This window comes from Cynocephalus volans, chromosome 7 (genome assembly GCF_027409185.1).
Source record: "Cynocephalus volans isolate mCynVol1 chromosome 7, mCynVol1.pri, whole genome shotgun sequence".
Classification (NCBI taxonomy): domain Eukaryota; kingdom Metazoa; phylum Chordata; class Mammalia; order Dermoptera; family Cynocephalidae; genus Cynocephalus; species Cynocephalus volans.
In genome coordinates, this window is record NC_084466.1 from 67,410,886 (window position 1) to 67,699,243 (window position 288,358).

Genomic DNA, 288,358 nt, shown 5'->3' on the forward strand with positions numbered 1-288,358 from the left:
CACCCCTAGCTTCCTGGTGCTCTCCAGGTATGGATAGTTGGAGCTCTCACCCAACAAATGGGAGATAGCAGCATACGCACACGTGGACCCCAACCAGGACACGTGTTGGCACTGTGGTAACATTTCTGCACGGATGCTCTGCTGAGCTTCCTGGAGTAAGTGCCACGCCTTGCTCGAGGGGTCCCTTTACTTCCCTGCTGGACTTTTCTCTCCCTCATGTCACCATCCCTTCTCCCTGGTCACTTCCTCCCATTCAGGGAGGCCCCTGTTCTCTCCCTTTCATCGCCTCCTGTTTGTCTTCAGCTCAGCCTGGTTCAGGAGGAGAAAGCCAGTGGTGCTGTTGGTTGGCGGAGCAGGATAGTCACCCTGAGGGCAGAGGGACTCTTATTCTTGATGATTACCTCAAAACGCACTCTGAAGAGTCTCCAAGCCCCCACGGAAGGCCACGCTAGTTGGTATGATTATCGAATTTCCTCCAGGAATTCACTTTTATGGCCTATTCATTCTTCGTTTCATCCAGTAAACGTTTATTGAGTGCCTGTCATGTGCCAGGCACTAAGCTAGGCTCTGGGGATACAGGATGGTTCCTGCCCCATCCCAGGAGGATAGGGGAGCTCCTGGGATAGGGAGACCAGTTAGGTCATTATTATTCATCATGAAACCACCAGGAAAAGAGGGAAACTCCAACTGCTGACATTGCTTGGGTTTATTGTAAGACAGTGGTTCCCAAACTTGAGTGGGCTTTGGAATCACCTGGAAGTCTTGTTAAACACAGATTGCTGGGCCCCACCACAGAGCTTCTGATTCAGTAGTTCTGGTGTGGGGCCTGAGAATGTGCATTTCTAACAGTTCTCAAGTGATGTTGATGCTGCTGGTCCAGGGACACCTTTGAGAATCACTGTTCTATGAAAATTCTGCCAGAGCTGATCTAGGAAAATTCTCTCCCCTTCACTTGTTCTCTTGAACTAACCATCCCAACTCATATGACAGCTACTGCTGTTAGAGGTTACTGGAACATTGCTGAAGTGACTGGCTGTCTTGATAGCAAACCCAAATTAAAACTTGTGGGGGCTAAAAATGAGCTATCCTTTATGCCAGGCTCCTGCTTGGGGCAAGGAGTTCTACCTAATAATAATGAACCAGTAACTTCCTGAGTTATTGCTTCTGCATGCCAAGACTTCCCAGGAAGTGTTGGAGAAGCCCTTTCATGTCCCAACCTAGTTGAAGTCAGTGCTGAATCTTTCCCTGATGGTGAAGCTATTCAGGCTGCACACACCAAGACTGCTTGCTTACCTGAACCGGAAAGGACTGCACACCCCAGATAACCACCTCTCCCTGCAGAAACACACCTGGACTTCTAACAAGGGGTGGCCAGAGGCTCACCGGCTTAACTTTTTCTGAGCAGCCAGGCATCTCTCAGCTTGTTGATTCAAGAATTGAATTCTAGTTTACAGACTCTTATTTAAAATTTGTCCTAATCAAGAAATGAGTATTGTGATTTTGTGTATTCTTGTAGTCTGTGCTAGGAAGGGAGGGAAATGGGAGGGACTCACAAGTAACTGCTCATTGTGGGCGTGGGTTAGTATTTGAAGTTCTTTACTTTCAGTTTGCATCTGTTCTAATCTGAGGGAAAACAGTACATTCATGGGGCTATCATTCTGAACAATGTTGTACTTAAAGCGGTGATTCTCAAACTGTTGCACATTGGACTTACCTTGTGAGCTTTATAAAGTATTGAACACAATGGCCAAAGCTGGAAAAATTTGAGCAACAAAATTAATAAAATAGTGCAAGTTGAGGATCCCTTATCTGAAATGCTTGGGGCCAGAAGTGTTTGCATCAGTCATGTTAGTGCTCAAAAAGTTTTGGTTTTGAAGCATTTTGAAATTTTGGATTTTCAAATTTGGGATGCTCAACCTGTACACCATTTGTATTTGCAAATTAGATCAGTTTTTACCTCAAGGTGTGTCTATCAGGCCTGAGTCAGTAGTTATTTTTAAACAATGTGTAATGACGATTGCAACAATTATTCAAATAATTAAACCAAAGGTAGAATTTTTGCAATCATTACCAAAGCAATTGTGCTTGTATAGAGCTGCCTTTTTGTGACCTTTAAATCTTTATTTTTCCCATTTTTTATGACATAAATATTTCTGAATCACTGTTTCTTAAAAATTAAATTCTGCACTAGGAACAAAAAAGATTTTCAAATTAAAGATTTTCTTTAAAAATCCAAATTTCCAAAACTAAGTTATGTAAAATAAGCCCCAAGGATTCTAGTCTACTGTTGCCATGGAATATTTTCACTGTGATGCTAGGAATGACAGTGTATGTCAATTCCCTTCTGTAACTGATGGTGGCATAAAAATGCTGTAGAGTCATGAGCACAGTCATATGCTTTTTTGAAGATAAAGACTGTCTTATCCATATTTGCATCTCCAGCCCAGCTTTGTCCATGTACATAGAAGATGCTGAAAAATATTTGCTGAGTGAATAAGCTTAGTCCTCCCGAAAGAATCGTAAAGAAAATTTATGGTATAATGTTGGCATTTTAAGAGTTAACTTGGTTTCTACCACAAATCTCTAAGAAAAGCTATGAAATAATTAAGTTATGCCAATCTTATTTCTCAAGAACCCTGTCAAACAGGCAGGAAGAGTTTTACAACTAGTGTGACAATTGCTTATATAAAGATATATGCTTCTAAAATATTGGAAAATTGTTCTTGTGATGTGTTTGAACATTTTCCCTGTCATCTAATTTATATGATTAAATTTGCTTTAAAGTGTTCTTCAAGAATAAAAAAAAATAAAAGGAACTTCAGGGACTGAATCTTCATAAAGTCTGAATTTGTAACAAATAACGAGCCTTATCTAAATATCTGTTTAATGGGAAAAACGGTGTCTAGGAAAAAATTCAAGAATGCCAACTGCAGAAGGTATGTTGCAGTAAACTTCGTTAAAGTATTGTGAATTTTCAGAGCCTCCGTACCTAGTCCATTTTAATTGCAAGGCTAAAAAACAAATGTTTTCTCATTTCCTGCCTTTGGGGTACTCGTCCCTCCCTGTCTGCACATAACCCAGGGCTGACAGTGGGTGAATAATTAACTGCTGTTTATTTGTGCTAATGGAGAGCTGTCGTGTAGATAATACAAACAGGTAGTTTTTTATTTCATCATTTTTGGCACCTCTGCAAGTACCAACCACTAAATAAGAGTAATCAACTGTGAATTTATCTGATGATCTATCCTGGCCTTTGTTCTGTCTCAGACAGTTGTATGAGGATATGTTTTGTAGGACTGCAAAACTGTCTTTCATGCTGTCAACATTAAAAAAGGATATATTGCTAAATTTCTAGCTTTCATCAAAAACCCTTTAGAAACATTAGAAATTGTTAATGGATTTATCTAATTACATGGAAGGGTAGAATGAACTTTATACTATGCCTGACAGAGTAACTACTTGTATTTATATAATGAATGTTAAATTACCTGGATTTTGCTAACTGTGTCACCTTGGACAAGTCACCTAACCTCTCTGCAGCTGCTTTCCCCATTTGTGAAGTGAGAATTTGGACAAATGGTCTCTAAGACGTCTTCTTGCTTTACTATTCAGTTTTGAAACTATGTCTTATACCACCTCTGGGTAGAGAAATCTGTATTTCTTTCTTTCTTTCTTTTTTAATTTTTTAAATTTTATTTTATCATTAAACAATGTAAACATGTTTTGTGGCCCTTTACCATTTTCTCCCTAACTCCTCTCTCCTGCTCCCTCTTTCCCTCCTCTGGTGTCCTCAGTTCCATTCTCTCTTTTTGAAAGTTCAAGAAATTATTGTGATTGTTGTCTTTCTTTCTTTTTTTTTTCCAGCTCCCACTTATGACTGAGGACATGTGGTATTTTTCCTTCTGTACCTGGCTTATTTCAGTTAACATAATTTTCTCTAAGTTCGTCCATGTGGCTGTGAATGACAGAATTCCATTCCTTTTTATGGCAGAGTGGTATTCCATTGACTATATATACCACATTTTCCTTATCCAGTCACCTGTCAATGGACATTTAGATTGGTTCCAACTCTTGGCTATTGTAAATACAGCTGTGATAAACATGAGAGTGCAGGTATCCCTTAGATGTGATGATTTCCATTCCTTTAGGTATACACCCAGCAGTGGAAAATAATCCCTATTTCTTACACAGCATGAAAATAACAAAGTTTTTTGCCTCTAAACATTTTTTTTTAAGTTCCAACAATTGTCACCTTTATTATTAGTATTCAGGAATTTGAAGCAAATCCAAGTTCATCCTACCCATCAATACTTGCCAGATATTATAGATTTAGGTAATATTCTTTCTCAGTCTTGACTTCTAGATTGGAAGGCCTGCCCTTCTCTTGCTCACACCTGCTATTCTTCCCTGGGCTTTTTTCAGCTCACTTTCTAACCTGCAGTGCAATAAGCAAACTTTCCTTACACAGGTAAGGAAAGACAAATTTTGTTTTGTTTCTTATAATGATTGATAAGATTCTCCACTTAATTTATAAAACCCCTTCCTAATAACAGCATTTCATAGTTTTGTTGGTGACCATACACTGGACTGGAAGCTTCCGAGATCTCTTTCTGACCTTAAATAACACCTAAGAGACCACGATGCTCACAGTTTTGACTATTTACCTCCAAATATGTAATCTCATAGTTTTCTGCTTATCATTTTTAAGTCACTTCTGTCTACTTAGCAAACTATGTGAGAAATCTAGTTTACTCTGTTTAGCTAGCACAACATTCCTATGTTTAGTAATATCTCACCTTTACAGATTTAGCATAAATTTTAACATGACAAATCCTACTATAGATCCCTGGAGACCTACATCTCCCATTTCCTTTTCAATTTAATTTGCTTAGAGACTTGGCAACAATCTGAATGAAACAGAAACATGGTTTTAGAAGACATCTAGTGCAGCCTCTAAGCAGGCAGGAACCACAGTTACAAGATCTCTGAGACAGTCATGTATTAACTATATTTTCTAGTGTTCTGTATTCTCTAGCATCTGGGGCTGTACTGACCATGGATGGACTGCCTCACTTGGGTTAGCTAATTCCTGCAAAGAGCAAACCACTTGCCCAGGAGTATGCCTTTCATATGCAAACCAACCCACTCAGAGGGCCCCAACTCTTCTGTCTGGCTCTTACACTGCGGGCCAATATTCCCCCGTCCTGATCATCCCAGGGCCACTTACAGGACAACTAGGGATAGCCCCTATGCCCCACAGGCTGCTGAAAATTTTCAAGCTCGCCAATCCTAAGTCTGCTTAGCCTGCCTTGCCCATAAAAACCACAATAAAGTTTCGTGCCCATGCCTACTGCTGTCCCCTCACCATTCCTTCTGCCTCCTGACCAATCCTGGTTCTTCCCCGTGTGACCCTGAATGGCGTGGTGTGCCCCCTTTTCTTAGGAACTGTGAGTTCCAGACTATTTTTCAATGGCAATTGTCCCCTGATCTGTTGACCTCATCATATGCTATGGTTTGAATGTGTCCCCCAAAGTTCATGTGTTGGAAACTTGATCCCCAAGGTGCAGTGTTAGGAGGTGAGGCCTACTGGGAGGTGTTTGGGCCATGGGGGTACCACCCTCACAAATGGAGTAATGCTATTAGCATGGGAGTGGACTTGCCCCTCTTGCTCTCCCTCCCACCCTCTCTTTGCCCTTCCACCATGTGATACCTCCTACCATGGGATGACACAGCAAGAAGGCCCTCACAAGATGCCTTGATCGTAGACTCCCAGCCTCCAGACGTGTGAAAAATAAATTTCTGTTCATTATAAATTACCCAGTTTGTGGTATTCTGTTATAAAGCACAAAATGGACCAAGATACCACATCTGAATACTAATAAAACCTACACTTTATTTATTTATTTATTTGTAAGAAAATGAAATTTATTGCTCACAGTTTCTGAGGTTGGGAAGTCCAAAGTCCAGGGAACACATCTGGTCAGGGTCTTCGTGGTGGCAACAGTGACCCACGGTCTCACATGGCAGGAATGGTGGAGCAGAGAGAGACTAAACTCTCATGTGCTCTTCTATTAAAGCCTTCAGAACCACACCCCTGACCACCATTTTTAATCCACTCACTAGGCATGGTCCTCAGAATCTAATCACCTCTTCAAGGCCCCACCCTTCAATTACCATAACAACATGTCCCAACCTCAACAGTTACAGCTGGGATTTAAGCTTCAATGAGGTTGGTGAGGGCATCCAATCCACAGCATTCCATTCCTGACCTTCCTAAACTCATGTCCTTTTCACACACAAATACATTTTGTCCCCACAATCTTAACTTGTTTCTCAAAAGTCCAAAGTTCAAAGTCCCATCTGTGAAATCAAAACAAGTTATCCGCTTCCAAGATACAATGGTGGGACAAGCATAGGGTATATATTCCCATTCAAAAATGGAGAAATAGGCCAAAAGAAAGGGATGACAGGTCCCAAACAAGTTCAAAACCTAGCAGGGCAGGCATTAAATCTAGGAGCTGGCAAATCATGTACCTTGACATCGTGTTTGACGTTCTCTGAATGCTTGTGGGAGGGTTGGGCCCTCAAGTCCTTGGGCAGCTCCACGCCTATGACTTTCCTGGCCTCAGGCCACACTTCAGCTCTCCTAGGCTGGCACTGCATACTGTTAGCTCCACAGGTCTGGGGTCTCAAAGGTGGTCCCACTCTCACAGTTCCACTAAACATGGAGCTGTTAGGGTTTTTCTGCTACAAACACCCACGTTTCTGCTCAGCATTGCTCTAGTGAAGGCTGTCTGCAGTGAATCCGCCCCTGTGACAGATCTCTTCCTGGGCTCCCAGGCTTTTCCATACATCCTTTGAAATCAGGGTGGAGGATCCCAAGCCTCTACAGCTGTAGATTCTTTGAGCCTGCAAACTTAACATTACATGAACACTGCCAAGGCTTCTGGCTTGTATATTTCAGAGCTGTGGGTCCAGCCACACCTGGGGCCAATTTAGCCACAGCTGGAGCAGTCAAAGCACCCTGGGTGCTGGTGTTGGAATTACCTTCCCAAGGTGGTACTGGGCAGCGAGCCCATGGAGGACACCTCAGGCCTGTTCCCCAACACCATTCTAGCTCCCTAGGCCTCTGGCCCTGTAACAGAAGATGCAGCCTCAAGATCTCTGAAATGCCTTCAAGGTGTTTTCCCCTGCTCTTGATAATTCCTTTCTTCTGTACTCTTCTCCTTAGCAAGGGATCCCTGGGCTACACCCTTGCTTTTGTGGCCAGGCTGAAAATTTTCCAATTTTTGCACTCTGCTTTCTTTTGAATTCTAAATTCTGGTTTTATCTCATGCCTTTACTGCCAAACTCAGCATAGGTTGTTGCTAGTAGTCATGCAGCTTCCTGAATGTTTTGCTGCTTAGAAATTTCTTCTGCCAAGTGCCCTGTTTCAGCATCTTTAAGTTCCACATTTCCATAAAACTTTTGGGCATGAACAGAATGCAGCTAAGTTCCCTGCCAGTCCATATCAAAGGTGATCTCTGCCCCAGTTTCCAATAAGTCCCTTCTCATTTGTATGTGAGAACTTTTACAGTGGTCTTTACAGTCCATATTTACATAAACATTCTGGTTGCCACTATTTAACCATTTTCTAAGACGATCCAAACTTGTCCTCACCAGCATCTAGGCTTTTCCTAGACTGTTCCTCCGAATTCCTCCAGCCTCTCCTCAACACCCAGTTCCATTTGTTATAAGCAACATGACTTTTGGTACCAGTTTTCTATATTGCTCCATTACTGTTGCTTATAACAAAATACCTAGAACTGCGTAATTTGTAAGAAAATATAATTTATTGCTTACAGTTTCTGAGGCTGGGAAGTCCAAAGTCCAGGGAACACATCAGGAGAGGGTTTTGGTGGTAACGACAATGATCCAGGGGTCACACATGGCAGAGATGGTGGAGCAGAGAGAGACCAAACCTACACTTTAAAATAGCTTGTTAGCATCCCAGTCAAGATGGTGGAATAGACAGTCCCCAGAGTCACTCTGTTCCACAAATCAACCAGATGTTGGTGGGGTGTGGCTGAGGCCCTCAGACCCCCACTGCCCTGGCTTGGGAGCCTGGGGCGCTTCTGGCAGCAGGTCAGTGGTTGTCACTGGGTTGGTTGTGGATGTTGGGGGTGTGTGGCTGTAATCAATAGCTGTAAATCATCCAATTTACAACTATTAAATGCAATGACAGTCAAGCTGGGGCTGCTAGAGCTCAGGAGAAGAGGAGGAGAGATCTACAGAGTTCATGAAGGCAGGAGAAGCCATGATGAGAGAAAGGAAGGACCGCTCCCATCATTTTGGGCCCTGGCTGCTTCAAGGCTGGTGCTGGTGAGCACACGGAGCAAGAGCTGGCAAAGCTGCAGCTGTGCTCTTCATATGAAGGTGCTTGGAGGCAGCAGGGGAGAAGAGGGCCTTGGTGGCCCCTAGGACAGAAAGACCAGTAACAGGGTTCCCATGGACCCACATAGGAATGAGAGGCCACAGACAACTGAAAAAAGAACCAACTCAGAGGCTGGTGAGTCATTGCAAGGGACTGGCTCAAGTCCTTTCCTGTGGGAAGTGTTTGGAGTACAGATGGTGGAGGAGACAGGCCACTGGGGAAACACTGGGGCACAGCATGCACAGCTGACCTGCTCTCTAATCAGCACAGGCCCACTCAGTGTAGACTGCTCAGGAATATAGAACTGCAAGGGTACAGTTTGATGAAAAGACTCAGGCCCAGACCAGATTTCCATACAACCCAGGTGTAGCAGACCTCACAAGACCCAGAAGTGCTTATAAGGTCAACAATTAAAACCTGAGCTGCACAAAAAGCCTTTCCTAGAGAATCTGCAGCAAAGCAGCAATTTAGCTCATACACAGGGCTCAAGTGCTGGGTTCCTTAGAAAGTTCCCTCATTTTAGAAGTAACCAATGCACAACAAATTAGTTCCAGTGTAGAGTTTAAGTGGTGGGAACAGCAAATAATCCAACACAGAACAGAAAGATAAAACAAAAAACCCACAGATTGGAGACAAAGTTCTGATAATAACCAGTAAAGGTCTAACATCACCAAAGAATGCCTATAAAACCTAGAAGGACAAGAAACCCCCTAGGCTCCCAAACTGGGGAGGGGGGAGGACCATGGGCCTCAGCCACACCCCCCCCCCTACATCCACAGCCAACCCGGTGATGACCACTGAGCTGTTGCCAGAAGTGCCCTGGGCTCCCAAGCCCAGACAGTGGGGGGCAGAGTGCCTCAGCCATGTCCCATCAACATCTGCAACCAGCCCAGCGATGACCACCAAGCCACTGCAGGAAGCACCCCGGGCTCCTGAGGCAGGGCAGTGGGGGCTGAGGGCTTCTGCCATGACCTGTGACATCTGCATCCAGTCCAGCAAAGACTGAGCCACTGCTGGAAGCCCCCTGGTCTCCTCTGCCAGAATGAGGGGGGTGCCATGGGCCTCAACCACACCCCCCTCCTCTTCCTTCTCCCATCCTATTTCTCTCCTCTTTCCCCTCCCTCTCACCCTCAACTGCTCCACAACATCCTGGAATGTAAAAAAATAATAATATAAATAAAGAAATAAAAGAAAAAAATAAACAAAAAACCCTTGTTAGAACAATTCCAGGGACCAGAAATTCTTTACTTTGCAAGGTAGCAATTTTAGCAGTGAACTGATGGGGAGGTTTTTCATCTTAAGCTGAAAAGTGCTTCCGTCCATGTTCCAATAATTGGTGCTATTTCTGCCTCCAGGGCAACACAGAATAAATCTACCTATTTTTTTCAAGCTATGAACTATCACACACCTGAACACATCTATGATTGTCTTTCCTGAAATATATTTATGAGAATCACACACATGAATTTATGGATTTGGGGGGGGGGCTTTATTTCTAGTCTCCTTCCTATAATAATGAGCATTTCACTGGTCATTTTGGCCTCAATAGCTCAGTGGATTAAATATTTTCTTTTAACATTCCCAGTGTCCTCAAGAATTATTCATTCATTCACTCTTTCACAGATTAATTAAACAAATCCTCAGTAGCCTTGTAGCTTTCACTAGTTGATGAGCATGGTTTTTAAAGTGTAGTACTAGTCAGAGCAAATAAACAAGAGAAATAAAGGGCATCTGCACAGGAAAAGATGAAGTCAAATTGTCCCCATTTGCTGATGACATGATCCTATATATAGATAACCCAGAAGACTTTACCAAAAAACTCTTAAAGCTAATAAACAAATTCAGTAATTTTGCAGGATACAAAATCAATGTACAAAAATCAGTAGCATTTTATACTCCACCAACAAACTAACAGAAAAATAAATCAAGAAAGCAAGCCCATTTACAATCATCACCACCACCACCACCAACAACAACAACAAAACAAAAACAAGAAAACAAAAACCTAGGAATAAATTTAACCAAGAAGGTGAAAGATCTCTACAATGAGAACTACAAATCACTGCTGAAAGGTATTAAAGAGGACACCCAAAAGATGGAAAGAAATTCCTTGTTCATGGATTGGAAGAATCAACATAGTGAAAATGTCCATACTACCCAAAGATATCTGCAGACTCAACGTAATCTGCATCAAAATATCAATGACATTCTTCACAGAAATAGAAAAAACAATCCTAACATTCATATGGAACAAGAAAAAGACCCCAAATAGTCAAAACAATCCTGAGCCAAAAATAAATAAATAAATAAATAAAGCCAGAGGCATTACACTTCCTGACTTCAAGTTATATTACAAAGCTATAGTAACCAAAACAGCATAGTAGTAGCATAAAAACAGACAGTCGGATCAATGGAACAGAATAGAGAATCTGAAATCAACCCACATATTTACTAGCCAACTGTTCTTCAACAAGGGCATTAAGAAGATACAATGGGGAATGGACAGCCTCTTTAATAAATGGTGCTGGTAAAACTGGACACCCATATGTAGGAGATGAAACTAGATCTGTACCTCTTACCATATACAAAAATCAACTCAAAATGGATTAAAGACCTAAATATAAGGTCTGAAACTTTAAAACTCCTTGAAGAAAACATAGGGGAAACACTCCAGGATGGGGCTGGGCAAAGATTTTATGAATAAGACCCTCAAAAGCACAGACAACAAAAGAAAAAATAAACAAATGGGATTATAACAACTAAAAAGCTGCACAGCAAAGGTAACAATCAACAGAGTGAAAAGACAACTTACAGAATGGAAGAATATATTTGCAAACTATAATTCTGACAAGGGATTAATATCCAGAATATACAGGGAACTCAAACAACTTTACAGTAAAAAACCAAATAATCCAATTAAAAAAACTGGCGAAGGAGCTGAGTAGACCTCTCTCAAGGGAGGACACACAAAAGGCCAACAGGTATGTGAAAAAATGCTCAACATCACTAATCATCAGGGAAATGCTAATCAAAGCCACATTGAGATATCATCTCACTCCAGTTAGGCTGGCTATTATCAAAAACACAGAGAATAACAAATGCTGGTGAGGATGTGGAGAAAGGGGAACCCCTCTGCACCGTCGGTAGGACTGTAAATCAGTACAGCCATTATGGAAAACAGTATGGAGGTTCCTTAAACAACTACAGATAGAACTGCCATACAATTCAGCAATTCCACTGCTGGGTATATACCCAAAGGACTGGAAGTCATCATGTTGAAGGGATACCTGCACTCCTATGTTTATCTCAGCTCTGTTTACAATAGCCAGGCTACAGAACCAACCTAAATGTCCATTGATGGATGACTGGATAAAGAAAATGTGGTATGTGTACAAAAGAAATGTTACTGTGCCATAAAAAAGAATGAAATTCTGTCATTCGCAGCAACATGGATGAGCCTGGAGAAATCTGTGTTAAGTGAAACCACCCACATACTGAAAGAGAAATACCATATGTCCTCACTCATAAGTGGGAGCTGAATTAATATATAAACAAAAAACAATAAATAAAGAAAAAGAGATAGAGAAAGAAAGAAACAATCACAGTAATATGTTGAACTTTTAGAAGAGGAGAACAGAACTGTGGTTATTAGAAGTGGAAAAGGAGAGGGGGGCGTTAATGAGAAATTGGTTAATGGACACAAAGAATGATTATGTATTGTAAAGGTGAATAAGCTAACTATTCTGTTTGACCATCACATATTGTACACAACTACTGACAGTCAACTTTGTACCCCACAAATATGTATATCAATTATGCTTCAATTAAAAAAATAATAAATAAAATGTAGTATCTAATAGAACTGGTCAACTCCACACATGGCTTCACTGGCCTTATTTAATTCCCTGGATCTGGAGACCACGTGTATATCGTTCCTCAGCATGCCATTGACTAACACATCCAAATTCTTTTAAATAAATTGCTATGAAATACATTGTATCCTGTAACAAGGAAATTGACTTGGAATTCTACCCCAGCTTTTTAGCTATTTAGGTATGGACGTAAAATTCACCATTCTCTAATACACAGGCCTTCCTCCAGAGTCTGTCTTTCTATTTTAAAAATATTTTTTTAATTAAAAAATAATACATGTTCATTGTAAAAAAAAAAAAATCTGATAAATATAAAACAGCCGGTTCCCTGTAATCTTATTTCCAAGATATAATATATTGGTGTATATTACTTTATACTTGTACCATGTGTAAGGCTCTAATTTTTTTTTAATGGATCAGATTATACATACAAATTTTAGCAACTTTCTTTTTTCACTTATCAATATATCTTGGATATTCTAGAGTCATACTTATGAATGAACTACAGTTAACACAGTTCTTTGAGGGCAGGGACTACCTTAAGTATTTATGAAATGCAACACATAGGTGACTCAATTGTTGAATGACTACATTGTAATAATTCTTATGTAACCACATTTTAGCCAATAATGGGACAATTTTTCCTTTAAATTTTTACAGAACTCTTGGATGAATGGCAGGTGATTCATTTACATTGCTAATTATATCTAATATTATTCTATGTTCACACTCAGTATTTATTTTAATAATTTGCTCCCAGATATTCTAAAAGAACAAATTGAAAGGGAGTCTCATATCTTATTCAGTAACTGGAAGAACTATAGTTAATTGATTCCACTATTACGTTTCTACTCATTCACATGTTCAGCCCAGCCAGCTCCAAACAGTGTTTTCCTGCCAGGTTGCATAAAAAATGCAAATTAAGATAAGAGATAGTGGATTATATTCCACTAATGAATACTATCCTTGGTGATATTCCAAGTATATAACCCATTTAAGTGCAGGAAACTTCCACTTTGGATTATAGATTCTCTTCTCACAATGTTATTTAGTGTTTCTGCATTATGTAAAAGAAATTATTGATTTAATGTATTTTACCACATGCAATATTTCACTTATATTTCCAACTATGCTTCTGGTCCATATGTAGACTTACATTAAGAAGTTAACATAGAGCTGGCCTGTTAGCTCAGTTGGTTAGAGCATGGTGCTGATAACACTAAGGTCAACGGCTCAAATCCCCGTTCTAGCCAGTTGCCAAAGAAAAAAAAAGTTAACATAAGGTTAAAAGAGAGGTGAGCAAAAATATGATATATTTCTGTTTTTGTTAGTGATCTAGAAAAGCCATAATTCAAAGTATAATTTTATTTTATACCATTCTTAAAATAACTCATAATACTTTGTAATCCAAATTGAAAACATTCCAATAATCTTAATTCATGAGACAAAAGCAATTAAAAGCCAAATTCCCTTACTGGTTTTTAACATGTTAACAGAGTATTCATAAAATTTTCACTGTTTTACATATTTCACATTACATATCCCTCACAATGTTTAAATCACTAAAATAATAACATGAAAAATAAATCATTAATTTTTGGTATGAGTGTGAAGTTACAGTAGTGCAGACAAATGGTCTTTTGCAATATACAGAATCTAAAGAGTGGACAATGTTATCTTTGGCCAGGAGCAAATGCAGGTCTTTGTGAGTTAAAATACAAGAATGTTTTGTGTCCCATCTACATTTACATTCAGCTATCATTGAATATTTAAACTATAAACAGGCATATACTGTATTAATATTCTATTGGCTTAATGAAGGACTTTATTTCAACATTTCTCCTAGCTCAATGTACTTTCTAAAATAGACTTTATTTTTTAGAACAGTTTGGATTTACAGAAAAATTGAGAAGATCGTATAGAGTTCCCATAAATGTCCTTTTTAAGTTTCTCCTGCTATTAACACCTTATATTGTACATTTGTTACAATTCATGAATGAATATTGATATATTATTACTAACTAAAGTCCAGGGTTTATTCAGATTTCCTTAGTTTTTACTTAATGTTCTTTTTCTGTTACAGGGTCCCATCTAGGATGCCACTTTACATTTACTGGTCATGTCCCCTGAGGCTCCCCTTGGGTGTGGCAGTTTCTCTGACTTGTTTTTGATGACTTTGACAGTGTTGAGGAGTGCTGTCGAGTATTTTGTAGGCTGCTCCTCCACTGGAATTTGTCTGATGTTTGAAAGACCAGTTCAATATAATTTTCCTAAGAGGAATTTGATACCCATAGATTAGAAGCAGATCTAGACTTCATCGAACTGTTGTCATGGATATAAACTCATTTTTAGTATTGTGCCTCTTGTGCATCATTAGAGACAGAAAAGAATATGATGATTAAAAAAAAGGTTGACTTTAAAAAAATAACTAAGAGGCAGATATCATACAAATATAAGACAGCAAACAGTAGTCATTTTCTTTCCCAAGTAAAATGTTCCTTATGGATTAAAATTATTATAACAGAAAGTCATACAAAATGCATGAATACATAGCTAGTTCAATTCCATGTACCTTCAGAAGTAAAATTTAGGATTTGTATAAATAAATATGTTACTCAAGTACATATACGTTTTCAAAGCACACTGTCACATTTTTGTCTACCAAATAATAAATAAGCATTGTGCAAGATTCTCTAGCCTATGGGTCAAAAACAGTCTGTCGTAAATCCTTAGAAAATTTAAAGTAGGTAATCATTTTCAAAGAATTCTCTCCTGAGCAGCGGTTCTCAAACTTTTGTGTGTATCAGAGTCACCTGAAGGGCTTGTTCAAACAGATTCCTGAGCACTCTCCCAAGCAGTTTCCGATTAGGTGGGTCTTGAGTAGGGCCTGGGAATGCCCATTTCTTACAAGTCCACAAGTGCTGCTGCTGCTGCTGGTGGTCTGACTGGTCTATGAAAACTACTGCTTTAGAGTCAACGAGGAAACAACATTTATTAAGTGCCTATGATGATTAAGGTGTTTTACATACATTGCCTTATTTAACTAGTTATAGAATCATCAAATCAATATGATTAACTCTCTTATAACTGGGGGAGTCTAGGACTCAGAGACTGAGGCAATCACCTGAGGAGATAATGGGGTAGGCAGCCAAACCACAATTCATATCTCCTTCCAATTCTAACACCCATGTTTTTCTAGCACAACATACTGCTTCTTGTTGATAAAAGGAGAGAAATCTGTGCATCCTTGGCATGCTTGTTTGAAAGGAGAGAATGTACCTAAAGATGTGTACAGTGATTAGTTCAGGTCAGCAGGCTGTTAACTAAAGGACAGTGATTCTTACTGAAAAGTGGGCAAAGGCGCAGGGTCACAGAGAGGATTCATTTATCTCTAAACTTCTGAAACAATCAAGTGGAAGTAAATTTACTGTGTAATTAAAAAAACAGGAAGAATGTGTTTAATATAGTGCTGAATATTCTTAAATTAGTTATTTTATTATTCCTTACAGAAAACACGCATTTAAATAAAAGGTCTTAAAAGAATTATCTCATTTAAATTTAAGTTTAAAGTATCATTATTCTAAATGTCTGTGACAGTGTATACTACGTCACTACTCAACCACTACTTATTGTGGTACTGAAGTAACATGATGGTCTTCAATAAAATGCTCTGACAATTATTAAAATGTTTATCTCCTTTCACAAAGCAAATCAGAAGCAATGACATTACACAATAAAATAGGCAATTTAAGTTTTAAGAAGTGATATATTATACAGTAAATAAATTGCCAAAGATGAAGTTGCCAATAATATACATTTCTGTCCCTTTGTTTTCTGCATATAAAAAAGGACACTGAGACACAAAACTATTGGACTGCAGACTTAAAATAGTTAATAAGGTCTAAACTGCAGAATGACAAAAAAAGCCCTCCCAACTCTACATGTCTATCCAAACAAATATTTTATGTAAGAAAGATTCCCTTTTAAGTACCTATATATATACTGCCATGTAATACTGTTAATCAAACCCATAGTTATATTTATTTAAATAAGAATTAAATAAACTGACCAAAATGCTGATTCTCATATCATAAAGCATAAGTATTTTAAATCTCAACTTTTGGGTGGTATACCGAATATACTGGTTACTTAGACAACATTAGCAAGCATATTTTTAAGAATATATTTTCATCTATAGGTCACGTAAAGCTTTATTAAATGGTAAACACTTTTAACAGTGCAGAGATACAAGTTTTAAAAACAAACACATTCAGAAGATTTGCTGTTCAAATAATATTTTTTCAAAACCAGGTGGAGGAGTATGATAAAATTCACTAAACTGGCAATCCAAAATTGCGCTGTCATCAACTAGAGGACAGAAAAAGAAAGAAAATAAATTAGAAGCAAACACCTTAATTTTAATGAATATATACTTATAAAATAAACTGTTTCCATAATACCATAGTATTTATAGGTGAGAAGAACAAACACATCTGCTGTCCATGTTACAAAACATGATCCTATTGGGCAAAAATAGCCACATGAAAAATATAATCTATCAAAAACACTGGAAGGATTTACAGCAAAATATTATTAGTAATTATTTCTAGATGGTGTGAATGTAGGTAATTTAAATTTTTTCCTATTTGCCTAACTGTATTTTTTCAATTTCATATAATTAAGATGTATTGCTTTTTAAAAATGTTGTATTTTGAAAAAATCATAGATTCAGAGGAAGTTGCAAAAACCCTAGGGAGGCCTGTGTACCCTTTGTCCAGCTTACCCCAGAGGTAATGCCTTATGTAACTATAATACATCCAAACCAGGAGACTGATGTTGTTACAGACTGCAGGACTTCTAAATGCTTTTATCAGCATTTACTCAAGAGAAATAAATGTGTACATCTATACAAAGAGCTGTACTGAATGTTCACAGCAGCTTCATTTGTAATGGTCCAGAAGTGGAAAAAACCCTAATATCCATCAACTGGTGAAGGGATAAACAAATTGTGCTTGTCCACAATGAACTATACTACTAGGCAATAAAAATGAATGCATTATTAATACATGCTACAACATGGATGAATCTTAAAATAATTATGCTGGGTGAAAGAAGCCAGATTAAAAAAAAGGACAAACTATATAATTATGTTTATAGAATATCTAGAAAATGCAAGCTAATCTGCAGTGACAATAAGCTAATCAGTGGCTGCCAGGTTGGGGCTGAGGTGGGGAGTAGGAAGCAGAAGGAGGAAACTTTTGGGGTAATGTTCATTATCTTGACCATGGCGATTATAAAAATAAAACAAAACGCCACCAAAAGGCACAGCAAGTAAATAATTAGCATTAATGTCAAATAGTGATTATCCCCTGGGCAAGCAATGAAGCTATGGCGGCAGCTGCTGAAAATGTTCTATTTCTTGACTTAAGTGGTAATGATGTGGGTGTACACTTTATAGCTATTTGTTAAACTGCACATGTATGTTTAATGCATGTTACTATGTATTTCATATTTTGCAATAAATGCAGGAAAGAAGTTAAATCCTGGATTTGACATTCATGAAGTCACTAGTGCTTTTAACATGGGTGGTTTCAATATGCAAGAATGCTTACCTAAGCTGAATTTAAAAACACACTTTTCCATGCAAAGACACAGAAGGTAAAAATCATGAAAAAGTAATTTTTAGAAGAAAAGAAGACTAATGAAAACTTTAAAAAGTAAGTCACAAGCTTTGGTTATCTTATTGTTAAATATTTACATTTGTTATTGTATATAAGGGATCTTTAAAAAGTTCATGGAAAGATTTGTATTATCTTTTAATTCTACTTTCCCATGAACTTTTTGAACTAGACTCATACTTTTCTGACATCTCAGTCTGTCATCACTAACACTGCTAGTTTTACAACAAGCTACTACAAAAAAGTTAATAGTTTTTATTATGACCCAAATATAAGAACTTAAAAGTAATTAAATGAGAAAATACTTTTAGACTTACTAAAACTACAGACAGAAAAAACCATATCTGTTGATTTAAAGTTGGTAACATAAAAACATAAAGCAGAGTTTGGTTATGTTTTTTTAAAAAAGAGAGAGACCTTAGTTTTTAGAGATACACATAAAATATTTATAAATAAAATGATATAATGTCTGGCATTTGCCTCAGAATAATCCAAGGAGGGGAGATGAGGAACAGGAGGGGCATTGGGAGAGGGGGTAGATGAAACTGGATTGGCTACAAGTTAATTGTCTGAAGCTGGGTGATGGGTACATGAGGGTTCAGTATACTATTCTCTGTACTTCTGTATATGTTTGAAATTTTCTATAATAAAAATTAAAGTAATTAAGTGGTATAGAGTCTATTAAGTAACCCAGTTCTTAGAGGGATACCCTTGTACAGAAATGATAGCACTTATACACATACGGCTATTAAAAGCAAAGCAATCAACATGAAACTATTTTAAGTCACAATTTCTCTCAGAAGAGCTTTAACATTTAGGTAATTTTATAAAGGTAATGAATGCTCAATCTACATAAAATTCCCATCCCTGGTTCCAAAATATTCCTTGTATTTACATTTCCTGGTCATCTTATCCTGGCTAATAATTGGCAGAAAGATCTCTGTAAACTCCGTAAAGTTTTTTGGAACTTTCTAGAATATAAGATTACATAATGAAAAAGGGATATGGTTATTGCATACTTAAGTATAATTATTGTATTTAGCAGTTTTTTTAATACATGGAGAATAAAAATTATCCTTAATTCTGCAAAGTGTGATTGTAATATCCTATTGAGTACATTCCATATAAAAAGGTCTTTACTAACAACTCGTTCAGACTTCTAAATGATAGCTGTAAAATTAATATAAATGCCAAGCAAAAGTTAACACACATCTGATAATACATTAGAAATATTTTAGCTTACCATAAACAACTGGATACACTGTCCCTCGTATACCTGATGCCGGACAATGCATGTTTTTTCCATTCAAATATACATTTAATTCTACATGGTCATATGTAATACCCTATAAAGGAAAGAAAAAATGAAAAAGGATTAAAATACAAATGTTTCATAAAAACCTGAATAGTCAGAAAGCCCTGACTGGGAAGCAAGCAAACACAAAAAAACCAAGCATAGGGACACAAAAAAACCAAGCATAGGGTCACAATAGTTTTCGTCAAGGGTTTACAATTTGGTAGAATTCTACTTGAGCTAAAAAAAATTAGTAGTGATTAGACAGGGGAAAAACATCACGTAAAATCCCAAGAGTCCACATTAGAGATAAAACAAATGACAACAGTTTAAATCCTAGTGTTATATTTAGATAATATGGATTTTGTATTTTGAATATTAAAATGATATAAGTACTACACACAATGAACAGAAATCTTTTAAACTCATACAGAAAACACTGTTCTCTATAGAATTTGATCTTAAGGGGAGAAACAATGAGGTTTTTACCATTAGGGCTTACTACCTGTCACTGTTTTCAAATTGTGAAGAAATGTCCTTATATAACTTATTTCTAAAAAGTAATAATACATTTCCCTATCTCTTCTGGTTTCAAATATGTTAAGCGTATTACCAAGGTATCAAGTTAAAAAAAAAAAAAGAAAAACAATTCAAAAGATTTAAAAAAAACAATGGAATAAAAACATATTACTTTGTATACTATGGATGGTAAAAAAGGTCACAATTAGTTATAACAATTATTATTATTAAAATGCTAGAAAACAGCTCTTTTCATGAACCAAGCACTATTCTAGGCACTTCTTATGTACTCATTTAGTTCTTACAACAAGATATGTACTATTATACCCATTTTTCAGATGAGGTAGCTAAAGCACAGGAAGGTTAAGCAATTTACTTAAGGTTGCACAGTTAGGAAGTGGCAGAGCTATTTAGACCCATGCAGAATTGCTTCAGAATACTTGTTTTTAATCACCATGCCATATGACCTTTCTTTAAAACTTTATATAATAGTTAACTCAAGACAAAAAGATCTTTTTCCCTTGAAGAATTAAGAGTAGACAACAGAAATTTTTCAAAAGAGAAATCACAGACAAAGAAGGGAACGGCTTCAAGGATTTCTGTCTGATTTTTTGACTGTAGGTAAATTCTATCAACATACAAGCTTTTTAGAGGTAGAAAAATATTTTATAGATCATATAGTCTTAACTCCCCTTCTTTTCAGTTAACACAGCAAAGACCCAGAGAAGCCAATATGGTAAGTGCTATCTATAGAAGATTCTCCTCAAAATTTAGTAAAGCTAGGGTTAGATTAAATAACGATTTAATAGGTAAGAATATTAAGAAAGATAAACAGTACATAGATTGCCTTTCATTTTAGTTTATGTATTTAAAGATAACTGATGGCTGTGATAAGCCTTTTTAGTGAGCAGGTATTTTCATTTAAAAAACAAAAACATAATTACATTAAAAAGATGGGGCTACTGGAAATGTAGTTCAGAACAGTAGGTTGTAATCCAGGCACGCTTCACCACCTGGTGGCAGCATAAACCTATTGCAAACAAGCGAGTTTTAAACCCAAGCCTGCAGCATAACAGCAAAATCCCAGTACCAAAGAAAGAAGTGAGGAACGATGTGAGACCCCCACTCCCAGCAGACTTTAGTTCAAGTATTTTCTAACCTAATCTATTCTATGATCTAGAAACTGTGTTTGATTCTGCCATAATGACATAAAAAAAACCCTATGAGTTCTATGCATTTATCAATAATTGTGTGTAGGTTTAGTGAAAAGATTCTGAAATTAGACTGCCTAAACTATAATATTGAAATCACCCCATATAAGAAGTTACTTAAGTTTTCCTAATCTGTAAAGTGGGGATAATAATATTATCTATTTCATAGGGTCATTATGAGCATTAAACAATTTAATCCTTGTCAGGCACTGAGTGCCTGGCCCATAAAAAATACTATAGAAGTGTTTATAAGAATAATAATATTATCATTATTATTATTACATAGCATGTTTATAAAGCTTCTCTAAAATTAAACTGAAAAATGCATTTTTTAGAATGAAATTTGCCTTTTCAAGACTGCATATAAAAGGAAAAACTAAGCATAGTGTTTCATGTATGCCTTCCTTGTTCTGCAGTAGGTCGTGTAGGTACTATATGATTACTGTATGCATATAATCATACAACCATTTGGTTACATGTTAAGAGCTTATTTTTCTTGATTTCTCCTAAGAAAATAGTACATGGCTAAAATTTTAAACACATGAGAATGTTTTTCCTGCCTTATAATCCATTTTACTTTATCCTATGCCACTATCAACAATTTGGTAAAATTTGTTCTCAAGTGTGCAAACTAGGAAGATAATATAGGAGAGTAATGCTTTACTTGTCTTGATTCTGCATATATTTCATATTTTTTAACCCTTTTATCAAAATGGGTGTGAAAACTCAAAGTCTAATTTAATAACGTGGACAGACTGAAAATGGCATTCTTAAATCTGTCAAATTGTGATATGAGTCATCTCAATGAGTGAGATGAGAGAGGGACGCAAGAATAACACACGGTAGAAGTTTAGAATGTGAACAAAGAAAAACGTTTGTTACTGAATATCCTTTCCTATGTTTGAATTTCATCTTTTAGTGTAAACAGGTTGACAGCGTCAACTTGACTTCAAGCTTCTCTTTCAAGAAATAGCCACTTGAATAAGGATGTTCCATATTATGGACATATGACAATGATCTACAAACAGAGAACCAACAATCCAAAAAGAACAGGGAAAGGTAGATTTAATAAATGGTTTATGCCTTTTGTCCCCTTTTTTTCTTTACTCAATTTTGGAAAAAAAATTTTTTTTAAATTAAAAACTAACAGTTCTTCATATTTTTTTTAATTGCAGAAAAGAGAAAAAAATCAGATCATAATTAAAAATCTTGATTTCCACATCCTCATTCTTTCTAAAATATGTTCTTTTTCTTTAATTCAATAACCTGGGTTTTCCTTGCCTGTGTCATCTTATTATTAGAAACTTTCCCTCATTATTCACAGATTCCTTTCAACTTTATAGCAGAGCTGGGAAGCCAAGGCTCTGTGTACAAGGGCACCTTGGCCCCAGAAGACTCTAGGACTCTGTTCTCAATCAATAGCTACAAGCCTGGACTCAATGGACAGGGCTCTTGGATAACACAGTATGAGGAGTATGTGGAAAAGATAGAAAGGGATATTTGGGTTACATTTTCAACAGGGTGGCTTTGGTAAAGAGTTAAATATATCCCATTTAGAATAAAATAGAAGTCTTAATAAGATGTAACTGTTACTATCCTTTGCTTTTTTTTTTTTGGTGGCTGGCCAGTATGGGGATCCGAACCCATGACCTTGGTGTTACAATGCTATGTTCTAACCAACTGAGGTAACTGGCCATCCCTTCCTTTGCTTTCTGGAAAGAAAAACTTTGTTACCATCAAGCCTTAGGATTTTTGAGTCCAGGTCTTTCAAGAGTTCTGGAAACAAAAAATGTGAAAATTTGCTCTAAAAGATCTCCTGCCTCAAAAATACCTGATATTTCCTAACACAAGGTTCAGCAAACTTTTAAAATTGTGGGCCAAGTTTTCTCTCAGATGAGAGAAGCAGGAAATGCTGACCAGCAGCCAGCCTGTCACTGATTCTCCTGAGTGGAAACAACAGGTGGCTGGGGGTAGCTCTGAAGAGCAAGGTGGTCAGGCAGCAGCACCTACACCAAGTGCTTGTTCTGGGAGTTGCACCACCTCATGAGATCCAAGTCTAGTTCTTTGGTATCTGAACCATAAATTCCCAGGCAAAACTGTATATACTAAAAGCAGTTCAAGTTTAATAATGCATAGTGGAAAGCAACTCCACCAGGAAACTCACCACCACGTCTCCCTCCTGTGGAAGGCTGTTGGCTGGAAGCCTATTTTTCTCTTCATTGTTGTGGTACAGAGCTCCATCATTTCTCATCACCAGACTGTGCACATCTCGGCCAAGAGGAATCTGATTCAAGTTAACTTTCTGAGTTGCAACGCCAATACCCCAGATTCCTAAAAATAAAATAGTTCAGATGTCCCACAAATCTGAAGACTACAAATTTAAAAGGGGTTATTTTAAAAAGGAGTGTAATCTGTTTTTAAAAGAAGTACCATATCACCACTAAACTGTTTCTGTTAATCTTTTCAAAAAAATCTTCTTGTAACCATAGTCTGCAAACTGTACTATGTTCTTGTACTGCAGCCTAAGAGATAAGAGTGGGCCCTGGAGTTGCACTGTCAAGGTTTAAATCCTGATTTAGCTCTGCCATCTTGGGCAAATTACTTAATCTCTGTTTTCTTATCTGTGAACTGTGGATTCTAACAGAACTCACCTCACAACATTGTGCAGAGATATAATGAGATAATCTGAGTAAAACACTTAGAACAGTGTAAGTATTCCAAAAAATGGCTAAGTAAAATACACAGTGAGTATTAAAAAATGTTAGCTATTATCAACATAATTATTATTCTCTAAAAAGGATTTTTAAAAAGCTACCGGCTGGCTGGTTACTCAGTTGGTTAGAGTACTGTGTTATAACCAAGGTCAAGGGTTTGGATTCCTGTATCGGCCAGTTGCCAAAAAAAAAAAAAAAGCTACAGTTGAATTTAAATGGCCAAGAGTTCTATTTCAAGCTCTGCCTCTGAGAAGTAGGAAATTGCTGTCTTCAGTTTTTGCATCTATATTGAGTGACACATAATATATGCCATGAATAGCATGGAGAGGGGAAAATTAACAAGTATAAAATCATTTTCTTACTCAATACCTTAAGTTGATGAGTTTAAAGCCTTTTGGTGTAAGCTAACTTTTGAAGCAAGCAGCCAAACAGAATACCTAGAGCTCTGGATTTTGTCTCAAACTGTTTTCTTCTCAGTTTTTATAAAAATCAGGAGAAATTTTATAAATGGAAGGTTTTAAGACCATGTCGTCAACCAATTTTTCTGGACCGAGTAAGACCATCAGAAAGTTGTGTGTCTGGACTTCACTATCCTGGCCTCATAAATAATTTGACTTTATACTTTCTCCTACAAAGTGTGACAACTATGAGAGTAATAGGAGGTGAGTTAATTTCACAGGACAACATTTATAGACAGGGTTCTACAGTTTTCTTACTCCTAAAGAACTGTGCATGGTTGCCTCAAGCTTTCATCACAGGATCAGTGCTACAAATTCCAACAATCCATCTATTCTAGGGTTATCATTGAGGGTAGCCACTTTAACAGAAAACCCACATAAAGATTTGTATTAGATTTAAGGCTGAAGAAAATATTTGCTTCTTTTGTGAAATAAGTATGTAATACTTGAGAAAATTATAGTAGTCAGGGATATTCTGTAGCCAGTAAGCTAATTTATAATGGCATGGAGGACAGATTCAGATTTATTCCATACACTTATGAATAAGAATCAGTATTTAAAACTAATTTAGAAAACAAGCCCCAGAAGGATATTTTATATCACTCAAGGCTAGTCAAGTAATGGTAGGATTCATTTACTTCACTCTAGTTTTCCTATTCTGTATCCATATTACTCATGCAGTATTTCCTGAGAAGTTTCTTCATAATAAAGCTTTTATAAAAATAAAATTTCCCCATATAGAATACTGCCACAAGTTAACTAACCTATTATAATAATCACATAGAACTGCTATACAATTCAAGAAATACCATAAATTTTTAAAAGAGAAGTATAGGCTTTAGACTTCTATCAGAATTCTAAATCTGATGATTGCTTCAGAAGTTGCTGAATCAGGGAATCTTAACAAGAGTTAAGAGAAAAACACATGATCAAAAGACTGATTTTATCCTGTTAAAATAGCAAGAGTCGATATGCTTGACCAAATAAAATGGTGCATTTAGATCCCATTAATGATGCTAGTGCTTTACATTTACCCAGCATGTCCTGTCTTTAAAACACTTTTGTACATATGAACAAGGAAAGATTTGTATTATCCTTTAATTCCATTTTTCCATGAACTTCTTGAAGCACCCTCGTATATAGCTCCTGTAAGGCAGAGAGGGCAGCTCCTGTAATCTCCATTTTATAGATGAGAAAATTGGACCCAATTTAACTAAATTAGCTAATTTAACCACAATCATACAACAAGAGGTAGAAGACCCATGTCTTCTGAGTTCAGTGCTTTTTTATTACCTCCTAAATCTTTCTTATACATTGAAAATTACTCTTAATATTTAGAATTAGGACTTTTAATAGTAAAGTACCATTATACCAACCTGTGGACTGGATTTTGAATTCAAAGTAGCTTTTGTTTTGATGTAAAGGTGCACTGGCTAAACAACCTCCTGTTCCACATATTCTTCTTCCATTTTTTACAATGACAACATCTGTTCCTGAACAAAAATGCAGACACTATGTAAGGTTTTGTATTTTCATATCCAACAATCAGGGTTAATTTGTTCACTTCTGTTAGTCCACAAAAAAATAGGGATGCTATATGTACTTTGAAATATAGAAATATTAATAAATTATTTTAATATTTCATTAACTATTTTTTCTTGAGAGAACATATATATAGAATATTCATTTGTAGCTATAAGTCTTATTTAATTAAACAGTTTTAGACAAACTGTAATAACTGAATTATTTTGAATACTTTGAATATTTAAAACACTTTTAAGGTTGAAACAGACTAACTCCTTCAAATTTTTAGTTAATAAATCAATTTGATGATTTCATAAATCTCTTGATTTAAACCAAAACATAAACACTTAAAAGAAACTTTAGTAAATTGGTACAATTTTCAATTCTCTCCAAACGAATTAAAACAATCTACAAAAAGCCTGCTGAATGTCTAAGTATAAGGTACAATACTAATGCATTAGTCAAGTAAGAACTGAAGAATAACAGAATATGGAAAAGAACCCACATCTATGTAGAAATACCTGACACTGAAAAATACTAATTTTAGGATCTTAAAATGTTTATTAAGGTAGCTATTGTGAATCATATTGCAAATATGTAAACAAGGTTCTAACATCATTAAATGCACTGTATTCTCACGGAAAATTTTAGCTTTAGCCCAAACAATATTTATAGATGAAAGCAAGAAAAACATTGTCTCTTGACCAATTTGCTTCCAGTCCTTGATTTAGGAAAGCATAATATGTCAGAGAACATGAAGAGATTTAACATAATTCTAATATGTAAGAAGTATCCCATAACTCCAAGGCATCTGACTCCCACGGTCTGTGGCCAATATTATCATTTCATTGGTAATTAGTATACAAGCCAAGCGAGTCTAGATATTAGAACTGTATGGGACTCCTCCAGTGAGGGTAAGTAATAAAAGGTTGATTTTCTATTTAAATAAAAAATTATTTGGGACAAATACATATGAGAAATGCAAAATTTTCAGATTCTATCACAATTCTAAACTGGTTGATGTAAAAAAGATACTCTCTCAAATAGGGTAAAACTAAGATCCTATTGTATGATTATTAAAAATCATTAACGTCCATTTTTTTCTAATTAATGTTAAACCTCCAATTCTGGGAAAGTACCTTTATAAATAATTTGCATCTGGCTACCCCATAAACCTCCAGTAGTTTCAACTGGAGAGCAGCCTCCTTGATGGCAAAGACCACACAGTGACTGGCATCTAGCAATCCTTCAACAAATAACTGATATTGAAATAAATGAACGAATATGCTGTGCTAAGCACTTTGTGGTGGACATGTAGCTTCTGTTTTCCCCTTCCCAACAGATTTCCCTCTGGAGATCAAAACAGTGCCAAGGAAGATGTTAATCTCTGGCTTCAGGGGTTATAGCATTTGACCTAGGTTAAGTCCATCAGTGTATTTCACATTTCTTGGCCACAGTAATTAAGTCAAGAATGGTCATACTCGTATTACCTAATAACTACTATCAGAGAAAGTCTCAGAACTTTTGCAGTGAACAATGGGATAAAGACACTCTCATTTTTGCTGAACCTGTATGAAGAAGCCCCATAGCCCAGGGAGCTGCTGCAAGTGAACATGAAAGCCAGCCTTCAGGAATTAGCAGCATAAGGCAGAAGAAATAAATGAAAAAAAAGGTCAAGGGTTCGGATCCCTGTACCAACCAGCCGCCAAACAAAAAAAAGAAAAAAAAGAAAAAAAATGGAGTTCTTGGCAGCACTGAGTCTTTCCTGAAACCAGTACTGCCTTTGTACTTTTTTGTTATATGAACCAATAAATTTCCTTCACTGCTGAAACAATTTTGAGTTGTTTTTATTACTTGCAACTGAAAGCATCTTAAGTGAAACACACTTCCAAGAATTAGGGAAACAAATGGTATTTTTTTTCTTAATTGGCAATGCTCTGTGGTCCCCCATACATGTTAAAAGCTTCTAATAAAAAGAGGATTTCCAAAATGGTTTTAAATGATGCAACATCACCAAAATAAATGACAAACCTGAATGAGATATTTGAATATGAAATGTGTAGCCTATTTCCTAAAAAAAAAAAAAAAGGAATCACATTCTTTAGGTTATCTAATAAAACTTTCACATTCCCAAATACATGCACATTTGCTCAGTGTGCTTCTTATATTTTCATATTTTAAGATCAATTCATGCTTGAAACACACTCTTCTTCTAACACAACAACCCTTTCCTCTTTCATTTTATTCAGGTTCTCAAATTCAGGCTTCTCTGTATTTGAAGCATTTGAATTTACTGGAAGACAGTTTAAGGAAAAACTTCCGTGGAGGTAAAAAATTGGGGAATGACATCACTATGTTTCATCCAGTTAATAGCTGAAAGTTGTTGGACAGTTTTAGAGAAAGGAAGACATAGTGGAAAGAGTAGGACTGACCAATTCTTCCTAGAGAAGACAGAGGCCAGAGGAAAGGAATGCTCTAAAGAGCAGACTGCAGTAATTGAAGAGTCTGGAAGTAGAGACAGTAAGAAGAGCAAAAGATGATCATAAGCTCCAGGAACTACATATGGTTGTCCTTTACTGTATTCCCAGCACTTAAAACAATGCCTGCCACCTGACAGCCGCTCAATAAATAACAGTTCACTGAATGAATAAATGAAATGGAAACATTTTCTGAAGGAAGTTATAGGATTTGAACATCCACTGTCTGTAAATGATGATGGATAAGAACTAATTCAAAGATATTTATTGGGAGATCTATTAGAAGTACATACCCAAGTACAAGGTGGTATACAATGATCACACTTAATACGTGCTTTATAAGTATAGAAATATAATGAGCAGAGTGTTTCCATAATTATAAAGAATCTGGGCAGGAGAAGGTTTTGCTATAAATATTAAGAACTGCCTTTGTTATTTCATTGCACTGTCGTTGTGACAATGAGAGATGTGTGAAACAAATCAAAAGCACAGAAGGACATTTAGAATAAAATAAAATAAAATAATTGGGGCTGGCCAATTTTTAAAAAAAATTATTATGGCCAAGTTGGTTGGTTATAACACCAAGGTCACGGGTTGGGATCCCGGGATCCCCGTACCAGCCAGCCGCCAAAAACAAAACGAAACAACAAAAAATAGAATAAAATAATCCATAAAAAGACAGGACTACAACTGAGGTACTATATACTGGGAAATCTGTCCTTCTAGAACCATATTCCAGAAGTTGGAATATGGAACTAGACAGGAATAACTTATTATTTCTAATAACAGAAATAATAATAAGGTGGTGAGAGACGCTACAGAGGGAAGCGGAGGCATATTAGATGGGAAGTTACATGGCCATCTGGAATTGGAAGGAAAAAAGTGCTGTTCATTTGCAACAGCATGACCCGCTGGGAAGAGGCCAGTAAGATGAAATTACAGCACCTCTGTCAGTGACTAAGGAGTCAGGCAATGGGACGTTTTAACTGAAATGGCACGTTCTGACCTGAGGCGCGACTTAGGGCTTCCCCTATTTGCCTTGTTTTGACTTTAGCAGGTGAGAGGAAAATGTCAACAAAACAAGCTTCAACCTAAAACGATGGGGCTAAAGAGAAACAACCGAGGGTCAGGGCAGAAGGAGGAGCAAGACTGGACCCAAAGCATTCTGAAAATGTGGAGGTTTTGATTGGAGTGCGATCGGAGGGCACTGTTGGGGCGGCACCAGGGCAGTCCCCGCTCCCCTCGCCTGGGGACATGTGACATTTCAGGAGGTGGCAGCCCGGAGGAGATTCCTGGGGAAGCGGGGAAAGGTCAACACCCCCACTCCCGACGATGGGCGCAGAGAAGGCTGCGCAGCCTTGAACACAGAACCGGGCCCAGGTACAGTCGGCCGGCGTCCGGGGAGATCCGCGGGACGGAACGGCGTCCGGGGTCCGCGTCGCCGGGGCCGCAGGGCAGGGCGGCGTGCGGTCCTCCTGACCCCCACCTTGCCCTCGGCGGGCCGTTGGGTCTGGGGATAGGGAGGGCCCTTACCCATGTGCTGCGTGTCCAGCTGCACAGCCGGCATCTCCTTCAGAGGGATGTGACCAGTCCCGCCGTCTCTGCAGCATCGCAGGCAGCACAACACCGAGGCGGCCATCGCGCAGCGACCACCGACTTCACCGCCACCTCCCCTAGACCACGGCGACACCGCCCCCCATCGTTCCGCTCCGCCTCCCGACCCCGCCTGAGCGCCAGAGGTGTCGGTGTGGAGCTCAGAGGCCTCTACAGCGACGCCCCGAGGCCGGGAGGGCGCAGAGCAGGCTGGGGCGAGGCTGGCCTGAGAGGAAGATGCCGAGGGTCGGCGGGGGGGCGGGGCGAGGTTGGGCGAGGGACGGGGTGCGGCCCTGGGGTGGGCGTGGCTAGTGGTGTGACGGGGCGTGGTAGGGGCGTGGCGGGGGACGGAGTGCGCCTGCGCGCTGGGTCTTTTTCTTCTTGGGCGGCTGCGTGCCCGCCTCCAATGATGAGAGGTGAGTGGGGTTGTCTGTCAGTCCGCAATCTCAGGGGTTCTCGGAAGCTCTGATTTTAAGCCCTTCCACCAGTTCAACATTAATTTTGGGACGGATTGACAGAAGCAGATCATTCTAGGGGAGGGGGAACTAATAAAAGTGACCCTGAGGTTTCTCTCTGCGCGCCCAGGGCTGAGAGCTTTGCCTACACGGAGAACTACCGTACTCCTACCGCGGCTCGTTTCTGAAGAATTTCCTTACATAGTAAATAGAAGCATACGAGCCCTGGGAGTAAGGCCTGTTTGTGATTGTACTGTGGATGCGTGGTTGTGCACTTGGGGCTCTACGTGGGCTCTGCTGCATTTTCGGTACGGAGACGCGAATTCCCTGGCCCTTGGTATTGCGCTGTCCAGAGCACGCAGGAAGCCACCGTGGGAGGAGACCACTGGGGAGAGGCAGGAGGGCGATTCTTGACAGTCTTGTTCCAAGCTCACCCTCCCTGGTGCACTGAGGGATCCGAGGAGAGTGAAGGGAATCCCGGAGGCTGCGGGAAGGCTGCCGGGAAGCCCTCGATTTCTACTGTCCGTTCCTTCCTGCTTCCACATAGGAGGCGTGCGTGGCCATCACCTTTCCCACTTAGAGCATCCTTGCGTGGTAGATTTTACATCTTCAGGTAACCATTTGGCGTCTGGAGATGGTCTGGGACGGCCTCTAGAATTAACCTGGCTCAAACTTCTGTACCCAGATTAGGTTTCCACCCTGAAGGCTTGAAGGCTTGAAACCCAGGGTTCATCAAGTCTTGGGAAATCGGACATAAAATGCCCACTACTTAAGTAATGGATTCCCATACATAACTTTTTAATGACCTGAGTACAAATATTCTTTATGGAAGATTTTTATTCATAGAATGAGGGAAAAATTTAAGGTTCCTGGGTCTCTTTGCTGTGTATGCAAATGGTGTTTTCATTACAATACTAAGGAAAAGCTCCAAGTTTTTTACTTTGAGATTTAGTATTCCGGTTTTCTTCCATGGGGAAAGAGAGGGGAGTTGAATAGAATGTTGGAGAGACAAAATTTTTCTCCTAGGAAGTAGGCACTTTTTCATATACCTATCTAATTGAATTCTTGCAAAGTTTCAAGGTCGATATTGTCCCCATTTTATACGTGAAGTAATAGGCTTACAGGGATTAAATAATTTGTGTACCTTCAGATGAGTAGGAAATAAAGTAGGATTCAAAACTGACTCCTGAGCCTGTATTTGCTCCACCAGATCATGCTGCCTCTCAAATTGTGAAATTTTAACTCTTGTAATTAATGATACAATCCTCTTAAAGGTGCTCTCAGCTCAAAATGCAGATTTGCACTTTAGTTTTATATGTTTTATTAATCTCTATATTGTATATAAGCTGCCTCTCAAGTATAAACAATAAAATAAAGTAAAACATAGTAGTACATGTATTAAATGCATAATAAACATGTGGGCCACTCAAGTCAATCACATCTTCAGTGAAAAGCCACACTATTAGATGGCTGTAAATTGGCCATTACTGTAGGCAGGCATAAGTGCCATAGTCTTTCCCAGCTGGAAAAATAATTTGCTGGGGCACTGCCCAGTGAACTTCGCCCTTGCTGTAGCAACTCAAGTGTACTCAGCAGAATGAAGCAAGCAAAACTGGTTAGCTCCTGAAACAGACTTCCCTGTCTTGGCAGATGAATGCCATCCATGGGCTCACAGACTTTTTCCTTCTTATATCTGGGATTCTATTATCCTCTCATTCTTACTTTCAAAGGAATTATGCTTTCTTTTTGAAAAGAAGAATGTTAAAGATATTTTGACAGTCTTTCACAGCTATCACTTTAAACAGTAATCAAATTAGGCCTACAAAAAATTTCTCAATAGTTAGGTCATGTATCTAAGACAAAAACAATAACAAAGAATGACTACTTGAGAAAAAACGAGTCTGTCTGCTTCGGTGACCTATGCCAGGAACTGGAGCACTGATAGCATGTGTTTCAGAGTTGAGTTTAACATCATGCTCAGGATTTTCTTTAATGGTTTTTATGCCCGCCTGACTGTGTACTGGTTCATACAAAGTGGTTTCTTTCTTAAAAACTTATTAATTAGTTATTAAGCCAAACTTTTTTTGGACTAATCCAAACCACATTTGTGATCTTTTAAAAATCAGAAATATTAGAAAAAATTTATACTTCTACAATCTAATGTGTTTCTGGGGACTTGATCTACTTATCATCACACTTTTGAGTGATAGTAACTGGCAGTTATGTAGCACTTACTATTGTCAGGCAGTGTTCCAAGTCCTTTTTATAAACCAATTTAATCCTTGTAACAACCCTATAAGGGAGAGACTATCCTCTACTTTACAGAAGAGGAAGCTGAGGTAAAGAAAAGATAAGAAATGTACTCAGAGTCACAGAGTCAATGGGAGATGAAACTGAATTCAAACCCTGGCAGTCTGGCTCTAGGGCCTGTGTTCTTAACCACTAGACAAACTGCCTTCTTTGAGTGCTACATTTAAGAGTATATTCCTAATTTTTATTTGTTTCCTTCTATCCCCTTTCCTCGGAAGTTGACATTTAAATTTATCTGGCATTAATTGAAAGATTTACTTAATTATAATGTACATTACTTGCATTCAACAACCAAAACTAAATAAGAAAAATGACATGAGAATCTTGTACTGCCACAGACTGCCATTAGTCAGCTTGCAGCTCTGCTCTGTTAGCAGCATCTTTGAACATTTTGCAGGAATGTCCTTCATAGGGTGTCTCTAGCCAAAGAAAAGGATATTTAGTACTTTTAATTGCAAAGACAGGTAAGCCAGGTTGGAGACATGGAAAATAGATCTGGCATTAGGGAGAAAAGAGAAGATGGGGTAAGATAAAGGAATTTGAAAAAGGTATAGGAAAATAATAATAGAGGATAAAGCAGGACTTTTTTTTTTGTTTTTTTTTTTAATATTGAAAAAGAAGAAAAACCAATAGCGAGGGCTTTATAAATCAGGTCCCAGGGAATAAAAAAATGTGATTTACCAAAAACTTTCAACCTGAAAGAACTGTACCTTATTTTGCTTCCCTTTCTTGGAAGATAAAGCCGGCTGTCATAAACCAAGGGAGTTCCATGTTACCTGCCAGCATCAAGTTCCCTCATTCAAAATGCAGGCATCCTTGTGTACATCTAAATACCTTTTCCTCACCAGTTTAGATTCTAAGTAATACTGCTGTAATAATTAGGAAAAAGAAATGTTGAGGATACAAAAGAGAGGGAAAGCAAAGTTCAATACCAAAGAAGGTTTTGCATTCTCAGAAGAAATAAAGATAAAGGACAAGTAAAGTTAATCCTTAAATCTTCTTGTCTGTTACTAGGGAGGGAACTTAAACCTGTGACTTGTTTGCAAAGGGCTGATGAGAAGTGTTTTGTACAAAGTTTTCATGGCTGCAGATAAGGCTACATAACCTGGTATTATTGAAATAAGGTTGGAAAACACTTAGCTATGCCAAATAGTTCAAATAAAAGTTTCCCAAAGCACCTCAAACATTCAAGTGATTCTGTCTTTGGACTACAATAGGGCCAGGGAGCGAGAATTCACCATCTCTAGATTATAGACTCAGAAAGCACCCAACATTTGCAGAAAGGACCAGACAGAGAAAAAAAAGATACTTCTTGGTATTTATAATATCTGCAACAAAATAAAATTATAAGTATCTTATTGAAATCATGAGCAAGATCCTAAAATGTTTCTAGTAACAAAGGACACGTGGATTATTAATTAAAATGAACCCAGCATTACCAATTTAAGATATGAACAATGTCATTTAGTCTCTATAATTTTGTTTTTGCAAATGTAAAAATATTTATAAAGTTATTCAAAAGATTTCACCTATAGTCACAATCCCTCCAAACTTATTTTCTCAATAATCGTCCTGCACATGAGTATCCCAAATGCAGGGGTCAGAAACTTGATTTTTGTGTTGAGAAGTGTATTAGTCTGTTTCTGTTGCTTATAACAAAATACCTGAAACTGGGTAATTTATAAAGAAAACAAAATTTATTGCTTACAGTTTTGGAGTCTGGGAAGTCCAAAGTCCAGGGAACACATCTGGTGAGGGTCTTCTTAGGTGGTGGCTTTACAGCAATGCAGGGGTCTCACATGGCAGAAAATGGCAGAGCAGAGAGAGAGAGAGAGAGAGAGATATCCTCCTTTTAAAGCCCTCAGAACCACATCCATGACCACCATTACTAATCCATTCATTAGTTCATGGTCATCAGAATCTAATCATCTCTTCAAGGCCGCTCATTTCAATTACGTAAAAGGATTTCCCATCCTCAATAGTTACAATAGGGATTAAGCTTGAATGCCTTTGGGTAGGTCATTCAATCCACTGTGAGAATGAACTGTTGTTCTTCTGTATGTTAAGACATGTGTGTCTATAGTTGTAGATGTGGTGGTGGGTAAGGTTAGTGCAGTTCTGGGGACAACTGCTAAGCCACTATACTTTGCAAATCCTGTAACCAGAGAGTATGAGACTAAAAATTATTGGTGAAATTTTATAAAACTCTGGAATATTTGGAAACAACTAAAAAAAAAAAAATCTGTGAAATAATTTTGAAATACCAACAGTGACAAACTCCAGGGATATGTTCTGGCCAAGAGAAATTTAGAGTAGGAGAATGGACCTGCAAAGAATTGAGCATGATTAAAATACATTTTTTCTTATTCTTTGCTATTACAAGCTTTCAAGCAAATGCTTTAAGAATTATTTATATCCCTTCTTAAGAAGGTGAACATCCTGTTTGTAGGTATGATGCCTAACATCTAATGCAGATATCAGTCCATATCAAACATTTAATACATTCTATAAAAAGAGATGTGAAGCCTTGGAAGGGAGAGAAAGAGAAAAGTTAGGAAGACATTTGAAAAAAAGGAAAATCCCATTTCACATATCCTGAATTCATTGGGGCCTGTTATGTAGTGAGTACTCAGTAAATATTCATAAAAACACCAAATGAATGAAGCCCCCCAAACAAATAAATACATTATAATTATACCTCATTTCATCTAAAACCCAGAAAGTAGCATGTAAACTGAATTCTTAGAAAAAGATTTCTACATTAAGTTCACTAAGACAGGTTGCTGTATAAATGAATCCTATATACAAAATTTTAAAAAATAACAGCTTTATTGAGATATAACTCATGTACCATAGAACACAACCTTTTAAAGTGTACAGTTCAATGGTTTTTAGTGTATTCAAAGAGTAGTGCAACAATTGGTGTCACCCCATACCCACTAGCAGCTACTCCTCATCCTTCCTACCCCAACCCCTGGCAACCACTAATCTACTTTCTCACTCCATGGGTTTGCCTTTTCTACACGTTTCGTATAAATGAATCGTACAATATGTGGTGTTTTTCAATATCTGGCTTTTTAAATTTAGCTTCAAGGTTCATTCATGTTGTAACATGTATCAGAACTTCATTCATTTTAATGGTCAAATAATATTCCACTGTAAGGATATACTATATTTTGTATATCTGTGTATTAGTTGATGGATATTTGGGTTGTTTCCACTCTTTGACAATTACGAATAATGCTGCTAATGAACATTCATGAGTAGGTTTTTAAGTGAACATACTTGTATGTTTTAAATTCTCTTGGTTGTATACCTAGGAGTGGAGTTGCTAGATCATATGGTAACTCAATGTTTAAATGTTTGAAGGATTGCCAAACTGTTTTCCTAAGTGGCTGCACCATCTTGCAATTCCACCAGCAATGTACAAGGTCTTAGTTTCTCAACATCCTTGCCAATACTTATTAGTCTATCTTTTTTATTTTAACCATCCTGGTAGGTATGTAGTGGTACCTCATGGTGGTTCTGATTTGCATTTGCCTGTTGATTAATAATGCTGAGAATATTTTCATGTGCTTATTGGCTATTTGTATATCTTCTTTGGAGTAACATTTATTTAGATCCTTTGCCCATTTTAAATTTGGGCTAATTATCTTTTTGTTTTTGAGTTGTAAGTATTCTTGATATATTTGAGATGTAAGTCCCCTATCAGATATATAATTTGAAAATATTTTCTCCCATTCTGTGGGTGTCTTTTCACTTTTTAAAAAAATTTAATTTAATTTTGTCAGTATACAATGTGGTTGATTATTGTGGCCCATTACTGAAACTTCCCTCCCTCCTCCCTCTCCCCCCTCCCTCCCAACAATGTCCTTTCTGTTCCCTTGTCGTATCAACTTCAAGGAATTGTAATTGTTATGTCTTCTTCCCTCCCCCCTGTTTTTTTGTGTATTTATTTATTTATTTATTTTTAGCTCCCACAAATAAGTGAGAACATGTGATATTTCTCTTTCTGTGCTTGACTTGTTTCACTTAATATAATTCTCTCTAGGTCCATCCATGCTGTAGCAAATGGCAGTATTTCATTTTTTTTTATAGCTGAGTAGTATTCCATTGTGTAGATGTACCACATTTTCCGTATCCACTCATCTGATGATGGGCATTTGGGTGGGTTCCAACTCTTAGCTATTGTAAATCGTACTGCGATGAACATTGGGGAACAGGTATACCTTCGACTTGATGATTTCCATTCCTCTGGGTATATTCCCAGCAGTGGGATAGCTGGGTCATATGGTAGATGTATCTGCAATTGCTTGAGGAACCTCCATACCATTTTCCATAGAGGCTGTACCATTTTGCAGTCCCACCGACAATGTATGAAAGTTCCTTTTTCTCTGCAACCTCTCCAGCATTTATTGTTCAGAGTCTTTTGGATATTAGCCATCCTAACTGGGGTGAGATGTATCTCAGTGTGGTTTTGATTTGCATTTCCCGAATGCTGAGTGATGTTGAGCATTTTTTCATATGTCTATTGGCCATTCGTATATCTTCCTTTGAGAAATGCCTATTTAGCTCTTTTGCCCATTTTTTAAATTGGGTTGCTTGTTTTTTTCTTGTAAAGTTGTTTGAGTTCCTTGTATATTCTGGATATTAATCCTTTGTCAGATGTATATTTTGCAAATATTCTCTCCCACTCTGTTGATTGTCTTTTAACTCTGTTAATTGTTTCTTTTGCTGTGCAGAAGCTTTTTAGTTTGATATAATCCCATTTGTTTATTTTTCCTTTGGTTGCCCATGCTTTTGGGGTCATATTCATGAAGTCTGTGTCCAGTCCTACTTCCTGAAGTGTTTCTCCTATGTTTTCTTTAAGAAGTTTTATTGTTTCAGGGTGTATATTTAATTCTTTAATCCATTTTGAGTTGATTTTAGTATATGGTCAGAGGTATGGGTCTAGTTTCATTCTCCTGCATATGGATATCCAGTTATCCCAGCACCATTTGCTGAAGAGGCAGTCTCTTCCCCAGTGTATAGGCTTGGTGCCTTTGTCAAAGATCAGATGGCTGTAGGTGTGTGGGTTGATTTCTGGATTCTCTATTCTATTCCATTGATCAGTGTGTCTGTCTTTATGCCAGTACCATGCTGTTTTGGTTATTATAGCTTTGTAGTATAGTTTAAAGTCAGGTAGGGTTGTGCCTCCAGCTTTATTTTTTTTGCTCAGCATTGCTTTGGGTATGTTTGGTCTTTTGTTATTCCATATAAATGTCTGGATAGTTCTTTCCATTTCTGAGAAAAATGTCATTGGAATTTTGATGGGGATTGCATTGAATTTGTAGATCACTTTGGGTAGTATGGACATTTTCACTATGTTGATTCTTCCAATCCAAGAGCATGGGATATCTTTCCATCTTCTTGATCCTCTCTAATTTCTCTCAGCAGTGGTTTGTAGTTCTCATTATAGAGATTTTTCACCTCCTTGGTTAACTCAATTCCTAAGTATTTTATTTTTTTGGTGTCTATTGTAAATGGGCAAGCTTTCTTGATTTCTCTTTCTGCATGTTCACTATTGGAGAATAGAAATGCTACTGAGTTTTGTGTGTTGATTTTGTATACTGCTACTTTGCTGAAATCATTTATCAACTCCAAGAATTTTTTTTGTAGAGGCTTTAGGCTGTTCGATATATAGGATCATGTCATCTGCAAAGAGGGATGGTTTGACTTCATCTTTTCTAATCTGGATGCCCTTTATTTCCTTCTCTTCTCTGATTGCTCTGGCTAGTACTTTCAACACTATGTTGAATAGGAGTGGTGAGAGTGGGCATCTTTTTATAGTTCCTGCTCTTAAAGGAAAAGCTTTCTGCTTTTCTTGGGGGAAAATTTCTATGTGCCTGATACTTGAGCTCTGTGCCTGTACTAAATTGCCGCTTTGCTGCCTTTTCTCGAACTGGAGAATGCTTTTTGGGCAGGCCAGAATTTAACAGTTGGCTTTTAGTCACCTCTGGATCATGTGGGATTGCACCACACTCAATTGGGCTGTGTGGAAATTTCGGCTCTAGACTAAGTCTTTCCCACAGTCTGTGCCTCCTGTGGGAAACCCTCTGACAGTTCTGTCACACTGAAAGATCTCCACTGTGTGGTGCCCATGCCAAATAGAGTGCAGATTGGCTGCCAGTACTATGCTCCGATGCTCACCTGGTGGGTCAACCTCCTCCCAACACACTAAAAATGCTTCTGTGGGGCAGACCATGCATGAGTTCCTATGGTGACTCACCAACCTGTGGGCAATTCCCTTCTCCTGTAAGCTGCTCTCCCTCCTATGTGGGCCCAGAGAAGGCTTTGCTGGCCTGGGAGAAGATATGGTGCACTGTGAGGCACCCTTCTACCCTGAAGACTCCAAGTAGCTTCATGCAAAGAGTGCTGCTGTGGCTTTGCAACCTCCTGGTAGCTGCTTTGTGTAAGAATAGGTGCTCCTTGCACTGTGCTGTGCCAGCCTGGGAAACAACTGGGCTCGGAATGGTCAGAGTGGTCCCTCTTCCTGTGAGTGCAGTGCTTCCTGCCTTCACGGATTCCATGGATCTCTCCTCCAAGTACCAGTGTGGTAGTGCCTTGGGCATTCCATATCAGCAATAAGGCTGTAGTGCCTTCTTATCATTTGTGTGTTCAGTGAAGCAGCATTTTAATTTCTTTCAAGAATTTTTCCTTTGCATTCACAACTTGGCTAACTGGTGCAAGATGCGCAGCTTTCAGCCTCTCTTGACTTTTGACTGCCTTCCCCACTACGCTTAATCATTTCTAGCTTTTGATTTAAGTCAGAGATGTGGAACTCTTCCTTTCACTTAAACACTTGGTGGCTTTGTGGGGTATTAATTGGCATAATTTCAATATTGTTGTGTCTCAGAGAATAGAGAAGCCTGAGGGGAGAGAGAGACATGGGAGAATGGTTGGTCAGTGGATCAGTCAGAATACACATGTTTATTGATTAAGTTTGCCATCTTATATGGGCATGGTTTGTGTTACCCCCAAAGAATTAGTAACATCAAAAATTACTGATCACAGATCACCATGACAGATATAATAATGAAAAAGTTTGAAATATTGTGAGTATTACCAAAATGTGACAGAGACACAAAGTCAGCACATGCTGTTGGAAAAATTGCTTCTATAGACTTGCTCGACACAGGGTTACCATGAACCTTCAGTTTGTAAAATATGCAGTATCTGCAAAGCGCGATAAAGGGAAGTGCAGTAAAATGAGGTGTGCCTGTAATAACTGATAGACAAGGACTTACTGTTGCCATTTTGTTAGATGTTTTCTGTGTGTCTTGCAGTTATTTTGTCTCTCTTGTTGTCTCTTGCAGGTTTCCTTTGCGTTTCTTTGGTTTTTTTATAGTGACATGTTTTGATTCCCTTCTCATTTTCTTTTGTACATATTCTATAGGTATTTTCATTGTCATTACCATGTGATTACATAAAATATTTTATAGTTATAACAATCTATTTTAAACTGATAACAACTTAACTTCAATCACATACAAAAGCTCTGCTCCTTTACACCCCCCCCCTTTGGAGTACTGATATCACAAATTACATCTTTTCATATTCTGTATTTATTGACCTAGGTGTATAGTTATTTTTATGCTTTTATCTTTTAAATTTTATGCCAGAACTAAAGGTGATTTATGCACCAGTATTACAGATTATGTGTTTGTCTATATAACAATCCCCTCCACTCCCATCTGTGGTTTTGCTTTCTGTGGTTTCAGTTACCCACAGTCAACTGGGGTCCACAAATATTAAATAGAAAATTCTAGAAATACACAATTCATAAGTTTTAAATTAGTTTCCAATAGTCCCTAATGCTACATCACAGTGCCTACACCATTCACCTCACTTCATTTCATCATGTAGTCATTTTTTCGCTTGTTTGTTTTTTTATTTTTTAATTGAAACATAATTGGTTGTACATATTTATGGGGTGCATCACAAGAAGAAGGGCAAGTGCAGTACAATAAGGTATTTTGAGAGAGAAAGAGCACATTCGCTTTTATAATTGTCCTATTTTATTTTAATTCTTGTTAATCTCTTTTTGTGCCTGATTTATAAATTAAACTTAACATAAGTATGTATATTTAAAAAAAAGTAGTGTATATAGGATTTGGTACTATTCGCAATTTCAGGCATCCACTGGGAGTCTTTGAACATATCCTCCTTGGATAAAGGGAGACTACTGTGTATTAAGACCAAATGAGGTTTATCCCAGGAACTCAAGGCTGATTGAACATCTGAAAATTAATTGATATAATTCATCAATAGACTATAATAAAGTAAAAACATACACTTCTTAATAGGTACAGAAAAGCATTTGACAGAAATTATCACCCATTCATGAATCAAAGAAACAACAAAAAACTCCACAATGAAACCTCTTAGCAAACTAAAGGTAGAAGGTAACTTCCTTAATCTAATTAGTGGCATCTACAGAAAGCCTATAGCTAAATCATACTTAATGGTGAAAGACTGAATTCTTTCCCCTAAAATCAGGAACAAAGCAAAGATGTCCTCTCTTACCATTTGTATTTAACATTGTATTAGAAGTTTTATCCAGTGCAAAAAGGCAAGAAAAAAATAAAAGGCATACAGATTGGAAAGAAAGAAATAAAACTGTGTTTACTTGCAGACAGCATGATTGTCTATTGTAGATTCCCAATGAATTTACAATAAAACTTTTAGATTTAACTAGTGGGTTTAGCAAGGTCACAGTGTAGTGGATTGAATTGTGTCCCCCATTCTCATTGAAGCTTAAACCCCATTGTAACTGTTGAAGGTGGGAAATCCTATTATGGTAATTGAAAGGTGCACCTTGAAGAGGTGATTAGATTGGAAGGAACATGCCCTAGTTCATGGGCATGGTTCTGAGGGCTTTAAAAGGAGAGCACATGAGAGTCTCTCTGCTCTGCCATTCTGGCCATGTGACACAATACATTGCTGTAGAGTCACTTCACCAAATGTATTCCCTGGACTTTGGACTTCTCAGCCTCCAAACTGCAAGCAGTACATTTCATTTTCTCACAAATTACCCAGTTCCAGGTATTTTGTTGTAAGCAACAGAAACAGACTAATACACACCAGATATAAGATTAATTTACAAGATGCAAACATGTCTTCCTATACACCAGTAATGAAAAATTGGAATTTGAAATTTAAAGGACAATACCATTTAAAATAGTACTACCAAAAATAAACAACGTAGGTATAAATCTAAGGTATATGTGCAGGATCTGTATGCTGAAAACTATAAAACATCGATAAGATAAAACAAAGAAGATCTAAATAAACATAGAGAGATAGTGTGTTCATGGATTGGAAGACTCAATGTTGTTAAGATTTCATTCTCCCACAATCAACACAATCCCAAGGAGAATTTTCAGCAGGCATATTTTTAGATATTGTCAAGTGGATTCCAAATTTATATTGAAAAGGCAATGAAACTAGAAGAGCCAATTTTTTATTGATAAAAGAATAGCAAAAAGAACAAAGTTGGAAGACTTACACTACCCGATTTTAAGGCTTTCTGTAAAGCTATAGTAATAAAGACAATGTGGTATTGTTGGAAGGACAGACATATATATCAGTTGAACAGAGTTATTTCCAAGATAAACCTATACAAATATAGTCAATTGATTATTGACAAATGTACAAAGTCAATTTAATAGAGAAGAGACAATCTTTTCAACAAATGGTGCTGGAATGATTATCTATATGCACACACACGAAAAAAGAGGCTTGACATTTACCTCTAACAAAACAACTCAAAAAGGATTGTAGACCTAAATGTAAAATGTAAAACTATAAATCTTTTAGGAGAAAACATGAGTTTTTAAATATGACACCAAAAACACAACCCATCAAAGAAATATTTGAGAAATTTAATTTTATGAAAATTAAAAACTTTGGTTTGCCACAAAAAAAAAAAAAAACAACCAATAAGGAGAATGAAAAGGTAAGCCATAGATAAGGAGAAAATATTTGCAAATCACATATACAATAAAGAACTTGCATCTGGAATATATAAAGAACAATTAAACCTTAACAAAATAAAACAAACAACTCAATTTAAAAATGGGCAAAATATCTTCAAAGACACTTCTCCAAAGAAGATATATGGATGGCAAGTAAACATATGGAAAGATGTTCAACATTATTAGTCATTAGAGATACGTACATTAAAACCACAATGGGATACCACTATACACCTATTAGAATGGCTAAAATAAAGAACTGAATTAATACAAAATGTTGGCTGTGATGTGGAGTAACAGAAACTCTCATTCATTACTGGTGGAAATGCAAGATGTATAGCCCTTCAGAAAAAAAATTGGTAGTTTCTTATAAAGTTATAGCATACATGTATCATATGACCAAGCAATCCTACTCTTAGGTATTTATCTGAAAGAAATGAAAGCTTATGTTTACAAAAAAAAAAGTATGTGAATATTCATAATTGGCCCAGATCAAGCAATCAAGGAATGAATAGACAAACTATAGTAATCCATACAATGGAATACTACTCAGCAATAAAAACAAACAGATTATTGATTCATACGACACCATGCGTGAGTCAAATGTGTGTTGCTAAAAACATCATTGTTGGAGCTGGGGGATGGGTACATGGGGATTCATTATTCTATTTTTGTGTATGATTGAATATTTCTATAATATAAGTTTTAAAAGGGTATTTTAATGTAGTATTTTAATGACATCACAATTTCTACGTACCTCACAGATGTGACTTAAGTTCCATGTTCTAAAGCCAGAAGCTGCATCTGAAATGTTACAGAGCAAACTGCTCCTTAAATGAAGATCACATCTGGTAATGTAAACAATTTTATTATCTTAAATTATAATTAGAAACATTTTGAATGGTTTCTAACACAATCTGAGAGGAAATAAGACTTATTGACGCATTGGGACTATAAAAAGTGTAGAAAACTGCTGGATTCAGCAGTCAGACCAGGCAGTCTGAGTTGTAGGACAGAAGAAGGGGTTGTGAGTGAGCACTTTTCCTCCTGTGAGTCTGTCATAGAGCATATATGTGAAAGAAGAAAGAGGTTTATTAAAGCTCTATGTTTCTATTTGTCTTCTTTAACTTGAGACTTTCTGAAGTTTGAGAACAAGTAATGAATTATTCTCCTAGATCTTATTGTTTGAGGTCATTTCTTTTCTTTTTTTTTTTTTTTTTGAAGGTGACCAGGACAAGAGCTGTTCCTGGATGTTTTATTGTTGTTATTGTTATTATGAGCATATATTTTTATTTATGACATTTTTCTAATCCATTACTGATGGAATATAGGAAGTTATTTATTATTATAAGTTGATCTTTTATTTGGCCACCTTATTGGATTTTATTATTTCTAATAGTTTGTTAATCAATTTGCTTGGATTTTTCTAGGTAGAAAATCATATTGTTTAAAAATATTGACAGATTTGTCTTTCTTTTCAACATTTACACCTCATTTGGCATTGGCTGGATGGAATCTCCACTGCAGTGTTGAGTAGTAGAAGTGAAAGTGGCCTACTGTAATTTAGAATGATGGGCTGTAGATTTCTGGGAAATATTCTTTATCAAATAGGGAAGTTTCCTTCTATTCCTAATTTGCTAGAGATTTTCCTTTTCTTAAATGTGTGTGTAATTTTATCAAATACTTTTTAACTAATGCAGATGACAATGATTTTCTTTTTTAAGTTGTTAATATGACAAGCTATTCTTTTTTTTTTAAAGGCCTAAAACCTCATATGATTTTATTTATTTATTTATTTATGGTCTTTTTTTGGTTTTTAAATTTTTTTTTAATTGAATCATAATTGGTTTTACATGTTTTTGGGGTTCAACGTTAATGTATGTTGATCAAATAAATATTATTAGCATATACATTATTACAAATCGTACTTATTCTTTTTTTTTTTTTTTTTTCTAAGATGACCGGTAAGGGGACCTTAACCCCTGACTTGGTGTTGTGAGCACCACGCTCAGCCAGTGAGCGAACCGGCCATCCGTATATGGGATCCGAACCCGGGGCCTTGGTGTTATCAGCACCGCACTCTCCCAAGTGAGCCACGGGCCGGCCCCAAATCGTACTTATTCTTTATGCCCCTTATCAAACCTCTCTCCATCCCCCTTTTTCTTCCCCCTCCCACCCCTGATAACCTTAGATTTCTTCTCTCCTTCTGAAAGAGTAATGGTTACTCTGTTGATTTGTTGCCTAGATGATCTGTCCAGTGCTGAGAGAGGTGTGTTCAGGTCCCCCACTATTATCATAGTGTAGATGCTTCTGTCACTCTGGAATGGGCTTTGTGGAGAAAGACATCCTCTTCTTCGGTCTCTGCTGAAGACTCTCTTAGTATCAATGCACTGAAGTAGCTGGTGGGCCATCTGCACAGTGGTTGTGGCCTCTAGCCACTTTTGCAGCAGCTGTGGCTATTGTGGTGGATATGATGAGCCACCCACATCGAAGTGGTGTTTTCGGCATGCTCCTTGCCTGGGTGCAGGAAGAAGGGTTGTTCCCCGGATCCATGCCTCAGGACCTTGGGTAGGCCCCTTGGCAGCTGAGACCTGCCTGATTGTGGGAGGAAGGGTCAGTCTGTGGCTCCATACCTCAGGACCCTGGATGAACTCCATGGCAGCAGCAGTGTGCCTGGTTGCAGGAGGAGGGGTCAGTCCCTGACTCCAACTGTTTTTACATTCTAAGATGTTGTTGTGGAGCATTTGGGTGAGAAGGGGAGAGGGAAAGGGGAAAGGAAATAGGGTGGGAGAAGGAGGAAGGAGGGGTGTGGTTGAAGCCTATGGCACCCCCCTCATTCCTGCAGGGGAGACCAGGGGGCTTTCAGTTGTGGCTTTGTTGTTGCTGGGCTGAATGCAGATGTCGGGGCTGTGGCTGAAGCCCTCAGCCCCCCATTGCTCTGGCTCAGGATCCTGGGGTGTCTCCTGCAGTGGCTGGGCGGTCATCACTGGGCTGGGTGTTCGTGTTGAGGGGGTGTGGCTGAGGCCCTTGGCCACCCACCAGCCCAGTTCACAGCCCAGGGTGCTTCCTGCCACAGCTTGGTGGTTGATGCTGGCCTGGGTGCTGGTGTCAGGGGGCATGGCTGAGGCCCCCAGCCCTTCCCCCTCCCTGGCTTGGGGGACCAGGGGGCTTCCAGTCCTTCTTGGTTTTATAGTTGTTCTTTGGTGACGCAAGACCTTTACTAGTTAATATCAAACTTTGTCTCTGGTCTGTGGGTATTTTGTTTTTTCTTTCAGTTCTGTGTTGGATTATTCACTGTTCCCACTACTTAAACTCTGTACTGGAACTAGTTTGTTGTCCTTTGCTTACTTCTAAAATGAGGGAACTTCCTGTGGGGATCAGCACTTGAGCTCTGTGGTTGACCTAATTGCTGCTTTGCTGCTGATTCCCTGGGGAAGGCTTTTTGTGTAGCTCAGGTTTTACAGGTTGACTTTGTAGGCACTTCTGGGTCTTGTGAGATCCCGTACACCTGGGTTGTGTAGAAACTCTGGTCTGGGCCCGAGGCTTTTCAGCACATTACTCCCCTTGCAGTTCTATATTCCTGACCCCTCTACACAGAGTGGGCCTGTGCTGATAGGGGGGCAGATCAGCTGTCCATGCTGTGCCCCAGTGTTCTCCTGGTGGGCCCATCTCACCCACTGCCTGCACTCCAAACCCTTCCCATGGGACGGGCCATGTGACAATCCTTTGCAATGACTTGCTGGCTTCTGAGTGACTCCTTTTTTCAGTTGTTGTGGTTCCTTGCTCCAATGTGGATCCATGGGAACCCTGTTAGTGGTCTTGCTGGCCCGAGGGCCTCCAAGGCCCTCTTCTCCCCTGCCACCTCCAAGCAACTCCATCCAAAGGGCACAGCTGTGGCTTTTGCCAGCTCCTGCTCCATGCACTCACCAGGGCCAGCCTTAAAGCATCTGGGGCTTGGTATGTGGGAGCAGTCCTTTCTTTCTCTCATTGTGGCTTCTGCCACCTTCATGTACTCTGTAGGTCTCTTCTCCCTTTCCCTTGAGCTCTAGCAGCCTCAGCTTGGCTGTTGTTGCTTTAAATAGTAAGTTGGTTGATTTGTGGGAGAGAGTGACATTGGGGACTGTCTATTCCGCTATCTTGAACAGAAGCCTCTGACCAAGATCATTTCTTGAGGTGACGCTCATGGAATTCTGTTTACCAGCAATATAACACCACCTGCAAGTTTTCCTCAGCTATTTTAAGCTGTACTCAGAACACCTTGAAGTTTCAGCACTTCTGTTATTCACCCCTTACCCCTAACACTCTTAGGAAACTATGGGAAGTTTCTGAAGTGACAGCAGTGTTCTACATCTTGTTAGGGATCTGGGATACACAGGTGCAGACATTTATTAAAACCTGGGAATTTACACTTAAGATTTGTGCATTTCATAGTATATAAATTTTACTTCAAAAGACAAAAAGTCAACAAATATTTAGCTCTAGTTAATCATCTACATGCTGAATTACTTAGGGGGAAGTCTACTGATGTCTACAATTTACTTTTATTTATGTATTTATTTTGTCTTTTTATTTATTTATTTTTGATTACACATATTTATTAGGTACAGAGTTGACTATCAGTATTTGTGTACAGTATGTGATAATCAAATCAATATAATTAGCACGTTCACCATTACAAATAGTAATTATTCTTTGCCCAATTACTTTTTACCCAATTACTTCCTAACCCCCTCCTGTTCCCCCTGTCCCACCTCTAGTAACTATAGGTCTATTCTCTCCTTCTGAAAGTTCAACATTTTATTGTGGTCTGTCTTTCTGTCTTCCTTCTTTCCTTCCTCTCTCTCTCTCTCTCTCTCTCTCTCTCTCTCCCACTTATGAGTGAGGACATGCAGTATTTCTCTTTCTGTGCCTGGCTTATTTCACTTATAATTTTTTCCAAGCTCATCCATGAAATTCTTTTTTATGGCTGAATAGTGTAGTTTACTTTTAAATGCTCCAAAAAATAACATGGATTGATGAATGCATAGAGAAATGAATAGACATGTGATAAACCAACTATAGTAAAATGTTAATGGTACAATCTAGATTGTAGGTGTATGGTGTTCACTATAAAATTCATTCAACTTTGCTATGTTTGTAAATTTTCATAATTAAATATTGGAAAAAATGTCTAGAAATGTAGTGCTACCCTAGGTCAGCAGGAAATGCAAAAGAGGCTGCTGCTGTGATTAGACCTGTATTCTGATTACTATGTGCTAGAGCCTTTTATACTTAATCTAATTTCCTGAAGTCTGATCTCTTGGGGTTTTGTTCACTTAAATCTAGTTATTTTATCCCCTTTCTACTTTGACTTTCTGGTGCATTTATTAATTCCTTCATTCATTTTCAAATATTTGTCTTTGCCTGCTTTGAACCAGGCCCTGTGTGGGTGCTATGGATCCAGTTTTGTTCCTGCTCCCATGGAACTCCCATCCATGGCTGATTTCCAGTAAACAGTACCTCCACCTGCCTTAATCCTGTCAGGAATGCTGGTTCCTACATCTTTAGCTGAAGCTACAACAGACAGGACCGTTTTATCCATTGAATACTATAGACCCCATGCCAAGGGCCTAGGAGCTTATTTGGGGTTTTGTGAAAAATGTTTTATACTTGAAAAAAAAAATCTCTAATATACAAAAAGAAAACTGCAAAATCCTATACATTCCCTAGGCTATAGAAACTGAACTCCGATTATCCCTTTTTCACAGCTCTGAATTCCATAGGATTGCCAGCATTTCTGGTTCCAGTGGCAAATCTAGCCCTAATCTAGATGCTGTGATAAGATATTGCAATAGTCAGATGGATGCCTAAGCTATCATAGCCTAATGCCATTGCAACTTTATTCTTTGAACTTCCTTGTGCTGATTCCTTGTTCACCAGGCCACCTTCTGACTCTCATGTAGGTCTGCAGAAAGGATGCAGTATTTCTTTGAATATTTCTTGTCTCTGTGACAGTGGTTTCTCAGGCAAACCGATAAAGTAGTTAGTGATTAAGAGTTGTCACACCACATGTCTAGAATTTGGGGAGAAAACAGGTCAATCATGTCAACATCATCATCATCATCATCATTATTTTGGTCCCTTGTGGCCATACATTTCTCAGTGTAAATTAAATTGCTAATTTAAGGGGGACAAGGAATATTCTGGCACACCTTGTCATCCACAGCCTTAATTCCGAACTCAGTTCTAGTTGATTCAGGCCTTATGAAGCCTTGTTTTATCTTATTTTCAACTTTGGTCCTAACCACTACTGTTCTCCCATTCTTGGCCTTCCCTTGCCAGGCCCATCTTACCAGCCGAGACCTCAGCTTCCGTTTCTCCATCTTTAACTGTGTTATTTCAGGGCCTCTTGGCTCCAGGTCCCTCGGGACACGTTCCCGTGGCTTGTACTTCCTGCATACTCCAGAGCTGGAACCTAGACAGCTTTTTGCACATAAAATTCCTTTATTATAAAGGTTTCCACCTAGTACATTCTGACAGACATGGAATATTGATTTTAAAGACTTCGTTTTAACCAAAGCAAACAACAGAATAATGCCTTATAAACCAATATTTAATGAAACCTGAGAGCATTATGGCATATTTTATTTTTATTAGTTAGTAATTCTGCCTAGATGGCTCATAAAATTACTATAACATTCTTGATTTTATTGTTCCCCCTGGAAACCCTTCTTTATTTTAAATAGAGTACTTTTTATCCATTGAGTGCATTGGTATCTCCGCCCTGTTATACAATTACAACACTGTGAACATAGTTAAGTGATTTGACTATTTTAACTATAGAGGACTAGCTCCCTAGGAAGAACAGTGTTTGTATCCCTTTCCCTTTAGAGTCAAAAGGAGTCTGATGATAGCTCTTTAAAAGGAATATGTTGAGATGACTGGATCTTCTTGAGCCAAGTCTTTACATCTCTATTTTGTTATATTAATTTAAATAACTATAAAGAGTTTGAAATCTGTCTCTCTGATAGGGACCCCAAAGAGCTCCCTACATAGTACCTACCCCAGCTTGCCTTTATATTTTCTGTATTTTCCTTATGTTCAGAGAAGCCAAAGGGTAAAAATAAATAAATTAATAAAGTCTGTGTGTGTACAAAATGTATATATCAACATTCAAAAGCATGTAGTTTGTGTGCGTGTATATATGTGTGCACACACACACAAAGCTATAAAAAAATACGCATCTTGCAACAGAAATTCTCTGAACTATAAGTAACTCCAGAAATTCTTTTCTGGAAAATAATAGCTAACATTTAATTCGTTATCTTTGGATGATCACAAAAGGCATACAGAAGTTTCTATTGCAAGTTAGTAAGACCAAAATTGTGGGAAACTTGTTTCAGTTACCATGAGTTTTTTGTATGTAGTACCATTCAAATATATTCATCTAACACTATGACTACTCTCACTGGTACACGTTCTATACATACACATACATACAACCCATCAGTAGGATACTACTTAGCACCTCTGATGTAAAAGGCACTGGGCAATCTTTGGTCTCTTGTGGAGCAAAGTAAGATATAAAACAACCAACTCACAAACTATACAAAGATATAATATGGGAGATACAAAGAGGACTGAACTAGTCCTTACCTTGCTAGAATCTAGTAGATATTCTGATTAAAGGCCAAACTGATACTTTAATAACTCATAAAGAATTATTATATAAAGGTGTATTAATAAAGTAACACATTTGAGCTCTTTTTATAATTGTATGAAGGAAGACATTCTGTGTTTACCCATAAATATTATTACAAAAACAATATACATTATTACATAAATATTACATAAATAGACATATTGTATCTGTTATACAGACCCATTTACATTACATAAATACATTATTACATAAATACTCAATTATTATGTAAGTCTATTTATTATTATTTAGCTAATAGATAAATTACATGTTAACCATACTTCAGGATTAACTATTGTATGTTAAAACTATATCTGAATTTACTGTCTAAATCTCTCTTCAAGATGTGTGAAATTTTAACATACCCGTGGAAATTCAACATGGTTTGATTTGTCACCAGGCACAAGACATGAGTCTACCACCCCTCTCCTCTCTATCCCCTCCTCACTACCCCCCCTACCTCTCATGAATTAGGACAGACAAGAAGAGTACAAATAAGATATAAACGGGTGACTCTTGGGTCAGCTTTTACTACTACATCCCAGCTAACCTTGGTCGTTAGAGTGACATCTGTATATTTGTTTCACACAAACACTTTCACCAAGCTTACTTCACAAAGCTTAATGTGCTTTGTTGAAAATTGCTACAGGTGCGTTGCTAACATTTCAGGCATGCATAACAATACAGATTTTGTTTTGTTTTTGCCAATTAAGTAAAATAGGGAGGTGGGTTTTGTTTTTTGTTTTTTGGCGATAGGTCTCACATTTGCTGTGAAATAGGCGAGGATTTTCAGGGGCAGGAAGCCTGTCTAAGGATTTTCTGTTAAGCCATTGGCTGCAAACACTTGGTTTCAACCGCAAGTGTCCAAGGTGGTCTTGGGCAGGTAGATCAGTGTGCAGGTCGCTGCTAATTGCTCACAGCCTCTCACCTCCACCTCCACCTTGACCTCTCCCACTTCTACTAGTGGGTATGAATTATGTGCAGGTTGTGAAAGTGTGCTTTCTCTCTTTACCTTATACATTTCTGTATTGCTTGCATTTTTCAAGGACATGTCTTTCTTAAATTGTAATTGTAAATTTAAGATGTTCACAATGGTGCAACTCCCTGCCCCATGACTATCCATATTCATTTCATATTACTTTCTGCCTCCCCAGCCTTCTCCTTTCTCCCTTTTTACCTTTTCCTTTTTCTCCACTCTCATACGGTTCAAATTTCGTCTTTCTTTCTTTTTCTTTTGCATAGATTTTCTGAACTGCACCCTTCATAGGAACCATTTAAGAGTAGGTTCATCAAATGCCCTCATTGGTAATTATATCTACCTTCTCCATTTGATATTAAATGGGTATTCCTGAAGGCCATGGTCCCAAGAAATTTGTCCAGTGATGTCTGCATCGAGTTGTGTATTTCTCCACTTCCTTTATTTTCTGCTATCTTAAAAAGAAATAAAGAAAAATGTGTTCTTCTTCTTCCTCCAAGATCTTTTTCCTCTTGACTTGCACAGTGGTAAGTTACTAGCAGAACTTTCTCTAAAGTGAAACTATTGCTAGAGGAGACAGAGTTAATTAAAAGGCACACGGAGTTGCTGAGTGTGTCCAGAACTGAGAAGATTTGAGAAGAGGAGCAGAAAGAATTTTTATACTTTAGAAATTAAGAAGACCTCCTGGCCTAGTGTGAAAAACATGACCAGATAAAATACTATTAGAAAAAAACCAACAAGATCTAATGGGAAGATAAGCTAGAATCTTGTTACAAAAAATGTCATAGGTCTTGGTTGTATATTTTAAATGCACTTATTAATTTAATAGCAAAATGCATAGATATTCCCCTGGTCCCTGCTCTTAACCTCCACCCTTTCCTTGTTACATCCTGACCTTTTTCTGCAGCCCTTCCTGTTTCCTCCTTGGAGAGCTGGGTGTCAGGACTACTCCCAGGTAGCTTGGGTCTCCAAGGTAGCACTTGTCAGCCATGTTGCTCCTGTGCAGGTCATCTGTTTCTGTGCACAGGGAAAATGCTAGGGTAGGTCAACAGTCCTCCTTTCCTAACAAAAGAGCATTGTACTGTGCTGTTTGATTTGGGCCCTTGTGTGCAATTTGTGTTTTCAAACTAATGGGGACATGAGGCACAGTTCCAGTGACACACCTCTCAAGTTGCATTATAATGATCTGATTTGGGTGTGCCCCATTAGACTGTAAGATCTATTAAGGCTGGAACACTTTTATTTATCTTTGCTTCCCCAGCCCTAAATACACTGTACCTAGCTCAGAGTAAGTGCTAAACAAATGTTGCTTGATTGGAATGCTACAGGAAGGAAGGAAGGGGCACAGTTTGAGCCGTTCACCAGGAGCTGAAGGCTCGCTCTTTATGAGGCCGTATCACATTCACGTGGCCGGCAGAGGGCGCTCTCGCATCAGGAGCTATACTGTGTTTCCTTTGCCCCTCACTTGTTTACTTGACTATGAGTTACCTTTTTGGTAAACCGCAGACCTGAAACTGTCTGGAAATTTAAACTTAAACCTGCATGAACGCATTAGGATATCATCACTTGCACAGAATAAACCTATATCACGGTTAGTCCCAAAGGCACAAGAATAGTCCAGAAATAGCTTAAAGAACACTGAGCCATGACATCTCCGCAAGTCAAACCTAAAGAAGAAAAGACCTGGTCAGTCTTTTGGGAAATTTTAATAATTTTTAAACTGGAATAAGAAAGTTCCTTGCACTCACTTGACGAGCTAGTTCATCTAATCCAACTACCTCATTTCTCAGATGAGGAAACTGAGGTTTATGAAAACTTTGGACTCCTCAAGAGGATGGATCTATAGAAAAATTATACTTCTTTCAAAATTCGGCTTTAGGCATGTGTTGAAAACATGGAGAGGTGGCCATTTGGAAAAAATGCACCGAGATCCTTCTCTCTCTCTCTCTCTGTCCAGATGCTCCTTGACTTACCATGGGGTCATGGTCTGATAAACCCATTGTAAGGTGAAAATGCATTTAATATCTGGATAAACCCATTCTGTATATTTAAATAGAAATATATAAAAATTTAAAAAGTTACAATATATAAAATGAGTATATTATATGTATGTGTATGTGTACACACACACACACACACACACACACACACACACACACACACACACAGGGCCCTTTAGCGAGGCAGCCACAGCCTAGTAGGTCGGTATATGGTTGTGACCCATCCTGACTATCTGGGTTTAAATTCTGGTTCATCACTTAGCTGTGTGACTTTGCAGAAGTTATTTAAACTCTCTGCCTTCATTTCCTCATTTGTAAATGAGGTTAGTAACAGTACCTGTTTCATTGGATTATTTTAAGGATTAAGTGAGTTGATCTTTGCAGAGCTCTTAGGACATTGCTTGGTACATAAGAAGTGCCATAATAACTATCTGCTAAATAAAATGCATAAAACTTTGGAAAGACTAATAATGAATATGGACAACATTTCAAGGGTATTTTTTTTAAAAAGGTTAGAAGTAGGCTTTTAATGTGTCTTTTTTGGGGAAAATAAATTGTCTAATAAATGATAAAGGGGTAAGAAAAAATGTGTGCTTAATCAACCTGACCACCAGACTGAGAACTAAAAGGCTTTAAGTTATGATTCCAGATGAGGCTCTGATTTACATAGTCCAGAAAAGTTACCTGACATCTTTATCATTTTGGAAAACTTAAAAAACAACCACCCCTAACTCAAATCCCCAAACCCTCAAAGAATTAAGTGCTTAAAGCATTTTTTTTATGTATCTCCTCACCATTCTTGTCTCAGAGGAACCATGACCCCCTCCAAGGCATCCCCCTCCCTTTTTCTGGGTGTCTCCCATTTGAAGGCATTTGAAGGTTACTGGGTTTTATCCTGGTTGTCTGTTGTTACTGTAGAGAGTGGCTGGCTAGAAGAAAAGAGGAATAAGGATAGTATGAGGGTACTTCAAAAAGTTTGTAGAAAAAACAGAATTGAAAGATAATAAAGATAATATGAATTTTTCTATGAACTGCTTGAAAGACCTCAACTGTTCATGCTATGTGGGGAGTTTTGACTTCAAAGTAAGCCACGGGAACGGGAAGTCTGTGGCCCAGGAGAAGGCCACTCAGACCCTGGCTGAGGACCAGGGCTGGGAGAATTGGGCCCAGATCTAAGAGCTATCACCAGACAGGCTAGAGCAGCTCTGAGAGGTGCTGACAAAACAGCATTTCAGTGTATTAGAGGCCCTGCTTGGGGGAAAGCACAGCAAAGTGTAGCCCTTAAATGCTACTGTGGGATGTGGCCCCAAGAGATGAGCCTGAGCCTAAGCGAAGGGGTCAGGGGGTCTTGTAGAAGGGAAAGTGGCTCAGAAAAGAGGCCCTGGCTTTGAAGTGGCAGGACGGAAAAGGTGTTGGAAGGAAGCCACTCAGGATACTTTGGAAAGTGAGGAAGATGACGTGAGGCTGAAAATCAAGAGCCCTTAAACAGGACAAGTTACAGTAATTCTCCCCAGCCAAAAGGAAGGGAAGGGCCTGAGCACTTTTCTGGCCTCTGCAACTTGCGGACACCTAGGAATCACCTGGGGATATTGTTAAAATGCAGATTCTGAGTCTATAGGTCCAGAATACTGCCTCAGATTCTGCATTTCTAGCAAGCTCCCTCGTAAAGCTGCTGGTTTTTAGGCCCCCCTCTCAGAAGTGAGGGTGTCTCCCAGACTTCGTAATAGAGAAGGCCAAACAGTGGACGTCATGTGTCAAACTCAACCACGGGGCAAATTCTTTGGGAGGAAGCCCTTCAAGCTCCAGTTCAAATTCAGTGGCCTTTGCAGGTTCCCAGGTAGTAAAAGTATTTCAGGTGGAGTTTAATTATAGGGTCAGGATGGAAAGGGGTCCCAGATTGAGAGACCCCTCACCAACCTCCCTGGGAGCTGGGAAGAAGAGTGGCTGGTTTTCAATGAGGTTGGGGGCAGGGCAGGCCCAGATCACCATTCATCAGGGAGATATGGCAAGGCAGAAGATGCTAGCAAGGACGTCCCTAAAGGGCCTGAAGCAGCTACTGAATTCACCACAGGCAGCTTTTCACATGCTACCTGGAGGCAACCACTGGGAGGTTTTGAAAGAAGATACTGGTTTACTCCACAGAAGCACTTGCTAAAGCAGATGACCTATTGAGAGAAGCTGCTAATTGTAATAGAAGCAGAATGTTATCTGTACTAAGTTTAAAACAGTTTTCCAGGGGGAAATGAGGACAGGCTGATGCAGCCAAAAAGGTTTGGTGTTGGCTTTGCAGAAAGCTGAGTTACACTTACAAATACGGCTGCCAGGTGTCCTGTATTGAACTGGATAGCATGGTATTACAGCTTCTGGTTTATTAAAATGCAGTAAGTGCCTGTTTTTTAAAAAATGATTATTTCAGATGTGCGTTATCTTAGGTTTTGATTGATTTTGAATCAGCATAGATTTGTAATTTCAGCTTTTAGTTGCTCCTTCTGCTAAGTATTGAATGGATAAACTACTTAAAAGAGCCTTTTGGAAAAAAAAAAGCCTTTTGAAATGTTAGGAATCCTTTTATTTATCTGTGTGCAAGTAAAATATTTCAACACTACTGTTAGGTATTCTGTTAAATAAAGTGAAAATCTGTTCCTTAGGAGAGGAGAGTACATTCTACAAGTCTCTGTAGGGTGGATATTTTTGTAATCCTATTTACTGATGAAGTAGAGGAAACAATTATCTTTGAGGTGATAATAAGAGCTAAAGTTTATTGAGGGTTTACCATGTTCCTGACGGTGGAAGCGCTTTACTTTACATCCTCTGCCTCTTTTCTCACAACTATCAGTGGTGGAGGTGTTCTAATTATCCTCATGCTACAGAAGAGGAAACAGGCTCAGAAAAATTAGGTATTGAGACCAAAAACCTGGAAGTTATCCTCAATTCCTCATTTTGTTTTAGACCCCTAATTCAATTTATCAAGTTCTGTCAGCTATAACTCCAAAATATATTTTAAAACTCTTTCCTTTTTTATGCCCTTGCTGAAGTCATGATTATCTTTCTTGCTTAGATGTTGCAGTAGCCTCTAAACTGCCCCCCCATATCACTCTTACCCTTAGTACCATCTTCCCTCCATACAATAGCCAGAGTGATCTTTTTAAACTGTAGAGCAGATAATATACTCTCCAATGGCTTCCCTTCATATTTAAAATAAAGCCCAAAGTCCTTTCCAGGACTTACAAGGCCCACCCAATCTGGCTCCTGATTGTTGCATGTAAATGCTTCATTCATTCATTGATTCTTTCAACAAATGTTTATTGAGAGCTTCCTATGTGCCAGGCCCTTTTCTAGATGCTGATCTATTGCTCCTGTACAGAACTGACATTCTAGTGGGAGGAAACAATAATCCTAGAAGTATGTAGCCTGACAGCTGGCAGTAAGCAGTATGGAGAGAAATGAAGCAGGAAAAGAGACTAGGGAGTGCCAAGTGACCGCAAGGGGCCACTATTTGTAATAGAATGGTTAGGAAGGCATTCCTAAGAAGGTGACATTTGAGAGACCTGAAGGAGAGGAAGGAGTGAGCCAAGTGGATTCTGGAGGAAGAAGATTCCAGGCAGAAGGAACAGCAAATGCAAAAGTCCTAAGGAAGAGTGTGCGTGGCATGTTTGAAGAACATCAAAGAGGCTGATGTGGCTGGTGTAGAGATAGTAAGGTAAGGGAGTGAGCAGAAGTCAGAGAAGTCTTGGGCATGGGTTGGGGAGAGGGCCGACCACATAGGAACGTGTAGGCCTCCCAGCCAGGGACTTGGACTTTGACTGAACAGGTGGGAAGCTGGGGGAGGAATATGAGCAGAGCAGTGATGTGACTGGGTGGAACTGTGGCTGCAGGGAGACCCGTGTAGCATCAGAGACAGGAGCAATAATGGTGGTGAGAACTAGAACGGTGGCCATGGAGGAAGAGAGAAAGGCTCAAATGTTGCTGAATGAATAGAGAATGAATGGACTTGCCCAAGGTCACTCAGCTAACAAGTGATGGAGCCAAGACTCACATGCAGCCGTCTGCCTCTACAGCCCTTGTCCTTTACCCGCTCAATAAGGTAAAAGATGACCTAGGAGGGAGGGGCTGCTACAGCCCCCGTGTGGCTTTTCGCCTTTCAGATTTTAGCAGCTTTTCTATGGTGGAGTGTGTGGGGAGGATGGGAGATACTCCTATAATGGAAGCTTTATTGGAAAAGGCAGAAGGGAGAGAAAATAATTTCTTGGACAGAAGAACAGCTGGAAGGACAACAAACAAACAAAGCAGTAACAGTGTATAGGTCTGATATTGGGGTATTGATCAATGGCCACTTAAACCTATGCGTGATTTTTTTTTCAAAGAGAATGCATTACATTTCAGAACTAAAAATGAAAAATAAAAAACCCTTTTTGGAGCTGGCCAGTTAGCTCAGTTGGTGAGAATTTGGTGTTATAACACCAAGGTCAAGAGTTTGGATCCCTATATCAGCCAGGCACCAAAACAAAAGAACGAAATGAAACAAAACAAAAAAGTTACCCCTTTTAAAAAAAGGGAAAATCTGTAAAGCTACAGACTATGGTGATGAAAGCAAAGGCCATGGCTTTAAAGTCACCTTTTCTGAGAGAGCAGCTGGTTTAGAAGATTAAGCTATGCAAATATAAGGCACTTAAATCTTTACTTTCATTAGGGATGACTTGGAGCTGCTATGCTTGTGATACAAAACTTATTCTTCCGTGTTATTTTCCATTTGCTAATCAGTTGGATCCATTTGAGTCAAACTGTGCCTTTGTAGACTTGGTTGCTTCTTTTGGAAGTGTTTCTTCATTCAAAATAGGTTATAGAAACAAGAGCTGAATTAGATACACAGCTGCAGAAAGCAGATTCCTACTTTCAAATTTAAGATGAAAACTATGAATATTGAGGGTATTTCTTTCATATTGAAACTGAACAACTTTCTTGGAAAAGTCCTTCTCTTTCTCAACACAGTCAGAAATTGATGGGTGGGGCAACCACATGCCCTGAGGAGGCAGGTATTCCCCGTTACGAGCAGGAGTTGGGGTCACACAGATGGATGCTTGAGTCCAGCTCTGCTCCTCATAGCTGGATGACTCTAGGCAAGTCACTTCACCTCATCTGCGAAATTCATGTCCCTAAAACTCCCTTGTGGGGTTGTAGTCATGATTAACTGAAATAATGTGTGTGGTGTCACAGAGTGATTTGCTTGATAGAGGGAAGTTATATAAATTGTTGGCAGACTACTTCTTACTTCTGAGGAGTTACGTTTTTGTTCTAGCTCTGTTGTTCATTGACAGGGTGACCATATAATTTATCATCCAAACTGGGAATGACTGAATGAATGAGAATAAAAGATGCCAAACCAGAGTGGAGTCAGGACTCTCACCAGGCAAACATGGTCGTACGGTCACCCTCCCTAAGACTAATGTGTGATGAGACTGAGGGGCCTGTGAAAGGGAGCTGGCTGCCATCATGCTGCCACCTACCTCTGGAGGGATAGCAAGAAAGAGGCGGATGGGGTAGACAAAGCAGGACCTTGTCTGTGCCGTAGTTAAGAACTAACAACCTGGTCTTTGAAAAATATTAAGAATGGAAGAACCCTTCTTTTCCTTGTCTCCTGAACATTATATTTGGCAAACGGCCTCCCTCTATTGTGCCCAGATTTTTTCTAGGAGATACAGATAGCCAGCATGTGCCAAGATAGTACCAAACCTGCAGCGGTCAGCTAAGGACCCTGGTGTGGGGTTAGAAGTAGGCCTTTTCTTGTGAGCCCGGCTATGTGGATTTATGCTACTGTGTTTATTTCTCTTTGTTACTTGCTGGCACAGTTGTACTCAAGCTTGCAGGGATTTAAGGATAACTGGCTCTACTTTAAAATACCTTTTCCCAGGCCCTCCCTGTAGACCTTTTAAATCCAAGTCCCTTGAGGTTCTGTATATTTAAACTAGTGTCAAGGGCAGTTTCTATGACCTTGAAGGTTGGGAAACATTGCCCTTGCCTTGAGAAAAGTCATCTCAACTTTCCAGCTTTGACTTGGTTGTGCCTTGGAAGTTAAGAAATAACTTTGTCATCTAATGCTTGTGTGTCAGCTAGGAAAGGAAGAAATGACCCGAGGGGCCTTGATGGAGCGGAGATCATCAGTGTGGTTTTCTCTAGAGAAAGATGAGTCTCTAGAACAGGGGCCTGGGTTTGATGGTCTCTCTGCTTCTGGGTCCTGCAGTCACGTGGGTACTCTTTTTTGGTGTTAATTTTGGAGGAGCTGGGCCTTATTTTTATTATAAAAAGCAGTGATTCTATGTCCCTGTACTTTATCAATCACTCTTTCTCTCTCTTGTTTCCCCATCATTCTTCCAAAAAGAACTGTTCATATTCCCTGTCTCCACTTCCTTAATCCTCATTCGCTCCTGACTGCAGTGGAGTGGAGGATAACCTGCCCTGTGTGGCCTTCAGCAGGTTAATGAACAACCCCAAGCCTCGGTTTCCCCACTGTGACTTCTAAAATGAAGTAATGCAAGAAAAGCATCTAACACAGCCCTGGCACATAGTAGACCCTTGATCTTCATCCTTTTACTTCCCCTCCCCACCTCTGGCCCCAATACAGAGATAGATTTCTTTCCATGAAATCATCAGTAACCTAACTGGAAGATAGCATAGTCATTTTTCAGGACTTAATTTAATTTCTTGTCAACATTTAACTATACTCAGTTCTTGAAATTCTTATTCTTTTCCTATGTTTATGCCATTTTTCCATTTTCTTCCCCCTGATGTTCCTAAAACATCACCTCTAGAGTGCCTACTATTAGAGGCTTTGCCTGCCCACAGATGTATCTTTAACAGTCATGGTATCCTGACTATACAAGGCTGCATGATCATTTGTTTCCTAAATAGGGACTTGTGTGAATAGCCACACGAGGGTTTAACTGTCTTTTTCCTTTACATACAATTTGCATTTAGGTATATTAATGGAATTATGCAGCCATTAAGAAGCGTCATTTTGAAGACTATGGAAAGATGCAGAATGATTAATATTTTATGGAGATATAGTGCAATGTAAAATGCTACACGTTAAAAATCAGGGTGAGATCTTAAGAAGGCATTATGGCCACATGACCCAAAGATAATAGAATCTTTCCCTAGACTGTAACCACACACCCCCGTACCCAAGATTGCCCAAGGAAGGGAAGTAGACACATAGGGAAGACTAGTTCCACTTCTCTGTGAGTACTGTGGTAAGCTGGGCCTGAGCACTGCTTTGGGCTTCAGAACTGAAGCCTTCCTCTATCTTTCAAGCATCAGTAGACTCTTACCTCAGCAAGAGCACACCAGACAGGGATGCCTGGTTCTCTGCCTGAGAGGGAACAGATCCTGGTTTCAGCAGTGAACAAAGAAGCATCAAGGAGGAGGAAAGACTCTCTTGGGTATGCTGAAGTTAGCTCATATTGGTTCAGGAGAGCTGCTTCTCATCATCTCTTCCCAACTCTTCATTCACTGAAGTCGAGTTAGCTTGAAAGCCATGGTGGGAGTATTCACACCATGGAAATCAGCAGACATCACAAAGTAGAGCTTCCCTCCACCCCCTGTCCGAAGCTGATTGTTAACTATTTATCAGCACACCACTGGGAGAGTGCCAGAAAACATGTTAGCCTCCCCGATGATTTGAGCGGGCCCTAGCTATGTGTTTCATTGTAGGAAGAGTTACAGATGTATCTGGATTCATGTCTGTAATAACAAAGATGACAGTGAGGATGATAACACTTACTGAGCTCTTTGTTACTGTACTTCACATGCATTCCCTTATTAGATATTAAACCACTTTATGAAATACAGGTTGCCATTACCTCTATCTTAGATTTGAGGAAACTGAGGATTAGAGCACTTAAGTAATTTGTCCAATGTTACACTGCTGGTGAATAGAAGATTCTGATTCTAATCCAGGCAAGGCCACTCTAGAGTCTCGGCTCTGACTTCCATGGCAACCCGTTCCTGGGGAAGGTTGGCAGAGAGTGGCAAAATTTCCTCCCCAACTAGCAATTGACAGCATGAATACTATGATGGAAACATTTATATTAAAAAATGTGCATCCTTGTGTATTATGATACTATTTTTATGTAAGGTTTTCAAACCTGCAAAACAATACTATACTCATGGATATTTACATGTTAGTTAGTTAAAAGTATAAAAACTTACATGGAGGTAATGTAGATACATAGCAATTTTGCATACTATCAGTTTTTGTATATTTAAACTATTTCATAATAAAAATTTAATATATTTCTATGCAAGGTAGTGTAAAAATCAGACTGCTTTTATAAGTGAAATTATATGTAGTTCTAATTATTTATTTAAAAAATTTTAATGTTATTATTATATTGTATTTTCAATCAAAAATTTAAAAAAATGAGTGTATGCAAAAACTGATGAAACTAGAATCAAGATCTATAGTCTAGTTAGTTGTATTGTGCCAATATCCATTTCCTGGGTTTGATAATGCACTATCCTACAAATGTCATCATTTGAGAGAACTGAGTGATGCAATGGATTATTACTTTTAAATGAATTAATAAATATATGTTATTTTTATTTATTATTCTCAAAAAGTTTGAGATCTCTGTGTTTTTGGAGCCTTCCTCTCATTCTTGGGTGCTGTTAGATGTTTCCCCTTTGTGCTTCCATTACATCACTTATCACATTGCAGGTTATGTTTATAAAGTATCATACACTGTAAAAATGTTGTTATTCTTTTCCAGGAAACTTTAATAGGCCATCAACCTATTTCCACTTTTAAAAATTGAGGTATGATTTACATATCATAAAATTTACCCTTTTGAAGTATACAATTCAGTGGTTTTTAGTATAGTTACACAGTTGGGCAACCATCACCACTAACTCCAGAACTTTTTTATCAGCCCAAAAGGAAACCCTGTAATCATTAGCAATCTCTCATCATTTCTCGCTCTCCCCAGTCCCTGGCAACCAATAATTAACTTTCTGCCTACATGATGTATTTTGCTTTTTCTGGGCATTTCATATGAATGGAATCATACAATACTCATATGTGGCCTTTTTGTCAGGTTTCTTTCACTTAGCCCAACGTTTTCAAGGTTCATCCATGTTTAGCAGATATCAATACTGCATTCCTTTTTATGGCTAAACAATATTCCATTGTATAAATAGACCACATTTTGTTTATTCATTTATTATTTAATGGACATTTGGGTTGTTTCCATCTTTTGACTATTCTGAATAATACTGCTGAATGAACATTCTGTATATGTTATTGTGTGAATATATGCTGTCAATTCTCTTGAGTATATCCAGGAATAGATTTGCTGGATCATATGATAACTCTACATTTAAGTTTTTCAGACACCGCCAAACTTTTTTCCAAAGCATAGGTCAGCCACTTTTAAAAGAACTTTTTTGTGATTATAAGAGTAATACATTATAGAAATTTTGAAAAATCCAGAAAAGAATCATGATAAAATAAAAATCAATCTCACTTTTTACTACTATGGATATTCATTGTTAATGCTATGATTAACACACACATACATACACACACACATAACTGGCATCATACTGTATACACTGTTTTGAAATTAGCTTTTTCAAACTTACAAAAGATCATGAATTTTTCAAGTAGTTAGGTAGTCTTCTAAAACATGATTTTAAAATGGCTATTATATTGTATGAATGTACCAGGGTTTATTTAAGTCATATCCTTTTGATGGATAATTAGGATATATATATATATATATATATATATTTTTACGAGTAAGGGGATTGCAACCCTCAGCACAGTGTGGTCCGCACCCTGCTCAGCCAGTGAGTGCATCGGCCTTCCCTATATAGGATCTGAACCCACGGCCTCGGTGCTACCAGCACCACACTCTTCCGAGTGAGCCATGGGGCTGGCCCAGATAGTTAGGATATTTCTAATTTTTCCCTGACAATTTGTAATATATGAGTTATGGTATTTATGGTTATTTTCCTAGAATAAATTCCTAGAAAGTATATGTATTTTGAGTGTTTTTGATACAGATTACCAAACTTTGCTCCGAAGGGTTGTATCTATCTATGTTGGTCTCCAGCAGCAAACCAGATGGCCTGTACCATGAGACAGTGGCCTACTGGTCATTATGTTTTAAATCTCTGCCAATTTAATGAACTAGAAAAGGGGTGTCAGTGTTTTGCTTGGCATTTCTTTGGTTATGATAGAATAAATTTTTTTTCTCATGCTTATTGATCATTTGTATTTCTTTTTTATGAACTGCTTTTCATATACTTGATCTGTTTTTCTATCTTGGTGTTTGTCTTGTTATTCATTTGGAAGAGTTTGTAATATAGTTATGTATATGGCATATATTTGTTCCAATGGAGTTTGTCTTTTTTTTTTTTTCATGAATTTACCTTTTTTCTGTTTTGTATACATCACAAAAGTAATAGCTGTTCAATGTAAAAATACAAAAAACTATGAAAACATAAAACATAGATACTGAAAATTTCCCATATTCCATTCTTTCAAATTGAGAATTTGATGTATATTCCTACAAATGTTTTCCTATGCCTATTCTACCAATTACATTTCTTTTCAGAATTGAAATCATAGTGCATGTACTGTTTTTAACTTGATTCTTCACTTGCTATTTCTTATACATCAATGTCATTATATGCAGGTTTATCTTCTCTTTTTAATAGTGGTATACTATTGTATGACATTGCATTTTTTTAACATAAAAAGTATTACACTTTTATTTAGTCATATCATTCAGTCTTTTGTATGGTATATTACTTAATGTTTATGCTCAGAAAGAAGTTTCACATTTTTTTATAAGAATTCTCTTACTATTCACGAAATCCTCCTTTATTTTAAGAGACGTGCTATGCTGTGAAAAAGAGAGACTACTGACATATCTGTGTAAACTATAGGAGGTGTCTGACTATACAGGAGGAGTATAATAAACCTTGCTATTGTATATGAAGGGTGGAAAGATACTTGTTTTGATAAAATAAAATATATGGATGTGACTATTTCCATTGAATTAAAATTCCGAGTACGTTATCATTTCAGCTGGTCTCAACAGCTACTTTTTAGAAGTTTGAAATATATCAATAATCTTTGAAATAGAGAACCCTTACTTCCTTAAAACGTTCATGAAATTACTGGGCTAGGTGTTGGGAATGCAGTGATGAGAAAACACACACACATACACACACACACACACACACAGACACACATACAGACACTCCTGGCTCTTATGTAATTTACAGACAAGCGGGGAGACAAGCCTTATTCAAATAATCACACAAATAAATATAAAACAAACTGTAGTGTGCATGATGGAAGAAAAGTATAAGATGATAAAAGATGATCAAGAGGTATCTGTTCTCAGCCTGAAACATCTGTGGGAGAGGAAGGAGCATGCCTCTCCAAAGTATTTAAGTGCGAATAGTTTTCATCATTTAAAAAACTATAAAAAAGAACAACAACAACAATAACAACAACAAAAACCACAGGCGATCATTTTGGGACCTCTGCTTTACAGAGTATGAGAGAGTCATTAATTGTTTGTTAAAATTCTGGGAGTGTCCTAAAGGTGAGTGAGAAATTACAGAATTTCAATGCTGGGTAGAAAAGGGTGACCCAGCAAGTGTTGTTGAGTTGTGTAGGAATGAGTGTAGTGTTACTGAAGGCAGGGAAGAGAGGGCCTTTTACGGAGGAGGCAGAGGGGCCGGCCCGTGGCTCACTCAGGAGAGTGTGGTGCTGATAACACCAAGGCCACGGGTTCGGATCCCATATAGGGATGGCCAGTTAGCTAACTTGGGAGAGTGTGGTGCTGAGAACACCATGTCAAGGGTTAAGATCCCCTTACAGGTCATTTAAAAAAAAAAAAAAAAAAAGAAGGAGACAGTATTCAGAATCGAATGCTGCTAAGAAATCAAGGAAAATAAGAACTGAAAAAAATGTCCATTTGATTTTGCAACACCAGAGGTTAATGGCTTTCACAAAATGCCTATAATGTGCCGATATCATATAACTGGTCTCATTCATCTTCTGAATTGTCTGTGTCTTTTGACTGACTGGGAATGTGGGCTGCTTTATACAGATCCCAAGCTTCTGGAGATCTGGCCACATTCTAGCAGCAACCTGTATGGTATTATAAACAAGACCATTATATGATAAACACATTTCGATAAGGGATTTATTACCAAATGCTTTGGTATCAGAGAGACCTAAGCAGACTCATGTTAAAAAAATATGAAGCATTTATTTCTTGTGCAGTGTTGTATAGATAGGTATCTGATAAATATAGATCCTCAGAACCAAAGTTCTATGAGATGTACTATTGCCTTTATTTAAGATAGAGTGTGTTTAAGGTACAGGAATCTACCAGCTGTTGAAAACTGCAGAACTCTTATCCATGCTGTACTCTTATTCGCAGAAGAAATACTCTAAAAATGTCCCAAAGCCAGGATAAAAGCAATTATCTAAGCCAAAATGATAAGACTTTGTCATCATAATTGACATTTTTCAAGATAAAAATCAAGCACATAATGATTAATGAACTCAACAGAAAGATTCAAAATAAACAATTTGTACAAATCAAGATCTCTTAAGCAATTACAAATATATAGTATTTACTAGTCTTTACCTGAGTTAATCATTTCATAAAGCCCTCATAAAGTTACTCATCATCAAAAATAAAATTCTACATACATGGGAATTAAATTTAGAAAAAACCATTTCTTATAATTAAATGTAATTAATCATTGCTAAAATGTCAAAACAGTAACACATTTCAGAGAATATATATGCAATGATTTTTAAAATTCTAGTGAGGCATGCTGTAAAATGTAGCTAAGCAACATATTAACATTGGTCACTTACACAACATAGTTAAGATTATAGTAAGATAAATTTTATACATATGATGATATATATAAATGTATGAACACATAATTTTCTTCCGGAGAATTATAGAATATTTGCCACCATTAATTCTTTCTGTTACATTTATTTACAAATTGATAACGTTAACAGGCAATATATTTGATATTTAAATGGCTCAACAGGACTGAACCATATATGATGTACTTTTATATACATTATTGCATTTAAAAATCTATAATTTTTAATAACAAACCTCAAAAGTATTAAAATAAAGGAAATTTCTTCTTCCTTAATTGTTGGACCCTGTTATCAGATTGATTTCCTAAAATTCTGCTTTCTTCTTGTTAGTACCCTATGCATCATTATTCAGTGGCTTCCCATTTCCTACAGAATGAAGTTGAACTCTTTCTTCTGACATTCAAAATATTCCACAATTTGGCCTCTAACTTTATTTCCAGGCCACGCTCTTTATTGACCAGTCTCAGCAAAGCTCATTTCCACCAAGCGTGTGTTTTGTTCCTCATCTTGAATGCTCTTCCTTTTCTTTTCTTCAAATCCTATGATCTTTAAAGGTTCAGTTCAACCCCACCTCCCCTGTGTAATCTTCTCTGTAGCTTCTCTTGCCCTCCCCTGACCTTGTCTTCACCCTCACTTTGGCTCTTAAACATACAGTATTATGTACTGTTACTAAGTAACAGTACTTGTTTTTTCAACCAAGTTGGAAATTCCTTAATTGGTGTCTTTGGTGTCTAGCGCAATCCTGAGAATTATAAAATTTGACTGAGTATAAAATTATAAGCATATGCTAGTATCACCTTAATTACTTCTGGCTTACTTTATTTTACTCTTACAGTTTTTCTTTCCATCTACAGAAACAGCATAACCAATGGCCGAGGTTACTGTTGCTGAAGTGTCTCCCATTCTCTTCCAAAGCTAACTCATCTTGCTATCGGCACCGTTTAATGCATGATCTTCACTGTGCAACTGAAATATATGGAGTCTGGAATTTTCTTCAAACCAGGGACTAATCCTCTTTAATTTTATCAAGTCTTAGGTAAGTTTCTGTCTTTTTTGGTAAGTGTATTGTTACAGGTAGATTGTTTCCCTTTTAATAGACTATTTTCAATCAATTTCTCTGAAAGTATAGAGCTTTAAAACAAACAGCAAAGTCTTCCTTTCATTGGATTTGATGTTTTTCCTTTTTCTCTGCTTTCTCTAAGCATAGGGGGAGGAAGTATAGAAGTAGAAGGATATGTGCTTTTAAAAGGCCACCCCGGGCTAGAGGTGGACAAGCAGAAATTATGGTGCTAGCTTCCTCTACCGCACTGGCAATTTAGCTTTGCTTAAGACTGTTGTGCTTGAGCCCCGAGTTTACCAGTCCAAGGCAAATGTAATCCAAAACGGGTATGGTTTTCTTCTTCCATATAACAGTAGCAACCATTTATCAAACACCTGCTATATGTCAGACACAATGTTGGTTACTTTATGTGTTACCTAAACATCTATTTTACAGAATAGAAAACAGGCTTAGACACGCTAAGTAACTGGAACTAGTAAGTGGCGGAGCTAGAGTTTGGATGCAGAACGAATTTGAAAGCCTCTTCTCTTTTTGCTACACCTTGCAATGTCAGTTCCTCTTACTGGCAGGAAGTCTTGGGGAATGATGGGGCTTGTATTGAAAATTCTGGCAGCTATAGGGGAGGACAGAATAATAATAAAATGTTCCAGTGTATCCGGGGAGGCTCATTAACATCCCTCCCCTGCATATAGTTGCTCCAGGCTTAGGTATGAGATGTTCTGCACCCTGTAATTTATCTCATTGTACACTGAACTTATCACTGTCCCTTTTGTCATGGAACATCTGATCACTTATGTTTTGGTAGGTGGGGAAGAGAGCAGAGAAGTTTTTACCTTTGTCAAGGCCCAGGACAAAAACACCATGAAATAAATCAACACCATAAGAAAAATACATAGAGTAGTGTATACTCTTATTGTTTTATATATTTATATAGTTATATATATATATATATATATATAAAACTAGAGATTCTACCCTGTCAAAATATATTTATCATAAAAGACAGAAATGTACATAGGACTATATCTATATCTATAGTCTTATTGCTGTGCTGATATATGAATCCCAAGCTTGAACTCTTTACTTATTTGAAGAACAGTCAATAGAAGGAAATTCCAGTGTGACAAGAATTTTGACAATTCCTGTGTTATCTCTAGCAGGATCTAGTTATATTGTGCTCTTCCAGGAAGGATGCAGTTGTGTATGCAGGTTTTAATTGGGCAGTTACTCTCTTTTTCTTGTCACTGTACATGTGGCAGTTTCTGGCTGCTGTTTTGTGTATTAAGATTGTGGGAGGTGAGAGAAGGTTATTCTTCCTTCCCCATTTTTCTGTACTTAAGAGAGTTTAATATACTATGTTCTTTACTTAGTAGTTAGTTTTGATTAACAGTCTAGGGATTGCTATGAAGATTTAATGAATGCTTTACATTTAGTTGGGCAGAAGTTTATTAATTAGTATCTACCACCAAGCAGCTATAACTGCATAAATATGTATTATATAATTAAGGATACTTTGTGACTTATGAGTTAATAACTTTATTTTCACTCTCGTACCTTTTTAATATTAGGGTATTTAATATGTTTCAGTAAGTCACTTTCTTTTTAATAATACTAACTTAGTAGGGAACTGGAGTGCAGTTCCCATTGGTGTTGACAGTTATGGTGTAGAAAGAACCTGTATCTGGAATTTGACTTTAGCTTCAGCTCTGCTTCTTGTTTTTCACCTTGGAGAAGTTACTTCACCTGTTTCCTAATCTGAAGGATGAGAATCATAATTTCTATTCCACAGTGTTCTTATAAAAAATAACAGAAGTCATAGGAACTGTTCTACAAAGGCCAAGTTAGGTTCATTACCTTGCTGCAGCAAGGGAGATGCACACAAAGAAGTGGGCATATCTCAGTAGTAGGGAGTGGCCAAGGGCTTTTTTGTTGGGTTTGGGCTGAGCACCGTTAGTCAAGGGGCCCAAGTACTACGTACAGCAGGTCTTGAATACTCTTTCTCCAAAATAACCTCCCACTTCCTCCCAGAGCACAGACTTTCCCACGTCGGAGCGAACTCAGCCCTAGAGCGTATGCTCATTCTGTCCTTGCCTCACTTCCCCCAAGACTGTAAGTTTTGGAGAGGAGCCGTTTCTTCGTCATTCATCATTGTATCCTTCACAGACTGCTCCTTGGTAAGTGCTTAATGCGTTTGAGATTAGTCAAGGTCCCCATACAGGGTGACGTTAAAATAGTCAGGTTAGCGAGTGAATAACAGCAGCAGATAATTTAAAGAAACTTTTGAAATTCTTCCTTCCCTCTGAGCAGTTTTTTTTTTTTTTTAAATTAAAAGAATTTTAAATAGATTTGGGTCGCTGGTGTCCTGCCTGTAGCCCGAAAAGGACTAGGTGCAAAGTTGGGGTGGGAGGACTGTAGCTAACCTCACTCTGGTTGCGCGTGGCCCCAGCCCCCCGCTAGAGCCCTGGCACTGCCCCAGCGCTAGGTGCGACTCTGTGGGGTGAGCGCCGCGGATGTGCCCGTCCTGCCGCCGCGCCCGATTGTGGGGTGCGGGACAGACAGTGTCTCCGTCCCCCAAGCCGCTGTGGCCCGGCTTCTGGTCCTGAGAGATGCAGATGAAGTGGTGTGAAGGGTTGGGCTTTTTTTTTTGTTCCTACAAATGCAACGAACAAAAAAAAAAGTACAACAATCCAAACCCAACCGTCTTATTCGCGTCGCCTTAAGTGGGAGACTTTCTTTCCGGGTGGCTCCACCGGGGACAGCGCCGTCTCCTGCCGCCGGCGCTCCCTGCAGGCCGAGCCCACTCGTCTGGGCGCCTGGCGGCCACGTCCCGGCGCCGCGGGCTCGGCTCCTCCGGGCAGGGCGTTGGCGCGCGCAGCCCCTCTGGAAGGGAGAAAAGCGAGCCGCCCAGGACCCTCCCCCGTTCCGGCGGGCCGCGGGCAGGGGCGGGTGGAGACACCGCAAAAATCGCCGCCTCACCTCCCCCTCCCGCTATCCAGGGAGAGGCGCGACCCGGGAGGCGGGACAAACACTAAGCAGGGCGGTAGGCGGAGCCCGCGGTGAAGGCGGAGGAGGGCGGCGGGGCGGGGCCGCCGGGCGCCGCGGGTCCATCTTGCTGCCGCGCCTGGCGTGTGCCGCGGTGTCTCCGCAGCGGACGCGCGGCTCGCCTGGGTCTTTTGCGAGTCCCCAGAGGTCGGAGATAAGTACCCGCCGCCCGGCTCCTCTCGGGGAGGTGGGGTGGGGGAGGTTGGTCTTCGAGGCAGCCGCGAGGGTGGGGACTTGCGCAGCCCGGCGGAAACCTGCGTGGGTTGGGGGCTGGTGCAGGCCCAGTCTGAGCGCCAGTCCGGGCAGCGCAGGGAAACCGGCGCGGCACCGTGTCGGCGTCTGGTGGGGCGGCGTGCGGGCGGGCGCTGGCGGGCCGGGGCGGTGTGTGTGCTCCAAGAAACCTCCTCCGTCCGGAGCATGCCCGGCCCCACTACCTCTGCTTCGATATAGCCTAGAAAAGACGAGTATGAACCGCAGGTTACAGCAGGCCACCACCGCCTGGCAGTGAGCCGGGGGAGGGCGCCCTAACCGCTTGCGTCTCAGTACAAAGAGCTCCTGCTACTCCCAGGCTCCTGGCCCTTCACCAGGTCCTGACAGGTTGGCTTTATTTGTGGGGGCGATTGAAAAAATTGAGGGTCAAGACTACGGATGCTGTGCAAATAAATGCATAATACACCCCTTTTCTCCTTTCTTTGCAGTAGCCTCTAGTTTGACTGTCAAAACGTGAAAAAACAAAAAAAACCCCTGATTGCTTTGTCCTGGGAAATACGAACCCTGCGGAACACACCTGCTTGCAGGGGACAGAGGTAAACTACGATACTTTCCCCTGTGTTATACCCATGTTTTTTAAAAAAGCACCCAATTTCATGAGGTCCAGAACCGTTCGAAATTGAAATATGTATAGAATATGTATGTTCCCATCCACTCCCGTCATTGGTGGTTTTGTTCTTTTTCATATTTTGTCAAAACTCGGGAAAATCCATACTTGGCAATTCTTTATGTGATAATTATTTTAAGTTATATCCAAAGATTTATATTGCAAAGGAAGAAAGAGGCTTCAGCAGCATTTCTTTTTCTTTCTTTCTTTCTTTCTTTTTTTTTTTTTTTTACAGGTGTTTTTCCCTTTCTCCGATGCCCGGTGAATTGTCAAGCTGCTAGGGCTTGTAGAACAGGGTGTGAGTTTTTTATGACTCTAGAGACCTGTATATAGCAGGCTTTTTAAAAGCTAAAGTTTACATAGGCATTCCCTCTAGTAGAACTTGATGGAGTTGTTGATTAACTTGCTCAAAGAGAAGATACATTTCTTCAGGCTCTCCTCTACCTCTCCCCAATCCCCCCGCCGCCCTTTTTTTTTTCACCAGCTTACTTATTATTAAACCTCCCTGGTAAGTCCTTTCATAACATCAGGTGTTCTTTTCGTTCTATATATTTATAATAGGTTACCTGGCTCTACTTCTGCCACAGCTTTTGTTCAGATATGCCCATTTTCATGAAAGTGTTTTGTACCTACTAGCCTATGTAACGTTTGCTTTCTTGCCTTGAAATCATAGTTCAAGAGAGTGCAACTTCCTTTTAGGACTTTTTCTAGGTTAATACACTATGCTCTAACATAACATATAGTTAGTTTACACAGTATTTCACAAACCACCTTACATTTATATAATTTAGCAGTTTGTAAGATTCTTACACATTACTTAATCTTTCCAACATTATGAAGTAGGTACTATAAAAATCCTTTTATGAAGAGTAAAACTGGTGCTTGAATCTAGGTATTCGGAAGCAGGTTCTGTGCTCTTTCCCCTTCACTTTTTGTAAGGAGAGCCTCTTACAACTTAATTTGTAAAAGTGATAGAATTTTGGAAGGTATTTTTGAGCCCATGATTAAACATCTTCATTTTATACATGAGGATATTAAGTTCTCGACTCACTTTCTGGATAATGCTACGGTCTAAGAATTGTAAAACTCAGGTTCTGTGCCTTGCTTACTGTCTACAATTCAGGAGTCTCCATTTGCGGGGAGGGGACTGTTTTTCACTTATAATGTTAGATGTTTAGCTAGATGATCTCTAACATACTTTTAAGCCCTGTATTTATATTTTATTCCTACCCCGTAATTTTTATTATCATCTATTCCCTATATATATTGGTAATACACAGATACATACTAATGTTAACTACTTTAAACTATTTTATATTTTAAACTTGGGTAGGTATGGTAACAAGTGTGTTGTTCTTGTTTTTTTACTAAGCTGCATAAAAGTATGGTTCTGTTGTAAGGTCAGGTATTGCATGGAGAGATAGGGCACTCTAATAAATCATTGGTTAGCATTCATAAAGTATATACCCCTTTATAGAGGAAAACTTGGTAGTCTTTTCAAGAGCCTTAAAATGTTCTTACTCTTTGCCCCAGCAATAAAATTAAAGGAATTGTTTAAGGAAATAATCACAACTGTGGACCAAGACTTTTCTACAAGGTGTTTTAAATGTTTGTAATACCAAAGAAACCAAACAAGCAATAAGAAAGCATATCTGTAAGATTGACTATCATGTTTTTGAAGACTATTTAACGATAGATGAAATGCATGTGATAAAATAAGTGAAAAAAGTAGATACAAGATTGTACCATGCTACCAGTTTTATTAAAATATATGTGTACACAAGCACATACGTGCACACACACAGACACAAAACTGGAGGAAATATACAAAATAATAGTATTGGTTATACCTTGCTGATGTGATTATGGGTGACTCTTCCCCTATATTTTCTGAATTTTCTATAATAAACACAAAACACTTATATAATTTAAGAAAACACAAAAGCTAATTGCATGTAACCTCTTCAATTTCAGTATGGTGTCAACTTTATCTTTTCTTTTTAAAATTGTGGTATTATCATTTAACATGAGATCTGCCTTCTTAATACATTTTTAAGTGTACAGTACAGTATTGTTAACTATAGACTCAGTGTTTTACTGCAGATTTCTAGGATATATTTCCTTTTTATAAGACATTTATCATACCTTTTAGAATAACAATATCTTTGTAAATGCTCTACATTTCTGAATTTAGGGTAGGGAATTGCCTTTTGGTTTATATTGCATCTTTTAAAATATCTTTAGATCACTGGATTACCCATTTTTGTTATTCATGAAAAACACTGCCATTGTTATTACTTGGCTTGGGAATCTAGGTACTAGAATGGTACTAGAAAAATAGAATGTTATGCCCACTCTAATAACAGTTAACCAAATATAGGTGTCTTTTAACATACAGAATATTTACATCCCAGTCAAGTCTCCTGTAAAGCAAATTCCCATAACATGAACTCTATTTTAAATTCATTTCTGTTGTAGATACATTTCTAAGGAATAGCTGAACTGAAAATTTTTGCTGATAGTTTGTTTACATTACAGGTTTCTCCTTGTCGCATAAGCACCACAAGTATATCCTACTTGGCAATACCCTGGCTCCCAATTTAAAACTCCGAGAAGAACTCTTCCTTTTTCCTCCTACATGTTTGCAATATTGAACATGAGCAAAGCAGTGCCAACATAGCATATATAATATAGCCAACCTAAAACTGCTTTTGGTCAAGCGTAATTAGATTTCTACTTCATATATTCTGTAGATCAGGTTTACTTAGAATAAGATGTGCATATAATTCTATACTGAGCAAAAGGAACTTTCTTCATCCCAATTACATTTCCAGTAGTCATCTCATAATGCCTGTTTCTACTTGGCACAATATTAGATACTGAGTAAATCTCACTTATCTAGATAAACGTATCTACTGAGTGCTCGACTTTGACAGTAATTTCTGAAAGCTGGAATACAAAGTTAGATGATGGAAACTTTTAAATGATACCAACCCATTGGGGGTAATAACTCAGTAGGTCAATGTTTGCCAAGTGAATGGATGTAAAAGACGACAATTTGTTTTAGGAATAAAAGTTTGCTACCTTCACTTAAACCCATTTAGATTTATTGGGGAGAAGAGAATCCAGACATTTCTGGCTCATAAAACCTTTTCTGAAATCAGTAATTCTGACTTAATTTAATTAGAACTCTTAACAGGTTAAGATAAATGTCTGTGTCTGGTTGGTACCAGACTAGGAATAATTTAGTATATATGTATGTTTCCCTCAAATTCAGACACATTTTATTCAAATTGATTTTATCTGGATGGGGGAGAATGAGATTCAGCACCATTTGGAGTCCACCTAGATTTCTCAGTAGTCATGCATAAATGGGTCAGGAATATCCAATCTAGCTGTTAGCCTAAAATCCCATTGACTTAATGCTGTAGATTTACAAGAATTAGAGTAATATCTTGGGTGATTATCAAGTGACACAGGAAAACGAAAAAGGGAAAGGAAGATAAATAAAGAGAAGGGTGGGAAATAAAGACTAGGAAGACATCAAAATATTGTACTCATTGAAACAGTACGGGAAAACAAGTTAAAAGAAAACAGGAAAGAGTCAGAGTGGTCTTAACTAATAAGGTAATGACCTGGTTTTTATAATTTTGGGAATGTTGCCTCAGTCCAACTTGCCCTTTGTGAACTTTCTAAGTAGATGAGCTTTCCAAGCTGGTGGACCTTCTTTCTGTACAAAATCTATTTTGTGCTACCTGTCAAGAACCCTACTAGAAATATCTTAGAGGAAATTTTAACTATTACTCATTCTAGGATAATGCCAGAAAAGGTAAGTTACTTATTCTGTTTTGTGGACACATAAGTAACATATTGTTTGCAAGTGCCACATAACAATTAGATAAGCTATTTTAGACACTATATACAATATGTTAATTTTCATGTTCCTGTTTTGAGATTATATCTGAAATCTTGTCCTGTTTTGATCACATAAGAAATCATGGAACGGTCTCTAAAAGCCAGAAGGAAGTGTAATAACACATTGATATAGAGTATTTAAAACAACTTTGTAAATAATTTTAATGTTATTATGTTTTTCAAAACAGTTGTACAAATGAGAGAAACTGTAATATGTTTACTAAGTGGTTTGTCAAAGGCCCCTCTTTAGTTTTTTCCCTGACTTTTTAGTATGAAGATTCTCACATCTAGAAAAAATTCAGATGAAAACTACAATAAATATCCTTGCATCTTCTACCTAGATCCAATAGTTGTTAACTAGACCCTTAGTTTCAAGAAAGTGTTTATTAGTGGATCTCATACTAAAATAAACTATGGCATACTATTTGAAAATAAGATGGATTAGTGTGCTAAGAGAAAGTGATTTTTTAAAAAAGTGAGCTGTTTTATTTTAAGCACTGTTTCAAGATAAGATTCGTGGCTCAGTTTGGTAGGGCTTAGCATAATTTGTGTTTGTGAAATGACAGTTTCAGTGTTTGCTGTCTAGTTACCTGATAGGTATTGAGGTACTGTTTTGAAATTCCTGAATTCAAAGGTGCCTTAAAGCAGGATGGAAATTTGGATTAAATCCTTAAGATACAAAGCATAATGTCTTGGCTTTTCTATTTGTTCCCTAATGGGAATTGGAAAATTATGAGTAACATTTTGAACAACTTTATATTGTTAACAGCCAATGGAATTTAAAGACTTAATAGGAGAGTTTCTTTTACTAATAGATTTTATAAGTAGAAAGCTAACTTATTTAAGAATAAGTGAATAAGCACCTTTTATACCATAATCGTTTTGGGTTGATCATTTAAAAATAAAGGAATTCTAAGGAGAAGTCTGGTACATATTAGCTATTACTTCTATTTTATGATTCCTTTTCTCTTTAAGTATGGGCTTTTTCCATTTTTAATATTTTAGTGGTTGTGCTATAGACCTCATTTGTAGAGTCTGTTGTTGCTATATACCTACTCAAGGTAGGATTGATAAAACACATTTTGTAGTTTTCCTTGAGTGTGAATGGCTTGATAATTTATTGAAAATCTGTGGTGGTGTTATGCAGCTATGCATTTATCAAAAGTAGAACTGTCCGCAGAAAAGAGTGAATTTTACTAAATTAAATTAAAATTTAATTTGTAATTTAAAAAGTATGTTACAAAGTATAAATATGGCAGGAAAATGAGGTTGACTTTTTTCCAGAGAGGCAGTAGACAACTAGTGTATATTCAGCTATTTTAATTGCTGGTGTGAAACACTTGGGAAATTTTTAATTGGAAGGAAAGTAGATTTTTGTGCTTGAAAACTAAACTTTTTGATATTCAGAAACACATTCAAAGGAAGAAATGAATCTTGGAAAACTTGTTTGCTTTTATATATTTAATTTGACATTGGTTAAATTCAAATTTGGACAGCGAACAATAATTTTGGTTACATTAAGTTTCTTGACTTCTATATTGGAAAAAAATTAGCCAAAAAAAAGAGATGGAGGGCATGTGTGCTTTAGTTCATGTAAGCCCTGTTGATTTCTTCAGATTTTATGTGTTTACCACACTTTAAGAAAAGTGTCTATAAGTTCCTTTTCTGTGAAGAGTACCCGTCATTTATGAGACTAAAACCTTTATTATGTATTTTCCTTTAAAACTTTTGAAGCAACAAAGAAGCCTGCCATGGTTCCTTGGATCATGTTAACATATCTCAGTTTTCTTTAAAAGGTAGTAGAGTCAGCTGTAGTGGTCACATAGTTTTGTCCTCGAGAAGGTTTTGAGTATAAAGAAGAGAATTAAACTAAGGGAAGAAAAGAAAATAGTGTTTAGCTTTTAAAGTGAAAATAAGAATCTTTAAATTTTAAACCAAAATTTGTAAGCTATATCACTACAAATGTAAGAAGAAATGGATCTTTTGTCATTTGATGCAATTTGAAACAGACTTTCTGAGCAGTATTTTTTCTCTCTCATTCATTTTAAGACTTGTAAGTTGCTTATGGCTTTGGGATGACTTTATTATTTCTAAGTTTCCTGTCTGTGGCATTTTCCTTTTCACTTTTGATCATATTTGATTGCCTTAAAATTCTTCTTGGTCCCTATTGCAGTATCCTTCTCAGTTTTCTTCTAAGTTTCTTTTTGCCTTGGGTGCCCTTTCTCTCCTCCTCATCCCAACCAATCACTTGCTGTGTCCTTTGTTTTCCTCCTGCTTATTTAGTATGCTTGGATAGGATTCCTCTGGAAATATTAACCTTGCAAGAATGAGTAAATTAGGTTTACTTCATTGAGTGCTGCCCCCACTACTTTCCTGTTTCTGCTGCCTACTCAAAAATCTGGCCTTGCTGTAGAATTCTTAGGTGAAAGATGATGGAGTAGTGGAGGTGATAAAGTATGGAGCCAGGACTAGGGTGGGAGGATCATAACCTCAAGCTTTATAACCACTCTCTTCCCAATGCTTTTCAAAGGTTATATGATTTCTGATATCACAAAGGTTTTTCAGAAAAATCAGCTAATTGCACATTTTTGCCATATGACACTAAATTTGAGACAGAATAATCTTTGCTTTAATTCTACATATATATTATATGACTGTTGAAATTACTGTTAAAAAAATTACTTGTTTTTTATTGTAAGATGGCATACAGATTATTAGATCCTATTTTATTTATTACTTTGGTGATAATGTGATATGTATCTGTGTATCCCTGAGTAAACTGAATGAAGAAATATTTAGCACTATTTTTGGTTTTAAAACTTTAGGGATGAATGTACATTTTAAAATAATAAACTTGCATTGATAAGTGGTATACTCTAAATCAGGAATTTCAAATATTTACCTTTACAACACTCTTAAAAACTGAGGATCCCAAGAGCTTTTGTTTCTGTATGTACTGTCTATAGATATTTACTATATTAGAAGTTAAAGCAGAATTCAAAAAATTAATTTATTTAAAACAATGATACACCCATTATATGTTAACAAAGAACTTAGGAAAAATAATTATTTTCTAAAATAAAATTGTGAGAAGACTGGCATTGCTTTATATGTTTATAGATGACTTTAATGAATGGCTATTTAATAGAAGGCAGCTGGAGTCTACATTCAATGTGTTGCAACAAATTTTAGTTAAAATACACAAAGAAAAATCTGGCCTTAAACAGATACGCAGTTGGTAAAGGAAGGAATATTTTAATAGCCATTTCAGATAACTGTGGATTTTCCTTGATACTATACCAAAACCCATGTGCTTCTTTGTTGCAGTATGGCATCTGAAATCATATTTATGAACCTATTGTTTTTTCTTGTACTTCACATGGATCTTTTATCCATTCATGATTTATAATGTCATACTTTAGTGACTTGAAAACATTTTTCACTGTGTTATGCAGATTTCTAAATATTGATGTTTCATTATATGGTACTCTCCCACATCCCCCAAAACCCCTCACATTCATTAATATTGCCACCTATCTTATCAGAAAAGTCTTTAATTAATGGTAAGCTGTCAAGCTCACAAGTGGCAGACATATTTTCCAAAATTCTAATTTACACGTAAAAACCCAGCTTTTTTATTGGCAAGGAATAGTCATTTGTTTTTGAAGTAACAAGCTCATTTTGTTCATTTTCAAGAAAATGTCTGTCAGATACCTAAGTCTGAATAGCTGTAGTTTGTCATTTGTTCTTTCAAGTAAAGATGATATTCCATGAAAAAAGCAGCTGTTCAGCTTGCAACTCAATCATATATAAGTGCTTTTCCTCCAGACAACATCTGCTGGTATGCAGAAGTGCTTTGTGTGTACTTCCTATTTTATCACACAAAATATTAAAAAGATGTACATAGGATCAAGATTTAATAAAATGAATAATTTTTACTGCTTCATTAAGAACATTCTTAAATGAAACTTGGCTACCCCACCCCACTTCAAGTGTCTGGTGGTGAAGAATACAATGACTAGTGGTACAGTTTGGTGCTGCTTACTGCCTTGCTTGATTCCTGCTAAGGCTCCAGTAGTGTTTACCCACTATTGCTTTTACAATGGCAGTGCAAATGTCAACATGGTGCAAAAAGCAAATAACAGCCTAGTATTATTATGAAATGCTCTGAAAGAGGGACACCCAGGTTTCTGTCCACATTTTGAGAAATGATGCCCTATATTATATAAGATGGCTTTGATTTCTGTTCTGGTGGTTTAAGAACAACAAAAAATTCATTTAATTCTCTAGGGAAAAATGAATTGCAACTGTCTCATCTAGTGCTTTTACCTATTATTTTAATAACTGTAATCTTGCCTTTGAAATAGAATATGCTAATTCCTAATAAAAGTCTGCATGAGAGTAAATGCTTGGATTTATATTTCTGTGCTTCTTTCTTTTAAATAGCATACCATTTTATATTTGTGGGCCCAGAGTAAAGAGCTCATTCTATTACAGACACTGAGTAGCTTTGTTTCTGATAGCTGGTAGTCAGCTCTCTGTTTTAAAACAATCAGTTGGGTCCTGGCTGGCTCAACTTGCAGTTGTCCTAGTCCTCACTCTGTCTCAGCCAAAGACTGTTATTGGAAAGCCCACACAAAGGCCTTGTGTATAGGGTGCCCTACTAATAGTGTGTTCTAGTCCCAGGGGATTAAACCTGCTTTGGTGTGCATTCCCTTCCCAAATTTCTCACTAATTTCCTTTGTTTGGCTGGTTATTTCAGTGAAAGATCATTTTAATGTGAAGACACCTTCTTTTAATTATTACATAGTCCTAGTGGAGGGGATTACTGGATTAAAATAAAATATTTTTCTCTGTGATAGGATGTGATGGAGCTGCTTGAAGAAGATCTCACGTGCCCAATTTGTTGCAGTCTGTTTGATGATCCTCGAGTTTTGCCTTGCTCGCACAACTTCTGCAAAAAATGCTTAGAAGGCATCTTAGAGGGGAATGTGCGGAATTCATTGTGGAGACCATCTCCATTCAAGTGCCCCACATGCCGTAAGGAAACTTCAGCTACTGGAGTTAACAGCCTGCAGGTTAATTACTCCCTGAAGGGTATTGTGGAAAAGTATAACAAGATCAAGATCTCTCCCAAAATGCCAGTGTGCAAAGGACACTTGGGGCAGCCTCTCAACATTTTCTGCCTGACTGATATGCAGCTGATTTGTGGGATCTGTGCTACTCGTGGTGACCACACCAAGCATGTCTTCTGTTCTATTGAAGATGCCTATGCTCAAGAAAGGGTTGCCTTTGAGTCTCTCTTCCAGAGCTTTGAGACCTGGCGTCGGGGAGATGCTCTTTCTCGCCTGGATACCTTGGAAACTAGTAAGAGGAAATCCCTACAGTTACTGACTAAAGATTCAGACAAAGTGAAGGAATTTTTTGAGAAGTTACAACACACGTTGGATCAAAAGAAGAATGAAATCTTGTCTGACTTTGAGACCATGAAACTTGCAGTTATGCAAGCCTATGACCCAGAGATTAACAAACTAAACACCATCTTACAGGAACAACGAATGGCCTTTAACATTGCTGAGGCTTTCAAAGACGTGTCAGAACCCATCATATTTCTGCAACAGATGCAGGAATTCAGGGAGAAAATCAAAGTAATCAAGGAAACTCCCTTACCACCCTCTAATTTGCCCACGAGTCCTTTAATGAAGAACTTTGATACCAGTCAGTGGGAGGACATAAAACTAGTAGATGTGGATAAACTTTCTTTGCCTCAAGACACTAGCACATTCATTAGCAAGATTCCCTGGAGCTTTTATCAGTTATTTGTGATAGTCCTTCTTTTTGGCCTTATCATTTTCTTTGGTCCTACTGTATTTCTAGAATGGTCTTTATTTGGTGAATTGGCAACTTGGAAAGACCGTCTTTCAAACTTCAGTTCCTATCTGACTAAATCAGCTGATTTTATAGAACAATCATTATTTTATTGGGAACAGGTGACAGATGTGTTTTTCATTTTCAATGAAAGAATCAAAAATTTTACTTTGGTGGTGCTGAACAATGTGGCAGAATTTGTGTGCAAATATAAACTGTTATAAAATCTGTATGCAGTTCTCCATCTTTTCTTAGAAATTGTTAAGAAAACAGTACTAATTCAGATTTGGTCAAGATTTCAGTCAGATATTTTCCTCTAAGAGTATTCCTTTCAAAAATAACATCCTATATGTGTTGTTCAAATTAGGTAGCATAAGATGAAAGTGAAATTTAGTAGAACAGTCCTGAGCCCTCTTCCCTTTTTAAAGAGTGCTTTGAAATAAGCATCCTCTCTTTAATACTGTTTGTGTTTGTGCTGTAATAAAAATAGGAAGCGAGAGACCACATGGTCTGATGTTGTATTATGGAGGTAGGTAGTATAATAGTGATTGTTCATCAAGCATGCAATAAAGATTACTCTTGCAGAGCAACTTTTTTTATGACAAACATTTTTTGAAAAAGGAAAGGTGGGTTGAAAATATGGATGAAGTGGATTTCAAATATTTCTATGGAGGGTTGATTCCTTTATCACCAAAATGTAAATCTAAACAAAAACTGGCATTTTCTTATTGTAAGTTTACATTTTTAGGATGTTTGGAGATTTCAGCCTTCCCTTTTCTCCTTTGTTTTTGTAAATTTTTCATTAAAGATGATAAACTGCAGAAGTGTTAGGTGGTAGTGCAATCAAAGATGTAGATTAAAAAAAAAAAAAAAAAAACCAACACACAGTAAGAGTAGGAAATGGGAAAGCCACCTTTACTGGCAGCTAAGTGTTACGTTGTTCCATAGTATCATGTCAACTGTACAACTAAGCCAGTTAACTTGCTTACAGAATTTTAAGCGTAGTAAGACTAATTTGACAACAGATGAAACAATCGCTCAGCCATTATAATCAGCTGAATGTTGATGCTGTCCTATCTGCTCACATAAGATAAAGATGCCTCATCTCTTACTGAATAAAAATACTTTTCTCACCTTGCTTATAATTCAGATGAAAACAAAGAAGTAAACTTATCTTAGAACTGTTGTCTAGTCTGCCTTATTTCTGTTATGGAATAGACATCCCTTTGAAAGCCCATTAAGTGGAACAAGATTTCAGAGAAGAGAGTGTCTTTTCCCCAGTCCTCCTTTAATTTGGTCGAGAGGAGGTAAGTAAGCAGGGACAGGAAAAAAGGTGGCAACTAAATTTAAAGTGCAGAAGAAATCATTTCCTTCTGGCTATGAGAAGAGTCAAATTAAGCTGCTAGGTGAGGTAAATGGCTGCCTCATTCCCAACATAATTCATGATTTAGCCACTAAACTGCTAAGAGGATCGTAAGAAATTAAGACAATTCTGTAAATCTTTCCTCTGGACATGATGGCTCATGGTAAGTAAGGGGGAGGAGGTGTGTGGAGAAGGGGAGTGCTTTTCTGCTCCCAGTAACTTAAAAAAAAAAAAATAATACAGATTTATACCAAGTTTTCATTTTCTTTTTTTTAATGCAATACAGGAAAAGAGTTCTATTTGATGTCTATCAGATATATTGGCAGTTTTTCTTAAACTATTCAGTTCCTCATCTGTTGCTTTTTATTTTGTATACTCCAAGTTCCCAAGCAACTTAAACTTGCAAACACAGCTGTGAATACACTATTTGCCTTACAGTAGTTACCAAGGAATCCAGGTCTTTCATCTTTGTTATTCTTCCCTCCATTTCTTAATCATATATAACTAGCAACATTTATGGTTATAGGTTGATTTGCAAGTTCTTCATAAGTCTGTGACTGATGGTTGTAGCCTTCAGAAGAATAGGGAAGCTAGGGAAGAATGAGTAGTCAGAAACTGGTCACTCTGAATGTCAGAGGGCAGATATTCACAAGATTTTCTACCATAATGCAGTTTCCAGTGTCTCAGTTGGCATGAATGTTAGATGGCAGGGACCAAGAACTCAAGACGGTTGGTGGCCAGATTTTTGTGGACAGAGATGGTATTTTATTTAGTTTTGTCTTAGAGCTTTTGAGAACTCACCAGCTTTTATTACCCACTACCTTTTCAGACTATCTTAGGCTTCAGAAAGAGGCTCTTTTCTATGAACTTGATTCTCTGGGTTGATCTCTTAAACCAACACCTGCTACAGCCAAGACCTGCTCTCATGGAGGTGCGTTTCCTAAGCCGAAACACTCAAGCTTTTTTCAGGGTGTTTGGCTCTTGCAGCAAAGCAATTGAAATGCTAACTGGGAGGATTACAGTGTTTATAGAGCAACCTTCTGCACTGACCTGGAGTAGTAACTCTCCCTCCTCAGAGGACCTTACTTCCACTGCCTCCACAAAGACCTTGTTACCATGACCTGGTTTTCCAGTGCGGCTCTGACAGCACTACTGATAACCAAACTGGAGTCAGGCATTTTGTACTTTGAAGCATCTCTCTCCTATACCAATTCCTGATGTTTTCTCTCAAAACTGAAATTTTGTAATTCCTGAAGCTTTTTTTGGAAAAAATGATTATTCAAAATATGTTTTGGGGTAACCAGTGGAGTTGGGTAGAATGACCAAATAATTGTTTTCCAACCAGAATACTTTTCAGACTGAAGTGGGTATTGTTATCATGTGGGACAATAATAACAAACCAAATCTGTCCAGGGAAAATTGGGACTATAGACATTCAAGTTGTAGGAGGAAATAATTTAATAGATTGTGTTACATTGCTAATGAATTTGGCTTAGAAATGAATTGCCTTATTTTTTCAAGAGGTTTTTAGTAGCACTCATAGCAAAGGTTCAATCGTTTTTCCTGACTTCCTTACACATGAATGTTTGTTCTTTCAGTCCTTATGATTTAACTACTGATTTTTCTTCATCTGACTTTATTTTTAAACACTCTTAAAGGCAGATATATCTCATGGCAAATTTGGTATCCTGTTATATCCTTGGCTCTTACACAACTCAACATATTGGGGTAGGCTGTCTGTATATTATGGATAGTTGCTCCTGAGTCAATTATTCAATTTTTCTTTCTGTTCTTGGCTGGATTCTAAGACTGATTTCCACTCTGCTGTCACAGACATTTTTTTCAACCTTAAAAACGTCTTAGTGCTGTCCACCATTATTTTACCAACTGTGAAAGCTGGCTTTCATTTTTTGGAGGAAAAAAAGCCTACATATGTTCTTTACTGATAGCATTTAAAAAAATATATACTAATTTTTGGTAAAGGACAGACATAGTTTAGGATACTTTCTAAACTTCAGCAGTAACCATCAAGAAGGATGGTGTCTGCCTCTCACAACTCATTCCTTGGTCTTGCTTACCACGTGGAGAACACTAGGCAGTGTAGCCAAGTATGACAGTTCTTAAGTTTTTACACTTTATAATTTCCTGCCCTTTCCAAGAGGTTGAACTGTCATTTTGGGAAGAAGAGAGCCAGCCACGAGGCTGATTGTGAAAAAAACTCAAACTTTTAAGATACCTCTGTACACAACTTTATTTTCATGGGTGGGGTACTTAAATAAACAGAAGAGAAATGACCAATTTTTTGTTTTTCTAAATTTGATGGGATGATTATGAACTCTTTGGGGATCCCTTTTCAAAAAGTTAGAAACCTAAGGAAAAATGATGTCATTGATTTTAGTAAATATATTTAATAAATTCTCTAAAAACTATGCATTTGGAGAGAGTAAGTGTAATCTTGAAAAATAATGTTAGAAATTCAAATTGAGACATTCCTGTGTGTACACAGTGCCAAATGGATTCCCCTTTTCTTTGTTGAGTGTTTGTGTTAGAAACAGCACAAAAATTTTTTTTCATCTTAACGTGAAAAAGGCATTATGCTTAAACTTCACAATAGGTAGTACCAAAACCAGTAGTTATTTTTAAAATTAACATTTTTTTGTATCACCAAATCGTATTCTTTTCAGTTGTTTGAAGTTCAGAATTTTTTCCATCTCATATAAGTGTTAGTGATTTTTTTAATATAGTGCCAATTTCAGAGTAGAGATAGATAACCTGAATAAAGTGACATTATGGGGATCTTTGATGATTAGATGAAAACTCCAGCCTTGAAAGGCCCACCTTGAGTATATAACTGCATTAATTAGCAATTATTTTAATTTTTTTTTTGCTCCTCCCTGGTTTGAATCTGTCTATTCAGATGTTTATGGAAGGTGGAAAGTAGAGGAGTGAGCTTGAATGGCTCCTAAAAGTCTGGTATATCAGCTTATTCAGTATGTTCTACCAGTATGATTTACCACTCTAAGGTTTTGTTAACCTAGCAGGTTGTTCAGTTATTAACTCAAGTTCATAGTACTAGTAATACTTGGCTTGCATCTTCCAGATGGCCATTCATGTGATACCATGTTATCAAGCTCAAGTTATGGTCACAGGATTCTAGAGTCTTTTGGTAGCCTTTGTTCTATCTGACCTCTCCTTTTTAAACTGGCTCAAATGAAAAAGTATGGTTGACTTTAAAAAATTTAAAATAAGTTTAGATTTTCTATTTCCCATTTGTTTCTTCTATTCCATCATTTTCTTGTGCCTTGAAATCTTTTATTTTTCTATTTGGCCTCATAGGGAATCAAATACTTTAGCTCAGTAATTTCTGGCAAGGGCATTCCACTTTGTTACCATCTATTATATACTACTGTATTTGTATCTTAATTCTTTTATGAGATGTTTTGTAACTTTTTTTCTTTCACAGATGTTTCTAGGACAAACAAGATCTGGGGCTTGGGTGTAGATGGAATAATTAATGTTAAAAATTTGCTGTATTAAAAATAATAAACATTTTCTTGAAATGTGCTTTGTAGTTTGGTAATTCTTAGATTTTACTGTTGATTGTTTTCTTTGCCTAGAATGAGTTTCTAAATGTAAGCTACAGTAACCACTCTATTTCAATCATGATTATTAGAAGAAAGTTAGGGATATCCTCAAGTGTCTTTTTATACCATAAAACTACAGATAGTTTTGGTTTTTGCCTAGAACTAATCGAAGTTAGTCTTTTCTTCACATCTTATAAACAAATGGTAAGAGAACACAAAGATAAAAATATCCTTGATGGCAGATAAGGAAGGAGTAATATGGTTATATCTATGCAGATTTGTTGACATTACTAAAGACAACATATAGCCAATCTGAAAAGTTCAGGTGTATTTTTCTTTTTTTTTTAAAAGGTGACCAGTAAGGGATCTTAACCCTTGACTTGGTGTTGTCAGCACCACGCTCTCCCAAGTGAGCTAACCGGCCATCCCCATATAGGGATCTGAACCTGTGGCCTTGGTGTTATTAGCATTACACTCTCCCAAGTGAGCCATGGGCCGGCCCCTTGGTGTATTTTTCTTGAATTATGTGTACTGGTTCTGTGGAGCTGCCCAGAGGCTTTTTTTTTTTCTACTCCAGAGGCTTTTTGACCCCAAGTTCTTCTCTTTGACAATGGACAGTTGAGTAAAACTGACAATAAAATCTTCTTGACATTTTATATCTGCAAAATTTCATCTGAAAAAATGGATTTGATAGGAATAAGTCACAAAAAAATTTTGTAATGTCAGTGCTAATTGGTAAAATTGGTGGGGAAAATTGTAAATGCACAAAGTTCATTAAAACAGTTGATCAAAGCAATTAATTTAATTGATTAAATTGAATAAATGTATTTATCAAATTAAAAACAGTAAAGTTGGAAATAGTTAAATAACACTATATAAAATTAAAGCCAATTTAATTGTATGATCAAATTGTGCCAGAAAATAATTTCTCAATGAAAATTCTTAATGTTGATTATATTCCTAAATGTGGAATTGAAATGACTTTGGAAATCACAGCAAGGTCTCTTGTTTTCAGTGTTTGAAAGTACTAATTTGGGTTTGTAAATGAAGTCTCAAAAAAAATATGATCAAAAATGGTATGACGCCTGTTGAGGTTATAATTCAGATTTATGTGTGTAGTTTTGCTAGTTATTAAAGGGATGCTTTATAATTAAACTTTTTTGTGTGTATCCCAGGTATGTTTCTATAAAACCAAAAATTGGCAAATGGAGCAAATGTCCTTGGCTTACTGATTGACACTTTATTAAAGGAAGGCTTCCATCTGGTCGGCACTAGAACATATCCTCTGAAGACAAAACTGAATGCTATAGCTTTGAAAGGATAAAAAGCCCTGAAGCCCTTGCCATGAACAAAACACTGAAAACCAGAGACTAACATCATACCAGAGCAATCTCAGAAAAAGAAATGAAGTAGTTGTCTGTTCTCTTTCAGAGTAAAGGAAAATTGCCATTTTCTTGACTGGAAGTTACATGTTTGGGGCATACATGTTAGTCAAACCTGTACTCAATGTAACTTTTTGGCCTCACCTTTTACCATGCCATCTCAGGGCAACCAGGCACCAACAGTGCTTAAGCCACACAACTGCTTGCTGCTCTCTAAACAACACCACGCAGTTGGTGCTTTGGCACACGTTCCTTCTACCTTCAATGCTTCTTTCCCCTTTCCTTCTTCATGAACACTCACACAACTTTTGGAAATGGGCTCTAGAATCGGACTGCTTATTTCTAATCCCAGCTCAGTCACTTATTAGCTATATGACTTGGGAAAGTCATTTAACCTCTTTGTGCTTCAACTTCTTCATCTATCAAATGGGGATAATAAAGATTTCTCCCTCATAGCATATGTGAGTATTAGAGAAGATAAAGTAAAGTTTTCAACACATTGCCTGGCACATGGTAGGCACTCAGTAACAGTGATGTTGATGACAAGACAGATGGCCCACTTTACTATATGTAAAGTACTGTGCTAAACATTTGATAAGAGCAATATCATCTTTGTTAATAATTAGTACCTAAATTTGGTGAAAAGCTTTGGAGTACTCTACCAATATTTAAATTGCACATATACTTTAACTTAGTATTTCCTCTTGTAGGTATTATATATGTACATATCACTTTAAACACTAGGATAAACACCTAGAGGAGGAATCATTAAGTCAAAGAGCACCAAGAACTTTGCAAATAGTAGGGTTAAAATCTGTTGAGTAGAAGCAGGTAAGCACCATTTTAAAAAGTACAATTAATTCATTCAAAAAACATCTGTTAAACATCTGCTGGACACTATATTAAGTTGTTAGGATTAAAAAAAGTAAGACAAAAATCCTTGTCTTCAAAGAGCTTACACTCAAGTAAGAAAGTGCATCATTGTAACAGCAAAACATTAGACATAAGCTCAAAGTTCATCAATATGGAATGGATAACTTATGATTCATACAATGAAATACTATGTAGCCCTTAAAAAGAATGAGGCAGCAGTTTATAAACTGACAGCAAAGGATCGTCAAGACATATTATAAGTGGGGGGAAAAAACTACAGAATGGTGTATAAAGTTGAAAAAATATATATAGTTTCCATTTGTGGAAAAATATATATACACACTTTCTTATAAATGCATGGAATTTTCAGCAAAACTGCAGGTCACCTATGGAGAGGAAAAACTGGGTTAGTGGTGTTTAGGTGTGGGAGGAAGACTTACTTTTCACCAGACCAGACTATGTGGATGTATTATCTATTAAAAAGAAAAAAGAAAAAAAAAAAGGAAGAAGCCATATGTGAAATATTATATCTATGTGTATGTGCAGGGCTTGGGGAGACTGTTATGGCATAGTATAGCCTATTATCTCTCATACTAACACAAATTTTACTCTACCACCCTTCCTTTGAAACATCTACACTTAGTAAAGAAGTTGAAATTTCTAGTAACTTTTAGATTTGTGTACTAGGTTGTGGAGAAGAAAGATTTTATTTTTTAATTTTTTTGAGAAGAAAGATTTTTAAAAAATTATTCTAAGTACTTCAAAAAAGTTATGTATAACATGTCAGTGCAAAATACTTAAATATTAGTAATGTTAAGGTTAGCAACTGAATGTCCAAATAAGAAAAAATGACCTAAGAATAAAGTTTTGTTTTGATTTTGGCAGTGTTCATTCTCTCCTTTCTGAAGAAAAGCCGACTCAGTTGTTTTAGTGTGTCATTTTCATTTTTAGGAATGATGTGTTTGGTCTGGTTCCCTTGTTAGCCTTATATTCTAGGGCACAATATTTCTATTCTGCTAAATTTTTAGCATACATATGATTTAACTAGTTGGGTATAATTGGTATGGTTATGGATGTAACACTATTTAGTTCAGTATAGCGCTTTGCTGATAAGATTAAAAACTGATAACTCGTTAAAAAATATTGAAGCAAAAAATATTGTAACACAGTTTGGCAAGGAATAAGACAGGAAGTGTTTAAATTGCTATTAAAGTGTTCTTAGTCATTTACGTTTTCAGGAAACAATTTTGAGATTAGAAAAAAATATTCTTTTTAATGAGCTAGTAGAAATATATTACCTATGGGAACATATAATATACATAACATTCATTCAATAAATACTTTTTGACATCTACTATGTGCCAAGTACTACTCTTGACATTGGAGATCCTTACTGAAAAGAACAAAATAATTCCTGCCCTTCTAGAGCTTACCACAAATACAACTCATAACATTGACAATGGGTTTAAATTAAAGTAACTTAAAGCTTTTCAAATAGTTTCTCAAAAATCATGAGTTCGCAATGCAATTTTTTTAAGAGACAGATTACCACAATTAAAAAAAATATATTATTCATTAGGGTAAGTACACTTTCAGAGTGGGTTGAGATTATTTTAGTAAATATTTCAGAGGTTATCTCATCTGGAGACCCATCTATCAGTATCATCTCAGTAAACCTCTTGTGGTCATTCCAAAATACAGTGGGACAATGTAACTGGGATTAAGACACGCAAATAAAATTGAATTTTGTTTTAGAAAGGGAGGCAGGAAAGTGTAGTTTGAAGAAAATAGTTAGATGCAACTCAAGCAAATTAAAAACTCTTGCCTACTTCAGAAAAAAAACAACAAAAAAAGTCAACATTTTCATATGGGCACCACTTAACTCCTAACTTCTTGACTGAAATAACTTGTAGGTTTTATTTTAAACTGTAAGGAAATAATGGCAGAAGCTTGTCTTGGCCAACCACACTGAAAACCTTGTTCTAACAAATTATACACACTTATCAATCTATATCATATACACAAGTGTGAGTGTGAATCATCACAGTGGCATGTTAAAGTTTGTCAGTCTTAATGGTACCATCAGTAATTGGGCCTTCCCCATTCTCTCACTCCTGTTATGTCTGTTTCAACTTCTTCCCATCACCCACAATTTCATTTCTGAGAAGGCATCAAGGATTTTAGCTTATGATTTTTGAACCTCAGTAATTTACCTTATAAGTGATTGGAAGTTTTCCCTACAAAGATTTTCTGAAAAGGAGCTATAGTGTTTAATTTTACTCTTAGATTTAATATATGTCATAATTACAAAGAATTCTTAGGTAAAGTTGGAATTAATTTTGGCTGCTTTTAAAATATACCTGAAATCAGGAGCCTGAAGTAGTATAAAGTGGTCAAGGGAAAGCAGCTTGAGAAATATATGGTGCTGTGGATTGACTGAATTATGTCCCCCAAAGTTCATATATTAGAAGCTTAATTCCTACTATAACTTTTGAGGGTGGGAGATCCTATTATGGTAATTTGAAGGTGGGGCCTTGAAGAGGTGATCAGATTGTAGGGGTGTGGTTCTGAGAGCTTTAAAAGGAGAGTGCATGAAGAACTATCTCTGTCTCTGCTCTGCCATTTTCTGCCATGTGAGACCCCTGCATTGCTGTAAAGCCACCACCAAAGACAACCCTCACCAGATGTGTTCGCTGGACTTTGGATTTCCTCTGAAACTGTAAGCAATAAATTTTGTTTTCTTATAAGTCATCCAGTTCCAGGTATTTCATTATAAGCAACAGAAACGGACTAATACATAGGGTATTAGTATGTATTAGGGAATCATAATCTCTTTCTAATTGCCTTGTACACCATTTGAATCTGAAAAACTTCAGCTTTGTTCTATAAGGTTTTGTATTGATTCTTTATCATAAATCGTTACATCACTAGAGATGTATATCACAAGAGACTGATGGGTTAATAAGAGATTTGCTAACAGCACTCTATATCTCCTCTATTCTACTGCTATTTTTCCTCTGTGCTGGGGAAATTGACTCTGTAACAGCAAGTTTAGTGATGTAGAAACCACTAAGAGGAGATTTTCAAAAAGAAACTTACAAAATGTTATTACCTTCCTGGAGCCAAAAAACCTATGGGCATGAACAATATGGCATCGAACTTCATGTTTTTAAACAAAAAGCTCAGGAAATAGAGGAGATGAAAATATATTATTAAAAATACTTAGATTTCTGGAATATCAGCGACCTAGTAAAAAGCACAATTAACCACCAGCTTTGCTACAGAGCTACACTTCAAGAATTATTAGGCCTTCTATTGGGCCTATTAGAGATAAAAAGTTATGTTTGAATTTCGTCAAAAAAAAAACCCATCTAAAATGTCTTAGTGTTTAGGGGCCAGCCCATGGCTCACTCAGGAGAGTGTGGTGCTGATAAAATGTCTTAGTGTTTATCTAAACTGTGAGATCTATCTACAATAATCTTTTAATGGATGAAAAGCTAAAACCTTACATGGGTAAAAATGGGAAATAAGTATTAAGCACAGCACAGAATAAAAAGGAACAACTAAACGTGTAACAAAATAAATAGGACTTTGCTCCCCAAACTAAAATGTTCCTAAGATCCATGCAAGGCTTTTAAGTAGGCAGTCTTCGGCACCATCAGATTTCAAACCAACACCTCAAATGCAGAAATCATGAAAACAAATGGCTTTTTACGCTATCAGCTGGGTAAAACATACCAAATACCAACTGTTTCTATTTCATGTTACTCTTCATCATTTCACAACACTTCTAGAAAAAATCTGAATTTCTTTGAGTCCCCAGGTAGGAAACCAAATAGGAGGTTTGTCTTACCCTTTCGTAATAAGAAACCCAAGGAAGTCCGTTCACAATGTCTGAGGTTCCATGAGTTCTTTTAAGATGAGGACTGGGATTGTGCTTTATAGTGGTCTTTATATTACTGCACAGTGCTGGGCATCTAACGGTCTCAACTGAACTGAACTGAAACATTTGGAAAGCTATGGTCTCAGTAACAGACACTTGGAAAAACAAGAATTATAGTAGATTCAAAGATTTAGGAGGATACTTTATATAATCCAGTCTGAAAGAGTTGATTCAAGTAATAGACTACAGAAAAAAACCCACGGTATTTTCTATTAAAATTTACTTGGGTAATGACACACAGAAATTAGATGAAAATATAGAGGTATATAGGAATACTAATTTGTTGAAAGTTATACAAAATTATACATTTAAACAGAGTAAAAATAGCCCAGCAAAAACTGGAATATACATAATTTGCTAATAAAAATGTAATGCTACAAGAATGCTTAGCAATTACAAAAATATTAAGAGAATACAAGTTTAGAATGAATGTCACGTGACTGTAATTGATATTAAATCTTCACTTACCTTCATAATTTAGGAGTCATGAAAAGAGAGTAGAAGTCAGCATACCAAGCATGTAAGTCAGATATAACTAGGATGGAAAAACAGAAAGAAACATTACCAGTTCTGGATAACCTAATTTGAGTTCATAGGTTCACTGAACTTGGTTTAATCAAGTGGTTCAAGGATTAAGGTGAAATGGCCCAAAAGATCCTGATATATTCAGAAGACATATTAGCAAGGTTTTCAAAGGCTATTTTGGAAGTACAGATTAACATTTTAGGTTTGTTTTCATATTACTAAAATAGAACATTAAACATCAAAATCAGTTAAAGATATAGAGTAATATAGTATTTCTGTCTAATGATGGGAAGCTATTTTTCATGGCAAGTGATAACTAGGTAAACAGAGCAAGATACTTTGACTTTATAAGTAGGAATCCTGCAAAACAAGGTTTTTCTCCTCGAAAACCAAAATATTTGCTTTCAATTAATTTTTTTTTTTTTTTTTTTTTGTCTTTTTCGTGACTGGCACTCAGCCAGTGAGTGCGGCCAGTCCCATATAGGATCCGAACCCGTGGCGGGAGCGTCGCCGCGCTCCCAGCGCCGCCGCGCTCCCAGCGCCGCACTCTCCCGAGTGTGCCACGGGCTCGGCCCTTTCAATTAATTTTTAAAAAATTGTTGCTTTGGTCACTTTTTAAACTCCTACAATTTAAGCAGTGCTGAATTCTTATTTGATTTTTTTGGCTAACAGTTTTCTTCAGAAGCAAACCTCATTTAGGGTGAGAGTTTCAGACCTTAGAACCTTTCTTTCCTCTTAGGTGGGTTTCTCCATCAAAAACAAGTATTCAAATAAGGAATTTCAATGATTGAAACCATTTTTGGCCATCTTCCGGAATTTCTTGTTAAATCTCCTTTGAAATGCCACAGTCGAACTCTTGGAAAACTTGTCTTCCTGGTTTTTAAATTTCTGTTTATTATTACAGCTCTTCAGCCAGAATGCCAGGTCTTTGTGCTGCACTGTTTCTTGAAACTGGAGACCAGCACACTTCCCCCAATTCAATTACTTGCCTTTCCATTTGAGAAATTAAAGCCATGTCAATTTCATAAAGTTTTAACTGACTGAATTATTTGGACTTTAATTTCTCAATTTCATTCTCTCAGTCTAATAGTGGGAAAGATCTTTGTTTTACTAAAAGAGAAGGTAAGGTTCAAGAGTATTAACACATTTTAGTCACTGACCTTCATACAAGTGTAGGAACTTTCTTATAGGGACAAGCTTGAGATATGACACTCTAAGAAAAAAAAGGGAGAGTTTTAATTCAATTTTGGAAATGTTTATTTAAGACTACATACCTAATAAAATAGTTTATTTACATAAATAGGTATTTTATATTTTCTTTTTTAAAAAAGAAAGGGATCCGTCTTTATAGAGCTTCAGTCAGGTTGTCTACCCCTATCAGCTTTATGTGAATAACTGCCAAATTTATCTCTCCAGCCTGACTTTTACATAGAATGACAGTTTTGTATTTCCAGTGACGTTTAATCAAGGCATTTCAGACTGAATGCCTGAACATCACCTTAAATGCAATATTACAAAAATGGGACAAAACATCTTTCCCTCAAAGTACCTTCTCTTAACTGTCCCCTTTCTTTCAGTGACACCACCACTGTCTTCCAATATAGGAAATGTGTTGTTTTTCACATCTCCCTTTTATTCAACCCATCATGATGTTCTATAATTTTTTCCTTTGAAATATCTTAAGTTTATGCTTTCACTTCCATTCTCATTGCCACTATTCTGTTCAGGTTTTCTTTACCCCTAGATTACTGCAACAGTCACATGCCCAATTTCCTTGCCATCAGACTTTATTTCTTAGAAATTTCTCTATATAGTATCACCACATTTAACTTCTGAAAAACCAACTTCCATTATTTTGTTTCCAAAGGCTATAAATGTCTCCCTCATCCTTGCTATATCTAAGACCTCTAATTGGTTTTCCAGGCAAAGGCCCAATAACTTAGTTCTAACCTAGTTACCCAAATTCATGTAACCTTTGCCTCGGGTCTTATGGCACAGATCCCAGGTTACTTATTGGGAAGTGCTGCATTCTACTTTGTCTCAAATTCTTACCTACAAACCAGGAAAGTCCATCACATGACATCTCAATAATCTTAATTTACAAGCATGAGGCCAGAAAATTATAAAATGAAGACATTTTTGAGTCAGCAGAAACAACTGTCCAATTCCCTTGTAAATTCCCCAAAGTTACTTACAGTTTTGTGCTGATGAGATCATCTCTTGTGGCATTTATAACCTTCTACGAAAGAGAGCTGTTGTCAGGCACTCTGCACTATATAGACAATGTCTGTTTTCAGCTTCTAATCTCGGTTCCTTCTCCACATTTTCTTAGAAACCATGGTTTAGTCATTTCTCACCTTTTTTGGGGGGCCATGGGTGGTGTCAAATTCACACCTGGAAAACATTCATAAAGCAAGTCAATATAGAAAGGAAACTGATTCGCCATAGAAACCATTATTTAATTCCTGGTTGAATTACAGACTTTTGGTTAAATGGTAAATATAAAAAATCTGTCACCTACCCTCAAAGCCAAACCAAAACCAAGAGCAAAAAAAGACTTATTGAAAAATGTAATTTATACATCCCGTTCTGGAAAAGACATAAATGTCCTATAGATTTTATATAAAAGCTCTATGGGTACATAAAAATGAATTCTTATCTCATTATAAATATAACTTAAAACAGATGTCCTAGCAGTAAACAAATTCTACATATTTGATCCACAATTTTGCCTTTTAGATTTCTGACAGCTTTTTTGGTGTGACTTGGTCTCATAAAATTGTCTAAGAAAGTTTAAGAGAAAGCCTAATTCACTCAATAAGGTGGCTGCAGTAAGCAGAGGCATTCATAAGCATTCCATTAATTTTAGAGTCATTTTAAAGAATTGTAGCAGATGCTCAATACTTTTGTTTTTGTGATTATGGTAATGGTTTCTGGAAAAGTATTTTTTAAATGTAAAGACTTTTCATTCTACTACCATCTCCTATCTCCTCAGAGACACATAAGTAAAGGACAAGTATGTTTCATAGTATTTCACACTTCACTGGAAAACTTAGAAATGGTCAATTAGATCACTGATGGCCCTCAAAAAGAGATATCAAAACTTCACAGGATAGGGATGGCTGGTTGGCTCGGTTGGTTAGAGTGCCACCTTGTAACACCAGGGTCAAGGGTTCAGATACCCATACTGGCCAGCTGCACTCCCCTCCCCCCACAAAAAAATTTCACAGGCCTGACTGTTCATATCCGCTCCCATAGGTTTCTGGTGATTTTGGTTAAAAAACAAAACAAAAAACCCCTCCACTTTAAGGTAGCTAAGACTTGAGCAATAAATGTTAATAAGCATAGAATGAGAGGACCCCTGATAAGTGAAATACTTAAAGGTAGAGAACTCTTAAATTCTCTACCAGGAAAGAGACTAGGTATTTCATATTTACCAAGGTGGTATTCAACTTTTCTAGAATGTACTATTTTATCATAAAGGTATTAATGCTGAGTTTCAGCAATCAATGGCCATTTATGAAGCACCCACTATGTTTAAGACACTATGCTAGCCTTACAGAGTACACAATAAAGAATAAAATAGCCCCTTCCCATAAGGCAGGATATACTAATTGTTCTAAGTCAGGTATGGAAGCTCAAAACACAGAAATACTATTTTTGGCTGAGGAGAAAAAGTGAACTGGGAAAATTTCATAAAGGGGGTAAAGAGCATAAGAAGATTTAGACAGGTGAAGATAAGGGAAAGGATATTCTAGGACTAAACAACTTGAGCTAAGGATTGGATGAAAATTAGAGGTTTGAAAAAGGATTATTTCTCCTTGGCTTAAAAACAGTATTATGGTATTAATTCACAGTCATTCCCACAGTGGTAAAGTCAATAAAACTTAGGGCAAAAGATATCCCAAATAGAATTTTGGCTATGGAACCCTTTTCTCTGAAGATTTCTCACCTGATTTGCTGAGCCACAGATCCCCTACTCTTTTAGGGTAAGCTTATCTAAGCCTAAATTTCCTTCTAATATTTATCACAAGTCATTTTTTTTTTCCCCTTCTTCAAAGCATCACAGCTTGGCTTTCAAAGGGCTGCAGACAATCTGAATACTCTTACTTCGATTAGAAATGAGGACACCTTATGCAAAGGAAGGAAAACAATTGCAAACACGGTTATACTTCTCTCTCCTTACCTCACTACCTACTCTTCCCTAATACCCACTCTGCCTTCAATCTACTTTATCTACCTTATTTTTTTATGTTGTTTCCTGCACTTGAAAGTCTATCATTCCTTCATTTCACCTAACCAATCACATCCATTTTTAAGCCTAGCTCATCTTCTACCTCTTCTAAGAAGTCTTCTGTGATGAGTGTAAAACTCATTTTCTTTGAGTTTCTAACATACTTCAAGTTAGCAAGACAGAGTTTAAATTCCATTATTCTCTAGTTGTGTCTTATACTTTAGTGTAATATTCACATCCAGGCTAAAAGTTCTTTGCTGGCAGGGACCATCTGTTATAGACTACAGCAAAGTATTGGACATAGAATAGATCCTTAATAATAATGATTACCTCACTTGAAAAATGAATACAAAAATTTTAAGGCATTTAAAAGTAGCATTTTAATAATAACTATTTTTGATTAAACAAAACTATATTCATTCTTATTTACAGAATTTGAAACCTCAAATTATCACAACCTCAGATTATCACACTACTTAAAAAATAGATATCCATATGAATAAAACTTTCCTACTCTATAAGTTATTCATACCACAGCCATGATCAAAACCAGTAGTCATTCTTGATAACCCAATCCCCTCTGACTCAAACTCCTGGGAGTAGGAGAGATATACAAGTACATGGCCTTGCTTACAAACAGTAAATTATAACTGAACAGGTTTGTAATTTGAATCCTTTATAGTACATCTTTTGACTGTGTAGTAAAATAATGAATACAATATATTTTGTTCATTTTGAAAAAAGGGAAATTTTGCTTAAAGAAAACTGGAATTCTTCAAGTTGAATCCTTTCGCTTCAGCTAGACTGGCTATTATCAAAAAGACTGAGAATAACAAATACTGGTGAGGATGTGGAAAAGGGAACTCTTCTACACTGTTGGTGGGACTGTAAATTAGTATAGACACTATGGAGAACAGTATGGAGGTTTCTCAAACAACTACAGATGGAACTACCATATGATCCAGCAATCCCTCTTCTGGGTATATACCCAAAGGAATGGAAATCACCCTGTTAAAGGGATACCTGCACTCCCATGTTCATCGCAGCTCTGTTTACAATAGCCAAAATATGGAACCAACCTAAATGTCCATCATCAGACAAGTAGATAAGGAAAATGTAGTGCCTATATAAAATGGACTACTACTCAGCCATAAAAAAGAACGAAATTCTGCCATTTGCAGCAACATGGACAAGCTTAGAGAAAATTGTTATGTGAAATAAGCCAGGCACAGAAAGGGAAATATGGCATGTCTTCACTCATAAGCGGGAGCTAAGAAACAAAGAAAGACCATAATAAAATGCTGAACTTTGAGAAGGAGCAGATCTATTGTTACTAGAGGTGGGAAAGGGGGAGGAGTAGGGGGGATAGTGAGTGATTGGGTAAGAGACCCCAAAAGTAATTACGATTTGTTATGATGAACATGCTAATATTGATTTTGATCATCACACACTGTACACAAATACTGACAGTCAACTCTGTACCCCATAAATATGTATAAATAAAAAAAAAAAGAAAAAAAGGAAATCTTAAAAAAAGTTGTAATCAAATACCCTTACAGTTACAGTGCTTAAAACACATTCGGCAAAATTCTTGTACCTTATATAGCTATAATATGTTACATAATACTTTATGATACTAAGATCCTTACTCAAAATTTAATGATATTCGGCATACTGTTCACTAAGCCAAAAAAATATACTGAAATACTGCAATTTCTATTAATGTTTTAGAAAATATTCAAACAAGGTTTAAGATGATTATAAACTTCAGGTAACTAAATCATTCCGTACTCCAGATTGCCCCATTAATTCAATTAAATGTTTTGTCTGATAAAACAAAAAATTTTTTATTATTAAATGTACAGTGCCTCTCCTCCAAGTTCCAGTGGGTGTAGTTTTCCTTTTTGTTAACTATGTCTCATACGGTTGAGGTGTCAATCTGACAGAGAAACAAACCTAAGATTTTTTTCTATAATGGCAAAGTTAAACATATAATTTCCAGAACTCTAAAGTTATATTGAGTTTTCCACTTAAATCTACGAGATTATTTAGCTTTTCCTCTTTGTTTTTGTAAGTAATATGATAGTGTACTAAATATTTGCAAAATGAATACATTGGGGGCTGATTTTCTTTTAGGATTATAAAAATTTGGGACAAGACAGAGCCATGTTCATTTCAACCTCTTAACATTTAAAGGGTGGAGAGAGAGAGCAAATTGCTTGCTCAAGGCCTTGAACTAAGAGCTGAGCCAATTTTTAAATATTTGAGTATAACCATACTTTACTTCTATGGGACATAACAGTTTAAGCTTCTGCTTACATAGTGATTCTCTGGCAAAGTTACCAAGATACCTAAATACTTCTTTAGTATAATATTTACAAATATGGATTTTATTTACTGAATTATAGTTTTATTCTGCTTCATTTCATGGCCTTCTAAACCAGTGGAAAAGCTTTATGTTCTCATATAGGCTAAATTCTTAATTTAATAAAATGCATCCTGATGATGCTAAAGAGACCAGTAACAGTGAACAAAGTGACTTGCTGAATGAATAGCCATACAAAAATTACTGAATGAGTAATGAAAGTTTCATTGTCTGAGACTTTAAAAATGAACACAAAGTAGGGGAAAATAACTGACAGATTCTCATGTCTAGAATCAAATTAATCTAATGAATATTTTCACTTCTAATTTATATTATTTACTTCATTTTGCATGTTATTCTTAATTTTTGTATGAATTCTTCAATGAATCAATTCTAAGTTATTTCTTTAGACATGCCTATATTAGAGCAACTTTTTCTACAGGAGCAAGGAACAGAATCAAAAAATAGTATTAAAAATTATTTGATATAAAAAATTTATTTTATTATTTCTATGAGAACCTTCATCTTTTCAACTATGAGAAATATGAAAATATTGAATATTAAAAGTAAACATTTTGAGAACAGGGAAGGCTCTAAGATTATAAGACTGCTAATTACAGAATTTTTAAATAGTGAATTTAAAATTGCCATGTTAAATAAATCAGATTTATTAAATCACTCAATATTAACTCAAAAAGATAATGATAGCTACTATGTATCAGAGGTTTCCAAAGACTTTAATTTTAATGTTTTCCTTATATATGAAAAGAAATTATGCTAACTTCAAATATATTAGATACCACAAATTATACAATTACACATCTATACATGAACAAATTAAAATTATGAAAACAAGCAGCACAATTTCATATAAAAAGATTACAATACTAAGACAGGAAATGAGACAAGATAAAAAGTAAACTTAGCTAAAAAAAAAAAAAAAAAAAAGGGAATTCTCAACTACTTTAGACCTCTCCATGGAAGGTCTAATTTGGAAATATACTCCTCCAAACAAGAATCCAGAAGTCAGATGATTTCTCAATGCAGGACAAAACATCTGAATGTTATGTATTTAGGCAGGCAGGATCCAGAGGCTGGGCAGTATGGATTTAGGTAGTCAGGTAGAGTTCAGCATCTGGGAAATCAGCAAGAACATAAATGCAGTGCTAAGAAAAGGGGTCACACCCTATCATCCCAGTGTGAATGATGAAAGTGAAAACTGTTGGTGAAATAGAAACAGAGGAAATTACAAACTGTTCTTCTGGTTAGATTCTTACATACAAACTAAAATGAGTTCATTAGCCTAAGCAAGGTTGACTTGGATTTTGAAGTTGTCTTAAGTAATCAATTGTAGAGAACCCAAAGGATCAATAAGATGAATGATGAAGCAGAAAAAACAGCCATTAATTACTCTGAACACTTTTTAAAGTACTTAATACTTTTTAAAACCCTGAATCTTGAGATGGTAGCAAAGCTAACTGGAATTCCTGACCTTCACAGTGCTTTCTTGTAATATCTTAAAAAGAACATCTGGAAATCCATTTTAGTCTGCTAAAGAGACAACTTTCTTAAGATTTACATTAGATATACTGTCAGTTTCTCCTATCCTTGTTACCTAGGAGGTAAAATAAACTTTGTGAAATTTATTCACCTAGCATGTCATCTCAATGAGAAATAAAGAGCCCTTACAAAGACTTATTTCACACATAAAATTATATTACCTGCTAAGTACAGTTTCATGTTTCTTTCCTCTCTGATCCTTCAATGAAATTGTAATGTTGGTGATCTATAAATAAATTTGACCTAGTTGAGCCCAGAAGAATTCCAATAAAAAGTAAGATAAAATTTCTGGCTATCTGACCAATGAGTTGCTTTTAGTTCACTAGCCATATTAATATTGTTATCAATGTACTTTACTTAATAAGGAAACTAACATATTACTGAGTGGTATGTGAGGTTACCAGCTCTATTTACTACACTAGTCACCAAATGAGCTTAGTTAAGATAGTCTCTGGGCTCAAGCCTATTAGGCTTACAGAGTAATAGGAGAGAAAAAGTAAAAAGCACACAATCACAATATGATGTTTAACATAAGCAGTAAAAAAAACTATTTTAAGTGTGATAGTAGAGACAAGGTAGTTATTAGTTTTCTATGTATGTGTATATGGTGGGGTTTGCTTTTCTGAGGTAGTATCTAAGAACATTTCTGAAGTCTATACTACTTGGAATTGCTCAACAAGAGGCAGAATGAAATTAGTGATTAAGCCTTGCCAGAAATCCAATTCTTTAAATTGACATTAAATACTAAAAACAGTAAGTCTCAGTTAACTATTCAGATGTATTGCTTATTTGTCTGCAGCCTTTTAGTTGCAAAAGGTGTATTTTCTCTCTCAGATTTTGATGAGCTTCCAAAGAGGGACAGTAAGATGACATTGATATTTTGTGCTTTAGAATCTTAAAAACAACTATGACCTACAGATTATGTAGACTTACTGTGGACAGTTGGGCAAAGATAGTCTCAGGGGAGGACTATGCTTATTAAGAGCTCTGACTGAGTTCATATATCTGCATGGATATCCTATTCATGGACCACAAATACATACAGAAAGACATGGACACAGACACACCCCATCTCTAATGTTACTGAAACATACTTCAAAGTGCATGCTTCCTTGGCAGTGAAATAGTAGTACCATCATGAAATACTTGTGCTTGGTATACAGTATTTCCACATACAAACCTATCTTTAAGACATTCTTTTAAAAAATAAGCTGTGAAAATGTCAGTTACTTGTTACTTTTTTTCCCTTCTTGGGAAAGAAAATTCTGGAAAGCCAACTCCACTATCTCCTGTTTTCTATAGCAATAAAACCAGTCAGTATAGTGTGCAAAGATCTGGGCCATTATGGTTATAAGGATTAAACAAGACAATGATTTAAGACTAAAAGCACTTGGGAAACTAAAAGCGCCATTTAAAAGGAAGGTATCACTATCATTTTGAGCATTTTACGGCTTAATACTTGTATAGTTTTGTCTCCCTTGCCTCTTGTTGGCTATAGGACAGAGGCTGTAGATGCAATTTCTAAACTCTGCAATCAAACCACCTGAGCCTGAATCTTGACTCCACCATTTACTAGTTAGATGACATTAGGCATGCTATTTCCCTGTGACTCAGTTTCCTTGCCTATAACATAGGGATAATAATGTACTTCTCTCATAGGGTGAATGTGAGGATTAAATGAGTTAATAAATGTACAATTTCCCAGTAAAGGATAAACTCTAAACGTTTTAGCAACAGTAGCACCTAAAGCTTGAGTGGTTTCTGTATGCACTTTAGAAAAATCAACAGCCTTACTGGAGAGGTATTAAAATGGTTTTTTTTGTCCTTTTTTGTGACCGGTAAGGGGACTGCAACCCTTGGCTTGGTGTCATCCGCACTGCGCTCAGCCAGTGAGTGCAGGCCATCCCTATATAGGATCCGAACTGCGGCAGAAGGGCTGCTGCGCTCCCAGTGCCGCACTCTCCCGAGTGAGCCACAGGGTCAGCCGGTATTAAAATGTTTTGACTTAATTGATTTGGGTCATTTTCATTAAAATAACCACTCAAAATAAACAATAAAGTTTACAATCCTATTTGTGAGAAGGGCAAATAACATTAGCAAAGGTACCAGGGCTGATGTTCATTACTGTATTTATAGTTTTCTATCATATGTAATTTGGAAGAGAACAAGAAGTCTAAAAAGTACATGAACTATAAAAACTGAGCCTGCCTTAATTAAAAGATGTTTCAACCAAGCCATAACATTGTTTAATAAAGTCTCAACATTGATTTAGGCTCAGAAGACTGGCAGATAGTACAGAATGAGTATTTCCTGCATATCTGATACAAGAATCAACTAGACCTGCTGCCAATTTCAGAGTGAGATCTTCCTCGGAACACACCATTTAATAACTAACTATCTACTATGTGCCTACGAGGGTGAGAGAGGCTCCAACTGAAGCTAAATTCCCCTATATTTAACTACAGAAAATGAATTGTAAAGTGGTGATTCTAAGCCCAAGCTATCTATGGCTTTAGTCTTTAATATATTAAAACATTCTAGAATACAAACATCAAAGAATGCCCTAGACACTACAACTCAATTCTCCCCAAATCAAAACTGTATGATTAAACATTTTTATGGAATTGATTCCTTCCTGTTAGTTTATCTAAGTTCTTCATGTTTATTCTCCTTTGAAGTCGTGAGAGGGAAATGACTACTTAATGATGCAGTTCTATACTGGATTTCCTCAAGAAGGAATCCTTCTTGAAGACAAATGCTAACTTAAAAAAAATTCAGAAATATTTCAAAATTATGTTCCTAGATCTGGTATTTTCATTCTTAACATTTTCATTATTTCATAGGTCTCAGGCAAATGACATAAGCTTCTGGAAACCTTGATCTTGAGCTTCTCAGAATAACCTTCCTTAGATACTATCAATTGTTAAAATATGCTCATTTCCAGTAAAAACTTCTAAAATAAAAAATACAGAAATTTCCCTACCATTTCCTTTAGTCAAAAATTGCCTTTTGTTAGCACAAAGGCCTTACATTTTTAAGGCAAGGATTTGTTGAAACTAATTTGATTCTCTTCATTACAAAAGATACCTTTTAAATTTTGTTTTTCATATTATACCAATTCTAAGGTCCTCATAAGGCAGTCATTTCCATAATGCACACATCCTTAGTTTACAAAAAGACCTTGTTTTAAAGTTTGTATTTGCCTTCCTGAAACTCAATCCCCCCAGTTTTCCCCTCCAAGTGCAATAAAGAATAAGCAAATCACAAGATTGTTTCTTTTTCAAGCAAATTACTCAATATCTCCAGTCACTCCTTATGACATTCAAATACCTCATATTTTTTCCACTCTCTGAATGCACACTAGTTGATTTATATCCACATTCTACAGGTGGTCTCACATGAGCCACACCCCAAGCCTTCCAATCAATGACGGTTTGGAGGAAGAACTGTTAGCAAACAGCAATAGCTTAATCTTAATAAATAAAGAATTTGCATGCTAGTTTTGAAATTTGTTGAACCCTTACCCATAGATGCCAAATTAAATTCTCCAACTTTGCTCTAAAGAAACCAAGACCATCTGATACTGTTGAAAATAAGAAACAGCACAATGAAGAAATTTCATTTCTTAATAAATAGAATACAGGGAATATTTAAAAATCATTACAAATTTTACCTGAAGATTATACATATGTAGCACTTTCTAAAAAGAACACATTATCAATTTTTAAAGTCCCAAATTCTGTGAGTTTGGGAGGTATCTAAACACATTTAAAATCACTAACTCAAAAGTAGTATGATAGTGTAACTATTATGAACCAGAAGCTTTACTTTTGGGTCTTTTTCCTATTTTAACTTTATAAAGTATACAGTACCCACTGAAATGCTGACAAAAGTGTCACAACAGAGGGTTTGACCTGAAATCTGTACTACAGGCCTGTTATGGAGACAAACACCCTTGCCCCAAACAGAGTCAGATTTTTAGACCTCCAAATAATAGTTTCTTTATTCTACCAGCCTAGATGATTTTCAGGTTTTCAATATGCTTTTCTAAATTAAATAACTACTGCTTTTAAGAGTTTTAGTTAAATTATAAAATAGTACTCTGTGAGAAACATTGGTTGAGAGTTAATTTTTGCTTACATTCTAAATGGGTCAAATTCTGAGAGAAACATATTCACCATAATACACAGGCCAAATATTTACTGAGTATTTATCAGTGTCATGTTTACATTTTATAACCTATATAATTATGGAAATGCCCATAATTATTAACAGTAAAAAATTCTTGATGTTTAAAATGAAATATTCATAATTATTAACAGTAAAAAATGCTTTTTGAATATCAAATGTAAATCCCACAATTTTAGAACAGCTCAGCTTTTTGATAAATTTAATGTGATTATTGAGATAAAAAAAAAGAAACAAACCTATAATCTATTGGTTTTAGATTTCTCTCTGAGCAAATTTTGAGGAGTATACTTACTTCAGTAATTATTTTCCTTACTATCCTGATTAAAATACTTCAATGACCTTCCCTGTCTCAAAATGCTTTTCTGAGGTTTCTATGTCTATGGGTTACTTTTATGCTAAGAAAAATGAAAACAAACTTTTTAACAGAAAAATTAATGTTTAGGTCTCAAAGTCAGTTTCATTGCATTATCAAATATTTATAACTATAATATACACCAGACTTGTATTTCTTCATTTAGATTACTAGTATATTTTCAAAGTTAAAATAGATTTACCTATCCCTTCTCTTATACTTACTTTTTGAGATGCTGGTGACTGGAAGAGTCGGGAAATGACAGTGAAACCTCTCAACTAAGAATTCAAGAAGTGATGCTTGAATTTCTTTTCAATATTGCTTGGAAAACTTAAAGACAGCTGTTCTTCTGAAGCTGATTTTAAAATTATATGATTTTGAAATCTGTTCAGTGCTTTCTATGATAGTTAATTCTTCATGATTACTTCTAAAGTTCCTAAACACATAGAACTCCCTGTTACAGATTTCCAAAGAGGGTGGTAAGTCTGTTTCAAATAATTGTTTTTTAAATGATTTTTATAACGTTTTTTAAAGTCTGTTTCAAATAATCGTTTTTATTTTCTAATAAGACTTATCTCTCACCCAGAGTACGGTTTAACATATGTATTATTCTAGTGAATCTGTTCATACTGTTTGATAACCTTTTATTCACTTAATCATAAATTTTTTAGCTTATTAAAATTTCACAAACATTATCTTAAATAGATGCACATCAGCCTTCTGAACATGTTATTTAATCAGCCTTTTATTATTGGACTCTAAAAATTCTTCCAATGTTTTAATATTATAAGCAACACTATAACACACACATGGATTACTTCTTAAGAGTATGTTTATGAACTGCTTTTAAAATATTAGAAAGCTGCAATAGATGATTATTCTTTTAATGTGCTAAAATCCTAAAAATATAGCTGGTTCACACATAACTATCTCAGAAATAAAAATCAACTATATCAATTATTGGTATAAAATTAATATATGAACTTTAGAACCTGATGTTCAGGCTGGTATTTTGAAGTTTGGATGTCTTAGCCCACATGCTTTTCTTCATTTTTGTTCCTTAAAATTTTCATTTTCATTTATATTGCTAATACATTTAAGAGGTTAATATGTATGAATAAATGAGGCACAATTAATGATAAAAGTTATATCCCTCAGGTGTGTGAGGGTAGAGAAAAAGGTTACGAGCGATGGTTAATGCCAGACGTTAAAGTCAAGAAACACTTGGCACACATGAGAGATTTGGCCTAATTAAAAAAAAATGTATAGGAATTAGTTGGGGGAGAACTGGGTGGTGAAGTGGCAGAAATACAATCACAGAGATAGAAACATGGGTGGATTAGAACTAGTTCATTTGAAAAAATTAAACTTAGAAAAGGTTGGGGCAAGATCATGAAGCACCAAGCTAAGGAGTTTGAATTTTACCCTATAGGAAAAAGCAGTGTTTTAGGAAGATTAAATCAGTGGTATATACCATAGAAGATAAAATTGCTAGATGGAAACAATTAGAGGTAAAGAACTTCTCAGTTAAGATGCTACTGAATAGAAATAAATGAGAAATAATGAAGTACTTAATTGTAGCAGCAATTCCAAGGATGGAGGAATCAAAGATGATTGTGGTTCATTTGGGTAAATGACAAACATGAAAAAATTTAGTATCTCTTAGAGCCACTACTTTGACACTAGCTAAATTAATCAACTGGAAAACAGTTTCAGAGCTATCAAAGCACAGCTTGTAAAAACCTGATCATCATGCACATACCTCTTAGCCATCCATTTAAACATTTTGTTTGTATTCTAAATGGCCTCAGATGGAGATTCTAACCTCGGGTCAGATTCATAAAAATATTCTGTCCAATTAGCAAAGGTCAAATAGGATGAGGCCCATACAACTAGCAGGGGTACTATCTTAAAGAAGTATGGAAAAGTGAATCTATGGATTAAACTAAAAGCTTAAACAGCTGTAAGATCTGGCCTCTATAACCTATTTGATCCTATTAGCTACTTTTCTCCCTTTTTATACATTTGATCACAGCCACACACACCTCCTTGCAGTTCCTTGTACACACCAAAAGTGCTTTAGCTTAAAGGTTTTGTATTTGCTATTTCATCTGCTTAAAAGGCTCTTCTCCCAGATACTCACATGGTTTGCTCCCTTACCGTTTTAAACACATCTTTGTGAGGCATTTCCTGACCATACTATTTTAAAATATACTTCTTCTGCCTCCCTAAACACTTTTATCGCATCACTCCCACCTTCTCTGCTTTATTTTCTCCACAGAACTTATCACTATGTGACATACCGTAAAAAGTACCTGTCAGTTTTCTCTATTCCATTACTCACTTCCCAACTCCAAGATTGTAAGCCCCATGAGAGTTGGGATTTAGGTTTTGTTCAGTGATGACTTTCACCTAAATAGCAGAAAGAGTAAATCTGTACCTCTCTCTATATAAATGTTTCAAATCTATTTTTAATGCTACTTGTCAAACATTAACATTTTCACATTGCTAGAAAAGGCATTAATGAAAATATAAACAAACTGATATAAAAATCTGTGTAGACTAAGTTAGAACTTATAAAATCTCTTAAGAAATAATGTACTTAAACTATCTTGACTTATACTATGGAACCGCAATACCATTTGCTTCATACTAAAATGGTATTTTTAACAAATCATATAAAAACTTAAAAAAAATTACCCTACTGTTACTATCATAGGCATTAGGTCCTAAGAGAAATGTTTTAGTGGTAATATAAGAATTCATGTCTCTAAAAATGTTAGATTCATAAGTATAAGCATTCTCAAAGATTATAAAATAACAAAATGTGAGCAATTTGAAGTTTTTACCACTTCTTAAAGATATTCTTTAGTAGCACCATCCATACTTAGGAGATAAAAATAAGTTATAAGTTATAAAAGAATATATAGAATACATTCAATAATAAATTAGATTGAGGAACTAGTGACAGAGTGGTTCAAAATTTTTCTTTGTCAGCAGAATTTCTCCAACAAAATCTAAACCTTTGTAAGATTAATATAAACAATAAGATTCTTCAGGCAGTTTACATTTCTTCAACATCAAAAGGTCACAACAATATAATAAAAGATTATTCCAAAATCTACATAAGGAAGGATCTATGCTAATCTAAGTGTGTTACTCATGAAACTTTTGCATAAATTCCATGTATTAATAATAAAAAAATAAAACAAAATAAAAATTATAAACATTGAATTTCAGTATAATAAAGAGAAAAACCAGCAACTAACCTGTCACCTTACACAGTAATTTTAATATATAAGACTTAAACATTTACTTTGGCAACATATTTTTCATTGCACATAGCCTTAAAAAGAAAAGACATTAGAAATACCTGGGATGTATTTTATAAATAAACAAGGTAAGAAGATAAACTCTTAAATTTCTGGTGGAGAAGTTAACTCTACATTAAAGGGACTCATCAAGCTATTAATAATAATAAAACAGAGTTATAAAAATCCCCTGACGAGAGTAAGAAAATAGATATTTTTAGTAGATGGGAATGTATTGATGATGTTTTCTTATTTCTTCTCCAAAATATGCAAGTGATATATCTAAATACTTTCTAGAGCCAAATCTATCTCAAAAGTTTAGGACATTAACTTCTTTCCTTTTTGATATTTAATGCGAAACAACACTTAGAATAAAACTTTTTCCATGAGGAAGAGACAGTAATATCCACCTGCAAAAGGAAAAATATACAATTTGACATAGAATGTCAACTTTTAAATAAATAAATGCATTAACTTAGAGATCATGGTTTATGAAAGTATAATCTTGCTAATCCAAGTATTGCTAACCTGTGCATGTGGCAGTAATGATATTTAGTGGCTTAAAAACACATAACTATAATAACCAAAAAGATATATAATTAATTGGAGAAAATCTTTAATGTTAAATAATGGAATTTAGTCTATGGTTTTCAAATCTGCTATCACATATTAATCTGTGTGATCTGCAGAGATTTGTATTTAAATTAGGATGCAAACTGAATTCCTGAACTACTGAAATACTCTTCTTGCTAACTCTTGGATACTCGCTTGAAATCCTCTGAGTTTGCTCCAAACTCAATCCATATTCCAAGTAACAGAGATGCCAATATTGGAATTATTTGGCATCACCTTAAAAAGAAACCTGAATGAAAAAGATTAGGATGTTTTTCCCAAAGAAGATGGAAAAAATAAAAACAACATATAGCCATATAAAATATTTATATTTTGCAAAATCAAGAGCCAAATTAAGGCTAACATTAAAAGGTATAACTTTTATTTTACTACTGGCTCCTTATGTGTTTCAAAATTACTCATGAAGATGGAAGTGTATTAACTCTACAAATAAAACTTCCAGTCCTGTTGAGAGTAATGTAAAAGTCCATTTCATTACATATTGACAGGCTATTTCTTCTTCTCTAAGAAGAGACTGGAAAGAAACTGCATACTTTTACAATAAGTTTTAATTCAACATTTTTTTCTATATTTCCTTACTCCCCAGATATTACAATGTATCATCAATCCATTGTCAGGACTAATAACAAGAAAAGTTTTCATTTAGATATAATAGCCCTAATTGGTCCGTCTTCACATCAGGAGCACCCAGATATAAAGATTCACCTGGTAAATTAAAGTGCAGGGTTTTTCTCTGGTCATTTAGGAGACAGACTGAATACATATAATTTTCTAAATCCAGACTTTAGATACATTTAGGAACACTAAAACAAAAAAAGAAACCTAACTCCTGGGTTGTTCTGGAACATATTAGATAGTATACTGGACAAACTTTGTAATACATTTAGTAAATATTTCTAAGCATCTATGTGTTAGGTCCTGAAATATTTTTAGTAAAACCAAAAATTATCATACGTATGTTAGAGTCTTTCATACAATGGTTGAAATGAAATAAAGAAGAAAGGATAAGAGCTTGATGAATGATTTTTAAAAGCATGAAGGCAATATTATCTCCATGTAAAAGCTGGCATTTAATTCTAGCCACCAGTCAGCCACCAAACATACATACATACATACATAAATAAATAAATGATTCTAGCCACCATATGTATGATATATTGCTTCTCTATTTTGGGAAAAAAAAATTGCAGGAAAAAAAGTGAAATTGTTAATAAGAGCTTTGTCTTAATATAAGATTTCACTTTCAAATTAGATTTTAAACAGAAAGTCCTTTACCCCTTGAATACAATTCCTTAGATGATAGTGAAAAACTTTTAGGATTTCCAAAATAGACAATTATGCTTGGAAAGGATTCGTTCAGAAGTGCTTTTATTTTGTATACTTTCTGCTTGGTTACAATTGAAAAGAATAAGATACTCCTTGTAGAAAACAACATGAGTTATGGAAAACTACACAAATGTACTCATCTTATCCTAAACATCATTTTTTAATTTAATGACTTAAAACACCACAATAAAGAATAGAAGGTAAAGAAAGCATTTTCCTTCAAATTTTAATTAAAACATTTTGGATGTATCTATATCTATAAAATTAAATATAATTAATTTGGTTTTATGCTCAAGTTAAATATTGGATATAAAAAGGTAAACAAGACCTTCATATTTTTGACTTGTCAAACAAAAATCTTCACCTAAGGATTAAGAAAAACATTTTAATAAAAACAAGAAAAATAGCATACTATTATAAAGTTAGAAGACATAGCATTAAAATCCTGATCTGTCATCTGTAGCAAATTATGTACTTAAATTGACTTTCTGTTTTCCCAGGCTGGTCATCTATAAGGTTTTTCCAACCTTTAAAATTATGATTAAGTGCATTTCGAGACCCTGAATTTCAGGAATTTAATTCACATGTTTTGATGCTTTCCCCCTTCACTTACAAGGGAATATTTAGAAAACATTATTAAAAATTGTCCCAAATTCTGTTCAAAATGCATAATATATTTTATACTTTACCTGTGAGATAAGCAAATATTTTTAAAGTAATTTCAAAGCAAGGGGAAAACTAGTGTTTGTTTTATCTTAAGCAAAAATCTGAATTAATATTTATAATAAATATAAATGTTCATTAAAATAAATTCCTCTGATGTCATACTACTTCAAGAAACTCTTGATGGCATTCAACACAATTATTAAATTGCTATTATACTATTTTAATAAACACAATACACCTGAAAAGTTAGTAGTAACTTATTTTTACAGAATCATACTAAACATAATAAGATTATTAATAATACTGAAAACACATTATCAATAAAACTAAGAACACATAAGTAAAATTAATACAGGTTAAAATGCAACTGTAGAGTATGGCCAACCTTACTTCAGCAGCACAGTTAATACTGGAGATAATTTTAGAATCTTAACACCAATATTTACGTGCTGCTAAGGCACTGCTGACACTACTATCATAAAAGCTATGAAAAAAAAATTTTTTTCTTCAGATGATCAGATCCTTGTATTTTTGAGGCAGCACAATATGGCCTGCACCTTTTCAAAATCCACAAACCATTATGTGCTGCTACTTTACTCCAAGGTTTTTTGTTTTTTAAACACACATTAGCACCTAAAGAATACAAAAAATATTTTCTTTTAGAAAAAAGAGAATACATTAAAAAAACCCATGTGTAAAGATTCTAACATTGATATAATACGCATTATTAGTTATTTCTTAGAAGCTTCTGAGTAGGATAATACAATTTATTTTTACATCAAAGACTTAATGAAAGCCTACCATGTGCCCAGCACACTGCTACAAATTAGGAATACAACGATGAATATTATGAGGAAAAGAAAAACATTTTTTTCCCTGTGCCCACTTAATAAGGCAATATCGTTAAATATTTACCAGATTTTTTAATGTATCCAATATATGAAGTTATTTTTTCCTTGTATAAGCAAAAAAGTAAATTCATAAAATTTAGTCTTTACCTTGGTAAAAGCAGAATTTACAGACAGCATTTTGATCCTTGCATTACACCTTTCAAAAGACATCTTCTTCAAGCAGGTAAGACTTCATGTCAAGGGAAAAACATGAAATGACATGCAAAAGCTAAGTTTCAGTAAACTTAAGCTAGCAAATTGCAAATACACTTTTAAAGAAAAAGACTAGAAATCACATGAAATATTTTAATACTAAATAAAGTAAAAATATACAAAGCCCAAACAAACCAATTCTCCCTTAGAAAATGTGTCATTAAAAAAAATCCAAATATTGGGCTGGCCAGTTACCTCAGTTGGTTAGAATGTGGTGCTAATAACACTAAGGTCCAGGGTTCAATACCTGTACTGGCCAGCTGCCAAAAAGAAAAAAAAATCCAAATATTATTTTACTGTCAACATTTATCTCCATATTAGAAGATTACTCTCAGAGTTGGATATCACTTTATATAATAAGTAATATGAAGCCTCAGAATGATGAGTTAATTTGTTACCCTGAGATGAGAAATAGGAATCCCGTAGCTCTTAGTCTTCCTATTCCCTACCTATCTTCATTCCATACACCAGATAAAAGGAAATATACTCCTAAGTAGTTTCTACTTAGACGTAGGAATGAAATTACCTCCCTCTCTCTAAAGACACCAGAAAACTGCTACCACTCCAGTTCAAGTCTTGTCAGTCTTTTTTGCCCCAGTTTTCTCATCATTAAAATGGCTATAATAAAGCTACAGTACTTCCAATACAAAATAAGGTGATGTGTACAACCAAAGCACTGAAACTTGTCCCTCCATTCTAATATCTAATTGTTTATTAAAAACACACTGTCGTATCTTCCACATTATTTTTTTGTACTTTCCCATTAAAAATATATGTAGCTAATCTAACCTGTGTTTCATATATTACTCTATTATTGTCTCAAATTTCTGCACAATTTTAAACATGTAACCAAGTTATATCTGTTTGCAATGACTTGAGAAACACAAAACATATATTTGTATTTATCAATTACTTTAAGGAATTGTCCTTTAGGTTCCCCCGACACTCACTTTCCAGATAAAAATTTTAACATATTTTCAAATTAAAAGGCTACATACAGTTTTTCATTTAACAAATATTTTACTGAACATCTACTATGCGCCAAGCACCGTCCCAGTTGTTATAATGGGACACTAGCGTACCAAATACACCATCTTTTCTCAGAAAGAATTTAAAATGATTTAAATTGCAAGACATGAAATCATGAAATAAGTAAACTGTTCAAGACCACAAACTGTTATCCCTGCACAACAGATGTAAATACTAAATGGTTATTCTAAATATTAAATGATTATTCCAAAATCAAATGATTACTTCAAAATCAAGAAGAAATTGAGTTATTTCAATTCCAATCCTTCCTTTCTTGTGTATGTGTGCAAAGTCTGTGTATTTTCAACTTAGCCAAGAGTGTCAAATTTGAGAGAAATAAATGTAAATATTCACATTCATGTCAGTTTTACGAATCTCTTAAAAAATTTCACAGCAAGAATGTTCTCATTTATTATTTTTTAAATTGTGGTTAAGTATATATAACAAAAATTTACCATTTTAGTCATTTTAAGTGTACAGCTCTGTGGCATTAGGTACATTCACATTTTTGTACAACCATCACCACCTTCCATCTGCAGAACTTCCCCCCAAACTTATACCGTACCCATTAAACACTAAACACCCATTCCTCCTGTTCCTCAGCCCCAGGAAATCACCATTCTACTTTCTGTCTCTATGAATTTGCCTATTCTAGGTGACTCATATAAGTGGGAATCACACAGTATTTGTCCTTTTGTGTCTTATTTTACTTAGCATAACTTTTTCAAGGTTCATCTATATTGTAGCATGCATCAGGATTTCTTTCCTTTACATAGAATACTATTCCATTGTGTGTGTATAAACTATATTTTGTTTATTCATTCATTTGGTGATGGTCATTTAGGATGTTTCCATTTTTTGGCTATTATGAACAACGCAATGACCATGGTATACAAATATCTGAGATCCTTCTTTCAATTCTCTCGGTTATACACCCAAAAGTGGAACTGCTGGATTACACGGTTAATTCTATTTTTAATATTTTCAGGAATTGCCATACTGTCTTCCACAGTGGCTGCACCATTTTACATTCCCACCAGCAATTTACAAGGGTTCCAATTTCTCCACATACTTGCCAACATTTATTTAGCCATCCTAATGAGAATGAAGTGGTACCTCACTGTGGTTTTGACTTGCATTTCTCTAATGATTAATGATATTAAGCATCTTGTATTTATTGGCCATCTGTATATCTTCTCTAGAGAAATGTCTATTCAAGTCCTTTGCTCATTTTTTGATTGGGTTGTTTTCTGAGTTCTTTACATATTCTGAATATTAACCGCTTATCAGCTATATGATTTGAAAATATTTTGTACCATTCTGTGGACTACCTTTTATTTTGTTGATAGTATCCTTTGACATACAAAAGTTTTAAATTTTGATGAAGTCCAATTTATCTATTTTTGTTGTTGCCTTGCTTTTGGTGTCATATTTAAGAAATCACTTCCAAATCCAATGTCTTGATGTTTTTTCCCTGCATTTTCTTCTAAGACTTTCAGAGTTTTAGCTCTTATGTTTAGGTCTCTGATCCATCTTGAGTTAATCTTTGTAGATGTTGTAAAGTAAGGGTCCAACTTCATTCTTTTCTGCATGGATATCCAGCTTTTCCAATAGCCTTTGTTGAAAAGACTATCCTTTCCCCATCAAATGGGGACCCCTTTTCGCACCTTTGTTGAAAATCATTTGAACATATGTGCAAGGGTTTATTTCTTAGCCCTTGCATCTATTTCCACTGGTCTATGTGTCTGTCATTATTCCAGTACCACACTGTTTTGATTACCATGGCTTTGAGGTAAGTTTTGAAATCAGGTACTGTGAGATCTCCAACTTTGTTCTTTTTCAAAATTGTTTTGGTTATTTGGTACCCCTGAAGATTCCATACAAATTTTAAAATGGATTTTCCTATTTCTGCTAAAAAATGTTGGGATTTTGATAGGGATTACATTGAATCTGTAGATCACTTAGGGTAGGTAGTATTGTCATCTTAACAACATTAAGTCTTCCAGTTCATGAACATGAAATGTCTTTCCTTTTCTTTGTCATCTTTAATTTCTTTCAGCAATATTTTGTAGTTTGCTGTGTAAGTCTTTTGGCTCCTTGATTAAATTTATTCCTAAATATTTTATTCTTTTTGATGCTTTGTAAATGGAACTGTTTCAGTTTTTTGTTTTGTTTTGTTTGTGGAACCTTAAGGGTTTTCTAAACATAAGATCATGTTATCTGTGAACAGAGATTAACTTTATAATAATCTTTTATACATAAAATGGTTCAAGAGCATGTGGCAATGTTGGTCCATTCACTCTCCCATTCACCTAGAAAAATAACATACAAGTGTCTCCTCTCTTCCTTCAAACTCCCAACATCTCCCCTTTCATCCTTACTTTCACCAAGAAAATAGAAACTACCAGAAAAGAAATTTCCCCAGTTTCCACCAAATCTATCTACATGTATCTGTGCTCATATAACTCTTCCTTTTATTATAGATAAAACATTACTGTTCATAAGAAAATCCCTTCCCTGTATACTAGATTTTATCCACTTGCTTAAGGATATTCTGCTAGCAATTCTTCTCTGTACCTTTAATCTTTTTCTCTATTGGATAATTCCCACTGGCAAAAATGTTATAATTTCTCTCAGTGTAATTTCATCTCTTAAAGATTATTAATTTCTGTGATAATGTTGCAATTTTATCACCAATGTTTTAATAAACAATCTCAGAGGAAGATTTTTTTTCCCCTATTTCTATTTTTAACTGAGATAGTTAAAATAACTGGTTTCTATTTGAAAGCCTGATAAATTTAAACCATTAGAAAAAATTTATTTCCACACTCCAGAAAAATATGGAAATTCTTGGTTTAAATGTATTAAACTGAAAGATTAAGTGGAGTAATTCTAGGCAGACAGAGAAGGCGTATCTCCTTCTTTACTTGTGTTAAATAGTAACAATAATCTCCTCCCAGTGTGGTTAGGTTTGATTTTCTCTTTCTACTTATCTTCTTTCCTCTTATCTTTCTACTTACCTTCTTTCTATTTTGGGGCTGCCAAAGTAGGTTTTATATTATGCCTTCAAGAAAAGGCTATTTTAAATAAAAAATTCCCTTGAATCTGTAAGTTTAGGCTGTTTCTACTGTCACATGATAGGGATATTCAGATGCCAATTCATGGAATGAAAATATTTCTGCTAGTTTGTTGTTTAGACATATCCTTATTTGTCACTACATTACTTCAGGTTTTTCAAATGCTTACTTGTACTTTTGACCCAGCGTCAACACAATTCATAATAGTTATTACTTTCTTCAAATATGCTTCGAATTCTGCACTTGAAGCTCTGAGGAACTAGGTATATGTAGCACCTGGGCCACAGAATGACTATCCTTGCTCAGAGACAGTAGAAAAATGTACAAGTTGTATAATGCCAATATTATACCTGGAGGAAAATTTTAAAATAGCTGTTCCTTAAGATCTTCAAGCAAAGGCCTAAGTTATGGGCTCTACCTAAACTGCATGACAATTTCACTAAACATGGTAATTTTTTCATTACCCTATTATAAAGCTGAAATATTTATAAAATGTCCAAATATATAAAATATACAGGAAACATTAAAATTTGCTTTTGCTTAACTCTTATTTCTTGGATATAAATGCTTAAAAACAAAAAGACTATATAAGTAGAGAAGATACCTTTAAAATTCAGTGTTGAGACCAGGCATATAATGAAATAATATTCAGATATAATCCAAAAAGACGGCTCTATAATCTAAAACAAAGTTTTAGTTTCTTAGTTAAAAGGAATATAAAGTTTTACTGTTCTACAGTCCCTTTATTTCTTCTGAAATGAATAAATGAATGATTGCTTGAAAACTGTGTGGAAAATCAATTTCAATCTATACAATTTATTCCAGAAAGTCAGGCTATATGTTTAAGCCCCCTGAATATGTTATTATTTTACTATTAAATTCCCTAACAAGTTTCCTTATATACAAAGTTAAATTACTTAGAGGTGAAACATTCATTTTTGAATTTTTGATGACTTTACTCCCTAGATATCACTAAATTACAAATGTGCCATAATGTTAATCAAGAAATGCAATACAAAAAGGTTTGATAAGAACATAAATAAATATGTTATTTACCGTACACATTTCTTCTTAGATACATTTTTCTTTTGCTTCCTTCTATGACCTAATTATGAATACTTGCCCACTGTTATTCTCTTTATGCTCAACTTTCATCCTATGTCAATCATTCCTTTAGTCAATTAGCCAACAAAACCAACTGATTCTTTGAGATCTTAGTTCATTAATTTCTTTGTTATTCTCAATTTCATACCTTAAAACTAGGCCTAAGTACCTTATACCTACAATTGCATTTCAGCTGGACTTATCTTTAGTCAATTAATAAAATTTCCTAAACCTCACATATTCAAGAATTTATCTAGTTTCTTAAGAAGAGTCTCTACTTTTCTCCCTAAGAATCAAGTACTGGGTAATCAGGATCTATCCAATATTTCCTACTTCTCTCCAATGGAAAAACTGCCTTTCCAGTTAAAAGGTCTCTTCTAAGAGAAATGACAACCAAATGCAATGTGTGGACCTTTTTGAGATATGAAGAAATTTTAATAGGAACTGGACATTATAGTAAGGGATTATTAATAATTTTGTTAGTGTGTTATAAGTATGGTGGTCATATATTTAGGAAAAAAGGGTCCCTATATTAAGAGAAGCATAATGAAGTAGTTATGAGTGGACATAACAGTGACCAAGCATGATATTATTGTGGCCACCAGGTAAGTGAAACAAATACAAGGGTACTTCAAAGGGTTTGTGGAAAGATTTGTATTATCTTTCAATTCTATCTGTTCACAAACTTTTTGAAGTACCCTTGTATTCACTAATCCTCTTTCCATTTATTCCTACTTTAAAGAACAATTTAAGTCTATCTTCCCCAGTGGATTCTCACTTCAGCCTTTTCAGCTGATACTGAATTGTCCATTCACTAACAACTTCTGAATATAGACAATTATTCAAGGTACTGAGTACTGTGCTGAACAGGTAATTTATTTCACTATTTCGCATCTCCCTCCATTCCAACTGGACTAGTTATGTGGCAATCTTTCCTGATATGGCTCAGGCCATTCCTATATCTTAGCACAATGGAAATATCATAGCACCTCCATCCCTTAAATTTCTGCTTTTGAAGTTTGCTAGCTAAAGGAAAAGCCACTTTCCCTAACCAGATATGGAAAGAGCCCTAAGTTTGGCTAGATGTACAACCAAAGGAAAGAGCTACACAAAGAAAAATCAGAAAATAGAACCATTCAGTTCTTGTCCTTTATCCTTACAGAGCAATCATAGTTCCAAGTCTGGTGATTTATATTCCAGGCTGTGGGCCCTTAATTTGTCTCTACTGGCTTTTGATATCTTTTAACTTTCCATTTTTATGACCTCTCAAGAAAAAAAATAGTCATTCTGAAAGGTGAGAGAAAAGTAAATAAATTAAATGTCTTGCTTAAGAAGTCAACTTCAATATAAATCTGAGTAGATGGGAATCTTTAAATATTTTTACTTAGTTTTCTTTCTATATAACAGAATTTAATAGATTTTTAAAAAATATAGTAAAAAGCAAATTGTACATAAATTAATGTTTTTTTTCCCTCCTTGTCAATCATTTACAACTCTAATTTTGTTTTCATTAACATTTGTTTAGGCATATTTAATTTCTGTCTTACAAGTGCTCTAATATCAGTTCATTTAGTTTACATAAGGCATTACTGCATTTAACAAAACATTTAGAAATCCTAAGCGTGACTCCTAAAACACAAAATCATCCTGAGTACAATAGAGTTCACTGGTCAATTTCTGCATTTCTAACTTACTGTCAATATAATAAACAGCAGAAATAGTTTATTGAGGCAACAATGACATAGAACAGTGAATTTAAAGCCAGAAGACCTAAGATGGAATCCTGGCTCTGTCTCTTATGAATCCTTACCTTGGGTAAGTTATTTTAGATGGGCTCTCAGCTTCATCTTTTGTAAAATCGGGCTATTAATGCCTAATTCATAGCCCTGTTGCTTAGATTATGTAATCTTAAACTTGTAAGAGCACATCTAGTAGTAAATAGGTGTTCAATAAATGCCCAATGAGTCTAAATTACTGTAGGATTTGACATTTCTGACAAACTTAGTGTTTCAGTGGACTACAGCTCAATATGAACCAACAGTGTTGATGGCACATAGAAAGCTAATGCATTCAGGCTGCATTACAGAAGTACCTTACTCATAAGAAATGCACTGTATTTTTGTACCTTGACCACACTGAGTATACTGGGATCAATTTTATATACAATCTTTTAAAAGGAATATTAACAAAATGTAGCAGACCCAAAGTGGAGTATCTAGGATACTAATGATCTAGAATTCACACTATGCCCAGCGGAAGAACCTGGGCATGTTCAGCCTAGAGAAGAGATAGATATAAAAAACTATTTTTAGAAGATAGATCTAGGGCCAAAGAATAAAACTATACAAGTATATTAAGCTGAAACCTGATCTCTTCTGAGAATTTTATTTTCCATCAATTTTTACTGACATAAATGCAATTTATTACATTAAGGAAAAAGTTTACTAACTATGGTTCTAATTCTAATATTCCTTTTTTTATTATTTTTTTAAAAAAGATGACCAGTAACGGGATTTTAACCCTTGACTTGGTGTTGTCAGCACCACATTCTCCCAAGTGAGCTAACCGGCCATCCCCACATAGGGATCCGAACCCTTGGCCTTGGTGTTATCAGCACCACACTCTCCCAAGTGAGCCATGGGCTGGCCCTCTAATTCTAATATTCAAAGGCCAAAAATAAAGTGTATAAAGATCAATTCAAAATAATATTAACTTTTAGAAATATTCGGTGCACTTTACGAAATTGTCTCGTTAAGGATTTGGAGGACAAACTGCCAATTTTAAGTTGACTGTAGGCACCAAACAAGAGGTACATACAACTTGAACAGCCAAACTAAGCATATAAAAACAGCGAAACTTTAATAAATTAAAATTCGGATATCCTTTAATACTACTGTTTTCCTAAACATTTTAAACTGAGGTTCTGAAATTTGACCAGTGGTAGAGTACAGTAATCCCCCTCTTATCTGGAGGATACATTACAAGACCCCTGAGCCCTATTTATGCTGTGTTTTTTCTTATAAATACGATAGTTTAATTTGTAAATTAGGCCCAGTAAGAGATTAACAACAATAAAAAATAATCAAACAGAATAATCACAACAATATGCCAGCATCACTACTCTTGTGCTTTGAAGCCATTACAAAATAAGGTTACTTGATCACAAGCACTACGATACCACCACAGTCGATAGAATTGGAGCCAGCTAGTGACTAATGGGCTATACGTGTAAATATGTTGGACAAAGGGATGATTGACGTCCTGGGCAGGACAGAGTGGGACAGTACGAGATTTCATCATGCTACTCAGAACCATGCACCATTTAAAACTTATGAATTGTTAGGATGGCTGTTTAACTCATCTGGTTAGAATGCCATCTTGTAACACCAAGGTCAAGGGTTTAGATCCTTGTACCAGCCAGCCATCAAAAAAACCCAAAAAGCAAAACAAAAAAACCTGATGAATTGTTTATTTCTTGAATTTTCCATATAATATTTTCAGACTGTGGTTGACCCCGGGTAACTGAAACCCCAAAAGCAAAACCAGGAAAGAGGGGGGAACTACTGTACTTGAAAGTGATGGCATTCTTTGTACATACTATTAAATATATCAAAACTTCATTTTCATAAGCTACAACAATTTTACTATGAGAAAATGAGATTATATGAGATATTTTAAGGAAATGTTTTAATAATACAAAAATAAACATAAATTTATTTTCATAAATTTATCCATAACAGGATGAGTGTAACAGTACAGGCAAAAAGTCAGGTGGGATAGGTGACAATTGAACAATTCTGCATTCAGCTTATTCCTGTTTTTACATGAAAATAAGTTTGAAAACTCAAGTTTCAGACAGGTAGTAGCTGAAGTCAAGATAACATAGAACAGTATGGGGATTTTATTACCTGTGTATTTATGCAGAGAACTTGAAATCCCTAATTACACCAGAGTTCATTATATTTGTATGTTTATTTTCTACTTAAATCAGGCCCAGTGCTGTTAAATTCTGCCTTGTTTTCATTTTCCTAAGAAAACATCCAAGTAATTTCATAAACAAGAAATTCTCTATTATTATTTTTTGAATCATCTTGAAGCCAAGAAGTTATTCAGGGTGGGAAAGCAATGAGTCCAACCCCTTTTTATAATTTTGGCACTAAAATTCAAATTTTATGGCTGCAATTTTGTTGAGAGCAGAAACACAGCTATGGTTTCAACATAAAAGCTCAGACTTAACTCGATCATTCTGTTAAACATATATATGTCATATATACAAGTCTCTGAGGACAAGGAACACCTGGCATTTGATTAAACTTTGTCTAATTCTCAAAAATAGCAGTTATTTGAACAATGACTAAAAATCAGCTGTAGCATATTGTGACCTTTCCATATGTTCATAAATTATAAAATACCAGGGCTCTTCAAAAGTTTGTGGAAAAATAGAATTGAAAGGTAATATGAATTTTCCATGAACTTGTTGAAGTACCTTTGTACATAACTTTAAGAGCCTGGATTTGATATGTTCACTGAATTAATAGGAATTCATAACATCAGTAGGCTTATAAGGCATTCTCTTTATCACTAAAAGCTGACAGTAGCTGGTATACTTAGGATTTTTTTTTCTGCTTTGGATTATTACACCCTTCACCACTAATCCAACTGCCAAAAGAGCTATTTATTTTTTCTCTTTTGGCACACACCTATTCTCCTAGAAACATTCCCATTTAAAAAATTATTCACGATAATTAAAATGTCCTCGTGAGTGACACAGGTAGACAGCAGTTTACACAAGAGTAAATTTCCATCACAGATAAATTAAAAATAGGAGAATTTTTAGTTACGTCTAGTGTATGATATAATTGCATCATTACATTTTTTGAAAGCACAGCACATTTGCCATATCAACCATTACTTACTGCCCCACTGATTAAAACAGTCTGATTTTTTCCCCCAGTACTTTCAGTACTACATTTATACTATCCATAATTTAACAACGACAAAATTTTCAAGACTGGTATGATACACGTCATTGCTACCTTATTGCTAACTTGACAACATTTCTAAAAACTCACCTTGATAACTAGTCCTATGTGAGTATAGTTTTTGTCATTTCTTTTTACTAGCCTAGCTCTTGATAGCAGGTAAACTCAATAAATGTCCTGTATTAGGAAGTAATTTGTCTCCATCACTTTTGTTTACAGGACTACTAACATTTACCAGCACTGAATGGTGAATTTTCTGCTTCATCTCCTGTTTCCCTATTTATAAAATCAATGTCTTAAGATTTTTGTTGTTGTAGATTATTAAAAAGTTATAATGCTCTTAACTGCTGACAATGCACCTAGAGATGTTTTTTAAGCACCGTGTGATAACAGAAATATATAACCTAAGTATATGTATCCAAAAGTACAATATAAAAAATCAAAACAGTTTAAAAAAAGAAAAAGTGAAGAAAAAAGGAAAGACGTGACTGTTTTGGAATTTTCTGTTAGGCAACAAAAGTTTAAGCTCGTTAAATTGCAAAATAAACTTGAAATCTTTTTACACATAAACATCTTTTTTCTCAATTTGTAAAAATGAACTCAAAACAGTGACATTATTTAATTTTGACAAGATTAAATATATGGCCACCATCATTCCACAAGTTTTGGAGCATCCACATTCCATAAATAAATAGCTTTTAAAAAATCCTTGTCTTAAAGAAACAATGGCATTAAACAAACATTTTAAAAAAACGACAGAATGGGGGACACACACATGATCATATAGGATCACTGACCATTTGTCACTATATACCTATTGCTCTGTGTATTGTTTAATTGGAAATATCACCATTTTAGTATCTAAGATTAAAGGCAACTCCAGGCATACTACTACCTAGAACAGACAACAGAAAGTATTCCAGCTATGAAATATGGCAAACGGCCTACATTTAAAAGATGCTGGAGAGTATCCAAGAAAGACTGTTTGCTTAGGAATTTATGAAGGAGATGAAATGAAGTTAAGAATGTGATGTTATCTGTGCTTATAAATCTGTTAGAAGTTAAATGATACCTATTTCTTTTTGTAAAGAGGACTGCCCTCCAGTCTATAGTAGGAATATAACACCAATCAAAAAGATTTCTTTTCCTAAGAGTTAAGTTAAAGAAAGGCTGAGCTGGCTTCCAAGGGACCAATTAAGGAACTCAAGCCTGGATTATATAGGATTCTTTAGGGATTTGTAAATGTTTCCATTCTAATTTTCCAGAGACAAAAATATAAAGGGAAAAAATTAGAAAAGAAAGTAACCTGTGGCTTCTGGCTACTACTTTGCAAACTGGCTCATTATTAAAAGTTTTTAACACTTAATTGATCCCCCCCCCAAAAAAAACCTCTCACTACTTACTGAGTTTAATGGCTGATCTTCTATGATCATAAGGTCACCTCCCAACACATACACATTATCTGAGTCACTATAGCAGTGTGTGAGATAATGTAAGGGAAACATCTGAAGAGTCATGACTCAATATCACTGATAGAAGAAACAGTTGCACTTGAGTTTCTTTTCTTTAAATAATTTATAAATTAAATTTATAAACTGTAGTTGAGTAAATCAGCTCAGAGAATGGATGGAAATTAATCTTTTTGGTAACTGATTTTAGGGTCTCAAATACTCTTAGGGAAACAAGTATCTTGTGCATTTAACATGATCTTGATCTACAAGTTTTTCTAAGGATATGATAAAAATTTTAGCTAAACTGTTAGGATTAATTCCCTAAGAATTTATAAGTTTCTTAAAAGTTAAATGAATCAGGGGAAAAATGTTCCTTATTTTAAGAAAGAAGTGTGCATGTCTGTATATATAAAAGGAAGGAAAAGGGATTGCCTTCCTGTTTTTTTCCCACCTCCTGAAGTTTTAACAGCTAAATGTTAAGCTCACAAAGAAGTCTCAAGTGTAATCTAATGAAATATAAAAATGAATAAATAAAAAACTATTTCTCAAGTGGTGAGGATAATCTCAATTTATAAAACCATAAGATCAATAAAATTGAGTTATGATGATAATAAAAAAAAGACGATTACTTATTTGTAAATTCCTCTAAAGGGTTCAAAATTGTGATCTCAGACTTAGAGGTGATAGGGCCTGGCTGTAAAATACTTGCCAAAATAGAAAACTTACCCAAGGCAAAGGCACTACTCCTGCTCTAAAATGGATTAAATTAACATCAAACTTCAATGTATAGGGGGATGAAGGGAGATTAGAAAGTTATCATTTTAGGATGGGTTAAAAAAAAAAAATTAGTAATAAACCAAAACATGACATTAAACAGTAACTCTTTATAGCAATGGTAGAGAAACAGAGTTCATACTTACAAAGTAAGCATGCTGGGCTAAGTAGGAGACTGCTTTATTATGGTCCTCATTTTATCATTGTTAAACCTAGGAAAAAGAGTGAAGACTTCAAAAATCTGATCACATATAAGTTAGAACATTTTCGACTGAGGTTGACAATCACTGTTTTCTGATCCTTATACAGCACAGAACAATCACAGATTATAAGCACTCAGCAGCAGCATTTATGTATTTCGGCCCAGTGCATTATTAGTTTTTTAAATTTGCTTTTCTATTACTATGACCTTCTTGAAGTTTAAAAGTCAAATATGTAAGTGTAACTAAAACTCATATGTCAATGTATAACTTGGAGCACACTGAGCTTCTGGAGGACATCATATAATTGCAGATATTTTAAGAAAAATTCAAGATCATATCCCATGACTGATCAATCTCTCTCACAAACACACACAACTGCAAAATCTAAAATCCATATATTGCCCAATTCCAAGAATTCTGTTATAATATAAATAGAATGTAAACACAAAGCTTAAGTTGGAGCTTAAAATGCATAAAAGAACCTCTGAAAATAACATACTACAATGCTATGGGCAAAACAAAAGAAAACATAGTTGTGGAATTGCCTGAATCAGAATAAATGAAAGAGTAGTAGTAAAAAAATGGGAAATTTGTTTCCATGGTTGTCCTTTACTTACAAGAATAAGAAGGATTAAAAGCTAGTACATAAAGGCAGGAAATATAGCTCATCTTTAAAAATAAAAAAATTTTTTAAGATATTCTAGTAACTTGAGTTGGTTAGAATGTTTGATTTTCGTGGGCCATGATGATAAGCTGTAGTTCTTTCACCAGATAATGGTTAGGCACTTACTACGAGATACAGAATAGAAAGACTACAATGAACCCATTCACGCTCTTAATGGAGCACTCCAAGTGTACATTTTATTGTAGACTATCTTCATCACAGAAAAGGACAGCACATTTTTAAAATTTCAAAATTATTTCGAAGTCCACAGAAAAATCAAGAGGGTATCAAAATGAATCTCACACCCTACTCATATGCCCCCCAATACAGCTCTATTGAATTCTAAAATTCTGTCATGCTTGCTTTAATTTTTTTAAGAAAAACGATTACACACAATCTCTTGTGTGCCATAACTTGATCCCATTCCTCTAAGATGCAATCACAGTCTTGAATTTGGTTTTTATTTCCTATGCATGTTTTTACACTATTATTACAAATTCTAGTATTTAAAACAATACATATCATTGCTTTCAAGTTTATATAAATGGTATAATACCATATATGTCTTTCATATAAATATTGCATTGTATATGACCTTTTTGCAACTTGTTTTTGTTTGCTGAAGTAGGACATTCACCCACGATGATACACACAGCTCTCACTTAATAGCTATACAGTTCATCATATGACTGTCACAATTTGTCATTCTCCTGTTAATTAACATTTACATTGCTTTCATTTTTTCCTATTAAAAATAAAAATAAACAAGACATTTACAAGTCTGAGTTTATCTAGAGCACCTACGAATGAAATTGATGGGTTCAAGCCTATTATACCTTCAATTTTTCTAGCCTATTGCCAAGTTCCCCTTTTTATATTTTCTCCAACATTCAGAAGAATATTTGAGAAAAATAGCTATCTAGAAGAAAAATTTAAAAACTCCTAAGTGATCAATTCCTTCTGTTTTCATCAAGTGTAGGTCTAACATACGTATACTAAATGTTCCAAAAAAATAGAAGAGACTAAAGTTTGGCTCAAGGCACTTGCACAAAAATAAAGCTCTGAACATAGATTTTCCTTATATGATTGAGGAAATACCAAGACAATCTAGAAATGTTGTTATAGAAATAAGATTCCTAATTAAATATTGAGCTTAGATCAAAGATGACCAAAAAGGGAGAAAAAAAAGCACACACACAGGAAAGGTAAATGGTATATTGGTGTGAACAATCCTTCCCATTTTATTTCATGGGCCGTGCTTCTCACATGTGGTGCTCCTAAAAAGACAACAACTTTCCCTCAGAGCTTGTAAAAAAATGCAAAATTCCTAAGCCCTAGCTCCAGAGATTCTGATTTAGCAGGTCTGGAAAAATGCTTTATTCTAGGTTAATCTGGTACAGGGGGTCCACAGACACTAAGCAGTAATTATTGATAAAAACAAGGTGTTCTCAACAGAATGGATTATGTAACTCACTTTCTGGTTAAGTGTGGGTAACAGTGATATGTTCTGTTGGATTACACTGACATATTAAAAAACAAAACAAAACACTCTAGCATTAGCCAAAATAAATAAGTAAATAAAAAGGTACTCTCAATTTATGGTTGAATATGCTTGACTTCACAATGCCAGAGCAGGCTGTGGGCTCATTTATTATTCCAGATAACTAAGTACATACTATGATTAAGCTTTTTTGGGTAATATTACAGGGAACTAACATTCTGAGTTTTCTGTGACTAGTAAAAGAAAAACATTAAGAGTAGGGGTGATCAGGAGTGATTTTAATGAAGACAATCAAAGAGAAACTAAGGTCGCTTTTTAAAAGGATGCAAATATTGCAAATGTCAGACTTTTAAATTGGGACATTAGGCTTATACACTTAAAAAGACATTTGTAATTTCCCACCAAGAATTCTACAAATACAATTAGAACTTTAACAAAAAGCTAATATTCACTTTCCTGTAACTATAACATATTGGAATTATTTAGATATAAAAGAGGAGAAAAACACATGAGTATTTAGGTTATGCAAATATGTGCAAATTCAAATTGCAAAAATCAAGAATATTCTATATTATTTGCAATTACAAAGTCCTATTTCCAAAAGATTTAGAATAATTTGAGCTTTCTAGAAAAAAAGTTTAGATATATTATTTTAATGAGAAATAGTAAATATAATAAATAATAGAAATAGTAAATAGTTTAATAGCGACAAAAAATAGACATTAGTTTTCACCTGTGGCCTACTTCGTTTTTAGTTATTTACAATGCTAATTTAGTACAGAATTTTTGTTGTTGTTTAGTGAAATCAACAAAAATTCAGCCTTATTTAGACTGGGTATAAAATGAAGATCATTTGGGCTCAGAATATGGCCCCCAAATGAAAAAAACACTCCTGTGTGCCCATACCCAACTTTTCTTTCCTTGATATATTACCTAACTTGTAGTATCAGCAACTAATTATTACAAATTTTTCCAGTCTATCAGCTTAAAAGTGAAAACAAATAAGTAAATAAAAAGGTGATCTCAATTTATGGTTAGAAGTTTCATATCATATATACTTCGAGAAGCAAGACAGTTCTCCATTCTAACAGATGGAGTTAAGTGAATAAAAATTAAATCAATTAAAACCACAAAGTAAAGAGTAAATAGAGTCTAAGAACTACAAGCATCTACTCTTCTATTTATGCTGCACTGGGAAGAAAATACCTTTCTGTCAAAAAATGTACTCTCTATACCATTTATGGGGTACACTGACAATTGGGCCTACATCTGATCTGTAAAAACTGACCGGTGCAGGCTCCTTTTGCCACCATTATTGCATATTGATGCTATTCTGTACAACAGTTGACAAGGAGTAGCAATTTCCAGCCCCTGCTCCCAGCTGTAGGGAACAAGAACAAGGGCTGTGGTGATACTTGTTTATTCACTGCTGCTGCTGCTGCTGAAGCAGCAAGCTGAGAAAAGCATATGCAGCTAACACAGTGAGGAAAAATGGTTCAGCCCAACCTACTTTCCAGGTCTGCTTATATCACCATATGATAAATTATTTCAGAAGGAATTCTTTCCTTAAAAAGTGGGGTGGGGAGAGGAGAAGAAAAGACAAAATTGGTGTTTTAATTAGAAAGGGAACCTATACTGTATCTAAGGACAAAAATTACTGACACATATAATAATCTTCAGCTCATAAGTCTAGATTTAACTGCTCAATTATCAAAATTCTCTGATGAGTTTTAACCAGTGCCAGGGTAAATTCATAAAGAGAGTATCTTCCCTAGCTCTTCTCCTGGAAAATGAGAAAATGTTCAAACTCTAATCAAGAAATGAAATTACAGTTTGCTTATAAAATGCCCTTGGCTCCCAGGTACCACATATCTAATCACTACCACATGTCTGACTTCAGACACTATTCGCAAAGAAATAAGATTTTAATCTATAAAGTTTTACAAAAATCCCAACTATTAAAAAAAATTTCCACATGCAATTTACCTACTTTAAATGTGCAACACAAAGCTAAAAACTTGGGAAGTACAGTACATAATATCAATTGATGAGTAACAGAACAGAAATATTTATTGTTAAAGTACCTTTACATATAATGTGATGCTATTTATAGACTTACAAATGCAACTCCTCTTTTAACACTTTAAGCAATTTTTGATTCAGAAAAATATAAACCGAAAAAAATTTGGACATCTATAAATTATAAAAAACAAACAAACCCATACACAGGCTAGAATTGGCTGGTAAGTTTAAGTAATAATAGCTAGTCAAGAAGGCTAGGTTTGAAATTTTTTAAAATAAAAGTGTGAAATAGTAGTAATACTTTATATCCAGATTATATTTTGTAAAAAAACAAAACAAAAACCAAAAAAACCAAAAACCCAATCTCTTATTGTTATCTAAATTGAAAAAGTAATTTTTCTGCTTAGCAGCTGCTCAGTGAGGAACAAATAATGTTACTATTAAAAATAAATAATTCTTAAGATTACAGGATAACAAGATAAGTGAATATATTTATTTAGTATGAAAGCTATACAATAAAGATTAACAGAAGGATTTTTTAAAATTAGATCATTTAGAAATAATAATGGATTAATAAACTATTAACTGGTACATTAATCAGTCTCAGCAAGCATATTTGAAACATGCTGCATCTTTCCCCTCCAAGTACCTCTAACCATGAAAACAGAAAAATAAAACTAAATTGAATATGAGGGTTCTTCAAAAAATTCATGGAAAGGATCATATTATCTTTTAATTCTATTTTTCCACAAATTTTTTGAAGTATCCTCTTATATGTTAATGAAATATCAAAAATGTGGTTTGTGGTGCTGAGAACAAAAATTCTATAAAATAACAAGATGTTATTTAATAAAAAATTTAAAACCCTCACATCAATTAAATATTGCCTTTGAAAAATGCTTATCAGAAAATATAATTTTGATACATTAGTTCTTATTTGAAGAAAAACAATAGAGACATTAAGGATGTCATTTGCTAGTTGAAGAAAAAATAAATATAAAATACACACATGTACAAAACTGCTTCAAATAAGTATTTAAATTTTTTTTATTAAAAAAGTTAATTGTATTTATTATTTAATGAATCCTCAGCAACACTATAAAAACCTCTACTACAGACAATTGTCATAGCAGACAAACTGCTTAAAATATAAGTTGTTCTTATGAACCAGCATTATACATCACTGACAAATAATGAATAATTTTAAGTTCCTTCATACGTAGTTAGGTTAAATTACCTTTATTCTAGTTTATTCAAATATTCTTTCTACACTAAGGAAAACTATTTCAATAAGACAGGAACAGTGATAATATAAATGCATTTTAGGATTTTTCCTGAAAGTGAATGTTATTTACTTAACTCTGAAAATGCATTTAATAAAAAATATAAATATTGCACAAATGAGATATGAATCTATCACTGGAAAAAAGATAAAAATGATCACAATAAATCCCTTCCCCCAAATTCTGACATAATGAACTACATATCAAGACTCAGTTATAGTTAACAAGGCTTGCAAATTTTAAAACAGTCAAAAATCCTCACAAAACGCCTTTTAAGTAGTAGTAAAAAGAGAGCAAATAATACATAGAGTAAAAGCCTTTATTAATCTGCCTCCTAAAATAACATACACTACTAATTGGTTTAGTTTCTCACCCTGTAAGAATTGACCAAACACAAGAAAATTGTTAATATCTGTATTGATTCTTTTAGATATTAAATTACTTCCTAAGCTAAATTTTTAGAAGTTTATAAGCCAGTACATAACAATAGAGAGGACAATTATGTGAAGCTAAATAACTGTGTCAAAACAATAAGTTTTGACACCTTTGAAGATCACAAATCATTCATATACTCTCTAAATTTGGAGCTAGGAACAACTCTGGAGATTTATATCATTATCTACAATATTAACTCAAATGCTCTCTCTCTCCATTTAACTCACTAAGGCTGTGTCTAAAGATATCTGGATTGAAAGTGATAAACTGAACCTGGATTTTTTTTTCAGACACTCATATAACCATATTTTTCACTTTTCATCTTAATGTTCTCTAACATGTAAAACACTGGTTAAGTCAGAAGGGGAAAATTTAGTTATTTTTATCCTATTCAAACTGAGATGCTTTTTCATAACATTCTCAAATCAGAGTTATGAAGACATTCTATACTTTGTATTTATCTCAAACAGCTACCTTACAGTATGATTCCAATATAAAAGTATGTGAACCTCACCCTTATGTTAAACTGTGATTTTTATTAGATTTTAACATTTTATTAACATCACCAGTTAATAGATTCACATTCCTGGATTATCTATCTAATATCTAATAATATAGAATTGTCAATTTTCAGTGTTTAGTATTTTGATATGTATCTCAACATTCAAACATTATTAAGCACATCTGAGAATTTGTTTTATAATGATAATTACACTTCACTCTTTACACTAAATTACACTCTTCTCATGAACATAACCTTTGGGATTTCCTGTATTTTAAATATAAAAGTAAATATTTATTTTAAAAATAAAAAATTTTTTAAAATCTTAAGAAAAAAATCATATTATGTTATAGTTTAGTAAAACTTTATTTTGCAAATAGTTCTTAAAAATATACTATAGTTAATAGTTTACTATGAAACAATTAACCAAGTAACAGTAATACTGTTCAATAAATTCATTTTCACTATACCAGATTACCAATTAGAAAACAAAAATTGTATTAGCTAAATACTATCTGAAATTTTCACTAAAACTATAAAAATTAAAGAAAATAAATATGCCAGAAAAGTGGTTCTGTGATAAAGTATTTTGGAGGTTAATACAATAAGTCACTGGAAGTTTAGGCATTCTACAATTTTATTTTCAAAGAGTTTGCAACTTTTGATATGAGCAACTTAAATATTTTACTCAGAGTATCTATGAGTAAGATACTAGTTTCTGCTTAAGAAGGTGGGTTTTTCAGTTTCAACCAAATTGCCAGTTATGGTTAGGACAGTATTTACAATACTCTAAATTCTCTTATTCTCATTAATCTTATCTAATTTTTCAGGCTCTATCTATCACTCTACCTGCCAAACAGCAAAGCACCAAATTCTGTTTGATTTAAACTCCCCATTTTATAAGATGTAAAGTCCACTATTTAATTATTTTACACAGCACACTGTAATAACAACCTTAAGGGGAAAAAAAAAAAAACCCCAAACAAACAATTAAAAATCACTATATATACTTATTTTTGGGATAAATAAATTCAATTGGAGTTGGACCTAGTACAAATCGATGAGAACATCAACTTTATAAAAAAATCTGAGTTTTTAATAAGCAAGGCAACTCAGCTTTGGCTAGTTCACAGGACAATTTCTATTTACTACTAATTATTTACTGATTTTAATTCACCTAAAAGTTTCAGCTTTACCAATCGTCTAGCCCAATCATATTGCAAAAATATAAAATTATATGCTTTAAAAATTCGTTAGTATACCTTAATCTCCTACCATGTTCCAACACATTATGTGAGTACTCAATCAAAGAAGTTAGGTTGTTCTCCAGAACTGGTTCTCTCCTAAAGGTCAAAACCTGCAATAAAAATGTCATGTATTATAGTATGAAGACACTCAACAGATTTCCATCTCCTGCAGTTCCACAGTTGATCCCTGAACACAGAAGTAAGGTCTTCAAAATGACCCCAACCTTGCCAATGTTGAAAGAAGCCCTAACATGAAAATAATGTTTTTAAAATAGAAATAACTTGATTAGAAACACCTGTGATATGCTTTATCATCTGAAGCCTCTTCAAACAAATCAGATTAATATGTTTCTGCTTTCATTTCTCTTTAGGGCATTCATTTTCAAAACAGTGTAGGTGTGCGAGTGTGTGTATGTAGGTAGCTGTTATAGGACTGGTAGAAGGCGACTTCATAAGGAAAGTATCAGAAATATAGTTTGGGCTTCTAAAACTCATAAAATCCACATAATTAAAAAAATTACTCAAGGGATAGGGACAAAACTTTACCTTTCTCCCCAAATTATTAAACATTTTAATAATGACAGAAATTACCATTATTTTTAGTGTTAGTCTTTTACCAAGCCTGAGTAAATATTGACATTTCCAATTATTTTAATACACTGCAGTTTTAGCAGATCAAAATTTAGAGTTTATTTATAAACAAATTAAAATATTTACAAGTAATAAATGGATCACTACTGGATCAAATGGTTTTTATAATGTTTCCAAGTAGAAGTGAGATGCAACTGAATGTATATGTGGCTTTTTCATTTGTTTCACCTTTCTGAATCTTAATGACTTAGTGCCAATCAACTAAATAAAAATATTAAATTACCAAAGGTTAACAATTAGAATGTACTACATGTGAACCATAACGCTCTGAATAAGTTTTCCACTTTAAGAATGGCTTAGGAAAATAAAAGAATGAAAACCAAAAAAATCTTTATTCCTCTTCTGCCAAATATTTGATTGTTTAATGACAAAAACCACAGAATCATATATAACTCATAAACACCAATCCAAATACAATGACATTTTTAAAAATCAAAATAATTCCTACATAGATTTCCTCAAAAGGTATAGACAGTTTTCTATATTTGAGCACTTTGAAAATTAAGGTATCTTAAGTTTACAAATCATATAAGAAAAACAGTAGAAAACAAGATGTACTACAGGCCACTGTTAAGTTTTTAAAAAGGAAACAAAGAATACTAAATAATAAAGAATAAAAGAGGTTCAGATATGAGATAAATATTCAACTAATGTGGTATGATAAAAAAACACGATATAAAAAACTTCAGATAGTAAAACTCAAATCTGTTACAAAATACAGCATGTTATTTATACTTATAAGCTTGTTATTAAACTTATTATATTATTTATACTTCTACTACAAGTCTTTCCAGTGCAAACATTCTTTAGTAAAATAAGACAGGATTAAACAAAAGTATATTTAGCTTCTCCTAATTTGATAAGAAATATTAAGAATAAAATTCAAATATATATATTTAACATTAATCTCAGTATTTGAAACTAGTCTTTTTTTTTTATTGTAACATAGTTGATTATACATATCTGTGGAAACTTGTCTTTCTAAAAGGTTCTAAAGCATCTCGAATGCAGGCAAGGGAAAAAAAAAAGGCAAAAAAAAAAAAAAAAAAAAAAATCATTTCCCTACCAGAAAGCAATATTTATATGAAGGATCTGCAGTCATCTGGGCATGCAAGTAAGCTGATAAATATATAAACACATATTAGTAATGTGATATTGTAAAATCGATGTTATTACTCTTATTAAGACAAGCAAGACTTTAAAGTTCTAATAAATTCACTTCTAAAAATTAAATGCTTAATCTCATTTTCAATGCTTATTTGAAATAAAGTGCTATTTTATTACTGATTTCCTTTGGTCTTATGAGATTTGGGGCTACAAATTCCAGCAAGTCATAGTTTGGGTTCTAATGACATGCCAAAATTAGTTGCCCGGCACATAGTGTTTCTAAGTTTGCTGAATTAAAAAACAATAACAACAACAACTGTATGTATATGCTAACATGACAATTCTTTGTAAGCTGTGTTTTCTAGTTATAATCAGACCAATCATGTTTCTTCTAAAAAGGGGTTAAAAAGAAATCAATGTGGGGATTATTAAGCATCATTAAGCAAAAGAAAAAAAAGATGAGCCAAATTCAGGTCAGGAATATTTTAAAATAAGAGACAAATTGTCATAATATAAATTCAAAACAGTGTGTAAATTTATAATCTAATTGGCTTTTTAACTGGAGAAAGCTTATGTGTCGTGTAGAAGAAATGTCTAATACAGTCTCTGGGAATTTTTTTCTTTTTGTAAACCAAATCAACTGAGCAATATTTCTGGATTGAAGTATTTAGTGACATTCTGAATAGTTACTACATACCAATAAATAAACAAACAAGCAGAAATAAAAATATAGATAAAAATCCACAAAACAAGAAAACAAAAATGTAGTACACAAAGCATAATGAAACAAGAGACCCAGAATATCAAAGCTACTTTGAAATTTTCATCCTTAGCTGTAGTTGATAAACATTAAAACTGATATTCATCTGATTAGAAAAAAAATGCAGTGTTACACACAAACACTTGAAACTACCTTTTGTAAATGTATAACAAAGATATGTTAACAGCATTTTTGAAAAAGCCTAAAATTGCACTTTTATTCAGATTTTTAAAAAACAGTATGAAAGGCAAACAAATGAAAATCACTGTAACAACACCATTCCCCACCATTGTTTTCTGGTGATAATAAAAGACTTTTCTCATCCTTACAATAGAATAGAAAATAAATTATAACTATCAATTTCTATAGAGAAATATGGATAAGTACATTTAAACATTAAAAAATATACATCTGTTGGAACTCATACCTCCGTGCCCACAAATCTAAAACCAAAATCTTCCTCTTATTCAGTATTACATAAAATGAAAAATATTTTGAATGCTGTGCATTTTATTTAGGCGCTAGTGTGTTCTCAAGCTTTAAGTGAAGTATTTTAAATAAAGGAATCCTTCACTTTAAAAAAAAAATGGCTTATTACACAAAACAATCCTTCATCCATCACCCCCCAAACAAGCATAAAAATCCCATAAATTAAAGCGTTTAAAGAGTATGGTTAAACTTAACCAGCCTGATGGAATTTAAAGCCTGCCCTCGCGCCCCCCCCAAACTCTTCGAGTCACATAATTTGAATAAAAATTAAAATACAAAAGGCAAAACCCACTAGTTCTGGTACTTTAGGTATAACTGCACTTAAAAAAGAAAGATTTCCAAACAATTTCATTAAATTAAACTTTATAGGGAAGATAATTAGCACCTTTTATGAAATTTTCATGAGCTGATCCAAAATAAACAGTTTTGAAAAAAGGTAATGAACTTGGGTTCTGGGATCACAATTCTCAGTATGAAGGCAATACAAAATAGTATGATTTATAATCTCAGCTATTTCACTTATTAACATAAATTATATTTACAGCACTACTGAGATTAATAAAAGTCGAAAGATCTTTTCATTTGAATATTTTCTAGCAATGCATAGTTGACTTAATGTGAAAATACAAACTATAAGTTTCAAAATTTCAACTACTATTCATAAAAAGATAAAAACTCCTATTAAATTTAAAAAATTCTTTAAAAAAGCGTCTACAGTTATTTGTTTATGAGCGAGTTTAAGGCTTTTCTTTGAAAACCACACCCGCCTTTTATCAAGATGCAATCAAATGGAATGACAAGCTTGGTAATAAATAGAAATATACTGACGGCTGTCCTACGCAATATTCAACAAAAATCAACTGAAAACCAACCAAATAGAACACAACACACCCACACTGTTGTATACGATATATTTCTTCATAATGAATTTATCAAAGGAATGAAGTCATATACGCACCTGTGCTTACTTACCTGTTGTATTGTCTGAATAAAGATAAGTGTCTTGTAAATTAAAGTTTTAAGTCCGCTGCAATGCCTGAATTAGCAAAATCTATCCGATTTTATGGAAAATGTGGAAAAGATCATTCGTTAACATTAAGAAAATTAAAGTTTCTTTTCATCAAAATAAAAGAAACAATTCTCCGGTGATCTGCATCCAATAAATATACGTAGTTTCAGATGAAAAGTTTCTACCAAAGGGGGGAAAAAAAGCAAACAAAAAACCCCCCTAATCTTTCACTCAGTTTTTAACCAATAAGAACAGGGGCAAAAATATACAAAGTCTTGTAATTTCCAGACAGCAGAAATACAATTTTGCGAAAATTAGTCTCTTCGGTTTTACTTTTAACATACATTTCAGAACCATCTTTTATGGGGGGGGGGGGACGACTATTAAACATCAACTTAAAAAAAACACCCCAAAACTTCACTTCTTAACATTTAATAACTATTTCAGTGATTCTCTGTCTAAAAGTATAATTCTTCGGAAAGTCCAGAGATATACTCTAGCGTTCAACATTCAACCCCCCCCACCCCCCAGTCCCGCTTCCTTCCAGCCAATCAGGGGGTAACAAGTCCGGCGTTTTGGGAGCTCCGTTACACTCAATTTGAAAAACATCATATTGGCTCTCCCATTCTACTCCGGGAAAGATTCTAAGTGAGGGCGGGTCCCCCAGTCTTCATAGAAATATAAGAAATCAATCAATCAATTGCTATATCAATTACAGAAGGAAAAACTCTGTAGGCAGGCAGTCGTGTCACCGCGGTTCCCTGGAAGCGTTACTCCTCTTTGCGAACAATTGAATAGCTGCTGCAAAAAGCATCTCCAGAATGTTTGCAACCAGAGTTGAGCGCCCCACACGCAAAACATCACACTAAGGGTTAATCTAGAGGTGCCTTCAGCATGGAAAAGAATTCAAGATCTTATATATCTTTCATGTGGAATTTTTACAAAGGCCATTATGTATAAAGTATTATCTAAAGTTAAAGCCGTCACTGGCTTTAAGAATTTTTAAGCGTTGTCGAGTAAGAATTGACAGAAACCACCAGCTAAGAAAGAAATCACTGAGGGGAGAAACAAATAACACTCCTCTTCCCTCCGCCTCAGCGTCAAGAGAGTTCCCAAGAAAAAGTGGGATTGCAAAATTACCGTTAAATTATCCGGGTAAGGACTTTTCGGGAGGAAAACATCAATTTCCCCCGCCTTTCTTCCCCCTTTGCGACATGTTTCAGAGACTGGAGAAGGAAAAAGTCTTCTAAGAAAAGTGCGACTCGGAGAAGGAAATAGCCAGGAGAAGGAAATTGCTAGCTCGAAGCCCCATCTTTCATCTCACCCATGAACACCCCTCCCCCTCGAGAAAGGACAACGCTGTGAGAGCAAACGACAATAATACCGAGCAAGAAGCGAAAGTCCAGCATCTTTCTTAGGAGCCCGCTACAACCTCAAAAGCCTGCCACCGCCCCATCCTGCCCAGCGTGGAAACGCCAGACGCGGTCAGTACTACCCCGACCCTAGACTTTAGGAACCGAGGCGCGCAAGGGGAGGGCGGCGAGGGCTGGTGAAACTCTTTCCTAGGGCACCCCACGCTTTAGCGTGAGACAATATAGACGTCTGGGTGCCGAGGGTGGGGGAGCACTGTCGGCCACGACCCACCGGAGGCACCAGTTACTGTGGGTCCTAAATTTTCCGTCGGTTTGGAGTTTTTAGTCATGATAAGACCACTATCAGTGGGCCGGGAAAAGAGCGAGAAAAGGCGGCTCGGTTCGTAAATGGGGGGAGGGGAGTGTCCACTCCTGTCACAGGAGTGGCGAGGCCGCGGAGACCCCGCCGCTCCCAGTCCCCGGTCGGAGGGTCTTGCTGACAGATCCGCTGGGCGGCGGCTGCTCCGCCGCAGCCGGTCTGCGTCCCGCTCAAACTGCGGCTCCCCTCCCCCCACAGCCCCGTCCCTCGGCGCTCCCGCCACATTCCGCCCACTGCCTCCTCCTCGCAGACGCCCAAGTTACCCCCAATCCTATTTCCTGGGATTTTCCGCGATTAAGGAGAGGGCAGACCCAGTGCCCATTCCCTGCACCCCCCGTCGCCTGCCAGTCCCACCACTGCCACCTCCCGAGTCCCGCTCTGCGACTTCTTCAGGCTCTTACCGACTGCGCCAACGCTGACGAAGCTCTGCCGACTGCCCTTTGCTCCAAGTAATTTTTGGCGATTTTTTTAGTAATTTTTCGGCGGAGTCCTAGTGGCGCTATACTCTCGGACAGGTTATCCCGTCTCTCCCGCTAGATTGATGAGATCAGGCATCACTCGAAAATGGCGCCGAAAGCGCTGAGGCTCCTCATTCAAATTCGTTAGAGCCAACCCCGCCGCCCCGGGGCATGCCGGGAACGCGGGCTGCCTCCACAGCTGTCAATACCGCCTCTTAACCCCCCCTTGCTTGCTTTCCCGGCGCTTTTACGCATGCGCAAACAACCCCCCCCGTCTGTGCACATGCGCAGAATCATCGTTGTTCGCCGCTTTCCTTTCGCTTCCTTGGTCTCAGACCTCTTGCCGTTTTTCTAGTGCGTGTAGCTCATGTGCACAGCCTCGGAGGTGGAGTGACCGTAAACACTGTGGGCCCGCGGTTCCACAGATCCCTATCAGAAGACAGGCATTTAGTCCACTGTTCAAAGAAAGCAAATAAGAGTCCAGTTTAGGCGAAAAGAAAAACGTCTTACAGCCAGTGTCTAAACGCCAAACAACGGATTGTCTCAGGCCATGTATGTGGATGCAATACATGTACTTAAAACAGCCCCGCAAGTGTGTAGAGCTCTTGTCGTACAGCAGCGCTTTTGAGGAGTTATCGCACTTAAGCTTCAGAACAACTTTACGAGGTAGGAACTATTATCGTTCTCAGTTTGAAGAGCAGGCAGCCAAAGCGCAGAGATGTTAAGTAACTTGCCTAAGGCAGCACAGGTAGCAAGCACGTGGATGAGTCCACATCTGTCAGATTCTGCAGCCTGGGTCAATCTCTACCATGCCGTACAGTCCAACCTGAGCACATGCTGGAGGCGTGGTTTCCTCTCCTTTTCAAGCGCGCGCGCGTGTGTGTGTGTGTGTGTGTGTGTGTGAAAGAGAGAGTCAGAGAGAGAGAGAGAGAGAGAGAGAGAGAGAGAGGCGCGCGCGCCCGCCCTCCTAGAGTTAGTGATTATTTAAGTTTTCTGGAGCCCTTCTCCCCTGTCCTGCCTGTCGCGAAAGCGCTTTCCTCGAATCCAGTTTCTCTTACCATCTTACTTGTCCTTAAACTCTCTGCTCGGAAATAGGAAGGGGCAATCTTTGGGTATCACTTAGGGTGCTTATTATTATAATTATTATTTTGGCGTGGTAAGTGAACTGAATCCGGCAAAGACGGGTTTCCGCTGTGCGACGCATTAAGAAAGTGACAACAGCTACCACATATTGACTATACCGTGTGCTGGGCACTGTGCTAAATAAACGCTTTACGTGTTTGTTGCTCACAACAACCCTATGAAGTAGGTACTGTCTTCATTTTACAGATGAGGACACCTAAGGCTCAGATTAGGAAACCTGCCCCATAGATACAACTGGTAAGGAGTATAAAACCCAGAGAAACTTGTGTTCATCTTCAAAAACTGGGAGTTATGATAGGTCAGTAAATAATGAAGTTGTATATATATATATATATATATATGTATATATATTTTAAAGATGACCGGTAAGGGGATCTTAACCCTTGACTTGGTGTTGTTAGTCACGCTCTCCCAAGTGAGCTAACCGACCATCTCTATATAAGGATCCGAACCCGTGGCCCTGGTGTTATCAGCACCACACTCTCCCTAGTGAGCCACGGGCTGGCCCTTAAGAAGTTAATATTTTAACACCTTCCTTTTTTAAAAAATCATTAATTTGCTTGGGAGAGTTATTCTACCTGCCACCAGGCTAGTTAACATGAAATTTTTAAAAAATTGCCATCACTCCTAAATGATTATATTTTAAGATTACTCTTGATTGGTTACTTTTTATTTGATCCCAAATTATAATGGATTTTCTAAAGAACCCAACATTTCAAAATCTGGGGTATTGATACATTTGTTCAAATTTTTGTTACAAAACAACTTATGATGAACCCACACTCTTTGAGATATACTCACATCATTGTGAGGATTGAATAAGACAGAAAATGGATATTTAAGCGCCTGAAGTACTAAGAAGAAACGGGGGAAGGCTAGCATAGTTTGCATTATTGAGGTACAATTGGAAAAGAAATGGAATTTAGCGATTTGAGATCATCAAGAAGTCACATGGCATAGTATATTTGTCTTAAGTTGCTGTGTTACTTTTGGGTGGACTCTGGAATGAAATTGCTTGGGTGTAAATCCCAGCTCTGCTGCTTACTAGCTGTGTGACCTTAGGTGAGTTGTTTTATCTGTTTGATATTTTGTAAAATGAGTAATATTAGTACATTGGGTTGTTACAAGGATGTAAATGAGCTAATATAGTAAAGGCATTGCAACAGTGCTTGGCATATTAGTAAATGGTAGCTATTGTTGTGAGTCAGTCATTAGCATTCTTGTTCAAGAGCCCCTTCAAGTTATAAATCAGCCTGATAAATGATTTTTGCCAAATACGAGTAATGATTCCTCTCAGGTGAATAAGGATGTTAATTTATTTTACCATTTCATAAGACTAATATATGGAAATGGAATAGTTTTATTGCTTTTTCTGATTATTGAAGTTAAAAAAACCAGGCCAGTCTAAAATATATAAAGTAAAAACCACCCAAATTTCTAACATCCAGAGATAATCACATATTCTTTGTAGTTTAAAAATATAATGTATCTGTGGAGAGAATCAGCTAGGGGAAGGCTGGATAAGTGGTATATTTGAGGAACTTATTTGCAAGATTAATAGAACTTCATAATTAGGTAAATAACACAACCTAGTTTCCTCACTGTAGAAGTTTTGATCTAGTCCCCCTTTAGGTATATGTATCAAGAGAATTCTAAAGTGATGATGATGATGTTGATAAATAATAAAAATTGTTGAGTGCCTACTATGTGTCAGGCACTGTGCTAATTAATAATGTATATGCATTTTCCCATTGAATCCTTGTAAAAATCATGAGATGGGTACAATTATACCTGTTTTGCACAGACTAAAGTTCATGTGGAGGTCACTTTTAAACAATTTCATTCCCATTTTGTTTAAACTCTTATTTAATAAACCAAAACTCCTTCATTAAAGCTTCTTGACTGGCTAAAATGGGAGAAAACAACATCAAGTAGCAGTTTCTATCCCTGAACTAAAAAGCCCAATAGGAGAAAATGGTCTTTTGAAAACCAAGAATTTTATGTTTGGCCACAAGGGGGTGCAAATTCCTGTTTTAAATTTCAAAGAAAGAAAAGCAAAAGTGCCTTTTACTTCAGATCGTTAAATTCATGGGTATAATCTAGTAAGAATACCTGCCCAGAACTTTAATACTGGACAAAGTGATGTACTTCATGAGGAGAAAGAACTCAATTATTTAGGTACTCAATTATAGCAGAAATTTTCAGCTTGCTTTTTTCTTCAGTACAGTAAAGAGTTAATCATCCCTCCTTTACCTCTTTCCACCCAGCCAGTTTGTGTCTCTGAATACTCTTTACTTGTCATAAGAGTAGATCTGAAGTCATAATTTAAAATCTGGTATTTTACTTTTGGAAACTGGAATGCACTCACCAGTAGATGAATGGTAAATATGGGTAGAGTAGAGAACAGAGGTCTTGTAACTTCAGTGTTTTTTTTCCCTCCTGTTCTTTTTAATGAGTAAGCTGGGAGGATATTGGCTTCACCATATTAACCTATTTAGATAAAATGTGAAAGCTGTAGTTCCGTTCCTCTTTCAAGAAAGAATGCAGACTCTTGAAGAGAACATTTTGAACAGTAACTTGAAAACAGTGTATGCTACTGAATGTTTTAAAACAATTTGCTTAGTAGGGTTTTCAAGATCCTTTTATTTTCCTGTTGGTCTTGTTTCCCTTTGGTGGACTTATATTTTAAAACAAACAAAAAAACCCTTTTTATTTGGAAATAATTTCAAATTTACAAAAAGTTGCAAAAATAAAAACAGTTCAAAGAACATCCATATCATTTCCTTGCTTTTGTACATGGGTGCATTTTCTCTCCCCCTCCCCCATATATAAGTAATTATATATGTTTATATATATATATATATATATATATATTTAAACTACTTTTGATTGAATTACATGCATCCTGGCCCTTCACCCCTAAATACCTGAGAGTATTTCTTATCAACTTCATAAATTTATATTGAAACAATACTTTACCATCCATATTCCAATTTTGTAGGTTGATCCTTTATAGCATTTCCCCCTCCCTTGTAGAATACAGACCTGGGGCAGGTGCTGCACTTAGTTGTCATGTCTCTTTAGCTTCTTTTACTTTGGAACATTTCCACAGCCCTTCTTTGTCTTTTAGGACCTTGACATTATTGAAGAATACAGATTCTCCCTCCACTCACCTTTTTAATAAAACATTCCTCATTTCGTTTGTCTGATGTTTCCTCCTGACTAGATTGTGGTTATGCATTCCCAATTGTACTACTGCACAGGTGATGTTGCCTCCTCAGGGTATCACATTTGGAAGCACATGATATCTATCTGTCCCTCATTGACGGTGTTAATTCTGACCATCTGCCAATATGTGGCCCAAATTTTCTACTGGGTAGTTACTGTTTTGTTTTGTTTTTTCCTCTTCCCGGCAATTAATAAGCAATTTGTGGGGAGACATCTGACATTATATCCTGCTCTTCATTAAAGTGTTCACTTATATTTAGCATCCGTTATTGCTGATACAATTTTTCTATGATGGTTGCAAAATGATTTAACAAATCTAGTACTTCCTCCAAATTTACCAGTTGGCCCACAGCATTCTTCTGCAAAGACCCCTCCCTTCTCCTCTATTTATTTTATCTATTTATCTGCATGAACTTATGAATTCCTTTGTCTTTCTATCTGTATTTGCTTATTCTCATTTGTGTCTTCTATCAATATTTAAATGTGTATTATGTACAGTTTTTTTCTGAACCAGTTGAGGGTGAGTTATATACTTCATGGCCTTTCACCTCTAAGTATTTGTGTGTATTTAATTATTTTGGTGTTCCAATTGTCACATATTTTAGATAGTGGAAGCACCTTTGATCTGGCTCTTATGTCTTTGTGACATGCCCACATCATTTTTTTTTTTAATACTTCCTTACTTTCTGGTATAAGTTGTTCCATGTTTATCATATACTTATACTGCCACAGCACTGGAATTGGCGTTTTCTCTAAGGAGCCCTGTTCCCTATTAGTGGAAAATAGTATTAGAAACCAAGGCTACATGTGCTCATTGTTACTGAGGTGTCTTTGCTTCTTGAATCTTCTGAGACAGAGCTAGGAAATGTATGCATGAATATATACATATATACAAATATTCATACAGTCTGTTAATAACATTGATATAATTTTAAATTATTTTACTTATAATTGAGAAGATATTATGCAACATTTATAAAGTTCTGAATAAAGGAAATGAAATCACAGTCCACACAAACAACTCATACAATTTTCATGTTGCCTTGTAGTCAATGTTTGTAAATCTAATTTTGTAGGATCCTAGTGTGACATAGTTTTCTTTGTCTTTTCTCATTTAACATGTTGTAAGTGTCTGAGTTACTAGATCATTTTCACAATCTTCATTCTAAATTGCACTTCTACATATCATTTAGCAGATTCTACCATTCTGCTATTACTGGACATTTAGATTGTTTCCAGTTTTTTGCTATTAATAATTTTGAGGTAAACATTTTTATGCATACACCTTTACTAATTTACTTTTTTATTAATTGATTGGCTGATTGGAAGATTCCCTACAAGTAGAAATACTGTTTCTCAAAAGATAAGTATGGGTTTTGGTATATATACTGGTACACAGAATTAATAAAAAACTTACCAAAGTCCATACCAAAATTGGATACAGAGATGAAAAATATGTGCTGTTAGAAGGATCTGAAAGTCCAATGAAAGAAAGAAAGTGTTTTAAAGTTATAACATGATAAATATAGATGAAGAATATTTAACCCACGCTAGGAAATAGGTGGCTCAGGAAAGCTTTTTGGGACGAGGTGACAGTTGAGCTGTGTCTTGAAGGATACCATGGTAGAGCCTTAAAGGAACAGAATGAGTTATCCCAGTGTAGGGGAGTATAGAAATTGGCCATAAAAAATATTCTATGTAGAATCACTGGAGTGTAAGAAAACAGGGCAGTCAGAAAGAACCTGGCATGTTCAAGAAACTAAGATAGTTTGCTCTGATTTGTAGCCTGGGTGCCTTTGGAGGAGTTGAGAAAGGTTAGCCTGCTCAAATGGATATTGATGTAGTTGGAAATTTGGAGGCTACTGTAGTATCCAGGCAAGAAATAACAAGTACTTAAATGAAAGAAGTAGCAATGGGAGTGAAATGAGGTATAAGAGATTGGATTTATTTATTCAGTACTTAATATGTAAGTATTTCCAGGTAACTGTTTAGCACCTACTCTGTGCCATGTACACTGTACTCTGTGCTAGGCACTGAGCATATAGGGGTGAACAAAACAGCCACAGTTTCTCCTCTCTTGGTCTAGTGTAGTGAGATAAACAGATATTAAATTAATAATCATACAAATTACACCTGTGTTAAGTAACACAAAAGTACCAGGTGCTGTGAAAGCATACATCATGCAGAGCTAACATTGTATGGGGATTTAAATAAGGCCTTCCTAGGGTAGGATGGTTAAGCTGAGACTTAAAAAATGAATAGGAATTAGCTGGCAAAAAAATGGAGGAAGAACATTTAAGTCAAAGAAAGATCATATGTTAATGTCTCGAGCAGGAAGGACCAGTAAATTCAATGCCCATATGGCTGGAGCATAGTAAGGATGAAGAAAGTTGAAAGGTAAGACTAAAGAGGGTAACAGCCTTTGGATATGGAGAGGAGAGGGAAGGAGAGATGTGGCATGACTCCTGGGTTTTCTGGTGTCAGCAACCGAGTTGCCATTGGTACCATCTCCTGAGATAGGGAAAACAGAACAGGTTTGGTTAATTTTGATATGTGACCTATTGATTTTGAGATGCCTATGAGCTAAGTGCATCCTCCACTCCCACCTTAGAGATAACTGGAGATTGAGATTGGATTTTTGATTTAGAAGTCTGGAATTTAGAGAAAAGGTCTGGTTTGCATGTTGTATGTAGATTTAGTAGTTGACCAGTTATATAGACGATAGTTTAAAATATGGGATTGGATGAGGGAGGTATGTAGAATGATGAAAAGGCTCAGCACAGAATCCTGGTGAACACTTTGGTGGCTACACAAATATTAAGAAATGTATACACAGGAAAAAATTACTATAAATAGTAAGGACACATGATAAACTATAAAGTACTTGCAATATATAAAGCCTATCTTAACGGTTAATATCCTCAAAAAACCAAAAAAGGTTAGTATCCTCAATATATAAAAAGACAAGTCTATAAGAAACAATGAATAGCTCTGTATACAAACAAAAGAAAAAAGTTAAGAAAAACAAATTGTAAAAAAATCCACAAATAAACATTTGAAAAGGCACAACCTCAAAGTGAATGCAAAGAAGAGATATGTAAGTTTCACCATCCTATCTCATTGTTATTGAATTACTTTTTTAAAATGAGCAATTGAAGACATGTTTTGGCAAGAGATTGGAGGGTGCTGTGTTTATCACGCCGATGGACCACACGATTCTTACATATCTATTTTTAAAGTATTTGCTTTTCTTGTTTCACAAATAATTAGATCCTATTTGATAGCATAACTTTAGAGTTGTAAACGTAGTCACAGAACTGAGATGAGAAATGGAGAATCCAACTGGATGATCTTAAAGTACCCAAGGATATGCAAAACCATCTAGGTAGTGATGAGAGTTAGCTACAATCTTAGCTAGGTGGAAGAATCAGGTTATTTGTAATTTGAATTTGCGAGATATGTCTTTAAGATCACCCCATTTAGGGAGCTCTGATGATAACTCAATGCCTGGCATAGTGGTTCTAACTTGCTTGGGATGATACAGTATTTCCCAGAGGGTTATAGTTTTTAACCCCAGGAACATTTAAAATTAAACATAGAATTGATTTAGTAAATCAAGTCTATGCTATTGCTATTTTAATATTAGGCTTAGGAATGATCTGTGTATTTTAAATTCTTATAATGTTTAACAAAATTAGGCCTATCAGATTAGTCTTAGGTATAAGAGAATCTTACTGTAGTTGTGAAGAGTATCTGGACCTTTAGAAGAACTTAAGATTCTCTGTATTTATAACTTTAATTTATTAGATTTAAAGGAGTTTAAGTGCTCAGAGAAGTATTGTTTATTAATCAGACATTAAGTACTTAAGGAAATAGAATTTAGAAAATTCTAAATACAGTTTAAAGTGTTTAAGGGAACTTAAAAAATTCTCTTAAAAGTGACTGCTGTTAAAATTTACAAAGAATAACATTTTGAAAGTTGAATTTCTAAGTTTTTTAGTTCATAACTTTGACAACAATTTAAAGACCCCTGAGTAATCTTTTCTATGCACAAAGGGTACCCTCAACCACATTTAAACAAACAAACAGAAAATCACATTGATGGTATCCTTGTAAGGGCTGGTGACAATGTAAATTAAAATAGCCCTTTGGAAAACAATTTAGTAATGTGTAAAAATGGTTATAAAAATATTCAAACCTTTCCTGCTGGAAACTCCAGTCTTAGATATCTAGTCTAGGTTAAATAAATCCAAAATATGGAAAAAGATCTATGCAGGAAGATGCTCATTCCAGCATTAAATATAATAGCAAAAAAAAAAAAGGGGGGGGGAGGGTGAAATGGCTAATTAGTATGAAGATTTTTGAGTAAATTGTGGAAAATCCACTGGGTTTACTATTACCATCATCAAAAAATGATGCATGCAACTTGGAAAAATATAAGTACAAGATATAAAGTGTAATTAGGCTGATTACAACTACTTATAAAAACACAGAGGAAAAATAGTATAAGAAAAAACTTTCAACTTCTATGAAGGTTTTATGATTATAGTTAAACAGCCAGTCTAAAATTTTGCATTGTTGACACTGCCAAACTATACTTCCTAAGAACGTTGGTGTTCTATGAGCTAGTACAGTAATTCTTAAACTTTGATAATTTGTTGAGAATTATAGCTCCTTTTTCTAGAACCATGTATACATGTGAATAGTTTGCATATAATTTCAGAACTGGATGATGGTCCATGGAGTTCCTGAAGAAAATAAAAGTAAAAACTATTCATACATTTGATAGGAAGAATAATGGCCTACCAAAGATGTCCATGTCTTAATCTCTGAAATCTATGAATATGTTATGTTACATGGCAAGCAGGAATTAAAGTTGCAGATAGAAAGTAAAGTTTCTACTCAGATGATCTAAAAATAGATTATCCTGTTTTATCGGAGTAGGCCCCATGTGACTATAGGGTCTTTTAAGCATGGAAGCAGGAAGCAGAAGAGTCAGTGTTAGTGATGAGATGGGAGAAAGACTCCACCAGCCATTGCTGACTTTGAAGGTAGAAGGGGGCCATGAGCCAAGGATAGCTAATGAGCTCCAGAAGCTGAAAAACGCAAGAAAACAGACTCTTTCCTAGAGCCTCCAGAAAGGAAGCAAGCTCTGCCTACATCTTGGTTTTAGTCCACCAAGACCTATTTTGGACTTCTGACCTCCATAACTATAAAATAATAAATTTCTGTTGTAAGCCACTAAGTTTATGGTAATTCATTTATGATAATTTATAGCAATAGGAGACTAATATAATATATAAACAGCCATTTTGTGTGTGCATTAATGTGTGGTTGTGGTAGTAATAAGTGTATATTTCATTTTTTAAATACCTTCTAGGTATTCTTTTATATTAAAAAAAAATTCATAGACACAACAACAACAACAACAACAACAAAAAAAAAAAAAAAAAAAAAGAAAATTACAGGCCAAATATCCTTGATGGACATAGATGCAAAAATCCTCAACAAAATATTAGCAATCAGAATACAGCAACACATCAAAAAGATTATACACCATGATCAAGTGGGATTCATCCCAGGGATGCAAGGATGGTTCAACATATGAAAGTCAATAAATGTGATACACTAAATCAATAAACTCAAGTACAAAAACCATATGATTATCTCAATAGATGCTGAAAAAGCATTTGACAAAATTCAACATCCCTTCATGATAAAGACTCTCAATAAATTATGTATAGAAGGAGAGTATCTCAACACAGTAAAAGCCATGTATGATAAGCCCACCACCAGTATCATTCTGAATGGGGAAAAACTGAGGGCCTTTCCCCTAAGAACAGGAGCAAGACAAGGATACCCAATCTCACCACTTCTATTTAACATAGTACTGGAGGTACTAGTCAGAGCAAGCAGGCAAGAAAAAGAAATAAAGGGAATCCAGATTGGAAAAGATGAAGTCAAACTCTCTATTTATGGATGACATGATACTATATACAGAAAAACCTAAAGACTCTATCAAAAAACTCTTAGAGCTGGTTAATAACTTCAGTAATGTTGCAGAATACAAAATAAATGCCCCAAATCAGTTGCATTTATATTTTCCAGTAATGAGCTAACAGAAAAAGAAATCAAGTAAGTAAGCCCATTTACAATAGTCACAAAAAAATAATAAAATACCTAGGAATCAATTTAACCAAGGAGGGGAAAGATCTCTACAGTGAGAACTACAAACCACTACTGAAAGAAATTAAAGAAGATACAAAAAGATGGAAAGACATTCAATGCTCTTGGATTGGAAGAATTAACATCGTGAAAATTTCTGTACTACCCAAAGCAATCTACAGATTCAATGCAATCCCCATCAAAGTACCAATGACATTCTTCACGGAAATGGAAAAAACTATCTCAAAATTCATATCAAACAACAAAAAACCCCAAATAACCAAAGCAATCCTGAGTGAAAAAAAATAAAGCCAGGGCATAACACTACCTGACTTCAAATTATACTACAAAGCTATAGTAACCAGAACAGCATGGCACTGGCATAGAAATAGACACTCAGACCAGTGGAGCACAGAAATCACCCCTCAGGCTTACAGCCATCTGATATTTGACAAAGGGAATGAAAACATAGATTGGGGAAAAGACTCCCTCTTCAATAAGTTGTGCTGGGAAAATTGGATTTCCATATGCAGAAGAATGAAACCAGACATGCACCTCTCACCATATACTAAAATCAACTCAAGATGGATTAAAGACTTAAGTATGAGACCTGAAACTATAAAATTACTAAGGAAAAATATAGGTGAAACACTTGAGGAACTAGGTCTGGGCACAGACTTTATGAACATGAACCCGAAAGCACAAGCAGCAAAAGAAAAAATAAACAAATGGGGCTATATCAAATTAAAAAGTTTATGCACAGCAAAGAAACAATCAACAGAGTGAAATGACAACCTACAGAGGGGGAGAAAATTTTTCCAACTATGCAACTGACAAGGGATTAATATCCATAATATACAAGGAACTCAAGCAATTACACAGTAAAAAAACCAAATAACCCAATTAAAAAATGGGCAAAGGAACTGAATAGACATTTTTCAAAGGAAGACATACAAATGGCGAACAGGTACATAAAAAATGCTCAACATCACTAGTCATCAAGGAAATGCAAATTAAAACCACACTGAGATATCATCTTACCCCAGTTAAACTGGCTATAATCAAAAAGACAGAGAATAACAAATGCTGGCGAGTGTGTGGAGAGAAGGGAATGCTCGTACACTGTTGATGGGACTGTAAATTAGTATAACCACTATGGAAAAATAGTATGGAGGTTTCTCAAACAACTACAGATAGATCTTCTGTATGATCCAGCAATCCCACTTCTGGGTATATACCCAAAGGAATGGAAATCATCATGTTGAAGGGATACCTGCACTCCCGTGTTCATCGTGGCTCTGTTCACAATAGCCAAGATATGGCATCAACCTAAATGTCCATCGATGGACAATTGGATAAGGAAAATGTGGTATATATACACCATGGAATACTACTCTGCCGTAGAAAAGAATGAAATTCTCCCATTTGCAACAACGTGGATGAGCTTGGAGATACTTACGTTGATTGAATGAAATAAGCAAAGCACAGAGGGATAAATACCATATGTACTCTCTCATAGGTGGGAGCTAAGAGAGAAAGAAGGAAGGAAACTCCACAGTGGGGTGTTGGACTTGCAGAGGGAGAGAACGTATCTAGGGATACAAAGTGGGGTGGGGAGGAGGGTTTGGAATAACGGGGGATAATTGGTTGGGGGATGGGGTATAATCACAATTTGTGATAATAGGCATGTTGCCAGTATGGATATGGCCATCACATCTTCAGCACGAGTGGTGACCATTTGCTCTGTACCCCATGAATATTCATAACCAAAAAAAAAGTTAATAAAAAATACTTTTTAATTCTTTTTTAAAGGTCTGTGAGGTGTCAGACCTCAAGGTGGACAACTATTTAATTAGATACAGCTTCTAGTATACTACTGAAATTATATACCTATACAGCATTTACTGAAATTTGTTGGTAGGAATGTGATTAGTTTTCCCCACAAATTTGGCCATCTACATTACCTTTTTAAAATGCAAGTTTGGGATTATTTATTTTAGATATTGAGAGTATCTTGGCTCTGTCAAGTAACTTGAATAATTTCTTTTCCTTGCAGCTAATCACCACATTAAAAACAGTTGGAAAATCCTCCTTAGAAGTTACTTAAATGGTGGTAACTATGTGCTTTAATTAATTAGATATCAGCTTAAGAGAACATACTGTTTAGGAACATAGATTTATTTTGTAGTTGAGTAGATTCTTTTAATGTAAGATCAATTCAAGTATTTTATTATCCATAAATATTTTATGAACAAGAAACTTTTGGTCATGTGATTTTAAAAGGATATCAATATTAGTTAAAATGTGGAGAAAATTTATACATACATCAGGAAATGTACTTCCGTTTTGGGAAATTTACTTTGCATGGTTTAGAGCCCCAGTTTCTAGAAGTGGTTAGAGCAGATTCATTTTCTACTGTTTAACTCTCTTAAGGTTATAGAGCTTTAAGGTTTTTTTCCTGTATGAGAAGTTTTTTTGCTTCCATATATCTAGCCAAAAATCATGGGACTGAACTAAAATTTATTTACAATTAATAATGTCATGATGACAGCTGAATCCCAACCCCCAAACATCCTTTAATGACCTCTTTAATGGTTTTGTAATTTGAAACCCTTCACCATCTTGGCTTCCTTCTTCTGGTTATTCTCCAGGTTAACAGGATCCCTCTCAAAAAGTGACACCAGAATGGTGTACCATATACTAAATACAGTCTGAAGTATACCAAGCAGTGGTATTAGCTTTTTGTCCTACTCATTAAAATTCTTGTATTTGAGGAGCAATTTTAGATAATAAAACTGACTGATAAATAATAGAAACGGATCTATTCTTGACAATTAATCAAAAAAATGAAGAGTTGTAAAAAAACTTTTAAAAATTACAACTGATGACTTTCTCAGAGACTTTAATAATTTGGGATGAAGCTTTTCCTGGAAGTTGAAGAGAATAGAGATAGAGAACCAGGAATCTATTAACATTTATTTCTTATTTGTTTTTAATAAACAAGTAAAATGTAGACTCTCTGGTCCCTAGGAGATATACCTAAGGATGTATGACTAGTTCTCTAAGACAGTTGAGCTTCATGCTGCATTTCTATTCTTAATGTATAAAGTTTATTTCTCATAGAACAAATCTTTGGGGACATAAGGAGAATAAAATACAACACATTCATTCCTTTTTGGCTAAAAAATGCTCACTTGTTTAAAACAAATTAACCTTTTAAGGCAACTCTGAAGAAGTAATTTATTTTAAATAGGTAAGCAGTTTACAGCTCTTGTGGGAATACTTTTTCCTTACTTTTTTTCATCATAGGACTAAGCCCTATGTTTTTAATTTAAGTCCTTTAATTTTTGCTGTTAACATTTAATTTACTTGATGACCCCAAACTGTTAACTTTTGACCCAGTGAATTCAGGACAGTATATATATAGACTCTACACCTAATTTAAAAGACTCTTTAAAAAAAATAAGAGGCTTGATGTGAAACAGAAGATTAAATTCAACTTTTCATGTAGAAAAATATCATACATATTTAATTAAGAACTTTTCCTCCCTCATTGGAGGATGTATTTTTATAAGCATAGAGGTTTTTTTTTACAATTAGATGTTTATGCCATTGGCAAAACAACCCAAAACTGACATGACTTAACTGTAATACTTTTAATAAACTGTGAGACTACTGATATAGTACAGTAGGTATGAAACCACTTCCTGACAAGAAATTCTTAAAGCATGTGACTAAATCTAACAATTCCCTTTCTACCTTTATGTTCAAATTTCCTTTCCTTTTGTATAAAATTGGTATTCCTAAAGTTTAATCCTTTAGATATAAAAAAAGTTTGTACATACAGTTCTTAAAGTTCAAGGTTTCTTCTAAGCCACTTGAAGTAAAGATACTTTGTACATAGCTTTTATTTGTCTTTAAAACTAGACCTGCGGGCTTGAACATTTTACCCCTAATTATACAATACATGTGCATTAAAGAAAACTGAGGAAAAAATCAGGTATTGTTGGAAGGCATCGCCTCTGGAGGCCCCTTAACAATATACCTCTCTCTATATATCCTTTACCAACTGATCAAGGAAGGCTCTATATTTGTCTTATGTATATTTGCATTATTGAATTTCATCCATTTAGCATTATTGAATACTGTACTTTGTTTCTCCAGGAAAATTGCAGTTTGATATCTTGTGGAATAGATGGTTCCCTCTTTTGGGCATCAGAGTGCAAAGCAGGAAAGAATTGGAGAGGCACAGGCCCTCTGATTCACCCAAGGGTACACTGTTGCTACTCTAAGGGTGGCATTTACTTCCATCATTTTTGGGGTGAAGAATGGTTAGAAACTGAGGAAGCACAGATAGGTTAAATAATGTCCATGACAGTAGAATGGAAGTGAAAAGGAGCTCAGTTTATACCGAATCTAATTGCTGATGTCTGTATGTGTAGGTATGTGGGTGGTATGTGTTTTAAAGGAATTCTGGTGAGCTAACAAGATGTAAAAATTATATTTTGTTATATAAAATTAATCTGAATCCTATTATTTATTGAACTGTTTAAAATGCAACTTAATTATTATGGAGAACACTAAATATGCCACATTCCCTGTATTCAAAGATGAACAGATAGTTAAGCAACAGCTGCTATATGCTGAACACTATTAGGTACTGCAGTATAAACAAGGTTTCTGAACTCTGGGAATAATGCAAGATATTACATCTGTTTTTGTATAACCTTTATGGTTTGCTAATAAGGTAATCTGTTGTCATTTCATAATTTAAATACTAGGGAGAATGTTGTAAAGTGCTCTTTAATTATTGTCCTTATAAATGGAAATGTTCTTTTGGAGTCATGGTGGGAAATCATGAGCTTTTGGACTAAGGCAGTGATGGTTGGGATAGAGATGAGGGAGAAGTCTAGAATGACACCCTGGTTCCTGGCCTGGTTTTAGAGTACTGTCATTAACCAGCATAGAGACAGTGGAGGAGGAACAGGACTTTTGTGTGTGTGTGCTTAAGGGTGTGGTCTTCCAACTGTGAAAGGGTAGGGAGATGAGAAGCTTAGTGAGGAAATATTAAATATGGAAGATTAGGTGCCAATGAGATAGCCATGTAGAGAAGTTCAGTAGGGAGCTTGATATACGTGACTGAGGCTTAGGAGAAAAGCCTGGGCTGGAAATAGGTATCACTCAGTAGGTGGTAGTTGAAATTATGGGAGAAATGGATGCCATTGCTCATAGAGACTGGATATAGTGAGAGGAACTGAGAACCAAAATTAGCAAATGGGCAAAGTAAGAGGAGGCAGCAAAAGAGCTGAGACGGAATGGCAGAGGGTGGAAGAGAGTACCAATGGAGCTCAGTGTTAGAGGAGCCACTGGGAGAAGTTTCAGAAGGAAAGAAATTAGGAGGGTCAGAGATAAAGACAAGTCATGTAAACTGAAAATAATCACGGGATCTGGCAATTCTGTCATTAGCAATGCTTGCCAGAACACTTTCAGTGGATTAACGGCAGCAGAACTCTATTTTTTGAGATGAAAAGTATATTAAAATCAAAGAAAGTTATGATAGATTTATATTATTTTAAGGCTCTTCATTTCTTCAACACAGAAATAAAGGATGGTAATTGTAGGGAGGAGGTTATGGAAGAGAGTTTAAAGTTTTTACAAAATAAGGGGAAAGAGTCAGCAGACAAGAGAGACTAAAAAGAGAAGGAATAAAGGTAAAGCAAAATTCTATAGGAAATGAGGGAGTATGGGATCAAGGGTGCAGGTAAAGGAATTAACTTCGAAAAAGAGAAATGATAGTTCTTTTCCTGTGACTAGAAGGAAGGAGGTAAAGATAGTTTGACTTTTTTTTCTGATAAAGGAGGCATAAAAGAGGTAAGAGCAGAGGTGAAGTAGCAAGTTTGAGTTGAAGTAAGATAGTATCATACATATCCCCTAGGGAATGGGAGAGGAAATCAATTAGGGAGAAAGGTTATTAGCAGGAGAGTCTGATGTACCTGAGAATCTAAGCTGGATAGGAAAAGATAGTTGAGGAATAGAGGTCAAAATAAGGTAAGAAAGCAGGTGTTTAGGGAGTAATGGAGTGAAAAAACTAGAATTCTAAGGCTGTGGAGTAATTTCCTGGTCATCAGAAGGGAGAAGATGTGGCTTTGGCTATGGATTGCTGGTTGAAGTGGTCATAAAAGCTGGTGGAGACAGAGTTCAATATTTTTGGATGAGTTGTCCATATGTACACTGAGGTGGCAGTCGATGATAACAGAAAATGAGGGGGATAAGCAAAGAGCCAAATACTCCGTGAACAAGGGAGGAAATGGGCAATTAAGTAATGAGAATTAAAGAGAAGAATAAAAAATTTCTAGGATTATTTGATCATGTCTTTTTCCCCCCTCACAAATTAAGAGCCATGAGGGCAAGGACTATATCTTATTTAATGCTGGATATATTTGTTGAATTAATAAGCAAATGATAACCTCATGTCAAATATGAAAACTTTGGTTTTTTTCTTATTATAAACAATTGATATTAAAGAAAATACAAATGAGCAAGACATAGAAAAAATTAATAATCCTGTCACCCAAAGATAACCACTGTCAACCCCCGCTATTAAACTTCCATACCTGTTTGTTTTTCATATATTTATATTTCACAATAAATATTCAGTTATATACTTTAATAGCTGAATAAATATTCTGTTATAGAATATAATGATGTACCATAATTTAAGCAGTCCATTATTTTGGGGCATTTATGTTGATTCCAACCAAGTTTTCTCTACTGGTAAAAGGAATGATGTAAAAGCTAAATTTTTGCCTTACTTATTTCTTTAGGATGTAGTCTTAGAAGTAGATTTTCTGGTAGGGTTGTTAAAGAGAGCCTATTGATTTTTATTTCATGACTATTTCTAATAGTCTTGTTTATATGCATTCTTATTCCATCCTGGATTGGAATCAGAAACTTGGACAGTGTTGAATGTACTGATTGATGCACACATGCTGACAGCCACAAAAGTGAGACATGGTAAGTAAAAGTCCTTCTTCACAAAAATGATGATGGGTGCTTTAAAAGTCAGAATCAAGTACACTTTTTATGAGCACAATAAGAAGTGATCCATGAGCTGAGTAATTAGATATAGTGGTCAATTCAGAAGTTCATTTCCAAATTAAATTAAAAGCTTCTTGGAATAATCTACATTTATTGATCACATTCAATTTTAGTAGAAGATTTTTCCCCCAGTTTTTTAATTCTGGTAAAATACTCATAACATAAAATTTATCATTTTAACCATTTTTAAGTGTGCAGTTCACTGGTATTATGTACATTCATAATGTTATGTAACCATCACTACCATCCATCTCCATAACTAGTAGAGGTTTTAATATACCAATCTTGAATGATCAGCAAGGTCACTGTATCTCAAACTTTTTCATAAAAGTATGGTTAATAGCAGAGTGAACAATGCCTTAAAAGCCTGGTCCCAACCTACAATTTTCTTTAGTTTTACATTTTCTCTTAAATTTAATATAAGTGTTACATTATATACCGTAATATTCCTATATTTAGTATAAACATAATGATTGTACATTTTTTCAAAATCTTAGTAAAACTGATACCTAAGAAGATGCCCCATGTTTATTCAGTGCCTTTTAACCCACCTGGCACACCAAATGTTCCCTTTGCTCCAACGTGGACTTTCAGAGGCAAGGTTCTAGGCTATTTCATGGTTGTATAACATTCTCCTTTTCAGTTTTCTTTCACAGTTTAGCCAAGGCTATTTATAGCAGCAAATGGCAGGGAATGGACTGATGCTCAGCCCCTTTGAACATACAAATGTCACAAAAACTGTGAAAATTTCAAAAGTATCCTTTTATATGTGCCCTAATAATGTCACTTCATCATTATCAATGCCATGAGACAGTTTTATTGTACAAATAAGGTGAGTGATTTATGTTGTGGCTAGGGCCATAGCTCACCTTTCCAAAGAGTGCCAGTTTTCAACTATCTATGCATGGTGACTGCTGAGACTTGAAAACCTCTCAGTTGTTGTAAACCTATTCTTCATGCATGGTCCCAGTTCCAGGAGATGGGAGACTACACTGAAGAATAGTGGCAAAATTGGAACTAACATTTGGGTTTCTTAACGCCCAGTTAAGAGTCTTTCCAATTACACCAAAAGGAAAAGAATTAAATATAACAAGAAGAGAGTGCTTACTACTCCATGCTGGCCCCACAAAACCACTTTGAGCCATCCTAAGAACAATCAGTCTCTTTTTCTCTGCCTCTCAGCTTTTCTTTCTTCCTTCTTACCTTTATTTTTGGGTAACTCATAAGCATCCCAGTTTTTGGAATCAATAGGTTAAGAATATTTTAGTACTCTGAAATTTTCTTGTCTCTCAAGCTTGGCACAAAGGCACAGAGCTCAGAACAGTATAATTTTAGAAAGAAATAGACAGGAGATATGAAAGAGGCTGCTAGAAAATGAAAATGCTAGAATAAACATAAGCAAATAAGTACTTTTTAAATGAAAACTTCACTGGTAGAAGAAAGACTATAGGTCACAAAGTGAGTTACCAGAGGTTCCTGATTTCTAATTCTCGAGGATTTCTATCTAGTGGTATTCTAAAATACTTATCAAATTAGTAGTTTTATTATTGCTTAAAAATTTAAAAACAAGAATTAAAGGGCTGGGCATAGAGTCACCTTATTTTATTCTGTGAGGTAAGTTTTCAGTTCCAGTTTTAGGCAAAATGAAGATTGCTACTCTATGTTAAAACAAGTATTTGGTTAGAATAAAACAAAAGAGAGTTATATAACTTTTGTACTGTCTTCTTGACAAGTACATATTTGGCCATAAAAGCTAATACTTTAGGAATGGAAAAGATTTGACCTGATCTTGTCTAGTGAGTATTGTGAAGAATGATCAACTTAAGTTGTCAGCTATGTGCTCAAGCATTAATTCATTTTGGATTGCTCGTATTCAACAGTTTGGTGTCTAAATATAAAGGAGTTAGTTAAATGAAATTTAATTTTAGCATTGGAATCTATCTGGGATACCATTATCCTTCAAATTCAATTGAAAAATTATCGAGCTCTAGAATTAAGAGTTAAGTGTTAATATGTTGATATAGGTAGAGTAATAGCTATGTTACAAGGAAGTAAGCAAGGATCATAAATAAGTGTGTAGAGCTTGAATCATATAGTCCTACTAGGGATGTGTTTTTTTAAATTGTGAATGTTTCAGCTGATTCATTTTAAACCATTTGAAAATTGTGAGGGAGAAAGGAAAGGGGAAAATATCCAATTTAGATGTATAATTCACTTGGTTAACAGAGAATATTAAATTACTTTTTTTCTGTACATTTCAGTTCAGAGGAATTAAGTTTTCTCTCTTCTAGATTACTTTTTAAAAGAACATGGCATTTTACAGGTGAGAAAACTGAGGCTTAGGCAGGTTAAGTTACAATGTGTAGAGGAGTCTGATGTGTATCCAAGTCTGTCTGTCCTTAATGCCTGTGTTTTTAAACACTATTCTCAGAATGAAATGCATTGATATATTATAGACCAATTCTTAACCAAAAGTCATCTTTACTCACAAAAAGAATTTCTGGAATGCCCACTATCTTCAATTTCTTTTCCTCTTATTCTCTTTTTCTTTCAGAGTGCTTTGCAGTTTTTATGAAAGTGATTATTTCTTCTGAAATTATCTTCATGTTTTTTTATTAGAAAGGGGATTAAATATGTTGCCAAGGAATATGTTGTCATTTAGGAAGTCTTTTGCAGAACTAAATCCCAAACTTTTTGCCTATCAGTATATATTATTCAGCATTATTGTTCGTGTAATAACAAGCAGTAGACTGAGCACTTCTTAACAAATCATAAGAGTAAGTCCCAAATGATCAAACTTTTCCAAGTAACTTAACTGCATCCCAGACCAAAACTCAGGAATATTTGATAAGAATAGAAGAATATCCAGCAACCAACAAGATAAAATTCACAATGCTTTAAATCCAATCAGAGATTGTCAGGCACATGAAGAAGCCAGAAAAATGACCCATAATGATGAAAATAACCAATCAATGGAAAGTGACCTTAAGCTGACAGACGTTAGAATTAGCAAAAAAGGACATTAAACCTTATTGTAACTATATTCTATTTGTTCACAAAGTACAGACATAGAAGACATATTTAAAAACCCAAGTTGCAGTTCTAGGGATGGAAACTACAATATATGAGATGAAAAATTCACTAAATGGGATTTGTATCAGATTAGACATAGCAGAAGTAAAGATCAGTGAATTTGAAGACATAGCAAAAGAAAGTATTCAAAATGAAAGAGAGAAAAAATAATTTTTAAGAATGACAAGAGTATTAGTGAGCTTCTAGAGGCCTCATATACATGTAACTGGAATCTCCAGAGAGACTGAGATTAAAGAAATAATGGCCACAATTTTTAAATTTGGTAAAAACCATTAAGTCACAGACCCAAGAAGCTCAACAACAATAAGAAGAAAACTACAGCAAGGCACATCACAATCAAATTGCTCAAAGCCAGTGCTAAAGAGAAAATCTTGAAATGAGCCAGAGAAAATACACATGTCATAGAGAGGCAAAGATAAGAATGGCAGCAGATTTCTTATCAGAAACATTACAAGTGAAATGACAATGGAATATATTTAAAGTACTGAAAGAAAAAAACTATTAACCTAGGATTCTACACCCAGCAAAATATCATTCAAAAACAAGGACAAAATAAAGATGTTTTCAGACTACAAAAACTGAAATAACTCTTCACCATCAGACCACACTACCAGAAATGTTAAAGGAAGTCTTCAGGCAGAAAGAAAATGGTACCAGATGGAACTATACAGGTCTACATAAAAGAATAAAGAGCACTGGAAATGGTAACTATATGGGTAAATATATATGATTTTTTTCTTTCTGTTTAATTCTCCTTTCAGGTAATCAAGTGTTTAAACAAAAATAGTAATTGTATTGTGGAGTTTACAAAATGCATAAGTAAAATATATGACAACAATAGCATAAAAGCCAGGAGGGGAGAAATGGAAGTATGATATTGTAAGGTTCTTATCCTATATGTGAAGCTGTATAATATCACTTAAAGGTAGACTATGGTAAGTTAAAAATGTATTCTGTAAACCCTAAAGCAATCAGTAGAATAACAAAATAGTTCTAGCTAATAAGCTAAGAAAGGAGATAAAACAGAATAAAAAAAAATACTCAACCTAAAAGTAGGAAGAAAAAGAAGGAAAAAGGAACAAAGAACAGATGGAACTAATAGAAAATAGCAAGATGATAGACTTAAATCGAATCATATCAATAACCACATTAAATGTAAATGATCTAAACATCCCAATTAAAAGGCAAAGATTGTCAGATTGGATTAAAAATGATGCCCCAACTATGTACTGTCAATAAGAAACACACTTTACATACAAAGACACAAAAATATTAAAAGGATGGAAAAAGTTATACCATCCTGAGGCTGGCACTAATTGAAAGAAGACTGGGTGGCTGTCTTAACATGAAATAAAGTAGATTTCCGAGCTAAGAATGTTACCAGGGATAAAGACAGTTATTTCATAATAATAAAAGGAGCCAGTTAATCAGGAGGATATAATAACCCCAAATATTTCTGTCCCAAATAATAGAGATTCAAAATATGTAAAGCAAATCTGATAGAACTACAAGGAGAAATAGACAAATCTATAATTATAGAGAGAAATTTCTATACCCCTCTATCAGTAATTGCCAGAAGAAGTAGAAACTTAGTAAGGAAAAACTAAACTCAAATGACACTATCAACCAATATTTCTTCTTTGACTTTTCTAGAATAGTCCACTAACAATAGTAGTGTACACATTTTCTTTAAAGTGTACATGAAATATTTACACAGATAGATCATATTCTAGGCCAGGGATCAGCAAATGATAGTTCTGAGGCCAGTTCAAGCCTGTTTTTATTAAAAGGCTATGCTCTAACCAACTGAGCTAACCAATCAGCCCCATAGCCTGTTTCTGTATAGCCCATGAACTGAGAATGATTTTTACGTTTTGAAATAATTCTGAAAAAAATAAACAAAGAAAATATGTGATGGAGTCTGTATGTGGTCCACAAATCTCAAAATATTTACTATCTGACCCTTTAAAGAAAAAGTTTGCCAAGCCGTCTTCTAGGCCATAAAACATGTCTCAATAAATTTTATAGGATTCAGGTCATGGAAAATATGTTCTCTGAGCTCAATGGAATTAAATTAGAAATCAATAACAGAAAGCTATCTGGAAAATCCTTAAATATTTGGAAACAAAATAACATGCTTCTAAATAACTTCCTAAATAACCCATTGATTAAAAAAGGAACACAAGGTAAAATTAGAAAGCATTTTGAATTAAATGAAAATAAAAACAAAGCATATCAAGTTATATGGCATGCTACTAAAGCAGTATGTTGGGGGAAATTTATAAATGAAATGCCTATATTAAAAAATACAGGGCCAGCCGGTTAGCTCATTTGGTTAGAGCGCAGTCATGTAACACCTAGGTCAAGGGTTTGGTTCCCCTTGTTGGCCAGCCATCAGAGAGAAAAAAAGAAGAAAAAAATGAGTATCAAAGCAAATCACCTTCTACCTTCAGAAACATCTTTGTGTAAATTATACACAAAGAAGCAAAAGAAAGGAAATAATAAAGATCAAAGTAGAAATCAATGAAATGAAAACAGAAAATCAGTTTAAAGTATCAATGAAACCAAAACTTGGCTTTTTGAGATTAATAAAATTGATAAGCTTTTGGCCAGACTGAACAGGAAGAAAAGGTAAGAGAGATAACACATATTAGCAATATCAGGAATGAGAAGGGTGACATAAATTCTACAGATATTTAAAAGATAATAAGTGAATATTATGAAAAACTTTAGGCAAATAAATTCAAGAACCTAGATGAAATTGTCAAATTCCTTGAAAGAGATAAACTACCAAAGGTCATTCGACAGGAAATAGATAACCTGAATAGCTAGCTATATATTTATTTTTAAAAACTTGAATTAGTAATTAAAAACATTCCCACAAAGGGAACTCTGGCAGATTCTTCCAAAGATTTAGGAAAAAATATACCAGTTATACACAAACTCCTCCAGAAAACTGAAGGGGAGGGAATACTTCCAACTTATTTTTTGAGACCAGCATTACCTTGATATCCGAATTACACAAAGACATTACAAGAAAAGAAAACTATAGGCCAATTTCCCTCATGAACATAGATGTAATAATTTTAAGGAAAATTTTATCAAATCAAATCCAATAATTTACAGAAGGATAATATTATTACTGGATGAGCTTTATCCCAGGAATATGTGGTTGGTTTAATGTTTAAAAATCAATGTAATTCACTATATTAAACTACAAAAGAAAATCTGATTATTTCAATAGATGCACACAAAAATCACAAAATTCATTCCTGAATAAAACAAAAACAAAAACAAAAAACAAAAAACTCTCAGCAAATTAGGAATAGAAGCATACTTTCTCAACTAGATAAAGGACACCTGCAAAATACCTACAGATAACTTCATACTTAGCAGTGAAAGACTGCATGCTTTCTACCTAAGATCAGGAATAGTACAAGAATGTCTGCTTTCACCACTTTTATTCAGCAGCAGAGGTTCTGACCAGTGCAATCAGGCAAGAAAAAGAAATAAAACATATTCAGATTGGAAAAGAAGAAATAAAACTTATGATATCCATCACCCCTAAGAGTTTTCCCTGCCTCTTTATAATCCCTCCTTCCTCTCACCTCTCTCCCCAGGCAGCCATTGGTCTGCTTTCTGTCACTAAAGATTAGTTTGCATTTTCTAGAATTTTATATATGTGGAATCATACGGTATGTGCTCATTTTTTGGTCTGAAATTAATACTTTATCTACCAATTAAAGTTCATACATAGCCATTTGATCTTCGTTCCAGTCCCTCATTAGTCCATAGTATTTCAGTCAATTTCTATACATTGATGACTTTCATATGTACATATCAACAGGCCTCACAGCTTATCAAGAAAGCTTGAATCCTCTGTCTTCTACTGATGTCTCACTTAGATCTGACATTAAGTTCATTTTTTTCCTTAAAGGTATTTTTTCAAATTTCCTGGCTATTGTTGGTGACAATACAAGTTTTGGGACCTTTAAGTTAACAATCTTAGGTTCATCTCCTATTTTCTTTCCTTCTCATAGATAAACAATTGCTGAACTTGTTACTTCTTACAGTTACTTCTTTATAATATACTTCAGATATGCTTTTTTCATTTTTAAAATTGCCCATTTAATCCAAGCTCTTAAATGTCAAGCTTGAACTACATAGCCTCTTGATATTTTCCCCAGCCTCCCATCCTGCCATACTCCCTTCCCCACTAGCCTATACAAAACAGTAAAATACTTTTCATTAAACACTCTGTCCAAGAGTGTTAGGTGAATAAGGAAAACCTGATTGACTAGGAAGAGCAATTTAAGTATAATCTCCATTCCTTTCAGTGATTCTACCAGGAAGGAAAGGAGAAGAGCAGAACCTTTAGGAATTAAATCATAATGTAGACAAATACCAAATGGGAGACTGTTGCTGGGAAGAAACTGATGATAATCTGTACTACTAGCCACTGGGAAGATAAAAGAAGACAGAAGATTGAAGCTTTTGCTGGCCGTTCTTTCCCTTTTTGCTCTCCACACATAGCTGGAAACTTTTTTATGTACAGCATTTATTTTGTGTTATACTGGCAATTATAAAGTTACCTTTCAGGCTAGGAGAGCTGACCAACAGAGAAGGGAAAGCAGTCTGTTCTAACTGTGGTGACATAAGGAGTTCAGTTTACTCCAAACACCTTTTCAGCATGTTTCTCTCATTTAGAAATATCTTAGCATTTAGTGCCTTTTAATATAAATGCCCAACACCATCTCTTTTCCTTTCTATTTTATTTCTCTCTGCTCTCTTATTTGTGTTCTGTGTTCCTATCAAAGTATCATGCCTGGGAGATGACTTGCCTATTCCAGTTCTACAGTAGTTTTTGTTCACTGCTTTGTCTCTACTGCCTCGAATAGTGCCTAGAACATAGTAAGCAGTCAAAAAATCTTTGATAAATAAATGAAATGGTTATTTCTTCTCTCTGGCAATCCAAATCCATCACTATGTTAAAAAAAATCTATACAAGATATGCCTATTCCAGTAAACTTCTATCCATTATCAATCTAGTTTTAAATCACTTCATTTTCCACACCCCCTTAGCAATTATTTAGTTTATATTTCATCAATGTACTCTTATTTATGTTACTTTTCATATGCACCCATATTTCTTGTATATATACTGTATTTTCAATTAAGATAATACCTCAAATGTTATATATATTGTATGTGTCACTCGACAGTGCTTCATGTGCTGCAGAAAAATAGACACCCAATAGACAGGCAGGCTAGTGCCTTGTCTTTAAGATACATTCTCTGTGTCAGTGCACTTTTTAAAGAGAGTTTAGATGCATAGGTTCTATTTTACTCATATATTGTGTGACTTTGAGTAAATTGTTTCTTCAGTGTTCAGTTTAAGAACAAACGAAGAAAAGAAAGTTTCCTAAAGAAACTCATTTTAAAGTTACAGAAGCATCTATATGTTGGTAACATTTCTCTAGAAACATTTAAAGTAGTATAAAAGTTCTGGACTGGTCAATTTGAATCTTTTTTTGAGATTTCCATAGAAATTATATAGAAAGTATTAATAATTAACTATAAAAGACCTGTAGTTTCTTCTTCACAGAAAAAAAGCAGAGATAGTATCATGGATTCACGTAACACTCTTCAGTTGTCTCATGAAGGAACTGATATAGTAGAACAGGTCAAGGAATTGCCGAGGTGTTAGAATAAGACTGTACAAAGTGTAATGGTGTTTTCTATAGTAGATTTTCAAATAGTTAAATTAGGAGTTACTTTCTGGCCTCTTAAAGTTGGGCAATTTGTACATAAAAGCAGTTTCTAATGATGCCAAATTAACAGCAGTTTCTTGGTGATTTCCTTTCCCTCCTCCATGAAAGTGTACAATATTTACGTCATTTCACAGATTTCCTCCATGCCCTACAGTGTTAGGTTGCCAAAGAAAGCTGATCAGGTAATACTAATATTTGCATTCATGTAGTCATTCTAAGTACACATAAAATCAGACATTAACATGAAAAAATGGGTGGAAGAAAACATCAAGCCACAGAGTTGAGTTTTAGTTTTACTGACATTTATAAAGCATAGTTCCTGTTTATGATTTAAGAAGTGCAACCATGCAATGCTTCTATTAAAAACTGAATAATTGAGAACATTTTGAGGATTATGACAACTTATCCAAAAGAAACAAATACTGCTGTCTTTTTTGTGGAATTGCTCTCCTTGTTGTGTAAAAAGTTGGATATTTTTCAAACATCATTTTCTAATAGTGTAGTTCAAAGGAAGCTTGATGCCCTTGTGCCCCTACAACAAGCAATGAAATTTGAGTCTGAATTTGACTAGTTAATGGGAGAAAACCTAGCCAAACTCTTCTAATATATACATGTAAAGGTAATGTTTGTAAAAATTTGCTTTTCCTCATTTTGAGATTTAAGTTGCTAGTTGAGTGTTGTAATGCATTGATTAACTATTCTGCCTGGAGGAGGGAAAGAGTAGAGGTGAATGCACTTCTTAAAAATCCCTTTCTTTCACTATTAATTTATTTTATTTGAAGCGTAATTATGTGAGTTTATTTTTTGGTAACCACTTCAGAATTTGTGTGGTGGTGGTAGGTGGAGCACCCAAGAGAACAATGCTAGCTAGACATCAAAATCCATATTCTCACTTCTCCTTGAATATTCTTTCACTATCATATTCTTCCTTCTCACATATTCTTTCACTATCTGGCCATACAGATAAACTTCATTTTCTAGCCTCCCTTGGAGTTAGGTATGGGCATGTGACTCAGTAATAGCAAACGGAATGAGAATGGAAGTGATAGCCACTACTTTGAGTCCCCTCCCCTAAAAAATCTTCCCTTCCAACAGACAAATAGAGACGATCTGCCCTGCCCCAGCCAAGGAAAAACCTTGGAAGTTAGGTACTAAAAGTCTAGGTACAGAAAGACCTTGAAACTAGGTATAGAACTACTTGCTTATTTTAACAAGAAACAAATTCGAGCCATTATACATTTTTGGGTTGATCTATTATGGCAATTAGCCTACTGTAATTAATTCACTATATAAAACTCATATGTAATATCCCTATGATGCACAACTCCAGTGGACACCATTTACATTGTAATCTGTATAAATGGAATTTCCTGAAGCACAGTTGAGAGGCTATAGGTATGTACACATATGGACATATGTAAATGTTTCTTCCCAGAGTGGTGCAATGCTGTGATTTTGCCAAACTAACTCCAACTTCTTTTATGGGTTTTATTGCAGATAAGCATCAATTTGTGTAAAAACACTTCCCTTTTGTGTATGTGGTAATAGATAAAGGTAGAAATGTATATTTAGGATCCAAATCAGATCTCATTCTTGTATTTGTTAAACAGTGATGGCTACATATTCTTCTTATTTCCTATTACCCACTGGCATGCACTAGGCCATAAAAGAGTGTTAGAAGCTCCCTCCTGAATAAAAAAACTTACTGCTCTGAGTAGTAAAGAAGTTTTACTAAATTTATCTGAGCTTCACTTTCCTCATTTGTAAAATGAGAATTGGATTATATGACCTCAAAGTTCCCTTTCTTCACTAAAACTCTACCATCTATTATTACAATATCCAGATATATTGGTAGAAATAATTCTTTTATTTATTTTTATTTTTATTTTATTTTTATTTTAAAAATTTTATTTGGTCGATACACGTTGTGGCTGATTATTGCTCCCCATCACCAAAACCTCCCTCCTTTCTCCCCCCCCCCCCAACAATGTCCTTTCTGTTTGCTTGTCGTATCAACTTCAAGTAATTCTGGTTGTTATATCTTCTTCCCCGCCCCCCATATTTGTGTGTGTGTGTGTGTGTGTGTGTGTGTGTGTGTGTGTGTGTGAATTTATATATTAATTTTTAGCTCCCACCAATAAGTGAGAACGTGGTATTTCTCTTTCTGTGCCTGACTTGTTTCACTTAATATAATTCTCTCAAGGTCCATCCATGTTGTTGCAAATGGCAGTATTTCATTCGTTTTTATAGCTGAGTAGTATTCCATTGTGTAGATGTACCACATTTTCCATATCCACTCATCTGATGATGGACATTTGGGCTGGTTCCAACTCTTGGCTATTGTAAAGAGTGCTGCGATGAACATTGGGGAACAGGTATACCTTCGACTTGATGATTTCCATTCCTCTGGGTATATTCCCATCAGTGGGATAGCTGGGTCGTATGGTAGATCTATCTGCAATTGTTTGAGGAACCTCCATACCATTTTCCACAGAGGCTGCACCATTTTGCAGTCCCACCAACAATGTATGAGAGTTCCTTTTTCTCCGCAACGTCGCCAGCATTTATCGTTCAGAGTCTTTTGGATTTTAGCCATCCTAACTGGGGTTAGATGGTATCTCAGTGTGGTTTTGATTTGCATTGACCTGATGCTGAGTGATGTTGAGCATTTTTTCATATGTCTTTTGGCCATTTGTATATCTTCCTTAGAGAAATGCCTGCTTGGCTCTTTTGCCCATTTTTTAATTGGGTTGCTTGTTTTCTTCTTGTAAAGTTCTTTGAGTTCCTTATATATTGTGGATATTAATCCTTTGTCAGATGTATATTTTGCAAATATTTTCTCCCACTCTGTTGGTTGTCTTTTAACTCTTTTAATTGTTTCTTTTGCTGTGCAGAAGCTTTTTAGTTTGATATAATCCCATTTGTTTATTTTTCCTTTGGTTGCCTGTGCTTTTTGGGGTCGTATTCATGAAGTCTGTGCCCAGTCCTATTTCCTGAAGTGTTTCTCCTATGTTTTCTTTAAGAAGTTTTATTGTTTCAGGGTGTATATTTAAATCCTTAATCCATTTTGAGTTGATTTTAGTATACGGCGACAGGTATGGATCTAGTTTGATTCTCTTGCATATGGATATCCAGTTATCCCAGCACCATTTGCTGAAGAGGCAGTCCCTTCGCCACTGAATAGGCTTGGTGCCTTTGTCAAAGATCAGCTGGCAGTAAGTGTGTGGGTTGATTTCTGGATTCTCTATTCTATTCCATTGGTCAGTGTGTCTGTTTTTATGCCAGTACCATACTGTTTTGGTTATTATAGCTTTGTAGTATAGCTTAAAGTCAGGTAGTGTTATGCCTCCAGCTTTATTTTTTTGGCTCAGCATTGCTTTGGCTATGCGTGGTCTTTTATTGTTCCATATAAATGTCTGGATAGTTTTTTCCATTTCTGAGAAAAATGTCTTTGGAATTTTGATGGGGATCGCATTGAATTTGTATATCACTTTGGGTAGTATGGACATTTTCACTATGTTGATTCTTCCAATCCAAGAGCATGGGATATCTTTCCATCTTCTTGTATCCTCTCTAATTTCTCTCAGCAGTGGTTTGTAGTTCTCATTATAGAGATTTTTCACCTCCTTGGTTAACTCAATTCCTAAGTATTTTATTTTTTTGGTGGCTATTGTAAATGGGCAGGCTTTCTTGATTTCTCGTTCTGCATGTTCATTATTGGAGAAAAGAAATGCTACTGATTTTTGTGTGTTGATTTTGTATCCTGCTACTGTGCTGAAATCATTTATCAATTCCAACAGTTTTTTTGTAGAGGTTTTAGGCTGTTCGATATATAGGATCATGTCATCTACAAACAGGGACAGTTTGACTTCATCTTTTCCAATCTGGATGCCCTTTATTTCCTTCTCTTCTCTGATTGCTCTGGCTAGTACTTCCAACACCTTGTTGAATAGGAGTGGTGAGAGTGGGCATCCTTGTCTAGTTCCTGTTCTTAAAGGAAAAGCTTACAGCTTCTCCCCATTCAGGATGATATCGGCAGTGGGTTTGTCATATATGGCTTTAATTATGTTGAGATATTTTCCCTGTATACCTAACTTATAGAGGGTCTTTGTCATGAATGAGTGCTGAACTTTATCAAATGCTTTTTCAGCATCTATAGAGATGATCATATGGTCCTTGTGTTTGAGTTTATTAATATGGTGTATCACATTTATTGATTTGCGTATGTTGAACCAACCTTGCATCCCTGGGATGAATCCCACTTGATCTTGATGAATAATTTTACGTATGTGTTGCTGTATTCTGTTTGCTAGTATTTTAGTGAGGATTTTTGCATCTATATTCATCAAGGATATCAGCCTGTAGTTTTCTTTTTTGGTTATATCTTTACCTGGTTTTGGTATCAGGATGATGTTTGCTTCATAGAATGAGTTTGGGAGATTTGCTTCTGTTTCAATCTTTTGGAATAGTTTGTAAAGAATCGGTGTCAATTCCTCTTTGAATGTTTGGTAAAATTCTGCTGTGAATCCATCTGGTCTTGGGCTTTTCTTTGTTGGGAGCCTTCTGATAACAGCTTCAATGTCCTTTATTGTTATTGGTCTGTTCAAATTTTCTACGTCTTCATGGTTCAGTTTAGGGAGCTTGTGTTTGTCCAGAAATTTATCCATTTCCTCCAGATTTTTAAATTTGTTGGCGTATAGTTGTTTATAGTAGTCGCGAATGATTCCTTGTATTTCAGATGAATCAGTTGTAATATCGCCTTTTTCATTTCTAATTTTTGTTATTTGAGTCTTCTCTCTTCTTTTTTTTGTTAGCCATGCTAATGGTTTGTCAATTTTATTTATCTTTTCAAAAAACCAACTTTTTGATTCGTTGATCTTTTGAATTGTTTTATGGTTTTCAATTTCATTCAGTTCTGCTCTGATCTTAATGATTTCTTTCCGTCTGCTAACTTTAGGATTGGATTGTTCTTGTTTTTCTAGTTCTTTAAGGTGAAGTGTTAGGTTGTTCACTTGCCATCTTTCCATTCTTCTGAGGTGAGCATTTAATGCAATAAATTTCCCCCTTAGTACTGCTTTTGCAGTATCCCACAGGTTTTGTTATGATGTATCATTATTTTCATTAGTTTCAATAAATTTTTTGATTTCCTTCTTGATTTCTTCTTGGACCCATATGTCATTAAGTAGAATGCTGTTTAATTTCCATGTGTTTGTATAGTTTCCAGAGTTTCGTTTGTTATTAATTTCTAGTTTTAATCCATTGTGGTCTGAGAAGATACATGGGATAATTCCAATTTTTTTGAATTTATTGAGACTTGATTTGTGGCCTAATATGTGATCTATCCTGGAGAATGATCCACGTGCTGATGAGAAGAATGAATATTCTGAGGTTGTTGGGTGGAATGTTCTGTAGATATCTGCCAATTCCAATTGGTCTAGAGTCTTGTTTAGATCTTGTGTTTCTCTACTGATTCTTTGCCTAGATGATCTGTCTAATATTGACAGCGGGGTATTCAGGTCCCCTGCTATTATGGTATTAGTGTCTATTTCCTTCTTTAGGTCTAATAGCGTTTGTTTTATAAATCTGGCTGCTCCAACATTGGGTGCGTACATATTTATGATTGTTATGTCTTCTTGATGGATCAGTCCTTTTATCATTAAGTAGTGTCCCTCATTGTCTCTTTTTATGGTTTTTAGTTTAAAGTCTATTTTGTCAGATATAAGAATAGCTACTCCAGCTCGTTTTTCTTTTTTGTTTGCAAGGTAAATCTTTTTCCATCCTTTCACTCTTAGTCTGTGTGAATCTTTATGGGTGAGGTGGGTGTCTTGTAGGCAGCATATAGTTGGGTCTTGCTTTTTGATCCAGTCAGCCAGTCTGTGTCTTTTAATTGGGGAATTTAAGCCTTTTACAGGAAGTCTGCCAGGTTTCTGCTAGGCACAGACGACCGGTCTCTCTGGGTGCCTTTGTAGCACTGTGTAGATCTTTCTCGGCTCTTGTTCACCTTTGTATCCCCCTGGCATAGACTGAATCTAATGCCCACCTGCAGCCTGCTCTCTGGCAGGTTCAAGTGGACCTGGGAACTCTCCTACCACACTATTCCCAACCAGAAATTCATTAGGCTTTTTTCCGAACTGGTGGCTGCAGAGATGGTATCTGCCTCTCAGTAACAGGAAGTTTACTGGGGGCCGGAGTCCAGGGTGTTGTGGAGTGACAGTCGGCCCGCCTGTACTTCCTTGCCCTCCCGACACTGGCCGGGGACGCTCCCCGCCACCAGCCCCGGCAGAGAACCATGGAGGGTGTGGGAGGGGAGGCCCGCCCGCAGGCTCCGGAAAGCCCCGCACCGGGCCAGGCAAGTGGGAAGGCTCAGTGACAGCCGAGCCGGGCAGAGCTTCCAGCACCTGGGAAAATGGAGGCAGCCCCGGGGCGATGAGTGGCCTGGTGATGCAGGCGGGAGCCGGGTGGGCGTAATCCCCCCAGACAGAGCTGGGCCAGGGGTCACTCACAGGGTTGTGCCAGGTCGGGTGCTCACTCTCTGTCTCTGGTTTGTTGCCTTCCCTGTTCTCGGCCGCTGCCTCCTTGGGCTGTTCAGTCGCGGCGCGGCTCGGGTGCTCCTAGGAATCTTCTTTAATGCCGGCCTGAAACCTCGAATCCTGAATAGGGCAGCTGCCGCCTTCAGCGCGGCCCCGGCCTCCGGGATCCTGGCTGCATCCACAGCAGCCCTGGCCCCGTGTTCCCTGTTTCGAGACTCGCTTTTGCAGCTAAGAAACAGTTCTTTTCCTGCTCCACACTTCAAAGCTGTTGCCTGTAAATGAGGCAGCCTCTCCTGCCGGGGGCAAAGTGACAGTCCGCCCCCACGACCGGCCACCAGCAGCGGTCCTCCCTTAAGAGGTGGCGAGAGGAAGGTCCACAAGTTTCCCGGCTGCCTGAGGCCCAGTGGCCGCCTTTTCCACCTCAGCTACTCCGCGCCAACCGCCGCAGCCACCACCATCTTGAAACTCTCAGAAATAATTCTTAATATGAGTGTTCCTTCAGATTCCAAATTGATACTGTAGAGGTGCTTAATATTAACTTGAAGTTTTAAGAAACATATTTAACTCTCACCAGTTCACAATAGGTACAATAGAGGTTCTACTCTTCACCCAAACAAAAGCTATTAAACAGAAAAGATTTTTAACTCAGGATTTTTTTTTAGAGTAATTTTAAAGCAGTATGTTGCCTTTCTGATTTCTATACTCAGTGGGTGGAAAAGTATCATAGCTAATCCATAATGTGATAGCTATTGAAATAATATAGCATATTACAAAAAAGTCAAAAACTAGAGATCAGATTTGCAGTTTTTCACTGAATTTACCACTTAAAACCTTACATTTTGGGCCAGCCAGTTAACTCAGTTGGTTAACAGCCTTGTAACACTAAGGTCAGGGGTTCAGATCCCCATACAGGCCAGCTACCAAAAAACCCCTAATTTTACTTTTCCTAATTGTATATGTATACTCTAGTGTTTCAGTGTAATTATACTATAGCAAGTTCAAGATCATGGCAAAATCACCAAAATCATAGTTAATACACTCTCTCTTCATATAAAATGTGATTTAGCACTATACATATCACATTTTTGATATACTAAGAAATGATTTTTTGCCTATTTGTCTGCTGGTGGGGTTTTAATGTCATGGATTTCAATTTTGGTTAAAGCTAAAAATATACATTGTCCAGACTTTATGAGACATGGAATTGGCTTTAATTCACATTCTTTTGCTGCAAGAGAGCTGTAGAAATAGGGACCTCACCGAGGGATGATACTGTTTTTAGAAAGGAGAAATGACAGAGTCTATAACATTGTCCAAAGTGAAATTTTTATGTTGAGTGGAAGTCATATATTTGCTGGAGTAGATAAGCAGAAGGAATCACAATAACTTCCCCCCTCCCCCCACAGAAGGAACAAACTGAAGACAGAGCCAACAATAGTGTTTTGACTACTAGTAGACAAGTATGGATTCTAAAATATCCTTACATAATTTCAGAAATTGGAATACAATCTAAATGTTTAAAATGAGGGGATGGATAAATAAATTTTGGTATTTCCATATGTTGGAATGCTATGCAAACGTTAAAAACATGTTTTCAAAGATATTAAGTAACATGAGAAAATGGTCATTACAAACTACTGAGTGACAAAAATAGCATATAAAACTATATATAAAATTTAGTGACTATAGTGTTTAAATGCAGGAAGGAAACATACAGGAGTATTAACACTGGTGTTTTCTCTGGCTGGCAGGATTACAGATGACAATACTTTTCTGTAGTTTCCAACATTTTTCTATTTAACACATTTTGTTTACAACTTAAAATGTTACTTTGAAAGAAAATGTCTATATATATAAATGCGATTATATAAAATCTGTATACACACATATTATTTCTGTATATCAAAATCAGACCAAAAATACTGAGTTTGGCAGTTTTCAGAATGGTATTATAACAGAATACTTTCTTTGCCCCTCACTTTATTATTGAGGTCTTTATGGCAGTGAAAGAGCTAGAGAGAGGCATGTGTTTTCAGGATTTCTGAAAGGGTTTGAATAGTATGAAAAAGCATAAAAGCTTTCCTCAATTTTCACATCTTAAATTTTAATACAACCTGTAACTTTGCACATGCTAAGTGAGTGTATTAGTTTTTCAAGCTACAGAATGGTGATCAGCCAGCACTTATTAGATATTTTTAAAGAATAAACGAAGACATAGTTGAATATATATTCAAACTATTTGTACATGCTTATATATATATTCTTTAAAATAAAACAAGAAGCATTCAAAGGAATAATTATTTTTCTGGGTAAAGCTAAGAAATAGAAGTTATTCATACTGTTGGCTTCAAATTTGCAAATACATAGGATTATATTCCCTCCTACACCATCACCCCTGATCCTGCAGTTCTACTAATTACTCCTGTATTTTTCTAAGTGTTTGTGTGATACTTTTTTGGGAGACTAAGAGACCTAAACTCAGATTTAAAAATTCGTCCATTTCTTACCTATTTCTTCTGACTACATTGTGGCATATTACAAAATTTCAAGATAAATACTTTTCCCAGTTATATGTTTTATATGCAGAATTCTTTCTGCAGCTAAAATACAGTTTGAAAAGAGAAAAGTGGTCAGCAGCATATTCAGAGTTTATGAGCACAGACTTGGGGGATCAGGCAGATGTAAGTTCAAATTCTTATACTGGGGGTGGAGAAGGAAGGGCACGAAGAAAAGGACTGCAGTTGGAAAGAATAAGATTGATTCAGGAATGTACCTGTTTGACAGGAATAAAAGATTTAAATAGCATAATAGAAGAAATATTTTAAAGAAATATGTATAGACAGCGAATTTTAAACTTCGTAGAGATTTTAGAGATCGTTTAGTCAAAATTCATCATTTTGCAAAGGAAACTGACAATCTGGAAAGTTAAATATCTCACCTAAGGTCTTAATCCAAGCATTGCCACATTCATTACCTAGGTTTTCTTACTCCTAAAATTTGGCACATTTTACTTTCTACTATGACATGCTACATCTGAGGTTGGAGAAGACCAGATTATAGAGGGTACTGAAGATTAGACCAGAGTTTGAACTTTATCCTTGCCTATCTTTTTTTTTTTGTTTTGGAAAGTGGGTGCTGGGTACAATGAAATGATAATGATCAGAGTCATAAAGGATCTGTAGAGATCATCTATATTTCCTAAAAATTCTGTTTAAATTTTTAGGAAATAAATGTTTAAATTTTTCTGACTCAGTACAACTTAAAAAATTCTTGGGGGAGAACCCAAATAATTCCTACGTCTCATTTAAATAATACTGAGTAATGGAACTGACTAGATTACAATTTATAACTTACTTCTTCATTCGTTTACTTTTATCAGTCTCTTCCATGAATTGGTGGTGTACATATGAGATTAAACAGATGGTGAGTTGGGAGGCAACATTGTTGGGTGAGCATATTTGAAAATAGGAAAAAAAGATGGTGATACCTTGAAAAATAGAAGCATTAGGTGAAAATAAGTATACATACATTTAAACTTACTTTCTCAAATTAAGTATAAATTTTGAAACTCACCAAAAAAAATTTTTTTTGAAGAGCAGATTTTTCCTTAAAGCTTTTTAAATATTAAAAACAAAACTCCTGAGTCTAAATTTAAATACTAATCTCAATTTTAAAAAGTAGTTCACATAAATTTTTCTTCTGAGATTTATTTTAAATATAAAGTATGTAATTAAAAGAGAAATTTCATGTTTTATAGCAAAATTTTTACCAGATGAAACTTAAAATGTTGACCTTTTGAAATTAGCATACCAAAGAGATATCTGCACTCTCATGCTCATTGTAGCATTATTCACAGTAGCCAAGATATGGAGTCAACCTAGGTGTCCATTGACAGATGAATGGATAAGAAAATGTGGTGTATATACGAAATGGAATACTACTTAGCCATGAAAAAGAAGGAAATCCTGTCATTTGCGGCAACATGGATAAGCCTGGATGAAATTATGTTAAGTGAAATAAGTCAGGCACAGAAAGATAAACAATGTATGGTCTCACCTTTGTGGGAGCTCAAAAAAATGAGTCGAGCTTTTAGTAGTAAAGAGTAGAATTGTGGTTGCTAGAAGCTGGGAAGGGGAGTGGGGAAAGGGAGAGGTTGGTTAATAGATACAAAATTACAGCTATTAGGAAAAATAAGTTCTGGTAGTGTACAGTAGTGCTAGGCATCTATAATTAACAATAATTTATTGTGTGTTCTCAAATGGCTAGAAGACAGGAGTTTGAATGTTCTTATCACAAAGAAATGATAAATTTTTGTGATGATAAATATGCTAATTACCCTGATTTGATCATTATGTATTGTATATATGTGTTGAAATATAACTCCATACCCCATAAATATGTACAATCAATATATGTCAGTTAAAAAATAAATAAAATTTTAAAAAATGTGGGCCTTTTAGCTTATTTCTAGGAATTTATCCTAATTTAGAAAATAATCTGAAATGCTAAAACTGATTTATGCTCATAGCTACATTACTTATAAAAAAGCTCATAGCTACATTATATACAAAAAGTAAGAAAAATAAATAACCACTTAGGGAAATAGTACTTTGTATAAGGAACATTATGCAGCCACTGAAAATGTTTTTGAAGAGTTTTAAACAACTTGACGATCCCCATATAGGCCAGCTGCCAACAAATGAATGAATGAGTAAATGAATAAATAAATAACTTAGAAAATGTTTATGATATATTGTTATGTAAAAAGGCAGTGTACACAGTTTAAACTTAATCAGCTTAAATACTTACATGAAAATATGTCAATTGTCAATAGCTACCTCTAAATATAGGAATTATTTTTTATTTTTTCCTGCTGTCCTTTATTTTCTTTATTTTAACATAATGTAGCAATGAACTTTTTTATGCATAAATCAGTTTTAGCATTTCAGATTACTTCCTAAATTAGGATAAATTCCTAGAAATAAGCTAAAAGGCCAACATTTAAAAAATATTTAACACATTTTCAACACTTTTTTTGCTTACTATGTACTACTTTTATAACCAGAGAAAGAAATCCATTAGTCATCATATATATGTGTTTATGTCCCAATCGTTATCATCACGTGTATAATATATGTACATATTATACAAACGTTGTTGACCAAAATAAAAGTTTAATGTGGAATTTTTCTTTTCTTTTTTTGATAAAATCACCACAGAAACAAATGATGGAATTTTACTACCCCCCAAAACACTGATACACATCCTATAACAAGTAAAATTATAAGTTTAATATAATTTTATAAGTATTTTAACATAGCAGTCTTTCAGTATGTTAGCTGATGACAGAGACAGAAAAGGGAACACCTTAATTTCCCAAGTTGCTTCAATCTGTCAGTTAGCAACTCTCCCACATCAAAAAAGCTGTCCCCTTAGAATGAAGGAAAAACTTTTCAGAACTCTGGGCAGAAAATTAAATCACTTACAAGATGGAGGAAATCATGCTGGCCTTATACTTTCTCTAAGCAATATTCGAAGCCAGAAAACAAGGGGAAAATGTGTGCAGTTTTAAGGCAAAGCCAATAACCCAAAACTATTAAATCTCAATAAGTGCCATTCAAGAATTAATGAAAAAGGCAAATGTAGCTTCTATGAATCCACACAGGAAAAAAACAAAGCGAAACAAAACTACTTAGTGAAGAGCAGATAACTATGTAATAAATCAAAATGTGATTTTGAAGAGCAGATGATATGTGATGAATTAGTAAGTAGGATGTGGAGAACCAAGGCATGTTGTGAGCACTGGATTTTTAAATACGGATCAAGACCAAATACCAAAGAAATGAAGGTTACAAAACAGAAATAAACATTAAAACTTGACTTTGTAAAAATAACAGCATAAGCAATAAAAGTACATTTTTCATAGCAGTGTGTTGGCATTTCTGAATTTGAAACATACAGATAAAAAAGTTTCCAAAGTCTTAACTTTTTTAAACCTTGGGTATTCTAGGGACTAAGATGTCTTGTGGCAAAGAAGCATTTTCCTAAAAGTTCAGCAATTCCTTCAGTTTCTCTTCCACCAAATTCAAATAATTTTAAATTTAATAATTTTTATTTAAAAGTAGTGTGATGTTCTCATTTCAAATAAGATTATCTTATATAGATACATAGAAATATGCCTAACATGATGTTCATTTAATATTGATAGTAAAATTGGGGACCTGAGGAGATTTTAAAAGTTTCCTGTAACTTTCTATATTGTTTGAATTATTTATAAATGAGTATGTACTATTTTTATAAAACCAGTAAAGACACTATCCTTAAAATACTGTTATATACAAGTGTGAATATACTTAACACTACTGAGCTGTACACTTAAAAGTGGTGAAGATGTTAAATTTTATATTATGTATTTTTTGCCACATTTAAATAAATAAAAATACTATTATAAAGCGTATAAAATAGATCCAGCCATGTACAATAGCTTTACAGATGGATTTACAGATGACTGTACCATTTTCCCAATCAACTTTTCCACCAAAATTTAAGCCCTCAAATTATACCCTTCACATAATACTCTGTACTTGCCTATATATTATCTAATTTAATTTCAGTAGGCAGATAATATTCACTGGCAGATACTGTTATAAGTACACAAAATGAAAAGTTACTTATGTAACGTAACTAATAGTTTATGTTACTTTATTAAATATCCTTGTGCTGTAAGAATGTAAATATGCCATTTGATTTAAATATTTGGAAGTAAATTTTTTAGAGATTTTTTTCCAATTTTTAAAATGATATGTGCTCACTTTAGAAAACGTAAGAAGGTGAAAATGATGATAATCACATAACATTTTGGTGTATTTCTTCCCTTTTTCTATGCATGTAAGTATACATTTTTAAATATAGCGAAGGAATAGTTTTATAATGTAAAAATTTTACGTGTACCTTAAATTAAATTTTAGTACTTCTCTATGGCATTAAATATTTTTAATGGTTGCATAATATTCTGTCAGCTTGATACATGATTTAACCACTCCCCTGCTGTTGAATATTCATATTGTTTCCTCTGTATCGATACTGTAGTGAATATACATATACCTTTGACTTCATATCTAATCATTTCGTTTGGACTGGTTCCAATTAGAACTCCTTATCAAAGATTTGGACATTTTTAAAACTAAGTTTCATTATACTCTCAGAAACACTGGTTATTGGCACTTATTTTTAATCTTTGTCAATCTGACGAAGGAGGAGTCTCCCTCTGTAATTTAATTTAAATTTAAATTTTTGATGATATATTGATATTAATAACTTTGCCACCTCAAGGACATATAATTCTTTGTCTTCTCCATGATGCTTAATATATGCTTTGCCCAGATGCTGAAGAGTATATTTCTTATTGACTTTGGCAATATTTCTTTTAAAAATAAATTATAGTTTGAACACATAGAAAGGTGAAGAAAAATAGTATAAAGAAAGATCCAAATTATTTTACTTAATGAAAAGTAAGACTGTATTTATTCTCAATGTTTTAGTAGACAGGTCATTATTACTATTAGCTGGCAATATCATGTTTTCTTTATGAATTTATTTCTCAGTGTGCCATTTTTACTGTAGCACTTTACAAAATGCTACTAAATGCTTAGTTTATAAGGTTAAAAAAAAACATTCACTAGATAATTGCTTTAAAATAATTTTCACAACCCTGCCTTCATTTGAGATGTCTAAAAACAAACTGGCCCACTTCCAATTTTCTTTCGCTATCATTACTATGAAGTCATTCTATAGATAATGAGCATTCTGGCATACAGAAAAATAGCATCTGTAAAACTATATGGCACAGTTTGGTTGGGGTTGTCCTCCTTCAGAAGTGTATTATGTAATTTAAAAGTGTTTACTTCAGCTCCTTTGGGCCTTCCTCCATGGTAGCTATGAAATCACAGAGACGTAAGAACAGACTGCTGCCTGATTAACAAAGTCTATTAGTTCAACATGAATGCTGTGTCAATTTTTTTTAATCATTGCTGCGTAAGAAACTTTAAAAACAAAGGTATACTTTCTTCATTTTATTTAAAAAAAAGCATGCTATTTCAAAAGTTATTAAATAATATATGAAAAAATAAAGTGTTTATGATGTATACTTGCTCATTATCTGGATGTATTTATTTAAAAACCTGTATTCTATAGTATGAATTTACAGTTTTACTCAACATAAATATAAATTATGCAAAATTACCAAAATATATAGGGAAGTATTAGCCTTTAGAAGAGTATGAATTATAAAAATGGCCTAAGCACTATTTCTATCTCTAAGTCATAAAGGAAGCACATTTAGTCATTCTAAGAGAACATCAAAGATCTATATAATATCAGCTTAAGGAGAATTTTAAAAGATATGAGGTTATAAGAAAAGATTATTTAACCTTCATTACTCAAAGAAAAGTAGGATTTTCAGTTCCTTAGAGGAGTAGCTCTTGAGCCCCTTTACCAACCAAATAACTATGTGTGCTGGTTTAAAAAATAATAATGTGGTGTGTATTGTAAAAGTGGGAGAAGTGTCATTTAATTTTTTTATTGTAATAATCAAGTGTTATATCACTTTCAAGGGAAACAGGCAAATTCTTATAAAATACCAAAATCTCAACTGTCCCTTTAGAATTACTGGGTTTGATGAATAAACAAGCCCAAATAAAGTCAATATCCTGACATCTAAAAGCATAGACAGTAGTCTTTTTTTAGAAATGTCATTTTGTTTTAATTATGTATTATAAAATTATTTGTTGGAATCTCCATAGCATTTTGCTTTTTTAACTTCAAGAAGTAAGGACATTTTGCCATTGATGGCCTTGCCAATGATCCAGTGAGGCCCAAAATTGGAGACAATTCAAGGAGAGAAAAGAAAAATAGTTTCAGGACCTGATCATCACCTAGACAAACAGCCACTATGGGGCTTCTACTTCGCTTGGGAGGGAGAGTTGTATGTGTACAGGAGGCCCAAACTGGAGGGAATGAATGGTCACAAGGGAGAGGAAGGTGGGGGGTAGATTGTGCCTACTCAAATTGGCTCAGGATTAGCTTTGCTGGACATTTAAATGTTTGGTTTTTATATTTCATTCTGATATGAAAAGGAGGATATTTATTTGGTTTCTTATGTTTAAACATTTTTAATTTTACAGAATATTGTTTATAGTTCCATTTATCTGAAGTTATATGTGGTGATTTTTAAACATGTTGCAAATTCTGACACTCCTCCCATTGAAAGGTAGAATCTAATTCCCCTCCCTAGAATAAATAATAGTAATTTAGTAATTACTTAGTAATTTGCTTCCAGCATGTAGAATGTGATGGATATAATGCTGCATGACTTCTAAGACTAGGTCATAAAAGGTGATACAGCTTCCACCTAGCTCTCAGTCTTGAGACCCTTGGAACCCAGCCATCCTGTTGTGAGAAAGCCCAGACCACACAGAGAGGCCATGTGTAGGAGTTCTGGCTGATAGCCCCAGCTAAGGGCCCAGCCATGAGTTCGTATTAATCACTAGACAAGCAAGTGGACAAACCTTCAGATGATGCCAGCTCCCAGCCTTTTAGCTGCCCCAGCTGACGCCAAGTAGATTAGAAACAAGTTGTCCCTGCTGAGCCCTGTCCACAATGCATATTTATGAGCAAAGTAATGTTGTTGTTTTAAGTAACTAAATTTTGGGCCAGTTTGTTATTACTTGAGTCCCTGCTTCCAGTAAATCTGTAACAGGTAGGAAGGAGATGGAGGAAGCAAAAGAAAACCCTTAGCCCTCCACTTCTTGTTTCCTTAGCCAGACTGTGATCAGAGCACCTCCTATTACTAGTGCTTGAAGATGAAATGTAGCCTTTTAGTGCCCTAGGAACAAAAAACACTGTCATGGGATCCCAGTCTAACTTTTCCTTGAAGGCTTAGAGGGCAGGGGAAAGAGAAAGTTTGATTTCCTCCATTTCTCCTTTTCTTCTTTCCTAGGTATTCCTAGTTTCAAAAAGGAGGGAAAAGCAAGATTTAATCTTCTCCTGCCCTTACCACCCTTCTGAATTCAAATCTTTGGAAAGGTAATTATACTTTCATTCTCACTGAAAAAGTACACAGCTTTTTCAGTTCTTTATTATAAATGGACTAAAGCAGCCACATGTTCTCATTCATTACCAAGAAAGCAGGATTTACTTATGAGAGGTAATATACTAAAGACACTGCCATCACTATCCTATCAAGGCTCTTTCTGCTTCCCCTCTTCCCCTAAATGTGGGTGTTCTCCAGGGTTCCCTTCTCAGACCTCTTCTCACTTGACACACTTTCTGGTTCACCTTAGCCTCTTCTGTGGCTTTAGCTACCACCTACATTTTAGCCAGACTTTACTTCTAACCCTCCTGAGATAGTTCTCTGATATCTCAAGTTCTGCAGGGATAAAACAGAGAAACTCCTCTTGAACCTGAGGCCCTCTCCTCCTTCTAGTCCACACCCTAGACCAAAAACCTAGTTATCCCTTGCCCTTCCAACGCACAACCAGTTTTCCCATTCCACTGACTCTTTTTAATTGCTTTTCTTGAATTCCTCTTCTCTCCATCCCCACTGTCCCTAGGTACATAGCATTGGTCCTTGTTGATTCTTACTTAGATCACAGGCTGTTTTACATTCTATCTTCAAGTCTCCAGGACCTCAACCAAAGTACTCTTTTGGAAATGCACACCTGACCATGTCACGTCCATTAAAAAAAAAAATCCTTTCATGGCTCTCCCTTTCCCATAGGTTTCAATGCTGAGGTACAAGAGGAATTTACTTACAAAGCAGCATAACCTCCCTGAAAATGCAAAATTTTAGTCTAGGTCTGCAAGAGCATTCTAGGTCTGTAGGGAGGGTCATTACTTTTTCTTTTTTTCTCGGAAGGGTATGTCTCTCCCCAAATGCTGAAAACTTGCACATCTCAGGCTAAAGACCAAATTCCTCAGCAGGGTATACAGAGCCCTGAACAACCTGAACATCTGTCCAGCTTCCTTTCTCACCCATACTTATCTAGCTCTAGTTCTCGACTACAGGCCAGTGTTCATACTGCTTTGCTCGCCCAGCCTTAGATGCCCTTTCCTTTCTTCTTAGCTGGCCTACCTTCTGCCATCCTGGACACCACCTTTTTTCTTTCAAGAAACACCTCAGGTCACACTATCAACACAAAATTGTGCAGGCTAAGCAAGCTAGATGTGAACTCTTTTCTCCCTGTAGCCAGCCTCGCAATTGCTCTTTCTCTTAGCGTCTACCTCTTGATTTTCCAAATTGGGGTGAGGTGGGAGAAAATAATTAAAATAAAACCATAAAGTAAACCCCAAACAAGCAATGACTGTTAAGTGTTTGTACAGCATTTATATATTGTTGAAGAACCGCAGGCTGTAATGTCCAATTTCCATAGTGCTTTCTTGGGAGAGAGAGATTGTATGGTAAACATGTAATTTATAATTCCCAGATTTTTGATGCTAGATAAATAACATACATACCTTCCTGTTACAGAATATTGTACTGGAACTTTCAACATCATTGTTTTCCTTCATTTTACAGCTAGTAACCACATGGTGTTATGTATTTAACAAATCCTGTAATTAATTACCAGTGCAGTTCTTGATATTCTGCGATCTACTAGGAGGACTAGTAGGTCTTTTACCTAAATTATTGCTCCTGGTTCACGCACCACCATCCAAAAAAAATCTACAGTCACGATATGTCCCTAAAATTCTCCATCTGCTCTGGAAAACGTTCCAACTTTTGGAGATAAACTATGTCCTAACTAGTCTGCTTGTAAGACTTGCTGTGTCTTTCTCACAGCACAGGTTCTAACAGCCAACTCTTTTTTTCTTTCAAAAGTTGTCTTTTAATTGTTGCCTCCTAACAAAGCTCTTTGCACTCCTCGGGCGGACGAATCCGAGCGAAGCGTACGCGTATTTCCCTGCTCTTAACGCATCTACCTATAAATAGCGCTCACCGCGCTGAGTCACCAAAACCCAGAGTTTCCCCAAATAGCTCATAACGACTGCTGGAATCACATCCCTCAGAGCGGTGACAGACTTCGACCACACACCAGCCGGGCTGGACCGTGAGCCTGAGTCGCTGAGCCGGTCCCCAACCACCCGACACCCCGGCCAGCAGTCGAGAGCGTCCGACCTCGCGCGCTAGGACGACTCTTTCTGGATGGAGGCGCGGCTGGCGGCCGGACTTGGCCTTGACTGCTCAATGTCCGCCCCCGCCCCCCTCCGAGGGGGAGCCGCGGGGGGCAGGCACCAGCCTCCGCCCTGCGCCGCCGCTCACACAAAGGGGTGCGTGGAGAGGGGGCGGCGGTGGCTCCCGCTCTGCTCCCAGGTCCAGGACTCCGGGCAGCTGGGGACCAGCCAGGGGCTAGGGCCGTGAGGAAAATCCGTCTCTACCCTCCGCCCACTCCCACTCTGCGAAAAGGTCGCAGCCGCTAGTACAGGGGGCTGGGGGACCAGCAATGGGGGAGGGAGCGGAAGTGCCACCCCCTGCAGTCAGGGGTGGTGACGTCACCCCTACCGTCAGCCCATAGCGGGGGCGTCTGCCTGTCACGTGACCCAGCCCCTCCCTCCCGGCCGAATCCCGCGCGCGCGCGCGCGCCCTCCCTCTCCCATCCCCGACTCCCACCTCTCCCCCGCCCCCTCGCCCCAACTTTCGCCCGCCCTGATCCAGCACCGCTGTCAACAGCGCCAGCTCCGCCCCCTCCCCCGCGCCCTGTGTAACCGCCACGGCGGCGCGGGGAGCGCTCGCGCTCAGGTCGGGGGCTCCGGAAGGCGAGCGTGCCCCCGTCCCACCCAGCCCCCCAACTCCAGGCGCGCTGAGTGCGTGGGCACCGAAGCCAGGAGGCGCGGCGACGTGCGGCGACAGCGTATCTCTGCTCAATCCTCCCACAGCAGCGGAGGACGAGGTGAAGACTCCAGGTCCGAGCTCGGAGGGAGCGAGGCGCGCACAGCGGCCTCCTGGCTTGGACACGTCGCCGCCGGGGGTCGGTTCCCGGGAGAGAGAAGCAGCCGGAGCCAGTCCTCGACCCCCGCCCGGCGGCCAGCGCCTCCACTCTCCCTACAGCCCGGGGCGCGCACGCCAGTCCTGCCCGGCTGCGTCTCAGGCCGTGGCACGAGCACCGGCTGCACGACGAGGGTCCAGGCACGGGCCGCCTCATTGAGCCCCCTCGGCCACCCCCGCCGTGGACTGCCGGGATTGCAGAATTTGGTGGCTGTAGCTGCTGCGCCTTCTTCTATTTTTCCCCTCAGTTCCCATCTAAAAGTGGAGGCTTGGGGGAGGGAAAAGAAAACCCACAGAGTTGAAAGGGGCGGTACGCACTGACCTGTCAACGGCGGAGGTGGAAGACCCCCGGTCCGGGCGAGCTCTCGAGCCCGGGCTGGGATCGGAGAGCTGGGATCGCCGCCCTGGGCTCGCGCGGCGCCGCGGCAGCTGTGCCTCAGCCAGGTGTCCCCCTTCGGCAGGGCCCGCGCCGCCGCGCCCGCCCCCTCCCCTGGCGCTACGCTCCCCGCCCCATCGCCGGGGACCAGGGAACCCCCCAGCTCGATTTTTTGTGCAGTTTCAGCAAAGCTCCGAGGAAGTTGGTCCTTTTGTTCCACTATTTATAGATTGCGTCAACATTGCGAAAAGGAGAAGGCGGAGCGGTGGCCCCTCCCCCTCCCCCCGCCGGCTCCTGGGAGAGAAAAGCCCCAGCACACGACCTAAGTACACAGCGCGCCAGCCACCCGCCCCCGGCCTCCTGCCCGCCGCTTCCCCCTCCTCCCAGCCCGGGCCAGAGCGCTGCCAACCCCGTCACGTGCCCGCCCGGGAAAACCAGCTCCCCGGGGCTCCGCGCCGCCCGCCAGGCTCCTTGGCGGCGGCGGCAGCGGCCTCGCCCAGCTCGTGGCCGCGGCCCAGGCGTCGCGCACACCGCGGGCACCCACGACCTCGCCACCCGGCGGGGATCCCGGGGTCCGCGGCTCGTGTGATTGCTCCCCAGCGTACAGCGCTTCCACTCCCCTCCCCACTGCCGCTCCGCGAGCGCCACCACCCTGCTCGCCGAGTGTGCGCGCATTCGGCCTCGCCTTGGAGCCAGGGGCCTGACATGTCCCTATGCCCCTCGCGGCCGCTCTCCCAGGCGTTAGAGTGCTAGCCCCCTCTCCCCCGCACGATTGAGGCGGGGTGAGGGATGCGGGGGTGGCTCGAAGGAGCTGGCGGGCAGGCTGGCTGAGCGCGGGAAGCGCGGTGCGGGCGTTCCAAGACGCACGGAGACGCTCTCCCTCCTCCGCAGGTGCAGCGAGGCGTCGCGCGAGCCCACTGCCCGTTCTCGGACATCTAGGGACCAAGGAGTATGCAGATCCGAGCCGCGGTGGGGGTTATATAGTTTTTGAGGAGTTACTGGAAGTTAGATCTGTGACAAGACATATGAACTTTCCTTAAAAACATGACGAAATGATAGGCCCCACCATACCCCGAAATGAAACTGAGCTCCCTGCCGGCCTAAAGCTTCTGTCCCTGAGTTCGATGTAAACAAGGAGGGTGGTAAACACGAGAGGAAGACCTTACAACAAAACCAAGTGCGAGTAACCTGTTTGAGTGTAATTTACCTTCGCAGCTTCTGGTCCTTTCCCTACATGATTTATTTAGATCGCAGTTTAACTTTCCTGGGTAAGAATAAAATAATTTAGCCAACCAGATCACTGATGGAAGAACGCCGGGGCTGAGCTGAGACGAGAGCAGGAAACACGTCGGACCTTTCCGGGCAGCTGGACGGTGTGGTAAACAGTCTGGAAGAGTTATGTTATTTTTAAAGGAGTTTGGGGAAACTGTTCTCGCGCACTCACCCTCGTTGTGTCCAAGTGCAGGCCGGGGGGACTCTGCAAGGGCCCCGCGCACCCGGAGCAGGACTTCACTGGCTTGTCCAAATCTGGGAACACTTTCGCACCATCCAGACTCGGCAGCAATAAATTTGCCTCTATTTGCGAAACCGTTTCAGGCTGGGGCCCCCTTTTTTAAGGGAGACCTTAGGCGATGGGTTCATCAAGCTAGCAATGTGTGCACTCGCTATAAAGAAGGCGAGATGAAGTAAAGCGAATCTGCGCGGTGGCTGCACTTTCCGAAGTGCGGAGCTGAGCTGAGCCGCAGCAAACCTGGCTGTGCTTTGGTGCCCTCACACCTGACGGTGCTCAGAGCCGGGTGTGAGAGCTGGCTCTTTCCTGGTTTCCTTCCAATATAGCGAAAGGCTCGGGCCGTCCCTCTTCCCACTTTTCTACTCTGCCCCGCCATCTGTATTTGAAAGATATAACCATACTAAGAAGGCGAATTCGTTTTTGCACCAATTTTGTTAACATCAGCATCTACAAACCACGTTTCTTTGCATGAAGAAAACAAGCCGGGGCCTCCTGGTCCTTCCCGCCCCCTCAAGGGGCAAAGATGCCTAGGCCTCGGCCTCAGCCTTCATTTCCCTGCCCTAGCACTGGGCTGAGCCGCGGTGACCCTGCCACTTTCTTAGAACACGCGCGTTTCGCCCCCCACTTTGTTCTTCCGCAGTCTTCCCAGCTTCAGTGAGGAGGGAGCGAAAGCAAAACGAAAGCACCCGAGGCGCATCAGTCGCAGCGGCTTCCCTGAGGGCGGCCGTGGGAGGCCAAGGTCTGGGGTGGGAGGTGAGGTGGGGGCGCCCGAGCTGCTTGAAAACTGGGTGGGGGGCGGTCCCTGGAGGGCGCCCAGGAGCTGCTAGGAGTTACCCGGAGCTGCGTCGCTCCTCCTTCCCCTGGGAATAGTGAATGCAGATTATAATAAACCAACCCCGAAAGGAAAGTTTGGCCTGCTGAAATTCGAAACTGATTGGGACTGTGCGAAAGGCACGCGGAGGCAAAGGAGTGTGGCATGGGGAGAGCACCGGCCGGGGCAGCGGAGTCCCAGGAGAGGCTCTAGCGACAGGGAGCGTGGGGAGGACGTGCAGAGGCCGCCCAGGACTCAAGGCCCACAGAAGGGCTCCAGCGAAGTTGAACAAGCACCCTGCCTGCCTCTTCGCAAAAACCAGAGTTCTACGCGGTATAAACACCTCAGGAAACTGGTGACATCCTCCGCGCCCGCCCTCGCGGGAGTCACTGCAGGGACAAAGGCGGCCCGCGCAGATTTGGATGAGGCGCGGCTCGCGTGGGCGGCCTTCCTGGCCGCAGACTTTTTCAGTTAGGGGAAGGCATGTTCACGAAGTGGAGGCATCTTCACAACCACCCCTAAGACGTGGCAGACAGTCCCAGTCTGGTCAGCTAAAATGTGTCCTCGCTTCTCCTGACACCCCCCCCCCCCCGCCAGCGAACAAACACTGGCAGATTGGCCTGCGAGCCGTTCGCTCGGTCACTCCGGAACATTTATGTAGGCAACCCCCCTAAAAGCCCCATCTTACCTTAATAAACACTTAACGTTATTCTATTTAATAACACTGTTGTTGTAGCAATATCTGTGGGTTTTGGCAAGTGTTAAAAAAAAAAAAATCTGTTGATCCTAAAGGTGTCGAATGTGGGGGCAGTTTTCCCCGAGAGTAGTCGGGTCTGTGCTTTCACTGGCACCTGATGCAGAGCCCAGCAGACAGCTTGTTACACCTTCAGGTGCTCAGAGGCGCTTTCGCACTGCGCCCATTCGCTTTTAAACAGGGAGACTTGGAATCACCCATTTGCTTCCATTGTTTAGATTTTGCATCGCCGATTATTCATTTCACCAGCAGGACTCAAACACAGCTGTAATTTTAAAAGATGCAGAATGGAGTTCGCTTAGGCGAACCTCTGGAAGGCAGTCTTGGTTTCCTGCTAGGTTCTGCCGGTAAACAGGCTGTAGTCAATCCCAGGCTAGGTTTGTTGGTTTTTATTTCTCTACTCTTTACCACAACGGCAAATACCCGAAAGTTCTAACTGTAAAAAGGATGCCTACGTCACCTAAATATTTTTTATGCAATGATCAGAGGCGAGCTACGGGTGAAATAGACCTTTTGCCTCTTCCTTTTGGAAAAAGCTTTCTATTTCTTTTTTTAAAAACACTCAGCAAAAGCTGTTTTTTGACTCAACAGACTGTAAAAATGCCTGCGTTTACCATGCTCGCCCTTTGGTTTCATATGCGGCCACTTCTCTCACTTTCTTGCAAGATTTTTCCCTCGTCACATATTTTTGTGAAACAGGTTCCATTGGGTTATCTTGCTAATAAACTGGGTGTCTACAATAATGGACTGGGTCTTTTCTCCCCTACCCGATTTAGAAGTACACACACAGCTTTGAAAGCCCGTGGTTGTCTTTATCCTGCACCGTATTTATTTATTTATTTATTTATTCCATCTCCGCATGCACAAATGATGCTTTGCCTGGGGTTAGAATCAGGCTTCAGTGCCTAAAACGTTATCCGCCTGGGCAGTCCCCAGAGCCATCGAAAACCCCAGCCTTCCGCAAGCCCCTGGAGCCGGCACCAGAAACCTCGATTTGGAGTCCAGTTTGGAAACAAATCTGTGCCTTTGGCGGTGAAATGGGAACTTGCCCAAGCGATGCATCTGGCTTTAGATTTTATGGGGAATATGATCTGGAAAAGGGAACGCCTGTTTCAACCGCGGTAACACGCCCCACGCTGGTCCCCCGAGGCTCCGTCCTGCAAACAACGCGCGGGGCCTCGACCTGCAGGGCCTCAAACGACCTCTGGGCGCCAGCCTTTGGGTTAACCCCACACCAGCGCGCTCCCTTCCTGGCCTCGCCTGGGGTCGCTCTCGGCGGCTGACGAAGCTTTTCAACCGGGGGAGAAAGTTTGAGGCTGCATATCAGATGACCTTAAAGGGGCTAGGGAAAGGGAGAGGCTCTTTGCAGTTAGTGCCAAAAAATTCGGACATCCAGCGCTCGCTGAGAGGCGAAGGAAGTTATCCTGGGGGAGCACAAGTGTTCCCGAGACTTTGCCAAAGTTTCCAGAGCCCGGAGGTAGCATGTCCCCCCACCTCCGCCCACCACCGGGTTATTTCATAATCCTCTCCAGGCTGCCTTAGGCGACGACCCAGGCGAGGGCGGGGCGGGGGAGAGGTGGGAGGATGAACCTTCTCGGATTCTCCCCCCTACGCAGGGGAAGCCCCGAAGGGGTTAAAATGGCACGGCGGGGTGGGCGTGGGGAGCTGTGCCACTGTTCGGCTTCTACGGGCAGGAGAAGCGGGGTGGGGGTGTGGGATCCTGGAAAGGGCCGGAAAAGCGGGGAGCAAGGGGAAGTCCGAGGCGAGAGTTTCTGCTCTTGGGGGCTGGTGCCGAGGAACACGCGGGCGGGAATGGGGATGGGGCCGACAGCAGGCGAGCCTCGTAGTGGTTATTGCACGTCTCGGCCCCCCTGGACAGGGTTATGTCAGGAGAGCGCGCTGGCACCGATCTCTGGCCGGCGGCGAGGACACTCCCCCTCGGGCCCTCTCCCCGAGCGGCGCTGGGCGGGCGCGGAAGGGCGGGCGGTGCGCCGTGCCGAGCCCGGGGCGCTGAGGTCGGCAAGTCGCCTTTGGAACCGGCGGCGGTGGCGCTTCTCCAGTCGACGTGGAAAAAAAAATCACCTAACATAGCACCCCTCGGCCAGCAGCCCTTTAGCATTGGTAAAGTAGGTAGAAAGAGACTCAGGGAACGAGGGAGTTCACTTTAGAATGTCCCGGAGTTCCCAAGTTTGAAAAGCGACAGGGAATCTTGATAGGCTCGCGGGGAGCTGCGCCCATTTCCCCTTCCACAGCACAGCTGGAGGCGTGTTCCTCTAAAGGAAGGCCGAAGTCGGGCGCCGTGTGGAACCCGAGCAGTCCCCGCCGGCCGACCTCGGGCTCGCCTCTCCCAGGGCCGCGGGGAGCATCCTTTCTGAGCAACCGGAGCAGGCGGCGCGCGACTGCCGGCGCGCTCGGCGCTGGGCCCCGCTGCGGCCCGGGCGTTACGGCAGGAAACGCGTCGTTCCGTCCTCGGTCTCCCAGTCAAAACGTTTGGCTGAATCTCGAAATAACTTTTTTGATAGTCCGAAAAAGAAACACAGCAAAAAAAGACTCACCATCAGGCTTGCGTCACAGAACCATTTTCCTGGACTATAGTGAGATGGTTTTTTTAAATTTCATTAGTTGCAGAAACTGAATTTTTGGTGGTTTACCTGCCTGCTGCGGCTCCTGTCTGTATCATCCGCCCCTTCTCCACCCACTTCATTTGGTTGTTCTCTCTCTCCCTCTCCTTAAAACTCCCGGTACTCGGTCCCGTCGGATATGGCCCTCTAGTCTAACCTAGACTTTATCCACGGTCAGTGTAAGCCGCAGTGTTCGCACGCTCTCACAAAATGGGGCATGGCTTTGGCTCCTTTGGTCTACAGCGACGGAGTGGTTTTGCTTTGCTTGTTCCCTTTTTTGGATATCGAGTGCGGTGACGGCACTCTCCTGCCATTTACAAGTTCCCTCTCCTCCCAAACAGTTCTAAGGATTTATTTTGACAGGGACCCGAAGAGTTAGGAGAAGTTCATCATGTGCAAAGACCCGTCTTCCCTTTCCCCCCAGCAAACGAGGATGAACACAAAACGATGTAACCAGTTAAACAAAACAGACTTTAATATCGTTAAGCACGGATCACCCCCTTATGTCACTTCGAAGAAGGAAGTAATAAAAACGAAAGTCTTGAGAATAAAATAAAATTATGGAAGCTGTCCATGTGAGGTCTGGATGCAGAAGAAGGACGTTTCGGTCTTTTTAAAAAGAGCTCCTATTGATGGACAGTTTTCAATATGAAATAACAGGCGTAAAGCTAGCGCTGTCGGGGTGTCCGCACATACGAGGTGCCCAATGAGTGTTTAGTCTCCCCGTCTCCCTTTCCTTCTCCCCATCTTTCGAAATTTTGGCAGGAGACACAGACTTCCCAGTAGCTAAGGAAATTATGCCCAAATTTCACTTCTGTCTCATGTAATCTCCACTTAAAAAAAAAACTCACAGAATTTATCCAGGGAACTTTGATATCTCATTAAAACTTAAAGGAAATAACTAAAAAAAAAAAAAAAGTATGATGATTACATAGATACAAATCCGAAATACATTAAATTAATTCGAATTTTTCGGTGGCTGTCATAGGTAACTATTACCATTTGATTTCGTTCACCGATTTCTACAATAAAAACGAAATTTGTGGGCTCTTACTCACTTCTAGCGTTTCTGCTGCAGCAGCCTTCACCCACACACTCATCTAGCTCGACCTCTATCTTTCACAGCGCAAATTTTATCTTGAAGCTATTCAGTCATCCACTTTTGAGAGAGTCTTGTGCGCATTTTTTCTTTTAAAAAATAAAATGAGGAAATGGAGAAAGAGCCTGTAGCACCCCCGGGTGGAGAATACCCACCTGCCCGCTCCTTCTGCCCTGGGTGCGAAGTCGCTGGAGAGGAGAGTCTCCTGGAATGGCTTCGCGGACCCCGCCCGGTCACCTGGTTCCGGTTCATTTTCTTAGGGACCCATTCTCAGGGAGTAAACAGATATGTAGTGAGTTTCCTGGCAACTTTGCATTGCTCCTTAAATAGAAGAGAATTTCCGCAGTTTGCCTCCTGTCTCAGGCTTTCTTGCTTCCAATTGTTTGGTGGCGGGCGGGGGATGTTCCGCGCAGTTTTTGCCCCTTCTCCTTCCAAATGACAAGGCCTGTCACCATGGGTGACTCGGCGTGCGCGGCAGGTCTCAGCCTTTTGGAACCCTCTGCACTGCCGTGTGAGCGGGAGAAAGGTCGCGCCTAGTTAGTACGTAGCTCCCGCGGAGGTGAGCGCGTGAGCACAACGCGTGCATCTTGCACACTACACCCAAGTTCAATGAGCCGTGCGTGATGAGAACTTGGGGCATCGAGATCTTCTTTTCACACAAGCGCGTTTTGGGAATCTGTGGATAGACCGAGGGGCTCGACCATGCCTTCAGGGCCAGGACTTTACTCTTTTGGAGATCTATTTAGCTCGTTCTAGGAAAACACACCATACACGAAGACATACAAGTATCTCCCCGCCCTCCACCCAGAGGTCTGCAAGCGCCGAGTGCGAGTGTAAATCCTCCTGAGTCCCGCGCGGTGTTCTAGTTCGCGCAGATCCGAGAGCGCGGCGCGGAGGTCACACTCAAGTTCAGAGCGGCATATCCCGGTCATAACTGGAAGAAAAGATTCCCAGTCCGGCCCGGGGCTGCTGTCTGGGCTCAGCCCGGCGTCCCCTCAAAGTCCTCCTCTGCCCGTACAAGTCGTGCATTACTGTGCTTTGCGCAAACTGGACGCCACGCCTGAAGGGCCGAGGAATCAATCGCTTGAGTTCTGTGGGTGTCTTCGCATCAGCGCGACCAGGACATGCTATTTCTGCAAGTTGAGACTTGAAGTGAGCCCCCAGCCTCCACCCCACCAACTCTGAGGCTCGCGAATAACTCCGAGGGCTCTCGCATCTGGATATCTAGTGTTCGCGGGTGGGTCGCAGCTCCCCGGACCCCTTGTGTCCTAGCCCTGCCTCGCACCGAGGGTCGCTCGGCAGCGGGGCAGCAGGGATGGCGTCGCGGCCGAGCCAGGGTATGGAGGAAGCAGCTGAGGGAAGCCCACTCGGACTCTGGAGCAGCAGCAAAGTCGGAGGCGTTTAGGCGGCTTGGCCTGGAGCGAGGGGCGCGTATGGGAAACCGCTTCTTGAGCTTCGAAGCGCAGGCAAGTCTGGCGGGGAAGGGATCAGGGGCAGGAGGGAACTCTTTTCTCATCATGGATCTTGCTGGTATCCGCCAGTCAGCAGAAGCACCAGGGGTGAGAGCCCCAGAAACCAGGTAGCTCGCTCCGAACAGCGAAGCCTTGTCGGACCCGGTGCTCCCAGCCAAGGCGGCGCAGCGGCCTCAGCCTTCTGGGTGCCGTATGCAGTCTGGCCCAGGGTCATCCAGTCGGGCCGGCCTACCATTCAGAGAGAGCCGGGCCGGCCTACCATTCAGAGAGAGCCTCTGCCTGTGATGGCCATATGGCAGGGGAGCCTCAGGCACCGGCCTAGACCCTGCGGTGAATTCACAAGGGTATTTCCAGACCCCAGTGGCCTCCGGTCAGGGGTTAGCTCAGACTCAGGTCTCTTCTTCCACCAGAAAGAATTACACAAGTTTCCCAAATCTGCAATCAGTGAACTCAAGGCTGACTGCCTTCTTAGGATCCTGTGTTTTTTGGCTGTAGATGTGAATTTGGACTTTCTTTTTGTCTCCCTCAAGTGAGTGGGTCACACAGGCAAAAGGTGTGTGACAGACCTAGGAAGGATTCATCCCCTGTTCACTTATGTGCCTCTTTCTTGGGACGCTGTGTGTTCCCCACAGTCTTGGGCCTGCCAGGAGAGGTCCTGAGCTGTATGAAATGGGAGAGGCCTATCTGTCCTATGTGGCCTGCAGAGAGGCATGAAAATGACCAGGAAACAGGACCTGGGTGTGTGGAGGGATGAGGGGCCCATAGGGTAGCTTTCTTCCTGTGAAAAAGAGATCTGGGGAGTTTTGCTGCCTGGACTAAGAAGACCTGGTGGATACGCCTGTCTAAAGGTAGAACGGAACAAGGCCAGAGCTCCCTGAGACCAAGTTAGGATCTGAAATCTGTATTTTCCTGGCTGAACTTGTATTTTAAGCTTATTTCCCATTTGCTTTCTGTTTACTCTTTAGTGAAGTAATTTTGAAAATCTTGCCAGAGTGAAGTCACTCAGTTAGCGGATATTTGTTGAGAGACCACTGGAATGGGATAGTGAATAAGACAATTCTCGTCCTCTTAGAGTTCACCATCCAATTTTTTTTTCTGTAGAGAAAGAAAAAGGCAACTAAAAGATGCCATGAAAAATGAGACAGGCACATCCAGGGAGAGGTGAGCATGGCTATTTGGGACTATTTACAAGAAGTTCAACATCCCTGAAACAGAGGACAGAGGACCTGGTGGGGGAGTAGAGCCGGAGGAGATTAGCCTGGACCCAAGAGAGTGGTAGCAAGGGTAAGCAGTTCATCATGGGGCCTTCACGGTCGTGACACAGGAAATGGAGCCCAGCGGTCATGGTGCTGTGTTCCAACAGATGCCCCCTAGGTTTCCCTTCTGGTGTGAAGATTTGAAGGAGACACTTTTATTTTATTAAGGGAGCTAGTGTTTCCTTGCCAGGACCCACTGAAGCATGTGTAAATAAAAGACATCTATCCCTGTTCTATCTTTGTGATTAATACTTCAGACTTAAAAAACGAAACAAAACAAAACCCTGAAAACTAATTTCAAGAGAATCCATCTAGTAGAAAATTTTGTGAAAATATTGCAGTTAGAGAATTGGTATTTGAGATTAAATACCAGTTCTGCTGTTTCACAGGCACTTCACATATATTGTCTCTTTTAAGTCTCACAGCAACTCCTTGAAGTAGATATTTTTATTTCCATTTTATAAAGAAGCTGAGGCTCAGTGAGGTTATACAAGGTCACTTGGGGAATAAGTGGCAGAAGTGTCCGACTCCAAGTCTGTGTTTTCTTCACTCTTCTCATGGAATCCCTTCCCAGCCCAGAGGGTGATGATCCTAAAAAAAGAAAATAGTGAGCAGGACACTGTCTGTCTTCCCAGTTTACAATCCAGTGGAAGATACAGAGAAATAAATACAAAGCACTCAACATCCCTGGAACATAGAGGACAGCAGACTGGGAAGGCCTTAAACTCTCAGAAAGCCAGGTCAAGGGGGTGGGGCATTTAGCTCAGGGTAGCTTGTGTCTCTTGGGGAAATCTGGGAGACCTTTCATAGAACAAAGGTTTTCATGGATTCACACAGCCCTTATCTGTATTGTATTCAAAATCCTTTCTGGAAACATTAAGCCTTCACAGCAATTCTGGGGCTCAGGACTGCAATAAGCCAATAACTCTGCTCGAGAGAGACAAAAGAAAGGTTTTGCAACTAATTAGACTAAAAAAAAAGTGTTAGTTTGATGTCACAATGATTAATAATGAAATATTTAGACATGGTACCTTTAGCTGGAGCTACTGAATCCCTTTCTATCACAGGGGCAGGAGGGAACAACAATGTTTGCTGTTTCACAGGCACTTCACGTATATTGTCTCTTTTAACTCTCATAACAACTCCTTGAAGTAGATGCTTTTATTTCCGTTTTATAGATTAGGAAACTGAGGCTCAATGAGGTTATACAAGGTCATTTGGGGAGTAAGTGGCAGAACTATCTGACTCCAAGTCTGTGTTTTCTTCACACTTCTCATGCAGTCCCTTCCCAACCCAGAGGATGATGATCCTAAAAAAGAAAATCATATTAGGAGAATTCACATTTGAGGACTTTACATCCTTATGGAAAAAATAGGATTGGATGAATTTATTGTACCCTATAAATTATGTTTTAGGATTACCAATATAAAAAGTTAAGGAGATCAATAAGGAAAACACCGGAAATATTTTATACAAATTGAATTCATACATTACAGTTAATTTCTCTTTACCATTGCTTGTTAGAAAATTTTCAGGATAAGGAGATGCTTACCCATTAGTTTTGTTTTATTATACAGAGGAATACATGTGTGTCTAGTCTTACACTTAAATGAAAATATCCTTCTGATTTTCTAACTTGTAGTCTCTAGGTCACTTTCCCTGGGTTGTCACTAAAGGTGGCTGTCATTAGCATGTAGGCCATCTAAAGTCTGTGATTAGGTGAGGGATTATGGTAATATTATAATTTTATAAATTGATAAAATTTGATAGGTAAGAGGAAAAGGATTTTTAAAAAAAATCCTAGGATTACATTAATCAACCAGTCAATCAATTCAATAAATATCTGTTGAGCACATACTGCCTGCTGGGGACTGTGCTGTGTGCTGAGGCTATACCATTGATTCAGGCAGAGTCCTTGCTGCCAGGGAGAGTATATGAGGAAGGAAGGAAAACAAGGCTTACTCAGCTCCTGCCATGTGCCAAACACTCTCTGAGACTCATTTAATCCTTCAGGCAAGCCTACTGTCTATCCCTATATATGCAGAACATATGCAAAAAAGTGAGGCTCAAAAAAATTAAATAACTTGTTCAAGATCACACAGCTAGTAAATGGCAGAGATCCAATTCAAACCCAGCAATAAAGACCAAGTTCTTTTCACTATGGCACACTGCATCCTTGACTATGAAAATACTAAAAATTGTGAATACTTGTTAGACACTTTATTCCTGCTTGGCCTGTTTCCTCAACTAAAACAGCTGGGCAACTATTCTTCTCCTGTTCACTCATGCAGCCCTCTTAAAACCCAACAGCACTGTAAAAAATTTTTAAAGATGTTTTTAATTGTTTAGCTTAATTTAATTCTATGCGAGAAAAACATATGAGCCCTAATAACAGGTTTATTGTAATAATATATTCATGGGGAAAAAAATCTAATCCAATAGGATCAGATTTTGATGAATTGTTATTGTTGTTGCCCTTTGTTTTATTAATTAATTTAACATGAAACATTTATTGGACACAGTAGAATTGCACTAAACCTGTAGATACGGAGATTAGGGCAAATTTCTTATCTAAAAAGGAGCTCCAAATCTTGGCGCTGAAGATATATAAATAGGTAATTATAAAAATGTACTTGTAACAGGTGCCCAAGGTCTCTTCAGATCTAACAGCATTCTGAGCCTCCTCTGCCCAGGCTAGAAGCTTTGTGTCTTGATAGTGTTTCTCAAGCATTGGAAGACACCCAGGCAGCTTGTTAAAAACATAGGATCCATTTCACTCCCAGAGAGTAGGATTTTCTGGAGGTGGAGCCTGGACTCTCCATTTTAAAGAAGTTCCTGGGTAGTTCTTGTGAAGCATGTCTAGACCAGCATTTGAGAAGAAGAGACAGACCACTTAATTATAGTCAGGTAGCCTAAAGAAAAACAGCCCCACAACCCCTGACAATGTTGACAAAGACGTGGTTATATTCCATCAGCAAAAAGGAAGGACCCAAATACTCTTAGGGCATTCAGTGTGCCACAGGTGGGAAAGGTTGATGGGAAGTCTTCAAAGCAGAAATAGATAACATCTCCCCTCCCACAACCAGGCACCTGTGCCAGCGCCTTGGGGCCCACCCGGGGATCCGGGGTATGGAGAAGGGGACTGGACCTCCCTCCCACAACCAGGCACACCATGCCAGTGCCTTGGGACCCAATTGGTGACCCAGGGCATGGAACTGGGGATCAGACACTCTCCACAACCAGGCACACCACCAGCACCACGGAGCAGGCCAAAAACATCTCCATGTGGTTGGCCCACCATAGCTACCACGATAACCATGGCTGCTGCAAAGGTGGCTAGTTGCCACAACCACCACACAGATGGTCCACTAGCCACTGGAGTGAGGTCACACAAGGAGAGTCACCAGCAGAGATAAAGAAATGAGGAGGATGTCTGTCTCCACAGAGCCCATTTCATAGTGACGGAAGAGACATCTCCTGTATGATAGTATTGGGGGAACTGATCACGCCTCTCAGCATTGGAGAGAACATTTGGGCAGCAAATCAACAGAGTAACCATTATTCTTTCAGAGGGAGAGAAGAAATCTAGGGTGATGAGAGGGGGCAGGGGGGAGTGAAAGGGGTATGAGGAGGGATTGGACAAGGGGCATAAAGAATAATTACAATTTGTAACAATACATATGCTAGTAATATTGATTTGATCAACATATCTCAATGTTGAAACCCAAAAATATGTATAATCAATTTTGATTCAATAAAAATTAAAATAAAAAAAAAGAAGAAATAGATAACATCAATTATCACACGTTATGGTGGGGGGTGCATTTTGGCTAACAGTTTTACCCATGAGTTCATTTAAAACTGTTGGAGGATGCCACTCAATTCTGGGAATTCTAGTTGATCCAATAAGAGTAGAGCAGAGAGTTCCAAACTTATTTTTTTTTTTTAAGCCCAGGAAGGTTTTATTCAAATGAAACTTTAATGAAAGGCCAATATATAAAGAACTGCTGTGGCTGAAAAAGACAATGAGTGAGGAAGAGGTGGGTGCCCTGAAGACCACCAGGACAGCCGTGCATTCAGCAAACTGTGAGGTCTTGATGCCAGAGACTACACCTGCCTTCTTTGTATTCCAGGCCTGGCACAAAGTAGCCACATAAGAGGTGCACAATGAGTATTTGATGACTGAATGAATAAATGAATGAAATGCCATCATTTCTGCTTCAAAATGTAATTGAGGAACAGAAAGCTTGTTAACATTTTTATCTATAAAGACCACGGTAAATAATCCATGTAGTGGCTCATTTTCATCACCAAATTCTTTTCACCATTCATGGTCCTGCTTGCCTTCTTCAAACATGAACTTATGAGGCACTGGGCTCTTACAGTCCAATTTCCTCTAGGATTGTTTCCATTTTACTTAATCATGAAAAGAACCAAGTGAAGTCAAGAAACCTGGTGAAATTCAGGCTGCATTTTGGGGGTTGAGTGGTAGGACAGGACAAAAAGGAAGAAAGGAAACCATTTCCTTGTAAGAATTACACATGGCTAACTTTTTGTTATTATTATTGATAGATTTATTGCTTAATCATAATTATTGATTATTTAATAAGAAGAATAGTGTAATTTTTGGATCATTCTAGATTAGTAGCTCTTCTGCTATGGTAAATAAGAAATCTGAAGTACTAATATAGTCATGACAATTTACTATGTAACAAATTATTGCAAACTTTTCTCAACTACAAAGCATTACATTTTCATTTAAAAAATACATATTAGCTATTATAGTAAATGTGTTGGATTTTTAAAATTTAATAGAAACTGTACATAGTTATGGGGTACAGAGTTATATTTCAATACACATATACAATACACATGGCTAATTTAAAAAAATAAAATTTGTTGTTCATCTGATTATAAAAATATTTTTATTGTAGAAAGTTTTATTGTAGGGCCGAGCCCGTGGCGCACTTGGTAGAGTGCTGCGCTGGGAGCGCGGCAACGCTCCCGCCGCGGGTTCGGATCCTATATTAGGACTGATCAGTGCACTCACTGGCTGAGTGCCGGTCACGAAAAAACGACAAAAAAAAAAAAAAAAAAAGAAAGTTTTATTGTAGAAAATACAGTGAGGCACAAAGAAAAAAATAAAATTTACTCTTCCTGCCATCACCCAGAGATTATGCTGTCACTGATGTCCAGCACTCTGTTCGTATCTTTATAAAGTAGTATAAACATATATACCATCCTAGTATATTTTTAACTTGCTTTTATCACTACATAATATACATGAATATTTCCTGTTGTTAAATATTGTTCTATAACATGATTTTTAAATTTATTCCTCATAATCTATAGAAGAATGTACCACATTCTGTCTAACAGATTTCTTATTGTTGAATAATTGGGTTATTTTCCTTTTATTTTTTATTATGAATAGTGCTACACTGAGTATCCTTCAGTCTTTGGATGTGTGTCTGTGCCTGAATATTTATGGCATGGGTACTTTTTAAGACTTTTAAAGCATATGGCCAAATTGCCCTCTGGAATGTGGTTATACCGAAGTAGACTCCTATGGACAATGTATTTGAACTCTTGTTCCTTACACCAGAGCTTTGCTTTGCATCTGTGATGACATTCTGGCTATTTATGATCAGCACTGATTATTTGACACTGAGCACATCATTTTCCTAGCTTTGGGAAGAAAGAGAGTATTAAAGGCCTGGGTGTAGCTATTTTCCAGAATTTACGATTAAAAATCTATCCCAATATTTTGCTTTTCATAAAAAACCAGCAAAGTGTGAGGGAGGCTGATTAGCTGGCGTGGTGACTGCTGTTTCTAATGCCCTGTGGGCATTCTGAGTGTGGGCATTCTGAGTTCAGAGGCTCCTCCTTCAGCCTAAATGAGACATTATCAAGAACCTCTACCACCATGACTACCACTTCTGAACTGAGTCTGTCTTTGGCTATCAATTTGCTTTGGGGTTCTTTTCTAGCAGTTACATTTATTTTTGTGGAGGCCAAAACTAGTCACTTGCCCACATTTGTGATGTGAGTCACATTAGAATAATGATCTAGAAGGGTGGTAAGTAGCTCTTACCTAAATTGTACAATAGTAAGAAGTGTGATGTGAATGGCTGTGGATATTAACATTTACAGCTGTAAACAATATTTCTCCTAGTCCCTCTCATTTCAGTCTGTATTTGACATTCTTTTCATGATCTGACACAAAGTGTATGTGTGTGTGTGTGTACGTGTGTTATTTTTGAAATTTTGAACAAGAGTCTCATATGATGTTGAGTTAATCAGTGTAAATACACACATACACGTTACCCGTTTAGGGAAAGTATGCTGACTGTTCTTTCTTTGCTCACAAAACTGAAAAATTGGCAGAATCTTTAATTTGTAACTTGGCAGTATTGCAATTTACAAGCAAGAAAGGAAAGTCAAATTAGGTGAAAATTGTTTGAGGTTTTTTTTTGTTTTGTTTTTGTTTTTTTCCAGTTTTAGACAGTGGAAATCATGTAGCCAAGTGTGCACATTTGGCCATTTTCTTCTTGATTTTTAACCATGTTCATTGGCACTGCCAGAGGTAGCCTGAGCTTCCCAGTGAAGTTGTGAAATGGCCAGGGTAAGGTAAGGGATTTATGGCCATCCTTTCCATGCTATTAATGTTAAAGTGATTGTTGCTTTAATTGTTTTGAAATATTGATTGGAGAATATCACAGAAATGTGATACTGTCTGAGCTTCATAAATCCATCTTATTCACGAATATATAAATGCAGACCCAGAAGTTGGGAGGTCAAAATCAGGTATGTTTACAGGCCTGAGCTTTTTTGGTGGGGGGAACATTTCTGGTGCCTGAGACACAGCAGGAAACTGACAACTCTGAGACCTGGCTTTCTCTTTTGAATGCTAAAGCCTTTGACATTGTCTTCACAATGAGGGAGGATTCACGAAGTAATGAAAAACTGTTTCCTTTTTAAAACATTCACACAGCGGCACCGACATCTGGGAATTTATTTAAATACTCTGGTCCCCTGAATTACTCATTTCCTTAATATATATTTTACTTATTTTTCCAGGGGGATAAATTTCCACTCTGTTTTTTTCCCAGTTCAGCAGTGTTTTAGGCTCCTCATTTTAGCATTTGGGTTGCTTGGTATTTAAGGACATAAGTTAAGGCCATATCACAAAAGCTATGATTCGGGGAGGTGAGATATTGTCAAATGTGAGGGGCAAAGTGATTTTTATGTATGGAACAAGTTTTATTACATGATAGTTTCATCCTTATAAATTAAAGAAACAAGTGGCTAACAAAATAGCTTCTAGAGTTTCTTTTGAAAAATAATTAAGCAACAGTACTTACTCAATTCTTGAATTAAGCAAACTTGTCATCCTCTTTCTCTTTTTCAGAACTTAATTCCTCTTTCCAACTTCAGAAGTCATGAAACTTCCCTTTCTATCTCTTTTCCCTCCCTCTCTGTACAATGTCTCTAACATTGAAAATGTCTGTGTGTTAAAATGTCTGTGTGTGGTAGAGGGAGGTGTGGTAGGGCAGTGGTCACAACATTCTGAAAGCCAGGATAAGAGAAACCAGATTGATTTTGGCACTTCGAACATAGTTTATATTTATTTGGGGATGTGAGATCTGGACTGATGTAAAAATTTAGACAACCTTTAATATTTCAGTATGTAATATGGGATGATGAGACACTGCAGCATTTATAGCTTCCTGGATTGTCAATGTGGCTTTGTCTCTTTTGCTGTTTTACTTGTTATATCTGTAGTAAGTCACGTGTGTTTTTAAATATTCAGGATTGGACTGTTTTTGAGTAATTAGACTGTTAATCATGTGTGACTTGCTGGTTTATTATTAATTAAAATATGAGGAAAAATATGAGATATATTAATTGGTATGACTACACTAATATAATTTAATCTAGTTGATTTATTTAGCAGGCAGTTTAGGATATCACAGTTACTACTGTGAACCTCAATGGATTATAAATAGCAATTGTTACTTTGCAGCATTGGACACACAGGAAGTGTAGGGATTGGGCTTAATACAAATTTAGTGATATAACCCAGAAATTGCCTATTCGAATATAATTCTGCTGTCATTTTGAATGCTGTTTATTTGCCCTCATCTCATAAAAGTAGGTTATAAACATATTTTAAAATTTCTGGCTATATGAACTGGCTAGTTTATTTATTTAAAAAGTTAAATAGTTAATTGTGATTTGTGGTCACTTATTTTTCCTCATTGATTTAATCTCTTCTTGCTTAAATAAATAAAGGTATATTCTGGATTTTACCTCCTCCACCTCAAATTTAGGAATACTGTGAAATGAGACTATGACACCTGACTGTGGAAAGGTATATTTGTATCCTGTCACGTGGGTTCTCTCCTTGGTGTCTTCTTGTGGTTCAGATGAAATTATCAACGTTATATCTAGGTCTGATGAAATAAAAACTGAGGGAGTGGGGCCTTCCATGTCCTGACACGAATGAATACACAGCCACACTCTGGTACCCTGCATCTGTCAATGATTACATTCAGAGTACACAACTAGGACAGGATGCCCTGTGAAGAAAAGATAGGTAATAAGCCCCTTTAAAAGTATGAGAATGTGTTGCAACAAGTTCCAGAAGTAGTTCATTGTTGAGAGCTGGAATTATACATTTGACTTAGCGTGGATGAAAGTGCTGAATACCCTGTTATATCAAACTAATTTGATTAATGAGAGGGATGAGAGTTTGGATGTGTTTGCTTGTTTGTTTTGGAGTGTGCGTGTGTTTAGGGGATGTTTGGTGAGAGTCAGGTAATGTGAGAACAGTTCTGGGGGTTGGATCTCATTGAGAACAATTCCAAGTTTCTCATCTGACTCTGTTAATCTCTTATTAAATGGGTCTGCTTATAGCTGCAATAGAATTTGACCCCTCTGCAATGTGGTCCCCTCCTCCCCTCCATTCTGCCTTTCATCCTTGGCTTTAGGTCACAACCTTTGGGGAAGGGTGGAAAAAAAGTAGAACTGGCAATTATCCCAATGATCTGGATTCTAATTAATTAAGGCCTACTTTTTTCCTACTTTTTGGAGGGGGGAATTGTGCCTGTAGGCATTTTGTGGGAAGGATGCATTTTTTTAATGAATAACTATACCTCAAGCTTTTTTGGACCCAGAAAGGGATATAAAAAATAATTAGCTACAAGGGGCACAGTTGAAAGTATGAGATTTATACTCAAACCAAGAACTTTATTTGCATATCAAATAAATGACAGAGTCATGCTTGATGTCTCAGAATCTCTAGCTATCCTAATCAGTAAAGAAAATGAAACCAGATGTTTTCATTTAAGCTTTGAATTGTATTACTATTAAAATAAAAATCAAGTTTCTTCAAGTATTGCTCTAGGTCCAATCTAATCATTTTTAGATACAATTCTCAGAAAGGCCAGTAGTATTTTGAGAGTGAAACCTGGTATTTTGCTGGATTTAACAGTTCTCTATGAAGCTATGTACAAATTTTATCCATTTGCCACTTTGCTATACATTTCTTAAAGTGCTGTTTTTGTTGTGGTTTCAGTGATTCTCATCCAAAGCATAGCTGTAGCAGCCACAATGTATATTGACATAATAAAATTAAAAAATAAATAAATAAAAAATAAATTAAAAAAAAAAAACAAAGCATAGCTGTATCATGTCATGGAAAAACACTGGACTGGGAGTTAGAATCAATTCTCATCTCAGGTCTTCCATTAAATGAAAAGATTTATGCTTTCGGAAAATCACATTTACTCTTTAGACCTCAATTTTTTTTAGCTGTGTTTGTCTGCTACATAAGGTTCCTTCCTTCGTTGAACATTTTATATCTTTATTTGAACATACATATCATAGTGAGCTAAATGCATACTCAATTGTAGAAATTTGACTCTCAAGCTTCAGACTAACACTGCCTAGCATTTGAAAGTGAATGTCATCGGCAGGAGGTTTAAATCCCAACAGCATTAGAAAAGCAAATACTATTAACTCATTGAAACAACAGTTTTTAAAAAATTAAGTGTGTTAAGAATAATATTTAAAGATTTTATTTGTTATACTAGTAATCCATGTTCATCGCAGAAAATTTATCACATTCAGAAAAGAAATTGACTTTAGTTTCTTTACTCAGAACTAACCAGTAATATTTTGATATATTCTTTTCCTTTTGGTTCTATTTCTCTTATATTTTATGCCATACATGATTTATTTTTACAAAGTTGGAGTCTTATTTTTTGTACTAGTTTTTTCACTTGAAACAACTTTGTGGGTTGCTTCACATGTCCTTATTCTAAAACATGATTTTTTAAAAGCTTTTTATTTTTGTTTTTGAATTATAAAATAAATGCTTGCTGGATATAAAGACTTAAGCAATAACTAGTTTTATAAAACAGAAAGTTAAACTTTCTCTTTCCTCCACACGCGGCCAACTCACTCTTTCTTTCTCAATCACATTCTTGGAGATAACCCCATTTACAGCTTGAGGTATATTCCTAGGGTCCTTAAAAAAATGTAAGTATATAAATGTGTATGTATGTCCATGTGTGAGAGTTTTTTACTTAGATGCGGTCATACCATTCACACTACTCTATACTCCATGATTTTTTCATGCCACATGACTGGGGGATATTTTTTGATTGGTACGTACAAACACATTTGTTTCACTATACTGGCTGCACAGTGATTCCATCTACGGATGCCCATTTTTGTTTAATCAATGACCTATTGCTGGATATTGTGGTTGGTTGAAGTTATTTTATTTTGCTTTTAAAAGTGTCACAAATATCTTGTATACTAATCTTTGGGTACATCTTTGATTATTTCCCTAGGATACGGTTCTGAGTCAAATGTTATGTACGTGTAGCTCTTGGTACAAATTACCAGTTTCCCTACAGAAAGGTCATCTTATTTTACATTCCTGCAAGCCATGTACAAGAAGCCCTTCCCTGCCCTTTTCCAACTCTGAACTGATCAAAATTTAAGGCAAATCTTTCATCATCACTATACCAATTTTTACCTCAATTTTAGTTTAGGACATTCCTTTCAGTGTACTAGGGAAAAATAATTCACATTCTCCAGTGTGTTGGTTCATCTTTGATTCCTCTGATGAGACTTTGTAAAGAAACCTGGGAATTATAATTTCTGTTATGCTGTATTTTTACTTTTATTTAGTGTGATGCACTCATAGATTAATAATTTATTCCTTCTTTTAAATTTAGCAACTGGCCAACTTAGATTTCCTCTCCTATTAAAATATGAAGTCATTTGGGAATGATAACATATTAAAGGATATTGTCATTTATATTCCAGTAACCAGAAATATACTTTGATTGAACTTCTGAACAACCTGGTCAGTGGGAGAGGAGAAGAGCAACCAAAATCAATGGGGAGGGCACCTTATCAAAGGGGAGGGATCATTGTTGGAGAAGCGGAAAGGAGACTGGATGGAGATTCAGTGTAATAAAGGGCAATTTAAATACATTGGAGTTCAAAATGACCAAGGCTCAAAGCCTTTTAAGAAGCATATAGCAATAAAGGTAACCATATTTTATCTCCATTTAGTAAGACACATTAGCACTTTAATTTCAGTGAATTGTCCTCATTTCAATCAGCAAACCATCATTAGTAACAAACCATTCATTCAATCAGGAAGAAAAGTCATGAGTGACATTTCAGGTAAATGTTTTTCTGATCTTCGTATTTTGTGACTCTGGAGATAGTGGTAAAATGGGGAACAGGTACAACCCTAAGCTAAGGTGCTTGCGTTTGGTTCTTAGCCCTGTACTAATTAATATCCTGAATTACCCTGGGTAGGTAATGTAGGCCATGACAATATATTTATCTAATAAACAGCAGTGTAACCGAGCAGTTCAGTGTAGGTCCTAACACTCCATGACATCTTCATTAAATCAGGTGATTACAATACAACAGAACACAATAAAAAGAACACCTGACCATGGTGTTCAGTTTATGTTGTACAGTAAGGCCTTGTATTCCTCTTCATCTGAATTTCTCCAGCTATAGAAGAGTGTTGGTACAATATGACATGATTCAGAATCTATGACCTTTTGTCTTAATTTATTTATTCAGCAGATATTTATTGAACATGACTATGTGCTAGCTCCCATGCTACACACTTGAGTTTACAGTGGTAGAGCTGGAGGAGTCAGACTGGAATACGCATAAAAGGAGCCCACCCTACATGTGGCATGTCTGGATTCTCTATTGCAATGCAAATGTCCCAGTGAAGACTTTCACCCTTGGCTCCACAGAGGGAGGTAATGGCCCATCTGTGCAATCATTTCTGTCTGAACTTTCTTTCAGTATGCAGAGGTTGGAAGGGGGAGAAAAGCAAAATTTGGATATTAAAAGTACTCTCTTCCCATTGATCTTGATTCCTGATCATGGTGCTAACACCTTTAGTCACTTATTTTACAGATGGCAGCGATTTGTTTTTGATAAGTGGCTCAATGCCTTTTCAATCAGTGGCTAAGACCAACTTGTCCACATAATAGGATGGCAAATTAAAGACACGTTCCAAACACACACATACACGTATGCAGGGACATGCATACGATTGTTAAGGCACCCTGCCTTGGTCCTTCAGGATAGAAATTTGACTTACAATCGAGAGTACAAACAGAACCTCATGTATTTGGAGAAAAAATTGAGTCTTAAGAAAAAACGGCCTGTGGCAGAAACGTGGTATTGGAGAAATGAGAACTTGTAAGACGCCACATTTCGTCTCTGTCAATATGGGCAGAATAGAAGTGGTATCTTGCCAAAGTGTATCTAATCAGTATTTAACCTTACTGAGGCCACAAAGTAGTGAAGGTTTCATCTTCACTTTTGTACAAAGCATTTTTCTTTCTTTTTCCTTCCTTCCCTTCCTCCTCCCTACCACCCTTCCTTCCTACCTTCTTTCCTTCCTTCTTTCTTTTTTAAAAGTCTCCTTAATGATCAAGAATAAAAAGTTTAACTTCATACATCTTCATTTATTCTTGGATTCTTATTTAATAAAAATAGAAAAACTTTTTAAATAAAACTCTTTGTAAATAAAACTCTTTGTAAAGAAAACTCTCAGTGTGTTAGGTATGGCACATTTCTTTGAGACACAGGAACCCAGGGTGCTCTTAAACACCTTGATATTATCAGGACTTTCTGCCAACCAGGATTTAGATCAAAACTGCAATGCGTATCTGACTGTCTCAGGACAAGAAATGTTCATCTCAGGCATTTATTATGTTCTATCTCTTGATGAAAGATTGGAATAGAGTCAAACCATGTGTCTTGGTATGTGACTTTAATATTTGTATTCAGCATTTATTAGCTGATGAGTTACTGGAGATTTGCATTTTTCTGCGTCAGCCAGTATTACCTGTTTTATTGCAGTCTAAAGTTGTACTGAAGGGTGCCTTGGACAGCATGTTTTCCAAATGTTGGGCAAGACTGACATTCACAGACTTGCAGCTGAATGTAGCATTATCCAATGATACCCTTGAAAAGACAACGACTCTGCAAAAATTTGTGGAAAATTCAGAATGACTATTAAGACTATCCCAAGACTATCTTGACTGTGTGAATTAATTTCCAGTGTATCTTTCTCCAGTTTTCTCTCTCTCACCACGTCTTGCCATTCCTAGACCCTGATCCACAGTTCAACGCCCCCCAACCCTTGGCTTGGTGTCGCCCACACCGCGCTCAGCCAGTGAGTGCACCCGCCATCCCTTATATAGGATCCCAACCTGCGGCCTCGGCGCTGCGCCACTGCGCTCCCAGTGTCGCATTCTCCCAAGTGAGCAACAGGTTCGGCCCCAAACCCCCTTTGTGGTCCACTTTAATGCTTCACTCAAATTTCACTTTCAGTAGTCTAGAGCTATTACATAAACTAGAGCAAGAAAAGAATACAGATGGAAGAGCAAAATTGATCAAAAAGTTGGAAAAATAGGACTTATGAAAAAGGTTAAAGGAGCTAGGATAATTCAGTTTGGAAAAGAGAGAAACTAGTGGGTGGCTTAATAAAAGTTTTCAAGTATATGAAGGGTTATTGTATGGAGACTGGTGATCAGCTGTTCTCCTTGCTGCTGAGAAGAGAACGAAAGGAAATGCTCTTTAACTTTAGCAGGGGGGAATTAGGTTGGACATAAAGAAAAATTTTTCAATGGTGAGGTTTGATAAACATTAGAGTGAATTACTGTGCAACCTCTTTTTTCTGGAGATCTTTGGAAATAAGACAGAAACTGATGTAGGAGGAATGGTTTAGATAGGTGGAGCCTTGCCTAAGGCACTGGAGAATCAACCAGATGACCCACGGAAGCCTTTTGCTGGTCCTTTGAGTCTGCACCAAGCCAATTGGACCTCAGCCAGACGAGGTACGAGGAGTGCCAGGCTAGTTCATGCCTTTGACTGTTTCAGCAGAGGCTGAGCCAGTGTTCACCTTGCTGCAGGCGCAATTTTCTTGGTGTCTAATTGTTACTTGGTGGTAAATACTGATGGGGGCAAGGGTGGGAAGGAGGCAAAGAATACAACCTTGTCACAGTCTAAAACATACATAAGCCCTTCTTCAAAGAAATCTAAGTTAATAAGGGTGAGGTCTATGAAGTGTGCAAGGCCCTTGTAATTTTTTTCTTTTTTTTTTTTAAAGGCCTCATTTTTTTACTCAACAATATAGCGTCTTTGTCTTCATGAAAGCTGCTCCTTCCTTTAAGCTTTTGAGATGTGGAAGTATATGTGTGTCTCTGAAAAATGGAAAAAGTGTTTCATTTAGTTCGTATTAATAAACTAATAAAAGCTGTGGGATTTTAGAGTTGGATGGAATCTTGGAGAAATCATTTAGTTTAACACAGTGCTTGAGTTTTTCTAGCCTTATTAATAATCCTAAAATTGTATTGTCATGACAGTAATAAATATATTATTGTAAATACCAACCACAAGAATTTAAGTATAATCATGTTAACAAAAACAACTGAGAGGGTTATTTTTGTCAAATAATGTGGTAGTACAGTATTTTTCAGTGAATTGAAATTTCCTGTTTGTTTTTTAAATTTTAGTTCATCGTTTAGATGTAAACTAAGAGATTTTGGCAATATTCTCTCAAAATTTTTTTGGATCGCAGGAGTTTGTTTTTTATTGTGGTAAAAAAAAAAAAGCCACAATATTAAATTTACCATCTTAACCATTTTTAAGTGTACAGTTCAATAATGTTAAGTACAAGTTAAGCACATTGTTGTACAATAGATCTCTGGAACTTTTTCTTTATGCAGAATGGAAATTCTGTACCCGTTAAACATTAATTCCCTTTCTCCTCCTCCTGGCCCTTGGCAACCACCTCTCTACTTTCTGTTTCTATGGTTTTGACTACTTTACATATCTCATATTAGTGGAATCATACAGTATTTATCCTTTTGTGACTGGCTTATTTTTGCTTAGCATAATATCCTTGAAGTTCATCCTTGTTGTAGCGTGTGACAGGATTTTCTTCTTTTTTAAGTTTGCATAATATTCCATTACATGTATATACTCTATTTAACTTTCAAATGGATATTTGGGTTGCTTTCATCTCTTGGCTATTGTGAATAATGCTGCAGTGAACATGGAAGTGCAGGTATCTCTCTGACATATTGATTTTGTTTCCTTTGGATGTATGTCCAATAGTGGGATTGCTGGATTATATAGTAGTTCTATTTTTAATTTTTTGTGGAAACTTCATACAGTTTTCTGTAATGGCTGCACCATTTTACATTTCCACCAACAGTGCACAAGAGTTCCAATTTCTCCCCATCCTTGCTAACACTTGTTATGTCCTGTTCTTTTTATAGTGACCATCCTAGTGGGTGTGAGATATCTCACAGTGGTTTTGATTTGGATTCTTATGATTAGTGATGTTGAACATCTTTTCATGTGCTTGTTAGACATTTGTATATCTTCTTTGGAGAAAGGTCTATTTAAGTCCTTTGTCCATTTTTTAAATCTTTTTTTTTTAATTGTTGAGTTGAACAAGTTCCTTATATATTCTGGATATTAACCCCTTATCAGATATATGCTTTGCAAATATTTTCTCCCATTCCATAGGTTGCCTTTTCACTCTGTTGATAGTTTCCTTTGATGTGCAGAAGTTTTGAATTATTCACTCACTTTTAACTACTAAAAATTTGAACAGTGGCTAGTAAGATATTTTTGGTTACTTCAAACATGATTATTGCAGTAAAACCACAAAAAGGGATTGATTCAGTACTAATCTTTGATTATGAAAACGCATATGCACTAAACCAAATGTAAACCCTTTGGCCCTGAACAGTTAAGATGAAAGATTATATAACTGCAGTTTTTAGCCTAGAGATTTTTCTCTTTCAACTATTTTAAGAAGGTTTGAGGTTATAACTGTGTTTTAAACTTCTGATATTGCTCTACAAAAATGTCATTAAAGTGAAAGTAACCTTTTACTGTGCAACATCAGACTTATTCACACGGTATATTCTTTCTCTTTTAATTTTTTCCTTTAATGCTTCATTCACAAAGATTGTTAAAGAAGCAAGTGCAGTGAGGATGTGCTTTGGTAGGCAAGGAGAGTACTTGTGTTCAGTCTCCCACCCACTGCCTAAACTTGAACTATTAATGTAAAGCCCAGAAACCTGAACTGTTATCTTTTACTTCCCCAAAAGGGAAAGCCAGACCTATTCATATTAAGTTGGTAAATGTGCAGAGAATTCATGGGTCAGTCTGATATTTTTAGGGCTTTTGTAAATTGTCTTTGTTATTGCAAGATATTCAGATCTATACAACTTGAATTATTGTTAGAAACACCAGCAGACCACTTAAGGTTGGATTTTTCATTTAAAGAATATAGTAAATGGAGAAGTACGAGAGAGACACCAGAGACAGTCTGGTGCTTCTGGCACAGGTAACACGGTTAAGTCAACAAGTCTTTTGGCTTCACGATCAATGGCAGCATCAAGTTTGGCTTGGTCAACAGTTTGTATGTCCCCTTTCTTAAATCAGAAAGGTCATATGTCACAGAATATTTTTCTCAGCTTTTAAAAATCCACTGGCAGCTTATCCTGATTCCTTAAAACAATTTTTGAAAGGAACAAAGCTAGAACATTTGATACTTCTTATGTGTCTGTGTTAGTTAGACACATGCACACACAAACACTTGTTCTTAAGACTTCTGTGTAGTCAAGAGAGCTTGCGTGTTCAGAACTCAAATCTGACCTAATAAAAGACACCAGACTACAGTACTTGCTTTGTTTGTTCTGTTTGAATGAACCAAATGTGTTCAAGTTTCATTTTCAAATTTTATTGTAAAAACTGTGAAAGCAAGGTGTTTGCTTACTGCTGGGATTTGATTCCATCTTAAAGACCAGGAGCAGAAGGTTTACATGGGTTTCAGAAAGCAGCTGTTTGGTGATACATGCATAATACCTGGGAGAAAAATATAAAGCAACCTAGTAAAACAACAACATAAAAAAGACTAAAAAATTTAAAGTTGAGTACATAATACACCTTTCACAATAGAAACCCTGACTTTTAAGTAATTGCTCCATGCATTTAATATGAGAAACCTGTGAATGTTCATTCCTAGTAGGTAAAAGATATGATGTGGTTGTATGTTTCTGTCCTATTGTTCATGTTGAGCCAGCTATTTGTGTATTCAGATTCACCAGATTCATGGGATGGTTTCTAGCATGAGTTCTGGTACATCACTCTGTGTCATGGTTTCTCTATCTGTTTTTACGGTGCACATCCTGTTGATTCTACTTATTTTGACAGAATAAGGAAAGATCTGTGGATTACGATAGTGCTATTGATATGCACTTGATACTTCGGCTAAGACAATCATAAATCAGGTAAAGCCAAGTGTCTTTTAGCTTTTAAACCAAGATGTGCATTCCCCACCTGCTCAGACTGAAAACTGTCTTGTAGGATTAAGAGGATAGGGAGGGTGCATGGAAAATTATTTTTAAAGGAAAAGGAGTGATATATAGAGTTAAGCAACATTCTAAACTGTTAGAGGATGAATGTTTCAACACAAATAACAACCAAGTTATAAAAGCCCTGTGTATGATATGTTTATTGTTATTAGTTTTTAGCCTTTGCAGTCTTTGGGGACTTTGCTGGCCTGGATTTCTAGTTTAGCAAAGTACATTCAGCTGCATCGTGCACTTGAGTTCTGTGGAAGCGTTGTGCTTCATCCCTACTTACCTCATCCTGCCAGCAAGCATCTGCTTTTGTGTCTTACTTCTTAGAAATGCATCTGGATTTCTGGAATTCTGTAGCTGTCTGATATTTTCTTCTACATGTTAATATGATTAAATTATACCAAACATTCTCTTTTTTCCCCCTTCAAAATAAACATACATCTAATATTTTTAGATTAGAAAAATTATATAGCTTTATTGTAAAGATATTCAAATATTATAGAAAAGTACAAAGTAAAGAATAACAACAACCACTCATAATGTGATAACATACTGGTGATCATGCTTACAGATGTCTCTCAGTGTGTATAAATTCACATATAAATATATATAAGTAAATACACACACACTTTTACATAAATGTGATAATATGAAGGTTAGGTACTTCAAAAAGTTTGTGGTATACAAATAATTTTGTAACCTTTTCCCATACTAATAACTGTAGATCTACATTATTATTTTAATGGATGCATTATGTATGTTGTATGTAGAATACTGCCTGACACTCGGCAGGCCCTCATCCAGTAGTTGTTGAATGAATGAGCAATAATTTATTTGCTCAATCTCCTATTAGTGGACATGGTTTATTACCTGTTTTTCAGTACTATAAATCACACTGCAATGAATATCCTTTTGCATCTTCTTTGTTTACATGTACAATTATCAGTTTAAGAAAAATTTATTAAAAGTCGGGTCAAAAGGTAGAAACATTTAACAGTTTGATAGTGATAAAACTTGCTGAGTTGCTAATCTATATCCAAGTTGTACAAATTTGCATTATATCAACAGTACACAAAGGTGCTGGTTTCTGCACATTCTCTCCAACACTTTCATTGTTGTCAATCTATTAGAATTTGCCATTCTGATAGACAAATTGCTGTACTAGTTTTACTTGCATTATTCACATATGATCAAGGAAGAACATCTCTTTGTGTATTTATCGGCCATTATGTATTTCTTTTATGTAATGCCTGTTCTTTGTCCAGTGGTTTTCTCTTGACACACCAGAGACCTGTTTTATCTTAATGAAGTCATTTAATTTTATAAACCTAAATTATGCCCCCACACAGGGAACAAAATACTTCTTTTAGTTGGGCCTACTGATAAGTGAACATGAGGACCCATAGTTTTCTTTTGTCAGTGATAGCAAAGAAGAGAATTTGGAGAGTTTACCTCCTAGTGCAGTGTCTTTTTGTCTGAGGACCACTACTAATATTTTAAAGTATTTTTAATACTTAAAAACTCAGTAGTCATTTGGAAGCAAAGATTAGGTTGGTCAACATCTGGATTCCAAAAAGTGGGAAAAAATCAGTTTATTTATGTACATTAAAATGGCACACTTCATTTCCAACTGCTAAGTACAGTGTTCACCTTTCTTCTGTTTATTTTGGCTTCATCATGCTATTGAGATGTGTGCCTCTCTCTCTCTCTCTCTCTCTCTGTATATTTAACCAGAGTGAAAGTCCCTCCTAACCTCATATTTAGTGGTGAGACTATCACTTGTATAGTGAGACGATTTTTTTTTTCAGACCCAAGTTTCTGTTGAACTCCCTGTATGAATAAATCACACGATCATACTAAAACAAGGGTTTTAGTACCCTTCTACAAAGTGATAATAAAATTTTAGAAACAGTAGGTTGTGTCCAATGGTGTTAAAATTTGTAATGCCCAGGCCAAAATGCCAGAAAATGAACCTCAGTTTCTTGGTAATAATAATGAAGTGTCTTCCAGTGGAGGGATTTTATGGCTTCTGTGTCACACCACTGTACTTCTCCCTTCTTCAGCCCCCTTTTCCATTTGGCAGTGCAGAATCACCTTGGTCAGCCCTTTGGCCTTGCCTGGAAAAAAGTCCTCATCAGTAAGTACTTGTGGGGTTAGGGTGGTAAAAATTCTAAAGGAAACAGTGCCTTGTGTAGCTTCAAATAGGTTAGTCACAGGGATACCTAATTCACACACATAGTAGAGTCCTCTAGCAGCAAGCTTCATTTTCATCAGAGCATTTTGTATGCATTTGAAGGAAAAAAATGAACAAGTGAATGCAAACCACCCAGGAATTGTCCAGTTAAGAGAGTTCTAATTTTCCCAATAATAAATAGTATAACCCTCTTAAGACTTTTTAAAAAATTTACTCTTTCATATTTTTAAAATTATGGTAAAATATTTGTAACATGTAATTTACCATTTTAACTATTTTGAAGTGTTTAGTTCAGTGGCATTAAGTACATTCACGTTATTGTGCAACCGTTGCAACCATCCATCTCTGGAACTCTGCATCTTGTAAAATTGAAACTCTGTAACCATTAACACTAATTCCCCACTCCCCGTCCCTCCAGCCTCTGACAACCACCATTTTACTTTCTGTGGAGACTTTTTTGAGGAATATTACATTATATCTCTTTCTTTTAAAAATAGTGTAGAGATACATCAAGAATAGTTTTAGTTTCCTTCCTGGGTACACAGTTGTACAGTCTTGATTATACATCTTTCTTTCTAAAATGCATTTTGAGTCATTTCTACAAATGCATTTTAGGCATTTCTACACAAAACTTTAAAAAATACTTTATATGAGTACTGAAGTTCTTGCTTCTCTTATCCCACTAGCTTTTTGAAGCCATAAGATTATCTTACTAAGGATTATGCAAAATAATCTCCTACAAATCCTGATATTATTACACTGCCCCCCAAACTTCAAAGCATCAGGAAAGTCTTTTTTTTTTTTTTTTTTTTTTTAACTAAACCAGATTCAGCTGGCTATCCCACTTGGCTACAGAGTACTAAAGAAGAGACTGAACTTGATCCTGCTGCCCTTGCATACACAACACTTCCATTGACTCTAGTGAAGACTTAAGTGCATGAAAAGATTCCAGGATCAAAAGGTTAGCTCTACGGGGAGCTGCGTCTGGCTCAAGCAATCCATTTTTTTTCTATTGACAGTGAAAACGTTTTATAGTTCTTTTTCAAAGTTTTTCCAAACTTTTACAAAAACAAGCTACTTGTGAAAAAGCAAGAAGGCATCTAATTGAACGATATCCAGAGGAGATCGTGGCAAAGACCAGCAGGGAGGAAAACATTTCCAAACCACAGCGATATCGGTCAAATCAATTGTATTTGAAAAAGAAAGAATTTGAGGCACTGGCTGAGGGAAATTTTCATTATGAAACTTGGTTGGGCTATGAAGCAGAATATGAGATAAACTAAAAGACAAAGCTCATGAGTTTTTATCTTTGTCTGCTAATGACTTATGCTGGCAGGATTATACGATTTTTGCATTTTATGAAATTTATTAAGTAGGAAAAAATACATGGTATATCTAAATGGAATAGATGTGCAGATGCTTAAGTAACATTTAATTTATTGCTGGGAAAATAAATACCTTAAAACATTTCAAAAAGAGAAATTGCCTTAAGGAGAGTAACAAGCAGAATAGTAATAGCATTAGTGAGGAAAGTGAGATACGGTCCTACATGTGAATTTTCTGTGCTTATTGGAAGTCCTTAGTATATTTAAGAATTCACTCATTCATTCATTTATCAACCATTTCTCTGCACTTATTATGTGCCCAATGTTAATCTGTTTTCTAAAACCTCAGTTGAACAAGTGTCTAAGGAACTAGATTGCATTTAATAAAACAGGACCCACCAACTTGGTATGGGGTGGTGTGTCTAGAGTATTTTTCATTCTCAAACCACTCTTCAAGAATAAATTTGCATCAAGAATTTTCTTTAGCTTCACCTGTAATGTACAATTTTGATTGGCAAGTGGCTTCTATGATCTGCTTCCTAGGAATAACAACGGTAATGTTATCCTAGTATATGCATGGGGACAGAGAATGCTGTGTTGAACTAACTTGAAAAGCATATTTTATAATCAGAAAACTGATTTAGTGTTATTATAGTTTTGACCTTAAGCATCTTATATTGTATGAGCAATGGATAGGCTTGGTGAGGAGCTTGTCTAAACTGTTCTCTTGCATTTTCACATAATTGGACTTGACAGTTTTCTCCCATTATAGAGGATAACAGCAGTGGATGGTGTTCATGTTTTTACTTAAGGGCCATTGAATTGTATTAGAAATTTTATACTACACTCTTGTAATCCCATAAGTCATTTTTTGAGTTGCATTATTGAAAGTGAATAATAATGTAGTGCAAAACAAAAATTACTCATGTAGTTAAAGCTTTTTTATGTATAGTTTTAGAGACAACCAGTCCACAGAGAACAGGATTGGGCTCGTGAAAGAAATGAAAGAAATAAAAATACACCCTCATCTCTACCCACTCCTTATTGTCTGGGCTTATTCAGATCTGGTGAAAACATTAAGTTACTTATCCTAAGTGGTAAGGATAGCTAATTTATTCAGCTTCTGGAAGGTACCAGGTTAATGCTTGCTGAGGCAGGATTTTTTTGGTGGTGTTGGTAGGGGTGTGTTCCTACCAAACTTTTTCGGTTAGCATATGCCCACAGGCCCACAGAAACCAGGTACTTCTTTTTTACTACCTTAGATTTTCTTGGGAATTTTTAGGTGTTTTCTGAATTATGTGCTTATATGGTGGTTATATTGGCTTGCTGAAATGGATCTAGGGCAGTGACTGATTGACAAAGACCCTGGGCAATGGCTGATAGAAAAAGATTTGCTGAGTGGGCATTCAGAGAAAATCAAGCAGCTATGACTGAGAACAGTTTCTCTCAAGCTCCCAAATCTCTCTTCTAGTCAATTAACATTAAGGTCTGAAATTTCCCCTGTTAGTGTCATTTTAGCCATTGTTTCCAGGAAGGACTTGCTAAAATGCTAATATGTTGGTAAGTTTTTCAGGCTAACTAAGAAAGAAGGGTCCACGGGGAATAATGGACAATTGACATCTAGGTGTTAACAAACAAGCAGGTTGGAGGAAGAAAGGTCCAGAGAATATAATAACATTTGTGGAAGGGAGGCTGGAGGTAGGCACATAGCATGGAACTTTGGCAGTTTGACTTGGCATATATATATATCCTAGAATTATGGTTTTGTTGGGATGGGGATGATAGAAACAATGGGAATAACTCTTACAAAGAAGGCTAGAGGTCACTGAAGACAAACGTAGCCAATATCACAATCTGGTTGGGAGTTTGGTCTTCACAGTAGCTCTTCATGGAAGACCAGAAGGCCAGATATAGGGAAAACGCTTCATCTCAAATCTTCCCTCTCCTTGATTGAGACTACTTGGGGTGCTTGGGAGGGAAGTCAAGAGAAGTTCTGAGGCCAAGTCCAGATTCAGGGGAAAGAATTCCCTCATTTAATGATTCCTGAAATGTGTCCAACAAGAAGGAGTAGTCATTGCAGTCTTAAACTCTGCTGCACTTTTGAGGATTTAGTATGTCAGCAATGGCAGTGACAGCTCAGCCCAGTCCTCACAATTGTGAGAAGGGCAGGGAACATCCAGCAAATGGACCTACAAGAGTTCCAGGCAGTCTTGATGAGCTTTAGTACTTCTCTTTGCATATTTGTATTCACCTGGAAAATTGTTTCTTGAAGAGAAAAGGAAGTGATATTTTTAGAATTAAATCAGTATTTCCAGCACATTTATTGGTGGGGTAGTGCCTCATTGTTTACATGGCAATGGGATGAACTATTATTGGTACTGCTCACATCATGGGGTATTAGGATGTTTTTTGGTGTGGTAGATCAGCTATTCAGATGAAGAAGTAGAGTGCATTGATTTATTGAAATCACTGTTGTCATTTTACCTGCAATTCATTCTCAGTTTCTTCTCTGATGTCAGACTATAAATTCTCATGTCCTTGAGAGAGGATTTCGGAGTGTAGCAATAAAGGTAAATTTCAAAATAAAAATAAATAAACATATTGGCAATCCAATAAAGCATGGATCATCTTCAGAGCAGTGAGTTTTTCTTGAATGCTTACTATGTTCTGGTACTGTCCTGAGCACTGTGGAGGATACAAATGAGAGAAGGAATTGCATAGTACCAGAAACATCACATATTGCACACAGGTATTGATATTCAACACTGTACCTCACAGATATGTACAATCAATTATATTTCCAAAAAAAAAAAAAAAAAGATTAAAAAAATGAAAGAGGGAATACATGGTTTCTACCCTCAAGGAATTTATAAATTATTAAGATAGACAAGGCATTCTTGAACCAGTTACAATGAGGTTATTTAAAGAGCTAGAATACCCACGGTCTTCTGCACTTGCTTTAGTGTGCAAAACCTTGTGGAAAAAGGGGATACAGAGAATGGAAGAAGGCTTACTCATCTCTTGTTTCCTCACTTATGCAATGTTGTTCTTGCACAGTCAGTGTTTATGGAAATTTAGGGACTGATGGGAAAATTATTTACAGAAGTGGAGGTGAATGAAGGCAGTAATGGTGGAATATTATCCAAGTGTAGATCTTGCCTTCTATTCTTCTATCTACCCAGAGAGTCTAGTATACATATGTCCTCTTCTAGCTACTAAAGTCCATTCCTAGATCATCATAATTCTGTCCAAGGTCCAAAGGCTCACCTTGACTTCTGGCTTTTCAGAGGAGTCCCAATCAAATGGCTGTCACAGGTGGGGAGAGACAGAGAGCCGTATGTGGATTCCACCTTTCCTCCTCTTTGCTTCTTCCCTTCTCTGATCCCCCTCACCCATTCCTTATCTTTCTACTGATTTCTCCCTCTCCATTCCTTCTAGTAGTATATCTACTTTTTCTTAACATTTCTAGTTTCTTTCTCACAGCTGTTCATGGCTGTCTTTATACTGCTGTCTCTGTTTAAGTCTGAAAAAGTAAAAAGAGAATGAAACAAGTATTGCTAAGTGATGAGGATTGAATTGTGTCCCCCAGGTTTTATGTATTAGAAGCTTAATCCCCACTGTAACTGTTAAGAGGGTGGGAAATCCTACTGTGGTAGTTGAGAGGTGTGGCCTTAAAGGGGTGATTAGATTGTAGGACCATGCACTAATGAATGGATTAATAATGGTGGTCATGGGCATGGCTCTGAGGGCTTTAAAAGTCTCTCTGATGTGCCATTTCTGCCATGTGAGACCCCTGGGTAACTGTTGCCACCAACAAGGCCTTTACCAGATGTGTTCCCTGGACTTTGGACTTCCCAGCCTCTAAAACTGTAAGCAATACATTTCATTTTATTACAAAGTACGAAGTTCCAAGAATTTTGTTATAAGCAACAGAAATGGACTAATGCACCAAGCAAGGCCCTTCTCTTCCTTCTGTGTTTGGAAAACCACCTTCTGGGATATAGCTCTTGAAATGTGGGGGTTGAATTATCTTTGTGTTTTGTACACAGCTCAGTGCACTCGAGACATTCCAAAAAGATTAGATGAGAATTATAGCAGTCTCTCTTATGCAAGACATTCTGGACTGCTTCCTAGATAGCTGGCACATTGCTATATCTCTCTCATTCATTCATTTGTTTATTCATTCACTAAATGAAGATCCCATCAGGCCTCCCAGAATACAGTGAAGAATTTGGTTTTGGTTCTAAGAAGTGAGAGAGGCCAGGGAACTGATAATGTGGTCTGATTTGTGTTTTTAAAAGCTCTCTGTGGCTGTAGTGTGAGAATGGATGAAAGAGGTCAAGGGTAGGCGCAGCAGATCAGTTAGAACAACTATTTGCAGAATTCTAGGCTAGAGAGAATGAAGGCTGAGAGTAGGGAGGTTGAAGTAGAAATGGAGAAAAATACATGTTTATCAAAACATGTATTTTTAGGCCAGAACATTTTCTTATTGTCTTCGTTTATGGCTGTTGGGGTTAGTGTCCTAGCAGCTGGTCTGGAACCCTAGAGTACAGGCCTCATTGGACTACCTTATTGATCAGGGGTAACCCTGAGCTACCAGCCCTTCATGCCTCTTGTAGAGGCATGATGCTGCTCAGCATGTGTGTTTCATTTGATTATTGTTTCACTTACATTTCACTGGCTTAAAAAAATTTTTTTTAATTACAAAGATGCTGAAACTCATGGTTTAATAAATTGTAAAATGCTTTCCCTGCCTATTTCCTGCTTTCTGTCATTGCTCTGTGGGATATTTCGACCAATCACTCTGTCAAGATGAAAATTTTAATATTTTGGGCAAAAGCATGCCAGTGTAGCTTTGGAAAACACCATGTCAGCTGTCATCAAAGAGCACTGGAGATGGCAGGGTTTATTTCCACAGATATGTGTTAAGGGCTGGGTGTGGGCAAGATAAGAAAAACATGTGGCCTCTACCTCCAAGGAGCTTGAGAGGAAGGGAAAGTAATGAAAATTATTAAGCAATTTTTAGGTGCTGGCCTTTACATCTATGACTCATTTGCAAGACCCCTGAGGTGGGTGCTTCTCTTACTCCTACTTTATGATGAGGAAAGGGGCACAGCAGCTGTCTGAGGTTGTGCTGTCATGTGCAGAGCCAGGAGTTAAGCCCACAGCCCATGTTCTCCCTGCTCTATGTGGTAGGTACCGCTTCACAAGCTGTCATGTGTTCTGTTGGAGTACCACCTTGCCACTTCATAGCTGCAAGATCTTGGGAAAAATGTCTTAATCCCTCTGAGCCTTAGTTTCCTTATCTATAAAATGTGGATAATAATATTTACCTCAAAAGGGTATGCATGAAGCATGTATGAAATTTCCTGACATCTGGTAGCCAGCAACTAAATTTTGTTAGTTTCCTTTCTTTTGTGGACCAGCATTATGGCAAGAGAATTTGTGAAATGATTTTTGTTTGAGTCCAAAGCAAGCGTGGCAAGGAGTTTTTTGCTTGTTTGTCTGCGACCTCACAACTGTGCTGTGCATTTAGGGTCAGGCATTAGGAGAAAGCTTCTTTCTTGGGCTGCAAGATTGTAGGGTTTGTTTGCAGAGTACCTGTGTCTGGAAAGAGAGGCATTCTCAAGCTCCCTGGCCCATCCCACCCAGTTCAGGTAGCAATAGGAGGGGAAAGAGGCAGTTATTTATATAAAGCATATAAATGAAGGCATAAAATCCTGCGAGGTCAATTTTGTACGTCCTTTGGAGCTGAAATTAATGGATATTTCCCTTTGAAGGATCAACTGTACTGGCAATATCCTATAGAATAAAGGGACATCACACTGTCTTTTTGTGAGGGATCATATTTATTTTTTCAGTCTTGATAAAATCCAATTTGCTTTCCCTGGATCTAGACATTTAAGCTTTGATAAGCTGACAAGAGGCGGGGTGGGAGAAAATGTTAACTTTCCAGTCTATATTAGGCTCTTAAAAATAATGTATGGGACAATAGTACTTCTAGTTTTTCTACAAAATGGCCTGTTATAAGTATGTGTGCAAGATACAAAACTACCACCCTGAGGAGAAAAGAAAAGGCCAAAAGGCTGATCTTAATTATCGGTATGAGTACTGTATTGGTCTCTGAAGTTCTTTTAGAGTGGTGACATTTGTGGGAGATTCTCAGCCAGACTGGGGTGACTGTAGTTCATTAAAATCACTGAAACATAGATGACTGCTAGACCTTTACTATTCTTCCCTTACACAGTGTCTACTTTGAACCAAGTCTTGTCTGATATATGAGGTCACACAGAGACCTTAATAGACTCATCAAATGTCCCCTTGACCCTTGGATTGCTTCTCTTCCAACTCTGTTTTCCTATAATATGACCTATTCCACAGCAGTATCCAGTCTCAGGCCATCTAATGAAGCCTCTGCAAGGGGCACTAGCTGTTGTTCACATGGTCACGTGTGTTTTTAAACTTTGCAAGAGCAAGATGTTTTAAATGCAGTCACTCAAGATCACCTTCTCTTTCCACTCTGACTTCCTTGCCATCACAGTTTGCCTCATGGCAACTGGCATCCAAGTGATAGGCATATTCTGGATCTGGCTAGATGAACTTGAATTGGGAATCTATGCAGTTTAGTGTGATGTTTTAATGTAGTTTGCAGTCCCTTTTGTAGCCATCTGGGTGAGGAGTGACTTCCAGTAATACTCCTACCACTCACTGGGCAACTCAGCCAGCATGGATGGGGAACAAAGGTGAGGACCAGAGGTCCCAAGGATATGAGCCCATCCTATGGCACTTGCCACTGGAAATATAGCGATAGTGGAGGAAAATGAGGTTGGAAACAAAGTTTGAGAAGCCCAGCTGTAGAAAATCCTTACCTTTAACAGACATAAAATTGTGACTGAAAGAATTGATGCCTGACTAAATACAAGGGAACTTCAAAAAGTTTGTGGAAAAATAGAATTAAAAGATAATATGAATCTTTCCATGAACTTTTAAAGGTACCATTGTATATTTTCTCCTGTCTGGAATATGCTTGATAATGCAGGGAATACAATTATTAAACTCACTATATATTTTTTCTTTTCTCATGAGAATAACACAGAATAGATTTTATCAGAATTCCTGTATTTGTAAGGCACGAGCCTGAAGACAATGTGAGAAGACACTTGTTTTCTGTATCCTGTTCTGTATCTCCTCTTATTTTATCTGATGCATCTTGTCCTGATGAAGCCTGATGGTTTCATAGGAAAGGACATGCAAATTGCCACCAAAGCAAGAGAAATGCCCTGAGAAATAAGTGTTCCATGACAAAACTCTCACAAACATTCAGCTTAGTGCAATGTGGGAACTTTTGAATTTAAATTTGAATTTCTCGTGCATGCCTTAATTTCAGATTAATTTTACATGGTTTTTTTTCAGAATTATTGTTCATACCAAAATTCAGATATAACAAGAAGGCTATTGAAAGCCACAAGTATAAATTGAAAGAAAATATTTGTAGTATTTGTAAGCTTTGAAAAGTTTTTAACTTATGTACTTATTCTCAATAAATACTCATTTTTGTATCTAATTTTGTATTTTGTTTCCTTAAAGAGGGACACAAAATTTGTATAAACTTTAGGCCCTATGAATTCTGGATCTTCCCTGTCCCATACCTACACTCTCATGCAGATACATTCAGTAGTAGTCTTATAGTACCTGTGTAGTGCGGAAGCAGAGTGCTGTAATGGAAGAAGCCTTGATTCTGCCACTTCTGAGCTGTGTGGCTTCAGCAAGTTTATGAGCCTCTCTGAACCTTAGTTTCCTCAGCTGTAAAGTTTAGATGATAATCCTTCACAGGATTTTTGTGAAACTTAAAGCAACACTTAGTGTAGTGCTTGGCATGTGATAAACACTCAAATATTGTTTCCCTTTTTTCCTTGACCTTTCTCTGATGGTTCATAGGTTTATCTTAGGTTAGGGACCCAGGTGAGAAAATATTTTGTCTTTTCAAAATGACTTTTGATATAAGGGTATTAGGAAGAGAGTTGGGGTTTCCCCTGCAATTCTTGTCTTTAATAAGCCCCAGACAAAATGAATCACAATGTCTTTTTTTTTCCAAGTGTAAAGCAAAGAATAAAGTGCTTTCATCAGCTATGTAGATTATTGGACTGAAAGTATTCAAATTCAGTGTGTCTGCCACTACACACACACACACACACACACACACACACACACACACACACACACACACACACACACACACACACACACACACCCTCATGTTCATTCAATATGGCCCAAGAATTACATTATTCTGAATCACTGCAGTTTTTCTACACCCTTTCATTTTTCAATAAAAAATATTGATGAACAATATTTTGTTCATCATTTGGCCAGGTGCTGGGTTCCCCTGAAATGTAGGAATCTGTGAATTAGGGTTTGTCATTCACTAATGAGCCATAGTACCCTGCACCAGCACATTCTTTCTGGTATGTGTGCCTCAGCCATGTTCACACAGAGGTAGACTCTGTGAGGTGGGGATGGAACCTGGGACCATCATGTTAGCTAAATATTGACTTGCTGTCAGGGTATGATTTAGTCCTTATAGCAGATTAGGCCTACGCCTATGACATTGGACTCTGAACTCTTTTTTTTGAGGGCGAGACCCAAGAATTCTTTTTTTCAGTGCCTACTGGGCTAGTGCAGAGTGTTTGTAATATTTATTAAATTGACTTATAATCTACATTCCATAGGAGTAAAAAGCCTTCTAAAGTATCCAAAGGGTTTTCCTTTTAGAAAGCAAATTGCAGCTTTTTTTTTTTTTTTGTCTTTTTGTGACCAGCCGCACCGCGCTCAGCCAGTGAGCGCACAGGCGATCCTTATATAGGATCCGAACCTGTGGTGGGAGCACTGCCGCGCTCCCAGCGCCGCACTCTCCTGAGTGCGCCACGGGGTCGGCCCCAAATTGCAGCTTTTGATTAATAAGCATGATGATTATGTTTTTTTTCCCCCTGCTGTTTTGGAGGAAGAAAGATATTTTTGAAATGGGAATCAGAGACAGGCTACTTCACACTTCATACTTTGCCTATAAGCTATTCCTTCTTTGTGTGAAAGGAAGCAAACTGAAGCAAGTCCGAGAAAGTCTGAAAAGTTGTCACACTTGTAAAGACTAAACGATCACAAGTAGATTGTCAGCTGAGTGAAGACTGGTGTGGACTCTAACCTGCGGGCAGTTAGAAAGAAAATTTTTCCTGACACTACTTCTGTCCCCATTGTTGCTGGCACACATGACTAATGTCCAGTGAAGAGGGATTTCCAATAAGAAAGTGTCTGTGTAATATGTGTCATAATGAGTTATACATTTACCTATTAGCTGTTGGAGAAAACCGTGCCTATAGCTTATCCGTATTTTATTTGGGGCCATCTTGGTTAATTTTCCTGCTTTTTAAACTATTGAGTTAGACTCACTCAGGTGTTGTCAAAGTGAACCCACCTAATCTGGTTAACATCTCAGTTTCTGGACAAGGTCTATCCAAGGTCAAGTCTATTTGGCGAACACACACACACACACACACACACACAGAGTTGTTTGTTAAAAAATATCCATCGGTGCCTAGTGTGCCAACTGGTGTGCCTTGCCCTGAGGATGCAAGGCGGGCATGATCCTGTCCCTCTTGAAGATTACAGTGTAGGACAGATGAACCCAGCAGCCGTATCTCTTATTTCGGTACTGCAGGAGACCTAGGGCTTGTATTAAGCTTCCAGCAGGGCTTGTATTAAGCTTCCAGCAGCGTTTCCCCGGTGGCCAGCCTTGTTGCTTCTCTTCGCTTGCTCCCCAAGGGCAAGATGCCCTGCAGTTTACCACTGAGACAAATGTCCCATTCATTGTCTTCTGGGCCACTTAAACCTTGATCCAGTAATCAACTATACAAAAGAACAGAAAAAATTAAAGAGAATGATAATTTCTTAAATAGCCACATTTTAAATGCTCACTTGTAAATGTGGTAAAATATTTAACAGAAGTGAATTGATGATTTTAAGGCCCTTAATGATAACTACCCTTAACAGCATCAATTTTACTTTGGACAAAGATTGTAGGGATAAGTGTTAATTCTTGGAAAATAGTATGAAAATAGCACTTGTCTTATTCTGTCAAATTTTTAGTACTTGGGTATTTGGAGTCATTGAGATTTACTCTTTGTATATTCAGGAACATTATTGCTAGTTGAATAAAATTCCTGCAGTTCATCCATTCTTCTCCTACCAGCAGGTGTCATTATGGAAATATGAAAATACTGTAAATTCCAAAGTTTGTAAGAACTGGATGTGAGAAAGAGAAGTAGCACTTTGGATATTAAAAAACAACAGAAAGTGAAGAAATCATTTGGCACTAACCAGGGATGGCATGTTTAGTTACTAATTTGGCAATGTTCTATAGTACAACGTAACAACACAGGATTTCAAGATACATAATTTATTTTAATTAGATTAAGCAATTATTTACTAAGGCCTGCTCTAGGCTCATAGGAATCTGAAAAGAAAAGTAAAATGTGATGCATTTCCTTGAGGAGCTAACACGATATCTGAGGAGAAAAGGATACATTCATGAAATAATTAGTTCACAGAATGAATCAGTCTTTCTTCTTAACATGCTGGATTGAAGAGCATAGGTAATAAAATTGTGGAAGTTCCAGCTGGAGAGGCTGGGTAGTAGTATCAATTATGGACTAATCAAATAATAATTTTTACATATTCATATTCAGGTAGAGAGCTTCAAAATAATTTGATAACTTGATAGCTCATTCTTTCCTTTCCTGCTAACTGCCATTGCCTGTTTCTCTCCATACATCTAAAATAATAATTATGTATTAAATAAGTACATATTGAAGGATGTAACAATTGGATGTAACAGTTTGCTATAATCAACTGACTAGTATGATCGGGTCTTTCTAAACCTAAGGTAAACACTACAAGTGGATATTTGTATTAGGAGGCTTATACCAGGAACCTGGGTAAGAGTATTAATGTGCTAGATCAGGGTCAATGTTTCATTAACCCTATTTTCCCCTCTAGACTGTGAGGTTTTCCAAGACATGGGATATGTGACATTCCTTTTGCATTCCTGGTTCTCTAATTCTGTGTCTGGATCTGTAGTGAGCTCTCAGTACATGTTTGTTGAATGACTAAGTGAATGATAATATTGGAAAAGGATAGGGTATTTGCAGTCCTTTATACATTATGTTAATTAGAATGTATGTATGTTGATATTAAACTAGGCAACCTCAGGCTGAATAATTTAGAAAACTGGGCAGAGAAACCTGGGTTAAAAGTTGACAGCATAGATCCCAAAGTTTTCTCTTTTGATTCTACTTGTCCATTTAAGGAAATATGTCTCAAAAATTACTTCAGCAAGCTATGTGATTCTAGGACATTGTGAGAAATGAATGACATTATACTTTTGGACAGAATGATGTATACTGTCTTCTTTCTTTTTTTATTTTTTATTATTTATAATTAGCATATTCATTAATACATTGTGATTTTCTTTATGAACAAAGTCCTGACCCCTCTCCAAACCCCCTGCCTCCCTCTCCTCCATCTCTAGTATCCTTAGGTTTGTTCTCTCCTTCTGAAAGTTGAGCATATTGTTGTGGTCTTTTCCTTCTTTCTCTCCTTCCTTCCTTCCTTCCTTCCTTCCTTCCTTCCTTCCTTCCTTCCTTCCTTCCTTCCTTCCTTCCTTCCAGTCATGGGTGAGAACATGCAGTATTTCTCTTTCCTTGTCTGGATTATTTCACTTGACATCATTTTCTCCAGACTCATCCATGTTGCTGCAAATGGCAGAATTTCATTCATTTTTATGGCTGAGTAGTAGTCCATGGTGTATATATACCACATTTTCCTTATCCAGTCATCTGTTGATGGACACTTAGGTTGGTTCCATATTTTGGCTATTGTGAATAGAGCTGCAATGTTCTTTATTTCATTACCTTTTCAAAAACTTGTTCCTGTGTTAGTAATCAATCGTCCTCAGTGAAGACAGTTTGTTTACTGCACTTGTACTAATTCTTTTTATTTGAAGGCTACTGTTAATTTACCAGCCACAGCATGCTGAGGTTAATGTCTTCAGACTACTTTTTGGTACATTTTGTTCATCACTGTTTTTGTGTGTGACATTTAAAAAATTTTAACATTAGCTTGCACATTTTTGTGGGGTACAGTGTATTGTTTCAATACAGGTGTATACTGCACAATGACTCACGTAGGGTAGATAGCATAATTTTGTACCTGTTAGTCCACCCCTTCTCCTCTCCCCCACCCGCTGTTCACCACTTTCTTACATATTCATCTGCTTACTGGACTTTCCTATTTTGATTTTCTGTGGTTGCCTCCAATTAACACGTCAAAAAGGGAAGTCATCATTTTTCCCTGTAAATTACCCCCTCCTTTCAGGCCGTACCTTTTCACTTTTCCGTTCCCCCCAGGCTAAAAACTTCGATATTTTCTTTTTCTTAACTCCTTTTCCTATGCAATCAATCAAAAAATTATTTCTTGTGATGGCTGTGATGGCAATTCTTTTCTTCCTTTCCATTCCCATTACCAAGACCCTGGGTTAGACCATGAGTGGATGAAACAACCTCCTGAATCATCCTGTGATCAGTTTTTCCCCCTGCTTCCCTCTCTCCAATTAGTGAGTATGAACATTTTAGTTAGAATCATTCAAATATCAGTATCAAGTCCAATTCTTAATCAGAGTTGCTGTGACCATTCGTGACCTGTTATCTGATCACCATTCTAACTCGATTCTTACACACTTCAAACTCTTTGCTCCAGTCATATGGAAAAATGTAATTCCCCAATCTTGCCATGCTTTCTTTGACTTCCAGATTTTTTAACTGCGTTAAAATACAATAACATAAAATTTACCATTTTAACCATTTTTAAGTGGCATTAAGTACATTCATATTGCTCTGCAACCGTCACCATCACCCATTTTCAGAACTTTTTCATCTTCCCATACTGAAACTCTGTACCCATTAAACAATAACTCCTCATTCCCGCTCTCCCTCAGGGACTGCTTTCTGTCTCAATGAATTCAACTGCTCTAGGTACCTCATGTAAGTGGAGGTATACAAAATATGCCCTTTTGTGTCTGGCTTATTTCACTTAGCATAACGTCTTCAAGGTTCATCCATGCTGTAGCATCTGTCAGAATTTCCTTCCTTTCCACGACTGAATGATGTTCCATTGTATGTGTATACCACATTTTGTTTATCCATTCATCAATCCAGGAACATTTGGGTTGCAGTTTCTCCCCTTTTAACATATCCTACTAATTGCAAACAAATGAATTTTCCTATGCTTTAGTACAGTCATGTTACTTTGCTGCTCAGAAGTCTGCAATGAGTTCCTTCTTACAGATAGGATCAGTGACGGTGTCCATAGCCTGACACCCAGACTCTCACCCATCTGGGCCCTGACTTTTGTATAGAACCTTACCGTCCATTGCTAATCTTCAACATTTATTTATGAGACAAATATTTTTTGAGTGCTTGGTATGTGTTAGGTTCTGGGTTAAGTGCAGAGGATAAGGCAGTAAACCAAAGAGATGTGGTTCCTTACCTCCTAGAACTGACTTTGGAATTAAGTGACTCCTTTGTTTAAGCCAGAATGCTGTCCTTTTCACTTTGCAAGCTGACTACTTTACCTGTTATCAATATGCCAAAAACCATTTGGTGAATGACCAGTTTACTGAAGTTAATTCTGTAATAATCATTTGACCAAATAATGAGTTTGCTGAAAAACTGAGGTTTTAAAAAAAATTTTTTTCCCCATTTGTCAGTGCAGCTCTTCTCCTGGGCATGCATTGGTCAAATGCTGTTTAATGTGAACTTTGCCTGTGTTTCACATTCTAGACCCTGAGAATTTTGAGAATGTTGAACATTTTCTATGGAATGGTTGTGTGTGTGTTTTAAAGTACTAATTATTATCTTAATTACTTTTGCCCTAGTCCATGGCTTCTGCTTCTGCCCCTACCTGTGCCTGGCCTTGGCTGTGAGAAATTGCTCTAGACACTGTAAAGTATTTGTCAGCTGATTGCTTGGCGAATTGGTCATTCATTGAATTAGTTAGTCACTAAGGTGCTGATCATTTGGCAAATTGGTTCCCCTCAATTTTTAAATGTCTTCTCTCCTTTGTAGTAAATCAAAGGGTGGCATTTCCTTTTATTTTTCAGGTCTGTCCTATTTGAACCATAATATATTTTTTAAAATGATGTTTAAAATTTTTAACTTATACATTGTTATTGTACATGCTTATGGGGTACAATCTGATGTTTTGATACATATATATGTTGTATAATAATCAGGTCAGGATAGTTAATGTATCAGTCACCTCATGCATTTATCATTTCTTTGTGGGGAAAAAAATCAAAAGCCTCTCCTCTAGCTATTATGGAAATTAACAAACCTTAACTGCTAACCACAGTCAACTTACTGTGCAATAGAACACCAGAACTTATTTCTCCTCATTGTAATTTTGTACCCATTGGCCCGCCTCTACCTGTTTTTGCTCCCCCTGCCTTTGCCTTCCTCAGTCTCTGGCAACTACTGTTCAATTCTCTGCCTCTATAATATCAACCTTTTTTTCTTCTTAGATCCCATGTATGAGTGAGGTCGTGTGGTATTTGTCTTTCTGTGCCTGGCTTACTTCACTTAACAGAATGACTCTAAGTCCATCCATGTCACTGCAAATGATAGGATTTCATTTTTTTTTTTAATGACTCAATAGTATTACATTGTGTATATATACCACACTTAAAAAAAAAATCCATTCATCTATTGTTGAACACTTAGGTTGATTCCATATCTCAGCTATTGAAAATTGTGCTGCAGTAAACACGGGAGTGCAGGTATCTCTTCAACATACTGACTTCATTTCCTTTGAGTATATACCCAAGTAGTGGGTTTGTTGGATCAAATGGTATTTCTACTTTTAATTTCTTCAGGAACCTCCATACTGTTTTTCATAATGACACTACTAGCTTACACTCCCCACCAACAGTGTGCTTCCCTCTTTTCCACATCCTCACCAACACTTGTTTTCTTTTGTCTTTTTGATAATGGCCATTCTAACCGGAATAAGGAGGTGTCTTGTTTTAATGTGCATTTCTCTGATGATCAGTGATGTTGAACATTTTTTCATAAGCCTTTTGGCTACTTGTATGTCTTCTTTTGAGAAGTTTCTATTAAGACCCTTTGCCCATTTCTCAACTGGGTTATTTTATTGCTTTTTTGTTGTTGAGTTGTTTAAGTTCCTTATATGTTTTTGATATTAACCCCTTGTCAGATGTGTAGTTTGCACGTATTTTCTCCCATTCTGTAGGTTGTCTCTTTATTAGCAGTTTCCTTTGATGTGCAAAAGCTTTTTAGTTTGATGTAATCCCACTTGTCTATTTTTGCTTTTATTGCTTGTGCTTTTGAAATCTTATTTTAAAAATTCTTGCCCAGTTGGTTCAGTTGGTTAGAGCTCAGTGTTGTGACATCAAGGTCAGAGGTTTGGATTCCCCTGCCAGTCAGTGGCAAAAAAAAAAAAAAAAAGCCTCATGTTTCACTTATGTTTTCTTCTTGTATTTTCATAGTTTCAGGCTTTACATTTAAATCTTTAATCAATTTTGAGTTGTTTTTTATATATGGTGAGAGGTAGGGGTCTAGTTTCATTTTTCTTCATGTGGACATCCAGTTTTCCCAGCACCATTTACTGAAGAGATTGTCTTGTATTTTCACTAATATTTATTCTTGACACCTTTGTCAAAGATCAGTTGGCTGTAGGTGTGTGAATTTATTTCTGGGCTCTCTATTCTGTTCTGTTGGTCTATGTGTCTGCTTTTATGCCAGTGTCATGCAGTTTTGGTTACTATAGATTTGTAGTATAATTTGATGTCAGGTAATGTGATGCCTCCAGCTTTGCTCATTTTTTTTCAGATTTCTTTGGTTATTTAAGGTCTTTTTTGGTTCCATATAAAGTTTAGGATAATTTTTTCTCTTTCAGTGATGAACATCATTGGTATTTTGATAGGGATTACATTAAATCTGTAAATTGCTTTGGGTAGAATAGCCTTTTTAACTATGTCAGTTCTTTCAATCCATTGACATGGAGTATCTTGGGTATCTTTCCATTTATTTATGTCCTTTTCAATTTCTTTCTTCAAAGTTTTATATTTTTCACTGTAGAGGTCTTTTGCCTCCTTGGTTAAGTTTATTCCTAGGTATTTATTTTTTCTGTAGTTATTGTAAAATGAACTGTTTTCTTGATTTCTTTTTCAGGTAGTTCATTATTAGTATACTATTAGAATACTATTAAAATATACTACTATAATGCTACTGACTTTTGTATGTTGATTTTATATCCTGCAACTTCACTGAGTTTGAATATTAGTTCTAACAGTTTTTTTGGTGGACTCTTTAGGGTTTTATATATATAAGATCATGTCAATTGCAAACAGGGACAGTTTGACTTCCTCCTTTGCAATTTGGATGCCTTTTATTTATTTCTCTTGTCTAACTGCTCTGGCTAGGCGCTCCAGTACTATGCTGGATAGAATTGGTGAAAGTGGATATCCTTGCCTTGTTCCTGATCTAACAAGGAAAGCTTTCAGCTTTTACCTGTTCAGTATGATTATGATATTGGCTGTGGGTTTGTCATATATGACCTTTATTGTTTGTTAAGAGTTTTTATCATGAAGGAATGTTGAATTTTGTCAAATGCTTTTCCTGCATCAGTTGACATCATTGTGTGGTTTTTGGTTTTATTTCTGTTAATGTGGTATATCACATTTATTGATCTGTGTATATTAAGCCATCCTTGCATCCCTGGGATAAATCCTGCTTGATCACATTCTAGACCCTGAGAATGATCTTATTAATGTGCTGTTGCATTAGATTTGCTAGTATCTCGTTGAGAATTTTCTCATCTATGTTCATCAAGGATATTAGCCTATAACTTTCTTTTTTTGTTGTGTCCTTGTCTCATTTTGGAACCAGAGTAATGCTAGCCTCAAACAATGAATTGGGAAGTGTTCCCTCCTCCTCAATTTTCTGGAATAATCTAAAGAGAATTAGTATTAGTGCCTCTTTACGTGTTTGGTAGAATTTAGCAGTGAAGCCATCAGGTCCTGAGCTTTTCTTTAACAGAAGACTTTTTATTACTGATTCAGTTTCCTCACTTGTTATTGGTCTGTTCAGATTTTCTATTTCTTCATAATTTAATCTTGGTATATTGTATTTATCCTATTATTGTTGAATTGTTTCTCCCTTCAATTCTGTCAGTGTTTTCTTCATGTATTTGGGGACTCTGCTGTATCTTTTTGATGGATTGACCCTTTTATAATTATAAATTCTCCTTCTTTGTCTCTAATAAATATTTATGTCTTTAAGACTATTTTTTCTGATTTTGTATTGCTACTCCATCTCTTTTTTTAGTTTTCTAGTATATCTTTTTCCATCCTTTTATTTTCAGCCTATTTGAGCCTTTGTCTAAAGCATGTCTCTTATAGATAGCATATAGTAGAATCATGTCCTCTAATTCTGCCAAATAATGACTTTTCAGTGTTTAATCAATTTACATTTGATATAACTACTGATAATGTAGGATTTATGCTAAATAGACATTTTATAGTGTACAATTTTAATTCCCTTTTTGAGATAGGAGGTGCTCAGTTTCCTTGGGTTCAGGTTTCAGGACACACCTCTGGGTTTCAAGCCACTCCCCAAAGTCTCAGGCCCCTCCCATAGGCCCTCTGCTGGAGGAGAGTTACTGTTGCTTGTTGGACCTATTTTTGGCAACAACTCAAGGAGACTGAGACCATAGGGGGCGGAATTATGCAAATCCAGTAGCTGAGCATGCTCAGTAAAAGAAACTTATACAGGCTTTTATGACCCCAGTGACTGAGCATATTCAGTGGAAGGGAATTTATCCTTTGAATGACCTTCCCCTAGGAATGCTATAGAGCACAAAATGTTCTTGAATGGGTTTGGTGCATATGATCGAATTTGATCAGTGAACATGCTCCAAAAGGAGACCAACTGAGCATGTGCAAGACTATGTTACATAACAGGGACCTACCCCCTTAATTGAATATTCATTAATGGCATGAATATGTATGAGATCATGAAAGTATAAAAGCTGAATCCCGGCAGAAGGTGGGGCTGTTGCTCACTCTCCTAGAGCCAGCCTGTGCTCTGCCTGTGGAGTGTGTATTTCCTTCTTTTTGTAACAAACTCACTTTCAGCAAGAGGCTGCCTGCTCTCTTGAGTCAGCCTGCACTCTACTAAACTTTAAGTGTGTATTTCTTACTATTGTATTAAACTTGGTATTGGTTCTGCTCAGTCTCTAGAGCTATGCTGCACTCTTTCTGTGAAATCTGTATCTCTTATTCATTATATTAAACATGTTCTCACTTTCTACCATGACTCTGCTCTTAAATTCTTTCCTGTGGTAAAGTCAAGAAACTGTTAAGAAGATGGGATAGGTTGAGGCTGACTATTGGGCCTCCCAGACCCTTCCTCCAGCATCATAAGTGACAAGCCAACCTACTGGGGCTTTGTCAGTGCAGCCATGTGCTCAGTGCTTTGCCTTGAGCCCCTAGGGGTCGGTCCTCCTTCTCTGCCTGATTCCAGACCATCAGATGCAGTAAGTGGAATTCCTTGGGTTTTCAGGGGACCACTCCTGGTATTGGGGCACACTCTCTGGTCTTGGGGTGCACTCCCCAGTCTTTGGGTAACCACTCCCATTTTTGGGGTAATGCCTTGTGGGCCATGACAGAACTGATCACTCTGTCACTGGATCTCAAACCACACCACTTTGCATCAAGCTACTAGGACAGATAAAGAATATAAATATATCTCCTGCTCTGGAGAAGCCCGGATTGTATTTTAGTACCCCCTTTGGACTTCGTGCATCTTCTTCTCTACGTTGATCATGGCTATCAGCTTTGTATCTCTTTGCATATTTGTTGTGTGTGCAAAACTTCTGTCTCTTAGAAAACTGGATTTGCTTGGCTCCTTTTTAGGTCTCTTGCAGTTTTCCCTCAGCTAACAGGCTGGCCAGTGGGTGCTAACTGCCTGTGGTAGGCCCAACCTCGGGGCTGGGACTTTGGAGACTTCCTCTGATTTCCAGCAGGTAAAAACTACCAATTCCCAGCCAGCATCCATCTTCTAGAAATTCAGTCTTTTTGACTAGAAATAACTTTGAGATGTCTTCTTCCCTTTGTCCTCCTCTCCCTCAGGCTCCTCCCTCAGCTGCCATCTTGTCTGAAGTTTTTCCTGTAGAAAATAATTGGCCCATCACACAGTCTTCCAGGCAAAGGGAAGAAAAAAAAGGGTAAAAGAAGGGAGTCACTGGCAAGGGTTTGTTTAGAAACTGCAGGGCTCATTTAGAAACATGCATCACAATGTGAGCTAAAGGTGAAATGTGGAATATTTCTCGCAGTGACTGAAACAGTTTCAATTTATAGCCTGCAATGAAACTCAGTAGCTAAAACATAGCCTAATGGTTTAAAAGAGTAACAACAACAACCAAATTAGTGGAGGCGTTATAGGTGAACCTCTCCTTTCTGCGTTCCTTAGCTGTGTGTTTCACCTCCTAGTAAACCGAACCTCATGTCTTGTTTGGGAAAGCTCTGCCTGCTTGAGTTTGAGTAACTAAGTTTGTGATTTTGGTTATTAAAGCCCTGATGACCAAAAAAGAAAATGTTTTTTTTTCCTTTGTCTGAGTTTCTCTAGGCAAGCTCCAGAAATGGTAACTGCTCCAGAATGTTACAACTGGTTAAGTCTCTGGATGAAATGTGTCTATCTGTGCACAGAGTTCTGCAAGTGTTAAAGCAAAAGGCTAGGGGGAAAAAAAAGGGTAAAAGGCTTTTAAAAAATCAGACCATTATGAAAAATGTTATCAGAATTATCAGAATATGTTGTGCCTGGGTTCACTGGTCAAACAGGGTTATATTTGTCTGTGCTGGATGTTTTTAAAGTTAAAGTAGTGAATCCAGTCAAAGACAGAAAAATCATTCTGTATGCAATTCTTAGGCAAATGAGGCTAATTTAGTATTGATAAAAAGGAATAAGTTTGTAGGAGAAGAAGAGATGTAAAGAAAGCTATGAATAAGAAAATATAATTGTGGTTAGGAAGGTTAAAAAGAAAAGAGAATACTTTTGTGTGAGAAAACACGTCATGGAAGGTCTGAGTTAGTTGCAGTAATGATTTGTGAAGTGTGAATTTATGAAAGAATTTTGTAGTGGTGTATGATCCTATCTAAATGTTTTAAACCTCTGTTGTTTGGCAAACTTCCCAAAACCAAATTCTAGAAATTAAGTCTTTTTGACTAGAACTAACTTTGAGATGTTCTAAGGGCCTGGGAACCTTTCAAAGGGTATATAGAAAAGAGAGGTATTAAAACCAATTGGCTTATCTGATAGGTTAAACTACATGGGAAGTGTTGTCAAGGCAAAGAAATGAGCAAGCCTAAACTAAGCTGCTGGAAAATGAGTCCATATGGAGCCATGAAGCCAAACCAGAGCAGTGGTTCTACACAGTGGCGATTGTGCCCCTCACCCCATGCCAGTCACCCACAGGTTATTTGGCAATATCTGGAGATATTTTTGGTTGTCACAACTGTTGTGCGTAGGTGGTGGGATGGGTGGGGTGCGACTCACATCTAGTGGAGTGATGTGAGTCTAATGCGGCTAATGACTAGAACTGTGGCTAATGAATAGAACTGTCCCCCTTCAACCCCCCATCTTGTAACAAAGAATCATCAGACTAAAATGTGAATAATGCTGAGGCTGAGAAATTCTGGTCTAGAGAAATAGTAATAAGATGTACTCTTAGAATTTGTGAATTTAACTTTTGTGGTTTAAGACAAGCATTTAAAATTTTTTCCCCATCAAAACAAACTGCGAGTTCTTGTTCACCTTTGTTACACCCATTAACAGCAGATTCACTACAGCTGCTAATGCACATCAGGCAGGCAGCAGACTGAAATACTTCCCGAGCGTGCTAGCTGGTGTCTCTCCTACCACTGGAAAACACCATAGCAGAGAACTGATAGTCTGGACTAGTGCTTCTCATACTTAAGCATGCATAAATAAGAGTCATCTAGAAAAGCTTGTTAAAGCACAGATTGCTGGATCCCAGAGATACTGATTGAATGGGTCTGGGGTGAAGCTTGAGGTGTTTTCCTCCTTGCATTTCTAGCAAGCTCTCAAGTGATGCTGAGGTTGCCAGTTGAAGGACCACATTGGCTTAGGTTATTTTCAAACAATTCTAACAGCCTGTCACATACCATGTTTAATTGGGGCCTGAATTAAAGTCCTGGGAAGTTAGGGTACAGAAAGAAGCTGGCTATTGACTCATGAAGATGCCTAGCCAGCCATCCAATGTCTGCATCCCAGTACACATTTGCTCTTCATTTCCTCATTGCTATAATGAAAAGAAGAAAAAAAGAGAGCTATCAGTTCCTCATACACATCTCAGTTTCCTGATCCCTAACAGTTCTAACTTTACCTCCGCTTTCTTCATTTCTACCACAACTATGCTGCAGAACTCTACCTTTGCTTTGCTTTCCATGTCACATCCTGGTCTTCTGTTCCATTTGCTATTTTTCATATAATCATTATTGGAGTCACTCAAATTTATTTATTTATTTATTTTTAAAGATGACTGGTAAGAGGATCTTAACCCTTGACTTGGTGTTGTCAGCACCACGCTCTCCCAAGTGAGCTAACTGCCCATCCCTATATAGGGATCTGAACCCGTGGCCTTGGTGTTATCAGCACCACACTCTCCCAAGTGAGCCATGGGCTGGCCGAGTCACTCAAATTTTGCATATGCTGAAATCAGTACTCTCTTTGTTATAGAAAAACCCCAGATAGATAGAACTCCATGTGTAAGGAAGTTGTGGTTGGAGCACAAATGGGAATTTAGCGGGAATTTCAAGATGTAGAGAAGTTAAAGTTAGTGCAGGAAGCCAGCTCAGTCTCTTCTTTGGGTGCTCCATCTTCTTTATTCAACTAAAGGTACTTGGTGTGTACACCCTTCACTAGTCCCTAAATACCACCATCTTTTATTTCAAATGATGTGGAAATTACCTAAACACTTTATTTTCAAGCAGCTTATTTGGTACAGAATCAGAACATTCAGAGTTAAAAAGATCACACAGAATAAAAGCCACAGAAAATGCGAAAAAGAAAAGAAAAGAAAAACTTTGAGAGATAAATCATATGTTTCACACCTGGGGATATCTCTCAGAAAATTAAAGTCATAAAAAATGTAAATGATATCAACCAGCAGAGTCACCCCCAATAATGATAGCATGTAAGGAGTTAAGTAAATCTGAAAAATAATACCATCTCCTGTAATATAAAACAAAACAATATAAGTTTACCTCCATCCCCAGGAAGATACAGTTATATTATAAGAGCATACATTTACTCATCCCCATTAAGAATTCTATTTTAATGGATTTTTCAAAATGCATTTTCTAGACTAGACTAAGGGGAAAAATATAACATTAATGGGAAGTTTTCAATCGGTAAATTTATATTCATTATTTGATACATATACATGACAAAGGCATCAATGTGGCAATTTAAGTATAGTGAAAGAAATAAACCAACTATTGAACAAGAGGCAATCAATGCCTTCATGTCGGTGGAAGAAGAGAAGTGGGATGTCAAGCAATACCATTGGGCGATGGAAGATGAATATGTCACAGCCTTAGAGCAACTGGGGTAAATGGAGCTTTTGAGAGAGAGAGCAGTCCACTATTTTGACCTGCAAACTAATGGTCTGGCTTCGTACCCACACTGGAATCTCAATGGGCTGGTGTGGCCTACCCTGGGCAAAGGTGGACTTCTGTCCACCACACCTTCCTCCCCAACACTGGCTTCTTCAGACATGGTTAAAGGTCCTCCCAATTCTGGGGCAGCTCCTTTCAGGATGTGAGTAACCTGACAGTGGCAACTGCCCTCAGCACAAAGGTAGAAAATCAGCAGGAAAGGATCAAACTGGCTTCTGAGATATCCTGGATGAAGTGAGGCTAGGGAAGTTAGTCCCTGGCTCCCACAGCAGTCCAGCCCCAAGGCTTGCATCACCCCACTCACTTTCTCAGAAAGCCAGTTATTAAAGGAAATCAACCACAGCCTCACCACTGAGTCTTGCTGATGGAATGAGCATGCCTCATCTGAGGCAGCCGGAAATGTTCCACAAGTCCCTCAACTCTTGGCAAGGAGAGAAAAATAAAAGCAAATAGAAAAATACTTCTTTTCTTAAAATTAAAATAAATAGACCAATTCGGGCACGAATGTTGATTTTGAATTTTGGGCCTGGGGCACAGACACCAGTAAATTCCATACCCTCTGTGGGTACCAGCTCAGGCAAGTGGAAGCAGAGATACCGAAGTTCTCAAGCCTGATCTCTGGGAGCACCTGCTCCCTGTGAGCCCCAGATCCACTAACCTGCAGATGGGACTGCTTTGCTGGGGCCGCTGCAGCTCCAGCTCTTGAAGCGGGGAGAGGGGGAGAAGGGGAGGGGTGCGCCAGGTAGGGCGGGACGAAGATGGTCCTGGGTCTTGTGGTACAATTTTCCCTAAGGAGAAGTGAACTTTACCTGAGATCCTGCCAGCAGTTTCCTGACTTTTCAGGATAACTGCTTTTCCTTTCTGTTTTCATTCTTTTTTAATTTTTAATTTCCCCAAACCAAGCTTAAGTCAAATCTTCACCCAATTCCTGGCCAGCTACAAGGTTTCTGCTACTTGGCCCTACATCCATTCATTGTCATGTGTCCCCAGGGGTAAGGGGACTCTGGGAGGTCCTTGGGAGTGGGAAGGAACATAAATTCATGCTCCCTCAAGCTGGGCGTAGGCAGGCAAACCTTCCTGTCTGAGGGCCCCAAAGACCCTCATCCGACTTCCTCTCCCCACCCCCACCTTAACATCCCCAGCTGTACCTCTAAGATTTTACATTCTTTTAATTTTCTTGGTGAGGATAAAAGGGCAACATTAGCCAACATAGAGGACAGAAGACGGGATGGGACACTCTTGCGCAGACACTCTCACCCCTAGGTCTTTACCTGGTTCTGAGAACAAGCCCAATACTAGAATAAGAACTGTGTCCGTGACAACCTCAAATGACAGTTTACTGGTGGTCTTGAGATCATTGTAGAGTGAACTTGGTCCCAAACTGCTGTTCTCCTTAAAGACTGGGGACATGGGGGAGAGGATGTACCAAGATCAAAAACCCCAGGATAATAATCTCAGACTGTCTCACCTGTTATTTTTTCTTTTTTATCTAATCGAGGGGATTCTTGTTTATTCTGAAGAAGATTACACAGAGTTTTTGGCTACCCCCATGGATTGGAGAGAATGACCAGAGGGCTGAATGTTTTCCAGCCAATATTAAATTTGACTAAAATAGGCAAGGTCAAAAAAAAGTCTGATTTGGGAGAATTTTTCATTCACTCAGGCTGTCATTTCATAGGATTGGAAGGAAACAATCAAATAGTTGTAAATTAAAAACACACTCATATTTCAGGTTGAGTAAACCTGAAAGGTGAAAACAAATGCCAAACAAACAAAAGAATGCTTTTAAAGTGTAGAAGAAGCGTCAGCAATTTCTGTATGGAAATTACAGTATAACAATTACCACAAAAAGAGGAATAAATGGAGAATGTTCAGCTTGCCAGTATGTGTACATGATCTGATGCTGAGTAAAATTGGTCACAGTTGAAGACAGGGGAAAAAAAGATTAAACCCATATTTATTTAGTATTTCTGTAAAGCAATTTGCAAGATACAAAAGTGAATCATGGACTTCAATGTCAGGTTGATGACCTAAAGGCCAGATCTGAAGACATGGAGAACAGCTTTTGGAGCAGTGACTGCTTTCCTAAAGGGTAATAAGCTATTGAGGAATAAATAACGAGTAATTTGGTGTTGGTAGAGTATTAAGGAATAAAGTCAATTGATGTGGCATATACAAGGTAGTTGCTGAGTTGCTGATGAGCTACTTATTGAGATCCTCTGTATGACAGGTGCAATGGGATGTGTGACAGTGCTAAAGAAAAACCACTTGTGGGAATTTCGCCTTCACCTGAGCACTTTGAGTTCAATGGCCAAAGTTTCTTCTTGTACAATATTAACTGGTACAACCAGTGTGCCCTACGGGTCATGGTGATGACCCCCAATCTCCATGTTCACATGCAGTTGGTACTTTGTTCACTTGTGACCGATGTGCATGCAAGTAATCTGCAGGGATGAGCTGACGGTGCATGTAAGGTCTGCAATTTAGGCTTCACCATCATTCTGGATAGTCTCCGTTTGCTGCTTTTGACCCATTTTCCACATTTCTCCACTTATTCTGTCTGGGAAGACTGATCTGTATAGATTTTATCTATAATATCGTTTGCTCTCTGGTCTCCACTTGGGTTCAGCCAATGGGATGCCCTGATAGGAGGTAAGAGGGCGAGAGAGAGTATAGTCAATATATTTAAACCCCACACACTTTCTCAGCTACAGCTTGACAGTGGCTGTGTCAGATTTATCCCTAAGTATTTCATAATTTTTTGATGCTATTATAAATGGTAGGGTTTTAAAATTTTTATCCCACAAATTTTGACATTCTCGGTTTTCATTTTCATTCAAGTCAAAATGCTTTCCAATTGCACTTTGAAATCATCTTTGACCCATCTATTATTTATAAGTGTTTTTATTTTCTTTCCAAATGGTTGGGGATTTTTCCAGAGATCTTTTGTTATTGATTTCTAATTTAATTCCATGGTAGTCAGAGAACATACTTTGTATGACTGGAATCCTTTTAAATTTATGGAGGCTTGTTTTATGATCCAGAATATGATCTATCTTGGTAAATATTCCATGTGAACTTGAAAGAAATTTGTGTTTTGCTGTGGTTGAATGGAATGTTCTATAAATGTGAAAGATCTATATGCTGAAAAAAATTAAAGAAGACCGAAATAAATGGATAGCTATATTTTATTCATGGATCAAGAGACTCAATACTGTTAAAATGTCAGTTCTTCCCTAAATGGTCTAGAGATTCAATGCAATCCAAAGAAAAAATCCCAGTAGGCTTTAAAAAATATATTTTGGTAGAAATTGACAGGTCAATTTTAAAATTCATATGGAAATACAAAGGAGCTGGAATAGACAAAACAACTTTGAAGAAAGAAGAACAAATTTGGAGGGCTAACTTGTTATAAAGCTAAAGTAAACAAAATAGTGTGGGATTAACATAAATATAAATAAATAGATAAATAAAAAGAATAAGGAGTCAAAGAAATAGACCCATACATACATGAAACAAAGATGAAAAGATAATTCAGCCATTCAGGATAGTCTTTTGAACAAATGGTGCTGGATCAATTAGAAAATTAACTTCAATCCAAAACTCATATAATACCAAAAGTTAACTCAAAATGTATTATAGAATTAAATGTAAAACCTAAAACTAAAAAAATTTCTAGGAGCAAATTGTTGTGACCTTGTGTTAGGTGAAGTTTTCTTAGATACACCCCCAAAAATGCAAACTATAAAAGAACACAATGACCAATTAGACCTCACGAAATTTAAAAAATTCTCTCCAAAAGACACTGTTTTAGAGAATGAGAAGACAACTCACAGACTGGGAGAAAATCATTGCAAAGCAATGCATTATTTGATAAGGGACTTATATTCATGAAATAGAAAGAATTCTCAAAATGTGATCATAAGGAAAAAATAAAATTCAGTTATAAGAAAATAAGACTGAACCCCCCCATACCAAGTATTGACAGGAATAGAGAGAAACCTGAAACTCTCGTACAATGCTGGGAAGGTAAAATACTAGATTCATTTTGGAAAATAGTTTGACAGTTTTTTAAAAAGGTAAATAGGTCTTGTGGTTCCCACTCCAACATGTAAAAAGCTTGTAAGTCATCACTGCCGTCCTCACAACAACAACAAAAGATGATCCCAAACTGAGAAGCAACACCTCTTTTTAGATCCATCAGAAGATAGAGGTCATAGGACAAACCACCACCCCCAAAACTAGGGAGACATGTGACTGCAGAGAATCAGTTTATCTGGGAGTAGATGCTGCTGGAGCCAGGAATTTGTAGAAACACTTCAGTGGTAATTGATAACTTGCTGGTGGCTGAGTGTGATCTAGCTTGAGAGTTAAAAACTCACGGGGGCCCAGTCTTAGGGGCCCCCCATACTTTTATGAATTTTACCTCCAGGATCCCCACCAGGTTCTCATGGTGCAGTCTAAAGAAAATTTTCTCATGATTTTAGGGCAGGGAGAAGGGAGAGGCAACCATTTATAAATATGCACTAGTTGGGGGTTGGGGAGAGAGGGTGAGTTCAGTAACTGTTATTGAGACCCCAAAGGTCCATTTTCTCACTGCTCAATAGCCAATAATGGAGAGACCAGAGTTGGTGTAAGGAAAGGTGGCCTTTAATCAGGAAGCCAGTAGCCTGGGGAAATGGTGGACTCCTGTCTTGAAGACCATCTCCAGCTCTCCCAGGTTTGCCAAAGGGTTTTATAGGGATGTGTGGTGGAAAACTGATTCATGGTGACCAAGCAGGGATGTACAGGCATGTTTGAAGTAATCACTGAGGAACTTCCCGGGTGGGAGCTGACCAGCGTCATACTTTATTTTCCATGGGTTCAGTTCCTGTTAATCTCAAATAAGATAAAGTTAGTAAGCTAGTAAAGAATGACCATCTGGGTTAATAATTTTTCTCTAATTATTTTGTGTGCAATGTGGGCAAGAGTCATTGTGTTCTGGCAATCAGCTGCAGGCTATGTGGTTTGGATTACAGAAAAAAAATTAAGCTTTTAAATTGAATGGCTTGGTAAAATGGAGTCACTTCTGTTCAGGCTGTTACCTAACCATTTTGAAATATGCCTAGAGTGTGCTATTCTCTATGAGAAAGGCCTGCCCTAAAGAGAAACTGCTTTACCAGAGCCTTATCTGACAGGTGGGAAAGGCAATAGGAAACTCTAGCCCCCTCTAGCCTTCTTGTCTCACATAAAAGCAGGAAAAAAAGACTAAGACACTTTTCTAAAGGTCACAAGCCAGCAACTCAGGCCCACTAAGAAAACTGAGATTTAATCATAAGATCATACAATGCTTTATCACTATATCGCACTAACGGCCTATTTACCTCAGTTCCTATTACCCGATACATCGTGCCTGGCTTTCAACAGAAAAACGTCAAGTTCTGCTAATGGAGGCGGGTGTGAAAGTTGATGAAATCGCTTTCTGTCAGACTCAGACAAAATGGAGTCCACAAAGGCATGAAGGAAGAGGACTCATGATTGTCTGAGATAAAAACTGTTTCCAAGGACTTACTTTCTAAAACTCCACCAGAAATCTCTACACATCCTTCACCCATCTCCTGCTCTGCGTGGCTTGTGTGTTTTGCATGTATACACATACATCTATGACAAGGTTTATCACTGGACGTTCTTTACTTCTGCAGCAATTCAGATAAAATACCCCAAAAGAACATTTGCCCGGAAATGCCATCTCACCCAACAAACTGACAGTAAATCTGGTTTTGAGCATTTGAAACCAATGAACTCTGTTTCCAGGCAGCTTACGTGAACCTCTCCCTTTGCCAGTGAAAGAGCTCTCTTACTCTTCCCTCACCAGGTAAACCTGTGGCTTGCCATGGCTCTCTATTCCGATTATGATCCTGTTTTCTTATTCCCAGATAAACTCAACATATTCGAAGATATATTCTCTCTCTCTTTTTTTTAAGTTAACAAGAGGAAGTATTCTATAATCCTATATTAGGTCTCACTTGTTTAGTGGGTCAGTGCCTCCAGGCTATGACCATTACAAGTACTACTCGGCTTCTTTTTTCCTTCTCTTTTAGGTGAATAAAGATTAGTTAGAGACGAGTCTAGAGAGGGTTGGAGTTGAGAAATGTCCTCTCTCCCAAGCTGGATAAGGCTCTGGTGAAATCTTTTCCCGTGCTGAGTAGGTCTTTATTGTGAAGAATGTTCTGGGCTTATTTCAAAATGGTTCCTTTTTCCCACCCTCTAGCAAAATGAGAGACGAGTTTTCTCTTGTCTTCAGTATGAGAACCCGATGGGACTCCCAGAGGTAAACCCCAAGAAAGTGTGAACGTGTGGAAGCACGCCTTAGCCTGGGTCCCCAGGGATTTGTAATTCTCAAGCTAGAATAGCCCCAGACTCTAGCAATTCACCAAGGTTACTGTTGAAGTGTTCATGCCAGGCTCTAGGGACTTCTGCTTCAAGTAAGCTGATCTATTCTTTGTACTCCCCTGTCTCTCCAGTTTTGGGGGTGGAGATTTGGCCTGTGACCTTAATTCTCTTAGAGATCTGGAAAAGCCATTCATTTTCAGTTTGTTCAGTTTTTTCTTGTTGTGAGGGTGAGAGAAATAACTTCTGAGTTCTTTATGTGTGTAAACTGGAAGTCTTTTTTTTTTTATATGTGTAAACTGATAATGACTATAATGATGATAATATTTTTTTGATAATGACTTTGAAGCATAAAAATTTTTGATTCCTATGAAGTCTAATGTATCTATTTTTCTTTGGTTACATGTATTTTAGGTGTCATATTAAGAAACCATTACTAATCCAAGGTCATGAAGATTTACACCTATGTTTTCATCTTAAGAGTTTAAGAGTTTTAGATCTTACATTTAGATATTTCATCCCTTTTGAGTTAATTTTTCTGTATTATGTGATTAAGAGGTCCAACTTCATTCATTTGCATATGAATATCCAGTTTCCCAATACCATTTGTTGGAAAGACTCTTCTTTCCCATTGAATAGTCTTGGCACCCTTGTGAAAAATTAGTTGACCTTTGATGTATGGGTTTATTTCTGGACTCTCAATTCTATTCCATTGATCTATCTATCTATCCTTATTCTAGCACTACACAATTTTTCTTTTTATGGGTAGCAATTTGAGAATTTGAGCCCAGGCAGTCCAGTTGCAAGGGCCCATACTCTTTTTTTTCCTCCCCCCCTTTTTAATTGATTCTATGTATTCGTGGGGCACAGAGCTGACCTGCAGCACTACACAATTTTGACCACTTAAGCTTTGTAGTAAGTTTTGAAATCAGAATGCAGGAGTACTCAACTTTGTTCCTTCAAGACTGTTTTAGTTATTCATGGTCTCTTGCATTTTCACATAAATTTTAGAATCAGCAAGTAAATTTCTGCAAAAAGGGAAGTTGGAATTTTGATAGGGTGTGAGCTGAGTCTGTAGATCAATTTGTGGAGGATTGTCACCAACAGTATTGTCTTTTATTAGCGAATATAGGATGTTTATCCATTTATTTAGCTCTTGTTTAATTTGTTTCAACAGTGTTTTGGAGTCTTGCATTTCTTTTGTTAATTTGATTCCTAAGTATTTTTTTTAATGCTATTTTAAATGGAATTGTTTTCTCAATTTCATTTCAGGTTGCTCATTGTTAATGTATAGAAGTACAACTGATTTTTGTATATTGACCTTGCATCTTTTGTGAATCTTTTATTAACTCTAGTAGGAGTGTGTGTGTGTGTATTCTTTAGATTTTCCATATATGAGGGTACTTCAAAAAGTTCATGGAACAATTCATATTATCTTTTAATTCTACTTTTCCATGAACTTTTAAAATTACCCTTGTATAAGATCATTCATGTGCAAATAGACATAGTCTTACTTTTTCCTTTCCAGTCTAGATGCCTTTTATTTCTTTTTCTTGCCTGAGTTGAACCTCCAGTATAATGTTAAATAGAAAAGGCAAGAACAGACATCCTTGTCTTGTTCCTTATCTTAGGGGAAAGGCTTTTAGACTTTCACCATTAAGTTTAATGTTAGCTGTTCATTTTTCTTAGATACCCTTCACCAAGTTAAGGAAATTTCCTTCTATTTCTAGTTTGTGGGGTGTTTTTATCATGAAAAGCTGTTGGATTTTGTCAAATGATTTTTCTGCATCTATTGAGATAATTATGTGCTTTTTGTCCTTTATTTTATTAATATGGTATATTACTTTGATCAATTTTTTTATTCAAAATATTTTAACATTTACTTATACATTTTTGTAGGGTACAGTATGTCATTTCAATACATGCATATACTGAACAATCATTCACTTAGGGTAGATAGCATGGTTTTGCACCCATTAGCCCGCCACTTTTCTTCCCTCCTCCCCCAGCCCCCTGGCCTCTGGTAGGCATTATTCTACTTTTTGCTTCTTTTATTCTACTTTCTACCAATTTTTTTTTTTAAGATTCCACATATGAGTGATACCATGCAGTATTTTTCTTTTAGTGCCTGATTTCACTTAACATGATGGTTTCTAGTACCATCCGTGTTGCTGGCAATGATAGGATATCTTTTTTTTATAGTTGAGTAGTATTCCATTGTGTATACATACCACAGTTTTTTAATCCTTTCATCTGTTGATGGACATTTAGGTTGATTCTATCTCTTGGCTATTGTGAATGGTGCTGCAATGCACTTATTAGTGCAGATGTCTTTTCGATATATTGATTTAATTTCCTTTGGGTATGTACCCAGTAGTGGGATAGCTGTGTCGTAGGGTAGATCTATTTTTAGTTCTCTGAGGAATTGCCATGCTGTTTTCCACAATGGCTGTACCAATTTAAACTCCCACCAGCTAATGTAGGAGAGTTTCTTTTTCTCTGCATCCTTGCCAGTATTTGTTATTTTTTGTCTTTTTGATAATAGCCATTCTAGTTAGAATGAGATATCTCATTGTGGTTTTAATTTGCATTTCCCTGATGATTAGTGATGTTGAGCATTTTTTTCATGTGCCTGTTGGCCATTTACATGTCTTCTTTTGAGAAATGTCTGTTCAGGTCCTTTGCCCACATGGATTAATTTGTTTTGTTTTGTTTTGTTTTATGCATTGAGAAGCCCGGAATGACTGCACTTCAGTAATTTCCTCATTACGAGGAGAAAGCTGAATGTGACAGCACCGATTCAAAGTTAGCTTCTCACTTTTATTGTAAAGACAAGAAAATTTCACAAGAAAATTCAGTTGATTTAATCATTACAAAGAGCACAAGGACATGGGCAGAGTTATGGCTAAGTATTTTTTTTTTTTTTTTTTTTAAGACATAAAACCACCTTCTAGCTTATTTGGAATTATGAAAATCACAGCTCCAATAGGATAGAACTTACACATGGATTAATTTTTGTATGCTGAACCACCCTCACATTTCTGTGATAAATCTCACTTGGTAATGGAATATAATCTTTTTTATATGTTGCTAGATTAGGTCTGCAATTATTTTGTTAAGGATTTGGGGGTTTATATTCATAAGAGATATTGGTCTGTAGTTTTCTTGTGATGTCCTTGTCTGGTTTTGGTGTCAGGGTAATATTGGCCTCATTAAATGAGTCAGGAAGTGTTTTCTCTTGTCTATTTTGAAAGAGTTTGTGAAAGATTAGTGTTAATTCTTCCTTGACTATTTGGGTTGGCCAGTTAGCTCAGTTGGTTAGAGTGCAGTCTTGTAACACCAAGATCAAGAGTTTAGTTCCCATGCTGGCCAGCTGCCAAAAACATAAAACAAAAAACACATTTGGTAGAGTTCACTGGTACAACCATCTGGTCCTGAGCTTTTCTTTCTGAGCAGTTTTTTGATTACTAATTCAATCTTTTTGTTATACGTCTTTTCTGATTTCTTGAGTCATTTTAATAGTTTGTGTGTTTCTAAGAGTTTGTTCATTTCATCGAGGTTATCTATACAATTGTTTATAGTAGTCTCTTATAATCATTTTTATTTCTCTAATCTTAATGGTAATGTCCCCTCTTTCATTCCTGATTTGGCTAATTTGAGTCTTTTTTTTTTTTTTTTGAGTTGTTTACATGAGTTGTTTACTGTATTTTTGAGCTTTTTGCCAACTTTTTTCTTGGCGCTCTATCTAAAGCTGTAAATTTTTTTGTTCTTTTCAAAGAACAACTTTTGACTTTGTTCACTTTCTCTCTCATTTTTCTATTCTCTATTTCATTTATTTCCACTTTAGCCTTTATTATATCCTTCCTCTACTTGCTTTGGTTGTAGTTTGCTCTTCTAGTTTCTTCAGGTGGAAAGTTTGAGATTTTTCTTCTTTTCTAATACAATCATGCATTGCTTAACAATGGGGATAGATGCTGAGAAATGCATCATTAGGTGATTTTGTCATTTTGTGAACATCATAGAGTGTACTTACACAAACCTAGGTAGTATAGCCATTATAATCTTATGAGACCACTGTCATATATGCATTCTGTCATTGGCCAAAATGCATGTGGTGCTTGACTGGATAAGCATTTACAGCTGTAATTTCCCTCTAAGCACTGTTTTAACCGCATTCTGTAGGTTTGGAGATATGGAGTGTTCGTTTTCATTGATCTCAAAGTATTTTCTAATTTCTCATGGATTTCTTCTTTGATCTATTGATCATTTTAAGTGTATTGTTTCATTTCCATATATTTGTGAATTTCCCCAGTTTCCTTCCTTTATTGATTCCTGACTTCATTCCATTGTGGTTAAGAGCATGCTTTGTATGATTTCAATCCTTTTAAATTTATTGGAACTTTTTTATAGCCTAACATGTGGTCTGTCCTGGAGAATGTCCCATGTACACCTATAGAGAATGTGTACTCTGCTGTTGTTGGGTGGAGTGTTCTATAGATATGTGTGAGATCTAGTTGGTTCATAGTGTTATTCAAGTCTTATGTTTCCTTGTTGCTCTTCTGCCCAATTGTTTAGCTATTATTGAAAGTGGAAAATTGAAGTCCTCAACTATCATCATTATTTTTTTAACTTAAATATTGTAATTGTACATACTTATGGAGTATAATCTGACATTTTGATATATATATGTGTGTGTGTGTTGTATAATAATCAAATCAGGGTAGTTAATGTATCAGTCACCTAGTGTATTTATTGTTTCTCTGTAGTGAAAACATTCAAAAGCCTCTCCTCTAGCTATTATGTAATATACAAAACTGAACTGTTAACCATAGTCACCCTGCTGCCCAGTAGAACATCAGAACTTATTCCTTCTGTCTAACTGTAATTTTGTACCTGTTAGCCAGCCTCTCCCTGTTATCTCTCCTTCCCTTTCCTTCTGGAGTCTCTAGTAACCACTGTTCTATTCTCTGTCTCTATAACATCAACTTATTTTTTCTTAAATCCCACATATGAGTGAGGTCATGTGGTATTTGTCTTTCTATGTCTGGCTTATTTCACTTAACATAATGACCTCCAAGTCCATCCATGTTGCCGCAAATGACAGGATTTCATTCTTTTTTGAACCATAATATCTTTTAATAGCTCTGTTGATTTGTCATTAGCAATAGCCTTCTTTTATATCCATCTTGTGATAAGAACCAGTAGTTGCTTGGTTAATCAAAAGAAGCTGGTTAAGGTGGGGAGTCATAGAAAATGATATGGACACATCTTCTATTTTATTTTTTAAATTTTAATTTATCAATATACAATGTAGTTGATTTTCGTGTCCCTTTACTAATTCCTCCTTTTCTCCCTCCCTCTCTCCTCCTCTCCCCACCAACATCATATCTGTTCACTTAGACACATCTTTTAAAATAAAACATACCATTGTACATTCTATTTATTAGCCAATCTTTTAGTATAGAGTCAAGGCATTTCCTTGGAAAATGGGCCTGTGATTATTCATATCATCTCTCATAAATCATACTCATAATGAATCAACTATGATTTCCACCTATAAACGGGACCAAGATCTTAAAGACATTTGTGGTACGATGCATGCAGAATCCTTGTGTATTTTTATTATTTTTCCCTGTCATTAACAGTTGTCACATTCACACCCAGTTTAAGAGCAGATTTTCTTAATAACTCATTTTTATTGATTCTTTGAAAAAATTTGATCTACCTTTTCAAAAATATAACTCTTCTTGTTGTCAGATTTCATCAGATAGCCTAATATTTAATTGAATTATGTGATTATAATAATAAATACAAATGGTACAACTTCACTGCCAATTGACTCTAGGCAAACCTACCATGCAATTGGTGGGAGTAGAAGCCTGCTGGCTCATGGGGGAGGAGGCCTCTAGCCATGAGCACTGTGTGTGCTGGGGTATCAGACAGTATGTTTTCCTGAGGAAATAGGGAGCCCTGGTTAAATGCATAGCCATTAGTGCAAGTTATCTAGATAAGCTTTTACTGTATTTGTTCAATCTATGGACAAAAAAAAAGCTGTGTTCTCGCTATCTTATAATGAAGTAAGAATTGAGGTGGGATGTATCAGAAATTGGTATGGGGAACTGAACAGATCCTTCAGGTTCAAAGGACAGGCACAAGAAACATTTACATTTGATGCAAATTTGCATTGCTGCATTAGAGATTTAGCACCTGTGGGAATGGGAGTGGAGAGAGTACAAAGAAGCAGGTCTTATACTGTCACAACTGGCAACTTTATCTTGGGGCAGATGGACCATCTCTGCCAGGAACTCCACTCCTCTGCCTATGCCTATTTGCAGCGTAATGTTGCAGCCCCCCCTCTGAGGGAAGTCCTCCGTGTGTGCTTCACGTGACTGCCCACCCTTTGGCTTGCCCTTGCCCATCATGTAAGGGTGTGCTAGTAGCATTCTGTCAGGCTCTTCTCCACTTACTTCTGTATATGTGTGTGGGAAGGAATAGTGTGTGGGGGGTAGACTGAAGGGGGTGGAGGTCAGGCCTCTGTTCCTCTGCAGTATATCCAGAAATTCTTCAACATTTCTGATAGTGTATGCACACTCCCTAGTTTCCAGTATGGATGCAGGCTTTCTCCTGCTTTTATATTCCATTTGTCATTTCCCTGGAAATCCACATGTAAGGGGTTGGAAACCTGTCATCTTTTATCACAAAGCCCCCTTCCTCTTCACCTCAAACTCTGTAGTTTATTTAGGCTCTTGGACTGGTTGGTACAACATCTTTTTCCTCTGCTATAAGCAGATGACTAGTAAACTATGAGTTAGAGTTAGGAAATCAGCAGTTCTATATTTCTCAGTGTTTGTGCCATTAAGTGTTATTTTTTCTAATCAGACTCAACGCAATGGAATAATAATGATGATATGTCATTTTGCATTGTGCTTTGTGGTTTTACCATGGTTTATTGCTTCACTTAATGAGACATATAACCAGACTCCTTGAGCAGGGTGTTTTTGGAACAAAACCTCAACTGAGATAAGAGAGGAACTGTCTTCTGCTTTCAGCAGGATTCCCTGCTTGGAGTCCTGGTCTGGGCACTTTTTGATTGACTACTCTCTCTTAGCATTGCCTTGTGCAGGTATAGTTACATCAGGACATTAGCTTGTCAGTGCTCCCTGTTACTTAAAAAAAAAAATAGATATAGTTTTGACAGGAAAGTTAGACCAATAAACAATGCCAAGGAGAGCCAAGTCCTTAGTCTCGGTCTTGAGGAGAGCTTATAGGAAATAGCTGCAGGGTTTCCTTGTCTATGATCTTGTTTTGTAACTGTCTAAATCTGCAGTGTCACAGATGGGCACATTTTTGCTTGATCAAGGAAAAGATGAATGTGTGGCTTTGAAATGTTTCCTTCATTTGCTTAACCACAGGCAGAATAAGGTCTTTTTGAGAAATGGAAACTGGATGGCAGGCATCTTTCTTCCATCAGAAGATGAAAAGGATCCTCCTTCAGCCTCACCACATACAACACTTGCTTTATGTTAACTCGTGTTGAAATCTTATAGACTCTGTCCTCAATCTCTGAACTCAAAAATCTCTTGTAATACTACAAATTACCCTCCTTGGCTTCCTTTTTTTTTTTTTTTTAGCTCTAGTGAAAAATCCAAGTGTTCTCAAGTTTCTGTTCTAAAAATGCTCCTCCAGGGATCTGCAGTGAAAATGAAGCGTGGTTTTACCACCGAACACTGCATGAACCCAGTCCCTGCTTTGATTTTTGGAAGCCAACCATATCTGAGGCAATCCTCCTGACCTACAGCCGTGGCCAAATTCTCCTCTTCTTTTCATTCCCTCCAGGGCTGGAAGACTCTGATGCATGAAGGTGGGATAGGTAGTGTGACCCTTCGTAAGGAAAAGCCCATGGTCAGGCAGTGAGCCTTAATGAAAAAGATACAGAAACGACCTTCTTTAAGACAGTCTAACATGAGAAATGCTCACCAGAATGTTGTGCCCATATCAGACACTCAGTCAGTGTTTGTTGAATGAATACACAATTGCAGCAGAGGTGGAAGTCACGCTACTCCTAGCCAGCCTCTGGTGACAGCCTCCATCTCTGTTTACCTCCTCAGACCTTAATTCTTCATCCCCTGCCCTCTCATGGTCATTGTTCCATGTTGCTCTGCCTTTCCCTAACCCAGAGAAAAAGACAAGGGCTAGTCTAGGGTTCACATTGCTAGCCTGTGCTGGGCTGACAGCTGTTGAAGGACAGAGAAAGAGGCTTGTGCAGGATGCTTCCGAATCAGATGTCTGTACAGCTTCTTTCAAATGCAGACTTAGATGCCTGATGTCTAGGTAGGGGCAATGGTCATAGGTGGCCAAAGGGCTTTCTTAGAAGGGTGGCTGCTCAGTGTCCCAGTTGGGTTTCTAATACTCGTAGGCCAAGATGTTTAAAGTTAGCTGTGTTCATACCACATCTCCTTGTTCTAGCATCCTTGGATGAATTCCAGTCTCTTGACTCTGGAACTGGGAAATGTTCTCCTTTAATGTCTCATCATTCTAATGTCTTGTCTTTCTCTAATGACTTTTCTAATGCCTTGTCTTTCTAAAACATGGTTTGTGTCTGTTACCATTGTCATTTCTGGCCTTCACATGCCACAACTATCTGTTAAGTCAGTGAATAACAGACAGTGGCTTTTCTTAAATATTTTCTTAACCTCTTCTGGGGCAATGTCTACTTTGAAGGCAGCTTCTCTTTTCTCCACCTTCAGGATAATTCTAAGGATCTAAGGGAAAAAATGGTTTCTTTGGACTTTTAGCCAAGTGTATTTGCTGGTGAGGCAAACAGATTTAGAGTGAGTGACCCTGGGTATTCAGTTCCAAGGTCAAGTCCACCACTTTGATGTACCTTCTTTCGCATGTTTTTCCTTCAGAACAGAATCCAGTTTAATAAAAGGTATGTTTAGTTTAAACAAATCAATTATACTGAAGTAATTTTGCTTTCCACTCCAGCCGGTGAGTATTTGCCCTGGAGCATTCAGGAGGTGATACCCTTGATTGTCTTTGTTCCTATGTTCTGTTCACAGTGTCAGCTTTTCATTGTGCTTAGTATGGTACAACGTATTACTGTCACCACATAGTTTCTAAACAGAAGGTAAGTCTCTGGTCTCAACCAAAGCCTGTTCCAACTTTGGAGGAAAATCTAGATTGTTGGACCTAACTAAGCAATGGTGCGTCTCCAGCAAGGTGAATTCCTTAGAGATTTTTAAGGGTAATTTTGAAGATTTGTAATTTTAGTCCTAAGGGTTGACTTTAGAATTTAACTGTCATCTAATTTATTACCCCAAAGTAGTGTTTGAGTCCTGTTTGTGGTGCCTTTTGTGACAGGCTGGTTACATTATGTGTTTTACTAATGTTGTCTAGTTTTCTTAGGTGATGATAATATAGTCTGAGCTGGTATTTGTTACCTTCTCCACATTTGCTGTACAGAGTCTATGTAACCTTTCTATTGATCTGGGACATTATGAAGGAAACTTATAGCCATGCCTAGAGCCGAAATATTGGGCACACCCTAATTTTCTTTTTTAGAATTAGTTGATGGACGCTATATGTCACAAGATACTAACAGTCATAAAAATAAGGTGAGACTTCTAAAGATAAATAACAACAAAAAAAAACTAACCCCAAAAAACCAAGCTCAGTACTCCCACTGTTCTTGATAATGACCTCACTGTTTATTGTGGATTATAGTTTATTATAGTAATTGGAAAGGTCTGTGCTGACTGGGCATTAGAAAAAATGTTAGATCTTGCAGTCTGGAGATGGGCTTTGTCTGATGAAGTATGGCCCACATAAAGCTGGGCCTCCTGGTATGGATTCAATCTCTTTGTAGTGTAACATTTAAAGAAACAACAGCCCACCTTGAGAAACCTTGAAGAATCATACTTGCTGTAAGTTTTATTTTTAAGGGATTTTCCATAGGGATTTCATATAGCAAAACTGTACAGAAAGCTTCCTAAAATACCCTGAAACCTCTCCTTCTTGCCAGTTTGCCACTCAGGGCAACTGGGAACATCTCTGTCCTGCTCTGCCTAGAGTACCCTCACTCCTGGGTGGCTCTCCCATCCTGTGCCCTCACATACCACACACTTACCTTCCCTAGTGTATGCAGGTCCCTTGGAACATGTTCTCTGTAGCTCTTGTGGTTTTTCTTGTGAGAATAAGCCACCCTTGCTGTAGAATTTTGGTAAATAAAATTTTCTTTTCAGCTTGAATGTTTTGCTCTCACTTACTCTTTGATCTTGGCTTGAGACATATTGCTTGCTTTCACTTTGATATGCTGTATTCAATCAAGTCATCTAAGACCCTGCACACCAGATCAATCTGTCTTCATGCTTTCATTAAATCAGTGAGACTATGAGAGGGGAGGTGTACAGTTACTGTTACAGTACATACCAGATAGGGCCCAAAGTCACTTCTCCTCTTGGTCTCTCCTTAGAAAGGAAGTTGTTTAAAATGACCTGCTACTAGAAGGTCATATGTATGTGGTGGATTTAGGTATAAATGGCCTTGCCTGAATGTGGCTTTGAACACGGTGGTTGGTGGTGGTAAGTTGCAGTGGCTATTTCCTTTCTAGTCTGGGTGTGACTTCTACCCAAGTAATTCTTTGAATTACTGCTAGTGAGATGAAAGCAGGACAAAGGGCTGTGGGTCTGGCAGAGAGGAAAACAACATAGATGACTTGATGTGTCTTTATCTTTTATACAACTTTGCTATAAAATTTATAGAAGCATCTGTACTAGGATTCTCCAGAGAAACAGAATGAACAGGAGATAGATACATATGTAGAAAGAGATTTCTTGTAAGTAATTTGCTTCTGTGATTATGGAGGCTGACAAGTTTTAAGATTTGCAGGGTGAGTTGGCAAGCTGGAGACCCAGGAGAACCTGATGGTGTAAGTTTTAATCCAAAGGCAGGAAGAGCTAATGTTTCAGTTTGAGCCCAAAGGCAGGAAAAAGGCAGATGTCTCAGCTTGAAGACAGTTAGGCAGAAAGAATTTCTTCTCACTCAGCCTTTTTATTCTATGCAGGCCTTCAATTAATTGAATGAAGTTTACTCCCACTGCCGGGGGGGTGGGGGGCAATCTACTTTACTCAGTCTACTAATTTCAATGTCAATCTCATCCAGAAACACCCTTACAGACATGCCCAGAATAATGTTCAACCAAATATCTGGGAACCCCATGGTCCAGTCACGTTGACACATAAAATTGACCATCACAGCATCCATGAAAAGTGTAGAAATATATGTTATGATTTGATTTTCATGCATATATATGTGTATTACTTGATGGATATGATTCTGCTTCTAGAGTTCAGTGAAAGATAAGGCATGAGAAAAATTGTAATAAAATTATTTATTTTGGGTGTTTTTCTCAGAGTTATATTAATCTCTAGATCTCCTTTCCTTTGCCTCATTTATACACATTATATTGCTGTCCATGGCATCAGGAAATGATGTGACAGTTCTTTCTCTGTTCTGTGAAAAGGTGATATCCTTTTTTTCTATGTAGAAGGTACTTATATTCACTCAATAAAAGCTCTGAAAGGTCTACCTACTTCAAAAGAAACAAGCCAGAATTTCTGCTTGAATGACAGCTTAAAGAAATCCTGTGTTTTTTTTTTTTTTATTAGCTCCATCTAACTTGTGTTGGCTCAGAAAAGCCCATAGAGCTGACTCACCTCAGTATGGTGCCTTTTGGGTTTTGTTTTATCATCTTTCCTCATCTGGGAATATGACTGAGAGAGGAAGCTGTCAACAAATTATAGCTTGATCTGGTTGGTGGAGTTATTTGGGCCACAGCACAGGGAAATACATTTTGAGTGGAAAGGGCCTTCTGAGTATGTGGCTCTTTCTTTTGTAGGTGGCTTATAAAAGAGGAGTCGATGTGTAGCTCCCAATGTTCTCAATCCACTTAACTGGGAGGCAAAATATGCTGTAACAGTATTACTTCTGTGGCAGCCTTTCCAGAGATCTTGGGCCCACTAACTGGTCTAAAAGAAAGACTTGAGAGAATGATTGGCTTTACTTGACATCTACGGTCATTCTTATTGCTGTCCTTTGTGCCTTCGAATCAGACTCCCTGCTCGGTCACCATTTCTCTCTCATACATTCCTCTCTCTCTGTGTGGTTGGTGGCTGGTACAAGTGACCCTAGTTGTTCTGGACCCTATTCTGGACTGTTCTTCACTCCTATCTTTCCAACTTCTCAAAGTTGAGCTTTATTCCTTTCTGGTCTTGTACTCACCTCTTTGTGCAATGAAATTTTCAGCTTTTCCCAATCCCTGATTCTTCTCTGAATCTTTTTGTTTCTAGGTCCTTTGGGCCAACATCCCTTCCAACCTCAATCCAGGTTTTAAAAACTGGCACTTACAACTGCCAATTTTAGAAGCAGTAAGCTCATTTTATAGTGATTTAGATGGAAAAAAGTGTGTATATATACATACAATTATTTCATACGTGTGTGTGTGTGTGTATATATATATATATACAATTGTTTCATTCCCAGATTATTTTCCTTTTAGACTTCTCATTCAGTTCAGAATTTTGCTCTAGGATTTTCATGTAAATCTCTCAGGAAAATGCAAAACCTGCAACTAATAAAAACAGCCTTCAACATGGATAGGGTGGAGAGCCAAACTGAAGGAGAAAACATAGGAATTTTAAGAAATAAGAGAAACACCTATTTTGGAATGGATACTTATTAGATTATCTATCTAGTAAGCTCTCACTATTTTAAGGGTGAACAGGAGTTTGTTGACAAAAGGTTGGGGGGTGAAAACATACAGGAAGCTAAGCCTAGTAGTTAGCCTTGTGTAGGTATTGTAGGGTCACTACTCAAGCAAAAAGTCTCTCTTTAAACCCTCCCCAAATGATAAAACATGTTGGAATTGAGTGAAATTTTTCTGCTGCAAGACAGCTCTTCATCTGAAAGAACTAAGTATTAATTGTCCTCATATAATTGGACTAGGTTTTTCTAACAATAAAAAATGTTTGCTGCTTGCTTGTTTTTTCCCTGGGACTGATACAATGCAGTTGTTACTGTCATAAAGCACTGTACAAACATTGATGTGTAAAGGTTATTTTGACAAGAAGTAAATACGAAGGTAAAGCATAGTTTGTATAGTGCTGCTATCATGGCACTCTTGGGCATAATTTATATATAAAGAAAATAAAAGAGCAAGTATAACTTTCAAGCTGATTGCTTGTAAAAACTTAATTGAAAACAGTTTTCTGTTTTTAAAAAGTAGTTTATTTTAAATATGCTTTTAAAAACAAAGGTCTTATTGATAACCATTTTAAGTATGTTATCTCAATGTGGGATTTAAGTAAAAGGTCAAATCTTATAGAAGTATTTTTGGTATGACTCAGTTCTGATCTTGATAAAGATAAGCTTTATCAAGAAAATGAAATTAGTTAAACGTTTTCAAGTCTGAGCACTTGTTTAAAGAGGCAGCAATTGTTTTTTCTGCAAATATAGACTTTAAGGAGATAACTTTGGTTGAGAAGCATGGAAAATGAAAAATTCAAAATGTTATTATGTAAGTGTTCTTTAAACAAGTTAATACTATGTGAGGGGGGAAAGCACTGGATATGTTTCACCACAAGAATAAACAATTCATGTATGTAATTTTTACAGTGTGGATAGATGAAATCTCAGATCTTTTTTGCTTGATATTATTTGCATTTATTCAACTTATTCAATTAAAGGACATATTTTATTTCAGAAAAACTAATGTGGAACTGTTCATTTAACATTTAACTTCTGTCTAGCAGTTAATCCTTTCCCCCCAGCCCCTGTTGCCTTCTGAGCACCTCTGACTTGCTTTTGCCCTGGATCTTGTATGACTCCTACAATTAGTTCATGGGCCAAATGATACTCATGTGCCTGGTCATAGCAGGGCAGGCTCCATTTGCTGAGGGGCTGTGTGACTCAGTGCCCATAAATGTTTAGTCATTCAGCTCTATTCCCAAGGAATAAGCCCCGATCAGTCAAGCAATTAAGTTGTTAGTTGAGAGGTTCATCACAGGCTGGAAAGGAGGAACCTTCTTTTTCCTTTCCTTCTTAGTCCTACTGTTTGCCCTAGCTTTATGAAGGACACCTGAAGTGTGTACTAAGGAAAGAGCAAGTGGGTGTCGGATCCTCATAAAGCACTCCTTGGTAAAAGCTCTGAACAACCTAAATATTGAGCAGTAGGTGTCTGTTGTTCCCTAACTGTCTCTGATAGGGAAGCCTGTTTAATGTTGGACTTCATTGTCTTCCCCCCATCTCCTGCTCTTACAGTGGCTGTTCGGTCAGCATGATGGCCAGTGGGACCTGGAGGTCCTGCTGCAGCTCAGACCTCTAGGCCTCGCCCCTGTTTGCGCCCCTTCAGCAGTCTGCCTTCGACATGACAGATACTTCCAGGCTCTTCCTGCATTTCCAGCTTATGCTCTGACAAACAAATGCCACTCTTAGCTCTTTTGTATTTAACATAGTCCCTCCACTTCGTGTGCTGTGTGAATTAAGGTTAGAAATATTGACTTAAGCTGTGCCAGACTTTGCTGCCAGCTTGCACATTGTCCATTAACTACTTTTTTCTTGCTAACAGAACCCAGATTTTGTTCCTATGTTGGCAGCAGAGTGCCCACCTCTGGCAGTGGATCCTGACTGGTCTATGCCAGTTATATCTTTTATCAAGGATGAGGACAGCTCCCTTACAGCTAGGGGTGCTGAGTAACCTTGTTTTGACCAGTAAGACTTCCACTGGGAAGAAGGGAATGGGGGGGGGGGGAACAAGAGAGGGCAGATTCCTGGGAAAGCTTTTGTGCTCCTGGTAAAAGTTATAGAGCCTCCTGTGCTTCTGCAACTTCATCTTGGCTTGGATGCAAATGTATTGTCTGGAGCTGGGGTGGCCAGTAGACACTTTGTGACAATGAAGTAATAGGCCTGATTGCTTGCTATGTGAATGCAACAAAACCCCACCTACATAAGCTACTACCATTGGAGGATTCCATTACCTGGCATAGAATTTCTAATAGGCACACCCTAAAATTCAGATGTGCAAAGGAAATATAGTTTCTTTAATTTTTTTGTAACTAATCTCATCTCCTTCCTGAGCCTTCAAGGTTGGAAGTGGTAGTAGATGCTGACGTTTATCAGTTAATGATAATTTAATTTATTTTAGGGAAATGACTCAGTTGTTAAGTTTTCTTTCTTCTCCCCCTGTACTTCTCCCAAATGACATTTGGCGAAAATGTGTGGGTATTCTTGAGCAGTGGCACGGTCTGACTGGCTTGCACTGGTTTACCAGAGCTGATTGTTAATTTTTGGGGAATTTTGCAAGTCAATTGTTAAACATAACCATTATTACAAATTAGTATATATAAACTTAGAATATTAAAAAGAAAGGTAATGCTCAAAACTCATCACTTCCTAATTATTTGACTACATTTTACTATTATCCATGCAATTGAAGTTATTTATGTCTATCATATCCATATGTGGAAATACTATATAATGCTGCAATGAACATTGGAGTGCAAATCTCTCTTCAACATATTGATTTCATTTCATTTGGATATATACCCAGTAGTGGGATTTCTGGATTATATGGTAGTTCTATTTTTAATTTTTTGAGGAGCCTCTATAGTTTCATAATGGCTATACTAATTTACATTCCCACCAACAGTGTACAAGTCTTCCCTTTCCTCTATATCCTTGCCAATACTTATCTTTTGTCTTTTTGATAATAGCCATCCTAACAAGTGTGAATTGACAACTCATTGTGTTAGTTTGCATTTCCTGATGGTTAGTGATGTTGAGCATTTTCTTCACGTACTTTTTGCCCATTCTTTTGAGAAATGTCTATTCAGATCTTTTGCCCATTTTAAAAATCAAAACCCCTTTACTTTTGCCTTTTCCTTCAACCTTTACCTAACAGCCTCTCACTTTGAGATTTAGGTCCAAGGCAAAGAACCATGCCACACTGTCTCCCTGCTTACGTCTCCTTCTTTTTTACTTCTTCTCACCTGTCACCATGAACTGGAAAGCTTTCTTTTTATTTCTCTTTCTGTTTGGGGAATTAGAAATAATTCTAAGTAATAGCCTTCTCCTTCCTGAGGAAAGAGTTATTTTCCCCTCTTTTCTAAGGCCACGTTGGTGAAAAGGCTGCAGAGAACCTGGTTCATAGGGGAGAACAAATTAGAAATACAAATATATTTTAATGTATATAAAATATTACCCCCATCATGCTTGTCCATATGAGTCACTTCGCCCAGCCTTCACTCCTCAGGACTCCATTAACTACTCCAAGGTGCCACAAATCTGAGAATAAAGACTGAGATGAAGAATAATTAATAGATGTTTATCACTGAAAAAGCACCATGCCTTTACCTAGTTGCATTACCCTTTATACATCAGCACTTGCAACATGGATGGACTTAGAAAAAATTATATTAAGTGAAATAAGTCAGGCATAGAAAGAGAAATACCACGTTCTCACTTATTTGTGGGAGCTAAAAATAAATAAATAAATAAATGTACAAACAAACAGTGGGGGTGGGGGTGGGGAACACAGCAATCACAACAATTCCTTGAACTTGTTAAGACAAGTGAACAGATATGATGTTGATGGGGGGAGGGGGGAGGGGGAGAGGGAAAGAAGAATCGGTAAAGGGACACGAAAATCAACTACATTGTATATTGATAAATTAAAATAAAAAAATAAAAAAGATATTTTGCAATGGATAAATTTTCTTAATCCTTTTGGGTGGCAGAAATAAAAGTGGGAATAGAGAAGAATAAAATGGACTTTTAGAAGTTAAAATGTACAATTGTGTGTTCAGATTTATGAACTAGGCAAGGAATATTGTCACTACTTTGCTATCTCCAGTTTCAACAGCTCTCTCAATGCCTCTGGCATCACCATTTTCTGCTGTGTCCCAACCCATCATCTAACCCCTCCCACTATTAATCATTAATGGCCTAAGATGTCACAGCCTCCTTATTACATTGAGAACTTTAAATATGCTTTCATTCTTTCTTGTGATAAATAACAATTCAAGTTCATTTTAGAAGATAGAGATGAACAGTGGGATTGGGAATTGGGCTGCTGGCAGGCAACTAGGCCTCTGAGGAGCTGAATCAGGTGGGACTTGGAGCCATCAGAACTGCCACCATGACTGTGGGGAGAGCAGCAAGATGCTGGGGCACACTGACTGCAGGATGAGATCCATCCAGCAAGATGGCCATGAGGGTTCTGCCCTCATAGTTGGATTAATGTCTTTATCATGGGAAAGGGCTAGTTATCACGGGAGTGGACTCCTGATAAAAAGGATGAGTTTGGCCTCCTTTGTCTCTCTCTCTTGCCCCTCTGCCTTCTGCCATGGGATGACACACCTGGAAGTCCTCATCAAACGATGGCACCACACTCTCAGACTTCCCAGCCTCCAGAACCATGAGTCAAATAAACTACTGTTTATAAATTACCCACCCTGTGGTATAATAGCAGCACAAAATGGACAAAGACAGCCCTCATGACCTAATCATCTCATAAAGGCCCCACCTCTTAATATTGTTGCACTGAGAATTAAATTTCAACATGAATTTCAGAGGGACACAAATATTCAAACCATTGCACCCAGCCTATTTAAAAAAGAACACCCAGAGATCTTGTGATTACACAAAATTCTATAGCTGGGATTAAATTCCTGTTACCCTGTCTCCCAAGCCAGCTTTCACTATCTCATATTGTACCTCTTTCTCTACTAAACTAGCTAATGAGCCTTAAGTACTAGGAGCTATTACTAGCATTATCTCTATTTTAAGTATGAGGAAACTGAGGTGCAGATAGGTCAAGTAATTCAAGTCAAGGTCCAGAAACTTTTGATTGGTGGAAACAGGATTATTCCCAGGCTGCTAACTCCAGTATCTGTACTTAATACCCATTGTACCACCTTCTCTTGATGCTATAACTTCAGAAAGACAAAGAACTTTGGATGAGAACTGAAGACTGAGTTTGATGATTAGGAAATTATTGACTTTTGCCAGGTTGGTTTCAGTATAGGAGTAGGATTGGGAGTTAAATTATGACAAGTTGAGGAATGAATGGGAGCTGAGGCAGTGGAAGGTGTGAGTACCACAAATAGGGTGGTGGTGAATGGAAGGACAGGCATAGGGTGGTGGTTGGAAGAGGCAGAATTTGAACATGTAAAATTGAGGGAAGGCTTGCTGTATTCATTGATTGTGTAGATGGAGAAGATTGGACATGATGAAACATCCTAGAAGAAAGAGGCAAGGATGGGATCAAAATGCGTATGGAGTGATTGGTTCTGGAAAGGAGTATCATACTTTTCTTTTTGGACAAGAAAAAAGTGGGAAAGATGAGTGGAAATAAAACTGGAAAGGTGGAAGTCTTGGGAGTTAAGGATGACTGCTTTTTTTTTTTGGAAGTTAGGAAGCTATATTGTCTTATGAGGGTAAAGGGGCTAGGGTTGGACTAGGGGACTTGAAGAACATGGAACAAATTTGGAAGTGCTGCTATAGGGAAATATTATAGAGTAATATTTAGGGAAGAGCTGAGATTGGAGCTCTTAAATCTGTAAGTTAGGTAATCAATATGGTTTTGTGATTTTCTCCAACAATGCCAGAAAATTCAGAATTGGGGAAAACAGAGTTGCTGCAATTGTCAGGAAGAATGGGCAGAAAGACTAGGCAAGAGGGCAAGAAAATGGAGCCGTTGATGGGAATGTTGTTGAAGTGATTGACCAGGTTAGTCTCTGTACTTTTGATGATCAAAGGCTCAGAACTTGTTGTATACAGGTCTATCTCATATTCTTTTACATTTTTGTTATGCCTAATGACAAAGAGCACACAGGCATACTTGTGCTTTCCCCTTAAACTCCAAAAGCCCACTTTATTTCAGTCCCCAACTCTCCCTGCATGCCTTGGTCATGTAGAAGAGGGAAGGGAGGTCCCTACTGAAGGGCATATTTTACTGTCCCCCTCATTCAGTGGCAGTGGGTGCACGTTGATGGAAGATAAAGGAAGTGAGTATTTTTTCTAGCTACCTATGGGCCCCCTTGGGTGCTGAGTCACCATCTTTCAGTGGGTGCCATCAGTGACATCATGGTCACAGAGTGTATCCTACTGGATCAAGCAGTCCAAGAGGAAGCCAAGGGCCTCATTTTTATGAGGCTAACTGGTAGTAGCCACGGTTCCTTATCACGTGCCACCTGCCATCAACTGTTTGCACTCGCTTCCAACCAATTTATCACACTTATTAATAAGTTCACACTAGCACTTACATCACCATTATAACATTGCTTAAAATTTTAGGCCTAGAGGGTGTTCTCAGTTGGCTGAGCTGCGGTGGCCCAAAAGGAAGTATTGTCAACTCGGAGAGCCCAGGAGCTGCACAGTGGGCTGCAGTTCAGGCCCTTCTCCAACCACGTGCCTCACTGGCCCTGGAGACTCCTGTGCAGGAAGATCGAGAGGTCGACCCTTAAACTGAGGCAGCCAAACCTAAAGTGACAGGGGCCAGATGCAAGCCTGTCAGAAACTCGAAATGTAGATGTGTCTTGCAGAAACAGTGGGAGTTGGAAAAGTTTAAAAAAAAACCCTAAAACATTTTATGAACGTGGGTCCCTCAAAAGCCCCAAATGGAGACATGTCTAAAGAAACAGTGGAAAGTGTAAAAGTTAAAAAATCCCCCTGAAATCTACCGTGTTAACAAATAGAGAAACAGCTATACAGTCTCCCAATTCAGAATCAAAAAAGAAAAGGAAGAAAAAAAAAAAAAGAGAGAGAGAAAAATGATGAATGATGCTGGGCCTGAAACAAACAAACAAAAAGTGGAAAAACCAAAAGAAAACAAAGGGGAATCTGAAGAAGGTGGTGCCGGGGCTCCTGCTCCTGAAGAAACAGAAAACAGTGTGGAAAAGCCAGGTAATGAGGAAGGTGACAGTGAAGTGCCCAGCCTGCCCTGGGACTGACAGGTGCTTTCCGAGATACTTCATTTACTTCTCCAACTAATCTTGTCAATGAAAACACTTTGAAGGCAATGAAAGAAATGGTCTTTATGAACATGACTGAAATTCAGTATAAAAGTATCAGACCACTTCTGGAAGGCAGGAATCTTCTAGTAGCTGCAAAAACAGGTTGAGGCAAAACCCTGGCATTCCTCATCCCTGTGGCTGAACTCACTGTTAAGTTTAAGTTCATGCCAAGAATGGAACAGGAATCCTTATTCTCTCAGTTACTAGAGAACTGACCATGAGGACTTTTGGTGTTCTTCAGGAGCTAATGACTCATCATGTTCACACATACGGGTTGATAAAGGGTGGCAGTAACAGATCCGCTGAAGCACAGAAACTGGCCTTGGGGTTTGGCAGTAGATAGACCTTTGAGTGATGTGGAGACGCATTCCTCCAGGCCCTGCCATTACAAGGCCATCCCTCTCATTTTCATTGTCTCTTCCAACACATTGCTGTTCTAGCCTTCCTTGGGAGCCTCTGCCTTTGAAGCATGGGCTATCCTGTAATACCATCCTTTTCCCATCCTCTGGGCGCTGGCATCTGGTCTTCTCTCTCCTAGACTCCTGCCAGCTAACTGGGTCATTTTAATGTTCATGTTGGTGACTTAGCCAATCTGATTTCCACTGTTCCAGATGACTGTCATCTTTAACAACCTATTCTTGAGGCCACACTCTGCATAATAACAATAGTCATGACGATATATCATTATTCACCAAGTGCCAGGCACCGTACAGGTAACTTTGTGTCATTATCTGTAGCTCCCACAGCTAATAAAAAGTTAGGCTATAGTACCCCAATTTAGAGATTGCCCAGCCTCACACAGGTAATGATGAGACATCGGGGGCTGGGATTCTAAATCGTGCTGGCCAGACTCCCTAGTTCATGCTCTCCTCTCTTCACAACACGGCTGCAGAATACATCTAAAGTGTAAACCTGAAACTCCTGCTCTCGGACCATACACTCACCATGCTCTCTCCCATCAAACCTCTTCTTCAGCGCCATCAAATGCCCAGCTTCTCAGTCCTGCCCTTACTCCCAGTTTGTCAATCCTTTCTGACATTTCTTCCTTCCATACCTATGGCCAGAGGAAATGCCAGGAAAATCCCTCATGAGACAGTCTCTTTGGTTCAGTGCTCATGCAATGAACTCCCTCCCTTTGGTTGCCAAACTACTGATTAAATTAGTAAAATCCTCTAGGCCTAAAAATTTTTTTGGTGTAATTATTTAATGACACAGAAAAATAATGTTATGAAACAAGCTGGTTACAAGTAGTAGGTAGAAGATGACTTCATTTTCGATAAAAAAAAATTAAAAAGTATGAATATGCATACAAAAAACTGAAGGCTACATACCAAAATATTAACAGTATTTACTTCAGTTAGGTGATCAAATATTCTTTGCTTCTGTGTATTTTTTGAAACATGATTATTTCTGAAATAACAAAAAATAAAGTACCGGAAAGAAAGTTATTAAATGCCAGGAGTTAGAAACCCAAGAAGCCAAGCCAGGACCCCAGCTTTCAAAGTCTGAGACGCAGGACAGTTCCAGCGAGGGTGACAGTGGTCAAGCCCAGAGTGGGACACTGTTCTTTTCTTTTCCTACTGGAATGCTGTGTATCAGACGGTTTCCTCTACATTTGATGTTCTCAGTGTACTTACATTTAATGGGACTCTATGAATATTAACTGGCACAACAGCAAAATGATGCTAGCAACTTTGGTTTTGAATTGTTACAAAAAGTAACTATTTTGTAGTCCTATACTATGCAAGACATACTAGAAATCAAGTACTCCTACAACAGAAAACCCACCTTACTAAATCAATAACTTTTCCATTATTTTTCTGACCTCTGTTCATTTTCAATTTTCACTGAAAATTTCCCCTGTGGCCTGGAGAGGCCTGACTGAGCACAATGTTGAGAACCCTGAAGGAAGCTCTCAGACTCACTCTGGAAGGCTGAGCTGGCCCTGTCCTGGCAGAGGCATTCACTTCAGTCTTTAATTCCCAGGATCACTCTGTAAGAGAAGTGTGTGTTTGTTGGATAAACTCTCAGCATGGTCACATACAGAGTAATTGAAAGTTGGGGCCTTAAAAGAGGTGATTAGATTGTGAGGACTGTGCCCTAGTGAATGGATTAATCCATTGATGTTTTAATGGTGGTCATGGGCATGGTTCTTAGGGTTTTAACAGGAGGGCATGTGAGAAGCTCTCTCTCATGCCAAACCATTCTCTCCATGTGACACCCTGCATTGCTGTAGAGTCACCACCAACAAGATCAAGGCCCTCACCAGCTGTGTTCCCATGGACTTTGGACTTCCCAGACTCCAAAACTGTAAGCAATACATATTGTTTCTTTGCAAATTACCCAGTTTCAGGACTGTTTAAAGCAACAAAAACCGACTAATACAGACTGTCACCATGGAATGCTCCAGAGGTGGTAGGAGGAGGCCTCCTGATTCCATGACTAAGGTGTGGCTGTTTTGGGAGCTTGGCTCTGCTATCCCTGGTGAAATACAGTGAAAGGCCCAGTTGGAATCAGACCCACAAGAAATAGCCTGAGTTCTCGAGACCAAAGTCATGTTTTTAGATTTGCTCATTTAAACCAACTTCCATAGGTATCATTCTCTGGTGTCATTCCAGTGGGGCTGGAGTATCTGGGATTTGAAGGTGAGGCTGGCCCGTCAGAGCTACTGGTGTCTGCTTTGGGCACCGAAGTCGAAACATTTCCTGTGTCTCAAACGGGCTGGCAGATGCTTCAATTTACTCCTATATGTTTTTGCTGAAATAATTATACCTGATGTTACATAACAGGCTTCCCTGCATAGTGCAGTGGTTCAAACACGAGCCTGAGGAATTGCCTATGTGGGTTTGGACATAGGTTTCATTCCCTGTTAGGCAAATTATACCCTTATAAAAGGGGGACAACAGCACTCACTTTTAAGGCTTATTGTAAAGATGAAATGAGTTAATACCTAAAATGTGCTGAGACATTGCAAATGCTCAATAAAGCTGCTATTACCATGGCATCGAAAAGCACTTTGCTGAAGTTTTTATTTCTGTGCTAGGCAAAATGTGGGGGCAGGCTAAGTATGATTTTGAGTTCTTTTAGATGTGCTATCTTGTCACCCTCTTCTCTGTGGCCTCTCTCCCCCACCTTCCAACCTGGAGTACTGACACTCTCCTCTCAGTGGCTCTCAGGAGAGGTCAACTGCTCTGAGCTGCAAATTCCCCAGGGATATTTGCATTTTAGCAAAGGACAAAAAGATGAATGAAATTGAGAAAAGCATTTGGAGGACTGACTAATGACTTCCTGAATACCTGACCATGATCTAGATCCATGAGTAGGGAAATTTACCCAGTGCTACCAAGTAGCACCCCAAGTGCACTTTACTGAAGTTATCTGCCCCATACATTCTGCCAAATAGAGATTCTTTGGTTGACAAAGTCTTCAGGCATTTGCATATCTTATATACATTTTTGTGTAAATTGCTTTAGAGATTCAGATTGCTGTTTTCTGCAAATCAAGCAGCAATCTCATTCTGAAGGCCTGAGGGTTTTGTTTATGGAAGAAGGAGGCAGGCAGGAGGGTGCATTTTGGAACACATGGCTCTCTGGGGAAGACTGGCTCGGATAGAGTGCTGGAGGGGGCATGGCTCAAGGGCAGCATGGTGACCTTGTGTATTGAGGGTGGAAGAGAGGTGAAGGGAGGTGGGCTTGGGCACAGAAGGAGGGGAAACCTGCCCAGGACAGCACAGGTGGAGTGACTGTCTTTGAACAGGCCTTAGTCAAACCTCAGCTCTTTTACCCAATAGCTCTGTGAGCAAGTTATTTCCCTCCCCACTGATGGGGATGTTTCTCTTCAAATATTTGATGCGGTGACTTGACTTCTGTGATTAACATTTTATGTAGCCAAAGAGACCAGGATTATGGAAAGTGAATTCCTTTTTTTTAGTGTTTCGCACATTTCTTCTTTCTGGTATTAAAGGGGGCCAGAGAGGTTCGTTAGTTTGCTAGTGCTGCCATGAAGTACCAAAGCGGGTGGTTTAGAACAACAGAAATTTATTGTCTCACAGTTCTAGGGACTAGAAGTCTGAGATCAGGGTGTTGGCAGGGTTGGTTCCCTCTGAGGGCTGAGAGGAAGAAATGTGTTCATGCCTCTCTCTTAGTTTCTAGTGGTTGTCTTCTCCCTGTGTCTCTTTACATCATCTTCCTTCTATGTGTGTCTATCTCTGTTTCTAAATTCCCCCCTTTTATAAGGACACCAGTCATATTGGATTAGGGGCCTACCCTTCTCCAGCACGACATCATCCTAACTTAACTAATTATATCTGCAATGACACTATTTCCAAATAAGATCCCATTCTGACTGGAGATTAGGACTTCAACATATGGATTTTTGGGGGACACAATTCAAATCACAGCAGGGGGTTTGAAAGAAATCAGGGTAAATTGCCATTTTTTTTCTCAGTCAGGAACAGGAGGATCACCTCTGTGCATCTGAGCTCATATATCACCAGCCAGTTTTCTTCAGATTCTGTTCCTTGTTTGGAGGCAAAATCAACATGTCTTATGTTTCCATCCTTCCCTTGAAGATTTTTTTTGCATGTTTGGTTACCATTTGATAATCTTTTCATCTTCCTGTATTTTGAGTATGCAATGGCTATGATAATTATCTGGATGCTAAGGTCTGATCTGATGAAGACCGCTACAATTATTTCCCCACGGATCATTCTTCTTGGCGTAGTTGTATAATTTCTTGCCTAATTAATTCACAAATATAATTTAATATTGCTAACTGTCAGATGATAGGATAAATTTTGGGGTGTCCTTCCTAGCATCTCCATCATATAGGCCAATGTTGTAGACTGTACTGAGTGAGTCGAACACCATTCGTGGTGTTCCAAAGGCAGGCATTTCTTTCTCAATTATACTTTTGACCTAGTGATTCCTGGGCCCATTTACACACATAAATATCATACATCTGAACGTAGGGCATTAAGCGGACTGCAGTGAATGAAAGGGCATTTCAGTTTGCCCAGTGGTTTCCAGTTGTCTGAGGGTCTGGATTGCTCTCAAGTAGAGGACATTTTATTTGAGTAAACATGGGTCTGGTCATCAGACTTCTGATCTGAAAAGGGTCTGTGGTGCCCACAAGAAACCTAGAACCCACAGAAGAAGCATGCTGCAGAAAAGGACATGGAAGAACCATTTGGAAATTTATCTAATTTAACCTTAGAAACTTCTTACTACTAAGAAACTCCTTCTAGTGAGTAGAACGCAGCAAATTCTAAAGAGATTTTAAAATTCCTTTGAATGAAGAATGTTACTGGAATTTATCCCAAGGAGATGGTTGGATGATTACATATAGATTTATGTATAAGAATGTTCATTTTATTGTTTTTATAATAGCCAGAAAGAGAAATCATTTACACACCCAATAGTAGGGTACCACTTCAGTGAATTAAGATGGTATGGCTGTATACTGGAATGCTATGTAGTTATTAAAGTGATGATGTAGAATCTGTTGACATTGATGTAGAATCTATAATATTTTGTTAAGGTTACAAAATGGTATTTGTAAATGAAATATGTTTTTAGTGAAAATTGTTTTCATAAGCTTAAAGAAAAGTCTAGAAGGATATATAGCAAAGTATCGACAATAGTTTTCCCAGGAGATTACTTTGCCATATTTTCTGAATGTTTTTGCAATAAGCACTTTATAACAAAATAACAATGAATCAATATGATAATTGCCTTTGGATTGTCAGTAGTTGGCCACTTGACATTTGGAAGATTTGCTTTTTCCAACTCTGTAGTTCTTGAACAATTGGCCCCCTTTAGACTCTGATATAATAAACCTCCACACTTTTGATCAAAAAGCTTACATTAAATAAAGCTCATGGATAACTTTTGCTACCAAAACAGTTTCAAGCCCACTCCACCTGCTCAACTCTGATTTTCCCTAGGTTGCTGACCTTGATTAACCTCATGGGTCTGAGCCCACCTGGATGAGTCCAGAGCAGTCTATGCAGTTTTCAAAAAATATCAATATCTCACCATCTGCTTGAGAGGTTTTTGAAGCATGTGGATCAGCTCAGAGTTTCAGCATTCCAGGCCCTGCAAGAGCATGCCATCCCAAATTCTTTGCTCTTCATCACCTTCATCAAAGCTTGGCTGAGAAAAGTGACATTTATGAAAGATGGTTTAGATGCTACAAGTTTTATGCTTGAATCAAGCCAAACTAACAGAAATTTCTCTTCTTGGAATATATGTCTAAACTGCTCCTGAAATTATATTCATTGGTTGCATTTTCCTCTAGATGCTATGAATTTTATGCTTGAATCAAGCGAAACTAACAGAAATTTCTATTCTTGGAATATATGCCTAAATTGCTCCTGAAATTATATTCATTGGCTGCATTTTAATATTATTCAAGAAAAACAGGGAATTAATTAAAAGGCGACTCTGGTGGTATCTCACGGAACTCTCTGGAAGAATGTTCTCAGGCCTTAGGGAGGACCAGGAAGAAGATCAAAGGTCAGAAGGACTCTTAATCTCCACCCCTAGTTTCTGCTTCTCCCATTGTCAATTTCGTTCTTCTCTCCCTCTTTACAAATCCAGCCTTCTGAACATCTCTGATCCATGAAACCACATGTCCATAAGTAAAACAAACAAGGTGGCAAAAGCACACTGCTTCCCCAATTTTGGCCAAGGTAGGGGGAGAGGAGCAGGAGAGGGGATTAGGTATAGTGTTCAGAGAAAGGTCATATTACCTTCTAGTATTTTTGAAGAAAAAAAAAGTATAGTTATATTTTTCTCATTTACAGGGCACAGACTATGAGATAAAATCTTATTTTGTTTACTTATGTTTTATCTACTTCCATCTACTCCAACTGCCCTTGGAGGTAGTCTATATTTTTATCACCTGGAATTTCCTTTACTAGAAGTTCTTGCCTTTGGGACAACCATCCTTATGCCCTAGATTTTTTTATTGAAGAATCTGACAAGAAATAGGTACAGAATATTTTTTGCTGCAGTTTATTTTTGTAGGAATAGTGTTGAGGGGACTGTTGGTGACATCACCAAATAATTTCTAAAAGTTTCACATGACAAAATTGCTTTAGGATATTGTGTTAAATATTAAATTAAAAAATTTTATATAACTGTTACATTTCTCCAGGCCTCAGAGACCCACATAAAGCTCAACTGTAGCTTTTATCTAGGCTCTATGGTGTGTACGAGTATATTTGTGTTTTTCTTTTTCTTGGTCTAAAATCACCACTCTCATTTATATTTTCCCTAGTCCTGATGCTCTCTTATTATATTTTATCAATTATCGCCTGCATTTTTATTGGAAGCACCTTAAATCCTTTAGGAGGGAGGCCAGTCATAAATAAAATCAAGTTGTTAATATCCAATAAGAGTTTAGTATCTTTCTCTCCCATCTACCTGTTCATCTGTCTGCTTTAAGTTAGTTTTTAAATTGCTGCTTCTTGTAATCTAATCTAGTAAGGAAATGTCATATAGGAATAGACACAAGGGGAGACGTAGGGGACCTGTTTCTATCACCCTGTGCATAACATTATGTAGTGGCTCCCTGCAATACCTGTCCATAAGCCTGGTGCCTGGTACACTTCTGTGCATGCTTTTTGAATGTTAAACTGTGAATCAAAAGATAGAAGTTCTTGTCTCATGTTAACAGAAGTCTGGTTGTACATATGTAACTAAAATCTATTTGATGCTCAGTTTAATTCATCTGATGCCTTTCTAATCACTCTTATTTTAATATAAAACGTGAATTATATAGATGGGTGTGTGTGTATCTGTGGCATATATACAAATAGGTGGAATTATATCTATATATCATATAGATGTGAGTCAGATGTAACACTTGTCTTCATAAGAATATAACTAAATGAAATCTCATACCCAGTTACAATTCTCAAATGCTATTTTACCAACATTTTATTGTAAAATTTTCAAACTTACAAAAAAGTTGATAAAAATTTACAGTGAACAACCAGTGGACTACCATTTAGATTCCAAAATTAACATTGTACTATACTTTGTTTATCGCATATAGATATCCGTCTACCTATCCCTTTATCCATTCATCAGCATTCCTTATTTTGGGGATATATTTCAAAGTAAGTTGCAGACATTGAAACACTTCATCCCTAGACACTTTAGCATGCATATCTTTAATTAGGGTTTAATATTTTCTATGATGTTTTTCCCTTTGAGGTAAAATCTACATATAATGAAATGCACAAATCTTATATGTACCACTGGAAGAGTTTTGATAAATGCATACAGCTGTGTAACCCACTATTAAGGTACAGAATATTACCATCATTCCAGAAAGTTTCCTTCATGCTCCTTCCCAGTCAACCTCTACTCCCGAACCTCCAAGGCGACCATTCTTCTGATTTTTTCCTATCATAGATTAGTTTTGCCTGTTCTAGAATTTACAACTAGAATCATATACCTGTTTTGGAGATAAAAAGGAGGTTCTTTTTTTAAAATTGGTAACATTATTTAAATTTCTGGGATGGTGAAATGCAGCCCTTAGGGTCCTAAAGTACATAGAATTGTAGATTATTATCAATGGAGGGTTATCCAGGGCAGAGAAGTAATTTACCCATGGGTCTGGTTGACAAGAGATAGCTTGAAGTATCTTCTTAGGCGAGTCACTTCCATGAAATGTTCTGGAATGAAAAAGTGAAAAACTTTCAGAACAGAATCTAGTAAGCAATCAAAAACACACCAGTCTGTAGGCATCTGGCCAAAGATTTTTAGTCAGCTAAAAGCCCTGCCTGGCTGGCTGCCTCCAGGGACAGGGACAGGGACAGGGACAGGGACATATCCTGCAGAGAGGCCCCAGCTGGGGGAGGGGCCGGGGAAGAAAATCCCAACCCCGGGAAAGGGTGAGCAGTCCACTCGTGATCACTTCACTTTGTTTTCTTATTTTCTTTCTTTTCTCTTTCTCTCCCTTTACTTTCTCTGTCCTCTTGATCTTTAATTTTCTTTCTTTTCTATCTTCCTCTGCAGCAGCTGTGAACATTCAGATCCCTTGTGCCTGAGGTTCTGCTTGTAGCTTCTACAGCCTGCCAGATGCTCTAGGCTTAGGGGTTTCTTCCCACAGCTCTCTGGAGAGTGCAGCGCCAATTTCTGCACACCCCCCAGGTTTGCTCTGCAGGGCTGGGGAAGTGAGAGCTACTAACTGGCTGTGGCGGTGAGTCAGCGTTTCTCCCCAAGGACTCAGGCCTGGGGAAAGACCCTGGGAGAGGATGTGGAGGAGGCACTTTCCTTTCCCAGACTGGAGATCAGACGTCCCCAGGGGCAGGAGATGGTGGGTGGAAGGTGGGAGGAGTGAAGAGTGGGCAGGAGCATAATTGTCATGTACACATCACTGAATTTGTTGTGGTGACTAGTGTCACTATTCTAAAATGTGTTCTCATAAAGTCTTAGGCTCTTAAAAAATCATTTGAAAATGGATTTTATATGGGTCTCAGAAGTTTGAGAAAATATACCTCCTAAGTATGAGAAGGAAAAAATACATACAAATGAGTTAAATTACATTATCATGTCTAAAATGTATAAGGTGATTTTCAAAACACGCTGAAAGTTAAAAAGTTTTTAAGAGCATTTTTCTTATACCTAAATTTTCAATTTGATTGTAAAAAGCTTTACAAATAATAGGTATATCAGTAAATTTCTGTTGCTTATAGCAAAATACCTGAAACTGGGTAATGTATAAAGTAATGAAATTTCTTACAGTTTTGTTGGCTGGGAAGTCTAAGGTCCAGGGGGCACATCTGGGGAGGGCCTTCTGGTGAGAATGCCAAGAGCGCTTTCTTATGTGCTCACTTATAAAGCCACCAGTCCACACCTGTGATAAGCCATTAAACCCTTAACTCATTACTTCATGAATAGATTAATCCACTCATGAGAGCATCGTGTTCATGATCATGTTCATGATCCAATCATCTCTTAAAGGCCCCACCTTTCAGATATCATAATTGGATTTCTCACCCTCTTAACACTGTTAAAATGGGGATCAAGTTCTCAACACATGAACTTTTGGGAATACCTATAATAGCAATTCAGTATTATGTGACCCCAGGGAGTGCAATAAATTAAAGAAATCATAAGAGATTATTTTATATTGAAGGGATTGAGATTTTCTACTATTTTTAGCTAAGGAACAATACGTATCTTTGAATTAAAAGATTCCTTATTACTGATTGGGAGTTTGACTGTTTTACAAAAACTGTGGTTGCCACATAATGTTAGATGATGGTGAAATATCTTTCTAAGTTTAGGCTTGACATATAGTGAACTATGTGGATTTTTCCCAGTTTTGAATAAACACACTTAAAAAAAATCCTCTGGTTTATTTATCTTCATGTGCTTGCTTGCTTCACAAAGTTTATTTCAGTAGCCACTTAAAACAAAATTCCCAAACTCTTACAGTGTATAGAAATATTCCAGGAGCCATTTCTGGGTTGAACAAGTCTTTTATATCAATTCTCCAGGTGTAGTTATATATTCTCGAAGTGGAAGTAATATATTGAAGTGATAGTAATATATTCTGGAGATTCACCTTCAAGAATATATGAGAATATATTAGAGAATATACTGCTTATGTGAGAATGTATAAGAATATATTAAAGAATATATTAAATTGTGCTATTACCACCATTTGTGGATATCATGATATAATTTTTAATTAGTCACAGCCTCTGGTGAGGACAGTTGACTAATTTAAAAAATGCTTGGCAAACACACAGGCATTGTATCCTGCTAGCAGTCTTCCCCAGATTATTCCTTTTGTCTAACCTAAATTTCTCTTGATGAAGTTTGGACTCATTTCCTCTTGTTCTGCCCTTAGTGGTGACTAAGACCAGCTGTACTCCAACCTCTGAATACCTCCAGGACTCTGAAATAGCAGCTCTTTCCAAGGGGGCTAGCTTGCTTCAGAGAACCAGCCTGGCCCCTGTGTGTTTGTCTCTCCTATGAAGTACATGGAATTGCTTTTCCTTTAAGCTGGTTGTAGCTTCAGTCATCCTGCGATATGTGATTTATCAGGCCCTTGGTGAGAACGGTGGACTTCTTTCAGGAGTAAGTAGCAAATATTTTAGCCTTTCTCTTGGTACCAAGCACCATAAGAGTAGGGAGTACATCATACACCCCTAGAGATCCACGCTGCTCTAGATAGAGCCAAATTTCAGCACCAAGATCCTTCATTAGTGCTGTCTTAAGTGCATGTCTGTGGAAATGGCTTCTTTTCTTCATTTCAGGATTTTCTAAGTTTAACATGAGTGTATGCGCTAAGAGGCCATAGCATAGAAAGTGGCCTGAGACTGGAGAGTCTTTTTGAGTAATTAAGAGAGTTTATACCTAGAATAATGAAATGAGCTATGTCCTAGGTCATACATAAATCCAGGCATCTTTGTTCTTAAATGAAATATTGTCCGATGACAAAAAGTCCACTCTATTCTAGAACAATATAATACTGGGGAAATTCTTTTTCTGCAGATCTCCTTGCAGATCAGGATGGGGTTCAGCCTCAGTAAACTGTTTCCCAGATACTTTCATGGGGAGTAAAGTAGAATTTTCATATGGCTCATGGTACAATGATCTTTGAAGTGTTCTTTGGTGTTCTTCGGTGTTCTTCTGGCAGAACCAAATTATTTTGTCACTAAAATATTGGAAAAATGAGTGTCTTTTCTTGATTTTAAGAAAAATAATTTTTCCAGCATTCTATATATTTTTCATCCCAATACTTTATAGCAGTGCAAGCTTTAGAAAAGCTTTGATATCTGTTTTTTTGGGTTTTTTTTTTGTTTTTTTACTAGAATCTGGTATAAGAGAGTTCTATAGATTGGACGTCCCTCCCCAAACTCATTGAGGCTTAATCCCCACTGTAACTGTTGAGGGTGGGAAATCCTATTATGGTAATTGAAAGGTGGGGCCTTGAAGAGGTGATTGGATTGTAGGACCATGCTATAGTGAATGGATTAATAATGGTGGTCAGGGTGTAGTTCTGAGGGCTTTAAAAGGAGAGTGCATGAGGAGCTATCTCTATTTCTCTGCTCTGCCATTTTCTGCCATATGAGATCCCTGCACTGCTATAAAGCCACCACCAAAGAAGACCCTTACCAGAAGTGTTCCCTGGACTTTGGAGTTAGCCTCTGAAACTGTAAGCAATAAGTTTCATTTTCTTATAAATTATCAGTTCCAGGTATTTTATTATAAGCAACAGAAACGGACTGATACAGAGAGTATCTGACTAAGCAATAACACGTTGACTTTTAAAAATCTAAGTGTATGAGTATGTCATAGTGTTTTGCAAAGATACCATTACTTTAATGAAACCCACCACCTGAAGAACTTCGAGAACCATTGATATGGTATACAGAACACTATGTAAGGAGGACCAAGTTCTAATTCTTGCACTGCTATTAACTAGCTAGATGTCCTTGAGTAAGTCTATAGAAGTTTCATGAAGGAGGAAGAATTTGAATTAGACCCTGAAAGAAAGATTTTGGATAAGCAGAGAAGGGTGGGGGAATTTATTCCTAATGAGAAAAGAGGAGGGTATGGGGAGCAAAGACTTGAGAAGTACAAGGTATATGTGGGTAATAGAAAATACATCTGCTTCCTGTGAATCTGTCTTAGGTTCGTATTGGTTCAAATGTGGGACCAGTGTCTCTGTTCTCTGCTGTGATCTCACCTGGGAATGTATATCAGTTTATCATGCCATGCTGGATTAAAGGAAAACCACAGAATGGGAGGTCAGAAACTTATGAATCACACAGTACATTTAATTATTTTTTGTTTAGATAATCAGTGATCTTTTAATGAATCAATAAATTAGAGAAGGATCATTTTTATTATTAACATATATATATCTTCCACCTGAAGGTCTGCTGGCTATTAATTCTCATAGCTTTATTTTGTCTAAACCTGCCTTGATTTAACCTTCATTTTTGAAGGATATTTTTTACTGGATATAGAGTTCTAAGTTATAGCGTTTTCTTTCAGGTCTTTAAAGATGACACTCCACTGTCTTTTGTTTTGCACTGTTTCTGATGAGAAGCCAGTGATATTTTAAATTATTTCTCTCCTATCTGTAGTATATATCTTTGGCTGTTTTAAAGATTTTCCCTTTATCATTGGTTTTAGCAACTTGATTATGATGTGTCTCGGTGTTTGTGTGTGTATATATTTGTTGTTCATTTAGCTTCTTGGGTCGAAGGGTTTACAGCAATCTGGGGAGCATGTATTCAAGAAAAATGGTTGAATTTTGGTAAGAACAGAGGCTTATGGTGTTTTAGTCAATTCCTCACTTCTCCAGTTCTATGATAGGCTTGAAAATCAATAGCCCATAAGTTACAGTGAAAACAAGCAGACTGGAAGCCACTGGAGAGGAAAGAATGGGGTTGGAGTTCCTTCAAATCCCCATTCCCAGAGACTTTCATTATTTGACTTGTATGGTGGCTTTCTGGAAGGCCTTCCTTGCAGGGCTGTCTTTTTTTGACCAGACTCAGAGGTCACCTAATGTGAACATTCTTTTCCTTGGGAGTGGTCATCAAAAATCAATGAGAAGAAAATGTTTAAGTTTAAGCTGCCTGAAGCAGTGAATTAAAGTTGTGACAAACTATAGGCTAACCAAAAGGCTTAAAAGGAAAAACTGGGGAATAGTATGTGCTTAGGGGGCTTTTATTGGCTCCAACATATTCCTGGGAATCTAAAAGACCACATGCATGTGTGGGGTTGTGTGCATGCTTAGAGCACATACAGTAGTACCCCCTTATCTGCTATTTTGCTTTCTGCAGTCTGAAAGTATTGAATGGAAAATTTCAGAAATAAACAATTCATAAGTTTTAAATTGTGCATCATTTTGAATAGCTTGATGAAATCTCATGCTGTCCTGCTCCATCCCACCTGGGACATGAATCATCTCTTTATCCAGCATATCTACACCCATTAGTCATTTAGTAGCTACCTTAGTTATCAGGTCCACTGTAACAATATCATAGTGCTTGTGTTCAAGTAACCTTTATTTTACTTAATAATGCCCCCAAATCACAAGAGCAGTGATACTGATGTGTTGTTATAATTGTTCTATTTTATTATTAGTTATTGTTGTTAATCTCTTACTGTGCCTAATTTGTAAATTAAACTTTGTCGTGGGTATTTATGTATAGTATTTTGTAATATCTGTGGTTTCAGGCATCCACTGGGGGTCTTGGAACATATGCCCCATGGATAAGGGGAGAATACTGTACTCAGGAAAGGCCCCAAAGCTCTCACCTCTGGCTCTATGCTCTTATTTATAGCTAATCATGAGGCTCTGCACAAGCAGGAAGTGAAGGCTAAGGCAGGGTTCTAAACTGCCTGGGTTGAGTATTGAAAGCATGTCCAAATATGAACACAGAGTTTCTCAGAAAAGCCTAGGAATCTTATTAATTCCAGGCATTTAAGGAAATTTCTGTCTAATCATTAGCTGACCACTAGCTGCTAAGTGAACAGAGATTTCAGTGGCAACACATGACAAAGAATCCAGACTTTGCAGAATTAATTCAAAAAAGTCACTAAACTACCACTATCACCACCAAAAACAACCACAAACCATAGTGAAGGGAGAGAACCTATATTTCAGAGTTTCCTAATTATGCTAAATATCCAGTTTCAACAGAAAATTATGAGACATACAAAGAAATGAGGAAATATATCACATACACGGGGAAAAAAGCAGTCAACAAAAGGATCCCCAAGAAAGTACAGATTTTGGATTTTATAGGAAAAGACTTTGAATCTGCTCTTTTAAATATGTTCAAGAAACTAAAGGAACACATAAAAAAAAGTTTCACCAAGTAGAGAATATATATATATATATATAAAAGAAATTATAAAAATAGCCAAATAGAAATTTTTGAGTTGGAAAGTACAATACCCCAAACAAAAAACTCACTAGAGGACTCAGCAGCAAATTTGAGTAAGCAGAAAGCAGAATGAGTAAACTTGAAGATAGGTCAATTGAGATTATTCAGTCTGAGGAGCAGAAAGAAAAAAGAATAATGATAAATGAATGGAGACTCAGAGACTCATGGGATACCATCAACAGTACCAACATACACATAACAGGAGTCTCAGAAATTCATGTGAGAGAGGATGAAGAGATAATATTTAAAAAAAATAATGGCCCCAAACTCCCTAAATTTGAAGAAAAATATTAATCTACATACCCCCAAAGCTCAAAGTACTCCAAGTAGAATAAATACCTAACAAACTAGATTTATATCAAGGCAGATCATAATTAAACTGTGGAAAGCCAAAGACAAAGAGAATCTGGAAAGAAGCAAGAGATTAGTGATGTCACCTACAAGGAATTGTCAATAAGAGTAACAGATGATTTGTCATTAGAAACCATGGATCCCAGAGAGCAGTGGGATATGATTACAGTGTTGAAAGAAAGACTGTCAAACAAGAATTCTATATTCAGCAAAACTACTTGGAAAAATGAAGCAGATATTAAGACATTTCCAGAAAAAAGAAAATTGAGAGAATTTATTGCTAGCATACTTTCCCTATAAGAAATACTAAAGGGAGCCCTTTAGGCTGAAATGAAAGGATGCTAGACAGTAACTCAAATTCTAATGAGGAAATAAAGGTCACTGGTAAAGGTAACAATATAGATAAATATAAACATATAAATGTAGTGTTTGTTTGTAACTTTTTTTTTTTGGTCTGGTAAGGGGATCGCAACCCTCAGCCTGATGTCGTCCGCACCATGCTCAGCCATTGAGCACACCAGCCATCCCTATATAGGATCTGAACCTGTGGCCTTGGCACTAACAGTGCCGCACTCTCCTGAGTGAGGCATAGGGCGGGCCTGTTCATAACTTTTTTAAAAATCACATTTAAAAGACAACCGCATAAAGCAATAATTATATATCTGTGTTGATGGGCATAAAACGTATAAAGATGTAATTTGTATAACAATAACAGCACAATGGTGGAGGGGGTGAAATGGAGTTATATAGGAGCAGAGTTTTTATATATTATTGAAATTGAGTTGATATTAACTTGAACTATATTGTTATAAATTAAGGTATTAATTGTGACCTGTAGAGCAACCACGAAGACAATAATTCAAAAACTGTTACAAGAAAGAATAGGGAATTAAAATGCTATACCAGAAAAATATCTATTTAGAAAAAAAAAAGGCAGTACTGGAGGAATAGAGGAACAAAAAAACCAAATAACTAAAGTTTAACTTATCAGAAAGTGCATTAAATATAAATGGATTAAACACTTTAATGAAACGAAGACATTGGCAGATGGATAAAAAATCATGATTAAACTTAAACTACATGGCAGCAACAAGAGACACACCCACTTTAGATTCAAAGACACAATAGATACAAAGTAAAAGAGTGGAAGAAAGACATACCACACAAACAATAAACAAAAGAGCTGGAGTGGCTCTGCAACTATGAGACAAAATAGACTTTAAGACAAAAATTGCTCCTAAATACAAAGAGGGATATTTTGTAATAGTAACAAGGTTAAGCCATCTAAAAGGTATAATAATTATAAACATACATGCAGCTAACAACAGGGCCCCCAAATAGATGAAGAAAAACCTGACAGAATTGAAGGGAAACTTAGAAAAATTCAGCAATATAGTCAGAGACTTTAATACTCTACTGCCAATATGAGTAGAACAACTAGACAGAAATCAACAAAGATGTACTTGAGCAATGCTATAAACCAAATAGATCTAACAGATAGCTATAGAACACTTCACCCAAGAACAGCAGAATACACATTCTTCTCAAGTGCACATGGAACATTCTCCAAGATAGACTATATGTCAAGCCATAAAAAAACTTTAATAAATTTAACAGAATTGAAATTATACAAAGCATTTTTTCTGATTACAATGGAATGCAATTATAAGTCAATAACAAAATAATTGTGAAAGTCACAAATATGTGGAAATTAACACACTCATAAATATCCAAAAGGTAAAAGAAGAAATCACAAAAGAAGTTAGAAAATGCTTTGAGATGAATGAAAATGAAGGCACAACATACCAAAACGTATGGGATGTGGCTAGAGCAGTGTTTCAAGGGAACTTTACAATTGTAAATGCTTATATTAAAAAGGAAGAAAAAATTAAAACAATCTAATTGGAATAACCTAGTTTCTGAAAAACTAGAAAAAGAAAAGCAAACTAAACCATGAGCAAGCAAAAGGAAGGAAATAATAAAGATTAGAGTGGAAATAATAGAAATAAAGACTAGAAAAATAATAAAGAAAATTAACAAAACCAAAAGTTGGTTTTTTGAATGATCAAAAAAATTTGATAAACTTTTAAAAAACTAATTAAGAAAAAGTGGGAGAGGACTCAAATTACTAAAAAGTCCACATAGCTTCACCAGTGAATTCTACTATGTGTTTAAAGAAGAACACCAAACACTTCACAAATATTTACAAAAAGAAGAAAAGAAAACACTTCTCCACTCATTCTCATACCAAAACTAGATAAAGACATCACAAAAAAAGAAAAGTGCAGACCAGTATTCCTTATGAGTATAAATGCAAACATCCTCAACAAAATACAAGCAAACCAAATCCAGCAATGGAAAAAGGGTTATATATTATTACTAAGTGGGATGCATCCTAGGAATGCAAGGTTGGCTCAATATATGAAAATCAGTCAACATAATGTAACGTGTTAATAGAATAGAGTAAAAAATGTCAAAGGATCATTTCAAGAGAAACAGGAAAAGCATTCAAGAAAATCCCACACCCTTTCATATCAAAAACACTTAACAAACCAGGAATAGAAGGGAACTTCCTCAAACTGCTTTTAGTCAATATTGTCCTGGATGTTCTAATTAGAGTAATTAGGCCAAAAAAAGGAAATTGCGCATCCAGGTTGGGAGGAAAGTCTTAAAATGATCTCTCTGTGTAGATGGTATGACCTTGTATATAGAGAATCCTAAGGAACCTACAAAAAGTTATTAGAGCTAAAAAGCAGTTTAGCAAATTTACAGGATACAAGGTTGATATATGAAACTCAATTATACTTCTATGTACCAGCAATGAACAATCCAAAATAATTTAATAAAACAATTCCATTTAAAAGAAGATCACAAAGTCTTCTATTTATCTTTAATCCATTTTGAGTTGATTTTGATATAGGGTGAGAGGTAAGGGTCTAGTTTCATTCTTCTACACATTCATGTCCAGTTTCCCCAGCACCATTTATTGAAGAGGCTGTCCTTTTCCTAATGTATGTTCTTGGTGCCTTTGTCAAAATTCAGTTGGCTGTAAGTACATGGATTGATTTCTGGTTTCTCTATTCTGTTCAATTGGTCCATGTGTCTGTCTTTTATGATAGTACCATGCTGTTTTGTTTACTGTAACTTTGTAGTTTAATTTGAAGTCAGGTAGTGTAATGTTTTTCCGCTCAGGATTGCTTTGGCTAGTTAGGGTCTTTTGTTTTTCCATATGAATGTTAGGATTGTTTTTTCTATTTCTGTGAAGAATGTCATTGGTATTTTGATGGGGATTGCACTGAATCTATAAATTGCTTTGGGTAGTATGGACATTTTCAGAATGTTAACTCTTCCAATCCATGAACATGGAATGTCTTTTTGGATATCCTCTTTAATTTCATTCATCAGTGTTTTGTAGTTCTCCATGTAAAGATCTTTCATTTCCTTTGTTAAGTTGATTCCTAAGTATTCTATTTTTGGGGGTAGGTATGGTAAATGGGGTTGCTTTCTTGATTTCTATTTCTGCTAGTTCATTGAACATAAAACCTGAAAGTAGAAAACTCCTAGAAGAAAACCAGAAGAAAACACTTCAGGATGTAGGACTGGGCAAGACTTTCTGAATAAGACCTCAAAAGCACAGGCAACAGAAGAAAAAATAAACAAATGGGACTGTATCTAACTAAAGAGCTTCTGCACAGCAAAGGAAACAACCAACAGAGTGAAAAGGCATCCTACAGAATGGGAGAAAATATTTTCAAATTATGTATCTGACAAGGGATTAATATCCAGAATATACAAGGAACTCAAACAACTTAACATTTAAAAAAATCTGTTTAAAAAATAGGTAAAGGAGCTGAATAGACATTTCTCAAAAGAAGACATACAAATGGCCAACAGGTACATGAAAAAATGCTCACCATCACTAATCATCAGGGATATGCAACTCAAAACTTTATTGAGATATCATCTCATCCCAGTTAGACTGGCTATTATAGAAAAGACAGGGTGTAACAAATGCTGGTGAGGATGTGGAGAAAGGGGAAACACTTACACATTGTTGGTGAGAATGTAAATTAGTACAGCCATTATGGAAAACAGTGTGGAGGTTTCTCAAACAACTACAGATAGAACTACCCACAATCCAGCAATCTCACTACTGGGTATATACCCAAAAGAATGCACATCATCGTGTCAAAGGGATACGTGCACTCCCATGTTTATTGCAAATCTATTTACAATTGCTATGATATGGAACCAACCTAAATGTCCATCATTGGATGACTGGATTAGAAAAATGTGGTATATATACACAATAGAATACTACTCAACCATAAAAAATAATGAGATTCTGCCATTTCAGCAGCATGGATGAGCTTGGAAAAAATTATGTTAAGTGAAATGAGCCAGGCACAGAAAGAGAAATACAACATGTCCTCACTCATAAGTGGGATCTAAAAAATAGATAAACAAAGAAAGAGAGAGAAAGAAACAACAATTATAATAATATGTTGAACTTTCAAAAGCAGAGAACAGAACTGTGGTTACTAGAGGTGGGAAAGGGGGAGGTGAAGGAGGATAGCAAGAAATGGGTTAGTGGACATAAAACAACTAGTTAGGAGAAAAATAAGTTCTACTGATGTACAGTTGAGGTAGGCACCTATAATTAACATTAATTTACTGCATACTATCAAATGACTAGAAGAGAGGAGATTGAATGGGGGGAGGATAGCAAGAAATGGGTTAATTGACACAAAACAAATAGTTAGGAAAAATAAGTTCTATTGATGTACAATTGAGCTGGGCACCTATAATTAACATTAATTTACTGCATGTTATCAAATGACTAGAAGGGAGGTGATCAAATGTCCTCAACACAAAGAAATGATTACGTTTTGTAATCATGAATATGCTAATTATCCTAACTTGATCATCACACATTATACACAGGTATTGATATTCAACTCTGTACCCCACAAATATGTGTAATTATGTTTCAATAAAATTTAAAATACAGAGGATCAAAAAGAATAAAATACTTAGGAATAAATTTCACAAAGGAAGTGTAAGACTTGTACACTTAAAACTACAAAGCACTGTTGTAATAAATTAAGGAAACCCTAAATAAACAGAAAGATAGCCTAGGTTTGTGGATTGAAAGACTTAACATTGTTAAGTTGGCCATTCTTGATCTACAGTTTCAGTGCAATTCTTTTAAAAATCTTAGCTCATTTTTTCTTTTGCAGATATTAACAAGCTGAATCTAAAATTCATATGGAAATCCAAGAGACCCAGAATATCAAAACCAGTACTGAAAAAAACAGAACAAATAGATTTTACACTTCCTGATTTTAAAACTTAATACAAAACTTCAGTAATAAAGATTATATAAGGATAGATATATAGATCAATGAAATAGAATTGAGTCCAGAAATAAACTCATACATTCACGATCAATTGATTTTTGACAAGGGTGCCAAGACAACTTGATGGGGAAAGAATAGTCTTTTCAACAAATAGTGCTGGGATAACTAAATATCAACATGCTAAATAATAAAGTTGATCTCTTACCTTGCACTATTTGCAGAAAATAACTAAAATAACTAAAATATGTATCAAAAACCTAAATATGAGAGCTAATAGTATAAAACTCTTGGAAAAAAACATGGTGTAAATCTTTGTGACCTTGGATTTGGCAATGATTTCTTAGATATGACACCCAAAGTATAAGCAAACAAAGAAAAGATATAATGGGTAAAAAATACGCTGTCTACCCTAAAAGAATTATTGTGTAGTATATGCTTGTATTGGAACAACACACTGTACCACACAAAAATGTACAAGTAAATGTTAAAATAAAAAAATAAAAATAGAGAAAAGAGAACAAAGAAAAGATATATTGAACTTAATCAAAATTAAAAACTTTTGAACTTCAAAGAACACTACCTAGAAAGTGAAAATAAATTCACACAATGGGAAAAAATATTTGCAAATATTTTCACATTTGCTAAAGATGTAGTCAGAATATATAAAGTACAGTTGCAAGTCAACAGTAAAAACACAACTAACCCAATTAAAAAATTGGTAAATCATTTGAATAGACATTTCTCCAAACACATATACAAGTGAACAATAAGCACTTGAAAAGATGCTGAACATCATTAGACACTGAGAAAATTCAAATCAAAACTACAATGTGACACCACCTAATATCCACTGGAATGGTTAAAATAAAAAAAGACAGACAATAACAAGTGTTGACAAGGATATGTAGAAGTTGGAACTCTTGTACTTTGCTATACTATGCTTATACTGGTAGGAATGTAAATATTGCAGCCACTTTAAAAAACGGTTTGGTAGTTCCTCAAAAATTTAAACATGGAGTTGTTATATGACCCAATAATTCTACTCCTAGGTATATACTCAAGAAAACAGAAAATATATGTCCATAAAAAACTTATACACAAATGTTTATAGCAGTGTTATTCATTATAGCCCCAAAGTGGAAACAATCCAAATGTCCATCAACTGATGAACAAACAGATAAACAATATGTTGTACAGTTGCCCCTTGATATCTGTGGGGGGCTGGTTCCTGGACTTCCCGTGTATATCAAAATCTGTGGATACTGACATCCTGCAGTTAGCCCTGAAGAAACTGAGTATATGAAAATTTAGCCCTCTAGATACACTGGTTCCATATCCTGCAAATACTATATTTTTGATCTGCAGTTGGTTGAAGAATATAAGTGAAACTATGCAGTTCAAACCCATGTTGTCAACTGTATATTCATATAATGGAATACTATGCAGGCATAAAAAGGAATTAAGTACTGATATATGCTACAGCATGAGTAAGCTTTGAATACATTATGCTAAGTGAAAAAACTCAAACACAAAAGGCCACACATTGTGTGATTCCATTTATCTGAAATGTTCAGAATAGGCAAATCTAGAGAAACAAAACAGATTAATAATTGATAGGTGCTGCAGGATGGAAAATGGGTGGTTTCTTTAGGGGGTGATAAAAGTATTCTGGAATTAGATAGTGGTGACAGTTGTACACCTTTGTTAATATACTAAAAACCACTGAATTGTACATTTTAAAGGATGAATTTTATGGTATGTGAATTATATCTTAATTAAAAAAAAAAAAACAATTGAGGGACAGTATACAAAATACCGGATCAGTAATCCTCATATGTGAAGGCCGTCAAATACAAGGAAATTCTGAGAAACTGTCACAACTGAGAACGGCCTAAGCAAACTTGACTACAAAATGAAATGCTTTTTCCTGGATGGGGTCCTGGGTTAGAAAAGGGACATTAGGGAAAAACTGAGGAAATTTGAATAAAATATGGACTTTAGTTAATAATAATATCAATATTAGCTCATTAACTGTAAGGAATAAACCATACTAATGTAAGATGTTTCTAACAGGGGAAACTGAGTGTGCAGTACATGAGAACTTTCTGTATTGCCATCTCAATAATCTAAAAGTGTTACAAAATAAAAAAGTTTACTTAGAAAAAAAAGGAAACGACAGAGGAAAATGTACTTAAGAGCCTTTCAGATTATTAGATGTTAACTCCTAAAGATAAATAAA

At 37.1% G+C, this 288,358-nt stretch overlaps 3 protein-coding genes and 1 long non-coding RNA gene across 13 annotated transcripts; 2 read left to right on the forward strand and 2 right to left on the reverse strand.

Annotated features, from left to right (window-relative positions):
• Positions 1 to 16,478: 16,478 nt before the first annotated feature.
• On the reverse strand, positions 16,479 to 29,898 carry SPRYD7 (SPRY domain containing 7). Its single transcript, XM_063101668.1, has 5 exons — positions 29,694 to 29,898; positions 25,536 to 25,652; positions 23,152 to 23,318; positions 19,207 to 19,309; positions 16,479 to 16,653 (listed from the first exon to the last, which is right to left on the reverse strand). The coding sequence occupies exons 1-5, from the start codon at positions 29,797 to 29,799 to the stop codon at positions 16,556 to 16,558; spliced, it is 591 nt and encodes a 196-aa protein (XP_062957738.1). The 5' UTR covers positions 29,800 to 29,898; the 3' UTR covers positions 16,479 to 16,555.
• TRIM13 (tripartite motif containing 13) lies at positions 29,174 to 81,774 on the forward strand. 7 transcript variants are annotated; one of them, XM_063101662.1, is made up of 5 exons: positions 29,174 to 29,217; positions 66,974 to 67,155; positions 69,208 to 69,353; positions 70,920 to 71,027; positions 79,876 to 81,774. In XM_063101662.1, the coding sequence occupies exon 5, from the start codon at positions 79,882 to 79,884 to the stop codon at positions 81,103 to 81,105; it is 1,224 nt and encodes a 407-aa protein (XP_062957732.1). In that variant the 5' UTR covers positions 29,174 to 29,217; positions 66,974 to 67,155; positions 69,208 to 69,353; positions 70,920 to 71,027; positions 79,876 to 79,881; the 3' UTR covers positions 81,106 to 81,774. The 7 variants fall into 7 exon arrangements, with proteins under 7 accessions (XP_062957732.1, XP_062957730.1, XP_062957731.1 ...); XM_063101660.1 differs by lacking the exon at positions 29,174 to 29,217 and adding an exon at positions 29,304 to 29,540; XM_063101661.1 differs by lacking the exon at positions 29,174 to 29,217 and adding an exon at positions 43,305 to 43,385.
• On the reverse strand, positions 70,219 to 185,365 carry LOC134381856 (uncharacterized). 4 transcript variants are annotated; one of them, XR_010024026.1, is made up of 8 exons: positions 185,164 to 185,365; positions 132,582 to 132,676; positions 124,856 to 124,921; positions 112,188 to 112,269; positions 94,747 to 94,945; positions 93,712 to 93,764; positions 92,495 to 92,561; positions 70,219 to 70,672 (listed from the first exon to the last, which is right to left on the reverse strand). It is a non-coding gene; the product is annotated as an uncharacterized LOC134381856 (long non-coding RNA). The 4 variants fall into 4 exon arrangements; XR_010024025.1 differs by lacking the exon at positions 70,219 to 70,672 and adding an exon at positions 76,509 to 76,882; XR_010024028.1 differs by lacking the exons at positions 70,219 to 70,672; positions 132,582 to 132,676 and adding an exon at positions 76,509 to 76,882.
• Positions 82,845 to 87,236, forward strand: KCNRG (potassium channel regulator). Its single transcript, XM_063101666.1, is given in 7 exon segments — positions 82,845 to 83,123; positions 83,125 to 83,306; positions 83,308 to 83,418; positions 87,004 to 87,021; positions 87,023 to 87,105; positions 87,108 to 87,187; positions 87,189 to 87,236. Coding segments are annotated over 7 exon segments (801 nt in total).
• Positions 185,366 to 288,358: the final 102,993 nt, after the last annotated feature.

What these genes read in the sequence shown, in the direction of transcription:
- SPRYD7 (XM_063101668.1), bottom strand. Translation starts at nt 29,799, where the DNA reads ATGGCCGCCTCGGTGTTGTGCTGCCTGCGATGCTGCAGAGACGGCGGG. An exon ending in ATTCAAAATCCAGTCCACAG is followed by an intron (nt 23,319 to 25,535) that starts GTTGGTATAATG and finishes TTTTATTTTTAG; the next exon opens with GAATCTGGGGTATTGGCGTT. An exon ending in CACAGGAGGGAGACGTGGTG is followed by an intron (nt 19,310 to 23,151) that starts GTGAGTTTCCTG and finishes TTTCCTTTATAG; the next exon opens with GGTATTACATATGACCATGT.
- TRIM13 (XM_063101662.1), top strand. Translation starts at nt 79,882, where the DNA reads ATGGAGCTGCTTGAAGAAGATCTCACGTGCCCAATTTGTTGCAGTCTG.